At 38.7% G+C, this 288,358-nt stretch overlaps 4 protein-coding genes, 1 long non-coding RNA gene and 1 pseudogene across 16 annotated transcripts; 3 read left to right on the forward strand and 3 right to left on the reverse strand.

Moving 5' to 3' along the window:
- The first annotated feature begins 14,036 nt into the window (after positions 1–14,036).
- LOC306872100 (uncharacterized protein) lies at positions 14,037–33,940 on the forward strand. Its single transcript, XM_079420489.1, has 10 exons — positions 14,037–14,153; positions 14,429–14,632; positions 14,804–14,929; positions 15,266–15,304; positions 15,688–15,767; positions 15,870–15,963; positions 16,044–16,133; positions 19,676–19,870; positions 19,959–20,045; positions 32,437–33,940. Exons 1-9 carry the CDS (start codon positions 14,123–14,125, stop codon positions 20,015–20,017), a joined length of 918 nt encoding a protein of 305 aa, XP_079276615.1. The 5' UTR covers positions 14,037–14,122; the 3' UTR covers positions 20,018–20,045; positions 32,437–33,940.
- Positions 33,941–39,284: 5,344 nt separating this feature from the next.
- LOC306873231 (FRAS1-related extracellular matrix protein 2-like) lies at positions 39,285–65,361 on the forward strand (the record flags this gene model as incomplete). The annotated part of the gene is made up of 24 exons (XM_079422356.1): positions 39,285–44,307; positions 44,424–44,513; positions 52,308–52,454; positions 52,875–53,105; positions 53,216–53,341; positions 53,484–53,735; positions 55,362–55,511; positions 55,617–55,826; positions 55,995–56,192; positions 56,285–56,449; positions 56,545–56,727; positions 57,252–57,382; positions 58,350–58,508; positions 58,808–59,111; positions 59,239–59,370; positions 59,473–59,804; positions 61,505–61,697; positions 61,870–61,974; positions 63,001–63,128; positions 63,258–63,392; positions 63,537–63,663; positions 63,791–63,978; positions 64,610–64,756; positions 64,843–65,361. 24 exons carry the CDS (start codon positions 39,285–39,287, stop codon positions 65,359–65,361), a joined length of 9,375 nt encoding a protein of 3,124 aa, XP_079278482.1.
- A 1,330-nt stretch (positions 65,362–66,691) lies between these two features.
- On the reverse strand, positions 66,692–164,211 carry LOC306873083 (GRB2-associated-binding protein 1-like). Of its 8 annotated transcripts, none has more exons than XM_079422102.1 (13): positions 163,568–164,018; positions 163,357–163,478; positions 89,403–89,700; positions 85,835–86,060; positions 85,517–85,606; positions 84,006–84,649; positions 81,805–81,899; positions 81,403–81,697; positions 79,033–79,116; positions 76,223–76,316; positions 73,531–73,606; positions 72,162–72,290; positions 66,692–69,321 (listed from the first exon to the last, which is right to left on the reverse strand). In XM_079422102.1, the coding sequence occupies exons 2-13, from the start codon at positions 163,426–163,428 to the stop codon at positions 69,163–69,165; spliced, it is 2,262 nt and encodes a 753-aa protein (XP_079278228.1). In that variant the 5' UTR covers positions 163,429–163,478; positions 163,568–164,018; the 3' UTR covers positions 66,692–69,162. The 8 variants fall into 8 exon arrangements, with proteins under 8 accessions (XP_079278228.1, XP_079278227.1, XP_079278229.1 ...); XM_079422101.1 differs by lacking the exon at positions 73,531–73,606 and adding an exon at positions 75,606–75,732 and having other exon boundaries at positions 67,400–69,321; XM_079422103.1 differs by lacking the exons at positions 73,531–73,606; positions 85,517–85,606 and adding an exon at positions 75,606–75,732 and having other exon boundaries at positions 67,400–69,321.
- Positions 149,621–159,272, forward strand: LOC306873092. Its single transcript, XR_013784455.1, has 3 exons — positions 149,621–151,075; positions 155,820–155,865; positions 158,748–159,272. It is a non-coding gene; the product is annotated as an uncharacterized lncRNA (long non-coding RNA).
- A 1,945-nt stretch (positions 164,212–166,156) lies between the features above and the next one.
- On the reverse strand, positions 166,157–178,812 carry LOC306872552 (ubiquitin carboxyl-terminal hydrolase 38-like). 4 transcript variants are annotated; one of them, XM_079421157.1, is made up of 12 exons: positions 178,771–178,812; positions 178,618–178,681; positions 176,043–176,779; positions 174,820–174,955; positions 174,341–174,470; positions 172,327–172,428; positions 171,988–172,146; positions 171,161–171,354; positions 170,831–170,924; positions 170,589–170,695; positions 167,945–169,232; positions 166,157–166,945 (listed from the first exon to the last, which is right to left on the reverse strand). In XM_079421157.1, the coding sequence occupies exons 3-12, from the start codon at positions 176,722–176,724 to the stop codon at positions 166,784–166,786; spliced, it is 3,054 nt and encodes a 1,017-aa protein (XP_079277283.1). In that variant the 5' UTR covers positions 176,725–176,779; positions 178,618–178,681; positions 178,771–178,812; the 3' UTR covers positions 166,157–166,783. The 4 variants fall into 4 exon arrangements, with proteins under 4 accessions (XP_079277283.1, XP_079277284.1, XP_079277285.1 ...); XM_079421158.1 differs by having other exon boundaries at positions 176,043–176,771; positions 178,771–178,799; XM_079421159.1 differs by having other exon boundaries at positions 178,658–178,681; positions 178,771–178,785.
- A 52,595-nt stretch (positions 178,813–231,407) lies between these two features.
- On the reverse strand, positions 231,408–232,437 carry LOC306872708 (serine/threonine-protein kinase pim-3-like; annotated as a pseudogene). The gene is made up of 4 exons: positions 232,345–232,437; positions 231,867–232,240; positions 231,584–231,750; positions 231,408–231,499 (listed from the first exon to the last, which is right to left on the reverse strand). The product of its transcript is annotated as a serine/threonine-protein kinase pim-3-like (transcript).
- Between the last annotated feature and the right edge of the window lie 55,921 nt (positions 232,438–288,358).

Below are 288,358 nucleotides of genomic sequence, written 5' to 3' on the forward strand. Positions count from 1 at the left end.
ATAACATATAATTATTAAAAAAATAATTCCTAAACAAAATACACACACATAAAAATAAGAAAATAATTTTTTACCTGATTCAAGCATTGTTTATTTATGTATTTCTTTTTACTTGTATGTTTGCAGTGAATAATGTTCTGTACTTACAGTACAGCAGGAAGGCAAGGCCTTGATTTATGTGCTCATTCTGGGTGGTTTGTTAGACTAGGAGGGATAAACAAGAAATGAACATAACAACTACCAAAGCTGCTTAGCTGCTTACTAATTAAAGTTGAGCCCTGCATTGGGAAAGTGTAAATTGGTCATTAGGAAGTTTAATCAACACACACACACACACACACACACACGCACACGCACACGCACACGCACACACACACACACACACACACACAGTCCATGCACCACACACATATGGCATAATAACCAGCTCTGCTTCCAGTCAAGACAAACAGAGCCACAAACAATTGTCTTTGAGAACTAATACATTTTCCAGAGTAAATATACTTTTAATCAAGGAGAATCAGAAGCCTCTTTCACACAGCGATTCCGGAAAATACACAGATAATGTGAGCCTTGATTTGTAGAATCGTTTGATTTTGGTTCATTTACACTGCCAGTGATTTTCCGGAATCTATTAGTGTGTTCACACACAACCCTGTAAAGATCCTGTAAAGACACATGGCATTAGGATGTGATGTGCAACGCGACGTGTACCATTCCACTAAACTGGTGAATTATCTCCACTCCAGCGCAGACGGTGAGGAGCTTCCTGATCGCTGCTTCATAACAGTTTGCACATTTTTTCATCGGGAACATTGATCTGCCTTCAAAACAACCGGTAAAAGAGTCGCATTGTAACGTCAATCCTGGGACGTATTTGCATTCACACAGAAGGCACTCTGGCAATTTTCCGGCTGTTTTCTGGAATCAACGCGCTGTGTGAAAGGGGCTAGACATTGCTGTCTAAAGTGGACTTGAAAACCTACAAGACAAGAGCAAGACTTAATCAGCAGTGATTGGACTAAATACACAAACCAAATCGTGGAGACCTGGGGATTATTCTTCATAAAAATATTCATATGGCCTGGGTTAACTTGAGGTAAACAATCTTTGAAAGAGTGAATGAGCACCAAAGCTGACTTGAAAAACTGCAGGACGGGAGCTGGACATAAACCAACCAACAGTGATGGACTGAGGACACAAACAATATCAATAACTCATCAACACACATTTGATAGTACACAGGCAGTCAAAATGCGTAACACATTTGATTTCACAGCTATTATTAGCATGACCTCTGCACATTTGAAGTTCAGTTGTTTTTGACTTATCGAGCTGTCTCCTTTCTCTGGCCACACATATTTCAGACTGGAAATTATGTCAGGTTCCAGCATTAGTGCCATATGCAGCAAGCTATCTTTGAGTCCAAGACCTACCTCACATTGAGAAGCTTTGCAACATCTGCGTACCTCCTGTGGACTTCAGTCTGTGCGTGTTTTCAGCAGGTGGACTCCCATTGAGACCAAAGAAGTGCTTTGGACTTCCATCCCTAATGAATGAACTTACCATCAGTGTTCGGTGGTATTACCAGCTGCCAGGTATTTAGGTTAACCCTTTGAATCACAGGTCTATGGTAGATTCTGTTCTGACATCTTTTGGAGTAATGCATCACTGTAAACCTTAGTAAAAACAGGTAGCACTCATCATCACTGATCCTACGTCATCCAATATTATAAAATTATCAGTTTTTAAGATGCTTGGCATGCAAGTAATTTCGGTAACACAGGGACCAATTCTCATTATTAACTAGTTGCTTATTAGCATACCTATTATTAAGATATTGGCTGTTTATTAGTACTTATAAAGCACATATTCTGCCTGACCATATTCTAGATCCCTAAACCTACCCAATACCTAAACTTAACAACTACCTTACTAACTATTAATAAGCAGCAAATTAGAGGAGTTTATTGGGGCAAAAGTTGTTGTTAATGGTTTGCTAATAGAGAGAATTGGACCTTAAAATAAAGTGTGACCATAATTTCAATCTATAGTAAGCTAAATTACCGAAAGTGGCCCCATGTATTATTTGGATCATTAAACCCACTTAGGTTAGATGAATGTGTATGTATGTATGTATGTATGAAGTCAGTAACATTAGTAGTAACAATAACTATAGACATGTTCCAACTTTGACACCCAAAATGTATTCAAATACTTGGTTTAATTTGAATAGCAAGTCAACATGACATCCTGTGTACTACCCATTTTACCTCAATAGTGCAACATATTTCCGAATGAGAGATAATGTATAAAATGCAAGGCAGTGCTTAATTTTTTTTTATCTATGAAGAACTGAATATATCTATATATCTATATCTACAGTGCACAGCATAAATGAGAACACCCTCTCTAAAACTTCAGCAACAATTCAAAACCAATTCAGCAATTACTCTTTACTTAGAGATATAATGTTCCAACAAGCCTGCTTGATCAATTACAAAAGAAGAATGCCAAAATTATTCAGCAAAATAAGATTTTCTTATCAAAGCGATAACATGTTGTGTTGCAAAAATGAGTACACCCTCCTGAAAATTCAACTTAAAAAAAAAAAAAAGTGTATAGGTTTAAGGCTATTTTTGATCAACAGGTAAGTATATTGAATCAAAACTGTTAAAGACAAGTAATTTCCTGACAATTAAAAGTGTTATATAGCGCACTGAATCATAGAGGAATAGAAAATTATTGTTTTGAGTGTGAAAATATAGCATAAGTAGCACAGACATTAAAAAACAATGGACCTGTGACAAGGCTCCTGAAATAATCAGGTCTTCACTTTAAGTTTTCATTTAGTGTTGAGTGAATTTTTGCTAGAAAAAGAGCAGGAGAAATAACATGCAATTGTCTCAGAGCCGACAAAAGCTATGAAAAAAGTGACACTATATCTCAGAGTACGATGCAGCCTGCAGAAGTGACATCCATGGTTGTTGTCACCACTAGAATTACCTACTGTAGCCAAAGCAAAATAAACTCATTTAACCTCTTCCAAGGCCCATATTTAAAAAAATTGAGACTTCTGGGAATCCATACTCTGGTCTCAAGAGACCAAGTCAATCATTTTGGATACAAAAGCATCCAAAATGTTCTGGTGTTGCTAGAGGAGGAGTACAGTGAGAAGTGCTTGGTACCCACAGAGACATTCAGTGGTAGTAAAGCTTTTATATTGGGATGAATGAGTGCTGAAGGTGTGAGGGAGTTGAGGGAGATGAATTCACACACTACTGTGTGATGGAATACAAAAACTTGAAACAGAAGATGCTACCCTCCCCTCATTCCCTGCATTATTGGGCATTTTTTTCAGCTTGACAATGAAGATATTCATTCTCCCAAGGTGAAAATCCTTCAGTGGACATGTATTTCACTCAATCTTAACGCTCTTGAGCAGCTGTGGGGGATTCCGTAGAGATGAGATGAGCAAAACTCCCCATTAAAGACCAGAGCATTCAAGGAGGTCGTCCTCCAAGAGTTAAACAGGACAGATGTGAAAATTTGTCATGAACTTGTACACTCAGTGCCAAGAAGGGTCAGAGCAGTATACTTAAAGTTCTGGAGGACTAAGTACTAGAATATTATACATTTGCTGAATTAAAGGGCACCTATTATGCCCCTTTTTACAAGATGTAATATTGGCCTTGGGTATCCCCAGAATGTGTCTGTGAAGTTTCAGGCCAAAATACCCCACAGATCATTTATTATAACAACTGGAAAATGCCACTTTTGGGGTGTGTCTAAAAACGAGCTGATTTGGAGTGTATGCAAATGAGCTGCATATTCCCACCCCATCTCCAGAAGAGGGCGTCGCGTATACGTCTCTCTGCATTGCATATCTACACAGCGATAAACAAGCAACATGACTTAGAGAGAGGGAACCGGTGTTCAGCTGTACATATGGGAGTCAAATGCACTGAAAGTGGGACGAAACAGCGCGATGTTACAGAGCTCGCGGTCAGCAACCGAATGAATCTCGCACTACGAACGGCGCAAACTAATCTCACAAGTGTGACGCCCACAGCATCCTCAGCAGCTCAGATGTTGGGAGAAAATGAAGACTCTTATGTTCAGTCTTACATCCAAACACAGCGCACGGGATTGCTTGTGAGACATTGTTGACGTTACAGCTGCTCGAGCGCAGAGAAAATTAAAGACAATGTAACCGCTGAGGGCGGAAACTATAGCAACGCAGGGCTGTCAATCAAACCCTGTGGCCCCGCCCTCCGAAATGTGACGTCACACTGCGGTGAGAGTCAAAACGGCAGACCTAGTGAGACTGACTTGGTTTAAAGGGGATTAAAAAATGAGGAGTGAGTGGATTTTTATCATTGTATACATACAGGGTCCCAAAGCACCTTTTTTTAAAGCTTATAAGGTGGTTGTGTTCACACACTGCCAACACACATTTATGTCCAAACACCATGTAAAAGTGGTTTTTGCATAATAGGTGCCCTTTAAATCTAGGGTGTACTCATTTCCTCAATCTTTCATTTAAACAAAATTGGCTAATTTACTTATTTTACAGAAAATATTGACATATATTTTGTTGTTTTTATTAAGTATATGTTTAATACATTTCAATTTTACCATCTTTCCATGAATTATATTAGTGATCATTAAGAAAATACATATTTTATATTTATTCAGAGGGGGTGTACTCATTTATGCTGTGCACTGAATCTTTATCTATCTATCTATCTATCTATCTATCTATCTATCTATCTATCTATCTATCTATCTATCTATATATATATATATATATATATATATATATATTAGGGCTGTCAGTTTAATGCATTAACTTAATTAATTAGTTATAAAAAAATAAAACCACGATTAAAATATTTTAACGCAGTTAACGCAATGGTCCCGCCCCCAGACCAGTACATCAGCTTACATTTCATACTGTTGACAAATATGATGCAGGGCAAGAACTCCATAAATGCAGTTATGCCGTAAAATACAAAATACCAGTGCAAAAAATGCCTCTGTATTAGTTTGTGTCTCATATTTATATCACATGATAAGCGATAGACTATCACGAGACTATCCACTAGCAGAGAGCAATATCAGACAAATCTGTTTTTGTCCTGATTATAATGAGTGCAAATGTGATTTTATACAACAATTCAGTAAATAAGAAGTTTGAGAGTTTGTTCCTTTTTGCCCTTATTTGGTTAGTTCCTGTCTCAATTTTGATTAGTTTCCAGCTGTGTTTAATTACTCCTCACATTTCTGTTCTTCCTCGTTTGATTTCCTTTCCTTTATAAGTCCTGTGTTTTCCCATAGTCTTTGTCTTCTGTTAAATGTCTTCCTGTGGATTGTGATAAAAGATTCATGTTTTGAAGATTATCCTTATCTCCTCGCTCCTTCATTCCCCGTGCACCCTGACAGTTATGTTTTAAACACAATATTATGTGTTTTTGCAGAGAACATATTACTTTTAAAGCCACAGCAGAATTGTTTTGCGTCTCTGAGCAACAGAGGTGTTTAGTTTCTAAATGAATCTGCATTTTGAACGAATCATGTGAACCAATGATTCAAAGGCCCATTCATAAACTGTGTCTTATTTAGAAGGCTGCACCCTCCGAAGATGGCATTCAAAGGCTGCATACGTCATCGAGGCTGTCTCATTTCAGAGAAGCAAGTAGGACACTCCGAATGTGACCTTCTTTCACAGGAATTTGGAGGATGCATGAGGTGTATCCTGCGCTGCTACAGATAACCTACAATTCTTTGCGTCGCTGTTAACAACCATTGTTAATTTGAAAAATGTGCCGGCAGATGTACACACAAGCGCAGATGTGGTGTTTACAACTTACCTTAAATTGCCTCTGGTAAAAACGGATAAACATTGTTCTTAATATCCTTTTTTCCTCTAACAAATGTTTGTTTTACGTACGCTGCAGATCTTTAAACAGTTAGCAAAATAAAACAAGCAAAAACTTTTTTTTTCAAATTACTTTCCAATTTTAGAAATAAATTTCCTTCATTTAAGTATTGTGAGAGAGCAACTACGCTCTAAATGTGTTGGCATAGCAACGTGATACTTCCTGTTTCCTTTACCACCCGTCCTACGAAAGCCATCTCGTTTAATTCTAGATTGAGGACACTCCATTTACGCATCCTACAGAGGATTCGACCTCTGTTTTGGTTACCAATGGCTTTCAAAAAAATAATACTGAGATTAGGGCTGCCTCCTAATAGTTGACTAATTTTTAGTCGATTAGAAGAGGCTTGGTCGCAGAGAAAAAAAAATCTGCATTAGCAAAGTCACGCAGATTGTTAACGGCTGGTCTATGGTAATACAATACATGCAGAACATCCAAACACTCGCCTATCATTCATCCACCACAGATATGGCTTATCATCTGAAATATGTAAGTATTAGCAACTTTACATGACTGCTAAATCTAATGTTAACCTAGAGAAATGTCCGCTATTTAGTGTCTGTGTGGAGTGTGGAAGCTAATTAGTAGCGCTCACTGCAGGACAGATGGAGGCGCCGGTGCGCTCCAAAAAACAAAAGCACATCAAAACATGCTTGTGTAAAATAATAAAAGCAAACAGGATGCACATTCTGTGCCTCCTTCTGTGAACTTGTGCATGGAACTCCATGTATATCTTTGCCTTACGGACATTAAAAGTATATATAGAGAGTGAAATGTCTACTTTAAAATGAACCAATTCAAATGGAAAACAAATATTCTCATGTAATCTGTGTGAAACATGCATACAGGTGCATCATTACTACGGAGATGACGAGTCAGTGTCGCCAACTTCATCTCTTAAACCGAAACAAAGAAAGCACTTGTTTATCAGTGAATTATTAAAATGTTAATGCAACCTCCTTACTGTTTTTCTCCGTCACATTCATAATCATAACTACTGCGGTGCACTGTGGCAAGCTTTACGCGTGCGCTTGAGCACTTATTAGGCTTTGTATGCAATTAAAAAGGCTCATTATAATGATTTAAATGGTTTAATAATAAACGTGCATTTAGTCGACTAATGCTTAAAATGAACGACTACTAGTCAACCAGAAAAATCCTTAGTCGAGGGCAGCCCTAACTGAGATGTTTCTCAAATTATCTTCTTTTATGTTCCATAGTTTATGTTAGACCATTGTAGCCTAAATGTTTATGTATAATACATTTTATGTTAAATCAAATAAAATAGTTATTTTGTCTACTTTGTTCTTTTTAATATGTCTACTTGATACTTTCTCATTTAACACAAAAATGCTTTAAATAAAAAAAACAAACAAAAAAAGCTTTAAATATTCTTTTGTGGGTATTTTCACAGTCAAATTTATTTTGCGATTAATTAGATTAATTAATTGACACATCATGTAATTAATTAGATTTAAAAATTCGACTGACAGCCCTAATATATAAAATATGCACAAATGAATCTCACACCATAAGACCAGAAATGGTGTGAGAAAAATAATAAAATAAAATTGTGATTATATGTCTGATATCTGACTGACTGACTGCCTGTTTGAGGCTTTTTGATAGAAAACAATGAGAGAGAGATTTTTCAGCCTCTTAAAGACATTCTATATGTATTACATGCCGCCAAATAATCTTTTTATAATCAGATTGATGATGATTACATCTGACTGAAAAGTTTTCATTGTAAACACCTCAATCAATCCAAGTGTGGTCAAAATGAATTAAATTCCAGCCTGATTGATCAGACTGGATTCTTTTGGATTGATGTAAATTATCTTAATGCGTTAAGTACATTACAGTTGAAAATAATCCAAATATGCACTTTAAAAGATTGTTGTTGTTGGATGTAATAATGAACATAGCACTCGTCATTACTCCTGCCATCTTATCCACTGAAGACGCAGTGGATTATCTTTGTTTTTGAAGGGAATGCGCCCCCAATCTACCTAAATGCATTTATGTTCACGCGAATCATTCCTGGTCCAGCTTCACCAACAGAAGTGAGTATAAGGTTTTATATGAATCTTTGCAAATTGCCTTTCCTAATAACGCGCTAGTCAGCAAGTGTCACGATGAATGCGGCTAAAGTTTACCATCTCTCAGAGAGGGGCTCAGAAGTGAGGGGCAGGGTGAGCAGAGCTCATTTGCATTTAAAGAGGTATGCAAGAAAACAGCTTGCTTTGAACAGAGCTGTTTTTGACAAGGAAAAAAGTGTTGTTTTACACTACCATTGAGAAATTTTAACCAAAGTATGTTATAGACTTTTCATTAAGACCCTAAAGAATCATATAAACTTTTGGAAAACGGGCATCCGATGACCCCTTTAAGGAAATGCCAGCAAAAGCAGGGACTGTCTGTGGAAAACGGGAACATCTTGGTCAGAATAACGGAACTCTACATTTGCCATTTGTCATAAATCTAGAATGCCCTGTAGTTTTAGCATATACAACAAAGACCCATTTTAATACAATAGTACTGGTTCAGCTCTTACAAGTTTAACAACAGCCATAGTTGTCTCAGTAACTAGGTTCACCTAATTTAAGTAAATAATTCCTAGTGTATATAATAAATAATCATCTCTTTCCTTCAGACTTCTAGATCCATTTATCCTTTGCTTGATCTTTTGGTCTTTTCTTTGGCCTGTCTGGCGATTGTTTTCTAATGTGGCTTTTATGGGTGTTTTTGTGGAACCATTAATTGTAAACAGGATGTGTTTTGTGTGGTCTTTAAGAAAAAAGTGTTTCATATTCCTGCTTGGACATTCTTCAAAACAGCCTCTTGCAACTTACTAATTACTTAAGCTGAAGTGTTGAACGAACCACATGTGACAATTATATAAATGGTCACTCTGGGTTTGTCTGGTAAAGATGTGCTGCAAGATCACACAAGTAGATTCAGCTATAGCTAATGCAATCCTCAACCGCAATGCATCATTAGCAAGGAAAACAGCAGCTACAAAGCATATGATTTATGTTTCCCCAAAAACCCACCTGCAAATAAAATCTCTCTTTCGTAGTTTTGCATGAGTAGGAGGCTCACAGAACGTTGCATATAAGTAGAAGCAAGCGAAACAATGTGAACAATGATTTATACAGGCACTGCAGAGAGCGTCTGTCAAACGCAGCCCTGAGGAAGCTTTCATAAAGAGGAGGGATAAAGGAGAGGCAGCAGGCCAGAGGTTTGAATGCTCACATTTCTTGACCTTTTGGCATTAGAAGTCTTGTAAGTTTAAACCTCAGCTATTACCAAGCTGAGCTCATCTCAAGTGGCTATACAGACGCAGACTGGAGCTCCAACAACAGCTTCTTACACAGGAATGCCTTTGGATGCTAGACTAGACAAATACCATCAAAATGTTTGTACAAACTTTACATTTATTCATTTAATGGTTTAAGTACAATATATTTAGCACTGTGTAAATGTCATGTTAGAGCCACCAAAATAATTTATTATTTAGAGTAATTTCTGTGTTTTGTTTTAGTTTGCCAGGAAATACCAGTTTATATTTCCAAAAATGTATTTTGCCAGTAATTGTAATAATCCAGTGAGGTTTTTATACGCACAAGGAGTCCAGCAGCAGATGATATGGTTATGGCTACCATTATTATGTACTTGGGATTGCATGGACAAATTTATTTGAGGCAAACTAAATGAATAAGAACTGTTACAACATCTCCCAGACACTAAAAACTACCTTTAAATCTAAAGCAAATGTACTTTTCACAAATGTTGTAATGTTAAGACCACCTTTTTATAACAACCACCTTTTTTTGCACACAATGCATATATATCCAGGTAGATTTGGCAAATTAAAAAACTAAATCAATAAAAAATTATAATGAAAAAAATAAAATAAAATAAAGCCTAAAACATAGAACACATCCTTGGAACATAATAGAATTTGGAAGAAATTTTGAAGAATGCATGCAATTACACTGAAAGGGGTCTGTTTCTATTTTCAAAAGCAATGCAAAAGCACCAAAAGTCTAAATAAAAGTTTTTCATATGGCTTGTGCTAATTTGGTGTATTTTTGATTTAAGACTATCGTGGCTTCATATCATAGTCATGTCATGGAGTTTAACAGCACAAGTCCTCATTCATTACTGTACATGAAGCATGAATAGGATGAATAGGAAGGAATCACAACAGGATATTGGATTAAAAAGGCAGTTTTGACTGGGGACACGGATGGAGTATATAATCACTAGCATTAAACTACTACAACTGTTTTTCTTTCTGAAAAGTATTGCAACAAGAAACCAGCGGGTAATGTGGGCTGAGCTGTCGTACTCTGTCACAGAGCTCATCATCTGGAAAGCATTGCATTCTAACTATTGTGTACAAACATCTGATAAACATCGTAGGAAAAATACAGATGAAACAGCAGATGGGCAAAAGGTCTGAAAATGCCAGATGAACGTCTAGGAAATGTATGCTTCTGAGAGGTGATAAGCTATTAGATGCTTGAACGTCGATGGAATAAGACTCTTTCTCCAGTGGAGACAAATTAAAAAATGGTTTATGACACCTTTTATGAGGACATGATTATAATTTGAATGCTTTTAATATGTAAAAAATTTTGGTCGAAAGTCTCGGAGCCTAAAACATAAAAAGAGATTGATTGACATTGATTTCAAATTGCATAAAGTTAATTATTGTACATTCTTTGGCCATTTTGCCTATTTTTCTCTCTCTAAGAATGTTTACTTCACCATTTCCAGTTTATAACTTCCACAAAATTGTTACATTTCTCTAACAGCCTGTATTATGTATGAATTTATAAAAATGTGGAAAACATATGTAGGAATCTGCCCCCTGAACAACAAAACACATAAAATTGCATCTTTCGCACTCTTGTAAAAATCACTTCTTATACAGAATGCTCACATATGCCAAATTTTAGGGGGGAAAAAAATAAAGTCAGAAAAAAACAGGTTGCCAGTTTGGTGCACAACAGAATAGCATTTCCCCCTTAGGCTATGTGCCTCCACAGATGTTTCATTCAGCCTTTGCAGCATTTGGCCACTCTAAAAGTGCTTCAGCCACTGTATTCCCTCCCATTGTACTGTGAAGGAGAGAGCAAGTGAGGGAATGACAGGGACAGGCTGTTTACCACAACCCCCTCTTTTCTCCCTGTGTTAGCTTGAGGGAGGCAAAGAGGTGGGGCCTGGGGGACATTGGGGCGGCAGCACAATTGCGAAGGGTCCAGCTTGGCGCACCGGGCGGCACAGAGGGTCATAGAATGGAGATGCGCGTCTGGGCCTCTCGATTCCTGAATCCACTGGGTGGGTGGTCTCCTCTCTCCACACCCATTCTCTCTCTCTCTAATTCACTCAGCCACTCTCTCGCTCCTCTGCTATCCCAACACCTACAAGAGAAACGATTAGCTCATCCACTCTGGCCAGCACTTGAGCTCTGATGTGGCAGTCAGTGGCACAGACTGGATTCATTCAGAGCTAGATTAGAGAGCCTCATGGGCGAGCTGCATGGCCAGGCCCACAGAGGGAGCCGCTGCCTCTGCTGCTGTGCAGTTCTGCTGGTGGGCTCTTTGCACTCGCACTACTAACTGGGTGGCAGTTAGCACTAATCTTGTCACTGATTACCTCTGGCATGAGGAAATAAACAATAATAATGAATATACAACCTCCTTCCATCAACACACACGAACACTTTCAAACATTTACAGACCTGTGCTTCTTTTTCCTCGTCCCCACACGTCAAGATTACACACACACAGACACACACACACGTTGGTTTTTGTGGTTTATGGGGACTCTCCATAGGCATAATGGTTTTTATACTGAACAAACTGTGTGTACTATTGCCCTACACCAACCCTACACCTAAACTTAGCCCTCACAGGAGACTTTGTGCATTTTTAGATTTTCAAAAAAACACCATTTAGTATGTTTTTTAAGCCTTTTGAATTACGGGGACATAGGCAGTGTCCTCATAAACCACCTTCATATTGTAATACCTCTGTCATACCCATGTCATTATACAAATTTGTGTCCTCATAAACCACATAAACATGCACACACACACACAAGCACACTTCATTTGGTCCCCACAAAATAGACAACACTCATTTATTACCAAATCGGACACTTGCTGTATATTCATCACAACACTTCCCAAATAGCACTGCTATTTCTTCCATTAAACTCCATACACAAACACACACTACCATTCAAACGTTTGGAGTCAGTATGATTTTTAAAATCTTTTTAAAACGTCTTTAAATGTTTCTGAAAAGTCTGAATTATGTCTTTACTGTCTCTTTTGATAAACAAAATGCATTTAATGTGTGTGTAACACACACACACACACACACACACACACACACTCACATTTAAGAAATTAAGACATACTTTTGAAACTCTAGTTTACATTCATTCAAGTGAAATAATGCACATTTGGCATAATTAAGTTTATTTTCTTATTGCCACAATATACAATATTTAGAAAATAAATAAATACTAAAATATATTATTTTACATAAAACAAGGAAAATAAAATATATTTAAAATGTAAATGAAGTATAAATGTTTTTTTTTAAAGAAATTTGTATATTTTAATACAGAGGTGTTTGCTACTACAAGATATGTGTAAATAACACCACTTATTAATTATGACAACAATTATTAATTATATTCATTATTAATAATATTGTGTTACTAAAGGGGATTCTTGTAACACACTTTTGCTTTCTCAAACCTACAGTGACACCTTGTGTCTATATGTGGTTTTACATGTGGATTTACTACCAGCCAGGTGTACTTAAGTGCAGTAACTGAACCTGCAACTAATGAGTATCCTGCTGCTCTAAGAAATACTGTCACTGTCTTTAAGTCTTTCAGTGATATTTTTAAAGGTCATTGTTTCATCATTTTCATCATGGTTCCACATTTAGCCATGGCGAAACCTTCATTTTGTTTTCAGTGACCCATTTTTGTGTTGATTTTTTATGGGGTTTTTTTGGATCATTGTCCTGATAGAAGATCCAACCTTGGTCTATTATGCGAATCCTAAATGCCATGTATCTGAACATGTATCCAGGACCTCCGGCAGAAAAATAGGCTCACAACATTAAAAATCCAGCAGTATATTTAACAGGCATGGGGTCCTTTTTAAGATCCCTGTGTATCCCTTTAAACCCATCTTGTGAGTGCCAAAAATCTATTTTTTTCACTTTTATTTGACCATAGAAACCAGTCCCATTAGAAGCTTTCTGATCCCAAGACGCAACTAATTTCTGCAAGTTTCCAGCTGTGATCCTTGGAAAGTCCTTGTCCACTTAAACTATCCTCCTTACCGTGCATTAGGATGATATAGGCACATCTGAACTATATTCTTGGTTTTACTAATTTTGATGGACGTGTTACCTCATATCTTTACTCTTGTGAAAGAGAAGATCATGACTGGACAACGTCATGTTTGTAGTCACCCTGGTGTGCTAAAAATGTAAATATGAATGGAACTATACTTTATACATTTAAAAATGTAAAAATTTTAAAGATTTAAACGTAATAATTTCTAGGGGTGCTAATTATCATTGCAGATGAATTTAGATTTATTTTCACAGCATTCTTTGCTCATATTTACCAAGGAGGCTAATAATTCTGTATCATTTGTATACTATTATGTACGTTTGGGCTACTAATATGCACCCTTAAGGGGTAAATAAGGTACAAAGTGTACTTTTTAAAAAAAGTTACCAACCCAGTGACAGCTTTTTTCCCTTTTTTTCTGAGAATGTATAGAAATGATGAAAAACTACTCTTAAACTTATAAAGTGAAATATCTCAAATGAAATTGTGATAGTAAATGTAATCACTTAAACACAATGCACCACATATGTTCCTATACCACTGTATTTCCCTTTTTTCTTTGATTCAAGTGCACACAACCTGTTTATTTTAATTAGTTGTATTATGCAAATGCTGTAAACGGGGCTTTACAAAAGTTCACAAGTTCCTTAAGCACCTTTTTTGGGTGACTAACTGCTGCATCCTGTAGTGGTCATAGAAGTGGAAGTTAAGCAGTTTCAAACTGAGCACTCGCTGTCTTGAGGAAGGAACACACATTTGACTAGACGGTATCTTCTCTAAAGATGTGCTGCACATCAGTTCATCTCCTCATTGGTATGTTTAAAGATATATTTTTGTTGTTGCTGCTGTTTTTCTTTTTTCTTTTTGTTTTAAATTTGAGTAACTACTAAAAAATTTAAATGAAATAAGATTAAATAGTCAACTAACTAATCCTCCATTTCCTACTGTACAATTAAGGGTAGAACATGCTTTACATTGGTCATTCAACCATTTTTGTAGATGTAGTTGTTATTTCCAGATGTAATAATTTGTAGATTGTAATAACTGTTCCTCATGATTTGACCTGACCTTTATCTTCTACAATTCAGGTGCCTTACTTGTCTTTGCTGTTGAAAATGAGGCCACAACCATGATAACCAGCACAGAAAATACCACTGCTCCAGTTTCAGTGCTTATTCAGAACACCACCGCATTAGAACTAACGTCCTTTCTAGACAACTTTACCACTCCAAACTTCACTGTCACCCTGCCAAACACGACGGATTTGAATACCACATCAGATGGAGAATCAGGTAGCTTTTTCATTTTGCTCGATCACTTGTCAGTCCAAGTGTCCACACACTTTATGCAGCAAAATTATACAATTGGTAGGAAATCTGTTAGCCAGTTTATATGCCATGCTGTTTGTTTCAACCAAAGAACGGTACATCTGGTGATTTTTTTTCCCCCTTTTTGGCCAACAGAATCGCCTACTCCACCCACAGAACATCCGCAGACCAACATTTACACCACAGACGATTCTCTGAAGACCGTTTCACAATCAAGCACAAATAATATAATCAAAACCCCAGCTACTACCAAACCAACCAGTAAGCGAAACAACACTGTGCAAACATAATGCTCACTGATTGTGACTTTCATCATACAAATTAACATTTGATTTTGCACAAAAGAGCAATGTGAGAATTCTGTTTTAACTTTTAACTTTAATCATAAAGACTGAGTCATCCTCACAAAGGAAGGAAGTGTGTACCTACAGTAACACACTTAAAACGGTCACCATCTGCCAAAATTAATTATTTTTATTAACCACCTATAAATCAATTTCTGAAAAAGTAAATTAGAGCATAAATTTGCTATTCACCTAAAATGTAATTATTTTCTATGTGCAATGCATTTATGTCTATGCATTTATTTTTTTACAGTAACTGAAGCAACACAACCTGTTAAAAACTATGGACTAAGTAAGTGATTTTTCCATTATTGTCAGTTTTTATTCATGGTTTTTAGTTTATTTTGAATTGACAGATAAAAAGATGTGGTACCACTTTAGTATAGGGACCAGTTCTCACTATTAACTAATTGTTTAGCATGTCTATTATTAACATATTGGCTGTTTATTAGTACTTATAAAGCACATATTCTGCATGACCATAATCTACATCCCTAATTCTACCCAATACCTAAACTACCTTACTAACTATTAATAAGCAGCAAATTAAGAGTTTATTGAGGCAAAAGTCGTAGTTAATGGTTTGTTAATAATGAGAATTGCACCTTAAATATAAAGTGTGATCAAAGATGTATGTTCTTAATGATTCTTACGGTTTGTTTTTACTCTCAACAGCTTATATAATTATCGTTGTTATTGTTGCTCTGTGCCTCTTGGGGGTGGTAGTTTATTGTTGCCGTAAAACAAAATCCAGGGTAAGACATTTTTGATAAATTATTGCTAATTGTGAATTTGATATTTTATAATCATTGCATTGGATATACTAAGTACATGCTAATCATGTTTGTCTAATGCAGAAGTACTCAGTGGACTCACATCTCAAACAAGAAGATGCTCAGATCCCACTCAGCACAGTGGATGCAGAGGTGTTTGACACCACATCAGTCAAAGGTACCTGACATTCTTAACTTTCTACCACCACAGGGATTTCAGTGCTTACACTGACCTTGTGTTCTACACTGTTCCCAAAGATATGCAAACATTCACTCCTGTTGAATCCACCAAGCCGCTTAAGGACCCTGCGCCTGTGAATGAAGCCGAGAAGCCTGAGGGAGGGAAAGGTATGCGACAAGCAGCTGATTTCTGTCAAATAGAAACTGTCACATTTTGTGAAATGCAATATAGTTTAAATTCATTTCAACACATATGAAATGTATGTTGTGGTTTCACACATTTTCATCAGTAAGTGTGAAGACCTATATAAATAACTAAGGAGTATAAGAGGCAACCATATTAACAATATCAACCACCGACCCTTAACTTTGAAACGGTGCTGAAAGCTCCTAAACTAAACTACTGTACTAAACTCTACTCTACTAAAGTCTACTACATTTTGGACTAAAAAGGATTTGTCTATGATCCAAAAGTCTCTTTAGTCAAATCTGTGACTAGAACCCTGCTGTAGGACTAGTTGCAATAACAGAGAGCACCACTGGATGGACTTCTAAGACAAGAGCATCTAGCTACCAGTCTCTCAATAAAGAATCCTACACTTTACAATAATGATAAAACAGTGATAACAAAACAAACAAAACAAAAAATCTGTGGTATTCTCAAATTTAGGGCTGATCCAGTTTCTTTAGGAAACTCCAAGATTAAAGCAGTGCAATATCCAAGAATCTTCAACTTCAACTTCAATACTGACAATACTAAAAAAAAAAAAAAAAAAGATTTTAAGTTCTGAACAAAGCATTTATTGTGCTGATATTCTTGGTGTTTGCCACAAACCATTATCTGAACTGAGCCTGCATGGACATGCTTCAATGTTTCAGTACCTACAGCATTTAGGAAATAGCCACTTTTGACCAGAGGCATCTGGTCTTTGTGTCTGATCCTTTCCATCTGGAAGACCCATAACAGAAATAAAGATGCCTTTGGCTGTCTGGGTTTGCAGATAGAGGTTTTACTTTTTTATTTAATTTTAAGAAGCACTGCTCATAGATGTTAGATGCTAGCGCTTTTTATTTATTTGGGATAATATCAACAATCACAAATCTCTACTGAAAACTGAAGAATGAGGATGACTGCAGTTCACTGCAGAAATAATGACAGCTTACATGTTTCACCCTCACAACTTTTGAAACAGGATATTACACTATTTGCCTACAGTCTAGCAGTTTGAGGAACTTCTGAAGTTCCCTTATTAACAGCATTGTCGTTTTTCAGCAGTGCAAAGAAATAAGCTTCAAGGGGTGAAACCGAGAGACTGTGATTTAAAAAAATATATATTTTATCAACAAAAACATTCATTTGATATTGCATGAATTTCTCAAACGTGCTTCTGACCTTCATTAATGGCACTTTCATATTTCTTGGTCATAGGATAGGAAGAAAGTGAATAATGTTCTTTTTTATAATTTACTTCCTTTCCTTTCTATTAGTACATTTAAAATGCAAAAAGCAGAACAGATTATTAAGATTTTTGTCCTTTTTTGAATGAATTCATGTTAGGGTGTTTTCACACCTAGTTCGTTTGAGCCCTGCAAATGCCCTCGGAGCGGTTCAGCTTGTACAGTATACAACAAACAAAAGGATTTTTTTTAGGTCCTAAAAGGACCTAAAAGTGAACCGTACTCAGACCACCTTCAGAGGTTCCTTTGTAGGTCTGTTTGAGGTTCGATTTCCTCGTGATTTGTGAAAGCGACGAGGTCCTGGTACGCTTTGTATGGACCAACATAACAGTAATGCTTTATAGGCTTTATAGGCTTATTTATATATTTATATAGGCTATATTTTATTATTATTATTAAAGCTCTGCAAATGTCTTGACCGGTGACATGATTAGGGATTGTCAGCTCTTCCTCACCCCCTTCCCTGTCCTCTTCATCTTCCAAATTTTCATACTCCAGCATTCCACTGCTTCACAGTGCAAGCTGGAGTCTGGGTTCCTATGAAGTTGTGGTGTGAACAAGAAATCAATTCTTGATTCTTGAGTCTGAGATCATTTCAGTGCCGAAGAGGACCAAGAAAAGAACCGGGTTTTCTTTTGAATCTACTATATTGTGAACACCAAAGGACTGAGGTCACTTTCTGCTGGGTCACTTTCTGGTTCACTTTAAGTGAACTGGGTTTTGTTTTCTTTATACTGAACTATATGTGAAAACACCCTTAAACTAGTCCAGATCCAAGTGTTAATGGGACAGTTCACCCAAAAATGAAAATTCTGTCATCATTTCTTCACCCTCATTTCATCTCAAGCTTGACTTCTTCGGTCACGCTTTATTTTAAGGTCCAATTCTCACCATTAATAAACCATTAACTACAACATTTGTCTCAATAAACTCCCAGTTTGCTGTTTATTAACAGTTAAGGTAGTTAAGTTTAGGTATTGGGTAGAATTAGGGATGTAGAATATGGTCATGCAGAATATGTGCTTTATAAGTACTAATAAGCCAATATATTTAATAGGCATGCTAATAAGCAACTAGTTAATAGTGAGAAGTGGTGAAATGAAGTGTGACCATTTCTCCTACTACAGAACACAAACGATTATTTATGTATTTTGCCCATACATTGAACAGGTCCCTATATTAATAAATCTAATTGATTCATTTGAGGCCAGTTACAGCATCAAATTGTGTTTATGAATTAGGCTATGAACACCTTCTAAAGACAAGATGTCTGACTTAGACAAGATGACAAAGTAAATGTAACAAACGCAACAAACAAAAGGGAATAGTGGGGTTGTTTGCCTACAGAAAGTGGTGCATAGCTTAACAGCACAGAATTACTTCCTATGATCTCAGTTTCTCGTCAAGCTCCCTGTAATCACACAGGATGGTTCTTTTTCCCACCAAAATCTGCTGCCTGTCATTGACAAGCTCCACAGGTTCCTCTTTAGGAACTAATGGGTCTCAATCAGTGTCTTGGCTTCAGCGGCTGTACTTACTGCAACCGCCTCCAGGTCTAAATCAACCACATAGTGGGAGAGAGTGAGTAACAATGAGAGAGGGAAAGAAAATGAGCATGGAGGAAAAAAAATAAAACAGAAGTGTGCATTGCAATGACATAGTGGCTAATGGTTTTAAGATGCCTCTTTATCCTGTAAGTGCTGACTTTACAGTCACAAGGCTGTTTCTACCACCTGCTCATTTCGTTTCTCCCACTGCTCATTTTTAAGATTTACTGCACTGAAAATGATAGGAAGCATGAGATATCCTCAGGTTTGAGACCACTGAGGCCAGACACCCAGGTGTTTTGTGTGCAATTGTGTTTTTAGAGTAGTTAGAGTTGTCAGGAAAACGTATAAATAGTTAACTTTAAATATTTGAAGAGTGTTCACACTTAAACAGTGCCAGAGTAAATTTGTTTGTCGATTATCAATAGCTATTATACAGAGAATTTGGTTTTCACTTTGATGAATATTTGTTTTGGTGTTGTAAACAGAAATATGAACTTTTTTTTGCATGAACTGAACTTCATACTCTTGTATGTGTGACTATATTCTTTAAAATTATAGAATATTTTGTAAGCTTGTGGAAAAAATAAGTTTTTCATATAATGTAAAAAATTATGTTCTATGATTTTTTTAATGTGTTATACTTTATGTGATCCATTATAATAACCACAACCAAAAACAAATACTTAAACACATTCCCTACAGAATCAGCTGATGTTAAACAAGAAAACCAACAGAATTTATCCAGCACTCAGGCCACAGAGAACCCAAAGGATAAAATGGAGGGGCCAACAGTAGTGAATCTAACTGATGGAGAACCGACGATCTCCACCAAAACCTCAATGGAATCCCTAGATGATGTTCTCAATGAAAACAACAGCAACAATACAAGAGTTGAAGGTTAGTGAGACTGAGACAACATTTTTAATGTTTCAGTTAGACTTTAATACTATCTCTCTCTATTCACCACTCCTTCTTTTTGTTTCAGTCAAGGGCAATGGGCATGATTTCACTGAAATCTCTATTGACGCTTTACTTCTAAAATAAACCAGTCTCTTCCCAGCGTTTTACAATGGTAAGTGTTTTCCAGCAGTCCATGCAGATACATTCTGTACATGCAGTGCTGTGCTCCATTAGAGATGTACTCAAGCAAAGAGGAAAAAACGGTATACTTTGATTATTGTAACTAAAAGCACTATAGGGCATACATCACACATTCATGATTTACATTGGTCAGTCCAAACAAATTTCACTTTTTACTCATGCGGATATGTGGTGGAGGGCATTCCTATGGAGCGATTTTTGTGCCAATATTTATCAAACAAATCCAGTGTTTTGCAAATAAACACAATCTGCTTTGCAAAGAAAAACTCGACTTTCAAACAAACGCAAAGTGATTTTCAAATACAAAACTCTTTGAGAGAAAATGCAGAGGTATGGACAAATATATGTATTGTGTTACAACTGTGAGACTCATTTGCCTTTTTATGAGGAAACTTGGCTTGATTTTCTCACAAATGCGACAGGCTGATTTTCTCACACGAGTGCGGGCAGATTTTCTCACAAATGCGACAGGCTGATTTTCTCACGAGTGCGGGCAGATTTTCTCACACGTGCAATTGAGCAACTTTCTTTTCCAAAACAGCAGATGGCGCTGTTGGTCAATTTACGCTAGTCTCCCGAGACCTGAAACACCTCTTTACCTTTTCAGACCAATATGAGTGGGGAACAGGTGAGTTTCTGTCTTACTAGCTCTATAATTAACCATTTAGATGTTTTCACAAAGCAACCCTACTACAGTGTCAGTGAAATTCACAACAAGTGCTGTAACGTTGTTAACATGATTGATTAGTTCAAAAATCAGAGGTGACATGGCTAAACATTTAACTAGGCTGTCTTTCCCTATAAAAACTGATCCATTCTTCGTACCTCTTATCCTCTGTTGGATCGCAGGATATAGAATATTCATATATATACATATATATTGATATATATTCATACAATTGTTCAACATTCAAAACGATGCAAATGTATAATAGATATCAACAATATTGTGTACCAAAACTGAAAGCTTAAGACAATTTAATTTAGTATCAGATATAGTAATATCACCCAAGAGGTCATTAATTATTAAGAAAAAAATGAAAACAAATCACATTATTTAGTGCAATATCTAAAACTTTTTTTTTTTTTTTTAATTATGCAATCATTTGTCTAAAATTATTACGTATTTTTAGCTTAGCAAAATTTCTGGTGTCACTCTTGTCCTGTCAATTGGGGAGAAGGATCAAGTGATAGGATCACGCTGATATAATACTAAATTCAGCATTTTAATAAACAGTGGTTTAATAAACAGCGTGCTACACGGGTGAAGACACACTCGGGACAGCGAGGACTCTTCTAGGAGTGACTCAGATGACCAACGTTTGCATTTTAAAGAGCCACTAATATAATTCCTGACGGTAGCCTTTTATTCTTCAATTCACAAGTTAAAACGTTGCTCGGCCATATATAAAAAGCTACGTCATTTTAGTTGAATTTTTCCAAACAGGCTATTGTCAGAATAAAATCTGCTGGTATATTGGTTGAAATATGAAATATCTCCTTACAGGCCACTTTTAGTTTGAAATGTTGTACAAGGCATGTATATTACTATATATAAACATAAATATGATAAACTATGATATCCCCTATGAAAAAAACATAAATATGATAAACTATGATATCCCTTATGAAAATTAAAGTTGGTTTTACTATAGTAAAAGTGTGGTAACCATGTTTTTTTGCAGGTTACCATTTCAATATAGGCAGCTTTACTACAAATACCATGGTATTTATTTAGTAAAACCATGGTTAATTTTCATAAGGGATATTAATGTTTAGATTATATTTTGGTACATTTATATAGCTGAATCACAATAAAGCTCATCTGAACTTGAAGTAGTTTGATTATAGTAGTCTATTTGTATAATTAGATTAGTCTACTCCTTTCAGTAGGTTGTCTGTGTAGTTTTATACTTGTTTAAACTTTTACAGCAAAGGTAGCCTACAGCATTTCTCTCCACTGTAGGCTATGTTTCAACATATATACAGTAGAAGAAAGACAATAAATCTTACTTGACCTAACGTAAAAATAAAATTCAAAATGCTTTCATTTTTGGTACACAATATTGTCACTATCCACTATACATTTGCATTTTAGTATTACAATATATTGTGTCACGATATATTGTTTTACCCCTGCATTGTTTTGAATGTTGAACAATTGTATCAATATATATGTATATTCTATATCCTGCGATCCAACAGAGGATAAGAGGTACGAAGAATGGATCAGTTTTTATAGGGAAAGACAGCCTAGTTAAATGTTTAGCCATGTCACCTCTGATTTTTGAACTAATCAATCATGTTGACAACTTTACAGACTTGTTGTGAATTTCACTGACACTGTAGTAGGGTTGCTTTGTGAAAACATCTAAATGGTTAATTATAGAGCTAGTAAGACAGAAACTCACCTGTTCCCCACTCATATTGGTCTGAAAAGGTAAAGAGGTGTTTCAGGTCTCGGGAGACTAGCGTAAATTGACCAACAGCACCATCTGCTGTTTTGGAAAAGAAAGTTGCTCAATTGCACGTGTGAGAAAATCTGCCCGCACTCGTGAGAAAATCTGCCCGCACTCGTGTGAGAAAATCTGCCCGCACTCGTGAGAAAATCTGCCCGCACTCGTGTGAGAAGATCAAGCCAAGTTTCCTCATAAAAAGGCAAATGAGTCTCACAGTTGTAACACAATACATATATTTGTCCATACCTCTGCATTTTCTCTCAAAGAGTTTTGTATTTGAAAATCACTTTGCGTTTGTTTGAAAGTCGAGCTTTTCTTTGCAAAGCAGATTGTGTTTATTTGCAAAACACTGGATTTGTTTGATAAATATTGGCACAAAAATCACTCCATACTTTCCATCTCTCATCACATCATATCCACAGATACCGCTCCAGGTCTCATGTCATCAGACACTTGAGAGATCTACCACAGCTTTAATTCTCTCTGTCAGGGTGTTTTCTGCACACCTGTGCCCCAGCAGGTTAAGGCTTTATTTCTGTTTGCAGCTCCCAGTGAAATTTGTTTCTCTGTTAACAGCTGATGAGAGACCTTCATCAGCATTTCAGTACATGATGGCCCACGGTATGGACAATTGAATGCTCCATGGATCTTATATTACAGCAGTCATTCCACATGTACATAGTTTAACAGTAACATTTTCAGCTAAAATATAAATAAATACATAAATAAATAAAAAATAGACTACATACTACAACATTTAAAATAAAAATGTAAATATGTGTGTAACATTTTCCATAGCGGTCTCAGACTTTTTTAGACCCACATGTATAGGTTTTTATTACAGATATAGCACAGCTTACATATTGGTCACACTCTATTTTAAGGTCCAATTCTCACTATTAACAAACCATTAACTATGACTTTTGCCTCAATAAACTCCCAGTTGGCTGCTTATTAATAGTTAGTAAGGTGGATGTTAAGTTTAGGTATTGGGTAGGTTTAGGGATGTAGAATATGGTCATGCAGAATATGTGCTTTATAAGTATTAATAAACAGCCAATATGCTACTAATAGGCATGCTAATAAACAATTAGTTAATAGTGAGAATTGGTCCCTATACTAAAAGTGTTACCAAAATACTTATACATACTAATACTTTACACAGACAAACTATAATTAGCAGAAAATCAGGAAAAGTCCACTCATTCTAAAACCAGAGACAGGTTAAAGAATCAAAGGGAGGAAACAGACAGAAAACCTCTCATTCATTCCAGCTGGTTTGGAACTGATGGACGGGTTGGAGACGTGAACTTGAAAGAGGTCATATTCTCCCACCCCCATAGATAACAACTAATGACCATGACTGCTCATAAAGCAGTATAATTAGCCAGAGCCCCAGGGACTATTATATAGCATATTATTTTATAATAAGGGTATGCTTTCATGTGCTCTCCGGTCATTGTCAGGTGCTCTGTTTCCAGGTTTTGGAAGTTGATAGGGCTCTCATAAATGCTTCAGTTGTACCTATATACATTCACTTTAAGGTGCTTAGACCACTCAACAGAGAGAAACAAAAACTAGACAGTAGTATTTCATCAGACAAACAGTAGTTGGTCTCTATACACGGATTCCTAAGTTTATATACAGGACACATAGTCTGCAGAAGTTTAGTAATGACACTTACATTGTTGGCCAGTGGTGCTCCGTCTGCTCTAACAGCACTACTGCAAGACTGAAATGGTTAGTATCTGTCCATGACATTAATAAATTCCATATTAAAACGACAAAGAAAATGATCTGAAACACCGAGACCTTGAATCTTTAAACGTTTTTTAGGAGTGGCCTGCCCAATACCGTCTAATGACAAAGAAGCCAAGTCAATGCAAGATTTACAATAAGAATTTGACACTCGCCCAGGCCTGAAGAGTATTACACACTGTGTTTGGTGTGGAACTAATGTGTGTTTGCACATGAACACATGCAGTTATTGACTACTAGTGTTTTGATGTGGTTATTGTCTCACCTGGCCAGGTGTAACTTCGGATGAGTGAGAAAGAGAGAAACTCAGAGCAGTACCAGGTGGTGCCTTCTGGTTTAAGTTGAAACCCGCAAACTTCAATGTAAGCTTTTCCTACACTCTGAAAAATAAAGGTGCTTCACGATGCCATAGAAGAACCTTTTTTGTCTAAATGGTTCCATAAAGAACCTTTAATATCTGAAGAACCTTTCTGTTTCACAAAAGGTTCTTTGTGGCAAAAGAAGGTTGTTGGGATTATAAAAAGGTAAGAAAGAGATGGTTCTTTAAAAAACTTTTGACTGAATGGTGTAGAACCACAAATGGTTCTTCTGTGGCATCGCTGTGAAGAACCTTTTAAGCACCTTTATTTTTAAGAGTGTAGAAGCAAAGTTGTGTGTAACTTTACTTAACAATTGCAACATAAACATTTCACCATATCAGAAAGAATCGACAAGGTAATTGTGTTAGGTGGAAGAAGTGGAAGTGGTTAGTTCTCTTTGATGGTGGTAACTGTTAGTTATTTGTTACGTTTCCATGGTTCCATTGATTTATTTACAAGATTAACCACACGTTGACTCAATGGGATGTTAGTGTTTGTATGTACACAGACACTAATCAAGTTTCCATCCAGATTTTGCGCTGTTTTGTTATCGACAAAGAGATATGCGTTAAAAAAAACTTTGTGAAATTTCCTGTCTACAGCCTGTTTCCATCGAACTGGCCTTTTACCGCTAAAATGGTGTGCGTCATGACGTCATCCCTAAAAAAATGAATTGTCGCATAAGTTTTGGTGTATCGCAAAAAAATGTTGCCCTTTAACTGTTTCCACACATAATTTTTCCTATTGCGTAAATTATAGGCTAGGCTAATAGCCTGTTTTTCATCCATTTGAAACAAAAAAAGCCTATATTAAATTGTATAGGCCTACATAAAATCATTTTTATTAAGTGTCATGTTTTTTTTTTTTACTTGGTTATAGACTAGATAGATAAGCCACTGTTGATAATCAAGCAATGATCATAAACAGTTGCAGTTGTATTATTATTATTTTTCTGATTAACGTTTATAGGAAATATGAATGTTCATTACGGTTATTTTATTTCTCCTAACCGACGGTCGTTAAGCCATATTAACCGTTAACCGACAAGATTATGTTAATTTACAATTAAATTAAATTTAAATTGATAGGTGGCTTGACCCATTAAAAATACCTAAATTAGTTTTCCAGGGATTAATTTTATACACGCAAAAAGCAGCATAAACAACATGAGTGAGGATTCACATGCACGTCATGCACCTGCAGCGCTTCTGCGAACGGAGTAAAACACAAGCTATTATATAAAAAAGAAATAGGCCCATATGCAAAATATATATTTCTAAATAATTAATGAATTAACAAAACGAAATAAAAAGCATATTAGCAGCCTATATGCAGAATTCCGTTTCATTTTTGTGATGCACTCTTGAGAAAGAGGCAGTTTGTTTCCTTTATTTCACAAAAGTATGTTTAGTTTTTTATTGTGAATGTACACAAATAAACTAAATATTTTGAATAGTTTTGAATAATGTCTTACTCTTATATGACCACAAATGAAGGCGTAGTACAAGTTGTTTCCACTTTTACAAGGGAAAAACCCCCCAAAAAACACAAGCGATCGTGCCGGCGCCTCACACGCAGTTAAGCATAGCCTACTGACTCCACAACGCAGCCTGTTCATGTCATAATAAAATACAGTAGGCCAAAAATATTGAAGAAACATGAAAAAAAGATTTTATTTCCCCTCACTCCACAACAAATCCTTTAAATTTAACGGTAGAAAGAACTCAGAACAAAACAAGAATAAAAATATAGGAAGCTAACAAGCCAAAACTAATTAATTTAAACTTTTATACGTCACGTTCCAAAATGTAAAACAAAATGTGCTTGGCATAATATCACGGGGGTTTGGTGGTCAAGCTGAAAGGCACGGACTACAGGCTATTTAAACTGAACAGTGCACTGTAAAAAAAAAAAAATTGTAATAATAATGTAAACGTAGGCTAGCCTACTAATACCAAATTAAGATAAGTATGTTTGAGAGGTAACTCGTCTTTTTCTTACCATGTATAAAATAATTTTAGATACAATTTAATAATATGAATATGATTTAATGCGCTTTTGAACTACAGGGAAACGCTGCTTTAACGTGAGAAATACCATGAACACGGATGCTGCCTATAGGCTAATTCTGTCAAGTGACCCCACATTTATTTGTGTTAAAGCCCCTTTTCTCGACAAAAAGTTAAAAGATTTTGAATACGCAATTACAAATTCAAATTCAATCTTCGAAAAAGATTTTGTCGACACATGAGAAATTTTATCGATAATTGGCATTTCCATCAGCTATATCGTAAATATTTTAAAGCGCTAAATATTTTTCCGCAAAAAAATCCTTGGATGGAAACCTGGTTAGTGATGGCTGTATTTGGTGGCAAGAGAAAAAGACATATTTGGGCAGTATTGCAAAGTGAATGTGGCAAACAATGTTCTTAAAGACTTCCTCTTCGTATTTCAAACAGTTTATAAGGAAAAGTTCATCCCATTTACTCACCCTTGTGTCAGTTTTCTGTTTTCTGCAGAAGACAAAAGAAGACATTTGAAGAATGTTTTTATCCATAAAATAAAAGTCAATTGGGTCTAACAGGTTCAAGCTCCAAAATGGAATTAACAAGTTTTGTAAAAGTAATCCATACAATTCCACTGGTTTAATCAAAGTCTTCTTCATCTTTGGTTTTATAGCCATTATTATTCTTTGTTTGATGAATGAAAATAGTTATTCACTTTCAAATCAAACCATTTATTAAGCCTAAATCAAAATGGTGACCCATCAATATCATACCCCATTGGTTCTTGTGCCATGATGTCAAGTCATATGACACACAAGAACCAATGAGGTTTAATGTTACTTTTCAAAGATATTCTTCTGTGTTCTTCAGAAGAAATGAACTTTACATGAGGCTGAATAAAAGATAACAGACTTCAGATTTGGGTGACCTATTATTTTAAAGGTGTTTCTGTAGAAACTGTTGCATCTTGCTATAAAAGACACTCAATAACAGGTGTCATAAACATTCAAGTGCTGAACATTATTAAGCAATAAGACTTAGAGAATTTGGGTTTAGGTTGTTGGGCGTGTGTTCATATATTTAGCTACTTTATCCCCTCTCATATTTCTAAAGCTTCTCCGATTTACTCTCAGTGAGAAGTCATGAAAGGATTTTTTATGTTGAGACCACACCCATGTAGGTCTATCCCACCAGAGTGACCCAACAAGCCTATGTTTGATTCACGTGGGGAACATCCATCAATGTCCCTATAGATCTCCCTGTAAATCCTCACACCTTCCTTGATTGCAGCTATTTTTACAGAACGGGATAAAAGAAATGTAATAGGCCCCTGAGTCGAGCCAATGACTATTCTTCTACAGTTGTGAGGCAGAAAACTTGAAGCTCGTTCTCGCCCACCTGTTCAAAGACCATGCAACCTTTCTTTTTTTTTTAAATAAATTACATTGACATTGTTTTTCTCTTTTTTCATTTATCTGATGACTGTTTGCAAACCTAACAGAATTGACAGAAAAAAGAAAAGAAAAAAAAAGAATAACAAATAAAAAATAAAAAGAATAATGTTTTCCCTTACTGCGTTGTTGTCATACAGTGGCTGTCAGACTCAAAGTTCATCTCTATTTTGTCCTTCTCCAGCTGTCCTTTCGCTTAGGCTTTTTTTATCCATCCTGTGCTACTCATACTTTTGCTTGGGTGACTTTACAAGCAGTGAAGTCATTTAAGTGGGGTGATAATTAGTTCATGGCGAACATTCATGGATATTTCAAACTTCCTGTGAGTTTCTTGGAACTTTTGTGTGTAACTTTATACATTTCCCTTATTCTTAGATAATTTTTTTTTTATATAGTAGTAGTTTATGTTGCTACTACTAGGTTTGTGAAGAAAAAAAAAAAACTGGTGAACAATTTATACTGCTATTTGTTTGTTGGTTTTTCTAATGTATATTTACAAAGAAAAAAGTCAATTTCCTTTCTGGGAGTCTAGACTGCCTCATTGTGTGTTCCCACTGGGGAAAATGTTGTTTGGTTACGGTTTACAAGGTAGGAAAGATATCTTTTCTAACACGAACAAGGCTGCAGTTCTTTAAAACACTATATGCAATAAACACCACCCAGCTGCTCTGAACAACCGACACAAGTTTGACCACCACTGATGTCTGGTCTTGTTTGTCTAGACAAACAGAAGTGCCCAGAAAGGAGAATTTCACGGCATCTGAGTTCCATATGTGGTCTCTTAATACTCCAAAAGTAAAATGATCAGTGTGATTGTTGGTCCGTGTTTTCTTAAATGCTGCCGTCATTAAGACAATTAGCACACATCTTGTTTTCTATCAGTTGCACTGGAGAATAAACTGAAAGAGAAATTAACTGAATACATCTGTATGCTCACCAACTAACTACAAAAATCAGCTTACTGAAATAACCTATTTGATATTTAACAATAACTCGGCAATGCAAGAAACCTGTTTCTCCTCCCATGTTTGGATAAGTACCACCTCTCCTTCTGCTGTTCAAGATGAGAACGCATTTTTAGAATTTCAGAGTTTACATAATGTGTCTCTTCAGATAAGCTGCAGCCACAAGCTGTACATTTATATATGCATACAATAAATATATATTTAATTGCTTTTTTATACTATTGAAATGTATGCAGACATAATAAGTGTGCATGCATTTAATACGGATGCCTGTTCACACAAGTTTTCTTCATTTGACATGTGGTTCGTCTTCTTGGTGGGAACTTAATGAGAGCACAAAGGTCAAGCAATTCTAATTAGAGAGCAGACTGTCAATGAGCTCATGGTCTTTTTTCAGATACAACATTCCAGTAGTTTCACTGAAGGACTGCAGTGTTCAAAACACTACAATTACAGAAAAAGTGATAGGGCTGCAAATTTAAGTCAAACAAAATTGAAATCGTGATATTACCAATCTGCAAAGGCTGTGATTTACATAAATAAATATTTGCACCACATGAAATTAGTATTATAATTAGTTAAATAAATGTTATTATTCAAATTTTTTTAATTTGATTTTTTTTTTATATATATTTTTAAAATAAATACTTTTTAATTTATTTTTTATATAATTTTTTTTTCAATTAATAAATTTTTTACAGTGAAATGATATGGTGATATTTCTTATTTGTTAATATTTGAAAATTAATAATAATAATAATAATAATAAATGGTACCTTCAAAATATTTTATAGGCCTTTTTAATTGAAGCAATAGTTAACCCCAAATATGAAAACTCTCTCTGTCCACCTTTTTCCTGAATGTGTAAATCTCATCCGCCACATAACAGAAAGATGCTATATATTTCTAGTCTCTGGTGTTTCAAGTCAAATTAATGCACAACTTAACCCTTCGCACATTTTTATACTTAGTTATACTTCAAAAAATAAATAAATAAATATGTTTAATTAATTCAGTTGATCTTTTTATCTCCATTTTATTATGGATTTCTATGGAGACCAGAACATGAGAGCAGAAGGTGGATAGTTTGAATCTAAAGATAATTTACTTTTTAACATACATTGGTTTGTGATATATACAATAAAAAACTAATAAACAACTATTTTATTATAATCTGTGGCATCTTGTACTATTTTTTGTAATAATACACATAGCTGACCTTCCACACACACAGTTTCAGGCACATGTTTGACTGATGGGTCTCTGAAAAGACAGAATTCACAGGAAGGGCATTCAGTAGCACATTCTCTCTCTTCCAGCTTTCTATACTAGTGTCCTAGAGCAGCAGCTTCACAGGCCTGGCTGTGATCAGGCCACTGTTGAAAGATAGATACCTTCACCTGCCCGTATCTGCCCTGGGCATCACAGCCACATTCCTTAGAATGGGATTGACAGGACACCCCTCCACCAACACAGTCTTTTAACTGCTAGTAAAAGGAAAGACTTCACAAGGCAGGTTTGGCATGATGCAGCGAGGTGGCTGGAAGTACAATCTTAAGTCATGTTAACTTTTTAACATTTATTTAAATATCCTGTTATTCATCCTTCGTTATTTATGCTCAGCTGAATCCGCTGTCAGAGAATAGTCAGCCTGATATCACGGCAACATATTTTACGAGGTGGCTAATTCATACGAATTCATACGATTTTTGCTAAATCATATGTATTTTACGACTTGCACAATTCATAGAAATTTGTACAAATGACCTACGCCTAACCCCGCCCCTAAACCTACTCATCACAGTGGTGTAGACAAATCGAACAAAATTGAACGAGTGAGGTTGTACGAATTAATACGAATTGTTCATGAGATAGCGTTGGAATAGTATGTAAGCCATTCCCGACTCAAGGTAAAAAGTTAAGTTTGCAAAAACAAAAAAATTAAGTGCAAGATAAAGTTGAAATTGTAAGACATAAAATTACACTGATATAGATAGTTACATTACGTGAAATAGAGTCTCAATTTATGATTATTCATGTTACAAGATTTATTTGTAACTGGACAAAAGGTTTTTGATTGATGCTCACTATCGGTTGATCTTGTTAGCCTGTAAAAAGAGATTTTTTTGCAGATAAAACTGAGTAATGAACCTCTAAGCAGTTGATGTTGTGTAAGAGCTAACACTACTTTCACAAGCTCATCCCCTCAGGATGTGCCCTTCTTGGATTATGGGATACACAAATCACAATTTTCACACCTGGAATCAAACATGAGGTTGTAAGAAAGACACTTGAAGTGTAATCTCAGCCTCAGGTTTGGACTCCAATGGAAGCAGATATAAGAACTAAATGATTTACTTTTATCACAAAAGTGGATTCCAAAGATACAAATCCATAAACATGTGGTTTCTGTGCCCTTAAAACTGAATTACAAATGATATATGTGTATCTCAATTAAGACACTGCAACAACTGCTTTTCACTCTGTCTGTTACATTTAAAGTTTAGTTGGGTATCTTAAGCTTAAATCTAGAGTGGAAAGGGACAAAAAGCTATTGAGATGGAAATTTAAACTGGCTCTACAAACCTGCCCTAACAGCGCTGATATAATTAGAGATTCCACTTAAATTTAACAGACTGGAGCTCGTAGATTAGTCCTCTGGTTTCATCTTGATACATCCTTAAAGGAATGTCCAGTCTTCCAGCTACCTGCTTTCCTCTCTCTATTTAAGGGGGGTTGGGAGATTGTTATCTCAGGCTCAGTTTTCTATGCACCCCAGCTGAGCCTAACGAGTCTATTCTGATGTGTACGGTCCACTCGTGCCTTTGAGTAAGCCTGTAAAGAAAGTATTTGTGCTAAATTGGATAACAAGCAGCTTTTCAGCTGATAATTGAGTGGCCATTTGTAAATTTAAATACAGATGTCATTGCACGCTATTGTGTGAACAACCCTAGAGGTTAAACAAAACATGAAGCTTATCAGTTTTCAATGAATGTGAGCATGTCCTTAAATGTCTCACATTTGTTATGAAATATTAAAACTCTCTACCTTTATATTAGTATGCATTTACTGTATATCAACATCTCAAGCTTTTTCACAAATAACATCAATACATTTTAAGTGCTCTTCTTCTGTCAAACAGATGTTTTAGCTTGAGGTATGTGGTCATGTCAAAGGCTAAATACATGTAGGAAGTTATAAACTGGCTTTACAGCTCATGGGAAAAAAGTAAAGTGGATTTTAACATCTTGGAGCCTATTTTCTTTTATCAGCAAGATAATTGTCCCAATGTTGTATGTTGATTTATTGAGTAAATGCGAAAATTACTCTACTAACTAAAAACAATATCAACTCTGTTTTACAGATCTCTGAACCTGACTGATGGATATTTTAAACTGGAAGTAACAGCTGAACTAAATTGTAAACTATGCGAGTCATTGTTAGAACAACGCTGTTTGAATATACTTACAGCACTAAGAAAAGTCTGTAAAAACAGGGCCCAGTGTATTGTGTTAATGTAAAGGAATTTTCCGTTTTACTCTCATTTAAAATGCATCGTGTTGTTTTAGGGTTAAAGGAAATATACATACATTTAATGGAGTACAACTTAATGGAGAAACTTGATGGAGTTTCTGTTTTTCTGCATATTTTTGTTCCTATGGTGTATTACCTTTACAGTTAGCATAATATTACCTGTTATGTTACATTTTAAAATTGCAACTATTTTAAACCTAATTTATGAAAATCTAATCTAATCTTAAAAGGACAATTTTGTAAATGTTCAACCAGCTTTGCATTGTTGTCACCTGTATATGTAAATGTGTACTTTTTCCGTGTTCTTGCACCCAGATATCACAGTTCATTAATAATAATAACCAGATGATGCAAAACATGTCACTTTTGACAGCTCCAGACTTTTTACGTTTTGATTCTTTGTTTCTTTTGTTCCCGCCCATTGACATAGCATATATATGAATATATAAAATATATAAAAAGCAAAAAATGTAATATGAGTGTTGACAATTATGGCAAAACGGACATTTGTAAATTGTACAACTGTACATCGATTACATTTTTAATTAAAATTGATCTGTATGTAAAGGAAATCTCATCAGTGCTATAGAGCTCGCAGTTCCTATGTTGAATGTACAGTATATATAGGTTTTAATGCCTATAACTGTTAACTGCAAAACGTACACATTCGCATAATACAAATTTGATCACTGTAATATTTTTGGAGTTCTAATTTTCTATTTTCTTTCTCTATGTAATGCTTTCATTGTTGTAAATGTCCATTGGACTTTATGTTTTGGGTTAAAGGCTAGTTTTATTAATTTGTATTAAAATGTGTCTTCTTAAACTGCTGTAAACTACAGTCTAAAGAAAGATATAAGCCTTGTTGGGTGCAACATGGGTTTATAATTAGTTGCTTCTGCCTTCTAATAACATATTGTCAAGTAATGCAATTGTTTTAAAATATATGGTTTTTAAATATATGTACTTTAAGACTTTATCTTCTATATCAAATTGTTTATGATATTAAGTCATGTTCTGGCTGCCTATTTTACTTGTTACTGCAGCTACAGTTCAACAGTAACCACAAAGCAATTTGTCAGGTGTATTTCTGTCTGTAATAAAGCAACTGTATTAGAAACTGCTTTGAAGTAACCAAGCAGATGCCAACATAGATGGTTCCATAACAAGCCTGCAATAAAAGTTTTATTTCTGGTTTGAAATAGTAAAACTGCATTTATGACAACTTCGATACAAGATTAGAGACCATCAGCTGTTCATGACAGTTGAAGCAATTTCATACTCAACAACATTACAATAAATTATAATAAAATGTTTTACTCATCTAAAATGTGTTATGTCTCCGACAAAGTGTCTTAATTTTAAATTCTCTATTATGTACTAAACTTTTTATATTGCCTCCAGTTGCAAATTTCCAGGTGCACACTGAAACACCTCAAACCATGTGTGCTGTATGATAAAAGACAGGAATTAGTTGTCACTTCAGAAAATCAAACTGACATGTTTATAAAAACAAGAGGAAGAGGAATGTGAGGAAGTAGTAGATGATATATAGTGAAGGCATCTATGGCATCTTAGAGAGACCTTCACAGTATTTGAATCAAAATCATGAACAGAACATAAAAGAAAAAACAGGAAACCAAGAATGCTATTAAAACACAAGAAGTATAGTAGGTTGTGCTGATATTATATATTTTTTAAATATTAAATAAATAAGGAATAATTGACAATGGGTCTTTGCATTGTGGCCACATTACCACCTCAGGTGTGCATTATTTTCTAATAATTCAACAGACCAAAGTCAATTATTCTGCTTATTCTACAGTTAACACATCTCAAGACATTGTTCATATGTTGTATTTCAAGACATTTGTCAGGTTTTAAACTGCTCATGTGTGTAGGGCTAATTTTTTACGCATCTCATCCCACACTTCCATTGCTAATTCCAAAATGTCATTTTAAACAAGGAGGTTTGAGCCGTTGATAGCAGACTAATGCAGTTATTAATACAGAGAGAGACAAATAGTGAAATAGTAAGTTTATCTGCTTCAAAAACAGTGCTGTTATTACCTTGCTAATGACAAATATAATGTAGTTTTTAAGTTGCTAGACTATTTTACTGCTAAAATCATCAGAGCAGCGCTATCAACACATTTCTGTGCAAGCGTGTGCTCATACTATATGTGTATGCGGTTGTAAAGGAGGGAGAGTAGGAGAAAGAAATGCTTTCCGTACATAATAATAAATTATTTTAATTATCCTATTGTTTACTATATTTATTTGCTTTATTTATATTCATTTTGGTTCTTTTGCTGTTGTAGGCTGTAACAACCTTTTAAATAACCGAAATCATTTGGCAAAGTGATAATGAACTGTAATGACATCAATACCTACTACTTTAGACATACGTTTCCCTGAAAATAATTGCACATTTTAAAACTTTTGTCAAACAATCAGAATCAAGCATTCAGCAGCCCCTTTAGTGTAAATGTAAAAATACTTTAAGACAACTCAAAAAATTACTTCTATTAAATAACCTTGTATATTCCGAAATATAAAAAAAACTTAAAAAGAGAAGCCCCAAAAGAGACCGACAAGTCTACAGCACACCTAAGTAACATTGTACAGTTCTTGCGGTCAGCTGATGGACACAGTGGTGTGTGATTGGGAGAAAGGGAGGAGACAGAGGAAAGGTATCGCAAAAATGCTGACGTGACCGCAGCGCAAGAGAGATGGTGCCACTGGATGGGCCAGGCAAAAAGCCAGCCCTCTCCAAGCTCACCCTGTGCTTGATCCAGAGGAGTAAATTATCCTAGGATCCTCTATTTATACAGTGTGTATATTTACAGCAGTGGATGATTAGGATAGTGCAATGTGCGAAAGCAATGTGAAAATGTTGCCGTCCTTTCTGGGAAAGAGTTATTCTGAGGCAGAGCAAGTTTTGGCTGATGCTGGCAAAGCTGAATAGCATAACTACCATGACTTTGAGGGCTTGGTCCACTGAACCTGCCCTGAACTAACCCAAGAAAAGTTCCTGTTCCTAACAGTATTATATTACTCTTCTCAGATAAATTTTCTATATAAAGTTTTAATATAATAACACAAAGCACAGAATATCCTGACGTTCCCTCAGGAACGCAATTATAAAAGATGTCCTAAAGGCAACAAATGTTGCCTGCTTTGCTTTAAAGTGACAGAATGTATATGCAAGTGCTGATAGATTAGCATGTGGCTGTTGACATACTTGTTGACAATATATTCACTTTATTGGGGGACATGTAGACACACTCTTCCTGTGCCCAACCATGACTGTACTGACATAGTACATAGTAGCGTGCTGTCTGATTGCATGCTTGACCTATACTATGGCTGAATAGGTGAAGGGTTGAGCGCTGGTAGTGGCGTTTGTCTGTAATCTATGTATCCTGAGACAGTGATGCATGGCCACAACTGCTGTGTACAGCTGGATACAGCCATATGCTAACACGGCTATATGTCAGATTTAAGGCTGGGAGATGTTCAACTCAGACAACAATACCGGAACCTGCGAATGGCACTGTCAATAATGATTAATGTGGCTTTGTTTCTAAACAAATTATGTTTGTATGTAATCTAGTGGCTATATGAATATGGTACACTTTTTCTATGTGGAGCTATGGATTTTGTAAACATTTTTTGGCAAGTTGCTTTTCAAAAAGCATTGTTTTACAGCCCCAGATCAGTAGGTTCTTTATTCTTTTGATGTCAGAAAACTGACTGGTAAGATCAGAACAACTGAACATACATTTAACTTAATCTGACAAAGTGTAAATTTATAGCTAGTACTGTACTGGCTGGTTTCTACCTATCAATCAGTACTACACTAACTGTCCACTTTAGGTGCTTGAATGTGCATTGGTTATAAGTGCACCAAAAGTTATTTTAGCAAAGTAACAAAATAGAAACAGACTCATCACGCACCAGTGGCATGCTGAGTATTCGGTGAATGCTAACAGGGGTTTTTCACAAGCGTTGCTAAGAGTGGCATAGTGTTGTCACAAACACGTATCCGAATAAACAGAGTACCCTTTATTTTGGTTCACATTATTAAAGGCATCAAACAATTCATTAGTGGAATGCTAGTTCCACAATTTGCATTGTTAAATTCTGTGTATATTTACTCACCGTGAAGATTTACGACCTTTGCGTTCTCCAAGGGATTTCTGGTTCACAATGTGCTGAATGTGAAAAAGTCTAGATCACAGTAAATTTAAACTCATAAATTCAAGCTTTGATAGTATTTCAGCAAACTTCTATCCATCTGAACTTAGTGATGGTCACTGGGGCAGAGGAAATTCTAAATGCTAATTGTATTCATCTCAAGGCAAACAATATGTTGAACTTTCAGTATTAGTAAACTCTAAACATGAAATATGATCAAATAAGTAATTATTATTTATATAAATTATTTGGAAACTCAAAATACTGAATTTTTGATCTATCTATACAATAATAATTTACACTAACCTTGATTAATAAATGTTAAAACATTGTTCATTGTTAGTTCATAATATATAATGCATTAACAAACTTAGTCTTATTATAAAGTGTTAACCAGTTAAATTCTTTTGGAAACTGCGATGAACTGTATCTTGGGACATAATTAACCATGAAAACATGTGCATATGCTCAGTAATATGATGCTTTAAGTAAACTACACTTGTTGAGTTTACATGAATGGAGTTAATTAGTTGGAATGAACTAAATGTCAGTTATCAGAGAAAATGATGACAGAAACAAAAATATTATTGGTCATTTAATCGGATATGTGAGGTGGTATCAATTCCCATATATCCGTTATACACTGCTCCATAAATGGAAAGAGGGTATTTATATCTAGATGCGACCACAAGGTTTCCATACACAGTATGTATTCTCAAGTATCTACCCTGATTCTCACTTCAGCTAGGTCTTGCTAAACTAAAGTCGCAACAAAAAACATGAACAAAATAAAGCAGTTAAGTATAAATAAATGAGGCGTATAGGTAAAAGTACATAAATAAATCAAGCTTTTTCTCCTTTTTTTATTTTTTGCAATTGATGCTGAGCACTTGTATTGGTGCCCAAGATCATGTGTCACATTAAGGGATAAACTCTATGTACTCCTGACAGCCATGGGGGATTTCCATCATCATCATCCGGTGGACGCATTTAAAATCCCATCCCCAGTGACTGCAATCACAAAAGATATATTTGGACTCTCTAGAAATAAAATTATATGAGAGGATTCTTTAGGCAGGGAGCAGGACATCACGCCCGTTAGGATCACTGTGATTTAAGCCATAGGTCAAACTACGCTTATGGTTGGCAAATAAAGTGTCATTAGGAAATGTGCCTGAATATACCTTATTTACATGGATGCTTATGTAACTGGAAGAGAAATTAGAATTTAAAAAAAATATTTCGTTGAGTTCAAGATTTATTAAATATTCAAGGAACAACTCTTGTTTTATATTTTATTACAATAAAGGGGCCTCTGTCCACCTGTTTAACCAACTGGAATGAGTATTGTGAGGCTTGACCTTTTAGCCGCCCCATGAAGTGACCCCTCAAGTTACAAGCACATGAGTAACTCAATAAACACATAATTTCATTCAAAAACAGCATGCATTTATTGACTGAAAACAAAAAGTCTGTAAAGTGTTATTAGAAAAAAAAATTGTTCCACATCAATTAATAACAATTGATTTAAACATACACAAATGTTTAAATCAATTATGGAAACATATAACTTTTTTTTTGTTAACATTTATTAATATAATTTATTAGATGCCTAATTACCAATATTAAAATTATTTTAGTCTCTATCACTCCAACAGAAGGCGCTGTTGCTACTATTCCGTTATATCTGTAGTTATTTTGGCAAGGTGAACTAAAATAATACTTAAAAAAAAAAAGAAATGTTCACAAATAAAAAGTTGAACATCAGGTGTCCTGACTACATTTCTTAAACCATGAGGGGGGTGGGGGTTGGGGTGGATGGAGATCCTCAGCAACCACATATTCATTGAAGCATTTGTCACACATTTCACAAATCACATTAGGGACTTCAGAATTTCACTAATAATTTGCTGCTCATTAATAGTTAGTAAGGTAGTTGTTAAATTTAGGTATTGGGTAGGATTAGGGATGTAGATTATGGTCATGCTGAATATGTGCTTTATAATTACTAATAAACAGCCAATATGTTAATAAAAGGTATGCTAATAAGCAACCAGTTAATAGTGAGAATTGGTCCTTATACTAAAGTGTTACCAAATGATTTCCTTTCTGGTCTTAATATGAACTTTTGTGCCTTCAGTGGGTAAGAAAGGAGAAAAAGAGAGGAAGGGCTAGAGTGAATCCAACTCTTTGGGGGGCTGTCCAATGTGCTGCCTTAAATTAGCAGTGGGAGAGGTTGGACTGAGGGTGGAGCTTTGTGCTGTCACTATATCCCTTGTTAAGTATTACCTGCAGTGCTTCAGTAGGTTAGCTGCACTTGTGTGCACTGTGCTGTGTGTAAGGACAGAGAGAGGGAGAAACGTAGCAGTGAGATCAAAACCAAGCCTTGAGAAATCAAGGGAATCATCCTAAATCTAGCTTGGACACTGCAGTGCATCTATTTTTGCAAGTTCATGCAGTGCAACTAGCTATAAAAATATGGCTGGTTGTCTGCAAAGGCTGAGTGCAGCAGGAGCAACTATGAAGTGCCTGTTTATATTGATTTCATTAGGATGTTGTCTCTCTAAAGTGGATGCAGACCCTTTCGACGCGGCTTTCCACCATAGGCACCATCCTGGACCTACTGCTGAGACAATATTGGTAGCCAACAATGGGATTAGAGTTCCCTTTGGACGCTCCGTTTATCTGGACCCTATCAATGACCTTGTGACTGAAGTGCACGCAGGAGACCGCTGTCAAATAACAGTCCTGGACAATGACCCACTGGCCCAGAGACCTGGAATGCTTACACCCAAGAAGTTCCCCTGCGCCTTTGGAGCAGAAGAGGTCAAATATACTCACTTTGGTTCCCGGAGTCCAAGCAAAGACCACATAAAACTGCAGCTGAGGTATGACTCCCACACAGACACAGTGGTGGTTCCTTTCATTCTTGAAGTAGAAGTGGTGTTTCAGCAACTGGAGGTTGTCACTCGTAACATGCCTCTGGTTGTGGACAAGCTGAATGGGCTAAGCAACCCAATTGACAAGAAAACTTTGGAGTTTGCGTTTGAAGATGGTGTCACTACATGTAAAGTGACCACACTGGTAGGTGCAAGCAAACTTCCCAGGTATGGTAGTCTTATTGATAACTCCGTTAATGGTCAGATGATTAATTGCGATGATTTTGTCAAGAAGGGAATTCAGTATCAGCACACGGCAACCACCAACTCTCCTAACAGAGACTATATTCCAATGCTAGTGGAAGTACAAGATAATGATGGCAATACTATTCAACAGGAACATTTCCAGATAATGGTTAGAATCAAAGAGGGCACTGAAAATACACCACCAAAGCCTAGCTTTATATCTATGATGATGATGGAGATTGACCAATTTGTGATGACAGCCATTACTTTAGATATGCTGGCAGCTGAGGATATTGAAACCGATTCTGATGAATTAATCTTTAACATAACATCTCCCCTAGGCTATCAGCAGGGTTATATTATCAGCACAGATGATCAAAACCAGCCAATCACGTCTTTCCATCAGAGCGATGTTAAAGACCTGAAAATTGCTTACAAGCCTCCCTCTGAGGATTCAGACGTAGAAAGAATTTTCCAGATTGAATTCGAAATTGTTGACACTGACGGTGCCGTTTCTGATCCTTTTGCATTCATGATTGTTGTGAAGCCAATGAACACTTTAGCTCCAGTGGTAACCAAAAATACAGGACAGCTGCTTTTTGAGGGGCAATCAAGACCACTATCCAGCTTACACAATTTAGAGATCAGCGATGAGGATAATCTTGATGATGTGAAGATTACAGTTGTTGATGGCTTAAAACATGGAGAGCTGACAGTGCTGGGATCTCAAAGAAAATTTTTCACACCAGCTGATCTAAATGCTGGCATTGTTGTGTACCAGCATGATGGAAGTGACACCTACAGTGACAATATTATATTCAGAATGACTGATGGCAGTAATGAAGTAGAGTTTTTATTCCCCATCACAATTGCCCCCACTGATGATGAACCCCCCATTATAAACGCAAACACTGGTATTGTGCTTTTCAAGAATGAAGTGATGCAAATCTCCCCCTTTATCCTGAGTGCCACTGACATTGACTCAGAGGATTCAACAATTAAATTCATACTAGAAGCACCATACTCAGACATCAGTGAGCTACTCCTCAAGCAGGTGGAGCCTCCTCCGGATCCATCTGCGTGGAAATTTAGTGCAACAGATGAGATGTTTGAACAGGTGGTGACAGAATGGTTTCAGCAGGATATTCTGGATGGGAAGCTGTTCTATCGTCACAAAGGACCTCATAGTACAACAACTGTGATTGACCAGTTTGTCTTCAGAGTCCAGGATGACAATGACCCACCAAATCAATCAGGAGAGCACACAGTCACCATTAAAATACATCCAGTGGATGACATTCCTCCAGAACTTTACCCTGGCACCACATTACACATGGAGGTCAAAGAATACGAGCTGACATTTTTCAAGAAAAAATATATACGTTACACAGATCTGGACTGTGATGACAGGGATCTTAAGTATACCATCATCAAACCTCCTACTGACACAGATGAAAACAACCCTGTTCCTCTTGGTGCTATCGTGCTGACTGATAGCCCTGACGTCACAATCAGTGAGTTTACGCAAGCTCAGGTCAACCACCACAAAGTGGCATACAAACCCCCAGACCAAGAGCTTGGTATTACTCCCAAAGTAGTCCAGTTTACATTCAGCGTGGAGGACACTGCTAGCAATTCAGTTGATGGACTGTTTACAATCTTTTTACAGCCTGTTGACAACAAACCCCCTGTAATTACTAACACTGGTTTCACTGTTCTGGAGCGAAATACTTATATAATAACCAAAAATGAACTTGATGCCTCTGACCAGGACACTGAGGATGAGAACATTAAATTTACAGTGACCCAAATTCCTAGGTTCGGGCAGCTGCAATATTTAGGAATCGACATGTCTAATAGCCAAACATTTGTGTTGGAGGACATTGAAAACAGCCGACTGGCCTACATTCACAGTGGTGAAGAATCTCTTCACGATGTCATTAAGCTCGACATTAGTGATGGCTTTCATGAAGTACCCATTGTTGTCAAGATCAGCATCAAGCCAGTCGATGATGAAACTCCAAAAATTATGTTACCGGCTGGTTTGTTAGGTGCGTCTATTGATGTACTTGAGAATGGCGCAACAGAAATCACCAGTAATGTCATCCAGGGTCATGATGAAGACACAGATGACCTCATGCTGACTTTCATAGTTGAGGAGCCTCCTAGGCTAGGAGAAATAATGGTGAATGGAGCACCAGCTGAGCGCTTCACCCAGCAAGACATAATCAATGGTGTGGTCGTCTATGTTCACACTAGTGGTGAAATTGGTCCCATCAAAGAACATGATTCCTTCAATCTTACCATATCTGACATGTCAGAAGAATGGGTTGTTGGTGGCAACAAAGTCCAAGGGGTTCGTGTCCATGTCACCATTCTCCCTGTAGACAGCATTCCACCTATAGTTAATGTTGGCAGCCAGTTTGTAGTAGTTGAGAGTGAGAAAAATGTTATCACATTAGAGCACATTCAAGCTGAGGACATTGACACTGATAATGATGATATCTTGTGTACTATTATCGTTCAGTCCACATCTGGCTATGTGGAGAACATCTCTCCAGCTCCTGGCTCTGAAAAATCCAGAGCAGGCACTGCCATCACTGCATTCACCATTAGAGATGTTGGTCTAGGTCACATCTATTATGTCCAAAGCATTCACAAGGGTGTGGAGCCAGTGGAGGACAGATTCACTTTCCGCTGCTCGGATGGCATTAACTTTTCAGAAAGGCACTTTTTCCCCATTGTCATCATCCCAGCCAATGACGAAAAGCCAGAGATTTTCATTCGTGAGTTTGTTGTCATGGAGGGGATGAGCTTAGTTATTGACACTTCTGTTTTGAATGCTGCTGATGCAGATATCCCAAATGATGAATTATTTTTTGAAATACTTAAAAACCCAAAACATGGAAACATAGTTCAGCAGTTGAGCACTGGAACACTTCCAGTGGTGAAATTTACCTTAGAGCAGATCAAGGAGGCTTCCAATATTGTTTATGAGCATGATGACTCTGAAACCAAAGAAGACAGTTTTGAAATTCGACTCACTGATGGGAAGCACACTGTTGAGGAGAAGGTCATTATAATTGTCATTCCTGTTGATGACGAAACCCCAAGAATGGCCATCAATGATGGCCTGGAAGTAGAAATTGGAGAAACCAAAGTGATAAGTAACAGAGTCCTGAAGGCCACAGATCTGGATTCTGAAGACAAAGAGCTTACTTACATTGTCCGCTATGGCCCTGGCCAAGGCTATCTTCAGAGAATTACCAAACATGGACTTGTCATTGGCAACATTAGCATCGGAATGAATTTCACTCAAGATGAACTTGACAGACAGTTGATTCAGTATGTTCACACAGGCCAGGAGGGTGTTCGTGACCTGCTAAAGTTTGATGTAACCGATGGAATCAATCCCCTCATTGATCGCTACTTCTACATTAATATTGGTAGCATGGACATGATCTTCCCTGATGTTATCAACAAGGGTGTGACCCTCAAAGAGGGCGGTAAGGTCACCTTGACCACAGACCTTCTCAGCACAACTGACATCAACAGTCCAGATGAATATCTAAGTTTCAGCATCACCCGTGCTCCTAGCAGGGGCCATCTTGAAAGTACCGATCTCCCAGGGGTGCCCATCTCCACCTTCACTCAGCTGCAGCTAGCTGGCAACAAGATCTACTATATCCATACATCTGATGATGAAGTGAAGATGGACAGCTTTGAGTTTGAGGTGACAGATGGCTACAATCCTGTCTTCCGTACCTTCCGTGTATCCATTACAGATGTCGACAACAAGAAGCCAGTCCTGACGATCAACAAGCTAGTGTTGGGGGAGGGAGAAACCAAGCTGATCACGCCCTTTGAATTGACAGTGGAGGACCGTGACACACCAGACAACCTGCTGAGATTTGTAGTGACTCAAGTGCCAGTTCACGGTCAGCTTCTGTTCAATGGAACGCAAGTTATTTCATCATTTACCAAGCAGGACCTAAATGAAAACCTTATAACTTACAGGCATGACAGCACAGAGACAAATGAAGACAGCTTTTCTTTCACAGTTACTGATGGGACTCACACTGGATTTTATGTTTTCCCTGATACTGTATATGAAACTCGTAAGCCACAGGTGATGACCATTCATATCACCACGGTGGACAATGGAGTGCCTCAAATCGTTGTAAACAAAGCAGCACCCACTCTTAGGGTTCTTCATACTGGGCACCTTGGATTTCTGATTACCAGCAAAGCTCTAAAGGCTGAGGACAGAGACAGCCCAAACAAAGTGCTTAAGTATGTTGTAACGGAGAACCCTCTTCATGGCTTTATCATGAATTCTGCTTTGGGCAATGATAGCATCAAGTCCTTTTCACAGGGTAAGTTATTCTAATTCACCTTTTTGTTTTCTGAAATATATTATGCAAAACATGTCACTGTTATTTAAGGTTTATTAATCTCCAACTTCTCATACTCTATCCTTTCTACTTATTAGCTGATATTGATGACATGAAGATTTGCTATGTGCTTCTTGATGGGTCCAATGCCACAAGTGACATATTCTACTTCACAGTAGAAGACAATGGTAAGAATGTCTCTTCCTTGCCCCACTCATTAACTGGAAGTGTCATGTGTCACTAAAGCTGCTGTAGGAATTTCAAAGCTTTCAGTTGTTCATTTAAATAATTTTTGCTGAAGGGGACTTTTCTAGGTTGGTATTTTTTCTAGTATTTATTTGTCAGAGTCAGTTTTAACTGATGTTAGATGCTTCAGTGCTTCTTAATTTGATGTGGTCAAAATGCCAACACTTTCTGAGTTTAACTGTTAGGTTTGGAAATCAGACTGTATGCCACCTCGTCATGACACACACAAACACACATTCAGACATGAAAAAGATAAACAATGATTAATCAAAGAATCTTTTTCAACTTAGATTTGTCTGGACAAGTTGGTAGAGCTTTGGTCTACCTGTTCTCGTGGCATAAACGTACCTGGGGGCAGTTTTTATCGAGATGCGAAATACGTACCAATGAGTACATATCACTGCAGTTTCTAAAAGAAAAGAACACTAGAGGCAGTAAAACTCTGACGCCTTTTATTCCTTTTCACACAAATTTACAGAGTTTCGATTAATAAAGCGTAATTTTTGCACATTTACTTGAAGAATATCATGTTATGACTTCAAAACAATATTAAAATGCTGGGAGATTTGAAAACTCGTGCTTTTGAACATTAGCATCACACATATCCAGCTTCATATCTATGGATTTTCATAGATGGTAGGTTTGTTCAGTAGCTCACAGAGAATGGAGACGTACTTGAGAGGTGAGGAGCTGCGGTTCGAATCACGTGTAACTACGGTTCAACAAAACAGTTCAAATCTGCATATAATAAAGTTCAAATAGCATGATTGTATCAACAAATGCGTTTTTATATCAGTTTTGCATTTGTCAACACTATCGGGTAGGTTTAGGGTTGGATTTGGTATAGGGCATACTTCCAACACGATAGAGCATTAATTTTTAGCGACCGTCCCCAGCTATTTGAATTCTGAACCGCCACAATACGTACCTGAAGCAACATAATAAAAACACAGCAATATGTACCTATATCAACATAATAAAAACGTCCCAGGCTTTACGTATTGAACCCGTGTTTTAGAGCCACTCAGTGGACATTTCTCTTTGAAACTGCGGCAAAACGTGCAGTAAGGTACGTAAAAACAGTCTTGCTAAAACGTGCCCCCAGGTATGTTTATGCCATGAGACCAGGTTGGCTTTTGGTGGTGAGTAAATAATAGCATTTGTCTAATGTGGAGTCAAAGCATTTCCCAGTAACCTTAACAAAGACTGTAGTTTGTTTTTTTTTTTAATAAAATTAAACCCAGAATTAAATTTTTACTTACATCCAATGTTAATTCACATGATCAGCACAAACAAGGTTGTTTATCTTTATGAAAACCTTAATTATAAACTTAAAAAGGAGCAGACACTTGTTTATTAGTAGTTTAACTGATGGCACTTTAACTGCATATGAACTGGAGCATGCACTAGGGCTGGCACTGCATCTCTTTGGCAACATTTCAGCTGGAGGCAGTCACTGCTATAAGAGCCAAGAAAGATACACATTTTCAGAGACCTAGCCAAGATAATACCATTCAGACATGGACCCAAAATATACTTTTTGATTACATTTTACAAACCTCAGATTGACACACTACGATGTTTAAAATTCATATAGGCTATACAGTAGCTAATGGATAGGAATGGAACAGGTTCACATCCTAGCTGGAGGCATATTTACATACCGTATACCAAGGGTTGAGAACCAGAAAGGTGTAAGTGACATTTCACCAACTTTACAGGAGAGCCTAAACAAAAATTTTACCATAGTTTTATCTGACTTTGTGTACTGATTTCAATTGTTTATAATAAAAATTTGTACACTCATGGATGACAGTACTTTTGCCAGTAGAAAGAACTCTTTAAGAGCTTTCATTTGATAGATATCTCCATTTCACCAAAAATGTAACTTACGCCCTTCTGGTTCACCCCTCGATACATTTCTCAAAGTAACTCTCATCTTCTGTTAAGACTGACTTTACAATCTTTATGTGTGGGGTTCCAGAGTACCTAAAGCTATAAATAAATAACAGTAATTTTAACCTATAATTAACCTATTTTCCCCTTTCCAATTATTTTTTCATGGCTTCTGTTTGAGAAACCAACAAAACAGTTTGCACACAAATTTAAAAAAGGAAACTGATCTACAGTATACACAGGCACAATATCTTGCATGCTACAAGAGGATACACTTATACACACATCCATGTATAGATCAGAGTTTCTAAGGCCAGAAGGAGTGAAGACGAGGTGTGAAGAGGGAATTGCTGTTATGGATACCAGCAGAATGCTAGCCATAATATGAGTTATGTGCAGTGTGAGCCAGATGGTAATACTTCAATTGCTGTTCAATTCTTTCTATAAAGTAATCAGTTGCTGTTGGACAACATACCTACACAGTACACAGGTCGTTTGACTTTATTTATTTTAACTGTGTTACATTTTCATTTGAAAGCACTAGTATCTATATAATTTTTTAAACAAGCCCTACCATCTACTTGCTTTGTAAGTGTAATAAGATCAGAATGAATTTCAAACAGCCTACAGGTTTCAACTGAACAAATACACTTTTAATTCACCAGGCTTTGTATAATTAGCTACTGGCAAGTTGCCAACCATATAATTCATATATTAGCCTATAAACAAACTTAATAGTTTAACTTACATTTGCTGTCAATGTTCACATAAAACATTCTTCTATAAAGTACAAGCTTAGGTTTCATAACAGAAATTATGCTGTTTGCATTAGGGACATAACTCATATCCAAAGCAATGTTATATGATCAGTTGTTAGATGGAGGAATGCATTTCCTTTGAGATTTGTGGCACCAGCTACACTGACCCGAGTGTAGAAGTCATTGCAGAAAGGGATTTGTGTGTCAAGGAGCAAAGATTTGCTAACAGATCTCCTTTCAAAGATCTCTCTCTATGCCTGGCTGAAACTCAAAGCCATTTCAAGATATGCTGAAAACCCTGGGGCTTCCCCTTGCCTTGTTCATCTTTTGAGCTGTTGAAGATGGAGAAGATCACACTGCTAGGTTGGGTTTGGACTTTCTTCCAGCAATTACTCAGGATAATCAAACATGAGTATTGGTGGAAAGCCAAGGAGAAAGGCTCAGTTGCACAACCTAGTGAGGCATCATAGGTGCTCTGCTGGCCAAATTCTAAGGAGGCATTACATTTACAGTATCAGGTCTACAAAGTCTCTCTCAAGTTTTGTGGTTTCTTTTTCATAGACGTTTGCACCTAATCTGTGTGTCAGACATATAAACACTAAAAAGATTTACTGCTCTTTGGTGCCAGTGGCTGCCACAACCACACTGAACACAGGAGCCACATCTCCATTGCCCCGTTTCCTACTTGCAACTCTAATATTTGCTAGAGGATATGATGTATGTTTTTTGGGGTTATAGAGTTTTTCCTGTGATCTGAGCCTTGAGATCACCCTATGGTGCCTTTCCCTCCTACGAGTACTTTCTCTTGATCTCTCTTCCTCTGCCTGCCACAGACAACTTAGGCGACTGGTGTCAAAAGGGACATGGCTGGTCTACCATGCCATAATTCATCACCCTGCAGTTTGGGGATCAGGTGCCTGGCTTTTGCAGATGTCACGTGGACAAGTACAGTACCTGCCAGTGTCCAGTTGTCAAATATTCCCTCTGTGGAATGCCTGGAATTACATGAGGCGCCTAACATAGACTTCCAAGCTTGGTGCTTGTGAGACGCCATTATTAGACGCAGAGGAAATGGCAAAAGCTTCTCAGGTCAGAAAGATGTGACCCATATTTGAATATGACTTCATGTTTCCTCGTGAAATCAGATGGGGTCTAATCTGAAGCATGGTCATACATTTTCTTGTTTAGGATACTTAACATGGGCCTAGTTCTTATAAGTATAAAATTATATTGATGTACTAGGCCAGTTTAGTCTTGCAATATGCCTCTGGCAGTGAATGTTGATATCCTCCCGGCATTCCCTCCCATGCCTGAGGCTCTATACATCGACCTGTGGCACTGAGGTGAAGATCTATCAGGACTGTCAAACTCTATATTACTCTATACTTGAGTCATTATATGTAACACATGAATCTTTCTTCAAGTAAAACACATTTTGATTAATCATCTGGTGGACTTAATTCCTTAAAACAAGAAACTAAAAAAGGAGGGGGGGGGGGGGGTTGTAAGCATAATAGCAATAATGCCAATTAATTCCTTGGGGAATTATTACTGCCAACTTGAAACAAAGACATTAATTATGCACCCTTATGTCGTTCCAAACCCGTAAGACCTTAATTCATCTCTGAAACACAAATTAAGATATTTTTGATAATATGCATGCTAATAAGCATCTAGTTAATAATGAGAATTTTCCCCTACAGTAAAGAGTTACCATGAGGAAAAACTTTTTTTCAGAAGCTATTAGTGTTAGCTTTAAATATTGTGGGTTCAGGTCCCCTCAAGTTTTTTTTTTTTCTTTTTTCTGCAATATGAAAGGATGTTGGTGACTTAAATAAGTGTGACTGTGACCATTACTTAGCCCTGCATTCTTTCTATATATTATTGCAGTCATAAATACCTCAAGAGCTTCAGATATCCCTCTGTGACGCCTCAACCCATTAAATGAGTTAGCACCACTCAGTGATGCTGATACTTACTGGGCTTTACTGCTGCTCCAGCTTATATCAGAAACCCTTAAATTAAATACTTTGTAACACCACAAACTGCTATAGCACTGCTCCAATTCTCATGACATATACTGAACTAAAAACATTCTGAGAAAACAGTCTGAAACACTCATGAGAAAACATTCTTCCTTCAAGGGAGACTTTTGTGTTGTTTGTTCATTGTAGACACAAATCCCCCTAGAGTGTAGAAAGAAGCAGAAAGAACCATGACAGTGGGTTTGGGCCACCCAGACAGTGCCTGCTGTCTGCTTCAGTTGTTGCTCCCATGCACAGATAAAAGCTGACAAAAGGGGTGAACGAGGGAGGGGATAAACGCAGGGAGTGAGGATACAGCTGTCAGTTCCCACTCTTGGAATCTGAAAACCACTAAGAAATAGTGTGAGAAAGAGAAGAAAAAGTGCACAGTCAGAAAACTGAGGTGGGCTCCAGTCACTGTTAAACAGCAACTGCCTTCCAAACATAGCAATAAAAGTATTTAGGAAATTGTCCCAGGTGACTGTCAACTCTGACGGCTAAATTAACTCTGAAATAAGAGTACATTAGTGAAACAATTTTTTTTGGGGGGCTATTTAAAAATGTTTATCATTACTCTAATAGAGAGTTAAAGACATCAATATGGCTTTACCACAATAACAAATAAAAGATCATTTAATTTCTATAATTTATTAAACAATGAATACAATTTTGATCATTTATTAAACAATTTATGGTAACTTTATAATATTACACACTCACAAACTGGTCTTTAGAAATGTATATCTGTCTTTGTTTTGAGATGTGGTCTTTGGCAAAAACACCAAAATAAAACCCCATTAAGTACTATTACAATCATCTATTAAACAGTCAATTATATTCCTAATTTATACTCACTACAGAGCATTGTGCCTTGTGATTATCTTATTATTGTATGTGTTTAATTGTTCTTACAGTACATATATATTTTTATATAGAATAATCATGACAAATTATTTCTATGCATAGAATTTATAGAATAGAGGGACATTGTCTACATTGCAAGTGGAACTATTTTCCATAATCTTGCAGACAAAGTGCCCTTATCCAGGGCCAGAGAAATGTCATAAGGCCTCCACGTCTCACAGGTGACTGCTGTATACTTAACTGAAAGAGAGCCTTCAGTCTGCATGTTGTCTGTTTGATAATCCTCTGATACAGCCTCACTAAGCTCAATATCAGTTCATACTCAAACTGGGCAGTATGCCTGGGAAAATGGTCTCCTGAAGAAAGAAGCACTTTGCTGAGCTACGATGCGGTTCCCCTTCCATTAAGCCTTTGAAACGTGCTTCACTTTCTTCACATTGTGCCTTTACTGGATGTTTAATAATCGGCTTGTTTTTAATACTTGTTAATGTGCTCAGCTATGCAGTTAGATCTTAATTGGTGCATCTGTAATGTGCCAATGTATTCACACCCCTGAGAAGCTTAACAAGAGATAAAACATCTAATTTGAATGAGGCTCCCCCACATCTTCTATGTCAATCAGCTTCAATGTGTTTAATGACTCTTCAGCAAACTAGGGCAAAGATAAAAATGATAAATGAGTTCTATATTTTTAGGCAGAGCTGTCAGACACTTGAGCTTGGTCAAGGCCAATGCTGTCATGTCAAGTTGATCCGTTTCCTAAACTGAGAAGAGGGTGGTAAAGAAGAAGGCCAATGGAAGACATGATGATGCTGTTTTATTGATAACTATAAATCAGGGATCCTCAAATCTGGCCCACTCCTGCAGAGTTTAGCTCTAACCCTAATCAAACACACATGAGCATGCTAATCAGAGTCTTCAAGATCATTAGAAAATCACAGGTAGGTGAGTTTGATCAGGGTTGGAGCTAAACTCTGCAGCAGATTGGCCCTCCAGGGACCCTGCTATAAATCAATCTGACAACATCTATTTCAAACGTATGTTTTTTGGTGTATCTTGTGATTTGAGCTACAATATTGATTCTGCATACGCTCACATTATGCCATGTGTGTAAAAACTACAAAATAGCATGCAGTTTTTGCTGGAAATAATGAGTTCACATTTAAAACTGCAATTCTTTTTCAGTTACGCACCAACAATGCAAACTTTTTGTCATCTACAGTGATGTATCGGGGCCTACGAAATTACTTACTAAAATGTTACTTACCAAAAAAATCAGAACAACTTGAGCCAAGAAATAGTGTCCAAGAATGTAACATACCTTTTGTCTTTAAAGATAATCAGAGTCATGGGGTAGCATGGATTATGGCAAAATGGGATTGAGAATACTTTCAAAGCCATTACAGCTCTTTATCCTACTTCAGTCACTCAAGATTCAGAATCCTCACTGCTTAAATCATTTAGTCCATGGAGAGAGTAATCCGATTATACTTTAATCTGATTACTCAAAATGATAATTAGTCACAGAGGTGTGTATGATTTGATGGAAAAGTGCTGGAATATTTCTAAAAAATTATAATATATTTCCATAGCTCTATCTATTAAAAAGAAAAAAAGAAAAAAGTTAAGAGCAATATCTATTTTGTTTATCTTGGATTATGAGGTGGCACATTTGTAAGTAAAGCACATATACTTGACAAAAGACAAAAGATCAGACTGTCTTCTTTATGATTCCTACTGTAATTTTCATCTCTTTCAAATCTCCAATTTTTGTGTTAATCTGCACCAACCACAATTCCACAGCTGCCTTCTTTACACTATCATGGTATGGGCTTTCGGCATTAACCTGGTACCTCGTTTGACTCATTCTTCTTGAACCTCATTCAGCTACCAATAAAAGTAGTAAAAAAGAAGGCAGTGTGAACATGAAATATTGAGTACTGATTTTACAGTAATGAGGGAAAGACAAAAAAGGGTGGAGAACGTCAATAGAAAATGAAACCACCCCAGGACATCCACAAGCATGACGCAAGATCAAGTTTCGCTCATTCTGGCCCCTCTTTCTTTTTACATATCTGAATTTGAAAGAGATGAATCTTTAGCAAACTGCATGTTCTCAAGGTGCTCAAATACACACTTTGTCTTTTTTCATTGTGCATCATTAAATTCATTGTGCTTTTCTCTGTTTGAAAAGGGGGCAACAAACTGAAACCACAACCATTCCGTCTAAACTGGGCATGGATATCTCTAGAAAGGGAATACTACATTGTGGATGAGGATGCAAAGTTTCTAGAGGTCACCCTCAAACGCCGGGGATACTTGGGAGAGACATCATTTGTCAGTAAGTATTTATCAAAGTGATGGTGTAACCCTACAATCAAAATCTTTATCACCAGTTTTCTGTTACAAAATATTTGTTTAGGCCTATATGTTAAAATGGCAGAACTTGTGTGGAGGTTTAACAAAATACAGCTCATTAAATATTGGAATCCTAATAAAAAACAAAACTGAACCTCCCTCGTTGTCATGCCTGTATATATTTAGAGATAGTAAACAATGTTTATTTGCAGCTGTTATAAGTTGGTTCCTCTGTGTTTGGTATTTTCACAGCTCTTTAACTATGATTTACAATGCCTTTTACTGTTACTTAAAGTATATAGTTATAACGTAGTCAGCAGATATCATAAACTGTTCACTCAGTTTGAGTAATTAAGAGTTATGTTTGTAGTTTAAGGTCTAAATAGTGTATTCCATTTTAAAGGCATTGCCACCAAAAATGGTACAGCAAAACAGGACAAAGACTTCCGTGGCAAAGCTCAGAAACAGGTCCAGTTTAACCCTGGCCAGACATCTGCCACCTGGAGGGTGAAGATATTCACCGACCAAGAGTTTGAAACTTCAGAGATGTTCGAAATCCAGCTTTCAGAGCCAGTGATGGCTGTTCTTGAATACCCTGATACAGCCACTGTGGAGATTGTAGATCCTGGTGATGGTAATTAAGCCATGTTTAATGATTTCCTACTTTGTCTATGTACTATAAAACATATATTTGTTTGCACCACAATGATTAACTTTTAAGCACTGGAACTTCTCTCTTTTCAGAGTCCACAGTGTTCTTCCCTCAAGCAGAATATCGTATAGAAGAGGATATAGGAGAACTATTAGTCCCAGTGAGAAGATCAGGAGACGTCAGCCAAGAACTAATGGTTATTTGTTACACACAACAAGGTGAGATCTACAAAATTATCACACAATTACCTAATGACAGGATTATTCAAATATTACAACTTCTGCTGTACTTTTGGTGTATATTCTTACAATGTAGTACTTGAAAGTCTGTTCGTATAAAAACAGAAATCCTTCTATACAGGCAGTGCAACCGGAACCACCCCCAGCACAGTGCTCTCCTATTCAGACTACATCACAAGACCAGAGGATCACACCAGCGTCCTGCGTTTTGATAAGGATGAGCGGGAGAAGTCATGTCGCATCATAATCATTGATGACTCGCTCTTTGAGGAAGAGGAGAGCTTCAACGTGTCCCTCAGTATGCCGATGGGTGGCCAAGTGGGAGCCAAGTTCCCCAGTGCCAAAGTGGTAATCGTGGCTGATAGTGATGATGGTGAGTTGGCTAGAATTATCTTATAATTGTATTCAATTTAAAATAACAGTTTTCCAGTTTTATGTATTTTAAAATACAAGTCTTCAGTGTCACATGATCCTTTCTAGTTGGGGCTCAGTTATTTCTTATCACAGTTGAAAATGGTTGCCCTGCTTAATATTTTTTATGGGAACCTTTTTTTCAGGGTTCTTTGATAAATAGACATGTTTTTTTTTGTAACAATATATTTATACACACTAGTGTATTTGGGACTGAGTCTATACAAATAATAGTGCAAGCCAGACTAACTATATTCTGTGCATTTTATTTTTCTAAACCACAAAGTGTTTTCATGATTGATATTGGAGTTTAAAAACAACTTACTCATCCTCAAAGACACAAAACCGTCTCCTCCATGTTCTGTGGTTATATTGACATCTTACCTGTTTCTTTATAGTTGCTCTTTTATTACACATGCTTTGAAACCATAGGTAGCCACAGAACGATCCATTTTTACTTTGTGGTCATACCACTGTTGTCCTTCGCAGCATGGTAACACGATAACCCAAAACAAGTTGAAGGAGCACAATTGGCCCCTATGACCTTTGTAACGACCCATAAACCCCAGCAAGGGACCTGAAAGAGCTTTGTGAACACCCTGTCCATGCAAGATTTAGGGTTTATATGCATTACTCAAAGGAAACACAGTCCAAACAAGTAATCTTTGAATTTAGTATGTTCAAAGATTAATTCAGGAATTCACCATTCAAAGCATAGCCTTTTTATCTTTTAATTTGCAATAAATCCATAATATCTAATAGTTGCAAACAGCACCATGAATAACAGTCCCATCCTCCACAATTTGGGAAATTACCCCAAAATATATTTAGGTGTATATAATGTATGTACATGCCTAGACTAAAGAAGTGAAGATTAATGTGCATATTGTAGAAGTTCAGCGTCTTGGTGGGTCTGGAAGGGCCTGGTAGTATATTTGTGTCTATTTGTAGGGGGGATGGGGACTTTGTTGGATAGACTTGTGGTCTGGATGCCAGCCAGAGTTGGAATCTTTTTGTTTTGTCTCTGACTTGTTGTCTATGGAGGTGTCACTACTCTCTTTTTCTTTGTAAGACCCCTCAAACTTACGGCCTCTTCCCCCACCCTGGAAAGTCCTCTCCCCTCTGCATTCATTTATTATGAGCTGATGCTGATATCACTCTGGGAGCCTCTCAGACCTCCCAAACACACATAGACACACACATAGACACTCACCCAAGTGCATCTTGACTGGAGTAGACTCAACCGTCTGGTTTCATCACTCAGGCAGGGTGCTGGAAATAATGGTAGGTTTCCTGTGCTGTCATGGGGTGATGGCAGATCCAGATCTTTGTCTGAAGCACTAATGGATCAAAACATCTCTGTGAAAGATGAAACACAACTTAACAATTTTGAGAACAATGGCTTTAAATGTCATTTTAGCTGCTGGAATGGGCACCTCCTCTCGGCTTCTGTTTTACTGACGGTACTGCAGAGTCCAAAAGTCTGAGACCACATTGAAAATCTTGGATTCCAAATCTTATTTAAACTTGGAAATTAACAGAGTTTAAAACTGAAAAAATGAGTGGAAGATTTTTCCTCTCGGTACAGAGCCATCTTTCTATTTTGGAGAGACCGAATACACAGTGGATGAGAGTGATGGTTATGTGGAGGTGAAAGTGTGGAGAACTGGAACTGACCTTTCAAAGACAGCTACCGTCACAGTCCGTTCCAGAAAGAGTGACCCTGTTTCAGCAGAAGGTAAAGAGTGTCAATCAAAAACAACAGCTGCTGATATATGATTTTTACTTAATAAAAAAGGCAAAAAATAACTTTCATACATATGATTTTTTCTCCCCCTCCCAGCGGGTCTAGATTATGTGGGAATCAGCCGTAATTTGGACTTTGCTCCAGGTGTGACCATGCAAACATTTCGTGTGACTATTCTTGATGATCTTGGCCAGCCAGAGCTGGAGGGACCAGAGACGTTTGAGTTGGTGCTGCGTATGCCCATGAACGCAGTCCTTGGAGAACCTAGCAAAACTGTCATCACCATCAATGACTCTGTCACTGACTGTGAGTAAAGGAAAACAAATTAATAAATAATTACAACCATTTTTTTGTTTGTTTCAGAAGACATCAAACGGCAGATAAAATGTGTTTTAGTGCCAATCAAAAATTCTAAATACAATCATGTTATTTGAGTGATTCTGGTTAATTAATAAATGCTGTATTTTTCTGCAGTGCCCAAAGTCCAGTTTAGAGAGGCGGAGTACAAAGTAGATGAGGCTGATGGAGAGGTGAAGGTAATGTTGTACCGCAGTGGCGACATTAGTCAGAGGTCCACAGTCCGCTGTTACACTCGCCAGGGATCTGCCCAAGTCATGATGGACTATGATGAACGACCTAATACTGACGCATCTATCATCGTGTTCCTACCAGGTCCGTTTATTTTTTCAACCTGTTCCGCATCCAGCCATTCATCCACCTAGAATTTCATGATTTGCTCATCTTTTGTATCTGCATGTTTACAGGAGAGATTGAGAAGCCATGTGTAGTGACTTTAGTGGATGACACGATTCATGAAGAGGATGAGGAGTTCCGCTTGGTTTTGGGCACACCTAAGAGCAAATCACCGTATGGAGCTGCTGTAGGAGAACAAAAAGAGGCTCTGGTCACCATCACCGACTATAAAGATAGTAAGTATTCTTTTTATCCTTATTCTTGACAAATATCTGCATAAAGATCTTGATGAGCTTCTCTCACAGCCAACAAAACTAATTTTCCACTGCAGAGTCCATCATCAGGTTTGCTGAGATCAAATACAGTGTTAGAGAGCCACAATTTCCTGGAGAGATTGCTGTAGTGAAGATTCCTGTCCTGCGTCATGGCGACACCTCCAAGGTCTCTGTGGTGAGAATTCACACCAAGGATGGCTCTGCGACTTCAGGAGAGGACTACAATCCCCTTACTCAAGGTCAGCAGATGACCCATGAAGGCTACAAAATACAAATTCCATAAGATGCCATACTATTATCAGAAATTATTTGGTAACACTTTATTTCGATAGTCCACTTTAGACATTCTACTAACAGTAAGTAACTTTGTAACTACATGTCAACTAGCAGTCATTAGAGTATTAGTAGACTGTCTGTTTAATATCTTCTAACACTTTATTTTGATGGGTTCACTACAACATACTATGAGAAACTTTGCAAGTATGTCAACTTATTCTACTAAGCCTAAATCTACCCTACCGAGAGTTAGTAGACATGTAGTTGCAAATTAATGAGAATTAGTTGACATGTAGTTATAAAGTTACTTATAGTTAGTAGAATGTCTAAAGTGGACTATCGAAATAAAGTGTAACCAATTATTTTGCCATGGTCAACAAAACATGCAGCATCCTGCTCAAAAGGAGTGGAGAATTTACACAGTCACAGATAAGCAGAACGGTTTTCTAATTCCTTTCTGTATATCTTTGTTTGCATGTCCTTACAGATGTGGAGTTTAAAGAGGGTGAGACAGAGCATGTGGTGGAGATCCAGGTTCTCTATGATGGACAAAGAGAGATTCGTGAGGCTTTCACAGTTCACATGAAGCCTGATGAGTATATGGTGGCTGAGACACAGGTCAGAGACCATCATCTCTAAAAATACCCCCAGAGATGCCACATCGCACAGACACACGCTAACGTGGCTCTCTTGCTAAAATAGCCACGCGGCAGCTGCCTCTGTCAGCAGGAGCCAATCGCTGTCTCCAGTCTCTTTCAGAGGAGTCTGTATGATGTAAATGGGCCTCAATAGACATAATGACCTATAAACAGAGTTATCCACTGAACATGTACAAAACCCTTTACAGTCTAGGCCTTTGAGCCATTTTGGGGGGCTTTTTGCTATCTTGCTGACAGTGCGTGTCTGAGAGATTGCATGAAATGAAATTGAGAAGAGTTCTTGAACTTGTGTCACCTGCACATAAAACGTCACACATTCAGTCTCTGACTGAACATTTCAAATGTGTTCGAAGCTTTACAGCTTATACTACTATATTGAAATTTTTAAGATTTTAAGAAGTTTGTAAAAATGTTCCAAAGTAGCATTCTTGATAAAAAAAAAATCAAGTTCTCAAATATATATATATATATAATCATAATAAGCATACACACTATTTTTTGTCATGACAGGCTTGACAGGAGTTTAGCATTCACCATCTTGTTTTTTTAATGTGCTGTGCACTTCAAATAATTATTTTTTAAAGAGCCCGTCTCAAGCTGGTGTGGTCTCTTGCATTCATTTACGCTCTCCGTTTACATTATCAATGTCCCTCAGTGCACTCATGCACATCTAGTTAATAGTAATATGCATTGTAGCCAATGATGTAATGCTTAAATATTTGAAACAACCCAATAAATTCATTAAAAATCTTACGTTTGGGTATAAGACATTACTTTAACTTTACTTTAAAACAATATTTTGTAAGAATTATTAAAAAAAAGGTTTGTCTTTAGAAAAAAAGAAGTTAAGAACACAAAATATTCTTAACTTTTGTTAATGAGATTGTAGCCTAAATAGTTGTCTTTTCCTCTCTTAATTTTTGTAGATGAATAAGGCTATTGTGTACATCGAAGAGATGAATAGTGTGGCTGATGTCACATTCCCAGCAGTGCCTCAGGTGGTGTCCTTGCTGCTGTATGATGATACAATTAAGGTCAAAGACAATCCCCACCCTCCAACCGGCTATCCTGTTGTGTGTGTTACGGTGAGTGACACCAGAGATGTCAGTTAATTCCAATTAATCACTGTCCTTCTCATATTTTATTTTTTGTACATTTACGATATATAAAAAATAAAATATTGGAGTGTACAAAAAGTTTTGACATTTTGCAAATGGAGAAGGTGAAGTGAACATAAAAAAGCCAGTCTCAGTGAACAATAATTGAATGTTGTCATTCAAGATTATGGGTGGATATAATAAATCTGCAATTTTAGTCTCTCATTATTCCAAAAAAAAAAAAAAATCTGTAATTCTGATATTTTCTTATGTCCATGTTTTATCAGGCCTGCAACCCCAAATACTTTGACTTTGACAAGACTGGCTCCATTTGCTCAGTGGAGAACATCAATGACACAATGACTCAGTACCGCTGGATGGTTAGTGCCCCTAGCGGAACCGATGGAGTCACCAGCCCCATGCGAGAAGTGGACACCAACACCTTCTTCACTAACACCAAGTCCATCACATTGGACTCCATCTACTTCCAGGCTGGTTCCCGTGTGCAGTGTGCCGCCCGAGCCTTCAATGCCAATGGAGACGCTGGGCTTGAGCTCAGTTCCCCTATTGTGGTCATCAGCCGAGAGGAGGGTGAGGCTCTTGTTTCTCAATTCTTTAAGAATGTCTAATTCAACAAAGCACAGGCTTTTGTTTTTGTTTGTTTTACTGTTTTCTTGGGCATTCTAGAAAAATGAATGAATTTGTCTGCCATCTTTAGGCCTGTGTCAGCCTCGTATACCTGGCACAGTTGGTGCGGAACCGTTCTCAGCTAAAATCCGTTACACCGGCCCGGATGACCCTGACTATCCCAATTTGCTCAAACTCACTGTTACTATGCCTCACATGGATGGTAAGTGACCACCTCCATCACAAACAATGCACTGTCAAGTAAGTAAATGTCAAAGAAAATGTCTAAAAGTCCAGGATATTAATCTCCACACTTTTTCCTTAGGCATGCTGCCCATTATCTCCACACGTGCCCTTTCAAACTTTGAGCTAACCCTTAGTCCAGATGGCACACGAGTAGGTAACCACCGCTGTTCTAACCTCTTGGATTTCAACGAGATCCAAACAGCACATGGTTTCATCACTGACTCCACAAAGAACCCAGAAATTATTGGCGAGACTTTACCGTACCAGTACAGCGTGGCCATGCGTAGCACTAATTCTCTTCGATTCTACCGCAATCTTAACCTGGAGGCATGCCTGTGGGAGTTCAGTAGCTACTACGACATGTCAGAGCTGCTGAATGACTGTGGAGGATCCATTGGCACAGATGGTCAGGTAAGGATTTCAAGAATTTGTGTCATTCAAAGCTATAATATTATTGATATTGAATCAATATTTTGAGCCAAGGTAATTTGTAAGGTAAGGTAACATTAATTAATAAAAAATGTATTTATATAGTTTATACTGTTTGAATGGTTGGGGTCTGTAAGACTTTTTAATGCTTCTGGAAGAAGTCTCTTATGCTGGATTTATTTAATAAAAAAATCTGAAAAACATATATATAACAGAAATATTTTTTACAATATAAAATATCTATACAATTTTCTATTCTAATAATATATAATGCAAAGTTGGATTTTCAGCAACCATTACTCTAGTCTTCAGTGTCACAATGATCCTTCAGAAATCATGCTGCCCAAGAAACATTTCTTATTATTAATGCTGTAAATAATTGTGCTGTTTAATTTGTGTTGGTCCTGTGGCTAATTTTACACAATGATTACAAAATTGGTCTCATTTTTAAAAAGGTTTTTATTTAATGAAAAATTAGCCTTATTAAATGAACTATTGTTTATAAGTTTGTTTGTTTTTTCTTCTGGGGCCTGAAATTGAGAAATGTTGGTTAATATTGATAATTAAACAATATTTTGCTGAATGTGTTTTTGTGCTGGCACCTTGGGTGGTCTAGGTCTGTCATGGATAAATAAATATGACAATAAAACCGCCAGTAGATGGCAGCAAGTCCCTGTTTTAATAAATGATTTACTGAATCATTCATATCAAACGATTCATTCAAAATGGCTGAATCAATAGAAACGAAACAAGTGAGAACATCTGAATGGACCGTTGAATCACTGGCTCACTTTATTCGTTCAAAAACTGATTCATCATGGATGAATGAAACACAGTGTTGCTATGCACTGTTGTATAAAACTAATAGCACATTTGTGTTTGCCGCCTCGCCAAAAAGTACAGAAAAGTACATTGCTTGTGCATTGAATATAAAAACGTAAAAACTCATATATGGGTATTTTTTTGTTTAATTGCTGGAATTATATGGCATTCTAACTGTATTCTTTTGGACTCTCAAGATGTTTTTTTTTTTCAGAGTTGGATAATGTCAGCTCTCCTATCAGTCCCTCACACAGTCACACATACATTATGTCAGGAGAATGTCTAATCAAGGAAAAATCATACCTTCTGTTGTCTTCTTTTAAAAGAGCTTCAAAACTTGGGCTTGAACCATTTTGCGTGAAAAATGACTAAATTGATTCTGCTCGTGCGCAGCTTGTTACTGTACCAAGTTCTGATTGGCCAATCACCGTTATTTAGTTTGTGAATCATCACAAGTAGAGAATTTCATCATTTCATGTGCTTGATAAGTTTTACGTAATACATAAAATTAATAATTCAAAGGGGATAGTAAGGGGGGATGGTGGTTTTACAGAGGGGATGCTTTTTGTCATTTTTTTTCGACCAGGGGGATGCCATCCCCACTCAATTCGAGCCCTGTATATATATATATATATATATAAGTAAATTCAATCTTTTGTCAGGAACTACGGTTTGTTATAAAAAAAGAAGATATCTGCACATTTCCATCATAAAAATCTTCATAGAGCCTGAAAAATCCTAAGAGTATTTGAAAATGTATTTCCAGCTTCAACTCGCAAAAACAGCTCTAGACTCAGAATGTTCTTGAACACTTTACACATACATTTTTAATGTGTTTTCCTATGTTCCTATGTCTGTAGGTGTTGAATCTTGTTCAGTCCTATGTAACCCTGCGGGTGCCTCTGTTTGTGTCCTATATCTTCCACTCTCCCGTTGCGGTTGGCGGCTGGCAACATTTTGACCTACGGTCTGAGCTGCGGCTCACCTTTGTGTATGACACTGCCATCTTATGGCAAGATGGTATTGGAAGCCCACCAGAGGCTGAGCTGCAAGGTAATACTTTAACTCTACAAGTGATTCAATTTCAAATGGTCAAATTAAATAGACATGAATATAGATTAATGTAGGTTTTAAAACATCAGTATCAGTCTTTTTCTCCACCTAAAACTTCAATGAAAATCACTATAACCTGTCTGATATTGTTATCTGTGATTTTATTTTATAGGTGCCATGTATCCCACCAGCATGAGAATAAATGATGAAGGCCGTCTTGTTGTCAATTTCAAGACTGAGGCTCGATTCAGGGGACAGTTTGTCATGTCTCACCCAGGTAACCCAAAATGACACAGATGCAGATGAACACAGACACACACTCACTGTGCTGCCAAACTGTCCCAAAGAGAAAATCTATAAGCTACAGTACAATGTGCCCCCTTCTGACAGTAAACGTCCTACTGCCCTCTACTGGTGGTGACATTATATTAAACAAACTTTTTTTTCCATTCCTACATTTCACTTGAAGGGTAATTAAAAAAAAGAAAGAAATGAAAAAAAAAAAGATTTGGAGACTTTGTGCTGTGGATGGCCATGACAATTCTGATTACATGTTTCATTGTTTTTGTTTTACAGTCAAAAATGTTTTCATATTTTCAAGAAGCTATGTATTATAATCGAGTAACCGCAGCTCGTGGCAAACAGGCACATTGTTAGCATTATGGTTATGCTAATAATACATTTTATGTCCTGTTTGTAACATTTTTTTAATTACATTTTACTAACGCAGTGAATGAGACACCATGTAGGTCTTTAAAAATGATAAACGATCTCTGTCTCAGTTATTTCTTAGTCTGAGCTCTACTCACTTCGCTTGTAAATGTAAACATGATTAGTTTGCACCGGATTTGTTTTGGCGCATTTTTATCGCCATTTATTTCTCATGTGGCGCCTTGTTGGAAATACTGTCTCAAAAATTACCTCATTGCGATACATTTCACGCCAGCTAGTGGCCTCGAGTCCTTCAAACCACAGAAGGTAAATTCATCCTCATCAGTGAAAATGGATGTACTCGTATTAATTTTCCTTGGTTATGTCTCTCAGCTTCACGCAGTGGTAACTTTATCGATGGCCTCTGATTGGTCGATCAGTACATTGGCCGTGGCAGATATTTCTATCTTTTTGTTATTACTTATTGTACTTATTTTTATTGATAAAATAAACTATATAATTTCTAAACCATAGTAATAATACATTTTATAATTTTCTAAATTAATGCATCAAAATATTGACATTATTTTAGATGAATATTCTTAAGTCATGTTTGGGTTTTTAAATGTCTGGAATTTGTATTGGCTTTCAGGAACCACTTTGTCCTCCATGGTAATGTCAGCGGAGCACTCTGGACTTACATTCACTCTCTCCCTGATCAGAACTGAGCCCACTTACAACCAACCCATGCAACAATGGAGCTTCGTTTCTGACTTTGCTGTAAGTTCAAGTCCAGTTTTCTACCTTTTGTTTCTTTTAGATACTGTCAGTCATAGTATTCATACAGTAGGCTAATTGCAGGCTATAGATTGTATATTAAAAATGTAAACTGATCATATGTGTGTGTAGGTGAGGGACTATTCCGGCACCTATACTGTGAAGCTGATTCCATGCATTGCTTCACCTAACGGAGAGTTCAACATACCCCCTGTGTGTCACCCGAGGGAGCCCCTCACCTTCGACATGGACATCCGCTTCCAACAGGTTGGTTTCTGTTTTTCATTCTGAAAAGTTGGTTTAATCATTGAATTAACTATATACTTACTATACGGTTAGAGCCTGTTCATCTGATTACCGGTCACAATGAATATTTAAGCACAATGCTTATTATTTTGTGCTGTTTCTCAGGTGAGTGACCCTGTAGCAGCAGAGTTCAGTTTGAACACACAGATCTTCCTACTGTCAAAGAAGGAGATGTGGCTGTCTGATGGCTCCATGGGCTTTGGAGAGGGCACGGACACTGCCTTCATGGAAGGTACTAGAATCCAAGAGCGATATAATACGCTTATTTAAATATTAGTTTAGGTGAAAATAGTTGAACTACTAATTCATTCAGTTCCTGCCTTGAGAGTGAAACTTTATTCTGATCGGTTCACCTGTAGGTTCGAACATCTATGGTCGAGTGATGGTGGACCCAGTGCAGAACCTGGGCGACTCTTTCTCCTGCAGCATAGAAAAAGTGTTCCTTTGTACTGGCACAGACGGCTACGTGCCAAAGTACAACCCTACTAATAAAGAGTACGGATGCCTGGCTGATGCTCCATCCTTGCTGTATAGACTCAAGATCCTGGTATGTAATTTATTTTAACCTCATACCTTCTTGCTTTACTGTGTCTTTCATACAAATGTTAATTGTGAATGTAAATCTTACCACTATGTGAATCTTTATTTGAATAGAGAAAGATCAAAATGTCAATGACATATGAGTGTCAATGACAAAAATTCAAGGTTTTTATAAATGCAGTTTAAATGAATCAAAATCACCATGTGGTTTCATGTGATATTTTTGTTGGGGGGGCTTGTATAATTTTTTTAGAGTTTAAAATGTGTCTAAGAATGCTATGTGGTTAAAAAAAGGTGAAAAAGGTATTTTTTTTCATGAGTTGCACCACATGACATTTTACAGTCTAAAGCTGCCTTGTCATAAAGAGGTCAGATTACATTTCAAATGTATTCTGTATTCTAGCCACACCAATGATTGATTTGGCAGACAAAAGTTTTTTTGTTTTTTTTTCAAATATTAATAAACAATGGTGAAGTTTAGTAACCACAACCCCCCCCCCCCCCCCCCCCCCCCCCCCCCCCCCCCAAAAAGATATAGACATCATAGCCCATATTTTCGAGTCATTGTATGTAACTGCATGTTAATTGAATATCTTTCTTGTATTCACTGAATGAACTTGTTGGTCTTTGAACTTTAGGACAAAGCACAGCCAGAAACTCAAGCCACCGCCTTTGGAAATGTCAATTTCGATGCCAGCCTTGCTGTGGATACCCCTGGAGCCCTGCCTTTGGTCCGACAACCTGGATCAGATGGTTTCACCCTGTCATCATCCCCACTCTTCCAGGTCAGAGACTCACCATGTTTTATTACCATAGTAAAACCCAAGTTTGAACCAGAATCTTGAGCATTCTTTCATGTTTGATTCATCAGGTTACTGCTGGCCGTGAATGGTTCATCCACACCATCTACACACTCCGTTCTAAAGAGAACGCCAGCCGTGGTAAAAGGAGCCTTGAGTACCATCACGCTATATCCTCCATTGCTGACTCTGGCACCCAATCCCGAAGTCGACGTGCAGTACCCGACCCAGAAGCTTTCGAGATCGGTGCTGAGAATAATCTAGGAACCAACATTCAGCACATTGCCCTGGATCGCTCAAACCGACTACGGGTGAGTCAGCCATGGGGTCGGGAAACCTACCTGGAGCATCCTCTGGTGGAAGGGAGCCTGGGTAAAGGGCCTGGTTCAGATTCCTCTCTTCCCGCTGGCATGTCCACATTGCTGGGGGTGGCTGGGCTCATCCTGCTGGTATGCCTGGTTGTAGTTCTGGTGGTTCTCTTGATGCGACGCAAGAGGAAAGAGAAAAATTACCCACCTTATTCCACTTCATCCTGCACAGCTTACAACAGGGAGCCCATGAGACACAATGTGGACAGCTCTGAGGTTTAAACAGCCCTTGTTCCCTGTTCATTAAGACATGCCAAAACTAACTCTCACTACGGTGCTCTTCTTCTCAAGAAGCAGCTGAAGTTGAGGAGACAGAAAGATTCTGAGTTCTAAAGCCTCAGTTCAAATGACAACATCCAATATGTGGCTCTTTTGGAGGTTTCCACAGCTTCAGTGAAGACAGCTTGACTCCAAGACTCTTCATTTTACTTGGTCAAACAAAAGGAAGTTGCTTGTTGCCTTTTTCTTAAGATTAAGTTTGAGCTTGAGCTTCATAGTACTAATGTTATTTTAGTGTGCTTCCATCGGTAGATCTGTGAACCAGAATTGGCAACAGTGAACCTGCTCAGACAAACGGAGCAAATCTGTGCTTCAGCTTGTGTCAAACTTGAATTGAGTTATAGATAAATCATTCATTCATTATAGATAAATCAACTTATTTTTTCCCCAAGTTCAATAAAGTTCCACTGTAAACAAGAATAAAAGGTAAAATTACTTTGGCATGAATGCATACGTTGGGCATCAAAAGCCTTATTCAACTAGCCAGGCAATTTAAACTTGTTCAAGATCATTGGGCATTTTTTAAATTTTAAATTAGTCCATTTTATTTTCATTCAAATTTTCATTACAGTTCTTCTTCCGAGTGTGCGTGTTAGATTGAAGCAAATTGAAAGATGCAAGAACTGGCTTCTTCGAACACTGTTGTAATAAATGTGTCTATTTTTATATGTTCCATGACATCAAATGCTGTGCACAAGAGCACAGCTCAGCATTCCCAGATGACCGGGTATGTTGCTATGCAAAGGGAGCGTGATGTTTAATATTATTAATTCAAGTTCGTAACTATTCAGAATGTACTTATTTTTATACCTTTTCAGGATGTTAAAATGTGGTTCAGAATTACACAATAATTCTGTGTACACACAGCTGCCTGTTACATATCTGGTGTTAAAAGGAGAGACTGGTGTCGTCAAAAAAAACTTGAAAATGTGTGAACCACATACTTTTTTCATTTAAAAATCATTACAGATTTAGAAAATTAAAGCAAATAATGCTGAAAATGCTAATTATCATTTCAAACTGTTGCTTAGGTTTTTTTTATTTTGTGGTTTCCCACTTGATATTTGTTTCAATTTATTGTTTAGTGTTGGTTATTGCTCATTGTATTAAAATGTAATTGTCAGACACAAACCAAGATTTTTTCCACCAATATTTTGTAATATATATCTCACCCTGTATTATAAAAATGACTAAATATCAAATAACTCCAGGACACAAGTTTTAAACCCAACAGATTTAAAGAAGTCGTGTCAGCGAATATACCATTAGCCTTGATTGAAAACAACCATTTTATTAACTGTACATGTTTTTGAGACTAACTTAATGTCATTTTCTTTTTTGCTGATGAAAAGAATTGTTAAGATACTTGGATCCTTGTTTCATTATAAAGTGCATGATAAATGCCTACTTCTATACCCTGTGATGAGTTGAATTTCTATCATTTCAGCTGTCATTGATCAATCAAATGTGCATGATACCCTTAATATGTAACATGTTCCAGACAAGGAGGAGTAAACTTCTTATAAATTCCAAGTTCAAACTGCACTGAATAAGGTGTGGTTGCAGTTGAGGCTCTCTTACATGCAGAGGTATCTATCAGGACACCATTTATGATTTAAAGGGATAGTTCACCTCTCGTGAATGTGCGGAAGAAAAGGAATTGTTGAATTAAGTCATGTTTGTTTCTTTGCACACAAAAAGTATTCTCGTAGCTTCTTAAAATTACAGTTGAACCAGTCCTTACTACCTTTCTGGGCCTTGAACATGGTAGTTGCATTGCTCTCTATGCAGGGTCAGAAAGCTCTCGGATTTCATCAAAAATATCATCATTTGAGTTTCAAAGATGAAAGAAGGTTCATGAGGGTGAGTAGTTAATGACAGAATTTTCATTTTTGGGTGAACTACCCCTTTAATACTAACCCATAATATTCTATGTAACTGAAATTGCAGTTTTGAAAACAATTAAAAAGCATCACAAATTCCATTAGTTGCAATACCAGAAGTAATCTCCTGAAGTATCATTTTTATTGAGTTTATTTTAAAATGTACATTTCTTTCAGATTCATTAAAAAAGATATAAAGCATCAGGGTCTGAGGACTCGAAGAAAAAAAAAGATTTGAGTAGAAGGGAAACAATATAGGCACAGCTTGGAATCAAAAGACATGCTTGAAAAGCCTGTATTGATATGTACAGCAGAAGCCACCAATGGTGTTGCAACACATCAACAGTGTCTTCTTGGCTTAAGAATGGTAGTTAGTAGAGCTATTTTATTTTACACACACAGTAAAGTTCTATGCTGATGTATTCTGAATAGGTGTATTCTGACATGAGCTAAAATCACTGAACAGATCATATTTACAACATTAAAAAAAAGTTGCAATGGTAAGGCAATTAGTCTCCAAGAGCTGCGGAACTCCATCTGAAATAAATTATCGAAGTGGCAATAAAATGCATTGATAGCCCAGTCACACAGAGAATGAAGAAACATAATAAAATTCCTGAAACTACTTGACCGGCTTTTCATCCCCTCCATGAAGGCATCTCATACTTAGTAATAATATCTTGCATCGTAAGCAATTTCAAAAGGTTTCTATGAGAACATACGATCTGCAACACTAAAGACGTCATCTATAGCTGCAAAATAAAATAAATGAAATCTGTTAAACCTTTCATTGAGTACCTGACCTCAGCGCTTTTGTAAATTGATACCTTGCTTTGAAGGAAATTAAAAGAGAGAATAAAACCAAACATATAAAACACACACACAAAAAAAAATTCTGAGAAATCTCTTCTCTGTTAAAAACTATCACAGTTCCTGATTCCACCAATAACATTTCATAGTTTCTGATACCATCTCAGACAGTGTAGACTTCTATCCTGCAGAATCCACACCTTAGCCTTAACATACTAGATATTAGATACAAATAAAGGACACTTTTATTCATGTACATAACACTTTATACAGTCTGCCTGCTGTCTTAAATGCAAATGCAAACGATAATCATTTTCAAACAAACTAACTCATCTTAGTAGATTTGCAGCTCAAGCAACTCAAAACCTTTTGATTGCACTACCGAATTACAACTGAGGCCCCCAAGAATAAAACAAATGGAAAAAAAATGAAACTTAGATGTGTAAAAGTTTCAGATTATCATGGAACTATACACAAAAAAAAACGTTTTAGGCTTCTAAAACGCATCCTAAACACTCACCTTGGCAGTTTTGTGAACATGGAACATGGTTAAAAAAAAAAAAAAAAAAAAAACCTTGAGGACAGACAAATTCACCAGACCTGATGCTCCCCTAAGCCCATGGAATAATGTGCTTTAACACCACAATGTGGGAAAAACAATATCCAAAACCTGAAACTGTCCGAGTTGACGAGTTGGGGGCAGTGTGTATCCATATAGTATGAATAATGCTGCTGTTAGCGTATTTTCACTGGGCTGTCAGCCGAAAAGGCTCGCCGCGTCCTTCAGCCCCTGTGCGGTCCATCCTACTTGGAGTCTGTCAGCTTATACATGGAGATCCCTCGGATCAGCTCTCCCCTGCACAGGTGCTGTCATCTAGCAGGAAGCAGTGTAAACTAGCTGATCTGGGAGCTGTGACCTAGGCGCTGTCACACAGCTGTATCTAAAATCAAACGTGGAGGCCGGATAGGAGGTTCAGAGCATGTGCAGTGTCCTCCGTTCCTCGGCCTCCCGCGAGTCATGACTGTGCAGAAAAGAGGAAAGAGATGGGTGTCATTTGGCCCCTTTGTTGGGGGGATCTTGCTCTGTCGACTGGCGTCCGTCACTCCAGGCCTCACGTGTGCTCTTCAGTGCTTGCGTTCGATGCTGATCCACCACCACATAGTCTACCCGCTCGTCTGATGCTGAAATACCAGTCCCGTTACTCTTCTTCTGTAAGATCAAGATATGAGAGAGTCAAAACAGGAGAGAGAGATGCCAAAAGTACCGATATTTGGGTAAAAATTGATACTGCAACAACACATTAGTAGTATATAAAACAGACTTTTTAAAATTCTGTATATTAAATTATTATTTGACAAGTTGAATATTTCCTTTAGGGATGCACAATGTATCGGTACAATATCGGTTATCAGATTACAATAGATATTTAATTGTACATGCAAAATTTCCCTATTTTTACCCTTTGTTATTATGCAATACTCACATAAAGCTAATCTTTAAAATAACTAATAATTTAATAACACTGTTAAATGTAATACTTAGAAAATGTTGTGATTCCTAAATTCACTTGTAGTATTAAAAAACTACTTTCAGTTATTAGTGTTTTACTCTGATATCTACATTATATTTTTGCATTCAATTTATTTTTCAAGTAAAATTTTACTTTATCAGTATTATATGAATTGGCTTATGGCTATCAGACAGAATTCCGGAATCAGTGTATCCCTAGTTTACCTAACAATACTTGCACTTTACATGACATTGTTTTAATTTAATGTGAATATTACTATTTAACTTATTAAATAATGGGAAAATGGGTAATTCCATAATTTAAAAAGCTAAAAATTAAAAGAGTGTGACATTATTTTGGCAACAGAAGTAAAGTTCCAGTACCGGGTGTTTTCACACTTGGGTCCTCTTTAAAAGAACCGAACCCAGACCCCTTTAAGTGGACCAAGAGGTGGACCAAGTGAAACAGGACCCAGTTCTCTTCATGTTCACACTATCCCTGTTCCTCAGAGAGGACTCGGATCCTTTGTTGGTCAACTTCAGCACTAATGGGGTCTCAGACCTCTTTGTGTTCATAATGTTTCTTTTTGGGACCCAGGTTTCTTGCAGTGCTATGCATTATGGGTAGATCAATAATATGCAAGATGGCTGACCCTAAGCATGTGCTCATTTTCCTGTATGACATGTTTTTAAAATTACAAAAGAGAAATAGAGAACATAATAATATATATTATATACAATTACAATCCATCTAGAAGGGGCATTGCCATTGGTCGCCTGGTAAATGCACGGCTGCGTCATATGCCTGGCTGGCTCCAAGTATGCGGGCTGCGCAGAGACATAATTAATTTTTATTTTGGCCACAGACACAATGTTGGCGAGTTGCATAATACAGTTTGGTTTTACAAAGTTTGTTGGAGTTTTCCCTCTCTTCCACCTGACTTTCCTTCGCTTTTATATAGCTTATAAATGCCCGCGTGCAATTTACTTTCACCTCATATCAGCGCACATGATTAACCGCTCTCTTGGGATGCTCTCCATGCCATTCACACAGAATGTGCTTTTGTGTTGACAAAGATGCGACGTGGGCAGTGGAATAGGAAAACATGGAAGGAGATTGGAGTTACATCTTTTAATAACTAGAGCGCCGCGTTTTTAGAAAGCCGTGTCATGCACGAGACACTGCAAGAGACGCGAGCGCAACAGTCAAACGCGTCCATGTTTACACAGAAAAAACAATGGAAAAGCAGCGTAATCAAATAAATATGATTGTAATATATTTCTGGCGCAATTTCTTCACTTTAACCCGGCATTGCAGAGCGGTCCGGTTAAATCTTAAGTAAATAAGTAAGTCTTTCAGTTTTTCTGAAAATTGCAGGAACACTTTTGAATTTCTGTGGGTTGTTGACAGTTGTTTTTTTATATAGTCCTCCTTCCAAATTTGTAGAAGTGCATCCGTTTCCTCGTCTGTCCATAATATCCCTCTCCCAGCAGCAGCTGCTGCCATGTTTTGAATAGCGCGATTTGTACGGAGACGCGTAAAGACCAAATTAAAGAAATTTCGCGAATGGGAAAAAAAAAAAAAACAAGTGGACCGGGAGCGATGTGTGTTCACAGCGCACGTTTTTAGCGAACCGTGCCAATATTTCAAAGCGAACCGTGCTCAGACCACCTCCTGAGATGGTCTCGGTTCGGTTAGTTTCTGAGGGGTCTGAGATCGTTTGGAGTGTTCACATATGGGCCAAAAATCACGCGAACCGCGCTCAGACCCCTGAAAAGGACCAAGTGTGAAAACACCCTCAGAAACGGCTGACAAGGAATTGAAATAGCTGCCATTAGCTAAAGTCTCTTGTACATGGAAGCCTGTTTCCGCCACTGAATAGAAAATTAATCAGACTTTTTTTTCCCAGAATTGTGAGACAGACTCACAATTGCAAGTTATAAAGTCAGAATTGCGAGATATAAACTCAGAATTCAGAGAAAATAGTCACAATTGCAAGTTTTTTATCTTGCAATTCTGACTTGATAACACGCAACTACAAGTTATCAAGTCTGAATTGTGAAATGTAAACTTGCAATTCTGAGAAAATATCAGTCTTTCCCCCCCCTCAGAACTGGAGTTTATAAGTTAGTTTGTATCACGCAATCCTGAAAAAGTCCCAATTACTTTTTTTATTTTTTATTCAGTGGCGGCAACATACTTCAACACTTGTCTGCAAACAATGATGGGAAAAATTATAATCCTCAACTGATGTACAGACAAAATGAACTGTTAATAACAGATGCCAGAGAATGACTATATTCCATCAATCTGAGAGAAAAGTAGATTTCAGTCCTGCTAATTAATGGTAAAAAGTCTATAACAGGTGTATAATCATAGAGCCTGAGGATAAGAACACTGGGGGTCAACATGTATTATGCCTCCATTGTTACGCTTGCCTGACTCCTGATGATAAAAAAAACCTCACCCAAACACATCCATCCATAATATTTTATTTTACAATTTGTCTAATTCTGCTTAATTATTATTCATATCTTACCTTCCGAGGAGGTGTCGATTTCCCAGGGTCCAAGTCGAGGTCCAGGTACTCCACCTGCTTGTCTCCTTTGGGCTTCACCATGGGACTGCCACCTCCATCAGCATTCATTGGTGCTGCTAGCTTCATGTTCTGAGATATTAAAAAATAAATAAATTGCAACAAAAAGGTTGGATACATGGATAATAGTCAATGTTGTAGTCATAATTAGTTATTAAAAGATTTATGCAACTGATATATTAATCTACTACAATGATACTAGATGATGTAAGTGAAGAATCTTGAATTTTTAAGAATCTAATCTATCTATCAGTGACATGCGGTCGTTCACCCAGCACTCATTCGAATGATTAAATCGGTAATGAGTTGTGTACACATTATCATGTCTGCAAACTAAGCAGAAATAGGTCTTTCTAAACTCTTTCACATTGATCAGACAGCTTCATAATTCATTAATGATCAAAGTAATTCAAAATGATGTTCTATTAGTTCTGACAGATTCTGCTGAAGAAACAACCTCTGCAGATGTCAACCCAACCTCTAAAAGTGTCATTTGCAAGATTATTTCCATGTATTTTCATGGTATGAGTCATAAATGTAATAATTATGTATTACATAAATGTAGCTTTTCCTATACAGGTTTCAAAATATAATCAAGCCTTATTTCATGCTGCATTATTTAGTAACTCAAAACAAATCCAATCATCAAGTGACTGTCTAGGGAACAACGGTACAATGTAATGCACAGTGTATACAATTGATCACAAAAAACAAACAAACAATACAATGATTATCATATTTGAAAAATATGGAATGTAAGCCCTCCTAAAACTATATGCAAGTAATTTAGGTTCCACTCATGTTGAAATAAACCAAGAAGAAAAGAAAGCCTGACGACACACATACACTACTGTTTGAAAGTTTGGGGTCATTTTTTTCCATGCCTTTAAAAGATGTCTTTTATGCTCACCAAGGTTGCATTTATTTGATCAAAAAACAGCAATACTGTAAAATATTACAACACTATTTGTAAACCCTATGAGTTTCATTATTTTATATATATAAAAAAAACACTAATTGTGTTTTTCCCCCCTAGGTCAAATGTCACTTTAGTTTTGTGAAAGGGATAGCTCACCTAAGATGAAAATTCTGTCATCTTTTACTTGTTCCAAACCTGTATGAATTTCTTTCTTCTGCTGAACACAAAAGAAGATATTTTGAAACAGCTAATGGTCACCATTGACTTCCATAGTATTTTTCGATTTTCTGTAGGATGAGTAAAATATGACAGCATTTTCTTTGACAGGATTCACTATCCCTTGAAAACGCACATCCAGAGTGTTGTTCAATCCACCTTCATAACCCTGCTCACCTCATCCAGGTGGTCTAGACCTGACACTTCTCTCTTTATAGGAGTGATGGGAACTGTACAGTAGAAGGACTCTTCTCTACAGAATGGAGGAACAGGGAAGAGAGGAGGAGTAGAAAAATCAAAGAGTAAACAGGAAACAAATGGCAAAGGCACGCTGAGAAAACAGAAATGAAAAATGCGAAATACAGATGAGGCAGACAAAAGGATCCACAAAAGAATGCAAGGAATAGAATGTTGGAAATAAGAAACAGAAAAGAGGTAGAGAAATGCCTCTTCCAAGTATTGGCAGTTGAATCCAGTGCAACAAAAGCCATATTGTGCAGTGCTATCAACAGTTTTAATGCTACATGCTAACATGTTAGCAAACAAAACAAGCCATGCACAGAAAGCTCCATATTACCCTAGTAAAAAAGTTATATATTTAAAATACATTTATTTCATACTAAGTATAGTTCAAATCTATTAACATATTTACTAACATATCATATCGTTCGATAGTTACTGATATCAAAATCCTTATTAAACTTTATTTTGAGTACTATTGTGCACAATGCACATTTCTTATTAAGCCTAAAATGTGTTTTATTTTCACTACTGATGAGGATTGTATGATTTTTGAATAATATTGGTCTTTAAATGCACCTAAAGTATATTAAAGTGTATTAAAGTGTACCTGAAGTATATTTGCAATAGTTCCACTTTAGCACAATCAAACATATCTTTAGTTGGACTTCAGCGCTACTTCCGTGCAATTAAAATGCATTAAGTACAAAATTAGCTGTTCCAATTTAGCAGACTTGTTTAGTATACCAAAAGTACAATTGCATGGTATTTTTATTAAGTACATACAAATGTAAATGTATTTGTAGTATACTTAGCATGAAAAAATGTATTTCAAATACATTTTAGTATATTTATTTTTCCCTAGGATATGCATTTAAATTTACAAAAAAAAAAATTAACAAACATGCAACAACAAAGAAGAAAGGCCCTACAGTTGAAAGCAAGGAAACAAAGAAACAAATGGAAGAAAGACACAAAAGAAATAGAAGAAAACCTGGAGAAAAAAAGAAAAGTAAAGGTAGGAAAAACTGCGAGGGGTCCTTCTATCTAGTCTGTTGAAAGACCACACAATTTTTGGGAACCTGCGATTTTATTCTCACTCTAGCCTTTATTCCTAATTTTATTTACATATCTATATATATCTATATATCTATATATATATCTATATCTATCTATCTATCTATCTATCTATCTATCTATCTATCTATATATATATATCTATCTATCTATATATATATATCTATCTATCTATATATATATATATATATATATATATATATATATATATATATATGGAGAAAATGGTGGAATCAAGACCATGTTTATTTCAATCAAATCTGCAGAAAATGATATGGTAGAAAACTAAGATCACTAACAATCACTTAATGACGCTAACATATTCTAAAAATAAATAAATTCAACTTATAAATTTACCTTACCATTTAAAAGTTTGGGATCAGTATAACTTTTTTTTTTTAAATAAATACTTTTATTTAGCAAGGATGCATTAAAGTGAACAAAAATATTTGAAAATATGAAATAACAGTAATATACAAAATACAATTTTTTTTGTAAACTTTCTATTCATCATAGAATCATGATTAAAAAAAACAGTTTCCACAAAAATATTAGGCAGCACTAACATTGATAATAATAAAGAAATGTTTCTTGAGCACCGAATCAGGATATTAATATGATTTCTTAAGGAACATGTGACACTAAAGATTGAAGCAAATAAATAACATTTTAAAATATATATAAAAGCAGTTATTTTAAATTGCAACAACATTTTACAATATTACTGTATCCAATAAATGCAGCCTTGATAAGCATAAGACTTTTTTCAAAAATACTACAAACATCCAGTCGTTGATGTATGTGTATATAAATTACTTTATTTATACCTGTTAAATTAATTAACTTTATATACATATATACACATATTCCAATTGTGAATGCATGAATTATTTATAATTGAGTGGAACAGTAGCTGTGGTGTTTTTTTTACATACTGGTTCATCTGTAGACATATTAGCGTGTTGCATGGTTACATAATTCTCATCACAGTCATCGGAGTCGCTGCTGGAGGCAGTGCTATGCCCCGAGGACGGTCTGGGGGCCGCGGTACACCTAGAGGGGCTGAGCAGCAGGACAACATTTACACTACCGCTCACTCACACACACACACAAAGAACAGCAACACAAACTCTCGCTGTCTGGATTAATTTAAGTCTTTGGCTGATAATGTGGAACCCACTGGCAGTCAAAGTGGCACTGATTCACACACACTTCCAGCGTTCCAGACACACAAGCCACATGGCACCTACATCACTGTATTAAATCAATAAATAATTCAAGAACACAATTCATGCCTTTATTGCACAGTCATCACTACCTGTTTTTGTTATAATGTGGTGTTAGGTAGTGATGACAGTCGAATCACTTATGAACAAATTATGGCAACGTTTTACTATCATCGCTAAAATTTTACTATTATGGGATGTTAGGACAAGACTACAGGAATGCATGAATGATTAGTTATTTAGCCTGTGGTGTCTGTGGTGTGGAGGCCATGCAGAACTATGCTTAAATACTGATCTGTTTGGGTGGAAACATGCTCGACACTTACTCCCTCGTGAAGGACCTGGTCACGGGGGAACGGACCGGCGCCGTATACTCCTCCCACTCAGCTAGAGGCTTGATCTCCAAAGGGGCCGGCTTAACTGCAAAAAAACCCAGCAGTTTAATGCAGAAAAGTGTTCCAAATGACACACCACCCAAAAGGTTTGGCCTAACACATGGTTATCAACAAGACAAGTAATAATATTAAAAATTGATAAATAAATGACAATAAAATGGCGTGAACAAATTTGTGTGTAAATTTGTCAAAAACATTTCTACATAAACTGTTATTATTAAATAGAGTATTATTAATTAAGATTTATACACACAAATTTGCATGCAATTTATATGGTGGTTCTCTACTTTTAGCCAGTAGAGGGAGATGTGTGTTATTTAGTACATAATGGGAGTCGGAAGTAAATAAGTAACCTTTCTTCAGTGGGAAACAAGAATGTTTCACTTCATTTTTTCCCCCACCTAAGAACAGACTCAAATCAAATACAGGACCAAGTCATGAGAACTGAAATCACACCTGAGAGAAAACTGGAAAGGTTAAAAAGAAAGGCCACTGCCAAAGGATGGTCAAAAATGAGTGATAATCCCACACATCCTCTCTCTCTTCCTCTTATCACATATAAGCAGCATCTGATTTAGTTATTGCAGTTGACCCAAAACTCTGCTGAGCTGAGATGCACCCAATCTGGCAACCGAGAAGTAGCTGTAGCTGGCTGAAACGCACACCAGCTGGTGCCAGTGTGTGAGGGAAGAAAACACAGATTGATATGCATCTCAAGGCCCTAACTGAATTTTTTTGGGGGCACAAAATGTGGCTTGAGTGAGTTTCTACTTAATAATGTTGTAATATATGGTATTATGATCACAAAAATTGCATGACAAAATGTTATTTTATTTTTGGTGTTTCAGTCTATTTTTTTTTTTCAGCCATCTTTGCACTGCTTTGGTAGCATTTCATTTAGCATTTCATCAGCAGTGAATGGGTGCCGTCAGAAGTCCAATTAGTTGATAAACCCACTTGTGATTTGTTTTAGTTTTTTTCCTGCTGTTTGGACTCTCATTCAGATGGCACCCATTCACTGCAGACAATCCATAGGTGAGCAAGTTATGTAGTGCTACATTTCTCTATTTTTTATTATATTAGGTATTCGGACACCCTGATGGGAGATACACTACTGGTTAACAGTTTGGGGTCAGTGATTTTTTTATTATTTTTTAAAGAAATAAATCATTTTATTTAGCAAAGATGCATTAAACTCTTTGTATTAAACAACTGTTTTAGAACTTTGGATTGATCAAAGAATCCTGATATTATTAAGTAGCACAACTGTTTTCAACACTGATAATTATTATTTTTTTTTTAATTATGCAAATCGGCATATTGGACTAATTTCTGAAGGATCATGTGACACTGAAGACTGGAGTACTGGCTTCTGAAAATTCAGGATTTTAAAATATGCTAAAATAGACAGGTTTTTAAATTGTAGTATTTCACAATATTACTGTATTTATTGTGTTTTTGATCAAGTAAATGCAGCCTTTGTGAGCATAAGCGAGATGGTTCAGTGACTCTGAAAAAACAACAACAAAAAAAACTTACCGACCCCAAACTTTTGAATAGCAGTATATCTTTGGATTTCCTGATGGCAGGTGTATCCTGATGCCATTAAACAAAGAAGCACCAGAAAGCTCCCAAGATTTTATCCAGACACCTGGATTGTTGTTAGTCATAATACGATTCAGCCACCCACTTTCAGTTCTTGTCAATATGACTCAAAAATGCTTATGCAAATGTATTGGTTAAGTGTTTATAATGTTCATGACTAGTGGGTCAGTGAGCAGTTTGACAGTGAAAGGTGTTTGTAGAGACACTGATGATTGAGTGTCAAATGTTAATAGTTAGTTTTACAGTACCTGCGATATCAAGTGTTAGCTTCCCTCCACCAGTTAAGCACAAGCATCACTCTACCAGAACCTTAAAACCTCATCTATCACAAATTCACATAACCAGCTGACCAACCATTTGAGGAATAAATCCAACTGCCTTCACAGGGACTGCAGTCTGCGCACACTATAGACAAAGCAATGGATAGGTAACGGCATCAGTAACTCAATTATAAAAATATCTGAGTGGAAAGGCAAGTTCCTCCATACACTGTGCAGGTAGTGAATGTTTGTATGATAGGCTGTTCACACAGTCAGTGTTTGGGCCGGGAAACCATATTTACAATTAATTGTGTCAAAGTAGCTTGAATACTCTCTATGTATGAAAGAATATGCAGAATGAATCCCCCTTTTCTATAAAGGTGTAAGTAATGCCTTTAACGAGTAAATGCTGAAAAAAAGTAAATACTGAGTAATATATGTGGTTATAAGTACAGAACATTTAAAGGAGTGAATTGGAGTATAAAATGCGGTTGTCACTTTCATTATAACCAAACTATGTGCAAACAGAACTATATTTAGTACTCTAAAATATAAGTACTAGAGTTGTACCGGTATAGATATTTTCATGTTATTGCCGATAACCAATAAATGGCTGATATTAATAGTAAAAATTTTGTCTCAATATATATTTTGTCTAAATAATTTATTGTACAATATTTAATCATTATAATTCAATATTAATTATAATAAAAAATAAATATTTCATACTCTGTCCAAATAAATTCTAAATAAGTAACTTAAAATACAAAAAATTAGTGTATCATTCACAATTAGAGCTAGTTGAAACCTTCACAAAAATACACCTCGGAACTGAGGAGGCAGACAGTGAGAGTAGCATTCTGTCGAGGTACGTACCCTTACGCCGTCTTGAGAATTCACCTATGGTTTGGGAGTCGGTTCGCTCAAGACCGACTGCTCTGTTTATTTTAGGGCTTTGACCTGAATTGGTGAGAGAAAACTTCTTTGTTACATGTCTCCTTTGAAAGAAATCGGCCTCGTCTTCTTCTAAACTTCACACCCATGCAATCTAGCACAATCACGGCCACCTCCTTCAATCGTGCATCTTCTCTTTCGCCGAACAAACATGTGTTGGGCTGCTGCCATGGCACCAACTCTTCATGCATTTAAGACATGCTATGTATAAGGCTTCCCCACAAAGACGGACATGCACAAGGTTAAACAGACACACGTGGGTGAGTAAAGCATTCACACCAACCGATGAAACGCCAGCATGTGGCTCAGCCAGACAGAAGGGTTCAGTAATGTCTTTGTAATATTAGAAAAATTAAACCAACTTATTTTTCTGCTGTATGCATATAGCTGCCACAAGAAAATACCACAAGTCAACAGTGATGATGGCCACAATTAAACAACCGGCCAAACACAAAAAAGAGCAGAGTATCACAAATTATTTCAAAGACTGAAAGACACTGTTCAGGTGAAAAGTTTGATATAGGAAGAGAGAGAAACCAGGCAGAACAGAGACTAATATTTAGACTAATATAGAACAGCCAATAAAAGGATAGAGATAGGACAAACACACTAGGACACAAAGCACCCAACAACTGACTATAAAATGCCACCAAAGCCATTTGAATCACACCATGTTCAGAAAAAGCTTGCACATACGCAACAAATACAATAAGCTGCGGTCTGAAGAGCAGTAGAAAGGACACTGGGCATTTGAGAATGATGTGATAACAGTTAGTATTGTGCTTGGCCCATGTTTAGAAAATAGAAAAAATATTTTTAAGTACCCTACATGCACTACTTGGCCAAAATCATGTGGACACCTGAACATCACACCAACTGTAATTTATAGAAAAAATAAGTAACACCTTATTTTAAGGTACAATTCTCACTATGAACTAGTTGCTTATTGCATACTACTAGCATATTGGCTGTTTATTAGTACTTGTAGGCACATATTAATGCCTTATTCTATATGACCATGTTCTAGATCCCTTAACTCGACCCAATACCTAAACTTAACAACTACCTTACTAACTATTAATAAGCAGCAAATATAGGAGTTTATTTAGGGAAAACTCTTAGTTGAAAGTAAGTATGTTTTCCCTATTCTAAAGTGTTACTAAAAAAATATATATGATGGAAAAATGAGCAAACAAAGCATCTTTCCATCTTTTAAAATGACAATAAAATTGCTGTTGCAGTCATTTATTAAATGTATGTGGCAGATTATGGTCTGATTGACTGAGCCAATCTTTGAGCTAATTATTGAGTCACACGACTAAAGGCAATGTCAAATGACTTTGATGCACTTTAAGCTATGTATTTGGGCAACGTGTTTTTATAGTAGTATATATCTTACAGAACAACCTTTTTTTCTAGGTTACACTTTGTGTTCTTGTTTCACTAATAATACTATTAGAGTAATACTAATTTACAACATGCACATATAGGGTTAGGGATTGTTTTAATATTAGTTGCTTGTAATTATGTATAATTTAACAGCATCACATATTTGTCTATGATTGCATTGCTGCTTGCTAGTTATGGGTGTCACTGAAATCACCAAATTATATGGGGTTCTCACAGTTATGGCCAAGTGGTGCATCTCTTCTGCATGTAACATGCTGTCTCTTGCATTAGCCAGCGCTCAGAAACAGTAACACGTAATTGAAGATACACAATGGTTTCGGACGAGCGCAGAGAGCTGCTGCCAGATCAATAGTGCTGTCCCAGCTTGCTGCTGATGTTTCGGCCTGCTTGTGCAACTTTCAGCACGTCCCCTTTTTCTCTCAGACCAGATTGAAATTCCCCTCGCAGGTCTGGCCAACAAAGAGGTCTTTCACTATGGCACAATGGGGACAGAGGTGACCGCTCCAGGCTACCGGCGCAGACAGGCTCCCTCATATCCAGGGCTCAGAGTCTATAGACAATAGCTTCTTTTATTTGTGAGGTCACATGCTAAAGATTAAAACGCAAAGGTCATTGAAACAGCAGTGCAGACTAGTTTACTAAGCGAGTTGAAAGATCTGTAATGCGTGTTATGATCGCATGGCAACAAGCAGACTGAGAACTCAATTAAAGGTGGAAGAAATGTTTCATAAGCATGGGCCGGCACCTGTTAGTGAGAAAGGTGGTAATGAGAGTTGCTATGCTGAAGAGATGCAAGCACTGTACAGATTAAACACAATCCCTGCTTACACACACACACACACACACACACACACCACAAAAGAAACAGACTTCAGAGCTCACCTTTTCGGTCAGGTTTGAGGTTGCGGTCTACGGGCGGTGGTTGGCATTCGGGCATGTGCACCGGTCTACGAGGTGGAGTTTTGGGGCTGGAGCGGAAGCCCATGTGGGCTGGAGGGGGCACCTGTTTTCCGAGCGAGGAGAACTCCACTGTGCCCGGTGTCATGGGCACATAGTTGGGCTCCTGGAGGGGTTCTGATAGGCTGCCAGAGCGCTGATGTGACGAAGAGTGGACGCTCATGGGAACATAGTTCTCATCCACTTCCTCACCTGCTACTGGCACCATGCCTTTGTTCTTCTACATGCATCCAAGAACAGGGAAGAAACTGTTAGGGACTCTTAAAACACTTGAAAGACAGGACCTAGGTTTAAAATGGATAAAGTTGATTAATAAGGAAAACTTACCAAATAGTTGTTGAAGCTTTCATTCAAATCAAATGAGCAACTTTTATCTGGGGGGAAGGGACGGGGTATATCATAGCAGTCTTGAGATCCGTAATCTGTGAAATAAATACAAAAATGTATGCGGTCAAAAAACAAAACAAAAAAAGTCACAGAACCATCTCTCTTCTCCTCAACAAGGCTGCATTTATTTTTGTTAAAAATATAGTAAAACAATAATATTGTGAAATATTATTACTATTTTAATACATTTTAAAATATAATTTATTCTTGTTAGCAATTCTGAATTTTCAGCAGCCAGCCTGCAGTCTTCTGTGTCACATCACTTTCTTGAGAAAGTTCAGAAGAACTGCATTTATTTAAAATAGATTAATTTTTTTTGCAATTTGTATTTTTACTTTCACTTTTTATGAATTTAATGCATTCTTGCTGAATATAATAAGTCTATTGTGACATTTTTTTAAACAATTTATTCCATGCTTGCGGTATCAATGCATTAATTATAATATATATATTATATTATATATATATAGAGAGAGATATAGTGTATTATTATGGAGGCATGTGTGAAGGGAGTGTACATAAACAATCTCATTACTACAATACCACCAAACAACACTAGAGGGACCCAGTCATGACTACATGACCCCATTTTTGCAGCACCACCAGCTTGATGGCCTCTTATTGAAAATATATTGAAAGAATGATTTGGCAGAAAATAATAAACAGTAAATAAAATCAGGATTTAGGGTCCCAAAATAAAGATGTCCACAATAATGACATTGTCATACTGTAACTGCTCATGAATGGTAAAAAAAATAAAATTGGGTTACATTTTAGTGCTTTTTAGCATATATTTCAAGCATTCTGGGAAACTGACAATAATCTGAGAATAAATAAATAAAGGCTAGGTTTTTGCACAAATTCACAGTGATGCCCTTTCCATTATTCCATGTGTACATTAGTCCTTTATCTGCTTTGTTACAGACCACGATACAGAATTTGTTTTAACTGTCAAACAGGCAGAATGAACACTTGAAAACCTGTAGTAATTACTACAATGTCTTACAGTCTCAATTATTTATAATATAAATAATTATTTTAAACTACCGTTCAGAAGTTTGGAGATGGTACGTTTTTTTTAAGCTGGAAAAAAGCTGAATTTTAAACAGCCATAGTCTTACTAGTTTTACTAGTCTTTAGTCACACAAGATCCATCAGAAATCATTTTAATATGCTCATTTACTGCTTAAGAAACATGTCTTATCAGTGTTAAAGGGATAGTTTACCCAAAAATGAAAATTCTGTCATTAATTACTCACCCTCACATCATTCTAAACCCGTAAGACCTTTGTTCATCTTCACAACACAAATGAACATATTTTTGTTGAAATCCGAGAGCTTTCTGACCCTCTACAGACAGCAAGGGAACTGACACGTTCAAGGCCCAGAAAGGTAGTAAGGATATCATTAAAATAGTCCATGTCACATCAGTGGTTCAATCTTAATTTTATGAAGCTACGAGGATACTTTTTGTGCACAAAAAACGAAAATAATGACTTTATTCAACAATTCTTCTCCTCCGTGTCACCCTAGCAACAGAATTGTTGAATAAAGTCGTTATTTTGTTTGCTGCACTCTTTCGTTGGTTTTGATTGCTTCTATTGTCATTATTTGTAAGTCGCGTTGGATAAAAATGACAAAAAAATAAATAAATAAATAAATATAAATTAAAAAAAAAAAAAAAAAAAAAAAAAAGTAAAAATAAGTTTTTTTTTTCCCACTCAAAAACTATTCTCGTAGCTTCATAAAATTTCAGTTGAACCACTGATGTCACATGGACTATTTTGTCAATCTTCTTGGTACCTTTTTGGACTTGGTAGGACCCTTGCTATCTAGGGAGGGTCAGAAAACTCTGGGTTTTACTTAAAAATTATCATCAAATTAATGACAGTTTTTCAGGTGAACTATTCCTTTAATAACAGTTGTGTTGTATAATTTTTATGTGTGTATGAAGTTAACTGACTTGCAGTAGACAAATTGTATTGGAGACCATCCTTAGGCAGTGTACAAGTTGAAGTTCAGATTCCAAACCATTAGGCAACTTAGACTTTTAGAGATTTTGAGCCTGTATTGTTACAGAACATTTGCTTTCATAATGATGGTGAAATAGCACAGGTGATTGGGAATTAAAATCCTCCTACCTTTACGTAGTCGTGAAGAATCCACTGTACCAATGGTGTTGCTCCTTAGTGCTTTGTTCCCTCCTGTACTAGATGGTACGCAGTAATTCCCATCAGTCTCAGACACTGACCGTGGCACCACATATGTATCTGTGGGTGACCGCTCAGGTGGAATTGTTCCCGTGGTCAGTAAAGGCTTAGGTGGACGAGGGGGCGGTACCACATCTGTGGCCCCTGAAACAGCCTCTACCCCAGCAGTACGGGGAATCTGGTAGGTGCAGTTACTTCCAGGTGTAGGTGGAATATCATAGCTAAATGACAAGTTCCGCAACTGGGCCTCTAAAGAGGGTTTACGACCAGGCGTGTTAAAGACATAGAGTTCACCGGGTTCACTGTCAGGTGCGTGAGGGGAGGACGCCGACTTCGGCAGCAGCACAGTGTCCTGAGAGTAACTTCGGGGCAGGTGGTAAAGGCCCTGTGAGTCGGCCGACAATGACTGCCCGCGCAAAGGAGGAGAATCATAGAGCCCAGCGGCATGCTGGGTGGGAAAGAAACCATTGACCGAGGCGTGCTTGGAGGAGGAGGAATTGGGCGTGTGGTGGGAAGGGAGGTTGTCATTACAGTCGGGTTCGGAGGAGGTAGACTTGGAGCATTCGCCATGGGCCCTGTAAAGAAGCCCATGCATGAGATACAGGTTATCAGTTAAGTAACTCAAACAATTGGCAGCTAAATATATCAAAACAAACTCGCTCCTCATCAATACAAAGACAAAAACACCCCTTCAAACACATACATGCTATTTTATGCCCTTAAGAAAATCACAATATGAAATAGTCTTTGTATTTTTAATTAACTGGCAAGTAAGAGATAATGTCAGTCGGTCATTATTGCATAATAACTGAATCCTGAAGTGGTTAATTTTGCAATATTGACCAGCCAACTATATTATCATATTATCACTTATTACACAGCTACTTGACAATTAAAGATGCATTCAGTAGTTTGGTGCAAAGTTAAAAACCACCACTAGCATCAGTGTAATTTACATAAAACTTTTGCAATACGCGATTGTACGTTAAAGAACATGAAGAACAGCGATGACAACTATGCTAACTACTGATTGCACCTTTATAAATGAAAGGACATAAAATATTGATTTATACTATTATTTAAATATTGACAATATTTGACCATAGTAGGCAATAAATAACCAAAGATTATCAAGTATTCCTGAAAGCTGTGTAATAAGTTTCTCGCTATACAACTAGAACTGGCAAGGTTAGTGCCAAAAACAACCATGCACATCATATTTCACACAAGTCCTGGTTCAAACTATGCATAGACACACTTTTAAGCACTGAAGGCAAGAAAACATACCAACCCATTTTAGTCAAATCTCAGTAGAATTTTAGTAAGTTGTTAGAATAAGTGTGCAGATTTCCAGGTAAAAATAACAGTATTTGGCTGTTGGCCATATATGTGTGTGTGTGTTGTTTAGTATTGTATTCTTCACACTGATGCTCTTCACTCACTGACGATCAGGAGGAGCGCTCCTGCTCTCACACTCCTCCAGAAGCAGGTATTCCTGCTCCTCCTCTCCTAGAGCAAGAGGAACCACTGGACTACACCACACACAAAAATACATCAAATGAGGCCCATGTATACAGTTTTTCACCCATAGCACCTGAATGTCCTGAAGCGTCTTAGAAGGAGTGGGCAGTATTCACATTATATAACAGCTGATTTAAAAAAAACAGACTCAAAACAGTAACAGGCCTGCATTACAAATTATTGGATGAGCCACGCTCTAAAATAGCCTATGTCCACACAGCCCAGACGTTGTGTCTTACCTGTTAGGCTCAGGTTTCTTGCTCTCACAGTTGAGCAGCCAAAGGTAGTCCTGAGGCTCATCCAGACTGGAGGAGGACCCCAAGGGTCTGATGCTGACAGGCTGGTAGGGAGGAGGCAGGTTGGCCAGGGCAGAAGCCCCTAAGGCTCCTCCTGGCCCTCCACTAGGGGCCATATCCACCACCTGACCCCCTGGCACATTAACTTGGTGAGAGATCTTTGCAGAGTCTGTAGAAAGAAGAAGATAGGAGAGATTATCACTGAGCTTCACACTTAATGAGATCATAAGCTTCAAGATACAGTTAAGATCAGATCAAGCTCAGTTTTTGAAACCATCCCTGTAGAAAACAAATTAGTATTGTGAAAGCCTCTCCGCAGGCTGACTTCTGGTAAGCTAAGTGAAATGGGGGGGGACAAAAAAGTGTGAATTGATCAAATGAAATTGAGAAAATACAATGTGTGGTTGCAAAATATATTAGATGGAAGAACGCACAAAAAGTGAAATACTAATATTTAACAAATTTTGTACCTTTTTTTATCCATCCATCCATCCATCCATCCATCCATCCATCCATCCATCCAGTAATTATTTCATTCTTGATTTAAAGATTGGTCTCATTGCAATTATGTACATTTTCCAAATACACCTCCAATGTAAGTGCACTATTATAAACACATTTTTTCATTGTTTTTAAAGCTAAAAGTCGGCAACAGTAGCTAGATAGTGTATGCAACCAAAAGTGTTCAAAGACCCTATAAAATTGACGAGTGCAGTTTTCTTTCCTATGTTGACATACTTCCTATTGAAACTTTAATGTTTGTGTGTGACATATTAAAGGGTGTATTCAAATCATTTTGGCAATACTGTAATTATGACATATCAATTTAATTTATGGCACCTGAATAAAAACCAAGCAAAAACAGATTCTTTATTCACAATTTTGCTCAAATTTTAAAATCTTTCTTAATTTTCAATGTCTTCTACCAACTTCAAACAACAAATGACTTGAACACACCTGAAGTTATAACTAAGACTTTTAATTACTTCCTAAGAGGACTTGAACACACCACGTCTTAAAAAAAAACAAAAAAACAAAAAAAAACAATAGGCTTAAGCCAAATCACAATTCATATGATGATATGCTTCTTGCTAATTTTGCCAGTTTTTAGGAGTACACTAACAAAGGTTTGCTTTAAAGCTAATATATATGGGCTAATTTCACCAGGTCTTAAAGTTTGTATTGCACAGCATTTTACAATAAACTGACTGAAATTATGTTCAATTATCCAGATATTTTGAAGATAAGATTCTAATCGAGAGCAGCGATGACCATGTTACTTTGAGGGAGAATTAAATATTTGTTTTTGTAAAAGGACTGATTGAGGTTAATGCCACCATCCTACACAGGCCGTGTGAAAATGTAGAGAGAAACCCTGAACACAAGACGCTAATGAAAGTGCCACTAATCCATGACGGTAGGCATCTAGGATAGCTTGTAAAGCTTTTTGTCTATGTTCTTTTAAAAGAGTTTTTCTTTATCTCTGACTTTTTATTTTTAATTCCATCTCTCTTTGAAGAGCCTACTCTCAAGGTCAGTGGAGTGCAGCTAACGGGGTGGCTGTGCGCGTTTTGTACAAGTCTCTCTTCAAACTCTGCTTTCAGTTATTCAGTAAAACACACACAAACACATCACTTGTGCGCACACACATTGACACCCACACACACCCACTCGCTCGCTGGGTGCATTTGACTCTAAGTGCAGGCAGCTCAAGGCTGTCAGGGCCACTTTGTCTCTTTCGGTCTCTTCACTTTTTTTCCCATTTTCCTCCTTCCCTCATTCTTCTCCCCTCCCCGCTCTTGTTTGTCAGGCTTGCTGCTGAATCATCCAAGCCCTGGAAAATCCCCCCTACATATTTGCATTCTCAGTACCCTGTTTAGTGCTGGTGGCTAATAATGCCAGGCTTCTAGGTGCATCAAAATAGACAGTTTAAAACTGCTTGGTCCTTTTTTGATATAATGCATTATCGACACAGCAAAAAAAAAAAAACGTGGATGACAATGTGACAATTCAACATTTGAAGTGTCACAATACCAAATTCAGTAGTACCCATCAGACTTCATGTATTATTGTGGTCTCATACCTTTAGCCAATTACTGCAGATGCATTGATCATGAATATTAATTATCACGTGATGTTCTCCCAGAAGGCTTAACTTTTTAACAAATCAGTTGTGAAGTTGAGAAGTAGCTCATGAATATTCAGTTACTCGACTGGACGCTCACAGTAGGTTACCAAACAAAGCATGCATGGCCAAATTAATATTCAAATATTATGCCTAAATTTAAATGTAGTAGCAAACACACATTTTGTTGACTTGCATATAAAGGAGTGAAAAGCAGGCCAACACAGTCATCTGCACTGTAGAGCCATAGATAGATAAAAAGTAATTAACTATTACATATAACTATTAATATATAATAAAGCATTTCCACTTTGCATAATGGCTTATCCTGACAGAAAGCAAATTTCCTAAATTATGCATCAAACATACGGAACAAAATTGAATGGAAGCACAATAATTCTGACTAACACATACATTTTGCTAATATTTTGCATCAAAGTGGAAGCACTTCAAATATCTTCCCTCATTTACAACAGCTCACTTACAACAGTCATACTCATTAAAACAGTGTTTAATAAATCAAAAATGAAGCTTTTCTTTGGATTTCCCCCTCAGTTTTTGTGCACTGCTACACCCCCTCTCCAACCTCCTTCTCTTATATATTTCCTCTCTCTTCTCGACTGTATCTTTGCAATAAGGTAGCAAAAGTTCACAAAACGGTGAAGGCCAGATGTACAACCACAAGCGTTTTCCAAAGCCATAGCTCAAACATAAGCACTTCCTCATTAGAAACCAACATAAGCATAATTTACCACAGCAGTATTCACAAGTTTCAGGACTTCACATCACTTTAAAGAAGGCCACAGTGAGCCGACAGCATCTGAGATCAATACTGCTGAGCTGATGGAGACCCCGAGGTGCCACAATTAGTCAATCTTAGGGGGACACTTTGGGCTTTGGTACTTCGATCTAGCATCTGCATTACAGTGAATGATCATTATGCCTGCAGGGCCTGGAGGTGCAAGAATCCAAATCATAGATTTGTCAATAAAAGACTTATTTTTAAAATATAAAGTACTTTAATACAGCAAGGACGCACTACATTGATCAAAACCGATAATTTTTTGTAAACCAAAAAAAATTACAAAAAGATATCCATTTCAAATAAATGCTGAATTAACTTTCTATTGATCAATGTAATTGGATACATTTATGATGGCTTTAAGGGCAGGTGTACATGGTGCCACTTGAGCTCACAAACATAATGTAAACATCTTTTGAAAACATTGTTTTACATATATTTATTATTCCATTAATTGGAAATATAATTGGATTTTTTTCCCATCAAATATCTTCCTCAAAAGTACTAAAGAATTATTCAATGAAACCGTTTGAAATCGTAATCATTAAATGCCTTGGTGCGTGTTTGCATGTGACACGATTTACCTTCCGTATCGGTGGGGTTGAAGCCACAGATATCACAGATGTAGCGCACCCACTTGTTCATCTCCTCTTCAGTGTCTGCCACCAGGTAAAAGATCCGGTCGATAGTCTTGATGTCAAAGATGAAGCTGTGCTCCAGGTCCTTCTTGTTGAATGTGAGACCGGCGTCCACCTGCTCGCACAGGTTCAGATCGATCACACGGATGGGCTTCTTGGCATGGTCATTCTTGTAATACTCCAGAACATCTGGGTCTCCTGTCAGCCTCCCACTGCGCAGAACAAACCATCGCTTCTTCCATGCCTGAAAGAAGAGAGGAGAACCATTTGATTCATGCACTACAACATATTTAGAGATTCACATGACTAATGAAGAAGCCACTTATTGAATGCTTCTTCTGACCAATTTTGCTAATATGTACCATTGAGACAAGTCAGTTTACGGCCATCTTGACAGTTTCAGATAAAAGTGTCTGCTCAGACGTGATGACTGTACATTAAAAAGGAAATCAAAAAGACTATATTAACTTAAAGCCAAGACTTCCATTATTACAGCAGCCATACTGACCAATGCAATTTCTCCCACTCTTTATTTTATAGTGGTCCTCATCTCCACATGTATCAAACAAATCTGGAGTTCAGACTGAACTTACAACATGTTCACAGCCCACGAAAAGTTAATCAGACTGGACTCTCTGGAATAGAATGCTGTTATGTAATATTACATGAGAACCGTATCAAATTAACACTGAATAACTGTAGGAAAAGCATTGTGAGATGTTTCAGCCCAACAAAAGTCAGAGCAGGTGTTTTTGTGACACCTGATCCTATTGATCCAGCCACATGCAGTGGACATTGTGGGCTCACTCTGGCAAAACTCCACTCAAAACTCTGTTTGGAGATACTGGCTAAATCCTCTGCAGACAGACTTTAATTTAACACCACCCAAAAGCCTGCAAAGCACTCATGCTAAAAGAGGTAACTGACAATTACAGCTTGATTATGCATGCTTTCTCCCATTTAAAATAGAGGGAGAATGGAAATGCTGGTTTTGTATAAAAAGCAGAGATCAAAATGTCACGGATTGTGACAAAGCGAAGGGGGCAGCAGTTCAACTCTTAGAAAACTAGCCTACATGAATCTATCAGAGGGGTGGATGTAAAACATGGTGGGAACAAAATAAAAGAGGGCAACATGTGAAAACGAAAAGCATCATAAGAATGAAATACATTCATCAGATGGAGGGAAAAACACATCCATTTACAAAAAGATAGAATTAAACTGATAAATAATACTGTATGGCATAATGGTCGACCAGAAAATTCTTATTAATATTCATTATGGTCACACTTTATTTTAAGGACCAATTCTCACTATTAAATAACTATTAACTATGACTTTTGCCTCAATAAACTCCTAATTTGCTGCTTGTTAAATAATAGTTAGTGAGGTAGTTGTTCAGTTTGGGTATGCGGTAGGATTAATATGGTCATGCAGAATAAGGCATTGATATGTGCATACTAATAAACAGCCAATATGTTAGTAATATGCATGCTAAAAAGTAAATAGTTAATAGTGAGAAAAGGCTCCTAAACTACAGTGTTACCTTAGTTATTAATAAAATAATACACTTGAATTAAGCACTTTTTTTTTTTTTTTGTAAAACCCATCCTGAACATTAAGCACTAAAGTGCTTAGTGCTTAGAATTAAGTGCTTAGAATTAAGCACTTTTGAGTAATTTCAGTCAAATAACACAGTAATCGAATACTCCAATTAAACTACTAGTTAAAAATAATGACAAGCATGTGATATTAATATTTTGTATATTTCACAGATATTAAATCTCAACACAAGCTAAAAATATTTACAATAAATCAAGACTTAAAAATATGAAATATAATAATTTTCACTTATTTTTTTAATCTTGATTTATTTTGAATTTTCTATGTAAATAAATCAAATGTCAGTTGTAGTGAAGAGTACATTTAATTATTTCCAGAACACGATTCAAAGATGATTTGAATAGTGTTTTAACTAGAAACTTAATCCATTAGTTGGTGCAGAATGAGTACTTGATTAGCTGGTTACTTGTGCACAGCCCTAGTAGATATTCATATTCATTCAAGTTCCAAAAAGTTTTTCTTAGATTTGCCATTAAACTTCAACAGACCACTCTGTCTTAAACAAGATTAGGAAATTAACCCTGAGGAAAAGATCACAGGCTTCTGTCATTAAACCGCCAGACTGCCAGGAATCTCAATCTGTGTTGTTTATTTTTTACCATCAGGTTTGGAGGGGATTAACAAAGCCGTACTTTACCCCCTCTCACCCCCTCTCAGCTGTTTTTCCATCCACAGGGTTCTCTTTGTTAGAGAGCCAAGCTCTGGCCCTCTGGATATCACCCCACCGCACGGCAACACAAGAGGCAACAGCCCCACCATGCCAAACCAAACACACACACAACATGACACTCAACAACTGATCAGCATGATAGACCTAATTGTGCGATGTGACCTAAATTTCCCAATGAAGTATCATTCGAGCATCATGTCACCCATATTAAATTTGGAAAGCTCAACAGTCTCAGGCTGAACGTTTCACTCTGCTAACATTCTGATTGCAATACAGACTCAAAATTAGGGAAAACCAAATCGGATGGAGTGTGACAGGACAAGTCCTACAATTAACAGCATTAGCTTTGCTCCTCTACTACATAGTAGGTTATACCAACACAGAGGTCTCTTAGATTCTAGCCGCCGCTTCAAAACAAAGCATTCGAAGCTCATATTACACAGATAGTGTGTGCATGTGTATGTTTACTGGCAGGAGAGAGCCCCGGCTAACCTGTCGCCCGGATCAGCTTACGTGGGTACAACGACACAGACGGAACAAAAGATCTTCCAGAGAACTGCTTCAGTGAACCGTGAACATTCAGGAGAACTCATGTCAAACTAGAAGAATGTCGAACTTTAAATCAATAAAATGGGAAGGAAAAATTGAATAAACTATTTTTTCATCCAAAATCTATTTATTAAAAAAATCATACCTACATGAAACCATAACAAATTCAAGTCATAGATAAAAATGTCTTGAATACATTTTTGTGCTTCTTAAATTAATGTACATTAATTTAGATATAAAAAAAATAAATAAATCAATGTGGTGTCAAGAGCTGTCCTAATATCATAAAGAAAAAAAACTCATTAAAAGGATCAAATTCTTGAAAAGAAAGCCTTGAGTTGTTTGACATATTGCTACTGTTATTATTAAGAAGAAGAAAAAAATGCATTATAAACATTTGAAAAGCCTTTGTCTGCAAAATCAAGTAACATGATGTGACCAACCAAATCATGTGTTCTGTGGTGCAAACATCAGAGAAACATGCAGGAAAAAAAATGGAAACTTATATCAGAGAAGACCGAGTTTAAGAGAGAATAAGTCTTAAAATTTGACCTCCTGATAACATAGCAAAGTTACTTTAGGTTGTAAAATGTCTAAAATGGTACAATCTCTAAAAATGTAATGAATAATTATTGCACTGCAAATTTCAATAAAATGTTTTTGTTTTTTAAATGATTAAGATTTCTATACTCAAATGTATTTTAAGGTGTATGGGAAATATTGACTGAACAATTTACATTTACAGTCATTCAATTAAAAAACATTGAAACTATAAAATAAAATACATTTGAATACAAAGATCTATTTATTTATTTTGTATTTTGGACACTCATATATGTCCCTGACCCTTCAAGTAAACTGTACTCTGTCCAGGCAAGAGAAAAATAGCTTTAGAATAGACTTAAACAGCTTCTGATTTTGGCAGCTGCAATAGAGAAATCTAAAGGGGATCGAAATTTAGGATAAGCAATATCTTCATTTCGGAGGAAAGAGGCCAAGTTGAATGAGCCATAAACATCACTCTCTCATTTGTGCACTTTCTCTCTCACTTACACACAAGGCTGGTATCTAACCATCACACTCGCCTTTGTCAGTAAAGATGTCCTCATTTCAGACAAAAACACTCCCACATGACACCAACCTGGCCATCCTGCCCTGGTTTTGTAATGCATCAATCCTACCTTGAGTCCCGGCTCCTGAATCCAGCGCAGGCACAGAGAGTGTAGTGTTTAGCCACCTGTGGTAAGTGTCTGTTCCATTTTTGTTTAATGTCAGTAAGCCTGTAAGAGCACATAAAGCCAAAGACTCTCAAATGAAGAATAATCTGAGGAGAAGAGATGCTCTGTTTCCCAAACAACACGGCCAAAGCTGGTCACCTTTAGATCCTAAAAGCATCCAAACTGACCCTTTTGCAAAAGTCCCATGCACTTCTGCAGAGTTTCAAGATCAAGTCCACATCTCGAAAAGTCCTTCAGCTCCAGAAGTAGTACGTAAAATGAACGTGTTTGTGTATAAGGAGGGAGAGGGAGTGGGGACAGGGTGGGACGAAATTGAAGAGGCCCCTCCAAGTGTGGCAGCAGCTGTCTGCCTCACGCGCACGCACGCACGCACACACACACACACACACACAAGTGTGATGCATACAGAGGCATAGGGCCACAGTGTCACTGTCTTGACTTAACAGAGATGCCATTGAGGGACAAACTATAGGGGAATGCCATCCGAACTGAATCACTGACTGGTCAGTCTAGCTGCGGATAATTGACGTAATCAAGCGCAGCAGCGGAAAAGAGATAGAAAGAAATAATGTTTTGAAAAAATGCCAAGCAATGTGAGACCACAAGCTGTTGCTGTCGTAGCGAAACGGCACGACTCGCATAGACAGCCAATGCATCAGCATACATTTCTCTCATGCCTAAAATTCCAGGTGCATTACCCTGCAACATATTTTAGATGAGGTGCAATCACATGGGGCTTTCTAAAACATGTAGACAAAGTCTTCACTTCACAACATCATCATCTACTGTTTTCATCATCATTGTTTGAAATTATTACACGTCACATTGGAATATGTGGTTTTGAATGATAAGAAAATAAATGCATCACTGAGAAATAACAAATCTGAAAGAGGCACAAAGGCTTGGAAGTGAGAGAACTTCAATTAGAGGAAGACTGGTAAAATAGAAGGATGTTACACTGCTGATAAATGTGTAGTTCATAAAACAACATACAACTAGAAAATTAACAAAGATATAGCCTAGTACAAGCACAACAGGTTCACTGGAAATACATTTGTGTGATGATATTTCTGCAAAATCATATTACGATGTTTCTTGCAAGTTTTGTGACAATGAAATGTCCAGTGAGCGGTGCTAAAAGCATGCAAAGCTTTACCCGAAACAGATGAACATGAATCTGGCACTGTTTCATTACGTTGGTTGTTGTATGCATCGCAATAGTTCGAGAATGAAATGTCCGTTGAGTGGCGCTAAAAGGTTAATACTCTATTGCGCTTGAAAATAACTTAGCACCTACACCAAGCCCAACCGACAGTATTAACAACACCAAACGTGAGATTAAAACACATTTGCTGAAGCAACCATGCCATTTTAGCTTGCTTCTACGCGTTTTAAAGCTCTTTTATTGTGACTCGTGTTGTACAGGGTGTATAACAGAGTGCTCTGCATTGCAAATGCAATGCTTACCAGGTGAGCTACTAAGCAAGTTTACCATTTCATACATATGGGACAGATTATGTGACACAAATTTCAAAATGCATTCGTTTGCTGAGGTAAAACCAGGCCGTAAAGTACTACTGTGCAAGGAACCAGCAAGGTATAAGTATTTATTAATAGATGATCTGCCCCCAATAATCATAATGTGTGTGAAAAGGAATAAAAGTGACACTAGTGTTTATTTCAGCTGGAAATGCAGTCAATTGTATATAAAGATTATGCAAAAAATGTAGGTAGAAGCACATATTTTGAATGAGCCTATGTTGTTTAAATAATCCGCTTCCTGTGCATTTTAAAAGTTTGAACTCAATTTGAGATGTGTGATATTATTCTTGGTTTGAGTATATATCACACACCAGTAAGATGAGATGGTTCAGTGTTTGTGAACACTAGAAGAGAGTACAAATTAGATCAGTGGTCTCTAAGGAGACCAGAGCTGGAGAGTGTGAGAGAACTGACAGTTGGATCATTTGTAAGTGTGAGATCGTTCTGAAACAGAATAACCGTGACATGTTCGCATCTGCCTGCCAAAGCCACTCCATCTTGACTGTACAGTGAAGAGCACCGCATATCATGCATGTGCTAGACCCATAATGTGAACTTTACCGGAGAGCTACTTGATGTGTGCATTTAGGCAATGTGAAAGTTACATGGTGAGAAATATCAATTCTGCTAAAGCAGACATCAGATCATCTTTGCCTGCATGCCACCCCACACTAACAAAACAAGAAACAACCCAGAAAGGAAAAATATTGAACACCAAGTATGTGTAAATCTGGGCAATTTTTTTATAAATTAGCATTACATTTACACTAAATTATTATTATAAATTATTTTGGTAACACTTTAGCATAGGGGGACCAATTATCACTATTAACTAGTTGCTTATTGATAAGCCTATTATTAAAATATTGGATGTTTATGAGTACTTATAAAGCACATATTCTGCATGACCATATTCTACATCCCTAATCATACCCAATACCTAAACTTAACAACTACCTCACTAACTATTAATAAGCAGCAAATTAGTATTTTATTGAGGCAAAATCACAGTTCATGGTTTGTTAATAGCGAGAATTGGACCTTAAAATAAAGTCTGACCATTATTATTTGATTTACAGAAAAAAATAGTTTAAAACAATGGCTGAAACACTTGATATTCACCTACAATGAAGTAACTTGCATTAATTGCAATGATAATCACCCTGCAGTAAGGCTGCACAATTACAGCTGCCACAAAAATTAGGGATAGGTCATGAGACTTCGGCTTAATTGTGACATTTTGGTAAATCCCTAGTTGCATGCTCTTTCTTTACTGCAGATTGTGACAAAAAAAGGTTTCTGAGTTTCTTCACTAATATTTCCAAACACTAAGATCTGCTCAATGTTATTCATTTAATTCTTTATTTTATATGATAGGTTTGGTTACAAATATGGTCTTATTTTATTGACTGATTGTTTGTTGTTTTGGGTCATGGGTCTATCTGATGCTCATTATCACTTTGTGGATGTGCATATATAAGATCCGTAAAGTCACAAAGCCGGGGCAGAGAGGAGCAACAATAATGTATGATATGTGGAAAAGTATGGTAAACACATTGCATTACACCAAATACACAAAATAATGTTCTTCAATGTGTCATTTTTTCATTGGTCACTCCTTAACAGGACTGAATCTAACTGGCTTCTTTCTAGCACCATCCTATGTAACATGAGGAAACAGCCCTGTGTGTTTGGGTTGAAAGGCTAGTTACCGACGGGATGGCAGCAAAGTGCATAATAATAGAACTGGTCTGTTCAGACCTGAACACATGAAGACACACATGTGGGCACCTCCCCCTCGCCATCTACTAGCTCTCTGCATGACATCATCTCAGGTCTCATTCCCATCCAGCTCTTCACGCTAGAGCCCTGTCTTTAGGTCACCCCATGCACAGTAAACAGGGCTGTCAGTGCCAACTAAGCCACATGCAAAGATGACTCGTTTCAATGGATTTGGATTGGCAGAACAAAGTTGATTTTGCACTCATTAAACAGACCAATCAAGATGGCAGAGATCTAACAAGATGGCATCACATGAATGACCTCCAGCAGATACAATGAAGTATATTTGCGGTTAATGGTGCGTCGGTGTTTGTCAAACCCAGACAGATGTGGTAGATAAGAGGAAGAGTGGGATATCAGGTTTGATCACAGATATAACAAGCTATGAGAGCATGTGCAAGTATGCATATGTTGCAGCTGAAGTGCTCCAGCGTAAAGAGGGGTGTGTCAGGATGCCTTTCTGCCAAGAACACGCTGTCAGCTACATGTCAGGGCAAAGCCCAGGTTGGGTCACACCTGCCACTTGTTTGTTCATCATCCAACTCCTGCTCTCTCACTTTCTTTATTTCCAGTGACAGCATGAAACTGCAAAACAGCCTGGATTCCTAACTCTGTAATGACGCAGTATGTCGTATGTCCTTTTATAGTGACGCTTCAGCTGTATCTTAGAAAGGAAACTTCAGTTAGAGTGTTTCCCATTTCCCTATTAGTAAAAATAACAGCCTGACAGACTTCATTGTCAGGTACTAGTATTCAGCTCACAAGAGGCCTGCAAGTTTTTATACACCATTTTAAAGGTGCCATAGAATTGAAAACTGTCTTTACCTCGGCATAGTTGAATAATAAGAGTTCTGTATATGGAAATGACCTGTATATAGTGAGCCTCAGACAACATTGTTTCATCCTTTATCTCGTGAATAAAAAAAGACCACTGAAAAATAGGCGAATCAGAACATAACACCGACTGTTACGTAACAGTCGGGATCACTAATAGTTATGCCCCCAACATTTGCACATACCCACCCATGTTCTAAGCCAGGCGCCGAACCATTCAGAAGTTCTGCAGATATTATGAAGAAATACGAGTGAGGACAACAGCGAAAATGGTAGATCATTGAAATAAATGTTATGTTCCAGGCTGTGCAGGGGATGTGAAGTGCAGGGATGGGTTGGTGTCTGTATTCAGAAAGGCATGGAAAACAAAACACATTCTAATAAAATAACGCGAGTCACTAAAGGGACATGGTTAGCTGCTTGCTAGCGCTAGCCTGTTACAGTACATAAGATTTCACTTACCACATAAAGTAAAGAGAGATGCCTGAGGATGATGGCGAATGATTTACAGATCCTGAGCACCACTGACAAGCATCTGATCTTGTAAAATGTGTGGTAAGTGCTGCCGCCTCACAGAGCTTGTACGATCTCAAAACTGAAACTAAAAAAGTGATTGTGCATTCCAAAGCAGTTTCAATGCCCTGCATATTAATAACGGCTCCCTGATGCCCGCATTTTATTGACGGTAATTTTACGGTAATTTTTTCCCTTACCTAAGCCACATACCTTCTATGTAGATATCAGAGAACAATTTAAAATATTGTATCAATGTATTCTGTGGCACCTTTACTACCATTTTTGGTAACGCATTATTTTAAGGTGTCCTTGTTACACATTACATGTACTTACTATAATAATAACAATAGATTATGCATAATTACATGCAAGTAACCCTAAAGCCTGTGTTATACTTTCCGCGTGTGCGAGTCCGCTAGAGTATGCGTGACGTAAAAATCGTCATCGGCGAGTGTGCGTGGAAGCTCTGAACGGATGCACCTCCCTTTTTGATTAGAATGATTTCTAAACCGTTTCAAATCACATTTTAAAATTATAATTATGCCTCTCAAAATTAGTGTTTTAAATAAATGAATCTCTGTTGAGCATCTGGTGGGACTCATTTCAAAAGCATAAATAATAATAAAATAAAATAATAAAATCTTACTGACCCCAAAATTTGAATGGTACTGTGTATGGATTTTCAACCCATTCTAACTGATGTTTCCAAGGCATAACAGCACATGATCCATACATTTACACCATAGTCACAATGAGAGGTTGTGGCACAACTTGAGTGCCACAACCTCTCACACACTTTCTCACTCTCGTATCCTAATTGTTGAGCTCTGCTTGAGACATTTACATGATACTTTGTTCTACATAAACTTTTGGTTTCAATGCTGAGGCGTACGTTACCCATTTGGCTTGTAATGTTTCAATAGAGGGGTTCACTTTAACAGAAAGTGTCAGATTTGTTTGTATTGCAAAGTTTCTACTGCAATGCTGTGATACAAAACATTTATCTACACTGTTAGAAACTCTGATGAAAAGCCAGAAGCAACATGAGAAAAAAATCATTAACACCACAGGCTGGTATTAAACTGGTTTACACAGAAACAATGTCTTTGACATCTAATATTCGCCTCTCAAAACGAGTCTTTCTTGCTCTGTGATCTCAGATGCATCATACTGGAATAAGATCAGTGCAAACAAACGTTGTGCTTGATAGCCCTTTGTTGGCCTCAGCAATAATGGTTTCCCTAATGCCTTTCTAAAACTGACCACATGACTCCCACTTACAAGCACTTAAAAGCATGATAGAAAAAAAAAAAAAGTTGAAAAGCAAAGTTTGTCAACACAAACTTTCCAATGTTAACTTGACACAGTCTGAAGGGATGCAGGTCATGTCAGTTTCTATTCTTAGGTGGTTTTAAGATGGAAGCTTTCTTAGTCAGAAAAGCCTACAGTACTGTATATAGATTAAGCTGTATATAGATTACAACTATCAAAAAAGAAAACTACTAAAAGAACTTCATACAGCAACTAGCACTTCTCTTGGAGTTTACCTAAGGACGGAAAGCTCATATTCGTAAGTGGTGCACTGGTTCTGGTTCATTTCTCCTTCAAAAACTAAAAAGACAAGAAAAGAGAACTGAGAGCAGCTGATTTGACTTCCCATTTTCCACATACTGTTTCAAATCAGTGTCAACATGTTTTGAGCCCACAACCAGCCACTTGAGGTTGATTGTCTAATCCAAAAAAAAAAAAAAAAAAAAAAAAAAAAAAAAACTGCATTAAAACTGGATAATGTCATGGTAGAAAATTACTAGCATATTTTCTGTTAAATTTCCTTTAACCCTAAAACCTTACAAAATGCAGTGCTTATAGGGATGTGACAAGATCTTGCAAGATCAAATGCGTCTCGCGAGAATGTGACGATATCCTTGCAAAACATTTTGCAGTGTTTACATTAGAGCTGCGCGATTAATCGTTAAAAGACTGTGATCTCGATTCAAACACCCACACGATCTTATTCCTGAATGACAATGATTCAGCTATGTCTATTATGACTGTTTCACATCGCGAGTGTCAGTGGATCGTGAGAAGAACGTTTTGTCGCTGCTCATTTACATGTTGTTTATTACTGCATATAATTCATTAAAATAGAAGTTTAATTTCATAAAGTACAAGTTGGATTTCAAAATGCACCTACATTTTTTGCATTGTGTTTTTCAGTTGAATAAAATACTATTTTTCCCTATATATTTCATCATTGAGGTTTTCTTGAAAAAAAGTCTAAAAATCTCGCCTCGTCTCATTCTCGTGGGATAAGTGTCTCGTCACACCCCTAATTGCTTAATTCAAAATATGGGTCAACACCTGTAGAAAAACAATACAGAAAATTCCTTACACAGTACATCCAAGCCATATTCTTCAGGAATATGAGCTGATGCCCTCAGGTATGAGATATAGGGTACCAAATTGTAAGTTAAATAATATAAATTCTCATTAATTTCATTATCAACAACATTATTGAATAATAAGAAATTATCTGTGAAATGTATTTAGTGTGTAGTGAAATAGTCAAATTGTTGATTTTTTTTTTTTTTTATAATTTTGTAAAGTTGACCTGCTCTCTTGATTGTAAATGTCTCCTTATGGAGACAATTAAGGACATATGATGATGCAATGGGGCTGTATTTTTACTGAATTTTCTTAATGTTAGTGTTAGGAATATTTCACCCAAAAATGAATAGTTTAAAACTCATAAGATTTTCATTCATCTTCAAACACAAATTAAGATATTTTAATTAAATCTGACTTCTGTTCATCACACTTTTTTGAGTATAGTCCTGAGTGATACTGCTGAGAAACTGCAACGTGCTGCAACATTTTTTAAGGTGCATATGAAACACGACAGTCAAGCACTGGATATTATCAAATGTAAACAGTTGTCCTCTACCCAAAAAAACAAAGTATTCTAAAATAATAAACTGCAGTTACTGTCCAAAAAGCCAGTAAACTGAACATCATCTTGCTGTTTTGAAATACAGATTTTTTTGTTTTTAATTCCTGATGTTTAAGGTTGTACAACAGTTCTAGGATCTCTACAAAGCATTGTAAATATCAGACCAAACCCCATTCCACATCACAACCATGCAAATCACTCTGAAGTCCCCTAGGCTGTAGAGGAACAATGCAGTTCTTGAAGGCGTTTCACTCTGGCGCGTCAAGAGTTTTTGGCCACCCTGGCCTTGCTAACACGGAGCATGAAGAGAGGAAGACTAGGAGGAGGAGAATCTACAAAGGCCTTCTGTGTTGTTCCAATAGCTCTGGAAAATCAGCCTTTGTTATCTGTGAGAAAAACAAAACAAAAAAAAAAGATCTCTGCGATACAGCTGTGGCTATTTTAATGTCCTCACTTGTGTCACACTAATGCGCTATTAGTGACGGGCACTGATGTTCAAGCGGTGCGCTTCGACCTCATCACATTGGTACATCGTCATCACGGTCATCATCTATGGCATGGAGGAGGAGACCTTTGATTTACTGTCCTTATCTTGCACCCTTGTGATGACTTCAAAAGCAAGTGTTCTGAAAGGCACCGCTGGCCTTGCAGAATGAATAGCTGAGCAGACTCTTCTATTAAAGACCTACACAGTATCGATGAAGCAGAAAGAAGAGTTCCCAAGGTCTTTCTTGCTGCATTCCAACTGATAAAATCTCCTACTCTATAAAGTTTAATTTTATTCTGCATGTTTTTGGTTTAAGGCTTAACAGCTAAAACAGTTCAGTCAAAAATCTACAAGAATAGGAACTCACTTCATTTCTTACCCAGTGATCAAAAAGCAGCCTGGTCAGTCTAAACATTGCTTATTTCGAATGCTGGTGTAGAAGTCAGGATGCAGGATATTTCAGATAATAACTCAATATCTGGAAAACTGGACTGCATAAAACTAATCTGCACTGGAAGCAGATGATGCAATGTACATTCAATTGTTGGACATCCCATTCAGACTCAAGGAACAATACCGTTCAAAAATTTGGGGTCTGTTTTTAAATTTTTCATGTTTTTGAAAGAAGTATCATCTTATTAAGGCTGTGGCTCGGTAAACACTGGGACAATAGATCAATCAATTTATAAATCGTCACCACTGGTATTTATCAACTACAAGCCGTTTGATTGAATGCCGCCAGTAAAAGGGAAAGAATAGCAATGCTCGGGCAAACCGCTATAGAGCTGATGTCACGACAGAGTTAGAATCGGTGAATGCGAGTGAACAAATGAGTCGCTGTAGAAACTGAATACTTCAATGTTTGCAGTGCGCTCAACACGAGAGACAACGCAAACGCAATGACATGAAATAAAACGTCCTCATGTATTAAAGAAGAGTGACTTGATTAAGTGCTGGAAATAGCGGCGGATGGGCAAAACTCTGAAACATGTGCAGTCACACACAAGAGTATTGTACAAACTGCACTTCATAATGTTTAGACAGCTATAGAAGAATTCATATGTTCACCTTTTTATATATATTTAACTTACAGATCTCAGCTTAAGTTTCGCTTCAGTTTGTATTCTATTCTATTCTATCAGTTTAAATAGTTTGTTTTGATAATATATTATGTTAGGGCTATATTATATACCTGATAAATAATTGACCTTGTTTTTGAGTCTTTGACTTTGAGTCTCTTGCTCATCAAGGCTGCATTCATTTAAAAAATACAGAAAAAACTGTTATATAATGAAATATTATTGCAATTTCTAATATTGGTTTCCTATTTTAATACCTATGCTATAAAATAGCATTTATTCCTGTGATCACAGCTGTATTTTCAGCATCATTACTCCAGTCTTCAGTGTCCCATGATCCTTCAGAAATCATTCTAATATGCTGATTTATTATCAGTGTTGATACTGTTGTGCTGCTTCATATTTCTTTGGAACCTGTTACTTTTTTCTTTGATTCTTTGATTAATAAAAAGTTTAAAAGAACAGCATTTATTCCAAATAGAAATATTTTCTAACAATAGAAATCTTTACTATCAATTTTATCCATTTAACACATCCTTGCTGAATAAAGTTTATTGAACTTTCTTTAAACTTTTTTAAAGTATCTTTAAAAAAAGCAAGAATTTTTTTTTTGAAAAAAATATTTTGACTAAACACTGTTTTTTTTTTACTTTTTATTTTTTTTAAATATCACAGGTCCCAAAAAAATACAGTATAAAAAAAAAAAAAATAAATAAAATAAAAAAGCAGTTCAAATGTTCCAACATTGATTAAAAATCAGCATATTAGAATGATTTCTAAAGGATCACGTGACTCTGAAAATACTGCTTTGCTTCACAGGAATTAATTACATTTTGAAGTATATTAAAATAGAAAACATTTATTTTAAATTGCAATAATATTTCACAATATTATTTTGTGAAATAATATTCAGTATCGATGAGCATAAGAAACTTCTTTAAAAAACTTTATTGATCCAAACCTTTGAACTGTAGTGTATTGTACAGTAAAAATGTTCTCTCTTTAACCTAAAACGTACATCATTTAGTTACATCAAGGGTCAAAATATAAATAGCACATTAAAGTTAAAAGTTACACACTTTTTTGTGCGTGCTGTACAGGTCTGGTATAAAGAATGCTTTTGCTCAGGTGCCTGAAATGCCCGCCCAAAAGAGAAAAGTTTTGCTCAGCAAGAAACAAAATTAGAGGGAACATTGCTCCCACGGGTCCTTAAATTTGATACAACTAAATTGAAGGCCTTAGACAGTTTTAAATATGTTAAATGGCATAAGAAATCATTTTTCAAATTGCCTTAAATAGTTTTTTTAAAATTCTGCAAATACCTTGTAAATAGTCAAATAAAACTCTTTCCTTAATATTTGTTGATATTTGTGTATTGAAAATGTTTTTGATTGACATTTATGGTCTTTATTTTATTTGGGCTAGTTAAATTAATTTTCGGGCTACCAAAATCTGAAGTGTACCTGCCCGAAGGGCTACCAGGGTTTCAGAAATTTAGCGAGCCCTGATGTGTAACTACAATTATAATGTGCTTTAATGTGTGTGGCATCTAGACTAATATTAGTCTGTTTCATTCTTATTCCGAGGTGAATCTAGCCACCCAGTCTGTATCCAGATTCGAAGGTGGATCAACACCCAGAGATGACCCCTACAGCCCTGAATGTCAGCAGAGACCATGTCAGCTAGATGAGCTCCAGAGACAGAGCTCCTCCGAAGACCTTGTTGGCCATCGGGACAAGACCACGAGAACCAGACAAGTCCTCTGCTCAATCTGACCTGTGTTGCTGCCTAGAATTAAACCACGCAATGTTGGTTTCGTCTGGCCACAGGAGAACTGCCCCCCGACTGAGACTGGTTTCTCCCAAGGTTTGCTACTCAATTTCTGTCATCGATGGAGTTTTGGGTCCTTGCTGCTGTCACCTTTGGCTTACTTATTTGGGGACACTTGGCTGATTACACAGACATTACTGGAAGAGAGCTGAAATGGATGATGTCAACACTGAATCACAAATTAACTGACTTTAACTGGAAAAAATGACTTCTTATTGTCCTCTTGCATTATTGACAAACTATTTTAACTATTGTAAATATTGAGCCAACTAAAAAATAACAATTCAGATAACACTGAAGTCAGAAATTGACTGAACATAAAATTTCTGTGGTACTAGTTACTAAATAATTAGTTGAAACCGCTTGAAATTGTTTTACAGTGTATGATGCTCAAAAAACTAAGCTTATTCATTTTGTGGAACCCATGATATATCAATCTATTCTGATTCCTTCTGTCCAATAGTCTGCAACATATTTTGCTCTGTCTAATACATCAAGCTTCCAATAAGATGTTAGAAATCCTGATAACACTTTAGCATATGGGACCAATTCTCACTATTAACTAGCTTATTATCATGCCTATTATATATTGATATAGGCTGTTTATTAGTACTTATAAAGCCCATATTCTATACCCCTATTCCTATCCGAAACCTAAATTTAACAACTACCTTACTAACTATTAATAAGCAGCAAATTAGCAGTCTATTGAGGCAAAAGTCATAGTTAAGGGTTTGTTAATAACGAGAATTGGACCTTAAAGTGTGATCGAAATACTATATTCGGAAATAACAAATCCTATTTGGTTTTTCAGGTATCCCTCCTGTTTGACAACCCACAAATCAACATATACATTAATACTTTCACAGTAGTACCAATCCAATGGTCTGAGCCCTTTTCAATTCATTTATTACAAAAATAAAGTGTCATATTCTGACCCTTGACCACAGTTTAGTACAATGCACAACGACTTGACTCTCTAACTAGAGGCCAACCTAAGGGTACACTGCTTTAAGCAAACACCCTGAACCAAGACGCCCTCAATTCAGCATGGCACCACAGCAAGGCTTTTAGAAAAAGCAAGACAGCATGGTGTGAAATTGTCCTTTACTCCAAAGTATTCATACAGACCAAACCCGAAACAACCCTTCAAGCGTCAACCCAGACCTTAAAGCAATCAACAGTCAGTAAGCTTACCTTTCAAATAAAGTTTTCAACGGCAGTCAGGGCAAAGCTGAGAGGGATGTGTCTGTTATGTGTAGCACAAGTGAGTCTTTATCAAGAATACCAGTCTTTTTACATAGAACTCTGGAGGGACCTCTCCCACCTCTGACTTCCTGTTGTATGGGTAATCAGGCCCTCCCAGAACGCCTTAAAACCATGACCACTAAATCAGAGGGGCTGGGGTTGACTGAAGGCCGAAGCAGAGAAAGGGTGCGCGCGCAAATAAACAAACACGCACTCATGCTGACAGAACACTTCAGAAAGAAAAAGAAAGCTAATTTTTGAACTTTTTGTGGGGGTCCTCAAGTCACAAAACTTTGAAGTTAACAAAAAAAAAATACAAATAAAAAACTAAAACTACTATGGTTGAACCACTGATGGCAGATGGAGTATTCTGACTATATTTTTCATACTTTTCTGGACCTACACAGTGTAATTTACCTAGCAGTCAATGTGACAGTCACAAGCCTCCCGGTGAAGGTAATCTTCTGTGCAAAAATATTTGACATGTGTTATCAAGAATTAAATGCCTAGACTTCACAAACCACAACAATTTAAAATATGTGCATCCACTGAATTTGTGGGGGTGGGGGGATGCTTTATTCCAGTAATATATTTCAAAGCAAAGATTTTTGGCAGAACATTCTGAAGCACTCAAGCTCTGCCCCCTGATCAGCTCACCAGCCCATTACAATCTAATGCTTTCCAGGCCTGTGTAATCTAATCGAATGAGAGAGTGACCCACCGAATGAAACCATTACACAGCGATTCTCTTAGCTGAACATAAAGACAAGACAATTTAAAGGAACAGCTTTAGTGAGATTTATAAAGCACCTGCCATATTATGAGGTCACCTGCTAAATAGCTTTTCAGGGATGGAGCAATACAGGTTCTCTCATCTACTTTCAGAAATTTCTACATTCAACTTACAGTTTTTGGACTGACTTGTCACATTAATAAAAAAAAAAAGCCCAGAAAGTGCTTCTCTTTGCTTTTCCTGTAGATTACAAATATTATCATAATAAGTACACTGCACTATATTCATTGCAGCTTGTTTGACCATATTTTTAAAATCAGTACTAGGACAGTAGATGTTAGAGATAGTTCAGGCTCAGCCAAAAAGACTGCACTCACCTAATAAGAAATGTGCACCTGCATACTGCTTCAGTCATGTACAAAGTCACAAACGTTCACTTTCCACGTGTGTCTCTTTAGCCTGGTGATGTTTTATGTGAATATTATCATCACTCTCACCACCTGCAGCTTCAACATTCACCTGAAATACATGGACACTACTGCTTGAACAGCCAAAATCAACTTCAACCGTAAAAACAACCCAGACAGAGTGAAGTCAGCCAGTGATATGCAAGATTCACCCTTGGACCCTTAAGCAACATATCATGGATAATTTATTTTTTGCCTAATAAAAAAAAATAAAAAAAAATAAATCACAATAATCTGCTTTATCATCAACGTGTGAATTTATATTAAATTACATATTATATTACTGTAGCAAAAATTAACAAATTAGCCTAAACATTTCCCTTCTCTGTTTGGTTAGCATAGTGCTAACTGGTTAAAAAGCTCTTAACTGGCTGCATTTTTCTCATTTTGACAGAAATGTGATGAACCTCCCTTTTCCCCCTCTGACCTGCACTGCTTAGGATACTGATAAAAAGTGCAGGTTTGCTGCTTAATAATAGTTAGTAAAGTAGTTGTTAAGTTTAGGTATTGGGTAGGATAAGGGATGTAGATCATGTTCATGCACAGCATATGCTTTTTAAGTACCAATAAACAGCCAATATGTTAATAATAGCCATGATAATAAGCAACCAGTTAATAGTGAGAATTGGTCCCTATACTATCGTGTCAGGACCGCTTCCCACGTATCGACGAGGACACGAAAGGTTCAGTAGGCTTTTTGCTTTACACGAATGGTTATTGTCATGGTGTAAAGAACAGAAACTGCTCTTTGTTAATAATTGGAATCTTTTCTGGGAGCGTCCTAGGCTTTTCCGTGCTGATGGCCTGCACCCCAGCAGAGTCGGAGCGGAACTCCTGTCGGACAACATCTCCAGGACGCTATGCTCCATCTGACTAGTAAGCCAATTCTCAAATAACTACTATGATGACTTTTGTTCTAACCACTAAAAAGATAGAAGTACTTGTGTTGTCCAATCTATACAGACTGTGTCTGTTCCCCGAATAGCAAGGTCAAAATATAAATTTAATGCAGGATCTAGAAAAAATCTGATCATGATTAAACCAGAAAAACGCAAAATAAATGAACAAAAACTATTTTTAAAGCTTTACGGAAAACAGGAGGTTTAACTCATTCGAAATATGTTACACTGTTAGATATGCAAAAGAAATCTCTCTTATCTCTTGCTCTGGCTACTGTGTATGCACCGCCAGGGCCATATACAGATTTCCTAAAAGAATTTGCAGATTTCCTCTCAGATCTATTGGTTAATGTTGATAAAGTGCTAATTGTCGGAGGTTTTAACATTCACATTGATAATACAAATGATGCGTTAGGACTTGCGTTTACTGACCTAATAAATTCTTTTGGAGTCAAGCAAAACGTCACCGGGCCCACTCATCGTTTTAATCATACGCTAGATTTAATTATATCGCATGGAATTGATCTGACCGATATAGATATCGTACCTCAAAGTGATGATGTTACTGATCATTTCCTTGTATCGTGCATGCTGCGTATTACTGAAATTAATTATATGGCTCCGCGTTATCGTCCAGGCAGAACTATTGTTCCAGCCACCAAAGACAGATTCACAAATAACCTGCCTGATTTATCTCAACTGCTCTGTGTATCAATAAATACACATGAACTAGACAAAATGACTAGCAACATGGGCACTATCTTCTCTAATACATTAGTAGCTGTTGCCCCCCTCAAATTGAAAAAGGTTAGAGAAAAACGTACTGCGCCATGGTACAACAGTTATACCCATTCTCTCAAGAAAGAAACTCGTAATCTTGAGCGCAAGTGGAGAAAAACTAACTTGGAAGTTTTTAGAATTGCGTGGAAAAACAGTATGTCCAGCTATAGACAGGCTCTAAAAGCTGCCAGGGCAGAGCATATCCGCAAAATCATAGATAATAACCAAAACAATCCAAGGTTCTTATTTAGCACAGTGGCTAGATTAACAATAAACACACGCCACCCGATCTAAATATTCCCTCACAGTTTAATAGTAATGACTTTATGAATTTCTTTACTGATAAAATAGATAACATCAGAAATACAATATCAAATGTAGATTCTACTGCGTCTAGTATTTCAGCTTCATTCATCGCACCCAAAGAAAACTGCAGTGCTTTACAACTATAGGACAGGAAGAGCTAAATAAACTTATCAGTGCATCTAAACCAACAACGTGTTTATTAGATCCTGTACCCACTAAACTACTGAAAGAGTTGTTACCTGTAGCAGAAGAACCGCTTCTCAATATTATTAACTCATCGTTATCTTTAGGTCACGTCCGAAAAAAATTCAAGCTGGCGATATTAAGCCTCGTATTAAGAAACCACAACTAGATTCTAATGAACTGGCAAATTACAGACCTATTTCAAATCTTCCGTTTATGTCTAAAATTTTACAAAAAGTTGTCTGCTCAATTGTGCTCCTTCTTACAAAAAATTATCTCTATGAAGAATTTCAGTCAGGTTTCAGGCCTCACCATAGTACAGAAACTGCACTTGTTAAAATTACAAATGACTTGCTTCTTGCTTCAGACCAAGGCTGCATCTCATTGCTAGTACTACTTGATCTTAGTGCTGCGTTCGACACTATAGACCATGACACACTCATAGATTGATTACAAAACTATATTCAATGGCAGGCTTTAAGATGGTTTAGATCCTACCAGTCTGATCGCTACCACTTTGTTCATTTAAATGGGGAGTCATCTCAATTATCACCAGTAAAGTATGGAGTACCACAAGGATCTGTCCTAGGTCCTCTGCTATTTTCAATATACAGTACATGTTGCCTCTTGGTAATATTATTAGTATTATTAGTAAATACGGGATTAGTTTTCATTGCTATGCTGAAGATACTCAACTATATCTCAACAAAACCAGATGAAACTTCTAAACTATCTAAACTAATAGATTGTGTAAAAAATGTAAAAGATTGGATGACCAATAATTTCCTCCTATTAAATTCAGATAAAACAGAGATATTACTTATTGGACCAAAAAACAGTAGACAGAATCTCTTGGATTACAATTTACAACTAGACGGATGCACTGTTACGTCATCTAAAGTCAAAAATCTGGGTGTTATATTAGACAGCAACTTGTCCTTTGAAAATCATATTTCCCATGTTACAAAAATAGCATTCTTCCATCTTAGAAACATTGCCAAGCTTCGAAACATGCAACCTGTTTCTGATGCAGAAAAGCTAGTTCATGCATTCATGACCTCTAGACTGGACTATTGTAATGCACTGCTAGCTGGTTGTCCTGCATCTTCAATAAACAAGCTACAGATAGTCCAAAATGCAGCGGCTAGAGTTCTTACCAGGTCAAGAAAATATGATCATATTACCCCAATTTTACAGTCTCTGCACTGGCTACCTATTAAGTTCCGTATCATTTACAAAATATTATTACTTGCCTATAAGGCCCTAAATGGTTTAGCTCCTGCATACCCAACTCGTCTTCTACCACGCTACAATCCAACCCGCTCCCCAAGGTCGCAAAACTCTGGGCTTTTGGTAGTACCTAGGATAGCAAAGTCCACTAAAGGAGGTAGAGCTTTTTCACATTTGGCTCCCAAACTCTGGAATAACCTTCCTGATAACGTTTGGGGTTCAGACACACTCTGTTTAAATCTAGATTAAAGACACATCTCTTTAGCCAAGCATTCACATAATGCATCTTATAATCTTGTACTGCAGTTATATCTGATCAAATGTACATTATTATTGTTCTTTAGCTTGGGTTGAACAAATAATTTTTGCTTAGATGGAACAGCAGCTACGCTAATTATGTCTCTATTTGTTTCTCTGTTTCAACTAGGAATTACAGAAGCTTCAGTCTGGATCCAACCCTTAAATGATCTGAGATGACCAAACACCTGAGAAAAGATAATGTCAACCCCTCAGAGGACCTCAGAGGATGCCAATGCTCAGACAACATACAGAATTACCAAATTTTGCCATAAGTTAAATATATTAAGGTTCTGCAATATATAAATATATTGTGGAAACTTAATTTCCGGTAGAGCTGCTTTGCAACGATTTATATTGTAAAAAGCGCTATACAAATAAACTTGAACTAAAGTGTTACCAATGTACAGCCAAATAAACTAGAAAGATTCAGAGAATTTTCTTGCAGATACTGTGCATGCACATTAGCATGCATTTTCTTCCAGGCAATATGCACATGTACACATTGTTAATGTTGCTGGGCAGCCGAGAGTCAGTTCACCCGTGAGTAGCTGAAGGAATGTTTACGCAAATAATGAGTCAGAAAGTCCAACCTTGAACTTTAATGCCTTTTTCTCACCTACAGTTTCTGAGGAAAGAATCTCATATGGTCAAGTGAAGGCAGGGTTTGGTTTCTATCAACACCTAACACAGTTTGGCACTGTGTGTTTACATTTTTCCAACAGAACATCAGAGAAAATATGTTTTGCACAAACCAAAGGGAAGTGAGCTCTAACCTAACATGAAGTTTGGACTGCTTTATTCTGGAATCCACATTCAGTATGTGCGGTCTGGAAGGCATGAAAGTAAAGTCCAGTGGAACAGAGGTTGAAATGAAAAATTTAAAAAAATCTCTGCTTTCTCCGTTCTTGGATAAATTTCCTCAGTCTCCCTTGTCTTCATGCTCTATGGCCTGGATTCCAAAAGCAGAAAGCTAAAAAGAATTGTGGGAGTTCTGGGAGGAAATCTGAAATCCCCCTCTCTGTCAGGACATTACATGGAAAAAAAGAGTAGCAGAGAAAGTGAAAAAGATAGTTAGTATATAAGAAGGGATAGGCCAGTTGTCCTGACCTTGATTCAAATAACCTTGGGAATGATTCAGGCAGCTGTGCGGTCCTGCCCTCACAGAACACCCATTCTCAATCATTTTATTATTTCTTTTTTTTTAATGAAGCCAAGCCCTTTGTAAGGTCATCCAGAGAGCTAGCATGCTAGTCCTCAACCCACAAACACTTTAGAATGAAGCTCATCACAACAACCATAAAATTACAAGCTAGATTCAGTCCAGACAGTACAAAAGGTAAAACTTAATCTGAGTCGGCGCCAATAGCCTTATGGTTAGTGCGTCGACATACAGCGCAACTGCGCTCACGGTGACCCGAGTTCGATTCTCGTCTCAAGGTCCTTTGCTGCTCCCACTCCCCTCTCTCCTCCCAGTGCTTTCCTGTCATCTCTCTACTGTCCTATCTATAAAAAGGCATAAAAAGCTCATAAAAATAACAACAGCAAAAAAATTAAAAAAAACTTAACTTGAAATTGTACAATAACTGAAGCTACTGAATATATGCTTGCAGCTGGGTATCAAGACAGATTTTCTGATTTACTCAATTCAGTTCTAATTTGATTCAGATTAAATTGGTTATTTATATATATTAACTATACACTCACCTAAAGGATTATTAGGAACACCATACTAATACTGTGTTTGACCCCCTTTCGCCTTCAGAACTGCCTTAATTCTACGTGGCATTGATTCAACAAGGTGCTGAAAGCATTCTTTAGAAATGTTGGCCCATATTGATAGGATAGCATCTTGCAGTTGATGGAGATTTGTGGGATGCAAATCCAGGGCACGAAGCTCCCGTTCCACCACATCCCAAAGATGCTCTATTGGGTTGAGATCTGGTGACTGTGGGGCCCATTTTAGTATAGTGAACTCATTGTCATGTTCAAGAAACCAATTTGAAATGATTCGAGCTTTGTGATATGGTGCATTATCCTGCTGGAAGTAGCCATCAGAGGATGGGTACATGGTGGTCATAAAGGGATGACATGGTCAGAAACAATGCTCAGGTAGGCCGTGGCATTTAAACGATGCCCAATTGGCACTAAGGGGCCTAAAGTGTGCCAAGAAAACATCCCCCACACCATTACACCACCACCACCAGCCTGCACAGTGGTAACAAGGCATGATGGATCCATGTTCTCATTCTGTTTACGCCAAATTCTGACTCTACCATCTGAATGTCTCAACAGAAATCGAGACTCATCAGACCAGGCAACATTTTTCCAGTCTTCAACCGTCCAATTTTGGTGAGCTCGTCCAAATTGTAGCCTCTTTTTCCTATTTGTATTGGAGATGAGTGGTACCCGGTGGGGTCTTCTGCTGTTGTAGCAGCAACTGCCATGTGATTGGTTGATTAGATAATTGCATTAATGAGAAATTGAACAGGTGTTCCTAATAATCCTTTAGGTGAGTGTATATACATATATAGTAATTTTGATATAAATATATATTATAGTAATTTTGCATTTCTCTCAGACATACTCTCTACTATTTTTATAAATCAGAGGTTCTCAATAAGGGTTGCAATAAGCCTTACAAAACGTCCAATGGGGCCGCAGGATAACTAAAAAGTAGCTTATTTAAAGCAAGTAGGGATGCCACAATTCTCAATATAATAATCGAATAATTCGGTACGATGACATCCACAATTCAATACGTGCTTGTGAATTGCGTTTATTTTATTATGGTTCCTGCGGAGAGCATTTTTTCAAGTGCAGGAATAATTGTTAATCGCCTCAGGTCCTGTCTTTCATCAGACCGCGTTGACATGTTTATTTCACTGAACAAAAAATGCATAGTCTGAGTAAGCAAAATGGGCATTGTTTTGTTTTTAGACGATATAGCCTATGTGACATAGCCCTATGTTTTTAAAAGCTGTTCCATGATAAATTGTCCTATTGTTTTGACTTGATTTTTAATATGTTGGCTAACGTTATACAAAGATGAAGAGTTCTGTTAGGCTATTGATTGATTTTCGATTGTTCTGCATTGCCCTAGCTGATTTGAATAAATAAGTTATGCATTGGCTGATGTTAAGTGTATGCCCTTCCTTTTATTACTTCTTGACGGCCGAATAAAATTAAATGATGATAACGCGAGGCAAGCATACGGAAAAAAATCGGGACCTGTTTTTAGCGGAATTCATTGAGGGATTTGACAGTGTGATTCATAGATTAAGTATTTCACAATTTATACACACATAAAAATTATATAGACGCAGAGCCATCTTTTGGAGGTTTCTTGCTTTTAGACTAGTCGACTTGTCGGATACAGAACTTCCGTTTAAACGACAGTCAAATTAGTCGTAGTGCACCTCCCTTGTTAATTTAGTTTAAAAATCTAATTTTAAATTGCAAAAAACACTATGCCAAGCCATCAGAACAGAACCAAAAACCTTGGTCTGAAAACTGAGGTGAACCATGGGCTAACTGTATTGTTGCATCCCTTAAAGCGATAAATTAAAATTAGCCTCTTGGCAGTGCATCGACATATAGCGTTTGCACTATTGCATCCTGAATTAGAGTCCCAGCTTGTGGACCTTTCCCGATCCTGCCCCCCTCTCTCTCCCACTGTCAATACTTTCTGGTCAATCAAAATAAAGACAAAAAAGGGCAAAAATTTATCTTTTAAAAAGTTTGAAAACCAGCAGCTTTGTCATAATTACAGCATAAATACTGAAAATATATGGGAGGGAGCTTCAAATACCATTTTGGACAATTAGTGCCTTTAAATGAAAAGGTTGAGAAACTCTGCTGTACATTTCACAGGGCAGTGATTTAAACTGCCTCACATTGTTAAAAGACAAGTTTGTTGATTTTCAACCAGCTTAGTACTGTTACAGTGCTGGTAATGAAGCAAAACATGTCAACCAGCTGTCAAAAGTCTCTTGCAACAAAATCTCTTTTCTAATGACGTGCACTGGTGTGAGGACAGGATACTAATCCCTCCTCTCCAGCAATCCTCTCCAGTCATAAGCAACCCTCTACAATGCCAATTAACCACTCGCATACACAACTAATTAACGTCTATCAAAACATTTCTTGGGTTTGCTTTTCTATGAACACGATGATTTAAGACAAGGCAGTTGTCCCAACTGAATCCCAAACACTGACTGTGAACGCAGCCTAAACAACTCCAGCAATTAGCAGCAGAAGATAATGTAATACAGAGAACATCCTATGCAGCTGGACCAGCTGAATAAATAACCTGCACTAGGTTAGAACATAACGCCAATTGAAACAGTCAAAATAACAAACTTGATGCGCAAACCACAAACTACAGTTCACACAAGCACTCGTGTTTTAGGAAGACAGTGGTTAGGACTTTCACAACCGGAGCATTAGTGTTGTCAAAAATATCGATATTTCGATAAATATCGATACTGAAATATCTGAACGGTACCAATATTAATTTCCCGAAGTATCGATACACCGATACTAGCCGAGCTGTCACTTTCACTTCTCTCCAAAGGCGCGTGGACAAGCACCACACGTGACCGCACTCGTCTCCTTCGCTCTGGTTAAATAGCAAAAGTGAAGTGAATAGAAAGATGACTGCTCTGGTTGTTAAAGAACACAACAGGAGCGCTATCTGTAGGGATCTATGATCTCCGCGATGCAGAGAACGCCACGGAATCCAGTCATAAAAACGGAATTTACAGTTTAACGCGGAATGTCACGGAATTTGTCAAAGTTTGGATGAATTAATCAAAAGTAGGTCATTACACTTAAATCAAATTGCGATATGGACTAGTATCTGTAAATATTAAGCTGCAAAAGTCGATTTAAATATGAATCCTGTATGTTCTGCGCGTCTCTGTGTGAATGTGCTGCATGTGCGGTTGTGTTTACTAATGTGGCGCTCGCGGTGATTTCAGCGTCTGCCGTCTCAATGAGGACATAAATACATCAACAATATCTCCAGAACTGATCTGAAAGGCACTTTACGAGCATTTTACCATTTAATTTGAGTAAAACTAGCGTCATATCATACACACACAGAACTTTAGAAGTATTCACGGCAACCCGTCAAAATAAAAGTTCGGTTTAACTTAGCCTATTAAAGACCGTGTGCCAGAAATAGGCTATATTACTATTATTTAGTAGAATGTACATAATACTACTACTTACTACTACTGTTAATTTTTTTAAAAGAAATAATCACAAAATATTTAAATTTTAATAGTAAATCCCCTTCATTTGCCAAAAATGTAAATGTTTAATTTTCATTAATTCAAATATAAATGAATTAAAATTGTTTTATGCCTTCATCTGATATCCAGTAAAATTTAAATACACAACACAGAATTTCTGAGGGGGAAAACACATTTCATAAGGCTAATGTAAGAATAAATAAAAATTGTTTGTATGCATTCACATAATAGACATGCTAAAACACAGAATTTAGTAACAATAAAACATAAGGTGAGAAAAAAATAAAACATTTCATACGGCCCTAAACGTGTCATTTTTGTTACACTTTTAATAAATTAAATGATAAATTGTATAATTTTCATGATTTTAATGAATTAGACATGCTTTTAGATTAATAGCATTTAATTTGACCATTAAAAAAAAAAGAGTCCAGAAAAATTCAAACGGAAAAAAACGGAATCCAGAAAAATTAAAATGGAAAAATTGAATGTAGAAAAAAATAAAACGGAATTTGGGGAAAAATAAAATGGATTTCATAGGGCGAAATATTTTGGTTATGAAGCAAATGAGAATATCAACAAATAAAACTTTGGATTTTAATTAGTACATGTATTAGTAAACGTTAGTTTCAATTAACATTTAACTAAGATTAATAAAAGATTAATAAATAAATAAAATGCAGTACCTCAAGACATTTTTTTGTTCATGTAAAATATACCGCATGTTCTCGACTTGTTACATTTATCTTTAAATTAAAAAAAATTACCCCCTTAATATTGTGGCAGTTTTTTTCTCCGTGGTATCGAAAATGGTATCGAATATCGATATTTTTCAAGGTATCGTATCGAAGTTAGGAATTCCAGTATCGTGACAACACTACGGAGCATATGGTTGCTCAAAATGATATGCTTCAAAAGCAACGGCGAAATATAAATCAATAATAAAACTATGCATTAACATTTCTCTCACCTTGATCCTGGAATGGTGTCTTCTCTGGGAAATTCTGATATTGTGAAACTTCACTATTAATCCAGTATGAGACGCACGCAAGATAAAAACACGGTGCTAGAGAGTCCCACAACTCTCACAAAATTGCACATGGTCCTATGTCTAGGTGTGTGCAACATCAGCATCACATTTAATGCAAATGATTACAGTTTAACTAGGAGACCCACCATCCACTGTGCTTAAAAAAAACATTCTGGCTGTCCTTGGATGTTGCGCTAAATTGCTGAGTCGGATGTCCGTCTCTTATTCCACACTGCTCCCTTTCCAAAAGACCGCCAAAGTGGCACATACGCAGGACAAGAACAGCAGTATGTTTTCAAGCCGAGGTCATTCCATATCAATCATTAGGGCAGAGAAATAGAGAGAGAGCGATCAATAGCCCTTAACAATAATCCCAGGGGAATGGCCTGGTTTCATTTCCTCTCTACAGTTGGTTTAGTTTCTTTATCTCTCCTTCTGCAGAAGAAATGTGATCTAAGAGCCAGTACAGATGCAGCAGCTGGATCTCTGAAAGCAGCACTGAGATGGGATTCAAACATTAACCAAGGAGCGCAAAATAGAGTGTGGAACAGGGCAAAAACGTAAGCAGGAGAAGGAAAGAGAGGCTTAATCATTTACAGTTTACCATCACACTTGGCTGTGGGACAACAGATGAGCAACCGGTCTCAACTGGGCAAAGATACAAAGTGGAAGTTTCCACTTCGCTGGCAATTTTCATCTTCCTGGTCATCTGTTCCCAACACATACTTTGAGAAAAAGACATCCTGTTTTTCCTCCATTGTCACTCGTTCACTACATGGTTGGTCACGACTAAGTTTAGACTGGTTTATGTTGGGGGGGGGGGGGGGGGGGCTTCCTTAAAGTGTCCAAACGCAGGAGGGTATCCTTAGTTTCTTACACATTAGTTGCAACAACAATAATGATTAACATGCAGTTGCAAATGGAACACTGAGCTGTTTAAGTAACAGTCTATTTCTAAACATTGTGCAGGGACACTTAAGTCAGAACTAGCAACGAGCAAAATGTTTGTGAGCTAACTTATTATTTTGCATGTTATTGTATACAATATGTTATTATACACTAAAAAAATGGTGCTATATAGCACTAAAAGTGGTTCTTGGCTCGTAATCATTGTGGAACCACTTTTGGTGCTATATAGCTTATATCTTTATATCTTTAAAGGTGTTATACAGCACCTTTGTCAAATGGTGCTATGAACTATAAGATGTGCCATATTGCATTGTATTTCTTCAACAAAAATGGCCGACGTAGGTTTGCAAAGCCATGAACATCAAATGCAACGCAACGTCTGCCATTGTTGATAGTTTGTTTAGGCTTGTTCGGGATGGATCGGCCCTGCGTGGACCATTCGGTGCGAGGCATCAGGGTGCTGCGGGAGCAACTGGAAAGCAGACGGCTCTTTATGCTTTTGGATCGCTCTCGCGGTGCTTTAATGTGTTGTGTGCCGATCGAATGATCGATCTGTCTGCATGGCGCCGATGCACCTCAAACAAGTCTGTTGTGTTTTGCGCTGCCGCGGCCGTGCTAGCGAGACGAAACATGAAACGAATTCAGTGACGTAAGACCTGGCTTGGCTCTCTAGCCTGTGGAAAAGCAACCAGTTCTTAAAGGGCTCGCCAGTCGACCAACTAAGAACCGGCAATAACACTGGCTCTGAACCAGCACCTGGTTCCTGCTGGTGGAAAGGGGGTATATCAAGATTTGGTGCTATACAGTTTAAAGTGTATTGTACATGCAACATGATTTTTCACTATATGGTACAAATGTCAAATATATTTGTACTTGGTTTCCAAGTAGATACTAAAATAATATTAAAATGTTATCTTTGCAGTACTTCTAATAATTAGTTTCTCTGTTTTTCGCTGACTTCTTTACTGTTTCTTTATTTTTCTTGAAGAAAAACTGACACGTGTTGTGCTTTAATGATAAAGGGATAGTTCACCCAAAAATAAAATTACCCCATGTTTTACTCATGTTCAAGCCATGCTAGGTACATGTGACTTTCTTCTTTCAGATGAATACAATCGGAGTTACATTAAAAATGAAGGCTCTTCCAAGGTTTATAATGGCTGTGAATGGTGATCAAGATTTTTAAGCAAACTAAAGTGCAAAAATCCATCATTAAAAGTGCTTCACACGGCTCCGATGGGTTAATAAAGGCCTTCAATCAATGCATTTGTGCAAGAAAAATATCCATATTTCTCCCATACATCTCTCATGAACGTGTGTGCAACAGTTTGCGGAAGCTAGAGATAGCAGTTTATTAAGTTTTAAATATGGATATTATATTAACACAAAGGCATCGATTCTGATTATAAAGCCTTTATTAACCCCCAGAGCCATGTGGAGCACTTTTTAAGATAGATTTATGCACTTTTACTGAACTTCATAATCTTGAACCCCATTCACTGCCACTAAGTATGGAAGAGCCAGGGCATTTCTTAATATAACTCTGACTGGATTCATCTGAAAGAAGAAAGTCATATATACAGTACCTTGGACGGCTTGAGGGTAAGTAAATGATGGGGTAATTTTCATTTTTGGGTGAATTATCCCTTTAAGAGAGTGTGTTCAAAGATATTTTAGCTGAGACTTCATTAAATTTGATTCCAATTTTTAAAATTAGCTGGTATCAACTACTAATCTCTGGGTATCGTTACAATCTCTAGTATTGAGAATATAATAATAATAATAAATTATTATTATTTAAACATTTTAATTAAATTTAACTTATTAATTATAATTATTATAGAATGTATTACTAGCAATAATAATAATTAATATTTTAGAAGACTTCACAGAACAGTCAAAGTTTGGTTGTTCACATTAAGTAGGCCCACTAAGAATTAAGTAGAAACCATTAAATCATACCAAGGACTATTTAGCTTTTATTAGTCACTTTTGGAACTAGGCTAACCAAAACAATGCAGTCACCAACCTGATTCACAATAGGTGATGCAGGACTGGAAGGAGCAACATGGTGTTTTTGATTCGCATCTTTTCCTGCAGAGCTGCAGTCCAGCGTTAATGTGATTTGGCCATGGCCATATTAGCTAATGGTAAAAGAGGTTCCCTCTCTCCATTACCCGGGCTTTAATATGGCTGCTCTCAGGAAGCCCACGAGTTACATAAGAGACATTTCAAAAACAATTCCAACCTCTTCCGATCTCTTCCACTTCTGGTCACGAGACTGCAAAGCCAGTAAACACATCAGTGAGCGCACTAATGCACACACAAAACCGCAAACGCTCATAAATGGACTGCAGAACAAGAGAGAGTCCTCTTCGAGCAACACCAGAGGAAAAGCTCAATATAAATACTACGGCTCTTCCAAAACAGGATACCGTCTGGCAGACAAAACTGGAAAGAGTCGGAAGCATAAAGCAGCATCATTCCAACATCTTGTCTTGTATTTACCCGTTGAGGTTGATTGTTGCTAGTCCAGAGTTTTTGGCAAACTGATCTTGCCCCTGTGGTGTTGATGTTCTGAGTTTATGGAAGGTCTGTCTCACTTTTGCTCCACAGCTAGTCTGCAATTCCCTACTCCAATAACCCCTGACCTACAGGAAGTAGACACAATAGACTGAAAATAACAAGAGGCCACCTCCTCCCCCTTTCTCCCTCTCTTCTTTTCCTACACTCCACCTTCCCTTAGATGACAACAACAGCCTTTTCTTTACACAGTGAAGAAGAAAGGCTGCAGCCACTCCAGTGATACCTGTCGAGACTGGGCGCTTTGGGTCTTATAGGTCTTACTGAGTAATATTAATTCACATGTACTTATAGGGTAACTATAAAGTTATGTCATGTAATTATGAATCATTTACTGTTATTACTATATTATAAATACATTTAACACTGTAAAATAAAAAATACGTCAACTAAATATTTGAACTGTCTAAGAACTCTGTTTAAGAAACTGAATACATCGTGATAAATATAGCTAATAAATTAATAAATAGTATACTATACACTACTGTTCAAAAGACGGGGGTCAGTAAGTTTTTTATTTAAATTTTTGAAAAAAAATGTATACTTTTATTCAGCAAGGACGTATTCAATTGATCAGAAACGATGTTAAAGCAACTTATAAAATGTAAAAAAAAAAAAATATTTCAAGTAAATGCTGTTCTTTTGAACTTTCTATTAATCAAAGTACCCTGGAAAAAAATATCATACAAAAATATTAAGCAGCAAAATTGATAATAGCAAGAAATGTTTCTTGAGCAGCAAATCAGCATATTAGAATAAATTCTGAAGGATCACGTGACACTGAAACCTGGAGTAATGCTGGGATTCAAATGAGTATAATATATAACATTTATGTAAAATATACACAATATTATGTTTTACTGAATTATTTCTCAGTTTTATTACTGCATTTTTGATTAATTAAATGAAGCCTTGATGAGCATAAGAGATTTTAACATTAAAAGAAATCTTAGAAGCTTTTGCAAGGTGGTGCACGCTGTTTTTTTCCGGCCAGATAACACGAAAATCTGGACAAAGATGCATTTTGCATAACAAGTACTAATAGAATGTACTAGCAAGATCCAGCCCTACTAAAAAAAAAATAAAAAATACTGGCAAAGTTTTGTAAGATCACAGAATTCATACAGCTTTGTGACTGAGCATGTGTGCGTGTGCACACTCTCAATCTTTCCCACTTCTCTCCAGTAGCCTCTTGTGATAATGTGTGTCATCCCAATCACCCGGCATAATCCAATCTCAGGCCAAGACTAACCACAGCAAATCACATTTAGTGCAGAGACTAGAATTTATTTGGCCCAAATGTAATTGTCCCTATATACCTAAAGAAGCGAGAGGTACAGGAAATGGAGCCGTGGCGTAGTGAAGATAAGGAAAAAGAGGCCACATCCCGGAGCATCCTTCACACGCTTCTCTTGCACTGATTAGATAAGTCCCAAACAATACCACATCTGATGTTTGTCATTCAGTTATTTATGACTGCCATATAACTCTGCAGCAAAAGGAAGACTTCTTAAGTGGCAAATACAATGCATGAGCGACTTGAGCATTAGTGTCCCAAAAGGACTGTGAGAGGTGTGGGTCGCTGGACAGAAGTCTTCTGATCAGTGTTTTCTACTATAATCTCATCCACACCTTAACAGCAGAACTGGATCTGAATCTGGAGCAAGAGAGGCTATAAAGGGCTGTGCAGACAACTCTACAGACAACTGAGAATAATTTCAGCAGTGCATTATAATTTTTAAATATATTGTATAAATGAAAAACATCAACACTGAATACATTACATGTTAAATTATTGCACATCGCGGGTAATAAAGACTAAATAAGAGCTAAAGAATTGTATACCGTTATATCTGTATGTATCTACACTCACAGGATTTTTGAGGTTTGGCCTTAAGAGAATTATTATTACTGGCGATAAACACTAAATACTCATGAAATATTTGTTGATTATGAAGGCAATACAAAATTACAATTCAATAATTTTTTATGTATTTTGGGTTTCATTTTATTTTACGGTGGCCTTGTTACAATGTAATAGTATAAGTACTGAGTAATATATGTAATGTGTTTTTACTATAAGGTTAAGGTTAGTTGCATGTAATTCTGCATAATTTACTGTTATGACTATAGTAAGTGCATGTAACATGTTTGAAAAGGACTCTGTAAAATCACCCGTTACTGTATTTTTGATTCAGCCAGTAAAACTGTTAAAGTAAACAATAAAAGAATCTCTGATTTAAATTTAATTATAAATGCACCGATATAACAAAAAATTAAGTATGTTTATATTATGAAACCCAGGGTAAGAAATATGCTCCTGATCTTTTATAAATATATACTTGAACTGTATAATATGCAATAATAACATAGAATTAAAATATAATATATATATATATATATATATATATATATATATATATATATATATATATATATATATATATATATATTAATATATTAAAATATATATATATATATATATATATTAAAAAAAAATATATATATATATATATATATATATATTTATTAAGTTACTTAGAATAAATTAATACAAAATAAAGATAATTGATACAATAAATCACATTAACAGTTAGACATAAAAAAAAAAAATAAAAAAAAAAATAAATTTTGTGGCTGTGCGCATACATAAATTACAGTCTTGTTAAAGTCCGAGCAGGTGGTAAAGGGTTAGAGGTGTGTACAACACATGATTTCAGCCCATTAGAGCAATGACCCCCTACAGAGAACATTGTGTACTGGTGCAGACTGGGAGAAAACATGCCTGCAGGTCACTCGTTAACATATGTGATGATTTAATTAACATTATGTGGAATATATGGGAATGGAGATGGACATTAACTTTCTCTGAACATTGACACTTTTTTTAGTTGTAGCACTGATTGTGATTTATGAGTTTTAATTATAACGTTTCCTGACATTTTAGGTAAAAAAATAAATAAAATGTGCTGATCTTGCCACATGTATCACCAGTATAACAATATTTGTGTTGTTAATAGACACAATGGAAACAGCAGATTGTGCTGAACAAACACTTATGTCTTTCCCTTCTTAATGATTCTATAGATAAAGACATAAGCCTTCATCACAGCCTCTCTCCCATGTGCCACAATTAAAAGTAGTTCAGTGAATACACAGAAGCTGTCTGTGGTTCACCCTCACTTGCACTGAAGCACTGTTTGACGTGTTATGATAAGACACTTCTGAAGGACAACTAAACTGTGACTGCTGTACTACAGCGTGCTTGTCAAAGTAGAAACCAGGTCACTGATCAATAGCTATTAACCTAATGTAAAGTTCACTCAGGCTGCTGATAGATACACAGACACTTCAGTTTAAAATAATTACAATTTTTGAACATACACCATTGTAGTAAGAAATTAGAATTGAAAGTATCTTGGAGTAGATTTCAGAGCAGCATTATCAGTGCTCCTATGGCCGAGAGATATTTTTAAAAAGTAGCTACATTATATAAAAGTTGATTTGTTTAATTGTGCTTTAGGGTAACCAGAGTTCAATTCCCAGCTTGTTATCCACTATGATCCTATTCACCTTCTTTCTCAGACTATCCTGTTTGAGCAATAAATAAATTAGCAATCAATTTAGTAATAAATCTTTAAAAAAATGTGTTTTAGGGTTTCAAGACCCTTTCAAAAACAAATAAAAAATCTATCATATATTAGAACGTTTTCGTATGTTAAATATGGTTATTATTTGGTTGTAAATTGATATTTAAAAAATTAAAAAGTAATAAACTTTATGATATGTCTACATTACTTTAAAATCACTAATTTGATGAATTTTAACTTTATTTTTAGTTATCCAAGTTTTAGTAATTGCAATGTAAAAACTTAATAAATACAAATAATTTTTAAAATATCTGTAGTATAACTGTAGTATAAATATTTTTTATTTTACAAGCAATGAGACTTTTTTGTAGGTGTTTAAGCCTTTATACATCAAATTATTTTGTTAACGATGATAAATTAAGTATAAATAAAATGAATGACATTGTCAAAGAATTGAATGAGTATTTTGTAAATATTGGGAGCAATTTAGCAAAAGTGATCGTGGAGCAAAGAACTGGGGATAGGATAGATTAAATTAATATTTCCAGTAATGATTATTCAATGTTTATAAGGGGAGTTGACGAAAAGGAAATACTCGACATTGTTAACAACTGTAAGAATAAATATTCCACTGATTGTAATATTGACATGTCGTTAATAAAAAGTATTATAGAACATATAGTAAAACCATTTACACACATTTGTAATCAGTCCTTTCTAACAGGAATATTCCCTAGTAATATGAAAACAGTTTAAGATATTCCTATTTTTAAAAGTGGAGATCGTTACTCTTTCCCAGTTCTCGAAAATTTTAGAGAAAATATTTGTGCGTAGGCTTCATAATTTTATAGATAAACACAAATTGAGTGATCATCAGTATGGTTTTAGAACAAGAAGGTCGACCGCAATGCTGTCATGGAACTGGTGGAAGAGATTTCTTCTTCAATGGATAATAATGAATATACTGTGGGGGTGTTCCTAGATTTAAAAAAAGCTTTTGACACTATCGATTATGGATTATTAATGATGAAACTGGAGAGATATGGTATAAGAGGGAAAGCTTTTGCTTGGATAAAAAGTTACCGTGATAACAGACACCAATTTGTACAAATTAATAATGTTAAATCAGATTTAATGAAAGTTATTTGTGGTGTGCCGCAAGGTTCGGTGCTAGACCTTAAGTTGTTTGTACTGTACATAAATTATATTTGTAAAGTGTCTAAAGTATTAAAAATGGTTTTGTTTGCTGATGATACTAATTTATATTGTTCTGGGAAAAGTTTGGAACAGTTTCTGAATACAGTGGAAGTAGAATTGAGGGTTTTCAAAAAATTGTTTGAAGATAACAGATTTTCACTGAATTTAAGTAAAACAAAGTTTATAATATTCAGTCATCGACAAAGTAACAATAACGTGAAACTAGTGCTGACAATCGATTAAAAAAATTAACTAATTAATCACACATTTTTCTAAAATTAATCGTGATTAATCACGCTTAACCCCACCTAACATTCAAGTTTTTAAATAAACAATCTTCAAATGTACAATGTACAAACAACATAAAGACAGTATATTTTTTATATTTCTTTAATGGTATCTTTTTTATGATTGAAGGCCAGCATCACTGATATCAATACTACTGATGTCTCTATAAAAAAAAAAAAAGTTTGCCCCCTGAATATTTAACCATTGACTGTAGCCATTCAGCATTACAGTATAATTGAGAGCTATCAATTTTAACATTTATTAGACTTAACGTCTAATTTAAGTGAACTTAAAACAATCTTCACATGAACCCATTATAATAAATGACATATTTAGCTAGCTGTGACCTTCAGCAGAAATATACAGAAAATGAATACTTACCAAACACTAAATTCTAAATTAAATATAGATGAACCCCTTAAAACTATAAAAGTTATTGATTTGCTCTTTTTTCTTTTGTACTTGGATTAATAGACATCACAGCAGCTGGTTATTAACTTATTTGCCTGCTATTGTTTTAAAAGCTGCTGCTGCTGAAGGTGATGGGGATCTGACATGCATCTTATTTTCTCACAAATCTCTTAACATTTTCTGACTCACTTCAGGTCTGAAAGTCTCAACTAATGAGCGGATGAGTTGAATTGGGTATTTTAGATGAGGGAGACAGTGCTGGAGTTTTTAAAACCATTTCAGAGACATGTACTTAAATGTGACGCATATATAACATATTGCATGCATGCACACAGTTTAAGGCAGCTTTAAATCGCCTTTTTGGTAACTTCATGCCTTAACTGACGGCCTAACTACGACATTGCATGCACGTAGTTTCTTTCGCTGTATGATATGAAATGATATAGGCTACAACGCGCACCGGCACCTATGTGCATGTATTTGAAGAGTGCGCGCTACGAGCACAGTATCTTTTACGCGCTTGTTTGACTCGCGTCTGGCGTGGAGGCGACGTATAGAGCACGTGTCTGAAACTTCTCCCGTTTGATGTGGTCATAAAGACATTCTGCATCTAAATAAACGCAATCCTTTGCAAGAAAAAAAGAGACAGAGGCAGCAGTTGCGAATGGGGTGGCCAACCCTAGCCCGGCCCTGCGTTAATTGCATTAAATATTTTTAACGCGTTAATCTGAAAATAATTAATAGCATGCGTTAACGCGCTAATTTTGACACCACTACGTGAAACTAATGATTAATAATAAGGAAATAGAAAGTGTGTATGAAAATACATTTTTGGGTGTTATAAATATAAAATAATAATAATAAATATATATATATTATATATATATATATATATATATATATATATATATATATATATATATAGTATTGTGCGCTCACAGTTCCATACATTACTTATTGTGTGGAGGTGTGGGGTCACACATATAAAACCAACTTAAATTCAATATATAGGTTACAAAAGAAAGCTAGGATTGTTAAAAAGGTTGATTATTACAAACCAACAAATAAATTGTTTATTAATTTACATGCATTAAAATTTGTCGATTTAGTTGATCTACTGTATATACTTTACAGTTAATGTACAAAGTTTACAATAATTTACTTCCAAATTGTATTCAGAGGCTGTTCAAAATAAGAGAAAGTCAGTATAATTTAAGAGGATTGTATATGCTCAAAAAAGTAAGGGCAATAACTAATGCTAAAAGCAGGTCCTTATCTGTTAAAGGGGTAAATCTATGGAATAAATGTGATAAGGAACTAAAAGTATGTCATTCACTTTGCCCATTTAAGAAAATGTATAAAAACAAGGTGAAAAATAATTATATGACTCAGTATAAATAAATTGTGGTTGTATTGTTTATTTTGAATTATGTTTGAATTATTTAACTTGGTGAAAAGTGTCGCCCTTTCAGTTAATTATGTATAAAAGGTAGGCATAATAAGCAAGGCTTCTGCCTACTCCTTTTTCGGTAACAATGTATTTTATTTATTTTGTGAAAATTTGTTTGTGAGGACCGGAATAAAATTATTATTGATTGATTGATTGATTGATTGAAATACTAGTTAGCCAATTTCATGCTTTGGATAGCTTTTTACAGCATGCTGAAAACCATTTTCGTGACTATTTAATTATTCTGTATAAAAGCCCAACTTTGATTTAATTCACTCTGCTTGATCGCTTTTACTATACGCTGTTCATATAATGCTAATATCCAGCAAACCCTGATGTGTGTTTATATAATACGACTAACTGTCTAGCAGCTAAGAAAGTACTGTTCAATAATATGATTATATTGGCCAATATATCATGCCTGACCACATGCAACACTTAGAGACTAATATGTATAATAATGCTGACATTTAAAAACAAAAGCACAAACGTTTGCAAGTGTATTTATGAGAGTGTGTAGAGTGGCCTTTATAAAGCCATCTATAAGACATTTCAAAGGTTACGGATTACGTCTAAGCACTAGCTGTGGAACACCAAGTGGTAAGGCATGGGCTAGTCATCTGACCAAGAAGGAGAGAAACAAAGGGGCATGACATCAACAAACTCAGATATACGCAAACAGGGTAGGCACTCTTTTCTTCAGTTCCCTCTATCCCTGCTCTTTGAGCCAAGGGGGCGATAGTTATGCTGGCATAAAAAAGGTCAGCGGGGTGGCACTTCGCCTGCATGAGTCAACTGCCCTCCTCCCCGATCCCCTTTCCTTTCCATCTATCACTCTCAAAGTCACATGTCTCCGTCAAAGCTGCGTCATTCACATTCAACACATTCTTCTGGCCTTGGCAGCCTTTCTTCACATGACTGGAGCACTGCTTGGGTCTCTCCGACCGCCTGCCCAAACAAACAATTCCCTCTTTTTTAGTACCCAAAACACCCTGTGCACAGGATAGCAGGGGCCAAAAACGGACAGTGACCTCCAAGACTCAGGTGTCAGGAAGAAAACCCAGACAAGACTTTCTAAGTTTTTCAGCTTATTTGGCTAGTACACCAACGTTAAACATGACTGCTAGAAAAGGTGGTAACACTTTAGTATAAAGACCAATTCTCACTATTAGTTGCTTATTAACATGCCTATTATTAACATATTGGCTGATGTTAGTGCTTGTAAAGCACATTCGGCTTGACCATATTCTACATCCCTAATTCCTAAACTTAACAACTACCTTAACTATTAATAAGCAGCAAATTAATAGTTTCCTGAGGCACATGTCACAGATAGCCTAATGGGTTGTTAATAGTGAGAATTGGACCTTTAAAAATAAAGTGTGAGCAAAAAGGCTGTAAATACGCACAAACCACAAAATACAGTTTTCACACCTTTCGAACAAAATCGTAGAAATTCATTTCCAAAACATTTATTTCCTGTTATGCATAAAAGCACAGGATCTGCTGTCACAATGAGCAACTTCTCACAAACTAAATTTTTCATATTTAATTACTAAAACTATTCATATTGAATAATTTCTTTTTTTATTTTTCTAGGCCTATTTTAAAATTCCCTGATATTTCCATGACCATAAGAACTCTAAAAACCATACACCAAAGAACACTGCAAGACTAGTTGTTTTTATATTGAAGTTGCAACATAACAGATCGTTTCTTCTGTATTCTGATGTTTCCCCAGGTGAAATGAAAAACTTAGTTCTATCCATCAGTTGTTGATTGGACGGAGGGAGATGTGAATGTGAGTTTGCTATAGATTAAGAAAAAGAAGTTTAAGCACATTTTTTTGGCAACATCCAGCACACATCACCAGAGAGAAGGTGCTTTTTAATTAAAAATTACAAGGTAAAATAAATAAAAAACAAAAACAAAAAAAAACAACAAAACATGCATGGATAAATCAGTCATAAGATCAATAACATGCATTTATTTAATAGATAAGGTGAAATTAAATTTCACTCAAACTTTAATAAAATATAAAAAGTTATTTCTGAAGGACACAAAACTCAGAACAAAAAGTTAAAATGCATAATTTCTGTGCAGCTGGCATCATCAAACATTTCCAAACATGTTTTGCGAACACTCTCTAATGGTTTCCATTGGTTAGTCAAACAGACAGTCCCATGCCAACGCCTTGTTTGAGCCGCTGCTGTTTTGGGCTCTCAAACAAACACTAATGTTTTGATAATGTCACAGAGTGTCAGTGTCTACAAGTTTTAAGGAAATCATCCTACAAAATGGCTCACTTACAGATTTTCCATTAAGCAGAGACAGGTAAAAGCATGCACACCAAATAAATTTAAGCTTTCACACATGCACCGGATGCAAATTTAAATTGGGTGGGAAAAAAACATGTAAATGGTCATCATCAAACAGAGAATATAATAACCCAGTGAATGTTTCAGGTTCCAAAGTCAAGCATACACACTCCGCAGTTAAAACACCTGCAGGGTGTAAGCACCTGCTCATATAGAGACCACAACAGAAACTCTAGAGCCACTCGTCTGCAGTGTAAGCCAGGTGTCTTTCTCCAAAACCAGTAAGATCAACAAAACGTGCAATGAGGAAATGAAAGGAACCCGTACTGACCTTGAGAGATGAGCAGATTTACTGGAGTGAAACTTAATCCAAACTTCTCGGAAAAAGCATAATGAAGGTTACTGAACTAATAATTAGGAATCAAATGAAGGCTGTAAACAAGACATCCCGAATCAGCACTTCTGGAGTGGACAAGGTGTCCACAGCACTGCATTCACATCAGAAACAAGCCTGTGGTCTGCATGGTCTATACTGAAGGAATTTTTGCTTCTCACAGCTATACACATGAACACTATCTCTGTTGGCACGATGCCAGGCTGGAGATATCAAGCCACATTGAACAGCGCTTCTAATGCAATCAGGAGAGAGAGCACTCTCACAGACTGTCGCTGAGAGCTCACTCGCAACGAGGGGGAAGGGTAGTCCAATGCGAGCCAGGCCCCAGCAGACTCACGGTAACCTGAGAAATTACACGGGGTGGCGGCGGCATTTCACAGCTTGTCTCCAGCTTGACCCCTCCTACACACTCCTAGTAGCCCACTGTGATCCTGAGTAGGGACAGGGAGAGGCTGGGAATCATTTAATCCAAAACCTAGAAGCCCCTCGTCCACCTCTTTATTGTTCAAACACCATAACTGGTCTTAACCATATTAAATATGTAGCAGTTTACAATAAGTTTCAACTTGATAAAGAGTTAGTTTACTAACTCTTAAAAATGAAAGTTCTGTTATCATTTACTTACCAGCAAATGAGTTTCTGTTACAGTTAGAGTTGAGTTTCCATTTCCCATATTTAATACGCTCTTGCACGTGTGTGATGGGTCAGTGTTTAAACGTGAATAAGAGCCTATCTGTTCATCATATAAAGCAATTTTGTCTCTTCAGGTGACTTGGATTACATTATTCATATATACTTTTTATAATCTCTTTATTAACTTTTTAAAGTGTCAAAGTTTTGGACTTTGACACTTTAAAAGGGACAGAAATCTCTGGTTTTATTAGAAGCATCCTTAATTCGTGTCTCAAATATAAATGAAAGTCGTATGGGTTTGGAAAGAGATGAGGGAGAATAAAGTATAAAAATCTTCACTTCTCAATGTGGTCTTTTTTTATTAATCTAGGTTCATCTTAATTTTTAAATATACTGTTGTTCGTTGTTAATTCATTCATAATAAATTAACGGATGTTAAAAATGTAATATGTAAGATATGTTTTGTGTTTAATTATTCCGTATTGCTTATTGTTAGTTCAAGGTACCTACAAAGTGTTACCAAAACTGTAACCAAAACCTACCCATGCCATTTTAATAGTTTAAAGGTAACACTTTAGTATAGGGACCAGTTCTCACTATTAACTAGTTGTTTATTAGCATGCCTATTAGTAAAATATTGGCTGCTTCTTAGTACTTATAAAGCACATATTCAGCATGGCCATATTCTACATCCCTAAACCTACCCAATACCTAAACTTAACAACCACCTTACTAACTATTAATTGGCAGCAAATTAGTCGTTTATTGAGGCAAAAGTGTAGTTAATGGTTTGTGAAAAGTGAGATTTTGACCTTAAAATAAAGTGTGACCAAAATAAATTGTTAATATTTTACTATCATTACATATTGTGTATCTTTAACTACACAATGCCATATGAACAACCAGTCAGTAATGATACCAATTCAAGTTTCACAACTTTAATTACATAAAGTATGCAAGGTTCGAAAATCTGGCTATACAGTGCACACATACTGAAGATAAACCCAAAGTATGCTTTCATGAATCAACAACAGCGACTAGTATGTTTGTTTTTGAGTACAGCAGGTAAAGACAATGTAACAGAAACAAACTTTTTTCATCAATATTTTGCTGGTTCCACTTAGACAGCTAACTCAAACTGAGTAAAATAAAATTCCTTTGCCATGGATGCAGTGAACAGTAAAGCAGGAATCACTGCCTTAAACGTTCAGCATGCCGCACGATTTCAGGGTATTATTTTGCTTTCTAATTGTGCATTAACATCCCTATTCCTACATATTATTAGTGCATTAATGAAGATTTATTTTCCATGCTTGCACAGAGATTGTGATTTGCCTAGTAATATAGTACACAAAAAGAGCCTGTCATGTGAGAATGCAGAGAAGCCAAATTTTTGGTTATGGCCACTGGCCAAGAATTTTCATTTCATTTTGGAGCAGCACAATAAACTAATCCAGGTTGCATATCTCTGATGTAATATTCACAGGGCACACATTTTCTTTTACAGTAAATTTAGATTATTATGTCAGTCATTCTGGAGTGTCACTACAATAGCCAAAACTGATTCTTCAATCCCACACAGGTCTGTTTTCCAGCGCAGCTCCTGCAGCCTACTCATTTCACTCTCTCTCCAACACCTCCTCTTAATGTACTCAGGCCCATGACTAGGCTTTATTCCAAATAAAGAGAAAGAGCTTTCTACAGCCATCTGGGAAGCATCAGCAGCGGTAGCACAGCAGCACAGGAAATGGTCGCCATGCTGCTGTCAGGCAGCTGGGTCTGCAAGAGAACGACACGTCAGGAGCAGAAGAGCAACAGAAGAGAAAGGATGGAAAGAGAGACAGCGCAAGGGGGGCAGATGAGTAGCCTCACAAACTTACACTCCTGTGCATCATGGGACTCTAGGAAAAAAAGAGGCTCTGAAACAAACCTTGTAAAGTGTATATCTATGCTTTTCCCCATGTTAATACAGTATATGATTACAGTCTAACGCCCTATTCGGATGAGATTAGTTTTACAGGGGTAGATGGGGTGATGTAATTTTATCACAGGACGTCTGTAATATTAATGGCCAATTCGCACGGGATTAGAAATCTCAGTAAAACTATCAGAAGTGGGAGGGGTAACTCGATTTACGCACCGCCGTCACCTGCCTGTCGTCACATGCGTGTTATGTTACTTCCTGAATGTAAGTGCCCTTCATCGTTCTGTAACAGTAAAAATGCTTGAGATGGTTTAGACAAGACGAGTGATGCGCTGAGTGATTGACAGGAGGCATGACTATGTAGCACTGCTGCGTGTGATATGAACTCGCTGTCAGAGAGAGAGGAAGATTAGCGTAGCTGGTATTATTTGACTAATCCTGCATCGTTTTATGTTGAAAGGAATTGAGGTTTGCCACCGACTTGTCGCTCTGCCTAGAACGCAACTGAACGTTTTTTTAAGCGCCTCCATATTTGAAAAACTGCAGAAAATTACAGGAAATTACGGAATGTTTATGTATATTTTTAGTATTAGTATCACCTGAGGTCATTTCTCGCCATAATCTTTACTGACATTGTCTGTCATGATTACTGAGATGGCGCATTCGGACGGGACTAAAATAACTGAGAAGCTCTGGTAATAAATTACTTTACCCCACCTCCCCATGTAAAACTAATCCCGTCCGAATAGGGCTTAAGATGTGTTGAATCTCAGGGATTAGCCTAAAATAAAATCTGCTTCATACTGCAACCTTTTAATAATAATAATAATAATAATAATAATAATAATAAAACTATTATTATCATTATCTTCCAAATTAATTAACTGCTAAGTTACAATATTTTATATTTAACATTACTAAGTTATAATTTTAATTGAATAATATTAATATTATTATTAATATTGACTAAATTAGTTGTTTATTTTATATTAAAATAATAATAATAATAATAAAACAATCATGATCATTAAAATATGAAGTTACATATTTAACATTACTAAAATAGATATTATAATTGTTATTTATTGATGTTATTATCATTATTATTATTAATAATAATTAGTAATATAATTGACTAAATTAGTTATTTTATCATAAAATAATAATAATAATAATAATGATGATGATAACAACAATAAAAACCATCATTATCATTAAAATATTTACAGTTACAAATGTTATATTCATTTAACTTTACTAAAATAGTTATTATAATTAGTTTATGTTATTAATATTATACTTTTTATAGTTTATATTATTATTATATAATTAAAATGAATTATAATTATTAAATAAATATAATAAATACTTCATTTATATGATCAATATTTAAAACAACAACAGCAACAATGATAATAATTGATGTTGTAATTGCAACCTGCATACAAATCCAAAAATTCTGGCACTAAGAGTGCATGATACAGTTCAGTCATTTCAGACACAGATCAGCCCGAAACATTCCTTGAACAAACCACAGGTTCCATCTTCGGTTGATAGTGTATGTTTATGGGGAAGAACTGTGTCCTTAAAATAGCACCTTCCAAAAAAGAAAATGCTCAAATCTATTCTTAAACTGGGCTCACCCAAGACGTCTGCATCACAAGATTTGCCAACTTGAACTAAATGTCTGCTCCACTTCTCCTCTAAAATGTGTTTTCATCAGCTGCTAACTTCTTTCAGTAAAACTATTCATTCAAGAATGGACAAACCAGTGAGGTCGACTTGATCATTTAGAGCTTATCCATAGTGATTTAAAGGGGAAGAATTAAGAGAAGCAACCTCAAGTCAGCACTTGTAATAAACTGACTGACTTCAACAATACTGTATGTGTCAAGAAAAGTACTAAGCTAGTTTTGTGCAATAAAACATTATATGTAGCCTGTTTATTTTTTGAATGTCTAGGAGTAGAAATGTTGTTGCATTCAATCTAGGCTATTTTCTGAATGTCATAGGACTTGACTTATCCAATATATTATTAAATATAATATATTGGATAAAATATTTCACAATACACTGTAGTTTTGTGCATTCTATTCAGTAAGTAATGCAATGAAGTAAAATATGCAAGTGTAAATATACAGTGTAAATGTAATGGTGCTGACAAATTCATAGCACCCACTTAAGAGAGACCGAATCTAATCGATATGGCTTGTAATCAGGGCCAAGTCTGCATTCAGTTTAATCAAATAACTCTAAAGCCTCATGCAGCGCATTGTGAAACTACAGAAAGAGTTAAAAAAAACTAGAAAAACCCAACCCGTTATATGGAAAACAGAGAACACAAAAAAGTGTGACTTCCATTTCCATCTTATCTAATATCTGCATGGGAAAGAACAAGACTGAACAAATATCCCCTGCAAATAAAAGCTTCCATCTGTTTACAAACTGCCTTTTCCTGTAAGCCTCTCATTGCTGTACATACTTTGGCAGTTCAGCACTTAGGCCAAAGGCTAATTCAGGATCAGCTGACCAAACAACGCTAGTCTAGATATGCAGACAATGACACATACAATAATAAAAGCTAATCAAACGTGTTGTGAACCAGATGTCTAAGGCATCGATAGCAAAGGGCCACCGAGCACTTCAGCAGGTTATAATTAGCTAAACTCGTCATGCTCAATCACTGAGCACTTCAAACAAACACTACAGATAACACTAGGAGCACATGACTATAGCGGAAAAACTGTGAAATAAAACCACTTCTTGAAAAACTGACCAAGACTCAATAGGTGCTAGCAGGAAAAAAGTAATATAATTCATTTAATGATCCTGAGCAACTAGACTGGGTCTATTAAACACACTCGCATGGCACAACAAAAAGGATTTTTTTTAGCTGTTCCAGTCAGGCCAATGGTTCAATTTTTTGATTGCATCTGCTAATATTTTATATTGTTCAATATAATATAAATCACATTTTATTTTTAGAAATGCATTTTTATGTGCAAGAACAAATTTAGATAAAAAACCTACACTCACCAAGCAATCAAAAATACAGTGAAAACAGTAATATTGAATTAAATTTTAATATACTTAAAATGTCATTTATAGTTGTGATGCAAAACTGAATTTTAAGCAGACATTACTCCAGTTTTCTGTCTCAAATTATTCTTTAAAAATCATGCTAATGTGCAGATTTGCTGCTCAAGAAACATTTCCTATTATAATCAATGTTGAAAATAGTTTTTGCTGGTTAATATTTTTTGCGGAAATGGTGATGCACTAGCATTCAAAAGTGTGTGTGGGGGGGCTATATTTATATTATAGTTATATTTAAAAAAAATAACATTTATTCAGCAAGGATGCATTAATTTGATAAAAACAAGACAGTAAAGATTTACTATTCATCAAAGTATTCTAAAAAAAACAACAACAAAGTTTTCAACATTGACAATAAGAACCATTATTAATAATTGATCACCAATAATATCTGACAAATAATTAAGCAGCAAATCAGCTTATTGAGAATGATCATATGACATTAACATTGCTCACTTTTGACATGTAATATATTCAAAATTGAAATAACTGTTTTGTTTTTCATGCTGCTAAAAAGCTGAATATGGAGCTGACCATTTAGACAGCACTACTTTATTATGCATGAAACAGCAATAAACAGGAACATAGTTCTCAGGTTCTTCTGGATGTGTAACCTACATCAAGTTTGTAGCATGCAGCTACCCCTCATAACATTCCATTGTGAAAAGAAAAAAAAATTATTAAAATATTAACAAATTAAAATGTTTGCAGCCTTACTATAGAAGTGGTTTATGCAATAACAACAACAGGAAAAGTCAAATGCAACACTGTTTCCAAAATAGTTTCCCACCAATAAGGAATGTAAATAGCCTGTACATAAAATTATGAGCTCTGGATCAAACTGATGGAGCCCTGGTGAATAATAAAAAAACTCTTGAGCTTCCCAGCAAAAATAGAAAGGTCATAGAGTAAAGGGAGAGACTATGTATGGTTATGTGTGTGTGTGTGTGTGTGTGTGTGTTAAAGAGGCAGGTCCCCATCCCTACTCCCAGACAGAGGCTGCCTTTGGAGGCCCTCTAGAGAGCAGACGGTGTGAATGAATTACGACAGCTGAGGCCTGTTCCCTCACCACTGGAATCCTAAAACACACACCATCCTGCCAATAAAAGAAAATCAACCGAGCAACAAATGCTAATCCGATACACCTAAGGCACTACAGCCACCTGAGCAAAACCGCACAGATCGCTCTAGTTGTTTCCTATGCTTCCTATTCCTATTCCTAAAACATTCTCTTATGTTTCTGAATAGAGTAAAACTAGAGTCTTTATACTCTGATCATATATAAACAACTTCCTGTCACCACTGATCACTTCCAAAGAATTGTTTCCTCAATATCATAACTATATTAAACAAAATACAACCCAAATTCCAGAAATGTTGGGATGTTTTTTCAATTTGAATAAAATGAAAATTAAAAGACTTTTAAATCGCATGAGCCAATATTTTATTCACAATTTTACACTTTTATCCACTAAATGAGCTCATTTCAAATTTGATGCCTGCTACTGGGGCCTGTACCATGATGGTAGATGAACAAATTCAGACTTACAGGATTAGCTTTGAGTTGACAAAACCAAACCACTCCAATCTGGTTTTGTTGGCATCATGATGCTGATCATCAACTTTCTTTGTCAACTCAGGCTTTGATCCTGAGTTTGTGGAGCACGTGCACATGAATGAGACATCGCTGCTGAACAGCCAATCACAAGCCTTGGTTAAAGGATTGAAGAATGATGAATTTAAATGATTTTTTTACAATGAAAATTTACACTGAAAAAAATGACTTGTTCATGAAAGAGGCCAAATAAAATAAATGATTTAGCTTTATTAGTGCAGTCACAAGTGAAACTTGTTAAGTTAGTTTATATAGTTGGAAATATACAGCGATAGAGACTCAAATGTAAGGTCACGTAGTCATTTTTAAAGCATTGTCTATTGATTCTACAGCTTATTTATATTACATACGATCTGTATATATTAACATTCATTTAAAAGAAATGATTTATAATAACTGTTAAACTAAAAATGCTTGTGTGTAATGGATTAATAATAATATAAATCATATAATTATATAAATCATATAAAATAACTAAGTAATTATAATTAAAGCCAGACTTTTTTTTTTGTACAAGTGACCTCTAATTTGGGGCAAGACAATCTGGGGGAGTGACTTTTTTTTGTGTCAGACAAGTGTCACTTTGCTCACATCTGATTGGTCTTGAGATCTCTAACTCAGAACATAAACTGCCCCCGAGCAGGTTAGCCATGGAGTGTAAGTTACAATGGCAATGAACGCAGCTAAAAGCTAAGCCAATTTCATGGTACCTAAAACCCAGGATTGGTGCAAACTAAACTGAAACTTACCTGGAAAGGCTTTGCAAATCTTATCTACAGTACATAACACCATCAAAAGATTCAGAGAAACTGGAGAAATATGAAGAAACTGGATAACATTTGGTGCATCATTAAATGAAAAATATGTCAAAGACAACCACGAACTCTTCAGCAGCTGGAAACCTATATCAGGCAAGAATGGGATCAAATTCCAACACCAAAACTCCAGAAACTCATAACCTCGATGCCCAGATGTCTTCAAAACTGTTTTTAAAAGAAAAGGAGATGCTATACCATGGTAAAAATCCCCCGTCCCAACAATTTTGAGACCTGTAGCAGGCATTAAATTTGAAATGAACTCATTTTGTGCATAAAATTTAAAAATTTCTCAGTTTAAACATTTGTTGTGTTATCTATGTTCTATTGTGAATAAAATATTGGCTCGTGAAATTCTTTTAATTTTCATTCAAATTTAAAAAAACGTCCCATCATTTCCGGAATTTGGGTTGTACAAATTTGTGTTGTATATGCATTTTTGTAACAAAAGTATGACATTCAATAGTTAGCAGACAAGGATGTTAGTCTCCCAGGAGTGCTTTTATGTGTTAGCTATAGGTTAAAGGTGCCATAGAATGCATTGATACAATATTTTAAATTGTTCTCTGATATCTATATAGAAGGTATGTGGCTTAGGTAAGGGAAAAAAATTCTCCATAAACGGTTTTACATGTCCATTTACAACCCTAGGATTTCTCCCCAGAATGAAATGGTCTGTTATTACCTTATTTGGAAGGGTCATGAATAATAATGTTGAGCTCGGCTTTGATTGGCTGTTTCACAGTGCAGCTCATTTCAGTAGGAAGGAAACAAAGGAAAAATATATCAATACTTTCTCTCGCAGTTATATAGTTGGGTAATTATAAAATACGGGCATCAGGGAGCCGCTATTAATACTCGGAGCATTGAAATGCACGATCGCTTTTTACTTTTACTTTCGAGATTCTCAAACGCGAGTGCTCAGTGTAAACTACAGCGGCAGTACTTACTAGGGTTGTAACGATATACCGGTATGACGGTCTATCGCGGTTATCATACCGTAAACATTTGCATATCTACGGTTTGAAAAAGAATTAATGAAAAAAAATATAATAATCTCACCCGCGCATATGCAATTTATTTCGGCTGCTTCACTCTGCTGAAATGACAGAGACTGTATCTAATCTCCATCCCCCGCCGAAAAAAAAAGTTTAAATTTGCAGTATGGGAATACTTTGGATGATATAAAAAAAAAAAAAAAAAAACACGAACGTGGGGACGAATCCAATTTGCAAAAAATGTGGACACAAAGTGGGCAATAATCCAACATATTCACTCATATTTGCGGACATCATCCCTCCGTGCAGATAAAGGTATGTCGCATTTATAACAAGTTATAAGGCCGTATAATTTCCGTGATGCAGAGGGAATGCCGGTGCAGTCGTGAACATGGGATTTACAGTATAACGTTAACGAGGTTGTCACTTAAGTTAAAACGCGCAATCTGATGGATGGATAAATCAAAAGTAGATATGAGTGGCGCCGTTTTATCTGCTACATACTGAAGTATGCATGCATGACAGTAATGGTGTTTTCAGAGTCTACATAAACATCAGCAGAGCTGCTCTGAGAGAAAACCAGTTTTATTTGAGAAAAACCATTGTCAAACATTAAACTCAAAAGGTCTGCTACAACCCGTCACAATAAAAGTTCAATTTAACTTGAAGTCCTGACAGAAATAAATTAGCCTTGTACAAAGCACTTAAAAGTTATGACAACAATACTATTCTTTATAATTAATTTATTTAAACATTATTTTTAAGGAATATCATGTTTGTCCATGTTTTTACTTAGAATACCTCTGTTGTGCAGCACTTATCCAAAAATAAGAGCTGTTAAATTTATTTGATAACATTTTAAAACATTAAAATGTTAAAGTGTGATATAGATATACATAAGTCTTATGGCTTTATTTTGTAATTGTTTTTTTGTTTTTGTTTTTTTTTTCCTCAGAAGGGAGGCTTACTTTCATTAAAATGATTTCAAGTTTATTACAATAAAGGATTTGTTCACTAAATAACTTGTTCTTATTCTTTTAAGAGTCATTGGGTCTCATTCACTAAACATGCGTACGCACAATTTTTGCCGTGAAATGTGCGTACGGACGTTTTCACGAATAAATCATGATTCATCAAAAACTTTCGTACTAAAATTTTTTCTAAATGTACGAAAAAATTCAAGAACAACTTATACCATACGTACGCAATAATCATGTACGCCCAGGGCCTTACAAGCATGTATAAAGAACCCCACATACATATATATATATATATACCTGATCTATGCTTATATAAACGGTGATTATTGTTTATCACCCTGTGTTTGGAGGCATGGCACACTTGGTACTGCTTGAAGACATTGCGGCGCGTGCTCTAAGGAAAGAGCGCGTCTTTAGAGAGCGCACAGCAGGGCCGGCGCCAAGGGGGGCACTCGTGGGCCGTGGCCCCCCAAACGAGTTACTGTGCCTCCCCACTTTCCATCCTCTCCCCTCCTTGCTGAACGCGATCGATTTTGAAAGCGAAAGTACCGATAAAACAGTGCACATAAGAAAGCAATTGAACGCTTTAGCGAGCGTCAGCAACTGCACGCGATCACAGATTGCACGCTCTTCACGAATACACCCCCCCCACACACACACACACACACACAACGTGATTTGTGCCCCCCCCTAGAATTTTAAATGCCCCCCCGATGGAGGTGCCCTGGCGCCGGCTCTGGCGCACAGATATTTTTGCTGAGAGTGACGAATAGCTGTTCAGTTGCTTTTAAATAACACATTTTTTCTGGCTTCCACCTCCGACAGCAAAACCTCACGTTCATTATCGTTAAAGTTATTTTTCTTTGTCTTTTGTTTCGATGCCATAATTGTCTTTCTCTACACTAGTGCCGCTTTGCGGAAAGCCCTTATATGGACCTGTTTTGGGCGTGTATTATGCTAATCACTAACCTCGTGCACGCGGGTGCTCTTTTAGAAGACTCCAGATTCACTAACAGAAGAACGAGTTTAAGAACAAGCTCATGTGCGTACGCACGTGTTGTGAATTAGGCGGAAAGTTTTCGTGAGAAGTTCAAATGTGCGTATAAATACGAAAAACGTACGCACTTATTAGTGAATGAGACCCATTGTTACTGATAAGAATTATTGTTTAATATATACCGTGAAACCGTGATATTTTCTGAGATGATTATCATACCATGAAAATCTCATACCGTTACAACCCTAGTACTTACCACACATTTTACAAGATCAGATGCTTGTCAGTGGTACTCAGGATCTGGAAATCATTCGCCATCATCTTCAGTCATCTCTCATTAAGTGAAATCTTAATGTACTGTAATGTAACAGGCTACTGCTAACAAGCAGCTAACCATGTCCCTTTAGTGGCTTGCGTTATTTTATTAGAACTTATACTATGGGGCCATGGAATGCTTGAATCTGATTGGCTGACGAATGTTCAAAGATGTGCAATTATTTTCAGGGGAACGCACGGCGAACATAGTTCAAGGCAGGTGACCATCACTGCATTGACCGCATTACATGACCATATCACTTCGCCAGATTATTTGAGTTATTTCAAAGGTCCTTACAGCAAACGAACCCAAACCCACAAAGACACTGGCCAAACAAATAAATAGTAAAAAAAGGATAAAAAAAACAACAGATTGTGTCCATGTTTTTGCCACAAAATTACGTTTTATTATGTAAGGAAAGTACATACTCCATCTCTCCCGCTCTCTCTCCCTCACAGATACACATTCAGTTTGCACACAAGTTAACATAAGCGCTAATGATGTTAGCGCTACTCTGACGATTTTATCAGTAACAGTTTAACAACAAACTACATGACTTCTCGCAAGCGAGGTAACAACAACGGTGCTGTTCGTGAAGAAAATTAACTTAAAGTTTCACTATAACTAGAGATATTGCTGCCGAACACTGCTGAAAGAAGCACAGACTCGTAGAGGTAATGTTAATCTCTCGCTCTCATAATTTAGTTATTAACTGTATTAACTGCATTAGCCTGCTATCAACGGCTCAAGCCTCCGTTACTAGGTTTAAAATGACATTTTGGAATTAGCAACGGAGGCGTTGAATGAGACGCGGAAGAAATAATCCTACTCACAATAGCGATTCGCGCTGTGGCCGCATCACCACCTCGGGTGTGCATTATTTCCTAATAATTCAACGGTCCGTCGTCATTTATTCCTTACGTGTTATTTGCTTTCCGTGCCTTTCTGAACACAGACACCAACCCTGCATATCAGGGTTCCCGCACAGCCTGGAACATAACATTTATTTCCATAATTTGCCACCTGTGCAGGTCCGGCTGGCCTAGAACATGGGTGGGTATATGCAAATGTTGGGGGCATAACTATTAGTGATGCCGGCTGTAACGTCACAGTCGGTGTTATGTTCAGATTCGCCCATTTTTCAGTGGACTTTTGCATTCATGAGATTTACATAAGGAGGAGGAAACAATGGTGTTTGAGGCTCACGGTATGTCATTTCCATGTACAGAACTCTTATTATTCAACTATGCCAAGGTAAATACAGTTTTCCATTCTATGGCACCTTTAAGCGAGTGATAATTTGAATTAATATGTTGTAATATAAAAAAAAAAAAAAAGATTAGTCACTTCCCAGCTGTTCCAAAAAGTACAAACAAACCTATTTGTTATCTGCCTATTTTATGAAAAGTTTCAATTATATCCTCTCTAAAAACCATTTAGACAGTAAATCACAACCTGTCAGGTGTGGGTGAAGGGATAGAGCGAGGACTCAATTGCTGGAGGAAAATGGCTTTATTAATTATAAAATAAACAAACAAAAACTACCCCGTAGGGGAAAACACACTGGCAAGGCAGGACAAGGCAAGGCAAGGTAAGGCAGGACAGGACTTCACAAGGGTAAGGTCGACGACGAACAGGCCCAGGACTGCAAACACTCCCCAGCAAGAACAAACCTGGAGCGTGAGTGTCCGAACCCCGACATGAAACCAGAACAGAGTCTGAACAAGACAGGAGTGCCGGGATCCGAACACCACGCCCCAACATGAAAGAGCACGCAGACAAGAGAGCACGCAGCTCGAGCACACTCGAAGCCGCGCGCTCACCAGAAAACAAGACAAAGAAGGGAGTGTCAGGGCTCCGTCACAAAACCATGAATAAACTAGACCGAAGTGACAGAACCCCGACACAACCATTAGATGTGCTTGCTTTTCATATGCTAAAACCTTGAAATGACTGACATGCACTTCACTTAACCAATGGTTATGTAAGCCTTTATTTTTATTTTTCAAATTGCTCATCACCTGGACTGCAGAAGAAGCACAATTGATTAGAATTGTGACAGCTAATGATGGGATTGGCCAGTGTTTTTAATAACAATACTGAGGCATTATATAATGTTGATTCTTATAATAATAATGTTCTTTCTGTCAAAAACAAATTCAGATCACACAAATCTAAGTTTACTTGGATCAGGAATTTCAGCTACAAAATGCATCAGCTGAAAGAGGAAGCCAAAAATTGCCTTTTCAGCCTAAAATGAATGTCAACAATGTCAGCTGTTACTTTTACAGCTAATAAAAGAATCTTTGACAGAGAAAAAAAACAAAACGGTGTGCATGTGGGAAAAGATCCAATTTAAATTGAAGGTAATGTAAATGACAATGGCTGATTTATTTATAGAAGTGTATGCAATAATAAATAAAACAATAAAAGTACTACTTGACTAAACAAATACTGTACTAATGCAAAGGTGCATTTCAGTTCCAAAAAAGGTTAAAACAAACAGATACTGATGATTGACAGAAACTCAACAGCATGTTTTTCCCTACACTGTAAAAAAAAAAAAAAAAAGAGATCTTTCAAAGTTGTAAATAAAACATGTTTTACAAGAAAATGCTATTTCAGTCTTTCTACTTCAAAATTTCACATTTAATTCAATGTGCTACCTGCCAGTTAAACATTTGTGAAATTTACTAGCAATTTCTGAGTGAAAATTGTTTTTACACCCATTTTTTCTTAAAGGGTTAGTTCACCCAAAAATGAAAATTCTGTCATTAATTACTCACCCTCATGTCGTTCCAAACCCATAAGCCCATCGTTCATCTTCAGAACACAAATTAAAATATTTTTGATGAATTACGACTCCGAGAGCTTTCTGATCCTCCCATAGACGGCAAGGGTCCTTATACGTTCAAGGCCCAGAAAGGTACCAAAAACATAGGCAAAGTAGTCCACGTGACATCAGTGGTTCAATCAGAATTTTACGAAGCTACGAGAATACTTTTTGTTTTTGCCTATGTTTTTAGTACCTTTCTGGGCCTTGAACGTGTAAGGACCCTCGCTGTCTATGGAGGATCAGAAAGTTATTGGAATTCATCAAAAATATCTTAAAGGGTTACTCCACCCCAAAATGAAAATGTATTATTTTGGAGAGTATTCACTGAACGCAAACAGTGTATGCTGTTCTGTGTCAGCCGCACCACATGGATGCACTGTTTTTGTTCAAATCAAATTAATAAATAAATGTAGAAAACGTATCCGTGTTGCGGCTCACACAGAACAGCATACGCAGTTTGCGTTCAGTGAATACTCTCCAAAATGGTGCTACGGTGACGCAGAGGAGATGAATTGTTGAATAAAGTTATTTTTATTTTCTTTGCATACAAAAGGTATTCTCATCTCTTCATAAAGTTCAGATTGAACAATTGATGGCAGATGGACTATTTTGACAATGTCCATAATTTTCTGGGCCTTGACGGTGTTATTTAATTGGCAGTCAATGGACAGTCATCTTAAATTGTGTTCCGAAGACGAACAACGCTTTTACGGGTTTTTAACGACATGGGGGTAAGAGATTAGTGACAAAATTTTCATTTTGGGGTGGAGTAACCCTTTAATTTGTGTTCCGAAGACGAACGATGGGCTTACGGGTTTGGAACGACATGAGGGTGAGTAATTAATGACCGTGTTTTCATTTTTGGGTGAACTATCCCTTTAATTCTTAATTTATTTCAGTGTATTTTTCTCATTTCTTATTATTTGGAACTGTCGGCTGAATCAAAGATCAACACAGACCAACTTTGGGCACTTCTTCTATAATGCAATCACTTCATTACAGCTTTCAAAATGCAAATTTTCCTCAGAATGCACAATGGTGAATGGTAGAAACTTTGCACAACTCTGAATTAATAATTTGAATGGTTATCAATGAAAAGAAAATGCTTTTTGTGGCCAGATGATGTAAACTCGACATCTACCAACAGGGGCTAACTGGACCATGCTAAAATTCTGCTGAGACTCTCACAGAAAAATACAAACAAACTAGTTTGTATTCAGTGTGTATTTGCATTTCCCCATGCCAAACTTAACATACAACAGTCACCCACTTGGTCAGGCACAATAATAAAGAATGTCTGCTTGCTGTGAGGCATTTCAATGCAACTTCAAATGCAGCGAACCAAAAAGAAGAATCATCTTAGAAGGCAGAGAAGCTTCTGTTACTAAACATACCATTCTTTTGGCAAATTATGTGTAATATTAATGTATGCACATTATAATATTGTCAAACAATCAACATAATCTCCAAGTCATTCAAAACAAAAGCTAATTCCAAATGAGCATTTTCAGTTTTGGTTTTTAGCCCAGTGTGTCCAAAATTTTCAATTCCAGCCAAGAATTTTCATTTCGGTTGAAAAGCTATATTGGTTGGAGTGAAGCACATTAATATTGTAAAAGGTTTTTTCTTATTTGTTGCAGTTAATAATTGATAGCAGAGGCAATCCATTACAGGGCCCCTCTCAGCCCTGACAGAACTACTCTGGACACAAATGAGCAGCCGGGGTGGGAGAGAGACCAGCAAAAAGAGGGGGAGGAGAAGTAAGTGAGACAGAAAACAAATGAGCAAAAATGTCTGCACCAGCACCTAGCTAAGCCGATAACCCCCGGCCACAAACACTGTTTGTTTCTGTTCTCTGTGCATGCTTGTTTCAGCAAATAGTTGCACGATTATGTTTCCCCCACCTAAGCATATTTAATGAATCCCGACTAAGAGAAATAATTCAAACGCCAAAAGAACAATTCTTTTGTTTTTCTGTGCACCCTACTGAATTCAGCACAGCAATCTTTTCAAATGCAACTGCATGCTTGCAGGCAGTGAGCGAGGGCAGCCGTTGCATAGCATTGCTAATGGCTTGCTAGCTCACTGTGCTTTTAAATGCTTAGAGCACCTAGTGGCTTGCTGAGTTGCATTAAAACAGAAGGGTGGAGTGTGTTCTTGATTAGATAGGTTGAGCTGCACAAGTCACTAGATACCTGCATTTTTTCCTTCGGGCTCTCTTTCCCCGTTTTGCGCCAACCTCTCAATCTTCCTTGACGCTTATTGCACCGTGGAAAGCCGCTATGTACTACCAGCAATAAACAATAATTTCACAATCTCAGAAACAGGCAACTGTAAAGCAGAATTGAAAAAGCAACAGTAAGCACAGAGGTGCACATTGCTGTAAGAGGGACATATTTTAGTCGATACCACGGTCACACATGAAAGCCTCTTGAAATAAGTCGATAAGCTGTTTTCTGTCCTGTGTGGGCATTTCCTATTGAAACAGGAAGTTTGGGCATGACACAGACAAGCTTCTCTCTTTTTGTTTTTTTTTAGGAAAGTACAATATATTTTTTATTCATCAAATCAGTCAATAGAGGATTATTGGATATTTAATTTAACTGGATCCATGCATAGTTAAAGATCCTATATATGTGTTCATATTGAAATTTTCTGGATTTTTACATTTGGACAAGCATCTATACTACTCACTTAAAGTTAATTCTTAAAAATAATTTTAATAACATTTGTTTGATGAACATTTTAGCTAATCTCACAAAGAAAATCAAGTTTTCATACCGTACAATATAATGTAATAGATTCACTTGTAGTATTTCAAATGACTGATTTTAGTTTTTAGCACTTTGGGGGGGTTTTGCATATAATTTACAAAATAATGTATACAATATATGTAAATAATGTATAACATTGTATATAATTTTAATATTATAACTGCCTATCAGTCTTAACATGAAAATTTACTGGCTTATTGGTATTAATTGGCCAAGAATTTGCATATTAATACATCTACTAGTACTGACAAATCAATTAATAATATATATGTGTGTATGCACTGTGCACAACAAATCATATGAATATTTACATGCATGTACGCGTGTATGTGTATGCGTGTAAGTATGCACGCGTGTATGTGTGTATGTACGTGTGTGTGTGTATGCGTGCAAGTATGTACGCGTGTGTGTGCATGCATACATGCATACATACACACTTATTTTGGATGCAATTAATCACGATTAATCGATTTGACAGCACTAATCTCTACATTTTTAATTAGTCCGTAGGTTTAAGTTACAAGAACAATGATTGCCTACTTGCTGAAGGGGGAGGGATATTCTGATTTCCAAGTGTGTTTGATTGGTTTAAATTGATTAAATACGCATATCCTTTACAAGTGAATTTTGTAAGTGTTTTTGAAAACAAACAATAACATTTTAAACAGAAATTGACCTTAAAAATACAAATATACATAAGCAAGTACAATCTAGATGAGCTCCATGTAAGAAATCACATGAGATCAAATAGTCTCAATAGCAGAAGTGAGCATTAAGACTCCAGGCTTCAATCTGAGTTGCCACTTGAAAAACTTTGTTTGGCTCATTCACAATTAGTCTCTCCAAGCATTATTAGAAGGGTGTGAAAGAAGAAGTTTACAAAGAAGAGAGGATGAGGCCAAATGGAAAATGCTAAGACACTAAAAAATTAGCCGACAGGGACATTTTTAACTCACGTCATAGTCCAGTTTGAGGAATATGGTGTGGCTATTGTGAGGAGTAATAACTTATGATCTTCTGATGCCACCAGTCACGTTGAAAAAACCCCCTCTGGTCCTACTTTATATTAAGAGGCCTTAATAACTGTGTACTTGCATCAAAAAATAAGTACAACGTACTTACTGTGGTCATATTGTATTGCAAAACACTTTTGCTGCTATTGAGGTGTGATATAGGTAAGGTTAGGGACAGGTTTGGTTTTGTGAGTAGGTTTAAAGGAACACTCCACTTTTTTTGGAAATAGGCTCATTTTACAACTCCTCTAGAGATAAACAGTTGAATTTTACAATTTTTGAATCCATTCAACCGAGCTCCGTGTCTGGCGGTTGCACTTTTAGCTTAGCTTAGAATTGATCATTGAATCGGATTAGACCTTTATCATTTGGTCATCAAAAATGACTAAAGAGTTCCTAAAATTTTCCTATTTATAACTTGACTCTTCTGTAGTTACATCGTGCACCAAGACTGACGGAAAATGAAAAGTTGCGATTTTCTAGGCTGATGTGTCACTGATATGACTAGGTAACTAGTTATGATATAGCTGGGGACTACTTTCAGGCGCTGCGTAATATCATTGCGCCTGCTGCACCGATGGTACGGCAGTTCCTTGATTATTACGCCGGAACGAGAGTATAGTTCCTTGCCATATCAGTCTAGAAAATCACAACTTTTCATTGAAAATATTTTGTTCATTGTTAGTTCATTGTAAGTTCATACTATTCAATACTATTATTCATACTAATGTTAACAAATGAGACCTAATTATTTAATTATTTAACTATTAATTAACTGCTTACTAATGACTAGTAATGTTGAGAGATTGCTTTATAAAGGATGAACTAACTATTTAAAGTTGTATCTTTTGAACATGACTATTTTTCTAACATTAAAAAGATTAATAAATGCTGTAAAAAATAGGGCTGGGTATAGAGTTCGATACTTTTTAGGCACCGACCAAATTGCCCCGAGTATCGAAAAACGTCTTGTCGTTCGGTACCAAATTTCGATACCTAAGGGGTTAATCTCATCACCGTCAGTGAGCCAATAATCCTGCAGCACTAGGTGTGTTTGACTAGAAACGGCGACGTGCTGATTGATCAGTGTTTGACCTCCGCAAGAGCGTTTCGAAAGCGCACGGAGCAGTCCGGTCTTTATATCGCGCGGTTTGTTTACTAACGTTACACACAGACTGAAGCGCGCGTGACGCTCGCGGTGATTTCAGCGTCTGCCGTCTCACTAAATGAGGACATAAACACATGAACAACATCTCCAGACCTGCTCTGAGACTCACTTCATGAGCATTTTACCGTTTGATTCGACGAAAACTAGCGTCATATCATATACACACAGAACTGTAAAGGTATTCCAGGCAACACGTCAAAATAAAAGTTTGGTTTAACTCGGAAGACACTGCGGCAGAAATATATTAATATTGTTCAGCAGACAGTACATACTGCTACTACTAGGCTACTATTAAAATTATTAAAACTTTTTTTTTTTTTTTTTTAGTAAAGATCACACAACAGTTATTCCATGTTTTAATTTTAATAGTAACCCCCCTTTGTTTGCCAAAATAAATAAACTTTGATTTTCAATAATTTAAAGATAAATTAAATTAATGTTTTGTCTTCATTTGAAAACCAGATACAGAACACAGAATTTCTGAGGAAAAATAAAACATTTCATAAGGCTATTTTAAGAATAAATTTAAATAAACTTAGTTGTTTTTATGCATTCAAATAATTAGACATACTACACCACAATTTAATAACAATAAAACATATGGTGAAAGAAAATAAAACACCCACTTATGAAAATGGATGAAGATTTTAGATTTCTTGAAGTCTTCAACAACCTAGAAATGATGATTCTGTCTGAGCTATGTGTTTTAAAATGAACACACACTAATGTAAACGTAGCCTAACAGATGGTTAAACTGAACTTTATTAAAATTATTGTGTTGGATATATTTTGTTCCTTTGTGCAGTGGCTCAGGAGATGAGGCTTTGAGTCTGTATAAATATCAACAAGCTAAAAAAAAAAAGTTTTAAGATAATGTAATCTTATTAATGGTATCGATGAGACCTTATTATAAAGTGTTATCAAAACCTTGATAATGATTAATGATTTATAAGCATTTTTTAACGATTTTATTTATCCATGTATTCGTGAAATATTTCTACCTGCATTATAGCTTAGTATGCATCTGTCAGCTGAACTGTTTTACTGTTACATTTAAACCACTATTAAAGCAACAAAAGTTTAAACAGACCCTCTCTCTCTCTCACCCACATCCTCATCCCACCCCCACCCCACACAACAGAAGCAGAGTGACATCAAGCTGTCTGGTAGTTTTTAAATTTTCTGCTCTCCATAGTGTATTGTAAATTCATGAAATTAATCAAATTTCCCCAGAATGACTTGTTCTGTGTATGAAATGTTTTATGAAGTGTTTGGAAGCTGCTCTTAAAAGATAAAAAAAAAAAAATTGTGCTCTTATTTACTGTAACTTTAATAAATTGCCATTAAAACACCGTTCAAGATATCCTAAATCTGTTCACAATTTAGCATCTTCAGTATCTTAGCATCATGTTGAAAAACGTTTGGTGTGAATTACTTGTTTCTGCTTGGAGGAGTATGAATTTATTTACAGCCTGATTTAAAAAAAAAAAAAACACATTAAAATAAATATAGCCGACTTCCTGTTTGTCGTAGCTAATGACTGTAAATTAGAAAGTTGTCCGGCTTAATGGTATCAATTTATGTACCGAGTTTGGTGTCTGTAGCTAAAACTAACCCCCCCCCATTTTTGACAAAAGGTGGCGCTATAGAGTGCCTCTTCCACGCCCGTTTATGAGCTTTTTCCAGTGTCTAACTATCATTAATACTAATATGTGTGTTGAGTTTCATGACATTCTAAACATGTTATCTGCCTCAAAATCACCAGAAACGAATTTTCAAGGTTGACACCTTGCCATGGCAACATAATTTTAGATATCAATATTCCCTTCACAGTTTTACATCGGCCGTGTTTTGACATTATTCTGATGAAGTTTGAAGCAAATAGAGTAAAAATAAGATACTGAATTCAAAGCATTTGAAAAACGACACACTTCCTGCTGCCAGTTAGTGGCGCTATAACATTCAGTTATAGAAGTCGCATCTATCCGTTTGGCATTATACAATGAACGAACCACTGAAGTTTGATCAAAATCTGACAATGTATGTGGACGTTATTAGGCATTTCCTGGGTCTCATTTTCCACCATAACTTCATTGCCTCGCCACGGGCAAACGGTTCGAGATATCAAAAATCTCTTCGCAATGTAGCATCCCCAATGTCTTGAGATCATGTTCACCGAGTTTGGTGGCAATCGTTTGGAAATCCTCAGAGGAGTATATCAAATTCCAGAGCATGCGCTTTTTAAACAGCCCTGAATAGCCGACTTCCTGTTGGGCGGAGACTATGACATGCAGTGTGAAAGTTGTTCAGCTCAATGAGTTCTATATGTGTACCGAGTTTCATATGAATACGTGCAAGTATGTGTGAGCTATACATCAAGTTCTGACAGTTTTCCAGGGGGCGCCATAGAGCCCGTGTCACGCCCGGGTCCCAGCCTCTGAGGCGTCCTAATGGCCGCGAATTCCAACATGCGTGGAAATTTTCAAGAGTTTTTGAGCACGTTACGGCCCCCAAAAGTGCCCGGATAGTGGAAATAAAAAAAATAAAAAAATCCTTAGAAAAACAAGATTTACAGAAATTACTAATTTCTAACTAATTACTAATTAATACTAATTACAGAAATTAATTACAGATGAAATTACATGCAGGTATTTTTTTTAAATATAAGTACAACGTAAAAACATGTATATACACAATAAGTGCATTGTACTAAATTATTAATTTAAAGGAAAGTATACGGTTGTTAAGGCCGCTTAAAATAAAGTGGGACTAAAACTATTTTTATACTCAGGTAGCCCCTTTTATTTTACTTCTGTTATAGTAGCTTGTTACCTGTCTGAGATGACCTTCAGTAAAGAACTGTGCTCTTTGAGCCATCAAGAACATTCCCTGCAAAAAGTCAAGTCAAATGGTCTGCTCTGCTCTTGAACTGTTGCCAAACCGTCAAAAACACATCAAACTTTTGACCCTATGCTGCTAAAAGCTTTGTAGCTCTAGAGGATTCAGAGTATGTGGAATTTTTTTTTCCAGAAAAATCAGCTGATCTTCTGTTTTCCTTTGGTCCATATAACAGCATGATTTAGAATATGAAATGCAAAAACTTCTCATGACAAGCTAGACACCATTTCAGATCTTTCATATAATGAAACAAAATGCTATTGTGTCATCAGGGCTCCAGACAAAAAAAAAATCGAGTAAGGAGCCATTGGCTCCTATAAAAGAAAAACTTAGGCGCCAAATTTTTTTTTAGGTGCCACAGAATAAAAGTGGTTTATTTTATTATTATCATTTTATTTTCCCCCCCCTATTTTAACATTTCAATCATTTTGTCATGCGTTTATGTCTTATCTTTTCTAGGCTTTATCAGCATTTTAATCCATCTTGTAGATGATCAGGTCGACCGGGGGACTAAGGTTCACTTAAAGTGTGAATTAAATGTCTTTTATAGGGCTGCAACTAACGATTATTTTGATAATCGATTAGTTGGCCGATTATTCTTTCGATTAATCGATTAATCGGATTAAAAAATATTGACCAAAAAAAATACTATTCCACATTCTGCCCAATGTTCTACAAACAAACGTGACAACTGAATGCTATGAAAACATACAGTGCTTAATTTATTAGACCACTTATCATAATAAAGAGAAAACATATTTTAGAAATTTGTCAAAAATTTGTTTAAATTTAAAAATGTTATTGTCATTTATTGGACATAATAATAAAAAATGGCCTCATAACAGCTTGCATTCTTGCTGGTATTGTTTATGTACTTTTTGACTGCAATTGGGTATTGCGAAAAAAAAAATACTCAAATAAAAAATACAAAAAAAAATAAGTGCTCTGGTTTTCTTTCATAGATAACAGCAATAATGATATTATAGCATTAAAAATAGCCTACTACTGTTACTAAAGAGCTTACACATATTGGAGTACTAACCAGTACAGAAAGCCGAAAAATGATTTTGGTTATCACCAATACTGTTACTTTAGAGCAGCAGTGGCACAAACCTTACATAAACACATTGTTAAACTTACATAAATTTGTTAAGCATTGTAAAAATTGAATATAGTTTAAACCTCTATTAAAAATTAAAATAATAAAGATAATAATAAAGACGAATAAAAACACAAACTCAGTGTTAACCAACAGGTAAGAGTAATGTTCTGCAGGAACTACTTTGATCACAGTCACCTCGTCATTTCTTTATCCTGTAAAAGGCCGTTATGGAGCGTCTCATGTTTATATTCAGACAGACAATTACACGCTGTAATCCCTTTAAAGTTCCTACTCTCATAAAATATTTTAATTTATTTTAAACCTTAAATTAACTTTCAACAACAGATAATTCAGCACAGTGGATATGTTTGCGCTGAAAAGCCTATTAATTGTCTCCCTCTCTACTGTGTTCTGTCCGTCTGACGCGCGTGCGCGCCGGCGCTCATTCGGTATTTTAAACTTAACACAGACTGTCAGGACGGACCTTTATGCAAAAATGGAAATGCTCGCGTGAATTTGTGGCATTTATAGATAAGGATATGACCGTAAACTGAACGTTTTTGCGATGAGGACGCACACGCATCTGTCAAAGCGCCTGACAGGGCAAGCCATTACTCTTATGCATTAACTTAAAGCTTAAAATAAAGAATTATTATGTTTTGGGCAGCTTGGATCACGTGCTTCTCCGGCAGAATCTCATTCTGTTTCCTCCACTATTTTTAGATGCATTTTGTCCATAGAAATGCATTATTCAGTGCCGTAATTTGACTAACCAGCTGAAGTTGGACGTACACTGTGGGCAGACCCGATTAATCGATAATGAGAATCGTTGTCGATGATTTTCATAATCGATAATAATCGATTTTATCGATTAGTTGTTGCAGCCCTAGTCTTTTACAACTTGAAATATACAGTCACAAAGAATTGTTCATTACACAGAATCTGTACCAATATCATGGACCATAAGCATCACTTGGCAACTGAGTGCAGTGCATCCTATAAATGTTGTCACATCTTTCACACATTCAGTCTGTTTTTCTTCATTAGTAAAATGCAATTTTATAGGAGGAGTTGAATCATGTACAACAGAATAAGTAAAATAGTATAAGTTAAGTTTTCTAGCTGACTGATGAGTTTATGGACACTGAGTGGTTATTCTGAGGTAAATGTATTACAATGCAATGTTTACAAGCTTTATACATTTCCTCAGTTTGAAACAATGAGCTTTTACATAAAACATTTCAGTAAGTTGTACTATAGGCTTTCTTATTGCCTACCATTTGATCATGTTCATTTCATACTATAGTAGTAAATCGAAATATATAATGGGTTCACTTGCTGCTTTAACTGAGGTGCTAAAGAGATCGCGCCTGAGCATTAAGTGCGATACTCTCCGCTCGCGCGATCCGGACGCATACACGGACCGTGTGGACGCGGGGTACTGGTGTTTATATTACCGAAAGTGTGCGCTTGTGGTCCGCATTAAAGAGCACCCAAACCGCATCATTTGAATTTCGTAGCATTTTAAAGCTGATACTTTGTTTATTAAAAAGTAAGACAGCACAAAGCTTTTTGCAATTACTGGATGGCAAGTGCGCTTCAAATAACAGGAAGTCCATGCATTAACAGAACACAGCATATAGACTAAGATCTCGATAAGAAGAAGCTATATTAGTAATGATTATAAATGAGAATTGTTGACGATATTGCCAGTATCCGCAGAGCTGACAGCTTTACCTGTTGAAGTTTGTTCAAGTTGTGCACGAAATAGACACGGCTTTTCTGCACTTGCACTTTGGGGCTGTTTACACCTGGCCACTTCATGCATTTTTTCCTGATCGGATAGCTATCTGATCCTGAAAAGACCAGGTGTAAATGCCATCCGAAACGCATTCGAGACGGATATAAATCCAATCGCTCGAACCACTTCAGGAGGTGGTCTGGGCGAAACCGGACAAGTGTAAATGCATCTGGTTGTTGAAACCACATATGGTAATTTTACTCCTTCCATAATATTAAAATAATAGACGTGTGAGAGCGTTTTATAGGCTATATGGCATCAGTGTTTCCCACACATAGACGAATCTGTGGCGGTGCGCCACAGATTAAATTCCGACCGCCACAGATTCAACACCGTCACCGACCAAAAAAAAAAAAAAAATCAATACCGACCGTCACATATTGCGTTTCGTTATTCTTTTGTACGCTATTTAAAACACGCAGCGAATTCGTTCAACTGCATTTCCTTTCCCTGCTCTCTCTTCATCTCTCTGTCACTCACGCGTCTCTCCCTCACACACACACACACACACACAGCCCCTCCGTGCACACCACATCTGTCTGGATCATCTGTGGAGAGAAGACGGCTGGCGAAAGGTTGGTATCTCGTGAACACTTTTAACACACAATCACAGATTAAAAAGTGCTATAAAATATTTTATATTCTGAATACAATAGTTTCAGTGTGTTGATGTTACTGTAAGTCCCGACCCTTAGCAAACGCGATTGCGCCTTCTTTAGAAAGTTAACTAGTCGCAAGTTTGCGGTAAAATGTAGGCTAGCCTAGTTGGGTTGTCGAGGTCTAGGGCTGCAACTAACGATTATTTTAATAATGGATTAATCTGTCGATTATATTTTCGATTAATCGATGAATCGGATTAAAAAACCAAAAACAAGGCATTCATTTCCAACCCTTTATTCAAAAACAGAACTAAAATATTTAGAAAGTGCACAAACACATTGCTCCTTGAACATCCCTGAGCTGTTATAATAATAATAATAAAAAAAAAATTGAATAACACAAAAAACATACAAATGTATGCTTTACATCTGCCAAATATATAGACTTTTTTTTTTTAAAATAAAGTGCCACCTGAGCTGCCAGAACAACAGGGGCGTGTCTAGAGCATTTTAAATGGGGGGGCCAGTCTGGGGCACTGCCTCAAAAGAGGGTGGCCGGGGGGAGGGGTTGGATACATGATGTTAATAGGCCTATATTATATAGGCTATTAATTGCACAGTGTGAGATTCATTGGTACTCACAGAACTTTGTGAGATCGCGATGAACAAAGAGTGACAGCTTTATTGGTTATGAGCGCTCTTTGCAAGCTTTCTAGGCAATCCATTTAAAATGTAGAACTTTGTTTTTTGCCCACACACATGTTGCAAAGTTTTGGGAATGACATCTGCATATTTATGCAGGATTCGCTCTCGAAGTATCAGCATATTGATAGTAATAGAAGGGACTAAATATGTGAAAATGTGCATTAAGAGAGCACCCCCACTTATTTCAGAAGCAGCCTTGGTGATTATTTCTGGAACCTGGTTGATATGCTTCTATAACTATATACAAAAACAACAAAATACAAATGTACTACATAAAATAATTTAATAAATGCATATTTACAATTTAAGCACTTAACTAAAATAAGTATTAATAAAATTAATAACTAGAGAAGGCTAACTATATTCAGCTTGCTTCCATTTAGTGAGAAAAGCCTACTCTTCACTTGAATTAGAAAAAAAAAGCTTTTCTGGTCTTCAGTGATGCGAGGATAACGTTTGAGCATACACACAATATCTGAGTAAGACCCGAGCCAATTCATAAAATAACAATGTATATTTAAAAGCACACGTCCAGTTTTGTGCGAGTGACGGAAATCCGCTTGCGAGTGGAGAGATTCGTGCTCGCGCATTACATAATTGCGTAACATTATGCGCTCTCGACATTTGTCATTTAGATCACGCTAAAATGTCTAAAATTAATCAAGAAGAGAAGAAAGCGGCCCTAGGCAGCTGCCTACACATGCCAAGATACGCCAGATTCAGTTAGAAATTTACTAAAAACAAGCCTATCGCAAGACATCTGGTAGAGGGGGCACCTGGGGTGGCCAGCCAAATTTCAGGGGGGAGGGACGGGAGGGCGGTGCCACCCCTGGCCACCACGTAGATACGCACCTGTAGAACAATAAATAATTTATAAAAAATAAAGAACAATACAAATCAGAAAATTTAACAGGATTTGTTTGAATGTCAGAACTTGTTCTCTACACTACACTGCAGACGCACACACTCGCAGATGCACACACACACTCACAGACGCACACACTGACACACACACACACACACACTTACTTTGTTCAGACACTTTGCATTGCAGTTAACTCACTTTTTCTGTTTATTTAGTGTGAAATGCTCCCACACCTTGGATGACTTTGGTCGCACGGATTTCTCTACCTCCGCTCGTTTTTTATTTTAGCTCCGCCCTGTCTGTGAGGCACCAAACTCTGCTAGCATCTGTGCGCGAGAGAGTGTTCACTCCGCTCCGCGCTCGTTTTTTTTTTTTTTTTTTTTTTTTTTAATAATCAAACGCCTCCGCGTCGCGCGATACAACGAATCGATTATCAAATTCGTTGCCAACTCTTTTAGTAATCGATTTTTATCGATTTAATCGATTCGTTGTTGCAGCCCTATCGAGGTCAAAACACTATATGTAGCAGCTGTGAATCAAATAAACGTATTATAAATTATGTCGTTTCTTTACTCTTACACCGAATGTTGTCCTTTAAGGGATCCAATCGTTATTTTCATCTGCAATCCCCCCCCCACCCCCCGGACAAACATCTGACCCCCCCCGGGCTGACCACCACACATTGCCTTCAAACCTGTGGGAAACACTGTGGCATGTTATAGTCAGATATGACAGCGCAATGCAACAAGCATCACCGCGGATGAGTAGCGGAGTATTTCTTCAGCAAGCGACGCGCAAACTGAATGAACCTGAAAGTAAGTCACAGACGCTCAACACACAATCTTCTTCATTAAAAGTAGCGAGATTAGCCTATCTTTCCAGTGCTGATGCCGCGCGCTCTCTTGTTGCGGTCTCTGATATTGAAATTAGCTGATAATTAATAAAATTATCCATTGCTTTCATTGCCGTGAACTCCGTTATATTTGCATATGAAGCGGGAATTGAAGAATGGATTTATATCCGTTTTGCGAAGACACATTTATGTGGCCAAGTGTAAATGGCGAAACGTTTTAACAAATCATATAGATATCCGATCAGAGAAAATGCATGAAGTGACCAGGTGTAAACAGGCCCTTTCAGGTCTCTCTCACTGCGTTCAGCAGACTGTGTTCGGCAGAGACGAGGACTGTTTGAAACTCTTTTCAGTAAAACTTTGATGCGCATCGTCTTATGTAAGTTTAATACGTGAACATAACAAAAGATGTGAGCGCAAAACAATCGGGAAAAAAGTCCTTTCATGCAAATTATATATAGTCGCCAGTGGCGACCTCAGCAAAAACTTCACTCGCAAATTAATAATTTTAGTCGCAGTTTGGAGCCCTGGTCATTTCCACGGTTATGATTTCATAACATGTTCAAAGCATTCAAATTTCTAGCTAGTTTCAGATGCAAATGATAGTCATCTTTTTAATTATAAAACAGAGTGGATCCTGTTTTGAGACTGCTGGTTCCTTGTCTTTTCTGATTTTTCAGAAATGTTCCAATCATGAATAGGACATAAGCTCCCTAAAAACTATCTTCAAAGACTCAAGAAGAGCTCCATTTAATTTAGACATAAGAGGGAACAGAATGAAGGTTGAAGCAAATCAATGGATTTAGAACAACAAACACTACTGTTCAAACATTTGAGATCAGCACGATTTTTAATGCTTTTAACGTTTTATGCTGGCCAAGGCTGCATTTATTTGCTATAAAAATAATACTGAAACAGCATTACATTTTAATTAAACAGTTCTCTATTGTGCAAAAGTGTCACATTATCCTTCAGAAATCATTCTAATATGCTGATTTGCTGAAAGAAACATTTCTTTCTCAATTTCTTTTACAAAACCCTTACCATACCAACCTCAATATTTTTGAATGGTAGTGTACATTTTTGGAGGATGTCTACTAGTCATCTGAAGCAGACAAAAATGACAGGGTTATCTGAAGATTCTCAGTGCAATCACCATATAAAAGAAATTGCAATATGTAGCTAAAATTGATGTCGATCAATGCATAACTGGGTCAAAAACAGATATAGAATCACTAATAGGCCCGTACACCTGGCATGGGGATCCTCTTGAGGAGAAGTATTTTAGTAGCCACCCGGCTCCAATAAAAACAGTCTGGACCTAATCAGCCACATGTGAAACTTTGAGACAACTCCACCTTCATGCACCAGAAAACAGGCTGAGATCAATGTTGAGGACGGCACTTCAAAACTATAGTAAACCTAGACTGTAAACTTACTGCAACAAGAAAGGAGGGATAAGGGGAAGGAAAGTTTCTCATCTCACTCTAAAAAATCAACTAAACAACTACAAAGGCTTTTGTCCACAATCACTTTGCTTAAACATGTCTCAAGCAAGAGGAAATCTAAAAATTACTTGTGAGAACGTTCTGTGTTACAACAAAGCACATGTTCTTTCTTGGATCTAATCTTATTACAGCATTGTGTGGATGAACTCAGAAATCATTTTAATTAGATTTGGAGCCATGAAATATTGCTCATCACATTCAACAGACTACCGTTTACTCTGGAAGCTTAAAGCATGTGAAATCACACCCCATCTCTCAAGCATGTGCATTAGCTACAAGGCCAAATGCAATAGTTGCCATTCGAATGTTCCTTCTAAACAATGGCAAAATATGCCAAATACTTGGCTGCTTGAGTCTAAACCGTGTTGCTGATTGCCCAATGAGATAAAACATGAATTCAATAGCAACGTACCTAGCAGAGCTCCACCAGATTAAAGGAATCCAATAAAAATAAAAAAGCATCACATGAGCCTGAAGTAGTGTTGTCACGATACTGGAATTTCTAACTTCGATACGATACCTTGAAAAATATCGATATTCGATACCATTTTCGATACCACGGTGAAAAAAACTGCCACAATATTAAGGGGGTAATTTTTTTAATTTAAAGATAAATGTAACAAGTCGAGAACATGCGGTATATTTTACATGAACAAAAAAAATGTCTTGAGGTACTGCATTTGATTTATTTATTAATCTTTTATTAATCTTAGTTAAATGTTAATTGAAACTAACGTTTGCATGTACATTACATGTACTAATTAAAATCCAAAGTTCTATTTGTTAATTCTCATTTGCTTCATAACCAAAATATTTCCAGATATAGGGCCCTATGAAATCCGTTTTATTTTTCCCCAAATTCCGTTAAAACATTTTCTACGTTCAATTTTTTCCATTTTATTTTTTCTGGATTCCGTTTTTTTCCGTTTAAATTTTTCTGGACTCTTTTTTTTTAATGGTCAAATTAAATGCTATTAATCTAAAACCATGTCTAATTCATTAAAATCATGAAAATTATACAATTTAACATTTCATTTATTAAAAGTGTAACAAAAATGACACGTTTAGGGCCGTATGAAATGTTTTATTTTTTTCTCACCTTATGTTTTATTGTTACCAAATTCTGTGTTTTAGCATGTCTATTAGGCTATGTGAATGCATACAAACAATTTTTATTTATTCTTACATTAGCCTTATGAAATGTGTTTTCCCCCTCAGAAATTCTGTGTTGTGTATTTAAATTTTACTGGATATCAGATGAAGGCATAAAGCAATTTTAATTCATTTATATTTGAATTAATAAAAATTAAACATTTACATTTTTGGCAAATGAAGGGGATTTACTATTAAAATGTAAATATTTTGTGATTATTTCTTTAAAAAAAATTAACAGTAGTAAGTAGTAGTATTATGTACATTCTACTAAATAATAGTAATATAGCCTATTTCTGGCACACGGTCTTTAATAGGCTAAGTTAAACCGAACTTTTATTTTGACGGGTTGCCGTGAATACTTTTAAAGTTCTGTGTGTGTATGATATGACGCTAGTTTTACTCAAATTAAATGGTAAAATGCTCGTAAAGTGCCTTTCAGATCAGTTCTGGAGATATTGTTGATGTATTTATGTCCTCATTGAGACGGCAGACGCTGAAATCACCGCGAGCGCCACATTAGTAAACACAACCGCACATGCAGCACATTCACACAGAGACGCGCAGAACATGCAGGATTCATATTTAAATCGACTTTTGCAGCTTAATATTTACAGATACTAGTCCATAATCGCAATTTGATTTCAGTGTAATGACCTACTTTTGATTAATTCATCCAAACTTTGACAAATTCCGTGACATTCCGCGTTAAACTGTAAATTCCGTTTTTATGACTGGATTCCGCGATTCCGTGCGCGTTCTCTGCATCGCGGAGATCATAGATCCCTACAGATAACGCCCCTGCTGTGTTCTTTAACAACCAGAGCAGTCATCTTTCTATTCGCTTCACTTTTGCTATTTAACCAGAGCGAAGGAGACGAGTGCGGTCACGTGTGGTGCTTGTCCACGCGCCTTTGGAGAGAAGTGAAAGTGACAGCTCGGCTAGTATCGGTGTATCGATACTTCGGGAAATTAATATTGGTACCGTTCAGATATTTCAGTATCGATATTTATCGAAATATCAATATTTTTGACAACACTAGCCTGAAGGAGATTTCTAACATGTTTGGTTGGGGCTCGATAGCAGGCAGAGCTGTAAGTGAGTGATTTCATTACAGATTATTGGTGTATATTACCATTAAGAGGAAGGGAAGACCTCATGGTACACATACAATGCGTGAATGACTAAATGCATTGAGTCATCCTGTGCAGACAGAATGGAGAGTTAAGTATTCAGTCGTTTTGGCAACTAAAGTAGCAGCAAACAAAAGCATTTCATAGGATTTGGTGAAATATTTGAAAAACCTTGAAATCCCAGCAAATGTACGGTGACAATATATTTAATACAAAACACTCAAAATACACAGATCGAGGAACCAGCCGTCAATGCAATGACCATCGGTGCAAGCAGTGCAAATGATAACCATTAAATGTAATTCCAATTTAATCTATCCATACCAGCACTGTTTTCTCCAACCTTGATGCATATAAACAATAGCTTTCGGCTTGAACCACACTTAAAAGTTATCATTAGATTTCAAAAGAGCCATGCCTACTGCAAACAAATTACTGTCACTGTTTCTTGCATAAAAGAATGTTGCTAACAACTTTTGCACGAGTAAACTCAACATAAACATGTTTAGATTTAGATGCATGATAGTGGTGTCTGCAGGTCAAGCCACATTCCATTAAAACAATAAGCATATCACTAAGGTTTATGCACAGCTGGCTCTTATCGTTTCCAACTGTACTAGACACTTTGGACTTGTCTTATACTGATATTTACTGATGCATGAAGTTTGTTCGGTTTCTTACACTTTGTCTTGTTCCTTTTTGTCTCTGTTTCCCCATCTCATACTACATGCATCCACTTATAGACCTTCTTGGATTCAATTCCAACGATTTTTGGCATATTATTGGTGGCTAGCTGCAGCACCTCACTGACCAGACTACCACAAGTTCTCTGTCTGCTGTGAGTGATCGTCCTTGTGTTCTGTTTGCACTTGTAACTATTTATATGAAGGCCTACTTGTATGTTTACAACCAAACCTCTAGCTAAAAGTGCTATATTAAGCAAACATGATTTTTGTTATTATTTTTCGTAGCTTTATGTCATGTGATGTCAACATGGCGCCGCCCGTGTAGGAGAAAACAGCCTTTTTACAAAACTAGCATGGGAGAGACTCGTTGTGAACATTATTAAGTGATATTTCTCAAAATTGCTCTTAATTTGAGTGTAATCAGAAAAAATACTTGATGCTCCTTTAAAAAAAACTAAAACAAAAAAAGTTATCTCCCAACACCGGTAGGTGTGTCCAACAGAACCGATCAAAACGCCACAAATAAGGATTATGCACATGCCTCACACATTTTTGAGGAACTGATCCGGTTTTCAAACTATTCCTGGATCGTCAGCATTTTGAACAAAAAAAAGCCTTGCCCGACAGATCTCGAGCAGTGATTAACCTGCGGTTGTTGGAAAGCGTAACGTTACTCTAAATTTGCATGAATCTTGCCCCAACAGTCCTGCGGTTACAACACTGTCAGTGCATTTGAATAAGATTAAAGTGTTACTTACATAACGCCGTAACTTTTTTTCAGGTGGAGACTTTCTGAGCCACCCCGAGCACACCACATCTCCTCCGCTCATTTTCTCCTATCCTTCCAGGAAAACACGCGCTTTAAGTTTTGTGTCTCAGCCTGCAACACATGAAACCGAAGTCCCAAAATATGAGGTGGAAGTTGCGCCCAAATGTTTTCAGTGCGTGTATTAAAGCAAACACAAATACCGTCACTCCTGGTTTCCAGCACGTCCGCAGGGAAGAGCTTCCCGACAGCGATGAAGTCCTCTTCTCTAGCGAGAGGAATATATCAAAAACAGCGATATCCGTCTGTAGTTGAGCCCTCTTTTAATTTACACACTGTGTCGGTGTAACTTATCCGCTGTTTTCGTTTTTTCCCCCACAGCTGAAATGCAAGTTTGGCGTAGTGAAAGCTTTGCTTGATTACCTTATTTCAAAGTAAACCAAAACAGTTTCCTTGAAAATATATACGGTTTTTCCTTATTTTTCCAAAACATTATGGTCGCATTAGCACTGAAGTGCTTTTTGGGCTAGAAATCCGTCCCGATCGTCGACCTTCCCTCCAGTTTCACTCCCCACGGCTCTTGATTGACAAGCATAACCGTCGATACTTTCCCTAAACTCAGCCTCCTCTGGCCTCTGGAGGCAGGGAGAAGTCGCTCAAGACGGAGAATAGAGAGCATTACATCATGGGAAATGTAGTCTTGGAGTGTTATCCCGTCGGAGGGAAAACACTGGCTCCTATTACAAAGAATCGGTGCAAACAAATCCCAAATAAAACTCGCTTGAGTCCGGATTATGACTGCGATCATAAAGTAGTTGGAGTTTGATCTTTTTACTGATTCGACTGAGCCGCTTCACAAACTCACTCTGAAGGATGTGTTAATAAAAGTGTATATGATTATTATTATATTTTTATAATAGCTTTTCTATAATTATTTTATCTGCCAAAGCTTTAAGAAATCTAAACACGTGTTTGTGTTGTTTAATGTGACTGCAAATTATATTTTAGGCACTAAATTATTTTTTATATAGGCTATATATGTTTATACTGAAATGGACATTGCAGTAAACACCGCCATTAATAAAACCCAAAAAAGTAATGAACAGCCAGGCGTGTCTAGATTTAGCTTTATTGTTTAGAGCATGTAATATTCAAAACATGAAGACGTAATTACGTCAGTGCGTAAAAGAGTCACTGAATTTGCCTCTGAACCGAATCTTTAAATGAACTGTTCAAAAGAACCGAATCTCAGAAAAGAGTCAGACAGAGACTTCCAATAAAAATATAGCCAGTGCGTTACAAGTCTTGATACAGACTGCTTACCTACCAGAATTGTCAAAGTTTATGATGCTGACTAGTTGAGTATTTTATACAGGAGTTTACTGTTTACATGCTATACATTGGTTATTTATAAAAATGGCAGAAATGCAGACAGTGTTTAAGATAAATAAACACTAAAAAGCATAGGTACTAAAGTTTATATCACTGATAATTAGCAATATAATGATGAAAAGTGAACAGCTTCTTTCAGTAATGAACGTTGATGTTTGTGGGATTGGTATCTTTGGAATGTTATTGTAATGCTAAACGCCTTACTGGTTATCTCTGAAGCTTTGTGCCTACTCACTGCTTGTGATTTGCAGCTCAGAGCAAAGGATTGATTTAGTTAATTTTATCATCCTGTGATTCCAGGATGTGCCTATAATTTATAGCTATTAAGTATCTTTTTCTATGACATAAATACAATCAACACCTTGTTTGTTTTCTACCATTATTGATCTAAAAAACCCAGTTATAAGTGACTATTTAAATAGTTATTACAGTATAACAACAATTTCCAGGTCACAAAATAAAATGTCAGTGGGAGTGGCTTAAACTGTAGCAAAGACATGTGTAGATCTCAGTTGTTGAATAATTCAGAGTCATTGATTTTACCAAATGGTTTTAGAGACTGTGTGAGTGGCACAACGCTGTTATAAAGCGAATGGCTCTGGGGGGATTGAAGAACTAAAGGTGCCCACATTTGAAAACCACAAAGCCAACTTTGCTATATTAGTTCTCCAATTTAGAAATGTGCATCTAAGGAGTGCTTCACCACAGCCTTGAGTGTCTATTCTAAGCTAATGCACAAGGACAATGATGTTGTTCTGATTTTAACTAGACTTCATGCTCAAAAACAGAGTTGTGTTAGGGTTCACTAAAGGACAGGAGTGCAGTGGTTCAAACTGAGGACACTGGGATGTTGGGGGTGGACTTATGGATTGATAGCCACAAGGTGACTAACAAAGGTCTCATGCTCTGATAGTCAAAACAGACCTCCGCTTGATTATAGTCTTAGAACATCTCTTGAGCATTGAATATACACAGTATTAGCACTTGTTTTAATTATTGCTTTGAAGTTCAGTATAAAGCAATTTACATATTATAGTTTCTATTTTGTTGACTTTAAGTTAGTCATTTTTGTCATTTTTTATAACTTTTTTAAATATGTCTATATAGTTTTTCAGTTTTACTTAAACTAAAGTGAGAAATGGAAATAAATGTTTTATTTTTTTAAGTAATGAAAATGTATCAACGTATTTGTACTGAAATCAAATATGTCTTAATGTAACTGAACACTGAAAACTGAAATTTCAGCTTTTTTGATTTAACACTGAGCTTTCATACTGAAATTACACCTCTAACCTTGAAATAAAATAGCCAGTCTTTTCAAATGTTTTAACCAGTAAATGACCAAATCTGACAGTGACAAATTGTAACCTGCTTTTTAAATAACAAAATTAGACCATTTTCAGTTATGAGTCTTTACTATAGATCAAAACCATAAGTATTACATATTAACACTGTACAGCAAGAGATGGTGTCTTTTTGTGTAGCTAGTCCAATAATTGTGTAAAATCTGAAGTATTAAAAGGCACATAAAATTCACTTAAATCAAAAAAGTACTCCCTGAATGAATTAAATAACTTAATTGTAATTAAATAATTGACAAAAGAGATGTGTAATCCTCAAAGCAGAAGTTGGAAAAACTTCCAATTAAAATATTCATGCAAGTAGTTCACTGTATAGTGTGGTCCAAAAATATTTGCTTTAATTTTTAAAACCATTCTCTGCCTAATGATTTCCGTTTAGAAAATGAAACAATTAAGATTCCAGGATGAGGCCGTAATTATTACTGTATTCTGTAAAATTTATTGCATGCCCATTTCTGACCTATAGTACTCAAAGTGCTTCAATTAATTTCAAATGAATGTTAATGTAAAGGGGAAAAAGCGTGCAAACCTGAAAAAATTAAGACACATCTGTTCTGAGGTGGCACACTTATCCACATTGTGGGCAATCAGGACAAAAAAAAAAAAAGGAGTCCGGTGTTGTCAGTGGGACTGTCCAGTGCTCTGAGATATGTCTGTGACCCTTCCTTAGAAGACGAGTCTGCTGATGGTATTGAAGCCACCTCCTCCACCCCCACCTGAGGGCCCACAGCTGCCAGGAGGATCGTTGTCATCAGAACCGTTGGGTCGGAATGAGCAAGAAGCAGAGGTTGCTTGAAGAGCTCGAGCTCTGGCATTCAGCTCCTGCTCCTGGAAGGAAAAGAAACGAAGGGTTAAATCCATGACAAATAAGAGATACAGGAAAACATTTCATATTTTATTGAAAAACAATTTGACAAAACTTTTAGTTGAAAACGTCATGTGGAATAACAAAAAAAAAAATCATTACACCTTGAAAAAGTAAGAGTATATCTTAATATATTCAACAAAGCTTCAAATGTAAACTGATATATTTTAAGAGATGTATTGAACTTTACGAATAGCCATAAGGTTTTATAAAATAATTTAATGTCCTATGTTTTTCCCCCTTCATGTTTTTGTACCATATTACTTTAAGTTTTCATTTGCATTTGTTAAAATGACTTAGATTTGTGAAAATATTACCATTAAGGTTTTCTTTATTTGTGCTATCAGGACAGCTGAACCAACACAATAATTCATTTTAATTCAGAAATGCTGATTTAATTAAATTTGTATGGAAGTCTTATGAGAAATTCATGTACTTTTGAAAAAAGAAACAGACAAAACAAATGAGTGTTATGCCACTGACAAGATAACAGATTATACATTACAGTTCAAAAGTTGTTTTTTTTTCTGGGACGATTAATACCTTTATTCATCAAAGATGGATTAAATCCACAGTAAAACCTGACAATGTACCAAAAAACTATTTTAAATAAGTGTTGTTCATTTGAACTTTCTATTTATAGAAGAATCCGGAAAAAAATGTATCATTGTTTCCACAAAAATATGTAGTCAAATGTTTTCAACATCGATAATAATAAATAATGTTCCTTGAGCATCAAATCAGGAAATTAGAACAATTTCCGAAGATCATGTGACAATGAACACTGGCGTAATGGCTGCTGAAAATTCAGTTTTGCATCACAGGAATAAAATATATTTTTAAACTTATTTTAAATTGTAATAGTATTTCAGAACATTACCTTTATTAATTGTATTTTGTTCAAATAAATGTAGCCTTGGAGAACATAAAAGAGCACCACAGGCAAAGTACAATATTCACACCTGTAGGAAGAGTTTGTTGTCTTTGGTAATGGCATCCATCAGCTCCTTCTGCAGGGGCGGCTCTCCACTCAGTCTTGAGCCATTTACAACTGGCCCAGAATTGCTTGGTTGTCCACTGACCTCTTGCTTCCTGTAGATCAGGACATAGGCTGTGTCCTTAGGGAAGCGACAGGTGACATTCTGCAGTGACTCAAAGTTTGTAAAAGTCACTCGGCTGTCATTAAACAAGAACCAGTCCGTGGACTTGTGGTCAGCGCATCCCATCTCCTCCTGTGAGGCTGTCGAGCTCTCTGATAGGCTGGAGCTTTCCATGGTCTTAGAACTTGGGTGAGCTACATAACCATCAGTGCTACTCACATTCCTTCCATACGAGTAGTAGTGACCGCTCTCGGAGGACATCCCAGAATGCACTACAACAGAACTCAAAACATACGGCACTGACAGCATCTCCGAATCACTGTCATTTGCCTCGCTATTTGTTCTGTTTTCTGTCATCCCATCCTCCTTTTGAGAAGGCTTGAGCTTCTTAGCTAGATTCTCACCACTCTCGGGGGAGTCAGATGAGGAAGACGTAGCTGCAGTTGAGGAAGATGATGAAACGGAGATACTATGTTGGCGTAAAGGCAGGCTCATGTGCTGCGGAATGCCTACACTGTCCAGGATCTTGCGACGGACGTGGCAGGTGGCATCGTACGAGAAGCGCAGCAGAGTCAAAATGAGGTACTCAGGTGCCGCCACCACCTGCATGACCTTCTCGGCCCTCTGCAGTGAGCCGCAGCGTTCACAGAAGTAGCAGTTCTCGTTCTCTAGGATTTCTGGAGCTAGGAAATAGTCGACCAAATCTGGTACAGACAGTGTGGGCTCCACCACTGGCCTCTCCATCCTGGTTCCTGCACCTTCTTTTACTGAGCCCTCTGAGGATTCACTGCCTCCATTCACCGCCCCTTGGCAGGGTCCCACAGAGGAGGAGCTATTGTGCTCATCGGTGGGACCGTGGCACTTGGACATCGAGGGGCAGAAGGCAAGAGAGAGGTCTGTAAATGGCTCCTCTTTTTCTGACAGGCTGTGGCATTGCAGGCAGCAGATGGCTGTAGAGAGTCGACCACCAAACATGCGCTCCACTAGAGTGCGACCATCTTCCTTGGCTGCAACAGGATCTGGATGCGATGGCATATCAGCGACTGGCTGACTTACAGCATTGGGAAAAGTTTCAGCAGAAGTGGTTGCAGGTTCAGGTTTTGGGCTGGACACCTGAAGAGCTGAGAGAGTCTTCTCTTCTTCATGCAACCTTAATATCACATAGGAAGACAGAACAAAACAAATACATGAAATGCATGAACTCCCCCTGCTGTTGTAAATAGGAAAACGCATTTTATTGTTTTTTAGGGCTGTAATCAATAACAAAAATAGTCAATCACAACGAATCTCATATTTATTTGTAGTCAAATTATTATTACAAAATTATGTACATAAATGTTGTTTCGTTAACACAGAGTATATCTGAAAGTCTGCAGTTACTGAATAATATATAGCCTAATTTGGAAAGCAGCGTTTCTCATGTGGACGTCTGTAAAAATAAATCTGCATGTCTTTTCATGTGACAGTTTTACCCTATGAACCCAGAGATGCATTTGTCATGTGGTCAGTCACATGTAAACAAAATGTTATTACTTAGACAAGTAATAAATCAAATATTAATTTAATCCAATATCCTATTTATTTATTTAAATATCCCATCTAACAGTCCCGTCTTGCATTTTCTTCCATAAAATGATGGATGTCATTTTAAAAATGACACAACCTCTTATTTACATAAGGTAAACATCTGACCAAGCAATTTGGTTGACTAGTAAAATGATCGCTGTGCAAGCCCTAAAATATATAAATGTATATAATACATATGTACAAATTGTATCGCATAGTAGTGAAGCAGTGACATGATATTATTCTTATAAACAGTTACCAGCAATTTAATAATAAAAATGTCCGTATTTAAAACATTTTTAATTATTTTTTTGGATTAATCCCTGGATTCGGACAGTGAATTTTTATGCGGGTGGCAGGAGAAAAACACACATTCTGGATTCTAGATGGCAATAAAAAAAAAAAAAAAAAAACTTATGTTAAAAAAATATGTTACTGCCAAATGAGAAACGAGGACGATCAAACTTTCCCCACACTTTATGGACTTTTATTTGACCAGCTTATATTGAAGCTGACTGGCTGTCCTCTGATGGGCTTCTTTTTAATGTCTGTGCAAATTGTTTCACTTGCAGTTTACTTGCTCACTTATACTTTACACTCCTTGAGCTAGGAAAAAAAATATTATACCCTTATATAACAAGGGTACTTTATCCATTATTCCTGACAAACAGGAACCTGAATAATACTGTGTGTTTGTGTATGTGAATATGTATCGAAGACTGATGTCTGCTGGTGCTCTTGCAAAAGTTCAGCTTGTTCTGATTGGTCTTCGGGAATCATGTAACAGAATAAAGCAGTTTTAACATCAAATTGAATGAATGTGTTACCATAAACTGTCCTAATAAAGTTTCAAAATCAGCTCAGTCTGGCATTAAGCATTTATGCCTAGAGCAACTCTTAAACATACATCGTTCTTGCCATAGCCATTTTCTGAGTTTACCTGTCCAGCAGAAAGCGCAAATACTCTGAGCAGTCTTGCTGGGATCCGCCTGTAAACCAAGGCGGCCGAGAACCCTCCAAAAAACTCCTTGGAGAAAATGCTGCTCTCTGGTGGGAAAATATCATGATAATAAATCACCAGCAGGTATGCTTAAAACTCTCATTTAACACACCTACCCAGCAATGCCAAGCACTGCAACGTTTCAAAGGACACACAGGAAACTGCACAGAAGATAAGCATACCTGTGTGTGGGCCAAGAAGGCAAAAAGAAGCTGGAGCTTCTTCATAAGGGTGTTGCTGCCATTCAAATGCAGAGACATAACATGCCGTCTGAAACTTTTAAAGAGAGACTGTTAGAGCTAAGAAATGTCTTGCAGTTGAAAAAGTATTATAAATATTTAAATGCCTGAGGATCATTTTATGATGTTTTACATTGTGTTTACAATCAAATATTAAAACCATCACGGTAAAAACGTAATGCTGTCTGCATATGGAGAATGTTAATGTTGGATTAATTACAGTAGAACAGTTGAGAAAGAGATCAGATAATATGCAATAGATTTAAAACTTACTCAGTAGCCATAAATAAAATTTGGATGATGCTGTTCATGTAGCATGTGTTGCCCAGATTCACAAGTCCCGTCTTCCCCGTTTCTGATTTTCCTGTGATCTTAAGCAGGCCTGAGGCAAATGAATTTGACTGAGAGGTCCAGGCACTTCGGTTCAGAACAAATTTGATCTTCTCCTCATTAGGTTTAGGTAGTTCCTACAACAGAACCAGGGGTGGATATAAAACAGATGAGGCATTGAAAAACACTACTGTTCTGAAGTTTGTGTTCAGTGAGGGTTTCTTTTTTTTTTTTAAGAAATTAAGTATGCATTAAATTGAACAGTGACAGAAAACATATTTACAATGCTACAAACAATTTCTATTTTAAATAAGCACTGTGCGTTTGAACTTTTAAAGACTCAAAGCACAACAATGTTTCTTGAGCATCAAATCAGCTTATTAGAATGATTTCTGAAGGATCATGTGACACGGAAAACTAGAGTAATGGCTGCCGAAAATTCAACCTTGCCATCACAGGAATAAATTACATTGAAAACATTAAAATAGAAAACTTTTATTTTAAATTGTAATATTCCTCAATATTGGAGTTGTTACTATATATTTTTCATCAAACAAATGCAGTTTTGAGGAGCATAATAGACTTCTTTCAAAAACATTAAAAACCTTACAGAACCCCAACATTTGAGCAACACTGTATAAAATTAGTTTTTACAAGCAAGGACAACATGCTAAATAAATCCATCAGTGGTACACAAAGCATGTTCTTTGTTTTGCATAGAAGTTAGTTCATAAGGGATAAAACCAGAAATTCCCTGTCTTATCTCTTACTTTAATGGATTCAAGAATGCTGTCATAGAGGTCTGGGAAGCCGGAATATTGGTACATCATGCAGTGGACGAGTTCTGCAAACTGCAGCAGAAAGGTTTTGCTGTTGGGAAGGCCGTCGTTCTTCAAAGACTTTACAAGTGGAACTATATGAGGAACCACCTGGTATAAATGACAAGAGTTATATGATTCACATCACATCGAAATGCAAATATTACAATTCTAAAATCAGATACTAAAAACCACAGCTCCCTAAAAGCACTACAAACATTTGCAATGCTCTAACTCATTTGAATATTAAAAGAAAAAAAGAAAGTGGAGCAACGTTCATAATGGCCTTACTAAGTGGAAGGCTTCAGGAGAGTGCTGGAAACTAAGCAGCATGTGTGAAAGAACCACCAGTGCTCCCTGTCTCACAATGGGATACCAGAGACGATTAAAGACCTGTAAACAGAAACAAAAACAAATCCATACACATAAACGCACAGAAAAGCCTCTTCCAGGCAGGTCACAACAACCAATTTTTAGGCATCAAAGAAAAAAATTGTTAAAGGTGGGGTAAGTGATTTCTGGTAGACAATGTTTATATTTCAAATCACCAAAACAAACACTCCCCCCTACCCTAAAAGGGTCTCGCCCCTATTTTGATAGCTCCGCCCCACACATACGTTCGCAACCCAGGCAACGATTAGTTCTGTGAAATAAAGCAAAACCAATGTTACTGACCTATCAAGAAGAAACAAGGCAACCTCGGCGTCTGATCGCAGGCCGCTCCTTGAGTTCACTCCAGCACTGGAAAGCTGATCCGATATTTACACGGGTCCAACTTCTTGCCTTATCGTAACACCGTGTCTACACCGGATGCGAGCAGCATGGCGCGACAAAATACTATATAGCTCATTATAATCAGTGATGCTGTCTACACTGGATGGAACACGACAAACCCCCGACAGTCTTTTGTTTTTTGTTTCCGCAGATGTTTTCCTCTTTTGTATTTTTTTTATCCGTCATCTCTATCTTTCTGTCATTGCTCATCTCGGCTAATGTCCGTCCTGTGCACTGAGCGCTCTCTCCTCTGCATCATGTGTAAACACACCCCTTACTGCTGATTAGGGATGTAACGATTACCGGTTTGACGATAAATCATGATAAAATTCCCCGCGGTTAGTATTACCGTTCCATATTTTAATTATCATTAAAACCGTATTCGATTACCGTGATTTAAACAACTCGCGATAAATAAATACTGTCCAGCATAAAGCAGAGTTTTCAGTAACAGTCTCACGAGCGCACGGCAGCACAGTAGTTTCGTTCTGAGTGAAAATAGGGCGGAAAAGCTGGGAGGTTTTAAAAGAGTGCTAAGGGAATTACACAAATTAATATATCAATGAATTAATCATATGAATGTACCTCTGAAGGATCTGACTGTCTTCAGAAACAATTCGATGGCATTTTGTTTTCATCTTAGCTCCATGTAAAACCTAAAGGAAGTGTTCGCGGAGTTCACAGGAATCAGCTGTAATTCAGCTTTTCCGTATAAAGCGCCACCTGCTGCCAGAGAGTAGATTTACAGACACTTATTTACATTCAGCCTGTGTGCAGTTACTGTCTGGCCAAAAAATTGACCAAATTTGCATGACCTGCTGTAAATTTTAACCGGTTGATGAAAAACAAACTTATGTACATTTAAACAATTCAGATATGCTATATAGGATTATTTATGGAGCCGATAAAATACATATAATCATTTATTAATTATCATTTTAATTTAACCCTTTTCTTTAAAGGCTGAAATGTGTGGTCTACCTTTATGTTAAACTTTTTCAAAGCTTTATTTGAACATTTACATTATTTATTTGAACATGCTATTAAACTGGTGTCAGTCAAATTGTCATTTAAAGTCCAGACCTCACTGGTAATGTTATTGTTTTAGTGATTATGCAAACAAAAAGTCATTTTATTTGCTGTTTGTTGATTTTTAAGTATGAAACTTGAAGTGATTTATGTTTCGGTACTTTTTGAACATCTCCAGCACATTTTAACAATACCGTGATAATACTGATAACCGTGATAATTTTGGTCACTATAATCGTGATTAGAAATTTTCATACCGTTACATCCCTACTGCTGATTGGCTACAAGTTTGTTTTGGTACTCGGCCAGACTCAGTTTTCTAACGCGTTTTTGAAAAAATACATACCCCACCTTTAATAAACTAAATTCTGAACCATTGCACTTCGCAATACTTTCTACAAACCAGAACTCTAATGTTGGTGTTGCTTGTAATTCTCTAAATATGTAACTTTGAAAGCTCTTTTATGAGATTAGTTTACACACAGTACACACACACACAAACCTGTTCAATTTTGAGTAGTGTGACATCTATGAGGATGGTGAACTTTTGAACAGCAGCAAGTCCCTTTAATAAAGCAATGACCCAGGTGTCCACATGATTGGCTAGAGGCCAGGACAACCAGTCAATCATCCTGAAAAATATATAGAGAGAAAACAGGGTCAGGGCAGGCAAGATATAAAATAAAAGCCTTACATAAGCGTAACAGCGCCATAAAAAAAAGAAAACTGGCAACATTTTGACCTCAACATTCAACCCTAGAAAATAACAACAAAACAAACACTAATCATTTAAAGTCTGTTGAGGCATGATAAATACTACACTCTTTCTAAATGACTTGCATAAATGTAATTACCACATACTTGAAGCACACAAGAACTAGAGAAAACAACATGATGGCAGTTGAATCAAGGGGTTAGTCGTTTAAACGGACACAAAAGCACTATTCACCAGCTTTACACAGGGCGTAAACACAGTCTGACCTGCAGAGTGCTTGTGTCATACTGGCATCTTTAACATTCTGGTCAGTGGTGAGGCTTTTGATGAGGACTGTGATCATTTGAAGAGGGATGTGCTGGACCAGGCTTGCTAGAGCAATAGAGGGTTCAAATGAAGGGTCTGAAATAAAAATAAATACATTGTGGAATGATTATTAGGGAGCATTGCATGATTAGGATTTCATATTTTTCATGTGCATATACCATATTTAGGATTTTTTAAAGGGGTCATTTCATACATTTATTTATTGTTTGACTGACTTATTTTGTCCTGACTGACTGTTTATTGTCCTTTCATGTTTCTAAGATTTTTTTGCATTAAAAAAACTGCTGTAATACAGGTTTAAAAAAAAAAAAAAAAAATTCCACCCTTTCTGACCATTATAACTGAATGGCCTGTTGTGTTGCTGCTGTGAAACACCCCTTGCTTTCAGTCATTATTTCAAAATGTTAACAGAATATGACCGATTTCAAATACAAATCCTCCTCAAAATTCTGCAGAAATAGTAAATGCATACTTGCCAATTCTCACTCACACATATAGTCTAATCAGGATTATATTAAAAAGTGAGACTATTATTATTATTATTATTATTATTATGCTTTTAGAGGTTCCTCAGACCATTCAAACTTCATGCATATTAAAAAAGTGCAGCAGGCACTGCATATTACAATTTTATATAAAATAAAAAAACTAATGTTTTAAAATATTAAAAAAAGGAATTGTTTAATATTTTTAAAAGTATTATAATTATGTAACATTAACACATAAAAATACACTTTTTTAAATATTTACTTAAATCTGTGGGAATGCTTCAAATAGATATTTTAAGATTTCAACAATTTACCAAAACATTCACATGTTCATGGTTCTCTGCTGATGGTTAATGGTCACATGACATGCAGGTAAACAAAATATTTAACCAAATTTTTGATCATTTGTTTGTATTATTCTGGTTGTTTTTATTTTTAAAATTACAAATTTCTTTTCATTTTACATTTTTACAATTAAAAAAACTGTTTGGGGAAACCCTGAATTATGAAGATTAAACAATCTGTCATTATTTACTGACTCTCATGTCCATATGTCTACTATAGTCATTTTTTAATGATATTTTTATAGTGCTTCTGCATTCTTTTTAAAGCTCCATTCATTCTAATTTCCTTAATTGAAAATATCACCCCAAGAGGAATCATAGCTTACTGACCTATGGATGAGATGATGGCAAACACCTCCTGCAGTGATGGTAACAGCGTGGCCGGCTCTGCTTTCCAGATGCCCTGCAGCAGCACACTCACCCTGGTCACCTGGGTCACATACTCCCGCAACTCCTGCTCTTCAGTGGCAGGACAGTGGAAATACGCAAAGGTGCGCACAAGCTGCTGACAGAACAGAACTCCAGCCTTCTCTCGAGGGACGCACTGAGGGAAGTCCGTCAGTATGGTGGCCAGCTTGGCACATGTTCCTGGTTCTGGCCGTTCACAGATGATGCGTAGGACCTCCGTCTGTAGCAGCGGTGCCAACTCCAACACAGCCGGGCAGCTGATGAGCAGTCGGAGGGAACCGTGAAGAAAGTCCAAGATGGCAGGGTCTCTGCGGTCTAGAGAGCCATAGCCCTGCTGCAGGAGACCAAGCACGTATTCCTTGCTGAAGAAGCGTGCAAACTCATCACGATGGTAACGTGCGTATGCTTCTTGCACTTGAAGGCCAACCTGTCTCTGAAAAGCATCCTCGCCCAGGAGAATAAGGCGGGTGGTGAGATGGTACAAGGCGTGGCACTGCTCCTCGGTCACTTCCTTTTCTGCAGCCTCCATCACTTTTTTCACAATAGCCCGTTTGACAGTCAGAGGATGGGAGGAGCTGACCAGCGCTTCTAAAATCTTATCCATGGTTGGATTGAATTGCACCACAGGAAAGGTGAGGTATGCCAATAGATCTGTAACTCTAGATGAGAGAATTATATTATTTCTTGTGTCAAAATATTAGTCATGTCTGGCCATACATCATGTGAGGTAGCTTTTCTCAAAAAAAAAAAAAAAGTTGGTGAAATTTGATGGCAAGATTTGATTGTTTGTGAAATTTGATAGCAATTTCTGAGTGAAAATAGCTTTTTTAGTGCATATTTACACTATACGCATTCACACATTTAATAGATGCTCTATCTTTTACCTTCCTGTATACGTTTCTGAAACAATAAATTCAGTGGCATAAACTTTCTTCCACCCCACAGTTAAATTTTTTTTTTTTAATAACTATATCGAAATATACAAAAAATTAGCTAATGTTAAAACGAATGTTAATGAGAGTATTTCACCCAATTTCTAAGAAAAAATTACAAATAAAAAGTCATTTATCGCCAAACTTCTGTATTATTCTGCATATTTTCATATAAATATTTGAATTCTTTAAAGAAAAGTTTTGTCCATTGGTGTTTGGTGATGAGTTTTTGGCTCAAGGTCTGCATTTAAAGTCACACCAGAGGTGTTCAGCTGGGATCAGGACTTGGCTTTCTGCAGACCAGTCAAGTTCTTCCACACCGACTGAACCAATCATGTCTTTTTGAACCGTGCCTTTTACACAGAGGCACTGTCATGTTAGAATAGAAAAGGGTCCTGTCCAAACTGTTGCTATAAAATTAGAAGCACACAATTCCCTAGAATATCATTATATGCTTTAACATTAAGCTTTGTACTCATAGAAGTTACTAAAGTAGTCAAACATGTTCATTAGAAGGGGGTGACCCAATACTTTTGGCAATATATTGTAGCTGGGGACTACTTTCAGGCGCTGTGTAATATCATTGCGCCTGCTGCACTCATGGTACAGCAGCAAAGTTCCTTGATTATTACGCAAGGACAAGAGTATAGTTCCTAGCCATATCGGCCTAGAAAATTGCAACTTTTAATTTTCCGTCGGTCTTAGTGCACGATGTAACTACAGAAGAGTCACACTTTAAATAGGAAAATTATCGAAACTCTTTGGTCATTTTTGAGCGAGATGCTAATGGTATAATCCGATTCAATGATCTATGCTAAGCTAAGATAAAAGTGCTACCGCCAGACCCAGAGATCGGCTGAATGGATTCAAAAACGGTAAAACTAAACTGTTCAACTCTTGGGGAGTTGTAAAATGAGCCTATTTCCAAAAAAAGCGGAGTGTTCCTTTAAGATAATGATTTCATGTAACCCTCTTATAACTCTGTTTACAGTCTTTATGCTTTTAACGCTGACAATTCTTGGCATAAATATAACACTGACATGAATATTCAAATTAAAGATTTAAGTTAAAGCATGTTTAAATTAGTTAAAGATAAAGTAGTACGTCTTTAAGCACTCCTAAAAATGACAAATTCCAACTGCTAATATTATTTAATATCTTACCTATGTAAACAATGGTTTTCTACCAAATAAAAAAAAAATAATCAACCCTAACATGTGTATTTATTGTCTGTTACTCCCCCGAACAGAGTATTTATTTGAAAGAATCAAAATCATGTTATTGTTTGTTGAAACTGTTTTCTCTAAAGCTGTCATTAAGATAAAGCTACCTGCTACTCTGCTAGCTAGCTTCGCTAATACAAATAAGTAAAACAGCCGTTTAGTAGGACGACGCAATAAAACACGAAGCAGAAAAAAATTGCACACAGTTTACAGGTTAAATATCTGTTCTGTTCCCATCGTTATGGACAACATCAGCAACTAAGTGGCTGATTTAGGAATCGAAACAAAGCAGATACACACAAATACCACAGCACTGACTTAGCAAAAACAAGAACTACTCGCCTGTCCTTTCTCAAAGATGTCAGCAACGATCGACACTCACCAAATTACGGCATTCCGAAAATGTCTAGGTACAGAATTGGAAATAAATCACATCAAAAGTCGAAATACATATTTTTAGGAGATTAATGTTGTGAGCTGCTTGTAAACTGCGACCTCTTTCAATCAGCTGTTGAAACACATACGTCATCTGAACGCGCGCAAATGATGTTAGGACCCCACACTTGCGTCCAACATATTGCCACGCCGAGGCATACATCGTTCATTCTTAGAATAATTAATTCATCTTAATAATAATTCTTAATTCACCTTATCCGGTTGGCTTAATCTACTTTTTTTTTTTTCTTGTCAAGTGTTCTTCTTCATTATTGCAAATAATAAAGACATATTATTATATTGAGTAGAATGGCATCCGTTAATTAATTACATTAATAAATTGATTAAATAATAATTTGAAAAATCATATTAATAACAAATCATATAAATGATACTATAAAATCATAAATAATAATAAATCATATAAATAAATTAAACAAAATGAAAGTAATACATTTAATATGACTTTGATTCAAGTCACAGATTTGGCTATAGATATCTTACATGTCTTGTTCTCTTTTATCCTCTTGTGTTCGAGATTCACCTATGGGAAGGGTATCCGTGCCTGACCTCTGCAGAAGCATCCAATTGCACCAAGTCTGGCTTGACAGACAGGAGCGCGTGTCCAATGGCAGGTAAGGGACCGCCCCTTAACCGAGCACAAAAAGCCCCCACACGCGCTACCTTTCCTTAGTTGAAATTCGCTTCTCGCGACCTCTGAGTTTTACTCACAGCTCGTTGGTTTTGACTTCACTTAACCGTCTACAGGAGGACACATCTCTGGATCAGCCTCCGCCAGGCGTGATTTTCAATTTACCAGGTCAGCTGTTTTTATTCTGCAAGCTGCCCACGCTCGCACTATTACTAGGCTGACCGCCTCTTACCTGTCCTTTTCCATTGTCCGTTGTTATTGGCGCTTTCCTAATCGAGTCCGGTTACCACCTTGGACAACCTGTCGCGAGCCTGCCCGGCCGCGTGCGGCGCCCTCATCACCGTTAGGGATCCCCATTCCCTTTTTTGCAGTGTTTGCATGGGTCTTCAACACGTTCAGGAAGCCATCAATTTAAATAAATATATAAATAATCATACTCCTGCCTCAGAGGCTCAAGGTGGCCGACACACAGGGATATTGTGCCGGCCGATCCCCATTTCATTGGCGGGCCGCTCCTTGAGTTTTATGAGCGAGCGGCCACTCGTCTCAGTATTGAATGGCCAGCACCTTTAATGCGTCGGACCAGGAAAATGACTAGTTTTCTCTGCATGTGCAAAACACATGTGCTTTAGCATCAAATGGTTCGTTTTTCTGCGTCCATTCATCAGGCCTCTTATTAAGCCCTAGCTTTGGCAGTAAGAGCCCTCAGCGTTTCCTCCCTGCCATTCGCTTACCAGCAAACTGCTGGTCGATATGGGATAACAACCGGAGAATGGATTGCCATCACACGCGTTCTCTGGTAGGAGTTATTCACGGGAATACAGTGAGAAAAAGTGCACAAGCAGTGTCACCACACAGCTCCCTTCATACTTCTCTCACAAATTATATAAAGACTTCGGTCTCCGTGTTGCCCAACACATAAAAAAAACAATAAATATATAAATCAAACAAATCACATGCATTCGTTAATAAGAGAGAACATCTCTTTACAGCCCCACATGTCATCCCTTCTTCACCCACGAGATGGCACCATTGTACCACAAATGAGCGAACCGGCCGAACTAGCAGCTCGAAGCAGTTCTCCGGTGTGTGTGGGGATGCTCGCGAATCACGTGACAGTCTGGCTGTTTTTATCAGCTCCTGGAAGGGTGATTCACACTATGACGAAGGGGTTCAGACTTCAGTTTGCAAAGACCCTACGTTTCAACGAAGTTCTCTCTTCTCATCCGGAAGAGAGCTCTGCTCACATTCTGAAAGACGAAATCTCCTTCCTCATCGAGAAAGGGGTTGGTCTCCCTCGCACTTGAGCGGACAGGGGCTTTACTGTTCGTTATTTCCTAGTTCCAAATAATGACAGTTCTCTCCGTTTTATTCTGGATCTCATTGCTGAACAAACATTTGAGGAAATACAATTTCCGAATGTTAACACACGGCTCTCTCTTACGTTCAGTAATCGATTGGTTCACATCATTCGATCTAAAAAGATGCTTTTTCCCACATAAGCATTTATACTCTGTACAGGGAATTCTTTCATTTCGCCTACCAAAGCATGTGCTAAGAATTCACAGTTCTCCCTTTTGGGCTCGCTCAAGCCTAGGATGATCTGTCTGTGAGCGTGAGCCGGCGTGGCCATGCTGAGAATAGAGGGTCTCAAGATCCTGATATATACGATTGGCTGATTATAGCCTATTCAAAAGAGAAAGTGATGAAAATCACTCCCTGTGTGCTCGCTCGCATCACTGCACTTGGCGTTAGAGTGAATGTGAGCAAAAACATTTTCACTCCTGCCCAGAATGTGATATATTTCTGTGTCCGGAGCTAAACTGCATTACAAGTGATGCATAACATGGCCTGTGTGCTCGCTGACGTCACAGTGCTCAGCTAAAGAGTGAATGTGAGGAAGAACGACTTCACTCCTGCCCAGAATGTGATAATAGTGTTGTGTGTTTCATGTTTATTGTTAAGAGTTCAAGTGCTCATGAGATGTATTGACTGAGGGAAGAAACTGTTCCTGTGTCTGGTCGTTCTGGTGCACAGAGCTCTGTAGCGTCGACCAGACGGCAACAGTTCAAAGAGGGAGTGTGCTGGATGTGAGGGGTCCAGAGTGATTTTAGCCCTTTTGCTCACTCTAGATAAGTACAGCTCTTGGAGAGTGGTCCGGACAACCCTCCGTAGTCTTCTGAGGTCAGATTTGGTAGCTGAGCTGAACCAGACAGTTATTGACGTGCAGAGGATGGATTCAATGATGGCGGAGTAGAACTGTTTCAGCAGCTCCTGTGGCAGGTTGAACTTCCTCAGCTGGCAAAGGAAGTACAACCTCTGCTGGGCCTTTTTCACAATAGAGTCAATGTGAATGTCCCACTTCAGGTCCTGAGAAATTGTGGTGCCCAGGAACGTGAATGACTCCACTTCAGTCACAGTGCTGTTCATTATGGTGAGTGGGGGGAGAGCAAGGGGGTTTCTCCTGAAGTCCACGATCATCTCCACAGTTTTGAGCGTGTTGAGCCTCAGGTTGTTAAGACTGCACCAGACAGCCAGCTCCTTAACCTCCTGTCTGTAAGCAGACTCGTCACCGTCCTGGGTGAGGCCGATCAGTGTGGTGTCATCTGTAATAAAATAAAACCTTTCATTAGGCTATTTTAAGAATAAATTTAAATAAACTTAGTTGTTTTTATGCATTCAAATAATTAGACATACTACACCAGAATTTAATAACAATAAAACATATGGTGAAAGAAAATAAAACACCCACTTATGAAAGTGGATGAAGATTTTAAATTTCTTGAAGTCTTTAACAACCTAGAAATGATGATGTGTTTTAAAATGAACACGCACTAATGTAAACGTAGCCTAACAGATGTGTAAACTGAAAACAATTTGAACTTTATTAAAATTATTTATTTATTTTGTTGGATATATTTTGTTCCTTTTGTGCAGTGGCTCAGGAGATGAGGCTTTGAGTCTGTATAAATATCAACATTAAAAAATATTTTTTTGAGATAATGTAATCTTATTAAAACTGATTTCATAAAACTGGTATCGAAAAAAGTATCGTTCAGGAACCGGTATCGAACTCAAGGTATCGGTACCGGTATCGAAAACAGTTTGGACTTGAATAAAGAAAGAAAACTTGCACTTAACCTTTTCACAGGCATTTTGTTTAGAGATATCGTGATGTATCATTATAGGATTTTCTAGAAATATATCGATTATCACAGAATCGCAGTATCGTGATATTATCGTTATCGTGAGCCATGTATCGTGATTATATCGTATCGTGAGCTACCCTGCGATTTCCACCCATACCATTGATGTATGTTTTGAAGGCATTCAGAAAACTATAGGCATTAAAATGATTTTCCACAATACTCTGTAATAATCTATTTACATTTTTTGTTTTCTAGTTCAGCATGAGCAGTTATTGAAACTAAGCAGCAAAGATGAGCTTTTGAACTTATGCAACTTTGTTACGTGACACAAATTAATGCTTATTATTGGCTTTGCATCCACTGGATCCTCTTATTCATCCAAACAAATACATGCTCATTTACATAATGTTTCCATCTTTTTAATATACAAAAACAAGGATAGGCTACACATCTTCTGTAATAAAGCCTCCATTTCCTCAGCCTCTTTCTTTCTTTGCACAAAACAATTGGTCATAAAGGGGTATTAGAGAAGTTTCATGAGGGTAATCTACTGACTGTAAATTGGCTATAGTAAATCTAATGACCGATTTGAAATGTAGCTTTACCTTTAATCAAAGCAATTCACATAACACACATATATCATTTTGGCCAGTATCTCAGAGGCCCTGCGCTGGCAGCTCGCTGGGGGCCTTTAGGCTAGCCCTAAGTGTCCCCATAAAGGGACAGTGCAGGCTTGTTTGCAGGGCCAAGTGCATTTGAGCTTGAGATCACAAACTGACAGCCGGACATTCTCCTTAAGGATTTTCTGATAGAGTGCAGAATTCATGATTCCATGCAAAGCAGTCCCAGATCATCACACTACCACAACCATGTTTGACTGTTGGTATGATGTTCTTTTTATGAAATGCTGTGAGTAGTGGTTACCGCCAGCAAACGTCAAAATGATTAATGGCTTTGACCTTTGTGACCTCATAATAATATTAATAATTTCCATATGTGACCTTTGATCTCATAACGAGTTTCAGAAGCGGAAATCGGTCGAGCGTGAAACTCCGAGTCATCCGGGGAAGAGACATGTTGTCCGGTAGGAGGAAAAACATAAATGAGTTGTCAAGTAATGTTTTTGAAGATTTTATGGTGCGTTTTGGAATTATTCTCATAGGAACATCTGTGTGGCGCGCCCCTCCCCATCTGCTGCGCGCGCGTCCGGTTGCGTTCCAAAGCGCGCTCTCTCACTCTCCCTCTCCCTCTCTCTGTCTCTGTATGGGAGAGCTGTGAGAAAAAGATATTAATGAACAAGCAATATTAAAAAAAGTAAAGGACATTAAGAGATCGGCTTTAAGACACACACCCAGCGCTCGTACATATTCTGTTGATTATATAAAAATAATTTAAATAAAATAGGCTGTCAATGAGAAGGGCTAATGTTTAGCTTAACGAATAAAATGGTTCAGGGAAAAAACAGAAAATGCGCGTCTTCACAGTGAGTCAAATAAAATGATTACAAAAATGGTCGTGTTTAAACTTTAATTCTCTCTCTCTCTCTCTCTCTCTCTCTCTCTCTCACACACACACACACACACGCATTTGCATAGCCATCTAAAATGGTGATATTACACAGAATCCTGATGTTTTTTATCCACATATAATTATACATGTTACAACCCATCACAGAAAGCTTTACATCTATGAAAATAAATAAATAAATAATTTGCTTTATAAGTAATTTACTCATGGGCTCAATAAAAGTTCCCTCTCTCTCTCTGAGAGGATGCTTGCCCCCACACCCTAGATTAAACAAGTACATAGACACTCATTCAACTGTCAGAGTCTTGCTCTCATCTTTTAAAATGAATTGAATATAAAGAAATTATGCGATCACACATACAATATGAAACAAAGCAAAAGATTGACACTAGTTTTAGGAAACAAAAATTTGTAATGAGGGCCGAGCCAAGTAAAGGGGGAAAAAATTCAAATTTAACAGGCAAATGGTAAGGGATATAGTGGACTCAACATGTCAGGGCATGCCATTATGTTTGAAAGCCATAAACATTTAGTTTTTTATTTCCATGGACATATTTAAATCCAATTCACTTTTTTTTATTTTTTTTACAAAACAAATTGTTGCAAAGCAGTTTCACAGAAAAGTAAAGTTTCTACATCCTATTTACAAACTTTTATATTCATATTTACATTATATTAATGCATTTTATTCTGTACCATCCCCCTAAACCTACCCATCGCAGTAAACTTTCTGCATTTTATATTTTCATAGACATTATTTAATATAATATAAAAAGCTGCTATGATCGTGGGACAATTATTTGGAGTATTACTACACATTGGGTTTGTGTCCCTTTTTTGCTATTTTGTTCAATGTCTATTTTATATATATGTATATTATTCTTTTTATTCTTTTATTATCTGTGTCCTGTCCTGTTGCTGTCTTTCTGTTGCACTGTGGAGCTTCTGTCACTACAACAAATTCCTCGTATGTGCAAACATACCTGGCACTAAAGTTCATTCTGATTATGATTCTGATTCCAAACCTGCCCATCACAGTAAACTTTCTACATTTTTTTTTTTTAAATGTTATTTATTTTATTTTATTTTTATATATATTTTTCATGAACATCAGTATATTTCATTCACATTAGTATAATTCTTAATTATGAAAACTCAAGAAATTTCATCATAAATCACAAAACACAAGCATGCATATCCATTATGCTAACATATTATTGTAACTCTGTTTGTACCGAATACACTATAAGCAGACTTTAACCATTGAAATAATTAAGATACCGAAAAACACAAATGCCAAAACTTGCTTCAGCAATTATATGTAACATACTGTATAAAAATAAACATTTCAAGCTAAAAAGAGACTCAAGTAACAAACTTGTTTTATTTTTATTAAGGAACAAACATGTTACTAAAGCAAAGCAAAACATTGATCATTCTCTTCATTTTAAGAATATTATAATAAACAAAATATATAATTATATATGTCAAACATGTTACTAAAGCAAGTCATTTATCATACATTTTTAAGAAGTATTCAACATTTAAATTTATTGAACTTATAAAAGACATGATTCTCTTCTTTTAAAGAAGGTGGTTAAAAACTGTGATTATATATAACATACATTATTCTGGGGGCAATGATGTTCATACCTCGAATGAAATGTTTACAAAATGTGCCTAAGCTGGGAAATTAAGTACTGCTTTGAGCTCTTCTAACTCACAAGAGTGAAATGTCAGTCTGAGTTGGGCGAGCTGACACGCACGCGCACACACGCACGCACGCACACACACACACACACACACACACTATTAATAACCACAGCCATTAATATGCTTATAAGATTCTGAAAAACACCAAATGGTAATACATATATAATTATATATGACAGCATGTTACAAAGGCAATTCATTCATCACACATTTTAAACACATTCAGCATTTAAGTATATTGAAACTTATAAAACACATCCTTCTCTTCTTTTAAAGATGTTAATAAATAATTTTGATTATATGTAACATACTATATAAAAGTAAACATTTACGAGTCTTAGGCTATAATAAAATGTCTTACATTTTTTCTGTGAACAATGATGTCCATTCTGCGAATTAAAGATTTCTAAAATAAAATAAAAAATAAATAAAATGTTTAAGTTGTAAAGAATATTAAATATAACAAAAACTCAGAGATCCTCCCAGGGTTAGTCTCCAATGTGAAACCGAGGGTCTGCTTCAGACCCTGACAGACAAGAGAGAGTGGGGGGTTGAGTTACAGACCAGATGATCTGAGATGTTATTCTGTTCACTTTTTTCAGAGTAAACAAAGACATCTTAAAAGTATTATTATTAAAGTATAATCTTAAGAGTGTAAATAAGATCTTTCAAACTTAAAAGATTGTTTAGACGAAATCATAAAGGTTTTAAATAAAATATTTTACTTATCTGTTTGCATAATTTTAAATTATGATTTTTATTCAACAGTACCTTTTCAAATTTTAGTTTATCATTTTAAAATAAAATTGCACTTAGTTTATTTTATTTCAAAGCATTTTCCCGCTTAAAAGGCTAAATAAAACGTTTCCATATCTTAGACTATTACTAGGGTGACCCTGTGATCTAGTTCTACACTTATATAGTTGTATATGTTCATACTTTTCTGAACCAGACCTTAATCGGCATGATAAATATCATAGGCCTATCAATATACTATTGGTTATCTACTGAAAATATATGTAGAAATATACAAAATGTGATGTATCCGTTTTGTATGTCGGTCTTTGAAGAGAGATTTTATGACTTTGCCTCATAAAGCTGATTTAAAATGTTTGTTTAAGTCAACTAGAGACACATTCTTTGGATTACATGCTTGAATTAAGCAGCACATGTGAGGAGCATCTACTGCCGTTCAATGGCTCTCCTGAGAACATTTAATTGAGTTTAAAGAAAAAAAACAAAAAAAAACAGAACAAGCTAAATGAAAAAGACGTCCGGCGGTAGAAAATACCTACACCGTTAAAACCTATATACAATTTGTATTAAACATATGCTTTTGTTGTTAAGACTGCTTATTAATAGTGGCAATACTTTTAAGATTTGGGGGTTCACAAGTCTCATAGATCTATATAATTTATTTATTTTATTTAAAAAAAATAATTCAATTCATTCCTAGTAAATATGGGTCCAAAACATATTACAAAAGAAATTAGGTTGGCAAATATTTTTAAAAATAGGGAATGCCAACTCCAAACAGATCCACACACACACACACACACACACACACACAGACACAAACACACAAACACACACACAAACACAAACATTCAGGAAGGTCAGCAGTTCAGATAGGCATATGCAGGCTAGTTTTCAAACTTTTTCCAAAATCAAGTATGATTTTAAGACATAAAATTGCTTTAAAGCCTGAATAAAAGGTTACCAGATGTAGTTTCATATCAGATGTGTTCTAACAAATTTATTAATCAGTGCTCATTGTTTTATAAGATTTAATTTCAGTACTTTTACAAAGGGTCATGATACTTTTATAAGTCTGACAAATATATGATGAATGCACGATGTAATGAGAATCAGCTTACCAAATAAGTTTGATGCGATGTTTTTAAGAAAAGGATTTTATTTATTTTTAAACACAACTAAACCAGATAAAAGATTAGCCTTTCCTTTTGACAAACCTACATTGAAAAGTATTTGATCTTAAAATTGTTTGCTTATATTTTCTAAGTTCCAATAGATGAACCTTCTAATCACAACAAAGAAAGCATTTTACATTCATTCAACATATTTTATTCAATATTTTTGCACAAGTATCGGGGTTTCATGTTCTTTTTTTAAGGGCTTGATGTCATTACAATGACTGTAGGTGAGGCCTTCTCTCTCTCTCTCTCTCTCTAAGAGCAGTCAGCATTCAGTGTTTATAGAAATAAATGAAATTAAGAAAATTTCGACTTGAGAGCGTTTGACAAAGTCTGTATTACTTTTAGGACAATTATCCAACTCCATATCCGTAGGATGATGAGTCTTGCTGATTTACACATACAACTGAAACATCTCACCATCAAGCTCAAAGCCACACATTCAGTAAAGTCAAAGGTTTTACACGTTCTTCAAAAGGTTACAGACATAAAATATAAAGGAATTTTGCCAGAACAAAAACCCTATGTATCTCAAGAGACCAAACCACTAAGAAAATTGCCATACGAATGAAGACAATTCCGCTCGTGGGCATTTGTGTATATTTTTGTAAACGTCGAATTATAAATGACTTTTTTCTTTACGTCACTAGGTTTAGACCTCTTGTTCAAGATAGCTGATGATGATATTCACATTTTATTTGTCATACCAACGACTTGTTTCTTTCAAAGTTTCCGTTTGCTATTAAATATTAGGCCTATGCGTACTACCCTTCGCTCATAAGCATAAGCATCTGCCTCTTGCTAAAATTGTGCTGTTTTGTCCACTTTTGGCAGATTTGGTAGAGGGAATCTTGTCGCGACTTGTTGTAATGTGATCGCAATTAAGAACCATGACATTAAACTACATGCCTATGAAAAGGTCACATACGTAGTCTTTTATACAGGAAATATGCTAGCACAACAGAAATATGTATCGGTATAACAAATACCTAATGCTGAAATACTCTCTTCTACGTATATTTAATGTTTTTAGTTTCAGCGTTGATTTTGACGGCTTACCCCAATAGCCGATACTTTTTTCATCGTTTTTGTACAGTTTTAGATGAAGACCATCCTCAGAGTTTGGTCAATCATGCAGCGAGTGAAAACGAGAACAAATGCGGTATAAGATAATTAAAGGAAAGTCAAGAGAGTGTTTAAACTGAGATTGTGGTGTACAGATTACTGGTCTGTCTACAAAGTTTCTACAAAGCACTGTTTCGCCCATACATGTAGGCTACATCTATTTCATTTAGAGCGCATACAGTTGCACATTACAAGTTGAAGATGGTGTGGAAACACAATTTTCTTTGTACTCGTCTCTAAACAAGGCTTTAATAAATAAGTTGTTTTAAGCGAAAGCGACGATTCAGTCCGTTTTATTCAGGCGTTGTGTTTTAGGCATGCGCCTTTTTAGTTTTTTTCCAGGAAACAGGCACGACTGTAACTGTCTGTTCTTCTTTAAGAAAACAGGCGGCCGGCAGTATTTAACATATCTTAATTCTCTTAATTTTTCACAATCGCAAATGTTTTTTAGCTTCAATATTAGTTTTTAGTCAGGCACGATGCTTATACGTCTTTTTAAATAATGACGACAAAGTAACAGGTTTCTTGGGCGAACGCTTGCCAGAGTGTTACTCAGTAAGTCCTCTGCGTCATCTTTTAATAAAATATTCCATTGAATGTCACTAAGACAAATTCTGTAACAGCGTTCATAAATGAATATAAACGTTCAAATCTTTATAGAGACGATAAGAACAATACGGTCTAACATCACAAACACAAATGCTTGTTCTAACTCTTTCACACAGCAGACTGGTCCCTGGTAAGTACGCCTAAAACCGCTAGATAGGCCTATCTTGACTTTAAGCACATTACTGAGCTAGGCCTCATCTCACCGTTGTGAGATATAAACCGCAAGGTTTTTTCATAGGCCTACGCTTTGAAACCAGAACCATTTTTAAGTTTCCATAACTTTGTTCGCTCTTTCTGTTTGAATTTGTTTACCGCTCTTGTTGTATTTTCCCATCTGACGGTAATTGTTAGACCTTACGCTTTGCTTTCTAGTTTTTTGCTGCCATGCTAGCGGGCTCTTTGTCCATATTTATGCTAATTTGCTTGATTTAATAAAACATCGCTTCAACCCGTTGTCTTCATTCGAGACGTTTACGTTTGTAGGATATCAGAGACTGAATCAGACAATTTTAAGATGCATCAGAACACTGAAACCTGAGGAGCTGGAATGCAGAGAGGCCTTAAGGAACAGGACGTCATAAATCTAGTTTGGAGCAAGCAACTCCTAACCAGCGAGCCTCTTTCACCAAACAACTTGCAACACTGAGACAAACGAACACTTATTGATAATTCCAATTCAAGAAGGAGACTGTCAAATTTGTTGCAAGTAATCAAGACTGATGTTCACATGTAAACCTGTGATAGAAAATCATTAGCTACAGACTCTTTCGGGCGTGTCTCCACATAGAAGACAGTCCAACCCAACATTTGTCTAAAGAACATGCCTTCGTTCTCCTTAGAACTATACAAAGACTTTCTTCTATGTATGCACATAAAATCATCCTAAAAGGACATTTTTATGTTGTACCCACATATCATGTTTTAATCAAATAATATGTATGTCTTTTTAATCATTATTGAATAGCTCGAGCCTTAAAGATAAATATTGCATATTTAGTATGTATGAGCTTGAAAATCCATGCTGTGAATGTTTCTTCCAATCAATTCTTTGTCAAATGCATCATAGTCTTATTATGAAATCATGTTCAAAAAGGTATACTTTGCCAAAGCCTGTAAAATTCGGACCATGTGACTGATAACAAGCTGATTTATGATGTAAAGAACACACCCTAGCTAAGATAATAGCCTATCTAATTGGTCAAGACATCCAGATGGGATGTGCCCAGAAGTGAGTTTAAAACTCTTGTCTGCTTTCTCCTCCCTCTCTCTTAGCTCTTTACACCCTCTTGCCGCGTTCTCTGGCTGCGCTCTCTCACTCTCTCTCTCTTCTGGCCCACGTTCCAGAATGAGAAGGAAAACAACTTAGTCTCGTTACTGTAACAGCATGGCCAGGCTCGCCCATCACTCAACTCCCAAGATCTGCCTCACCTGACTTCTAATCATGCACACCTGCACCTCGTCATCACCCTCATCACGGACACTTCATAAGCACTCACCCCAGTCACCACAGTTGTCCGATCTCGTTGCTACCTACCGGACTCTACTCGGAAGCTCTCCAGTTGATGAGTATAATCTCTGATTACTTACCTTGTGTACTAACCTACTGTTCTCCGTCCCGTCCTCTTCTCTGTCTTCAGACCCGTCTGTGTGTGATCTACAAGTCTGAGATCTGACTCCTCTCCGGCCACGTTCCACCTGCCTGCAAAGCAAGAAGACACTATTAGCACTGTCATCCGACACCCGCAAGATTCACTACAAAGAAGCTACTCACCTTGTCTCACGATCACCAGCACCCAAGTCCTGTAAATAAAGACACTATTATTGCACCTACCTTTGAGTCCGTCTGCATCTGTGACAGAAGATCGGACCAAGACCGCTAACAACATGAGCACGCCTGATCCCTTTCAAGAGCTAGTCGACTCAGTGAAGAGGCTCCTCACACAAGCTACCACCTCTTCATCACCCACCGTTCCACCGAATCCACCAGCCATCAGCTCTCCTTCTCCTGTGATGTTTGCCAGTCCCATGGCCAGACCAGCGCCCTACTCTGGTGAACCTGAAGAATGCAATGGTTTCATTTTGCAGTGTAATCTCACTATCGATCTTCATCCACAAATGTTCACCTCAGATCAGTCCAAGATAGTGTTCGTCATCGCCTCACTCACCGGTCCAGCGCTCAAGTGGGCGGAGACTATTATGTCCCAAGCTGGTCCCGCGACTCACTCCTTCTCCCAATTTATGACCCATTTTCGCGAAGTTTTCAGCCATTCACCAGGTGACTCCACGGTTGGCGAACAGCTGTATCGGCTGCGGCAGGGCTCTTTATCCACACATGAATACTCCCTCAAATTCCGTACCCTCGCGGCTGCGAGCGGATGGAACGAGCCCTCGCTTCTGACTGCCTTCCGCCAGGGCTTAAACCCCTCGGTACGCTTACAACTTGCAGCGTACGATGATAATTTCGGCCTGGAGAAATTTATCCAACTGGCAGTACGCTGCTCTAACAGAATGCGAGCCTGCAGCCCTGAGTCCCACCAAACCCATTACCCCAGCATTACATCCACTCTGCCCTCGTCTGGAAGTAATCCACCTGAGCCTATGATCACTGACTCCTATCACCTCACTCCCGTAGAGCGCCGAAGACGTTTACAAGGAGGTTTGTGCTTATATTGTGGAAACAGCTCTCACCTCATCCTGGATTGCCCTCTTCGTCCCTCACGGCTGACGGTGAGTGGACTCCGACCTACCTTCCCGAAAATGAAACCTCTTACCACTCGGGCTCAACTAATCACCGACTCCTTTTCCCTGTCAGTCACCATCCTCCTCGACTCCGGCTCTTCGGGGAATTTCATCTCTGGTCTCCTCTGCAAGCAGCTCCAGACCACCACCACCGAGACAGCTTACCAAATCGAAACCATAACAGGTAAAGCCCTTTCCCGTCGTCTTGTGAGACGCTGTGTGGGTCCCTTACTACTACGAGTGGGCATACTACATCAGGAGGAAATAAATTTCTGGTGTTAGAAGAGTCACGGGTTGATATCATCTTGGGTCTCCCCTGGTTCATTCAACATAACCCGACATTGTCCTGGAGTACCGGTGAGGTTCTAAAATGGGGTAGTTGCTGTTTCCCAAGATGTTTCCCATCATTGCCGTCGCCAGCCTCTGAGACCCAAGTTTCTCTCCCACTCTACACCACCTCCATAGAGAGCCCTGTCGCCCAGCAGTCTGTCGACATCCCAGCCGAATACAGCCAGTTTCAGGACGTCTTCTGCTCCAAAAAGGGCTTCTCAGCTACCACCGCACCGGCCATGGGACTGTGCAATTGATCTGCTACCGGGTGAGTCAGTACCGCGGGGAAGGATTTATCCTTTGTCTCTACCAGAGCAGAAGGCCATGGAGGAGTACATCGAGGAGGCGTTACGACAAGGTTACATCGCACCATCTACCTCCCCAGTTTTTTCTTCGTGGCCAAGAAGGATGGTGGCCTCCGTCCGTGCATCGACTACCGTAAGCTCAACGACATCACAGTCAAGTATCGGTACCCTCTTCCTCTTGTCCCTACGGCCCTGGAACAACTCCGCGGCGCCACCATCTTTACCAAGCTGGACCTCCGCAGCGCATACAATCTCATTCGGATCCGAGAGGGAGACGAATGGAAGACCGCTTTTGTCACGCCCACTGGCCACTATGAATATAGGGTTATGCCCTATGGACTCGTCAACGCTCCCTCTGTCTTCCAGGGATTCATGAATGAGGTGCTCCGGGAGTACCTCCATCGTTTCGTCATCGTCTACATCGACGACATTTTGATTTACTCCCGGAGCCTGGCCGAACACCGCCAACACGTTGCGGAGGTCCTTCAACAGCTGCGGAGGTTCCGTCTCTACCTCAAGGCCGAAAAATGTACCTTTCACCAACCCAGCGTCCACTTCCTGGGCTATATTATAGATAAGGGTGGTGTCCGCATGGACAGAAAGAAGGTGGAGGCCATCACCTCTTGGCCACAACCGAGTAACATCAAGGAGCTGCAGCGCTTTCTAGGGTTTTCAAATTTCTACCGTCGTTTCATTGCTCAATACAGCACCATCACTAGCCCTCTCACAGACCTACTCAGAGGTGGAACCAAAACTCTTGCATGGAACACCAACGCCACAACAGCTTTCCTGAACCTGAAGAAAGCCTTCACAACCGCACCACTCCTTGTTCACCCTGACCCGAATCTGCCATTCGTCGTGGAGGTAGATGCCTCCATCACAGGTGTTGGTGCGGTATTGTCCCAGCAGCAGGGGACGCCTCCCAAGCTCCATCCATGTGCCTTCTTTTCCCGAAAACTCAGCCCGGCGGAGAGGAACTATGATATCGGGAATCGAGAGTTGTTAGCTATCAAGCTCGCCCTGGAGGAATGGAGGCACTGGTTGGAGGGGGCCCTTCATCCCTTCCTGGTTCTGACGGACCACAAAAATCTTCAGTACTTGCGTGAGGCCAAACGGCTGAACCCCCGCCAGGCCAGATGGGCTCTATTCTTTACCCGGTTTAACTTCAAGATTTCCTATCGCCCAGGGCCCCGTAATTTGAAAGCAGACGCTCTCTCTCGAGTCCATGCCCCTGAGGAAGGTCCGGAGGAACCAGAGGGCATTCTGCCTACGGAGATGTTAATTAGTCCCATCCAATGGTCCTCTCCACCAGTCGCCTCAGAGAACCCTCCTGCCAATCCGCCGGGCTGCCCTCCAGATCGCCAGTATGTACCCAGAACTCAACGAACCCCGCTCATCTTCTCTTCTCATACCTCCCTCAGTACTGGCCACCCCGGGGCCAACGCCACCCTCTCGCTGCTACAAGATCGCTTCTGGTGGCCCAATATGGCCAGGGACGTACGAAGGTTCGTTCAGGGCTGTCCGGACTGTGCCATCTCCAAAACCTCCCGTCATCTCCCCACTGGCAAACTCGTTCCACTTCCCACACCTAACCGCCCATGGTCACACCTTGGAGTGGATTTCATCACCGACCTGCCCGTCTCTGACACATTCACCTGCATCCTTGTCATCATAGATCGCTTTTCCAAGTTCTGCCGCCTAATCCCGCTCACAGGCCTGCCCACGGCTCTACAGACCGCAGAACTACTCTTCAATCATGTATTCCGCCACTATGTCATACCAGAAGATATTGTGTCCGATAGGGGACCCCAGTTCATATCACGTGTGTGGAAAGCCTTCTTCACTCTCCTAGGTGTGACCGTCAGCTTGACATCCGGCTACCATCCTCAGTCTAACGGACAGACTGAACGAAAAATTCAAGAAATCAGCCGTTTCCTAAGAACCTTCTGCCATAGCCACCAGAACTCTTGGAACCAGTTCTTGGGCTGGGCAGAGTACGCGCAGAACTCCCTACGCCAAAGCTCTACAGGTCTTACACCCTTCCAGTGTGTACTCGGCTACCAGCCCCCATTGTTCCCGTGGACGGGTATTCCCTCGGATGTTCCTGCAGTAGACCACTGGTTCCGAGAGAGCGAGAGGGTCTGGGACGCGGCACACCACCAGCTGCAGCAGGCAGTGCGCAGGCAGAAGATCCAAGCAGATGCCCGCCGCTCTGCTACACCCTCCTACCGCCCCGGACAAAAGGTATGGCTGTCCACTCGGGACATCCGCCTGCGCCTGCCTTGCCGGAAATTGAGTCCCAGATTCGTTGGCCCCTTTACCATCCTTGAGCAGATCAACCCAGTAACCTACAAACTTCAACTACCTCCTCAGTATAGAATTCATCCTGTTTTTCACGTGTCACTGCTAAAACCCTTCTCTCCTTCTGTCTCCCCAGAGCCTGGTCCGGTCGAGGAACCCCCTCTCCCTCTCATCATAGACGAAGGCGCCATCTACAGGGTTCGAGAGATCCTACATTCCCGGCGCCGTGGTGGCAGGTTGGAGTACCTTGTCGATTGGGAGGGCTATGGCCCCGAGGAGCGCTCTTGGGTACCCAGAGAGGATGTTCTCGACCCAACTCTTCTTTCGGATTTCCATGCCGCTCACCCGGAGCTTCCAGCCCCACGTGGTCGGGGTAGGCCACCACGACGCCGGGGTCGGCCCTCAGGAGCAGGCCGTGGAGAGGGGGGTACTGTAACAGCACAGCCAGGCTCCCCCATCACTCAACTCCCAAGATCTGCCTCACCTGACTTCTAATCATGCACACCTGCACCTCGTCATCACCCTCATCACGGACACTTCATAAGCACTCACCCCAGTCACCACAGTTGTCCGATCTCGTTGCTACCTACCGGACTCTACTCGGAAGCTCTCCAGTTGATGAGTATAATCTCTGATTACTTACCTTGTGTACTAACCTCCTGTTCTCCGTCCCGTCCTCTTCTCTGTCTTCAGACCCGTCTGTGTGTGATCTACAAGTCTGAGATCTGACTCCTCTCCGGCCACGTTCCACCCGCCTCCAAAGCAAGAAGACACTATTAGCACTGTCATCCGACACCCGCAAGATTCACTACAAAGAAGCTACTCACCTTGTCTCACGATCACCAGCACCCAAGTCCTGTAAATAAAGACACTATTATTGCACCTACCTTTGAGTCCATCTGCATCTGTGACAGTTACATCATTTTAATTTTATTCTTTTACTTTAGTTTCTTTTCTTTCCGTGGAGTTTCGTGTGTTAATGTAAGTTTGATACAAAGTCCAGCTTTGACTGCACTCGCTTCAACTTCCAGCAAGCCAACGCCCAAAGACGTCACTTCAAAGACTACTGAACTTCCAGCCAATCAGACACTTCGGGAACCCCCTGTCTGCAACGAGGACACAACCCCGTTACAAGGCAAAGCACGCAAGCTACACCTCCAAATTCTAACTGAATCAGGTGCAGTTAATATAAACTTTAGCCTCATTGAGAAACTCAAAGCGAGGGTTAAATAAGTGATTAATGGTTGTTCAGGTCTATGCAATTGAACATATTGCTGTGAACTTGGGATTTCACACTTCCATTCTCTTAAACTCATCCTTTCCTCACTTTCTCTCTTTCTGCAACGTGTGAATGTGTGAATGCTTGTGTTCATGTGTTGGATTAGTTTATGTCTTAGGTTTATATAAATAAATTCTAATTTAATTGAAAAGAGAAGTATCTTGTGTTTTCTGCTCACAAGTTAATGCCTTAATCTGTCGATTTCGTTACTGTGCTATTTAATAGTGTTTTCACTATATTTGGGTTTTTAATATCCAGTGCAGAGTTTGTCATACGGCTCGTTCAGTGAATCGCCGTAAAACTGATTCTGTTCAAATCCCTATAAAATCATAAATGATTCCCTTTGAGCTAAATTAAACTATTTCTTTAAATTACGTATTAATATTATAAAATGTATAACCCCTACACGTTATATTATTAAGACCGTCCTAGCTTAGATATCAGATACGTTTCTCGATCATTATTTCCATCCGTTTTCTTTTTAGAAAATGGAAATTAAAAATATTAAAACCTATCAGAGGTTTTCACCAACTACTATTATTATAAATGATGTAATAATTTAAGAGATAATATCACGCGTTAAAGCGCACGCCGTTGAAGGCGGTACTTTCCTCGGTTGTTTGACACACCTACATTCAGAATTCGGGGGATGAGGTATCCGGTGACAACGCGGACGGCCTACATGCGCATTACATCCTGTTGGAACAAAACGCATCATGACCAAAATTATCTCATGATGGGAAATAAACGTCGGGAGGAATCTGAAAAAAACTTTTTGTCTCAAAGCAGCGATGAGTCAGACTCTGACGATACTGACTCAGAGTATGATCGTGACTTTCCTATTCCTGAAGACAACCCTTTCGGGTGCTGCAAAACTAATCTATATTTAGATCGGAGCGACGTGCCTCTGTTAAACAGCATTTTTTTCAACGATAGACGAGCTGTTTCAGTCAAGCGATACCAAATGATCAGTCTGTGTTTACCCGAACCATGATACGTTACTCGAAACAATTTGCCTACGTCTTAATAAACGACCTCGTAATCGTTAAACAAAATATCTTTCTGCGAGAACTATAGTTCTCTTTGACCAAAACACAAACCCTCAGGTCCACCACCTACGGCAACACCCTCCATCTCAACAACCAACCAACAGCCACAACGTGGACCTCAACAATTTATTTTCTCTGGAATGTACAAAAGACCCGTCACTACTTGCGTACGGCTACGCTACATCCTCTGTGAGCAGAGAGCGTCCGTTCCAGATAAACTCTAGATCCGAGAATACTGGGTCTGACTACTACAACCTCTTGTCAATCTCAACCATCCTGAGCACTCTGCAATTTTTCAATTAATATCACTTCGGAGGATCTTAAACCCATCGTGGATTAAAAACAGTCAAAAGAAAGAATAGTTTTCTGAAAAGGATGTCTGACGCCGCTCAAAAGCCGATGGAGAGCGCCGCTGCTGATGATCAGCCGAAGTGCGACTGCGGCGCGGGAAAAACGTGTCCTGTAAAAGATGTTATAGACTCTACGTTTAAACCGCATTACAGAGGACAAATGATCGAACTGATGACCACGGTCATCGACGCTGCGTCCGATCCGAATCATGATTGTACGCGGGATACCAAGTGTGTAAAAAATCTCAAGAACGAAATGGACGTTGTAAGAAGCCTGAAAAATAACCCATGGCCTGATTTGACTAGCATGTTTATTTACAGCAAAAAGCCAGTCTCTGTAACCACCAGAGAAATTCTGGATGTGATGATTGAACGTATGGATGAGATGGACATTAGCGAAGTTCTCTGTCTGTGTACGTGTGTAACAGATTTATGCACGTCGCTCATTGCAAAAGATTATGAATCCATGATATGTGAAATTGTCGGATCGTTGGCTGATTTTATATTACAGCAAAACATGTTGGCCGTCAGAGATTTTCTTTTCTGGCTAGACCACTGTGTATAACGGCGATTTGATCATTTTCTTCACTACTTCAATGTATATTCAACAATATATTGTTAAAAATAAAAGGTTGAATTCCTCGTTATCCTTTTTTCCGAGTTCAATTTGAATGATTTTGTATACACTTTAAAAGCATCTTACAAATGAGCAAATTACAAATATTTTTTAATTTCAATCAATTGAATAAAAAGAAAACGGATGGAAATAATGATCGAGAAACGTATCTGATATCTAAGCTAGGACGGTCTTGATAATATAACGTAAACGTCTCGAATGAAGACAACGGGTTGAAGCGATGTTTTATTAAATCAAGCAAATTAGCATAAATATGGACAAAGAGCCCGCTAGCATGGCAGCAAAAAACTAGAAAGCAAAGCGTAAGGTCTAACAATTACCGTCAGATGGGAAAATACAACAAGAGCGGTAAACAAATTCAAACAGAAAGAGCGAACAAAGTTATGGAAACTTAAAAATGGTTCTGGTTTCAAAGCATAGGCCTATGAAAAAACCTTGCGGTTTATATCTCACAACGGTGAGACGAGGCCTAGCTCAGTAATGTGCTTAAAGTCAAGATAGGCCTATCTAGCGGTTTTAGGCGTACTTACCAGGGACCTGCTGTGTGAAAGAGTTAGAACAAGCATTTGTGTTTGTGATGTTAGACCGTATTGTTCTTATCGTCTCTATAAAGATTTGAACGTTTATATTCATTTATGAACGCTGTTACAGAATTTGTCTTAGTGACATTCAATGGAATATTTTATTAAAAGATGACGCAGAGGACTTACTGAGTAACACTCTGGCAAGCGTTCGCCCAAGAAACCTGTTACTTTGTCGTCATTATTTAAAAAGACGTATAAGCATCGTGCCTGACTAAAAACTAATATTGAAGCTAAAAAACATTTGCGATTGTGAAAAATTAAGAGAATTAAGATATGTTAAATACTGCCGGCCGCCTGTTTTCTTAAAGAAGAACAGACAGTTACAGTCGTGCCTGTTTCCTGGAAAAAAACTAAAAAGGCGCATGCCTAAAACACAACGCCTGAATAAAACGGACTGAATCGTCGCTTTCGCTTAAAACAACTTATTTATTAAAGCCTTGTTTAGAGACGAGTACAAAGAAAATTGTGTTTCCACACCATCTTCAACTTGTAATGTGCAACTGTATGCGCTCTAAATGAAATAGATGTAGCCTACATGTATGGGCGAAACAGTGCTTTGTAGAAACTTTGTAGACAGACCAGTAATCTGTACACCACAATCTCAGTTTAAACACTCTCTTGACTTTCCTTTAATTATCTTATACCGCATTTGTTCTCGTTTTCACTCGCTGCATGATTGACCAAACTCTGAGGATGGTCTTCATCTAAAACTGTACAAAAACGATGAAAAAAGTATCGGCTATTGGGGTAAGCCGTCAAAATCAACGCTGAAACTAAAAACATTAAATATACGTAGAAGAGAGTATTTCAGCATTAGGTATTTGTTATACCGATACATATTTCTGTTGTGCTAGCATATTTCCTGTATAAAAGACTACGTATGTGACCTTTTCATAGGCATGTAGTTTAATGTCATGGTTCTTAATTGCGATCACATTACAACAAGTCGCGACAAGATTCCCTCTACCAAATCTGCCAAAAGTGGACAAAACAGCACAATTTTAGCAAGAGGCAGATGCTTATGCTTATGAGCGAAGGGTAGTACGCATAGGCCTAATATTTAATAGCAAACGGAAACTTTGAAAGAAACAAGTCGTTGGTATGACAAATAAAATGTGAATATCATCATCAGCTATCTTGAACAAGAGGTCTAAACCTAGTGACGTAAAGAAAAAAGTCATTTATAATTCGACGTTTACAAAAATATACACAAATGCCCACGAGCGGAATTGTCTTCATTCGTATGGCAATTTTCTTAGTGGTTTGGTCTCTTGAGATACATAGGGTTTTTGTTCTGGCAAAATTCCTTTATATTTTATGTCTGTAACCTTTTGAAGAACGTGTAAAACCTTTGACTTTACTGAATGTGTGGCTTTGAGCTTGATGGTGAGATGTTTCAGTTGTATGTGTAAATCAGCAAGACTCATCATCCTACGGATATGGAGTTGGATAATTGTCCTAAAAGTAATACAGACTTTGTCAAACGCTCTCAAGTCGAAATTTTCTTAATTTCATTTATTTCTATAAACACTGAATGCTGACTGCTCTTAGAGAGAGAGAGAGAGAGAGAAGGCCTCACCTACAGTCATTGTAATGACATCAAGCCCTTAAAAAAAGAACATGAAACCCCGATACTTGTGCAAAAATATTGAATAAAATATGTTGAATGAATGTAAAATGCTTTCTTTGTTGTGATTAGAAGGTTCATCTATTGGAACTTAGAAAATATAAGCAAACAATTTTAAGATCAAATACTTTTCAATGTAGGTTTGTCAAAAGGAAAGGCTAATCTTTTATCTGGTTTAGTTGTGTTTAAAAATAAATAAAATCCTTTTCTTAAAAACATCGCATCAAACTTATTTGGTAAGCTGATTCTCATTACATCGTGCATTCATCATATATTTGTCAGACTTATAAAAGTATCATGACCCTTTGTAAAAGTACTGAAATTAAATCTTATAAAACAATGAGCACTGATTAATAAATTTGTTAGAACACATCTGATATGAAACTACATCTGGTAACCTTTTATTCAGGCTTTAAAGCAATTTTATGTCTTAAAATCATACTTGATTTTGGAAAAAGTTTGAAAACTAGCCTGCATATGCCTATCTGAACTGCTGACCTTCCTGAATGTTTGTGTTTGTGTGTGTGTTTGTGTGTTTGTGTCTGTGTGTGTGTGTGTGTGTGTGTGTGTGTGGATCTGTTTGGAGTTGGCATTCCCTATTTTTAAAAATATTTGCCAACCTAATTTCTTTTGTAATATGTTTTGGACCCATATTTACTAGGAATGAATTGAATTATTTTTTTTAAATAAAATAAATAAATTATATAGATCTATGAGACTTGTGAACCCCCAAATCTTAAAAGTATTGCCACTATTAATAAGCAGTCTTAACAACAAAAGCATATGTTTAATACAAATTGTATATAGGTTTTAACGGTGTAGGTATTTTCTACCGCCGGACGTCTTTTTCATTTAGCTTGTTCTGTTTTTTTTTGTTTTTTTTCTTTAAACTCAATTAAATGTTCTCAGGAGAGCCATTGAACGGCAGTAGATGCTCCTCACATGTGCTGCTTAATTCAAGCATGTAATCCAAAGAATGTGTCTCTAGTTGACTTAAACAAACATTTTAAATCAGCTTTATGAGGCAAAGTCATAAAATCTCTCTTCAAAGACCGACATACAAAACGGATACATCACATTTTGTATATTTCTACATATATTTTCAGTAGATAACCAATAGTATATTGATAGGCCTATGATATTTATCATGCCGATTAAGGTCTGGTTCAGAAAAGTATGAACATATACAACTATATAAGTGTAGAACTAGATCACAGGGTCACCCTAGTAATAGTCTAAGATATGGAAACGTTTTATTTAGCCTTTTAAGCGGGAAAATGCTTTGAAATAAAATAAACTAAGTGCAATTTTATTTTAAAATGATAAACTAAAATTTGAAAAGGTACTGTTGAATAAAAATCATAATTTAAAATTATGCAAACAGATAAGTAAAATATTTTATTTAAAACCTTTATGATTTCGTCTAAACAATCTTTTAAGTTTGAAAGATCTTATTTACACTCTTAAGATTATACTTTAATAATAATACTTTTAAGATGTCTTTGTTTACTCTGAAAAAAGTGAACAGAATAACATCTCAGATCATCTGGTCTGTAACTCAACCCCCCACTCTCTCTTGTCTGTCAGGGTCTGAAGCAGACCCTCGGTTTCACATTGGAGACTAACCCTGGGAGGATCTCTGAGTTTTTGTTATATTTAATATTCTTTACAACTTAAACATTTTATTTATTTTTTATTTTATTTTAGAAATCTTTAATTCGCAGAATGGACATCATTGTTCACAGAAAAAATGTAAGACATTTTATTATAGCCTAAGACTCGTAAATGTTTACTTTTATATAGTATGTTACATATAATCAAAATTATTTATTAACATCTTTAAAAGAAGAGAAGGATGTGTTTTATAAGTTTCAATATACTTAAATGCTGAATGTGTTTAAAATGTGTGATGAATGAATTGCCTTTGTAACATGCTGTCATATATAATTATATATGTATTACCATTTGGTGTTTTTCAGAATCTTATAAGCATATTAATGGCTGTGGTTATTAATAGTGTGTGTGTGTGTGTGTGTGTGTGCGTGCGTGCGTGTGTGCGCGTGCGTGTCAGCTCGCCCAACTCAGACTGACATTTCACTCTTGTGAGTTAGAAGAGCTCAAAGCAGTACTTAATTTCCCAGCTTAGGCACATTTTGTAAACATTTCATTCGAGGTATGAACATCATTGCCCCCAGAATAATGTATGTTATATATAATCACAGTTTTTAACCACCTTCTTTAAAAGAAGAGAATCATGTCTTTTATAAGTTCAATAAATTTAAATGTTGAATACTTCTTAAAAATGTATGATAAATGACTTGCTTTAGTAACATGTTTGACATATATAATTATATATTTTGTTTATTATAATATTCTTAAAATGAAGAGAATGATCAATGTTTTGCTTTGCTTTAGTAACATGTTTGTTCCTTAATAAAAATAAAACAAGTTTGTTACTTGAGTCTCTTTTTAGCTTGAAATGTTTATTTTTATACAGTATGTTACATATAATTGCTGAAGCAAGTTTTGGCATTTGTGTTTTTCGGTATCTTAATTATTTCAATGGTTAAAGTCTGCTTATAGTGTATTCGGTACAAACAGAGTTACAATAATATGTTAGCATAATGGATATGCATGCTTGTGTTTTGTGATTTATGATGACATTTCTTGAGTTTTCATAATTAAGAATTATACTAATGTGAATGAAATATACTGATGTTCATGAAAAATATATATAAAAATAAAATAAAATAATTAACATTTAAAAAAAAAAATTTAGAAAGTTTACTGTGATGGGCAGGTTTAGAATCAGAATCATAATCAGAATGAACTTTAGTGCCAGGTATGTTTGCACATACGAGGAATTTGTTGTAGTGACAGAAGCTCCACAGTGCAACAGAAAGACAGCAACAGGACAGGACACAGATAATAAAAGAATAAAAAGAATAATATACATATATATAAAATAGACATTGAACAAAATAGCAAAAAAGGGACACAAACCCAATGTGTAGTAATACTCCAAATAATTGTCCCACGATCATAGCAGCTTTTTATATTATATTAAATAATGTCTATGAAAATATAAAATGCAGAAAGTTTACTGCGATGGGTAGGTTTAGGGGGATGGTACAGAATAAAATATAATGTAAATATGAATATAAAAGTTTGTAAATAGGATGTAGAAACTTTACTTTTCTGTGAAACTGCTTTGCAACAATTTGTTTTGTAAAAAAAATAAAAGTGAATTGGATTTAAATATGTCCATGGAAATAAAAAACTAAATGTTTATGGCTTTCAAACATAATGGCATGCCCTGACATGTTGAGTCCACTATATTCCTTACCATTTGCCTGTTAAATTAGAATTTTTTCCCCCTTTACTTGGCTCGGCCCTCATTACAAATTTTTGTTTCCTAAAACTAGTGTCAATCTTTTGCTTTGTTTCATATTGTATGTGTGATCGCATAATTTCTTTATATTCAATTCATTTTAAAAGATGAGAGCAAGACTCTGACAGTTGAATGAGTGTCTATGTACTTGTTTAATCTAGGGTGTGGGGGCAAGCATCCTCTCAGAGAGAGAGAGGGAACTTTTATTGAGCCATGAGTAAATTACTTATAAAGCAAATTATTTATTTATTTATTTTCATAGATGTAAAGCTTTCTGTGATGGGTTGTAACATGTATAATTATATGTGGATAAAAAACATCAGGATTCTGTGTAATATCACCATTTTAGATGGCTATGCAAACGCGTGTGTGTGTGTGTGTGTGAGAGAGAGAGAGAGAGAGAGAATTAAAGTTTAAACACGACCATTTTTGTAATCATTTTATTTGACTCACTGTGAAGACGGGCATTTTCTGTTTTTTCCCTGAACCATTTTATTCGTTAAGCTAAACATTAGCCCTTCTCATTGACAGCCTATTTTATTTAAATTATTTTTATATAATCAACAGAATATGTACGAGCGCTGGGTGTGTGTCTTAACGCCGATCTCTTAATGTCCTTTACTTTTTTTAATATTGCTTGTTCATTAATATCTTTTTCTCACAGCTCTCCCATACAGAGACAGAGAGAGGGAGAGGGAGAGTGAGAGAGCGCGCTTTGGAACGCAACCGGACGCGCGCGCAGCAGATGGGGAGGGGCGCGCCACACAGATGTTCCTATGATGAGGAAGTTTTGCTCCATAAAATCTTCAAAAACATTACTTGACAACTCATTTATGTTTTTTCCTCCAACCGGACAACATATCTCATCCCCGGATGACACGGAGTTTCACGCATGACATCTGGTTCTCATTTGAGGGGGACAACATGATGTGGATGGTCGCGATGTGGGTGGGCCGCGTGGGGGAGGGGAAAGGTCACAAAGGTCAAAGCCATTAATCATTTTTGACGTTTGCTGGCGGTAACCACTACTGCTGTGTTGGTTTTACGCCAGATGTAATGGGACATACACCTTCCAAAAAGTTTTGTCTCATCAGTCCACAGAATATTTGCCCAAATGTCTTGGGGATAATCAAGATATTTTTTTGGCAAATGTGAGACGAGCCTTTGTGTACTTTTTGGTCAGCAATGGCTTTCGCCTTGGAACTCTCCCAAGGATGACATTTTTGCCCAGTCTCTTTCTTATTATTGAATCATGAACACTGACTTTAATTGGGTCAAGTAAGGTCTGCAGTTCTTTTAGTACTTTTTCATGACACTGTATGTTTTTTTTTTTAAGATCAAGATGGCGGCGCGAACACATCGCGAGGCTCAGCGTCTTACCAGATTTAGGAAAATAGTGTTAATTTACCTGGTTATTTCACTCGTGTTCGCGCGATTCAGTTATGCGAACTACAGCTATACTAAACAGTCACTTTTGGACATCAACAAACAGTGTTCCAACATAGTTTTAGATCATCCTTTCGACTTCAGCGAACTCCCGCCGGAGCTACTGAGATCACCGCGGACAGGCGGATCACTCGTACCGGCCGGAAGTGCTCGGCGTCGGCGTCGAGACCGTAAACAAAGACGGGGAAAGCGTGGAGGGCTGCGTGCTAAGCTAAGGCTAAACCCACATCGACCAGCTCTGCCCAGCATCTTCCTTGCCAATGTACGGTCTCTGATGAACAAGATGGACGAACTAAAGATCTGGACCCTCACACAGAAATGGCTTATGGACTGTAATGTTATGTTCTTCACTGAAACATGGCTCTGCAACGATGTCCCAAACAGCGTGGTGCATATGGATGGACGCACTCTCTTCAGGGCTGACAGAGTAGCAGCAACCTCTGGTAAAAACAAGGGTGGTGGAGTATGCGTTTATGTAAATAAATCATGGTGCAAAGACTCTGTCATTGTTGATACCTACTGCTCTGCTGAGCTGGAGTTCCTGATTATCAAGTGCAGGCCATTCTATCTACCACGTGAGTTTACTTGCATTGTTGCTGCTGCAGTTTATGTAGCTCCGGACGCTAATGCTAACGTGGCTATGAAAGAACTTTGTGCTGCTATTAGCAAATTACAAACCCTGCACCCGGATGGAGCCTTTCTCGTTGCTGGGGACTTCAATCACTGCACTTTTAGATCTGTTCTCCCTAAATTTCATCAAAACGTCTCCTGCACTACAAGGGGACATAAAACATTGGACCACGTTTATACTAATGTGAGTGATGCCTACAAAGTCACACCCCTCCCCCACCTGGGTCAGTCTGATCACCTCTCTTTGTTCCTGCTCCCCAAATATACCCCAGTCATCAAACGTGTGAAACCTACGATAAGTAGGCGTATGTGGCAAGGCATACAATCTATCACAGATTACAAACCACCTAACTCTGTGCCCCCCTCCAGCTCTGCCTCCCTCCCAGACGAGCTCAACCACTTTTATGCTCGTTTTGATCAAAATAATAAGGAGATCTCACTCAAAGCTGAGCATCAACCAAGTGAACTGCCTCTCACACTCTCCACATCTGATGTCTACTCCACTCTGCGTAAGGTGAATGCACGGAAGGCAGCTGGCCCTGACGGAATACCTCGGTCGTGACGTATTGTCAAGTATGGTGACCCATACTCGAAATTGGTGCTCTGCGTTTAACCCATCCAAGTGCACACACACAGCAGTGAGTAGTGAACAAATGCACACACACACACACACACCGTGAACACACACCCGGAGCCATGGGCAGCCACACACCCGGAGCCGTGGGCAGCCATGCTGCGGCGCCCGGGGAGCAGTTGGGGGTTCGGTGCCTTGCTCAAGGGCACCTCAGTCGTGGTATTGAGGGTGGAGAGAGCGCTGGACATTCATTCCCCCCACCTACAATTCCTGCCGGCCGGGGGCTCGAACTCGCAACCTTTCGATTACGAGTCCGACTCTCTAACCATTAGGCCACGACTTTCCCCAAATACCTGGTCGTGTGCTTAAAGCCTGTGCGGAGCAGCTAGCTGAGGTCTTCACGGACATTTTCAATCTGTCCCTGGCCCAAACAACTGTCCCCACTATCTTCAAAACCTCCACCATCGTACCAGTACCGAAACACTCCACTGCCTCTGTCCCTAACGACTTCCGTCCTGTTGCACTCACCCCCATCATTGCCAAGTGTTTTGAGAAACTGGTTGCATCCCACTTAAAATCCTGTCTCCCTGCTACACTAGACCCATTCCAATTTGCCTATCGCCACAATAGGTCAACAGAGGACGCCATCTCAACAGCACTTCACTCTGCCCTCACCCACCTGGACAGTCAAAACACACATGTGAGAATGCTGTTCATAGATTTCAGTTCTGCATTTAATACTGTAATCCCCTCCAAGCTGATCTCCAAGCTCAGCCAGATTGGAATCAGCACACCCATCTGCAATTGGATTATAGATTTTCTGACTAACAGACCTCAGTCCGTTAAGTTAGATAACCTCTCCTCCTCCATCATCACCCTGAACACCGGCATGCCACAGGGCTGCGTACTGAGCCCTCTCCTGTACTCCCTCTTCACCCATGACTGTGTTCCTGTTTATGGCTCCAACACCATAATCAAATTTGCAGATGACACCACGGTGGTAGGTCTGATCAAGGATGACGATGAATCAGCCTACAGGGATGAGGTGCAGCACCTGGCTGTGTGGTGTGCCACCAACAATCTAGAACTAAACACCCAGAAGACAAAGGAGATCATTGTGGACTTCAGGCGGACTAGGAGTCATGCACACACACCCATCTACATCAACGGAGCTGTAGTGGAGCGTGTGTCGAGTTTCAAGTTCCTTGGCATCCACATCTCCGATGACCTCACCTGGTCCCATAACACCTCCACTCTGGTCAAAAAGGCACAGCAGCGCCTTTACTTCTTAAGGAGCCTTAAGAAAGTTCACCTGAATCCCAGGATCCTTGTGGAATTCTACCGCTGTACCATTGAGAGCATACTCACGAACTGCATCTCAGTATGGTACAGCAATTGCTCCGCATCTGACCGCAAAGCACTCCAGCGGGTGGTGAAAACTGCTCAACGGATCACCGGCACCCAGTTAACTTCCATTGAGAACATTTATCATAAGCGCTGTCTGGGCAGGGCAAGAAACATCATCAAGGATGCCTCTCACCCTAACCATGGACTTTTCACCCTCCTTCTATCCGGCAGGCGTTACAGGTGCCTACGCTCTCGCACTAGTAGGCTCAGGAAGAGCTCCTTCCCCGAAGCTGTGACACTTCTGAACGCCACACCACCAATCTAACCTGCACCTGCTTATTACTGCACTGGTCACAGTACTTTACACACATGCATTTGCACTACTCATATTTTGCACAGACTGCACATTGTTAAAGTTATTACAATATAAACTGTCTAAAGTTGTTACTGTACAAAGCACAGTAAACTATTTCTATAAAATATTGCACTAGTGTTATTTTGCATAGAATACATTGTTCTATCAATACTTGCACACACTCATCCAGCTGTATTTATTTATTTATTACCACTATTCTCACGTCTCTGCTGTTCATAATGTGTATATATAATCCCACATTGCTCTGTTCATAATGTACATACAATCCCTACATTGCATTCCTATTTATATTCTGTATATACTCTGCTCAATACTGTATATAGCAATTCCACTGTACATTCTGTAAATCATATCCTCATTTACTCTGCACTTATATGTATATAAAACACTATATTCTTGCACTTCTGGTTAGATGCTAACTGCATTTCATTAGCTCTGTACTTGTACTCTGCATAAATGACAATAAAGTTGAATCTAATCTAATCTAATCTAATGTAATGAATGCCACTGATCTTCAGATTGGTATGCCACATGAATTGTATGCACAAAGAATGCAAATGCTCTTTCAAGGTTAGTGCATGCAGGTTAATGTTAATTTCTTTGCGTGCAGAAAGGTATGGTGAAAATGCAAATGTGTGCTATTTGATTGATTTTATTCAAGTTAGACAGGCAAATAACACACAACGAAAACAGAGATTTCAATATGAAAACAATTAACAAATATCTCCCGAAGAGCATGCAAGAGAAATGCAAAATAATCACAGAGAATAATGGGTTATATCAGGACATACTAATTTACTTTCAATCATTCCTTTTATGTATTCCCTCATGTGAAAAAGTTGACACATTTCCTCTACAAGAAACTCTCTGGTCAAAGCCACATCAGCTTTGACTAGCAGTGACTGTAAATGATCCATAAAGTCAATAACCGAAATATCATGCACCACATAATTTTCAATGAATACATGTCCAGCAGTTACAAGTATTGCTATCTTAAGTATGGCTATCTTAACCAATACAGTGACTTTTTACTTTTGCACCTGTATCACATACAGGTGACTGTGAGTTATGAGTCATGGCTTATTTAAGGTAATCCTAACCCCAAGCAAGGTATTGTTTTGCAGTTTAAACAGCAATAAGATTAATGTAAAACATCAATTACTATGACTCAGAAAAACAAATGACTGCATTTGCATTTTTCCATTATTTTAACCATTCAGAATTCCCTGTTCAAATTATATACACTATATATATATATATATATATATATATGTGCTGTCAAACGATTAATAATAAAAGTTTTTGCTTACATATGTGTGCGTGTTCTGTGTATATTTATTATGTATATATAAATACACACACATGCAAGTATATATTTCAGAAATATATATATATACACACACACACATACACAAACAGAGCCATCCTCGGGCTGAGGCTGTAATACTCAGAGTTAGTATTAAGGATCCTGTGTCAGACAAGTATACAGCTCGGAAGGGCGGTGAGAATGTATAGATGCTAAAGACATGTGCTCATGTGTGACTGAGGTAGTGATAGTAGCTTCTTGACAGGACGCCGTCACCTTACTTCAGGGAAGTTTTGTAAGTATTTGGGGAATTCAGGGAATTAGCTTGAGATACTGTAGTTATTATATTGGATTGTAAGTATTCAGGGATTTCGCTTGAGATACTGTAGTTATTATATATACTGGAAGTTGTTTGAATTGTCGGTGTTGAAGTCAGATTGGTATTGGGAATTTCCACGACAATATATATACCAGTCAAAGTGGATGTGGATGTTCATTTAACTTCATTTCAAGTTAAATGAAAGGGACAACCAGGGATGCCAAATGTACAACAAGTCACGTCAAACTTTAAAGCAAATGTGGTTGGAATAGAACTTTCTCATCATGGATGTGCAGCCCACAAATTTGCAGCATCTGTCATGTCTATGGATTGGTTTCCAGCACCTCAATGCCAAAAAAATTTAAGGGAGTTCTGAAGGCAAACATGGTATCAAGGTAAGTGGCAATGAGTTCTCATGTCATTAAAATAAACAAATCTACTAGGCACTGTCGTAAATGCACTACTTTGATAATGATGTTCTAGGATTTGCATGTTACAAGTCAGAGCCCCAGTGAAGGTGATAAACTGTTCAGTGCTCAACCATCCTTAAACCAAAGCAGCTTACTTCAGCAGAGATGAAGTGGACTCGCGCTGGACTTTTCCTGTTTGTCCTTGGACTGAATGCAGAAGAATATTATAGAGAACACATTTATGTGTCTACTCCAATGGCCTGGAATCAAGCTCAAGCATACTGTACAACATACTATACAGACCTGTCCACCATCACTAGTCAGGAGAAGCATCAGATGTTGGTAGCAGCCGCAGGAGGAACATTCTTTCAAGCTTGGATTGGTCTGTACAGACCAGAAGGTAATCCAAACATCTTGGCATGGTCTAATGGGCAATCGTATAGCTTCACTAAATTATACAGTAATGACAAGGGTTTCGACTGTGCATATACCACAGATCTTGAATGGTATATGGGTTCTTGTGAGAATATGCGTACTTTCTTCTGCCATTTCGACTATGAATTCAAGCTTGTGGGGATGAATATGACTTGGGAAGATGCTCTTGATTACTGTAGGTATTGGTTCACTGATTTGGCCAGCGCAACAGACCAGTATCAGTTGGAATATTTGCAAAATAAGAGCAAAGCTTCCATGACAGAAAGTGTATGGACAGGACTGCGTTTCCTGGCGGGAGAATGGCACTGGGTGAAAAAGACTTTCAGACAAATTCCATATCAGGGCTCACTGCTGTCATGCCCCGAAGAGCCATACCGCTGTGGAGCTTGCAACAGCAGAAGAGCGCATTGGGAGATGAGAGACTGTGAGGAGAGGCTCAACTTCATCTGTTACTAGGCGAAAGAGAGTAATGGAAATTTATTTATATATTTTTTCACATTAAATTGAACAGTAATAGAACATTCAATGGGTTTATTCTTTATTAAATACATAAAAAATGCTTATAAGACTGGGTTTACTTGAATTTACCTTAATAATAATAATAATAATAGTAATAATAATAATGAAACTTGATTTAATGTCACTCTTAACAGTAAATATGGGTGAGAAGAGGATGAAGTTTTCTAGCAGATCAACACCACATAACTATGGACATGTTGAAACTTTTGTCAACCAGACCAGTTTTGAAGAATATATCAATTGTTTAATCATTTGAATGTTATCAAACTTTTTTGGTGTTGTTTAAAAAGTGTGTTTATGCTTTGTTTTATATTACCTACATGACATATGGTTGAATATATTTTATTTTTAAGTGACCAAATGTTTATAAAACTGACCACATTTATTAGTCATGTAAATTTCAAATTATTTAAATCTAAAATATATTATTGTCAATTCACTTTCATGCATAATACATAATATAATGTTAATGTAGAACTTGAAATGTTAAGGGTGGATTATTTGAAGAAATGAGTAGAAACATTAACCTCCACTGATTAATACAGTACACTTATTGTTTATTGCATTAAAGCATTAACACTATAAAGCATACAGTATGATCCTGGACCACAAAACCAGTAAATGTTTTTGGAATTTAAATAAAGCTGAATAAATAAGCTTTCTATTGACGTATGGTTTGTTAGGATCGGACAATATTTGACTGAGATCCAATTATTTGAAAATCTAGAATCTGAGGGTGCAAAAAAATCAAAATACTGACAAAATCGCCTTTAAAGTTGTCCAAATGAAGTCCTTAGCAATGCATAGTACTAATCAAAATTGAAGTTTTATATATTTATAGTAGGAAATTCAACATATATTATCTTCATGGAACATGATCTTTACTTAATATCCTAATGATTTTTGTCATAAAAGGAAAATCAATCAATTCATCAAATCAATTCATTCAATCAAATCATCAATTTTGACCCATACAATGTATTGTTGACTATTTCTACAAATATACCCCAGCGACTTAACCCTCTGAGCCCGACAAACGCGAATACGCGTTTTGGGGCAGATTTTCCTGATAAGGCAGAAATGAGCTTGAATTACTCTGCCATTTTTGATCGTTCAGATAAGAGCAATACACCATTCGAATCTGTAAGGGCTCTACTTTTATTTGTATACACTCATAATAACAACTAAACGTTGTGCTTTTGAAGAATAAAGAAAACAAACAGGGTGCGCTCTCTGTCTTCTCCGTCTCCGCGATCTGTTTTCAGAAATGCGTCATTAAAATGAAGTGTAACTCAGCAAATACTCAACACAGAAACATGAGAGTTATGAAGAAAAAAACCCTTTTCTTTTGTGCTGTTGTTCAAATTTCCAATGAATATGCAGATGAGAAAATTATATTGGAAAGCGGGACAGAGGGCAAGGTTTAAGAGAGGTTTTCTTTTATTATTATTATTGTGCTCACAGCTCAATGTTTGACATATTTAATGTTCTTTTAGTGTTTAAAGAGATTTTTTAAACTAAACAGGCACAAGCCTGGCCACCAAAAGCCTATGCCTGAGGAATGCTCAGCACTGCCCCCTGAGGTCCGCAGGGACAAAAAGTATCATGGTAAAATATAAGTATCAAATATGATACATGACATGATACAGGGTTTTGAGGAACATTAATTTGTTTATCATCATGTTGCATTGCATTATATGATTTGTCCCCTACAAAAAAAAGAGTTTTAATTAAAAATTAATAAAAAACAAAAAACAAATTGCTTATTTTTAGAACACATATATATATATATATTTGAATATAGAGCTAACGCTCATGAACCTGAAGCATTCATGAAGACTCACCAGCAGATGTAGTGAGCGGTGTCATTGTACCATAGTCATGTCATTATAACAAAAGAGCAAAATAAACATTATTGTATTTTGTTTTAAATGAACACTATTGATACTTATAAAAATGCCCTTTTTGCCCAGGCCACTTTTTTAACAGCAGTCTTCCTAACAGATTTGTGAAAGGTACCATGCATTTCTTATAAGGGATTTCAATGTATATGTTAACTGTTCTTTTGTTATTAAAATGTAATAACCTTTTAATAAATAATTTTATTGTTTGAACTTGAAACTGGTTTTCTATTTTTTTTTTTGTATAAATAATTGTGAATATATTTTATCTGTCTTTTTATAACAATATGAGTTCAGATGTCAAGAATGTATTGCTTTTATCTTCAAATTATTTCAAAGACAGAAAGTAATATTAGGGAGATGTAGGTGCTTGAGAAAACTGCACTGTATGTGCATGTAAACATACACTGATCAGCCCGGCAAGACTGGAAGGACATAACATAGTGGTCAGCGAGGTCCTGCTAGTCCAGCAGCTCACCCTTATTGACTGTCAGGCCGATTTCCAGGGGAACAGGTTTAGGATGATCAGGCCATTTTTATTAAGGTTAGATGGAGATGATTTCCTTAAAATTTTGCCAAAAGCAGTTAGTTGTTTAAACAGTCATTTGCAGTGTGTGATTAATATATAACTGAAAACAGAGACTGAGAGGAGATAACAAAGAGAGTGCATTCCATGTTTTCTGATTTCCTGGCAAATTTCTGTGCCACCTGATCAAGAAATCAAAGAATTTGTTATAATTAACATGTCTTATCACTCAAGTCATTAATCATCATCAGACATGCACAGTGTCCTATCATGAATTTTAAAACCATGTAGATCAAGTTTGGTTGGTCTGATAGGTCATGTACATAAACATAAGACTAAACCATTTTATAAAAAAAGATATGATTAAAAATATAAAAGCAAATAAATTACCAGAATGCCGCCCTCCTTCTCCCAGTTTTTCACTGATGTCACAGTTTGAGCAGATATCTATTAAAACATAAACATTTTAGTGAAGTGAAGTGACATACTGCCAAGTATGGTGACCCATACTCGGAATTCGTGCTCTGCATTTAACCCATCCAATGTGCACACACACAGCAGTGAACACACACACACCGTGAACACACACCCGGAGCAGTGGGCAGCCATTTATGCTGCGGCGCCCGGGGAGCAGTTGGGGGTTCGGTGCCTTGCTCAAGGGCACCTCAGTCGTGGTATTGAGGGTGGAGAGAGCGCTGGACATTCACTCCCCCCACCTACAATCCCTGCCGGCCCGACACTCGAACCCGCAACCTTTGGATTCTCTAACCATTAGGACACGACTTCCCCTTTTAATAGAGATAATTCACACATATAAGTAGTTTTAATAGTGTAATACTACAGACAGACTGTGTTGCAATAAATATTGTTATGGCAATGCTCCTGCATCTGCTAGTGGTCAGAAGATGGGAGGATGTTAGAGCTGCTGCTGTAAAAAATGATTTTATGGTTCAGTAAATAAAACAAGAAAAATCATGCATCTTTGGCTAAGATTTTTTTGTAAAATTAAACACTCCTGAATATTAAGTAAAATCTAAATATATACTCATTTTTTTCTTGTAAATATTAGACATCCGACATACAAGTAAATTTGACCTGTGAATGTCTATCATATTTACACGATTTAATAAAGTACTTGAAGCAAATTAAAAAAATCATGTAAGATTTACGCAGTCTTCAAGCAAGGAATATGCGCATGCGTGGAAAGAAATCCCGCGAAGATCGATGGCTTCTACATCTCTATCTGTTCTTGGCAAGTAAGTATTATTTAAAACTGCATTATATTACGTATTTTAAGATTAAATTTATTCAAGAAATGTAATTTCATTAGATGATCGTGTTGTCATCACTTCATTTCGTGCCTTTGAAAAGTTTAGAGTGTTCTTGAGATAGCTTTGTTAAAGGAGCGCCATATAAGCTAACGCTAGGCTACTTTGCAAAATATTTAACCAGTTTTAAGTTTAAACTTCAAGTTTCAAATAAATACGGGCAAAATTCGAGAATATGTTATGTGTTATTTTGTTTGCTTGTGCATTGCTCTTCGAAAAAAAAAAGTATGTTGTGGCCTCGAATTAAAAATATGTGAAGAGGTTTTCCTTCCCTCATTTTATATAAATCGTAAGTAATCCCTCCATTCTTTAATTAATTTACTAAATTGTGCGTTCTGTTTATTAATAGGTCCCTTCTTTATTCAATCGTGTCCACTTAAATGTAAATGACTTAAAAAAAAAAGACGAGTGAAAGATTACTACAGTATGGACACGATTTACTAAATTAACGTGGTTTAATGGAAGGAAATGGCGTGGAGATCTTGTACGGTCATGTTTTTATGAGTTTGATCTGATTTGGATCAATAAAGTGTTGACGTTTCATTGAGTTTTTTTTTTAAATTATTATTATTTCCCACTTTTTGTGTGATCTCATTCTAAAGACTAATCTCCTTCTGCATGGCTGGCTGAAGAGCCAGAAAAAAAAAGTACAACTCAAAGATAGCCATCTTTTCTACAGTGTGTAAAAATTCCTTGTTCGTTTAATCAAAATTAGTGACATACATTATGTGAAATGCAAATACTAATCAACTTTTACTTAAAAATTGTATGCTGTTAACTTATTTCTTTTATCTGTTTTCTTAATTGCAGAATATTTCTCATGTGCATCCAGTCCTTTGTTCTGTCTTTGCTGTAACCTGGTGAAAGGGGCAGAAGGGAGAGACCGAATGGAAGGAATTGTCTGTATGTCCACACAGGGGTGCAGTTCATATTTTTCTCTAGATTTAAGCATTTAAATATGAACTGATGAGGTTGTTGTGCAAAAAATGCAACTTGCCCATACACAGATTGTCCTTGTTGCTTCAGGACCTGGAGTTCCCTGCACTCTCATTTGTCTAGAGATCACAGAGGCTCATTGGACTCTACACAGACCCTGTCATTTAGGTGTCTTGTTTGTAATGCAGTAAGTAACCATTCAGAAAAACAATACTTTGAGCACATTCGAGGTCATCTAAAAAAGTATGAAACAGTGACCTGTGTTTTCAATAATTGTGAGTACAGAACAAATATATATTCTGTAAGTGCTTGATAATTCTTGCATTGTTTTTTCTTCCAAATAAAAAACTCTTAACTACACATTTTTGGGGTGGGGTCAGGGTCTTAGTTAACAGGTTTTATTTGTAACTGCAGTCTGTTAGTCATGTTTTGATACTGAGATTAAGAAGCTGTCATATCTATGCAAAAAACTGCTAATGTTGGAGTTTTAATGTGTTTAATATGTTATTGAAAGCGGATGTTTCTCATTGCTCAAGCTGTTTAAACTATTGCAAAGTGATCTTAAGCATCATAGGTTTCAGCGCTTGTTATTTCTTGCATTATTTCTTCCTAATAAAAGACTCTTAATTACACATTGTCATGGTATTATTTTGTCACACACATTACAACAGTAAAATTTAATTTAAATTAATTGCCAGCACTGCATAAAATAAGTAAAATGTATGTAAAAGAACAATTGGTTTTACTTAATTATATTAATTACATCAGATTTGTAAGTAAAATTTACTAAATAAAATTTAACAGGTCGAGTTACATGTACTCATTCAGTTTGTTAATTTTACTTAACTTAGTTAAGTAGATTTACTTAATTTCCATATGTGTGAAATTTACTTGAAAAACATTCGTGCAAAAACTTGCCAAAGAAAAATTGAGTAAATTCTACTTATTGTTTTTTTCAGTGTAGGAGCTTCCTGATAAGCACAATCCTCTGCAGAACATGTGATGTTCTGTAGAGAAATTTGATCTAAAGAGAGGAACAGAAATCAACAGATTGAATAATCATAAAAACATCTCATCTCTAATAGCATTATCCATTACTTTATTATCCAGTCATATCTAAGTGACTTTTTGAAGTCAGAGATCCAATGTATTCAATATATTCACACAAAGCTGATGTGATTTACCATGTGTAGAGCACCTAGAGGATCCAGCCTGCTCCAGTTTCTCACTCTGAGCTTTCCCGTCCTGACCAGGTCTTGGGCGAGAGAAGTGGAAACAGACCAGCCTCCTCCAAAACCTCCCTTTCTTCCTCATCACCCTCTTCTTCTCTCTCGCCTTCCTCTCTCCTCAGCAGTAGCCTACCAGCATGCCTCTCTTCAAGCTTTCTTCACACAAGAAATTTGTTGACCGAAGATCACACGAACACACTGTCTCTCCAACCCCATTTGAGTTTCATGTGTTATACCTTCCCACAACTGTGACAAACTTTTTAAATTCTGACTGTGACATGATAAGGGAAGTGCATAGAGCAATTTGTCAATGTATAATGGTGTCTATTTTAATGTTTCATGGTACAAGTAAATTAGGCTATATTAATTCATTACTTACCTCAACTAAAAATTGTTGAAGTTTGTTGAAGTGTTTACAATAACTGTTACAATAACCCAATACTGCTAAATAAAGAAATAAGTGCATGCATTTATTTTCATAAAATAGATAATAGTTTTTAGGATAGGTCTAGCATCATACAGATCCCACATGATTTGATAACTCATCTAATGAGCTATATTTAAATCCAGATTCAAAACATATCTGTTTAACTTTTTTCATTAACTGAATGAGCACTGAATCTTATGTATCATTTATATTCTTCACTGTTTTAATACATTCTAAATCAATTTTATTGTTATTTTTATTTCTTATGAATGCTCATTTTTATTTCTTATCCACTACATGTGATTATTTTATGATTTTTTAAAATCCTGTTTATGTCTAGTGCTTTCTTTGTGTATGAAATGCACTGTAAAAATAAACTTGAACATTGGTAAATTGTACATGGTAGTTATAATGAATGAATAAACCCAAATAAATAAGTAAATAAATAAAACATATAGCATAATTTCAAATGATTATTCTGAAGACACGTACCAGAAGTAAATTGTGGTACTGTAGTTGTTACTCAATAGACAAATGTAAATTGTAGTAAACAACAGTATGCATTTTATTTGTATTGTATATAATTCATTACTTTAGAAGTGAAGTGAAGTGAAGTGAAGTGAAGTGAAGTGAAGTGACATTCAGCCAAGTATGGTGACCCATACTCGGAATTCGTGCTCTGCATTTAACCCATCCATCGTGCACAACACAGCAGTGAACACACACACACCGTGAACATACACCCGGAGCAGTGGGCAGCCATTTTATGCTGCAGCGCCCGGGGAGCAGTCGGGGGTTCGGTGCCTTGCTCAAGGGCACCTCAGTCGTGGTATTGAGGGTGGAGAGAGCGCTGAACATTCACTCCCCCCACCTACAATCCCTGCCGGCCCGAGAATCGAACTCGCAACCTTTGGATTACGAGTCCGACTCTCTAACCATTAGGCCACGACTTCCCTTAAATCGTTAGAGATTAGTAATCTGTTATTTTACAGATTATGCTTAGAATCAGGCATAATCTGTAAAATAAATGAAAGCAATTTTCACGTTATTTATTACTTGCCTTTAATTATAGAGACAAAGAAAGTTGAGTTTCTCCTCACAGTCTCTGTTCTCCCATTGCTCTGTCTTGGTGTTGCGGGTTCCACATCGGTACGGCTCAGTTGGGCATGAAGGCAGAGGGAGGTTGTTTTGAGCATTTATCACATTCACCCAAAACCAGTTTCCATCCAGAAAGCGCAGGCCTGTCCAAACCCTGTCTGTCTGGGCATTATTAATCTCACTTTTAATCTGATTTACTGGACAACCGAAATGAAAAGAAGCCAGATCAGTGTAGCGAGACCTGCAGCACACCAGAGCTTCCTCCCATGTCTTTTTCTCCTGCACCAGAATGAAGTTCACATAGCAGAAGAAAGAGAAGTTATTCGAACATGATGTTTTTTCCAACGGTCCTCAGAAGTGAATGCACAAAAAGATGGATTGTCAAGTAAGTATTGTGCAGCTTTAATGCTGATATCCTCAGACTTCAGTGCTTTGCAAATGTTTTCCTGGCTGTTGATCCAACTAAAATGGTATCTTCCTCCAGCTGCTTCTTCAAGCATCTTTAGATCCTTATAGTTAGAGACTGTAGACAGGTTTTTATAAAACTGTTTGCAATAATTCTCACTGAAGCGATCATATGAATGTGCACTTTAACTCCAGTCTGACCTGTTGTTCGTCCATAAAGGACAAACAGGAGACGTCCAGTAAGAATCATCTTCATCTTTGCCGTAGTGAGCTGCTTTGGTTTAAGGATGGTTGAACACTGAACCTTTATCACCTTCACTGGGCTGCTGACACAACATTCAAATCCCAGGGCAGATCTATTATGTTTATTTAAACAAGCTGGGAAGTCAAATGTAGCAGCCTGAAAAGACTTTTACATTTTTGAAGGAAAGATGTTAAAGTCTAAATAAAAGAGCATCTCTTGTATGTATATTATCTACATGAAACCCTTCACACGAAAGTACATACATTTTAATTTTAATTTATACACTGAGGCAAAGATGAAACTACGTAATGAAATGTTTGAATATAATTTGAATATGAATATGATACATACAGAGGAAGCTAAAGGAAAAAATAAATCAATGAGGTACACCATCAAGAAGACGTTTTTGTTAGGGGAGTAAATAAATAAAATCATTGTTATGAAAAGGTGCCTCTACAAAATGTTAAAATGAAAATTCATACTGAATAAGACATTTATGTATAATTTTTTTTTATAGTTTATACATTTCTCATTTAAAACTTTATTTTATGCACCATAGAAAGAGTAACAAAACAGACAATAAGCATACTGTCAGTCCTCTGTCATGTGTGTCATGTGTTTCTGCCTCTTGTGTCCATATTTGGTTTGTTTCCTGTCCTTGTTATATGTGTTTATTAGTTGATTCTTGTCCAGCCGTGTACGTCTAATTATCTATGATTAACCTGTGTATTTATAGTCCTGTCTGTTCAGTTAGATTTCTTCTGGTCTACTCGTTACTCCCCGGTGTTCCTGTCTGTGTCTGCCTTGCCTTGTCCTTCCATGTCTTGATGTCTTCATTAAAGACATATATTTGAGTTTACATCCTCGTCTGCGTGTTCCTGTTTCCTCCTCGTGTGTGCACCGTGACACATACTGTATATTTTAAACTGGCCGCATCAATATTATTACTATTACAATAATTACAAAGCTCAGGATTTATAATGTAGCACGTAGAAAATAGCAACAGCAAATAGTTCACAAATCATAATTCTAGCTAAAAACGAATCCAGGCATTTCAAGCTTTTTATTTTGAATGAAACAGAAACTGATTTGAATATAGTACATACAAAATGTTAAACAACAAATGATAAAAATTACAGTACTCTAATAGGCATTACACTAAATCCATGTGTCAAGCGACTGTACATCAAGCCCTATCCAGCTGATTTGAATTCTTTGCAGCAGAATGGATGGAGAAATGCAAACAGACTTTTCTGAGAATTTTAATAGGTCAGCCTTGATCAAGTTACTCTCCTCTCAATGTTTGACTGCATCTGTCGTTCAAACACACACAGCAGTGGCAACCGATTGTTTGTCAAGCATCAGCTGAAAAAGTCAAACAAATGTAGCTGTTTGCATTGTTTTTCATCCAATTCTGCATGCAAAGAAAATCCACATCAACAATCATTCAAATGAGAGAAAGGATGACTTGCCTTTGTCTGCTTTTCTTAGAATGAACATGATGTTATCAATTATTGCAACATAGATACATATTCAGTGCTGACAGACTGATTACTTATTCAGATATTTTCTTATTGAGATATCCTTTGCAGTGATGAAGAACACACACACGTTGTTATTTTTTAATTCAGTGTTTTTTTTGTGTGTGGGTGTGTGTGTGTGTGTGTGTGTGTGTAACAAGGAGCGGCTTCCAGACGCTCCAAACTCAGAACAATCCGGGAGGGCGGTGGAGCGGAAGGCAAAACAGGGTGAGGGACGGAGGGCCAGGTTCGTGAGGAAGTGAAGAGACCCGGAACTGAGGCAAAGCCGGAAGAGCAGGGCACCAAGGCAGAGCAGACGGACTGGAGCCCACCAGGGCGGAGCAGACGGGACTGGAGCCCACCAGGGTGGAGCAGATGACCGCCACGGCAGAGCAGACGGGGCAGAAGACCTCCATGGCGGAGCAGGAGTCCACCAGTGCAGAGCAGACAGGGCAGAAGACCACCACAGCGGAGCAGAAGACCACCAGGCTCGAGCGGATGAAGCAGAAGACCACCACGGCGGGGCAGAAGACCACCAGAGCGGAGCAGACGGAGCAGAAGACCACCAGACTGTAGCATACGGAGTGGAAGACCAACATGGGGAAGCAGACTGATCAGGAAACCATGGCAGAGACTGAGATCTAGGGAGATCAGAGACAGACAACACAGGCAGTGCATTCATGGTCTCAGGGACTGTGGCAGGGAACGCAAAAAAATCATTAATAGGCTCGTTGACTGAAACTGGACAGGAATATAGTTCAAAATTAGACTTCTTGACTGAGACAGGATAGGTAGATAGTTCGTTAATCATACCTGCAAACTCATCAGAGAAAAAAAGGTGACAGTGTTTGGGGGGGGGGGGCGAATGGGCGACGCCGACACTGTGAACGCATTAGCCTTGCACGTTCGCCAGATTCTAAATAGACATTGTTTACAAGTAATGCAGCGCATCCAATGCAAGACGTCAAATTGCTTTGTTACACTGTATTACTCTCGCATCAGCTGTTGTCTAAACAGTCACATCTACCCACATCAACACATCAAAAACGCTTTAAAAGTAGGGCTACATCCAGCTGACTTGAATGACTGCTGCGCACACGACAACCTCCATAACGTGTCGTTAATCAGGGTAGCTCAGAATTGGAGTAGTAGCCAGAACTCAGGGCAGAGCACCTGGCTTAAGTTAGGGGCTAATGATAAGGTTGCAACCTAAGTTGGCTATCTGAAATACTATATACTTACGTAGCAAGCTAAATGGTTAACTTTAGTTAGCAAGACGGTCAGACAATGCAGGATGGCATGGCACGCAAGCCCACCCCCACCTCCCTCTCTTGACAGGTGCGAGCTCAGTAGAGATTCCGATCGGCCCAGATGTCAATTAACGCACGCCCCCCCCCCCCCCCCCCCCTCCCTAAAAAAAACTCCGGTTCTACACGATTCACGTGAATGACCCAATTGACAATAAAAGTGGCGATTGTCGCCGAAAAGCGACAAGTTTGCAGGTATGGTTAATGGTCTCTTTGGCAATGACAGGGGTAATGGGACATACATAGAGTGCATTTATGGTTTCTGAGTTCATGACAGGCAGGGTTAAGAGTACAACGGCAGGTCCTTGGGCTGTAACAAGGCTACTAGAGCCTACAGGGAGCTTGGGTAAGGTTTCTGGGGTTGTGACTGGACTAGTGGGGCAAAAAAACAGATTCATAGATGGAAATGGGACAAACACATGGTTCAACATCAGACACAATGCTTAAATCAGGACCGACAGATTCAAATTCAGACTCAACAACAGCATTAAGACAGACAGATAACTCAAGTTTAGATTCCTTAACAGAAACAGGCAGGACAGACAGTTCAAAACCAGATACATTAGATGAGACTAAATGGATGGACAGTTCAAAATCAGCCACCATGGCTGATTCAGCACAGGACGAGAGTTCAGAGATGGCCTCCTCGGCCGGTTCAGAACAGGACAAAAGTTCATAAGTGGCCTCTGTAGCCATGACAGGATGGGACGAGGATTCACAGATGGCCTCCTTAGCTATGACAGGACAGGACGAGAGTTTAGGGAAACCCCTTCTGGCTGCGACAGGACAGGCAAAGAATTAACAGACGGCCTCCTTAGCTGTGACAGGACGGGACGAGGATTCGCAGATGCCCTCCTTAGCTGTGACAGGACAGGACGAGAGTTCAGGGACAGCCCTTTTGGCTGCGACAGGACAGGCAAAGAGTTCACAGACGGCCTCCATAGCCACGACATGACAGGACGAGGATTCACAGACGGCCTCCATAGCCATGACAGGACAGGACGGGAGTTCAGGGACAGCCCTTCTGGCTGCGATAGGACAGACAAAGAGTTGGTGAGTGGATACCACTGACAGTGGTATCCACCACCTCTGGAGGTTCTACAGTAGTAACAGTAGTAGTAACAGTCTCTCTGACCGCGACACGACAGGCTGAGAGTACATTGCTGGGCGCCACCACCATACAAGGAGCTGAAGTGAGCACCGGCGCTTCAGGAGGTTCTGCAGCATATGCCGCCACCTCTGGAGAAGCTGCAGCGGGTGCCATCACCGGGGGCAATTCTGAAGTGGTGTACGCAGCCCAAACGCAACATAAAGCGATCCCCATCATGGGAAGCTCTTCAGACAGGGGAATTAGTGCAGGAACAGGAGGGTTAAAGTGAGCTGGTTTGGGGATACCAGCAGTGCGTGCTGACACCAGAGGTGGATCCTCCACACTGGATGCCAACCTCTGACACTTGATGACAGTTTCCTTTGATAGGACAGTGGAGGGTTGCAGTACAACAACCGCAACAGGACGTGGCTCTGGGGTGGTAGACATGACATGAAGCGGTTCTGGAAGGTCAGACGAGATATGGAGAGGCTCTGGCAGATCAGCTGACACGTGACAAGACTCTAGGAGATCAGCTGAGACGTGACGAGACCTCTGGCAGGTCAGCTGAGATGTGACGAGACTCTAGCAGGTCAGCTGAGATGTGACATGACTCTTGGTGATAAGCTGTGACGTGGCTTGACTCATGATGATCAACGGTGACTTGACTTAGCTCATGAAGATCAACTGTAGCTTGACTTGTCTGGTGACGATCAACTGTGACTTGGCTGGACTCATGACGATCAACTGTTACTTGGCTGGACTCACGACGATCAACTGTGACTCGACTTGATTCATGATGATCAGCGGTGTATTGGCTTGACTCAGGATTGGCAGCTGTGACATAACGGGATGCTGTTGTGTCCGCCATTTTGCGATCAAGTTCCACGGTCGCCGCCATTTTGTGAGTGCGCTCTGGTGCATCCGCCAATTCAGTCACAGACGCTGTGTCGCGTTCCTCCTCCGCGACACCCACAGTGAATGGAGAGCCAACACATAACAAAGCATAGTCCATAAACTGTGTTGAATGCGGACCCTCGCGTCTAAGCTTAGACATCAGCGGTTGATTAATGCCTTCGCAAAAAAACTCTATCAGTAAACAGTCCGGAAAATCAGTTATAGGCAATGGACCAATATTCTTGAATATAGTCCTCGAGCGATCGCGTATCCTGCTCGAGGGCTAATAACAGTCTTGCAATGTTCATACCTGTCCAATGTTCATCAGAAAAGTTGCTGGATCCTTGTGTGGCTGAGTATTCTGTAACGGGGCGAATGAGACGTGAGACGTGCAGATCCATTTGCAAGCTTTATTCCAAGACGTGGTCAAAAATACAGGCAGGGTCAAAACATCGGCAAACAGGTATAACACAGACAAGAGAAAGAGTAATCCTAGGCCAAGCGTGGGTCTTTGATCAGCGACGAATATCCAGAGGGCTTGACAAGAGGGGTAGTCCAATAACATGAACAATAATCCAAACGAGGTACAAACAGACTCTGAATGGCGAGACAAGGGTTAATCCAAGATACACAGGCAGGATTCAGGAAACAGGAAACAAGGCAACACGGAATGACAAGACTAACTAGAACTGGACACTAGACTCAGTAAAGCAGCTATCGGTGATAAACCCAGAACAATATATGAGACTAAACAGAAACACAGAATGGCTCGGTAAGGCAGATAACACCTGGGGAGTGCTATACGCAGAACAATACTCGGCGATCCGTGAAAGGAATTCCATGGTTTATGTAGGGTGTGTGATTGTGTGATAATTCTCAGGTGTGAGCGTGTGATTAGTGAAATGGCTGCTGGGAAATGTAGTCCAGGGTAATATGTAGCAGTCTGTGTGGTGTGAAAGTCAATGTGATGGAGAGGCGACCTCTTGTGGCAGTCGGACAAAAGACCACAAACCAGATTCGTGGCTGTGTGTGTGTGTGTGTCAGCTTGATGGCGGCAGGTTGTAGGCCACTCGCTGGTGCAGGTGAATGCCAAAATGTTGTTCGGGAAAACTAAACAATCACACCTGTTGTAATTGCCATCGTTAATGCAATAGGTGCAGATAAGATACTTTGGCAACTATTGTGGACTATATTCTTGATTGCAACAATTTACCAACAGCCACTGTTACCTCATGAGTTCTCCCATCAATTTCTCCCAGCTTTTCCAGCAGTATGTTTGCCCACTGTCTGAGGATCAATGGGGGGCTTTTCAGTCTCATGAAAATAATCTACAGAGACTGTCTGAACACCAAATTTCAGCGTGATAAGCACTTTGTTTTGCCACATATGTTCTTAGCAAAAAGTTAGCCACATTGCTAAACGGATATTCTTTTAGAATGGAGTTTTTACAGCGGAAAGCCATAATGGTAAAGCTTTTGGATTACAATTCCTGAAGTATGTGGTGAGAGTTCTAAAGAAGTTCCTGGTGACACAATCGTATCCTGATGGTTTTACATTGGCTTCAATAGCTGACTGGATCCGTGAACAGCTGTGCAATCTGCGGGACACCGTTTTGCCCTCTTTGTGGACGGGAGTGACTTACAGCCAGCGAAACAGAAAGGTGAGCAGGAACACTCTCACATATCTGTGGCAGTATAGAAGATCTAATGCGATCCAAGTCATCTTAAATAACAGTAAGTATCCTGACCCTCCTCCCTGTCCCAGTGACATCACAGTTATACAAACCGCCAAACTTTTGAGAAAAAATGTCTAAATCAGAACAGAGCGGCATTCTGATTCAGAATGCAGCGGCACGACTGGTCTTCAATGAGCCCAAAAGAGCCCATGTTACACCTCTCTTTATCTCCTTGCACTGGCTACCGGTTGCAGCTCGCATCAAGTTCAAGACATTGATGCTTACATATAGAACAGCCACAGGCTCAGCACCCACCTACTTCCACTCACTCACTAAATTAGTGACCAACATGCATATTATTTAATCAAAATTCTTAAGTGTAGGAAAATACTTTTATGTGCTTTTATATTTTTCACATTCATTGCTAGAATCAAACAATCTTCAGATGAAGTGAAAGCTTTTTCACATCACTTGCCATTATTTCTTGATACAAAGAAAGTTGAGTTTCTCCTCACAATCTCTGTTCTCCCATCCATCTGTCACGGTGTTGTGGGCTCCACAGCATTTTGGCTCAGGTGGCCATGATGGCAGAGGAAGTTTGTTCTGTACATTCTTCACATTCAGCCAAAACCAGTTTCCATCCAAGAAGCGCAGGCCTGTCCAAACCCTGTCTGTCTGGGCATTATTAGTCTCACTTTTAATCTGATATACTGGCCAACCAAAATGAAAAGAAGCTAGATCAGTGTAGCGAGACCTGCAGTACACCAGAGCTTCCTCCCATGTCTTATCTCCTGCACCAGAATGAAGTTCACATGGCAGAAGAAAGGATATTTATTCGTACATGAAGCTCGTTTCCAACGAACCTCATGAGTTGTCTGTACAAAATGGAAGATTTTCTAGTATCCACCACTGAGGTAATGGTGTCCTCATACTTCAGTAACTTGCATGAGTTTTCCTGGTTGTTGATCCAGCTATCACCATATGTTCCTCCAGCTGCCTCTTCAAGCATCCGAAGATCTTCATTGTTAGAGACTATAGACAAGTTGTTATAAAAGTCTTTGCAAATGTCTGAGCAAAAGCACAGGTCATTGGAGTGGTCACATAAAAGTGCACTTTAACTCCAGTACCATATATTGTTAGTCCATAAAGGACAAACAGGAGAAGTAAGAATCATCTTCATCTTTGCTGTAGTGAGCTGCTTTGGTTTAAGGATGGTTGAGCACTCAACAGTTTATCACCTTCACTGGGCTGCTGACACAACATTCAAATCCTACAGCAGATCTATTTTGTTTATTTAAACAAGTTGGGAAGTCAGATATGTGGCTGTTTAAAAAATAAAAGTAAAGACTTTTACGTTTTTGAAGGAAAGATATTGAAGACCTAATAAAAGGGAATCTTAGTCTATATTAATGGTTATATGCATGAAACCCTTAATGAAAGTAAAATCCAACTATAGATGTCCATATGCTGCTGTTCTAAAACAGACTGCTGCATACAGTAGTAAATAAAAGCAAAAACAAACTAATTAATTAGTCCTTTGGCTAATTAACCCTTCAATGCATACCTCGGGTCTTTAGCGACCCGGCACATCATTCTCTACCCTCTCCATCCTTCATTTTTTAAAGTTAGACATCAACTTTCTTATTATTCCTCAATCTATTCATTATAAACAATATAACAAGAAAAAAAAGTAAAATATAAAAGAATGCCTGTTTTCTGATTAATGTTTTGTAAAAAGTGTATAGAGACCCAAAGTATGTAAATGTGTAAGTATTTTTTTCTCCGCAACTATATTTACATAAAGTTGTTTTTTTATAAGCTGTAAATAAAACAAAGTTCACAGGAGTATGATTTAGCCAAATACTATTTCAGTTTTTCTACTTCAAAATCTCACATTTAATTTGATGTCATAGTCGCCATTTTTTTGTAATTGTAACATTTACTAACAATGAATTGTTTCAACTGTTTCTACACCATTTTTGTTTGTTATGTATTTTAATTTTTGTTATTTTATGCACCGGTATGTAAGGTAGACTATATAGTAAATAATTTAAATGTATATGAAATAAATAATAATGATAATATACATATTGTTTTTACTACAATAATTACAAAGCACAAGAGCCTCAATGCAGCATACAAAAACAAGCAACAAAACAAATAGTTCACAAAATAAAATTTAGGCTAAAATGAATACATGTCACAGATTGGTCCGTTCTACTCCCTCTCCAATCACAGTGCACACCCTCACCTGGTTTCACCTAATCATTGATTGAGCACACTTGCACATCATTTGGATTATCATCATCACCACTATAAAAACACACACCTCACAGCACTGCAGTGTCTGGTCTTGTTTATCTGAAAGTGGACTCTATATGCTTACCAAGTGACTTACCTGCTCCTTACCTCCTGAAGTGTATTTACCGCCTGTGTCTGCTCCTCTGTGCCCCATCGTCCTTTCCCTCCAGTGATCTCAAGCCTGCTATGCTCCATACCCAGCAAAGTGAGGTATCTTCTGTCTTCCACGAGTTCCTGTCAAGACATACAATCTCCATTAAGATCCTCTCTCTACAATAACTTACCAACTGAACTGATTGCTCACCAGCTTCTCGCCATCCACTCTTTCTGTTGTCATTTTAACGCCTTGTGCGAGTCTGCTTCCTTAACAATACAGGCATGGTAAAATGGTTTCATGTTTTTTAATTTTATTTAAATAAATAAGAAACATTACAGCACTGTAACAAGCATTATGCTACAATCATGTTTGGTGATGTCAATTTACATGAAGCCCAATAAAGTTAATATGAATTCTTTGCATAATAGATGTAGAACGACTGCAGTTTGACTGCATGTATGTTCCTGTCATATTAACACACAAAGAGAACACGTGTACTTCCCATTCTAATAAGCTGTCTTCTGTTTAAAAGGCAGAACACCAAATCTCACACAGAGGCAATTTGTGGTTGTATATTTTTGTAGTTGTTTTGAAACAATGTCTGTAGGACTGTATCAGTCATTCCAACACACAAAGCCTAGGACGGTGTTTCAGACACATTGAAGTGGCATTGCCCTGACCAATAGACTGTTGGTCAAACATGAACTGAAAATTACTCAGAAAAACAAAAGCAAACTAATGTAGCTGTTTTTTTGCATTGTTGTTCATCCATTTCTGCATGTAAAAAAATCCACACCACAATCCTCATTCAAATAAGAGAAATTAGAATTTGCCTTTGTCTACTTTTTTTTAGCATAAGTTATTGTAACTTGGATTATACATATCTGGTGCTTATATACCGATTTGACCATTTGATGGTGAAACTCATACTAGGGCTGTGCGATTTGGGGAAAAATATCAAAAAAAATTTTTGACATTGCGATTGCGATTCTAAATTTGCAAAGTCAAGCTTCAGCTCAATATTGTCAACAAACTGCTGCAATAGAATTTGAATACTCTGTGTCAGCAGCCCAGTGAAGGTGATAAACTGTTCAGTGCTCAACAATCCTTAACCCACAGCAGCTCACTACAGCAGAGATGAAGATGACTCTCACTGGACTTTTCCTGTTTTGAGTTTGGACTGATTAAATGTCAGATTACCTGGACTGAAGCTTATATGATTAACACAAGAAAAACATGCCTAACATCACTCAATACCAGGACTCACTGCTCTCATGCCCAGAAGATTTTTTGGTGAAACAGTTTTACACTTAAAAATATTGAGTAAATGTTAAAACTGTGAAATCAATGAACTAAGAATTGAATAAATGTAAGTACCGTAAATTTATGAAAGCTACGAGAATACTTTTTGTATGCAAAGAAAAAAGAAAAGAAAAAAGATTTTATTCAACAATGCGTCACCGTAGCGCAATTTTGGAGAGTATTCACTGAATGCAAACAGCCTATGCTGTTCTGTGTCAGCTGCTGCACCACACGGATACGTCTTCTATGTTTGTTTACACTTTGATTTGAATGAAAACAGCGTATCCTTGTGGCGCATTGTTTATCGTTCTGAGCACACTAAATGTCTTTTCTGGTGATTTGCATTCTCCTCCACCATCCACTCAGAGCCCCTCACAGACTTAAGCAGAGGATAAAAAAGTTTATTGTCCACTCTTTTTTTCTTTAGGTGTCCAGGACACTGTTCGCTGAAATTCCTGTGTTACTCCTGCTCATTCTATACAAATGAAACATCCTATACTATATTACTCCTGCTCATCCTATACAAATGATTAAAACCATTCAGAGAATCACAGTCAATTTCATTACACTCTCAAACTAACATATTTCTATTTCTATGCATATTTTGCAATTCATGTAAAATATATTTGACATTAATTGTTGCATTAATAGATTTCTATTTCTATTTATCGGTTGTTTTTCATTTGTCATATACAATGCTTCTTGGGTTTGTAGTTCTTTCTCTCATTAAAGCTGTTAAGTACACAGTCTTTTACCTTTGTCTATTTGTCCAGTTTTTAAATACCGTTTTACCTCAAATCAAAGTTTGTAATGTTGTGATTTACCTCATAGCTGGATGTTTGCAAGGACTAAAGGACTATATCATTATTTTTTTCAAAATCTCAAAAATACTTCCAGAACTAAGGCCACTGAAAAAGTGGGTGGGCGCTGCTGCTTTCTGCTTTAACATTTGCATATTTTAAGTCATTTGAGTTTAGCGTTGACTTTATCTGATTATTAAAACATGAAAAGATAATTAACAGATCAGTTGTTCCTGGGCCTTTATTCATTTAAGCCCTGAGTTTAATTTCTTCTGTTGTTTCTTATTTCTTTTTCCACTTGTTCCTTTTCCCTGTTCAAATTAGATAATTATATTTATTTAGAAATGTTGCCTTGGCAAAATTTCTGAAATTAAAATATCTATTTTTTTATTTGCTTTATCTTTTATTTAAAATAACTTTTTTTTTTTTTTTTTTTTTTTTGGTGATATGCATTCTTTGCATCTGTTGGCACCTACTGGACTTATTTGACTTTTGATTTGATTTATTTCTTTATAATTTTCTTATTTCTGGGTCCTTTACCCTGTACTAATTTTAAAAACACATTATACTACTTTACATAAAAAAGAAAATACATTTATTTATACATTTTTTATACATTTATACACTTATATTATGCTTCTTTTAACTCTGCCCAACTAGCTGATCCCATCAGAGCTCGGGATTCAGCCACATGTTCAGCTCCTCCAGTATCCACACAGAGCTCCTCACAAACTGAAGCAGAGGATAAAAAGCCTAATTGTGGGGCGGGCATTAGTTGATGGTCCACTGGACTCTTTTCTTTAGGTGTCCATGAAGCTGTTCTCCACAGTTTCTGTGTCAGTCCTGGTCACCCTATACAAATCATTAAAACCATTTATCTAGACTGATCCTAACCATACAATCCAACCAAAGACTGCTGTGATTGTGATTTCTGTAATGTCATTGGCCACCTGTTCAGTGTAACCAGGGATGGCGCTCAATGTCATCTAAACTGGGGCGATTTGCCGTCGCTGCACTGAGATACCAGCTAATCAACTGACGGCAATCTGTTACACACAACACATCACTTGTGTTCAGCAACACAAAACAACAAACTTCACCTTAGTCTGGACATGACTTTTGTCTCTTGCCTGTAGACAGCCCTCGAGGGAAGTGCAATATGCTTTTGGAAGTGACTCCATGCGGCTCTGAAGGTCAAACAACCGCACAGGATGTTGTAGAGCGTCACCCCTACTTACCAAACATTAGCCAGTCCTGCATGATAGCGCTGCCTATGAAACCACTCAGGAGGGGCGTACTGAAGAGTGCCCGAGAAGCCCAACACCAAAAACATACACTGAAAAGGGTCCTGTCATCATCCATGTACAAATATATCCACAAAGTGATGGAGTGAGATCTTTCCTGCTGTGACACAAACCAACCTGCAAACGATCTGTAGGCCGAGTCCTTTACTAGATCTCCACAGCCAAAGTCCAGCAGCTTGATGTCATGTGAGCCTGTGGAAATCAGCAGTTTCTGTGGCTTCTGTGCAGGACTCCACGGCTCTCACAGTGTTTCAGCGTGGTGATGAGCAGCAGCAGCACTTTCTTGGCCACACTCTCACCTAGGCAGCCGTTCTCCTCACAGAAACTCTGGAGATCTTGGCAAGGAACTGGGCGCTCCAGGATCAAGCTGTATTAAGTGGGACTGTCAAACCACTCCGTGAGTTGCAGGACATTGGGGCAGGCAGGAGCTGAATTAACCAGAGTCATCAATGCCACCTCCAGCGGCAGCCGACCGTGGCCTTCCTGCAATGACAAATGCTGCATCATATCAAGGGCTGAATGCAGATGTGTGCGAGTGTGCAAAGTCAAACCAATGAGATATGAAACAGAACAACAGATTCACTCACAACTTTCAGTCTCCTGTGCGTCTTGCCTTTGGAGACATACTTGATGGCAACCTGTAGACAGATAAGGCACAGCAAATCACATCTGCCTAACATAGCCAGGTAGCTCTTGGCTCAGTGGCTGGGTTGGGTTTGGCAGCGGTTCCTGGTCGTTGTTACCAGAGCCACGTCTCCCAACCTCCTGAATATCCGTCTGGGTGGCAGCAGCACTCCTGGATCTGGAGCAGCCTGAGGCTGGAGCATTTCATACAATACAATAGAGAATGAGAATGTGACGTAACGCCGTGTTGAGTTCTGGGAAACTGCTTTGTTTATCCGCCATATTTGCAGGATAGCGCTGCCTTTTCACTATTGAGTTTAGGGCAGTATTTAATTTTGTTTTTGTCGTGATTGTGAAAAATGTCACCATGTCATTCATGCTGCATCGAGAATTGCAATAGTAACTCAGATCATTGTTCTGAGAGAAAACTGGATAAAACAGTATGTTTTTTTCACCTTTTTTCTGTGTAAATGTAACTGGTTCTACTTCGCCTCGCTCCGAGCGGGATTCGAACCGCGGTCGCCGGCGCGGGAGGCGGGTGCTCTAACGAGGAGGCTAAAGGCCACGGCCCCTAGCGTCAGTCGCTAGAGCGCCACTTCTTTGAAATCAAGGGAGTGAGGTTTACACGCACCAGCACACTTGCCTGCGTCTGTTACACTCACCCCCCTAAACCTCACTCCCGTCCGGGTCACGGCACCAATGTAACCGGTTCTACTTCGCCTCGCTCCGAGCGGGATTCGAACCGCGGTCGCCGGCGCGGGAGGCGGGCGCTCTAACGAGGAGGCTAAAGGCCACGGCCCCTAGCGTCAGTCGCTAGAGCGCCACTTCTTTGAAATCAAGGGAGTGAGGTTTACACGCACCAGCACACTTGCCTGCGTCTGTTACATAAACACACCAAAGGAAGCAGGTCCCGGGGAAGACGCCGAATAGTAAATCTGTTAGTCACTGATTAAACCTGCCTCTCACTCAATAAAAGAATCACATTTCTGTGTTTTTTGATAGATTTGATTTTGTTTTAATAATTAACGTTACCTTCTTTGCTAGTCTGTGTCTTACTAGGCTTGTGAATTAGCAGATCTAAAATATGAACATTAAATATCACTGTCTTAATCCATAAGCGCTTTCTACATTACGGTTTTCTAAAGGGAGGGAAATACTTTGTTTAAACATGTCGCGTTAATATTCTGGCTCACCTGCAGTACATTAAACCAGCATTTTAAAATGCTATAAAACTGTACACAGGCTCCTAGGGATTGGAGTTTGCTTGTTATTTGTTGACATAAATATAAAAATACAGCGAGTTTGTGACTCGCTGAATGTGACCCATAATTTCTGATTCTTCTCCGTGGCCATGGAAAAATTTATATTTATAATGACAACAATTATACTTTCTCATTTAAACGTTTCCAACAAAGAAACAGATTGACTTCTGTCAGCTTGTTGAACACACTTTTATTTGGATAATTTAATATGATGGCTGAAGCAGCAGCGTGTGTCCAGCGGGTGACCCTCTTTTCAGGTAATCAGATCAACATTGTAAATGAAATTCTACAAAACCTGAGAGAAAATAAAATCGAATTATCATGCAGTTATCATAAATTGGCTTCTATTCTCTGCAAACGATACAATGAAGAATGAATGACTGTTTAACTTAAAGGCAAAAACAAAACAAAAGATGAGCAGTTATCCGTATAAACAATGAGAAGTAACATGGAAACGGACAGCGTATCCTGCTAATATTATGAGGTGTTAGTGAGGCCAGCAGGGGGTGCTCACCCTGTGGTCTATGTGGATCCTAACGCCCCGGTATAGTGACGGGGACACTATACTGTCAAAAGCACCGTCTTTCGGATGAGATGTTAAACCGAGGTCCTGACTCTCTGTGGTCATTAAAAATCCCAGGATGTCTTTTGAAAAGAGTAGAGGTATGACCTCGGCATCCTGGCCAAATTTCCCCATTGGTCTCTGACCATCATGGTCTCCTAATCATCCCCATACACTGATTGGCTTCATCACTCTGTCTCCTCTCCACCAGTAAGCTGGTGTGTGGTGGGCGTTCTGGCGCACTATGGCTGCAGTCGCATCATCCAGGTGGATACTGCACACTGGTGGTGGACGAGGAGACACCACCCCTCACAATGTAGAGCGCTTTGATTGCTTAGAAAAGCAGAAAAGCGCTATAGAAATGTAATTAATTATTATTATTATTATTATTATTATTAATATGGCGGCGCCTTCCGCCATCTTGCTCCTAGAAATCCTCCGAAGTCCTTTAAAAATAACAATCTGCGCTGAAAATGCTCTCTAAAAGTCATCTCTCACAACAGACAGCGATGATGGCCAGTGTTCATCTATAGACCATTTCAAGGACGTAAACAATAACAAAGGCGTTGGACCGCTACTGCGCATGTCTGGTCCTGAAGCATTTCCGGTAGCGCCATTTTTAAATCTCTATCAAGTGTAGCCACTATTAATGCTTTTGAAATAAGTCTCCAATGCTCATCAAGCCTGCATTTAATTGATCAAAAATATAGACAAAAACAGTAATATTTTTAAATATTACAATATAAAATAATGGTTTTCTATTTTAATAAGCTTAATTTATTTCTGTGATCAAATCTGAATTTTCCGTCCTGATATTGCAACCATACAGTGCAGCTTCCTTTGCAAAAACAAAAGATGTTTAATACTGAGAAGAAGTTAAGAGATTAATATTTAATGATTATATAACAAAAGGGGTGGACGAATGCAGGGAAAAAAAGACTATTAGCCTACATCTGTTCCTTTTAGAAAAAGTACTGTGATGGTGCCATTGTCGCATGGTCTTTTATAATATAATATAATATAATATAATTAGGGCCGGGACTTTAACGCGTTAATTTAGATTAATTAATTACACAAAAATAACGCGTTAAATTTTTTTAACGCATTTTAATCGCACTTATTTTTGCACCGCGGAACGTTTCTCACTGGATGAGTTTCGGCGGACCGATTATACTGGAGCACCTACTAGCGTTCAGACAAAAGACGCAAAGAACGGACTTGCGTTCTCGTGGAGAGACCGGTCTTGCCTATGAGGCGCCGGGCTTGACAAAAGTCAAGCGAACACGGGGAGAGTGCGCGAGAGAGAGCTTCCTTGGAAGAACGAACTCGGAAGGACACGAGAACACAGAACGCACACTTATGAGAACTGAGATGTACTGTGTTCCTGCTTAACTGACCGCATAATCTCAGCATAAGAAACGGCCAATGAGCAATCAATATTACAAAATGTCATAACTTATTAAAACATTTCATATTATTATAGATATTACTTTCATATAATTGTATTGTGTTTTATTTTACAGCGTTATATGTTTTACTGTTAAGATTAATTTTAATATGCCAATAAAAATGCAGACTTTCTCCGGGTCTTATAACTTTATTAAAATTAACCAAAACAAAACGATAAATGTTTACTTTCAACTTGAAGAGCCGTTAAGTATTTGTGAGAGCGACTTTAAAGCTTACAGGCTTCCGTACACCGGCCACCCACAGCGTTTTCTGGGATTTCTAACGGCTCGATTCTCTCAAGTCTGCACTCGATGCATCCTCAGTTTCAAGAACATATCCGGGCACTTTCATGCATCCTCTGTACTTGCATTCTTGAGAATTGGAACTGAACTTCGACAGTTAATGATGATGTAGAACGAGAACACAAGGACGCAAGATCGCTGAAGAACGCATATTGAGAAACAGCCAAAAACAAACCACAGTGAACATGGACAAAGAAGCTGATGAGACCGCTTTGGTTGGCCCTGTGGATGGGAAATTTAAAAATCCATATAAAAAAAGTTACTTCTCACTGTTCTCAGGTCAAATATTTATATGCGATTAAAATGCGATTAATTTCGATTAATTAATTACAAAGCCTCTAATTAATTAGATTAATTTTTTTAATCGAGTCCCGGCCCTAAATATAATATAATATAATATAATATAATATAATATAATATAATATAATATAATATAATATAATATAATAAATATAATATAATATTACTATCAAAAATATTTTTTGAAGCAATATTCAGCTTTTACATGGGAATCCTGGGAACATGGTTGTTTTTGTTCTCACAGTTTCTCCTTTAGAGCAGCTAATGTATACTTTGTACTTTGAATATTGTCTCTATAAAGAGGCATCGTCATTAAGAAACACTTTATCATTTATTATTTTCAGCATCATTACTCCAGTCTTCAGTGTCACATGATGCTTCAGAAATCATTCTAATGTTACGATTTATTATCAGTGATGGAAAAAGTCGTGCTGCTTAATATTTCTTTATAAACTGAGATAATTTTAGTATTATTCGAATAAAAGAACAGCATTTATTTATAATAGAAATGATTTTTAACAACATGCACTACTGTTCAAAAGTTTGGGGTCAGTATTTAATTTTTTTTTTTAAAGAATATGAATACATTTATTAAAATTGATTTTAAAAAGTGATAGTAAATACATACTGTTAGAAAAGATTTCCATAATTTTGAAATTCAATCAATCCTGTATAAAGTATCACAGGTTCCAGAAAAAATATTAAGCAGCACAATTGTTTCCAACACTGACAATAACCAAATATCAAATCAGCACATTAGAATGATCTCTGAAGGATCATGTGACACTTAAGACTAGAGTAATGGCTGATCAAAATGCAGCTTTGCATAACAGAAATAAATATAAAGAATATATATTAAAAAAAAACATTATTTTAAATAGTAATATTTGACAATATTACTGATTTTGTCTGTTTTTTTGATCAAATAAATGTAGGCTTGATGAGAATAAGAGACTTCATTCAAAAACATAAAAAATAGTATGCGTCCAGACATTTGACCAGTACTGCATATAAACAAAAGACAGAGACTGTTTCCAGCATATTTATTAAAATGTGATCAATATCAAAAGCAGCAGGCTGACCATATGCAGCTTCGAGTACTACATTGCATTTCATCCTCAAGTTCTCAAACACATCTGGGTGTTCATATGGTCACATGTGGTTTGGCACTGTCCTGTCTCCCTTTAGCACTCACTGTCTTAGGTGTCTTATATTACAGATGATGGCTTTCCTAAAGACAAAAGTAGAAAAACTATTATTTTATTTAATGCACAATATTTACAAATAATACTATTATTGTTTAATACATCAGTAGATGTTGGAATTAACCTTAGATAAGCATAAGTGATGATAAATGTTTACCGTTAGCTTTTGTAGACTACTGCAGTTAACGGTTTCACTACTCAACATTCAAGTTTAAAGAATACATTTCTATAACGTGTTACTCACTGCATTTATCTGCTTACAAGATAGCTAGACAACTAATGAGAACTCATATTTAATTATAGCCCACATAACGCTTGCAATAAAATGGAAATAAAAGCTTGGCCTGTTTCACTAAACAAGGATCAAAATGCTAGGCGCATATGTAAACAATGACGGAAACACAATGCTGCATCATACTTGAAGAGTTAACGTAAATAAATACAAAGAATCAAATGGAAAAAACAAGAACTTTTCCTTACAGCAGGATTCAATAAATTAATCGCAAAAAGCATGATCCTGTGTACCATTAGGCTGACTACCATGTGCTCATATACTGATTTTCAAGCTAGAGTGAACTTTATTGGATTGGTTCAACATTGCATTGAAATTTAAAATTTTAGATAATCTGCCTACACCACTGAAATTATGTTTGTCTCCAGATTTGACTATAATGCAAACACTGACACTTCAAACCAAATCAACATTTAAAAAAACAACTACTTTGAAAAAAATATAGTCTTTAATAATGTATAAATATATGCATCTAAATGAAAAAACAAATGCAAAGTAACTATATCTGAATCAGATGTTCCCAGACACCATGAAATACACAGTAATGTTGATATTTTATATGGTTATACAGCCATCTTGTGGTTACACATGGCATTACAGATGGTAAATGCATAATTTAGGGGGAAATATTTAGTACAGTAAAATCTCCTTTAAATACACTTTAAAGGAAAAACAAAAATCTGGCATGAACCCTGATCAGGAGACATGGAGAAATTATTCATAGTAGTGCAGATACTTTCAGTAGCATCAAGATTACAAACTAATATCATATGGTCTGCTGAAGAGGAGGAGGATGATTAGGATAAATAGAGTGAATACACAGAAATGTAATTTCCTAACATTAGCTCGAAATTCAGAATTAACACATGGCAGTCAGCCTAATGGTAGCCTACACAGCTTATAAAGAATCATGCTTTTTGGCTTATTATTTTATTTTATTGTATTATTATTATTTTTTTTTTATATATATGTATCTGTGCATTAAAAATACCATCCATTAAATGGATTCTGACCAGTTGGTTTAAAAAAAATATTTGGACTTTATATTTAAAAATGAACTCAAGTTAGCATCAGGTAGTTTTTTAGCTAGCCAGTTAGCATTAGCTAACAATATATATTTTTTAAATAGGCTAATTATAATTTTGGTAATTCATAATTATTGATTATGTTCTTTTTAATTTTAAGCTAAAACTAAAAAAACTTGTACTGTGATCTTGCTGTAAATGTATAAAACAAATTGCTTTTTCAGACTGGGGGCCATTTTACCCCACCTGTGGGTCAAAACACTCCCTTGGTACAAATTTATTTTTTGTTAAAAATCTAATAACTTGAAAAACTATGGATATTTTTAATACTTGGTTTATAATTTATGTCATTAGCCCGATTCTGACGGTAATTGCTTCTCATATGGACGGTTGTAAAAATTAATTTACATATCACCTCAGTGATAAAACTCATGGATTCGGATGGCGATTTATTCACAGTGGAGGAGGGTGGGAGACATATAAGCCTGAAAAAAGTTTTTATTTTTTACTTCAAATATTAGGCATAAAAAATATTGAGTTGTGTTGTACTGACTCTTGCATTTCCCAAAATATATGTGGTCTTTTAGATTTTGTATTTGAAATTGGATTTATTCACCAATTTGTTGCATTCGTGCCTAAAATTGTCATATGGTGTGACAAAAGTTATTCTATATAAAATGAAAATGGGATATACTCTCCCTAAGTAACTAACGTCAACATAAATCGTTATCATTACTATCTTAAGATTTAATATTTCTTTTGTGCAGATTCATTAGATTTTGTATTGTTTTTCTAAATCATCATGCAAAGTAAGTCATCTCTCCTCAGCCTTTCCAGATATTTTAGATTAATTATGTTAAACCCGGTTATAAATCTATGAAAATGCTTGTGACTCTTGCTGATACTATTTCTCTTGTGTTCCGTTGACTTTTTATGATTTATAATTAAGAAAGTATTTTTACTGGCACAATTCTGAATGTCACACCAAATTATATAGTGTCACGCTATATCATGAACTGCACCACTCCACAATTTGTCAATGCAAAAAACTGTATTTTATTTGCATTCAACATTCAATTAAGTTAACATTAATAATTAAAAAAAATAAAAAACAAGCTAACATTGTTTTAAAACTTTTAAAATTATAAGAAACTCAGAAATATGAGTAAATCAAACACCATCTCACTTCAAGAACATTCAACATGAACAATTTAAAATTAGAGGAGAGTGTGTGTTGTAACAACAATTCTAATTGTTAAACAGTAAAAAACAAATCAATTTACAATTAGTTGAATGTTTTAGATTGAAATTCATAGATATTAGTAAAACCAGATACAGTAAAAAACATAATGTATCATTTGCATATGAATTATCCAATGAATCTTTAAACAAAGACAAAAATGTGTATTTCACATGGGATCTTTAAACATCAGTTGAAGCTGAAAAGCCGAAAGCCGATAACATTTCAGCCCATATTAAACTTCAGCCAGTCAATCTTAGAAAGCTTGGTAGACCTGTGAAGAGGTTCTGGCTCAGATATTGTGCAAACTATTTGATCACAGCTGTAAAATATGCAGTCTGGTTTATTTGGCCAGATGAAGTTATTCTTGTCACCAGCTTGTTTCATGCAATTAATCTCTGCCTCGTTGTGACATATCTTCATGATCTGGCCCACGTATGGCCTATCATCGTAGTTGACAATGACAAACTTTCCAACAGTGTAGCTGGTGTCATCATCAGAATCAGTGCATTCTACTTCAGCTGGGTGGTTTGCTTCTTTTGGTTTCACACAGGTAACATCTTGGAGAAGAGCACTTTGCTGTTCCACATTGGCACTGCCAGCTTTAGAAGCAGAGACGTCAATGCGAAGTTTCTTCGGCTGATAACAAAGACACATCTCTGGGTACTTGCAAAAGCAACTCAGGCGTCTATATAGTATTTCCCCAGGTGAAAAGGAGAGCACTTGGTGTGTGTTACTAATTCCAACCACTGGGCACACTGTTGAAGGAAGCAAGCTATCCATGGAAGAGATTTAATCTTCTTCAACCCATTCAATGGTCACTCTTTCTGTGTTTTGGCTAGTTTGGCCACCACAATAGGACAAGGGAACACTTTACCTCGAGCCAGGTCATTTCCTAGGATGACGCTTACGCCCTCCACCGGCAGTTCAGTTCTTATTCCAATCCTAACCGGACCTGTGACCAAATCAGATTTCAAGAAGACAGTATGCAAAGGTACTTTAACACAGCCTAGTTCAATCCCTCGAACCAGTACATCTGTACCAGAGTATGTTTCAGGAGAGAAAGGTAAGACTTCAGCTGACATAAAGGTCTGCGCAGCCCCCGTATCTCGCAGGATGGTTACTGGTCAGCCAGGTGAGTCAGCTGAAGGAGACATAGAGCCAGTTAAAAGGAAGGGTTGGTAACCAGAACTCTGGAGCTGTGAAAATGAGTGGTCCGAGACATAGCCAGCTTGAGCAAAAGCTACACTCTTAGCTTTTTCAGCAGCAGACTTCCGTTCCCATGATTTGCAGTTGGATATCAGGTGATCTGGGTCTAAGCATTAAAAACAGACACGCTTGTGGCTTGAGCGATCCAGCATAGGCTTCTCTCTTTCAGGTTTCTCAGAGGAAAGAGCAGGTGGCATTACCCTCTCTGTCTGCTCATTTACAAAGTTCCGGCGTTTAAACTGGCGTGTAGAAGAGAATACTGACCTGTGTGTGAGTGCGAACTCATCCGCTAACACTGCGGCTTCAGAGAGTGAATTTATCTTTTGCTCATTTGCTCAGGTGAACTACAATGTTCTCTGGAATACAGTTTTTGAACTCTTCAAGAAAAATAAGTTCCTGCAGTTGATCAATACTGGTAACTTTACTAGCTAAACACCATTTCTCAAACAGGGTTCTCTTTTCTCGTGCAAACTCAACAAAGGTGTGTTTGGCGGTTTTCGATGTACCTCGAAAGCGCTGGCGATATGATTCAGGCACTAGTTCATATGCACGTAGAACAGCTGCCTTTACAACATCATAATCCAAAGATTGTTCTATTGGTAGTGCAGCACAAACCTCTTGAACCTTTCCCACAAAGTTACATTTAAGCAGTAGGCCCCACATATCCTTGGGCCAAACAAATTTTTCAGCAATTCGCTCAAAGGCTATGAAGTAGGCATCTACCTCAGCTTCTCGAAAGGGAGGCAGTAATTTTACATACTTTGCTACATCAAAGTTAACCTGAGCATTATTCAGAGAACCAAAATTAACAGTGCTACTTTGTACCGGTGCAGCAGACAAAGGTGAGGAAGGTCTAGAGCGTGATAAGCCTGAGGTGACAGGACAGCCAGATGTCGCTGCTAATTTCCCTGCTGTTTTTCCTGCATGTGCTGTTACTTGAGCACAGTCCCGGAAGTGGGATGATGTTGTGAACCTCACTGACTCATTTATGAGCCCTGTGTCAGACATTTCAGAATGCACGCTGCTCATTAAACCAGAGATCTCTTCTTGTGAAAAGATGAATTATGATTCAGCCGCAACTTCCTTAAAAGTTGGAAAGAAGGACCCTGCTGCTCCTCAGAAAACTGATCCATCTCTGTTGTTCTGTCTAGATGCTGCTGTCAGTTGGGATAAAGCTCCAGATGGTCCAGTTACATATTATTTGGATGATGGTGTACTCATGCGACGATGGCGACCACAAGTGAATGGTGACGTGTTGGCTGTACATCAACTTGTCTTACCTTCTGCTTACCGTCCCCAGGTCTTGCACCTGGTGCATGAGCATCCCTTGTCCGGTCACCTTGGTATCACTAAGACGTATAAGCGCATATTAAAGTATTTCTTCTGGCTTGGATTGAGGAACAGTGTAGTGAGTTACTGCCGAGCTTGCCATGACTGTCAAGTCTCGGGTAAGCCCAATCAGACTGTTCCCTCCGCTCCTCTTCAGCCTATACCAGTGATGAATGAGCCATTTGAACGCTTCATCTTGGATTGCGTTGGACCCTTGCCCAAGTCAAAATCTGGTCATCAATATATTCTAACCTTAATGTGTACTGCTACACGGTTCCCAGAAGCTGTTCCACTGCGTTCTCTGAGAGCTAACATGGTAGTCAAAGAGGTCATCAAATTCTGCTCAACATTTGGACTACCAGTGTTTAGTCAACTTGACGACTACCTTGCATACCTGCCTCAGGATCAGAAAGAATTGATTATTCGGCTGTTTAATAGGTACTCCATCCTCTTCTCTGATGTTCCTGGCAGAACCACTATGATCACTCATGACATAGACATAGGTAACTGTTCCCCCATAAAGCAACACCCATACCGTGTTAATCCTCAAAAACGAGAGATAATGAGGAGGGAAGTTGAATATCTTCTAAAGCATAGTCTTGCTAAACCAAGTCATAGCCCTTGGAGCTCCCTTTGTTTATTGGTGCCCAAACAAGACTCAACCTTCCATTTTTACACCGACTACCGCAAAGTAAATGCCGTGACAAAGCCAGACTCCTTTCCTCTACCCAGAATGGTGGACTGTGTGGATCGAATTGGTTGTGCCCATTTTATCACAAAACTTGACCTTCTGAAAGGGTATTGGCAAGTGCTATTGACTGACCGTGCGTCTGAGATATCTGCCTTTGTGACCCCTGATAATCTGCTGCAATACTCTGTTATGGCCTTTGGGATGCGTAATGCTCCTGCAACTTTTCAAAGGTTAATGCAACGAGTGCTCTCAGGAATCTCTAATTGTGAAGCCTACTTGGATAATGTAATAGTTTACTCTCACACTTGGGAAGAACATTTAAGTAGCCTTGATCAAGTTTTTATGCAGCCGGCCAACGCTTCACTAACTCTTAACCTGAAAAAGTGTGAATTTGCCAAAGCAGTGGTTACCTATTTGGGTAAAAAGGTAGGTCAGGGTCAAGAAAAGCCTGTGGAGGCAAAGGTAGAAGCTATCTTGAAGTTTCCCATACCCCGTAATAAAAGAGAGTTAAGACGTTTCCTTGGAATGGTGGGGTATTATAAGAGTTTCTGTAGGAATTTTGCTATAATAGTCACTCCTTTGACTGACTTGCTCAGTACTGCCCGAAAGTTTCTATGGTCCCCTGGGTGTGACTCTGCTTTTGATGCTGCCAAAGATCTCCTAAGTAGTACTCCTGTACTTTCTGCTCCTTGTTTCACTTCCCCGTTCAAACTGCAGGTAGATGCCAGTTCCTCTGGTGCCGGAGCTGTGTTGCTGCAGGAAGATGCCAATGGTGTAGAACACCCTGTATGCTACTTTTCAAAGAAGTTCCTCAATGCTCAGCAGAGGTATAGTACTATTGAGAAAGAGGCTCTAGCCCTGGTGTTGGCGTTACAACATTTCAACGTTTACCTTGGAGGCAGTAATCATGCCATCACTGTCTACACAGACCATAACCCCCTTGTTTTTCTGCATAGAATGCGAAATTCGAATAAGTGTCTGATGAGGTGGTCCCTCATTATTCAAGAATACAATTTGAATATCCAGTACTGTAAAGATTCTGAAAATACTGTAGCGGATGCCCTTTCGAGAGTATATTGTGCTGTAGAGTGAAAGAAAAGTGAGTATTTAGTTTGGATAGTTCTCTTCTTTTCAAGACGTTGGTTGATGCTTGAAAACTTAGGGGTGGGGTTGTTACGTTCCATGTTTATTTATATGGTATTGTTGGGTTCTACATGCTGCTGTGTGCTATCTTGCTCTCTCTCCCCTTTTGTGTCTCTGTGTGTCACTGCTGCTCAACCAGGTGCGGTGGAGAGGAAGGTGATTGCTCTCACCTGCTGCTTGTTACTGTGCAAGAGGTTGCAAGCTTAAAAGCCTGTCAACATGTCTACCCCATTGAAGCTCGACTTCCAGAGTGTTGTACCTCTCAGTGGCCTTGTATCGTTTTGTAAGAGTTTGTATTGTGTAAAGCTTACTCAGGTTACGGCTTATTGAAGCCACCCATATACACAGTGGCATTGTTGTTGCACTACGTGTCTCTCTATGTTGGAAGCTGTAGGGAGGTGGGTGCCATTTTATTTCTGTGAATCTTTTTCTCTTGTTTTTTCTTAGTTAGGGAGTTAGAGTACATTTCTGTTATTAATTTTCTTTTGTTTTGTCAGTTTAGACAGTTTTACTTCCTAATTCTTTTGTTTGTTGTTTTGGCTTTTCCCCCTCCTGAAGTTCATTTTGCTTCCTATTTTACTTTGTCAAAATTCTATAAATAAAAGTACTTAGTTTCTTGGAATTTGACGTGTCTGTTGTGCCTGGCAGGGGACTGATACTCACTCAACCCAACCAATTTTATGTTTACTTTCCTCTGTTACTCCCTTACCCTAGACCATTTTCCATCTGGGACGTAACAGTTTCTTTCTTTCTTTCTGTAGGTGGCTGAATTACCCCTGAAAAAAAAAAAAAAAAACATTCGCCACACTAAGCCTAAATTATCACAGCACCACCAGTAGCTCTGTGAGGAGCAGTCGACTGTAATCAGAGAAAATAATATTTATTTCATTTACTTGATTTATTTTAGATTTACAGGCACATTAATAAAAATCAACAGAGAGATCATTTTCATCACATTACATTTCTCCTGAAACATGAACATTTGGTACATGATCATCAGTTTTTTTCTCTTTTGCACACATGCAAACTATTTTCTGTACATTGGGGTAGAGACAGGCATCATGTAACCACTGTGTAATATGAGCCATAGAAATGACTTTACAGGTGGCTTGTTTAGTTTTTGCATACAGATAAACTACAGTGATGGTCTTTCCACTGATGATCCAAGGATTGCAGTAACTTTAAAAGTAAATTTAGTAAATTTAAGTCAATTTAATAACTGATAGATTGTTATATTTTTTCCACAGTACAATAAATAGATTATAGGACAATTTTCAAAACAAAATGAACAAAAATGAATTTAGCCACATCCTTTGGTTGCAGAGCAATGCCTTTGTGTGCTCAGTTTTCTGTTAAGAAAGAGATTTACAGATTAGTGACCAACATACACAATATTCTGGTGTATGAAGAAGCTTTTATGTGCAAACTGCAGATGAGGTGAAAGCAATATTCACAGTTCTTCATCACTTGCCTTTTTTTTTGTTAAGACAAATAAAGTTGAGTTTCTCCTCACAGTCTCTGTTCTCCCATTGCTCTGTCTTGATGTTGCGGGCTCCACAACGATTCGGCTCAGATGGGCATGATGGCAGAGAAAAGGTAGATGCTGGAACATTCACCTTATTCATCCAGTTCCAAGCTCCATTCAGAAAACGCAGTCCTGTCCAAACCCTGTCTGTCTGGGAATTATTAGTCTCGCTTTTAATCTGATTTGCTGGCCACTGAAAATGAAAATAGACCAGATCAGTGTAGTTAGACCTGCAATACTTCAGAGCTTCCTCCCATGTCTTATTCTCCTGCACCAGAATGAAGTTCACGTAGCAGAAGAAAGGATGCGTATCCGAGCATGATTTTGATCTCCAAGCACCATTATGGATGTCTGCACAATGTGAATGATTGATAAACAAGTAATTCACAGCTGATGTAGTAGTGGTGTCCTCATACTTCAGTAACTTGCATGATTTTTCCTGGCTGTAGATCCAACTATAATCGTATGTTTCTCCAGCTGCCTCTTTAAGCATCAGAAGATCCTCATTGCTAGAGACTACAGACAGGCTTGTATATGCGTTGCAATGACCCTGAGCAAAAGTGCAATTCAGTCGACTGGTCATATGAATGTGCACTTTAACTCCAGTCCTACCTGTTGTTAGTCCATAAAGGACAAACAGGAGAAGTCCAGGGAGAGTCTTCTTCATCTCTGCTGTATTGAGCTGCTTCTGTTTAAGGATGGCTTATCACCGGGCTGCTGACACAGAACTTTCAAAAACTACAGCAGTGTCATCTGTTTTGTTTATTTAAAGAAGGTGGGAAGTCAGATGTGTGTCAGCCTGAAGAAAAAAAAAAAAGATAAAGGGGCATCTCTGTCTCTACTGGTAATGTACATTAGAAGTAAATGAAACCATCCGCATCAATTTATGTAAATTTCACTTTTGGTTATTCATACAGACTGATGCACAGATGAAATCACTAAATTAAATATTTGAAAATGACAGTGAATGAATGGATGATTTGGTAATGTAAATGTAAAGCATGTTTGGTTTCTAAAGCAATTCTATAACAAATATATAAGTAACATGCTCAGATATTTTAAAGTATCTACTTATTTCTGTCAGACTCAGGACCACTATTGTCAAAGATGATTGACAATTAGCATACAGTTTGGATTGGCGGTATGGTTCTGTTCTGGGCAAGAACTCCCAGTGCATCCATGCAGCCCAGCATGGATGAGAGCAGGGAGAGCAGCGATAACCCCCCAGGGTAAACAGAACAGAACCAACAGAAGTATTGCAGATATTGTTAAAGTTCAGTAATTTATGTACACATTTTAGAATTGGTCTGATTCAAAAGAGGATCAAAAGGCTGGATCCTGACTGACAGAGGAGGAATTGGGGATGGAGGAGGGTAATTAGCTATTGAGCAATGCGAAAACTGCTGATAATACTGACGACCGTTTATATGGATGCTATAGGTGTTGTATTCCTATAGGTAGATGGAGATCAGCTGAGAGTTAGCTGATTCGAGCTTGACAATGTGTGACCTGCCAGCACTAACGCTATGCTAGATTTAGTCAATATAATAAATTGTTTATGTGTTTTGGTTAGTCTTTAATGTTTACTTTCAGTTTTATTCAAAGGCATAAAGAAAGATATCATTTAACAAACTAGAAAAACTTTTGAGTAAATATGTTTAGAAAAATGGGCCAATATTCACCCAATCAAAATGGTAAGTTGGTAAATAAAATACAAGTTACCCCAAAAGATATAAAACTATTTTGTCTTCAAAAGGTGCCTCTACAAAATATTACAATATTTTGGGATGGAATTTCATATTTTAATGGTCTGATTATGAATATTAATTCCATTGAAATTTAAATAATATAATACATTGTTTCAGTAATGCAAGGAATAGCACAATGAATAAAGTTTAATGTTAATGCATAATTTATACACAAACACACCACAACAAAGGGTAAAAAGATTAGGCTGAACCGGCTGTATCAACAATTTACAACAATATAAGGCATATGATCTATAATGCAGTTTTTGCTAAACTAATACAGGCACAAGAAGCTACTTAAAAGTTTATTTTTTTATTTTTTTTATAAATGAGCTGAGACATACATACACACACACACATATATTGGTATATGGTAAGCTAATGATAAGCAGCAGAGAGAGCAGTCTGTGGGACGGGTGGCTGGAGTCACTGATGATCCTCCGGGCTTTCTTTATACTCCGCCTGGTGTAGATGTCCTGGAGGGAGGGAAGCTCACCTCCAACAATGTGACGGGCAGTTCGCACGATCCTTTGCAGAGCTTTGCGGTTGCCAGCAGTGCTGTTTCCAAACCAGGCGGTGATGCAGCCTGTCAGGATGCTCTCCACAGTGCAGGTGTAGAATGATCTGAGGATGCTGGGGCTCATTCCAAACTTCCTCAGCCGTCTCAGGAAGAAGAGGCGTTGGTTTGTCTTCTTCAGCACTGCATCTGTGTGAGCGGACCATGTGAGATCCTCAGTGATGTGAACACCGAGGAATTTGAAGCTGTTTACTCGCTCCACAGGTGTCATGTCGATGGTGATGGGTGTGTGTTCTCTGCTCTGTCTCCTGAAATCCACCACCAGCTCCTTGGTCTTATCGATGTTGAGTGAGAGGTGGTTCTCTTGACACCATTTAGTCAGGGTTCTCACCTCCTCTCTGTAGGCCGTCTCATCGTTGTCAGTGGTCAGGCCTATCACCGTTGTGTCGTCAGCAAATTTGACGATGACGTTGGAGCTGTGTGTTGCTGTACAGTCATGTGTGTACAGGGAGTACAGGAGTGGGCTGAGGACGCAGCCCTGAGGAGCACCAGTGTTGAGGGTCAGCGGGGATGAAGTGTTGTTGCCCATTCTGACCACCTGACATCTGCCTGTCAGGAAGTCCAGGATCCAGCTGCACAGAGATCCGTTTAGTCCCAGAGTCTGGAGCTTCTCAACCAGTGTGGCAGGCACTATGGTATTGAATGCTGAGCTGTAGTCCACAAACAGCATTCTCACATAGGTGTTCTTATTTTCCAGGTGGGAGAGAGCAGTGTGCAGGGTGAAGGCAATAGCATCGTCTGTGGAACGGTTTCTGCGATATGCAAATTGTAGGGGATCCAGTGAGTCAGGCAGCACAGAGCAGATGTAGTCTCTGATGAGTTTCTCAAAGCACTTGCTGAAGATGGGTGTCAGAGCAATGGGCCTCCAGTCATTCAAGCATGTGATTTTATTTTTCTTTGGTATGGGCACAATGGTGGATTTTTTGAAGCATGCGGGAACCACAGACAGAGAGAGGGAAAGGTTAAAAATGTCTGTCAAAACCCCGGCCAGTTGGAATGCGCATGCTCGGAGCACACGGCTTGGGATGCCATCGGGACCCACAGCCTTGCGGATGTTCACCCGTCGGAAGGATCGGGTTACATCTGCGACAGAAAAGGAAAGTGCGCTCGCCTCTTCTGCTACAGCCGCGGGAGCGCGCTCTGTGTGGGCGGTGTTGTGAGCCTCGAAACGAGCATAAAAGTGATTAAGTTCGTCCGGTACAGAGGCGGCAATGTTCACAGTAGCTGGTTTATTCCCTCTGAAATCTGTGATGTTATTGATACCCTGCCACATGCTTCTATACCCAAACTATAAACTTTTATCCCAGTACTTCTGTTATTTAAATGTCTGTAACACAGAAATACTGATGTGTGGTTGAAAAGACCGTTTGTGTTGCTCTTTCTGTATCAGCAGCAGCATGAATGCAGATTTGAATGTCTTTTAATACCTGTTTCACATTGCGAGTGTTAGTGGAGCGTGAGCAGCGCATGTTTTGTCGCCGCCCATATCAGTGAATGACACATCGGAAGCGTGATGATGGCCGACCCTCTGATTCAACACGAGCAGCTGTGCTTCTCACGATCCACTGACACTCGCGATGTGAAACAGTCTTAATAGACATAGCTTAATCATTGTAATTCAGGAATAAGATCGCGTGAATGTTTGAATCAAGATCGCAAGCACAATTTTTTACGATTAATGGTGCAGCTCTAATGTAAAAATTGTAAAAATATTTTGCGAGGATATTGTCATGTTCTCGCGAGACCAGATCTCGTCACATCCCTATTTATTACTAAACTAGAGCTTTTTCAGTCAGTGTTGGCTGCAAAGATGAAGTTGCTGAATACCACAGTAATGGATGTGCCTTTATTAGAGAACTCAAATGCACCTTTTCATATACGGACCACATAATTACAGAAGATTTGGTTTTTTTTTTATATGGATTGGTTTGTTTAAAAGTATACATTTTAAACTTTCTATAGATTTATTTCTTATGCTTGTGACCTGGTTCATTGTTGTGATGCTCTCCATTTTACAGAGACTGCATGAGACAGCAGAAAGCACACCCACAAATGATATTTTAAGTATTTTAAGTTCTTTGCCATAAAAAAAAATGCAAGGGATTGTGTGGGCGCCTCCATGCAAGCGTGATAATACTCACACTCTCCTCATAAACTCTTGACATGCACCTATAGCGCATATTCATCTGATTTAATGTCAGAGTGAATGGCCGTATAGCAGCCCTACTCCTCTACATATGTGAGAGATCATATGAACGATCAGGTGAGAGTTCTTTGTCCTGTCTCCTACACTAGCTATAAGACACCAATACACAGAGAGGGAGATCTGGTTTGACTGTAAATAGCAAGTAGCTTATATCCCCAGTGCTTTTTAATGTCATTGCCTCACGTTCTGAAATGCTTGTTTAGTGAATTCTAGGTGCAATGCATAACAAAATCTTTGGGAACTGACTGATCCATGTAGCCTACTTAAGAATATCATAAAATGAAAAACTGTAATTAAATTGTGTGTCAATATAGATCAAGTCCAAACCTGTTGATTTGAATTATTTTCATGTAGAATGAATGGAGAAATACAAACAGACTGAGTTTTCATTGGACTATGCAAGATCACACCACACATGAAGAAGCCACATTTTATTACAAAATAATTTTACTCTCTCATAACCTGTCTTTTGGTTTATAAATGTGGTTTATACATGCAAAAACAAACTAACATGAAGGAGCAATATTTCATCCATGGCTGATTTTGGTTGTTTTGATACAACATATCTAGGATTCATTGGTCAAGGGTCAGTCAAGCATGCTCAAGTTTGGATTATGGTACAACACACATACAGCAGAGGCAGTTGCTATGAAATTTATGCAGCAAACAAATGGAGCTGTTATTTGCATTGTTTTCCATCCATCTCTGCATGCAAAAAAATTCTGCATCAACAATCCTCTTTCAAATGAGATAAATGAGGATTTGCCTTTGCCTTTGTCTACATTTACATTTCTTAGTTAAACATGATGTCATCAACAGCGATGGGGGTAGTCCAATATCTGAATATATGAGATATAAGAAATATGTCTGAATATATGAGATATCTGAGTTACTTTTTTAAAATAAGTAACACCAGCTACTTTGTTTCCCATGTATTGACTGACAGCTCTCATGTTGCCATGTTGAGAAAAATCGGGAGTAAGTGCAGAGGCTTTGGGTGTGACCATGATTTTACTGTAGCTCTAGACTAAATATGAACATGTATTTACTCATATCACCTGCACAAATACAGATTCAGTATTCCTCAAAATGAATAAAAACAGTAAAATGCAAACTCAGAATATTATACAAACCTGCAATAATTATGTTAAATAAGACAAATATCAAATAATCCCATTTTATTAACCAATGTCTTTGCTACTGACCTTCGATGATCCAATTCATCCATACTAATAAGCAAAAATGACACATTTGTGTTTCATTTTTGTTATTGCGTCATATTCTTCATACAATTTGTTTGAACTGCGCCCTCTACCATACAGACATGAAGTTACATTTCCTTCAGCCTGAGGGGTATTCATTTCACTTTTGCTGTGAAAGGGCTTTTACATTTGTAAACTAAGAACATTTTTTAAAATATTAAAACCATACAAGCAAGCCCTGCCCAGATTTAAAAAGTAACTCAAGTAATATAATTAGTAACTTTTTTTAGGGAGGCTTGTGATTATGACTTTGCCTTGGGAATTATCCTTAAGTAGGCCTACTAAAAGTCAGTCCAGCGCAACAGCACAGTATAATTTATACCTGATGAAAGATACCGTTAAAGATTCCAAAGCAGACATGGAATATGGGAAAGAGACTGTGAAGTGATGCTCAACATCAACTACAGAGATGAAAGTAACAAATTAAAATTCACTCTGAACTGAAAACATATATCACTTTCAGTGTGTTTAGCCTTTATTAAATGCATGAAATGACAAAAAAGGATAAACCAGAAAACAACCTTTGCATACTTATGAATAGTTAGAAATGTATTAAACCTGAAGGATTTTTCTTCTGAACAGGGTGCTGGGTCCAAGGACTATGATTATGAACCATATATCACGAAGATAACATGCTTAAAACAAGTTTATGTAACTCTGAATACAAATTTCATTCTCACTGTTGTTCATGAACATATGCTAATGTTTAGATGAAGATATTGACTGCCTATCATATACAGTATGCAGACAAGTATGCTAAACATTAAACATATTTTCAACAAATATATCTACTAGTAGCTAAAAGATAGAGACTGAAAACAGCATGTTAACATCTGAACACTTAGCACATTTTGGCCCTCCAACAGTTAAGGCAAAAAAACGTCTCCGGTTACTATCGTAACCTCGGTTCCCTGAGAGCGGGAACGAGACATCACGGAGAATTCTCCGTTATGGGAACTCCTTCCCTTCAACCTTTCCTGAAGTCTTATTGGCTCACGCCAGTCAAATGACTGGCCAATTGTCGCGAATCAAGCAACCGCGTACACATACTGACGAGCTCGAGGCAGTATAAAAGCGGCGCCCGCGACAATTGCGTCAGAATCTGAAACTGAACACTGCTAACGTTAGCTGGTCGAGCAGCGAGCACGGCGACCTCCGTGATGTCTCGTTCCCGCTCTCAGGGAACCGAGGTTACGATAGTAACCGGAGACGTTCCCTCTCGAGCTTTCACGAGACATCACGGAGAATTCTCCGTTATGGGAACGATATTCAATCCCGCCGTGAGAAGGCTACGAGCAGCCTGTACAAGTTACACCCTCAGCGAAGATAGAACACACGCAACATTCCCACCAATAGCGACCCTCGTTAGGCAGGCTCACAGCTGATAGGTGGAGATAAGCCAATGAGCGTCTAAACCCCAGGTATACGAAATTTGCATATCTGGCCAGTAATAACGTGGCCTGCACTGAGAACAGGGCAGAACAGGAGCGACAACAGCACTGTAAGGAGCTGCACAGAGATAACTGTGTTAAAGCAGCATAACATAACACAACAATGGTTGCACAAAGTGAGTCAGACATGAATAACAGGGAGCTGCACTGAGTACAGGGCAGACAAACACCAATAGCATAGAGGGCTGCACGGAGTAACTACTGTGCGAGGCAGCCACACACATGAACAGAGGTAGCAAACATGAATCAGTCACTCACCGACAGCACTTGGGAGGCTAAGGACTGAACGTCCAGCTTGTAAAACCTGGCGAAGGTATTCTGAGAAGACCAGCCAGCTGCCAGGCATAAATCCTGAATAGACGTACCTCTCGACCACGCCCAGGAGGAGGCGATAGCCCTTGTTGAGTGAGCCCTAATATGCAAAGGGCATTCCAAACCTTGGCTCGTATAAGCAGCCGTGATAGCGTCCGCAATCCAGTGGGAAAGTCTCTGTTTTGACACGGCCCGGCCCTTCGCACAACCACCGTAGCACACGAAAAGCTGGTCAGATTGCCGAAAGCTTGCCGAACGGTCAATGTAAATCCTCAAAGCCCTGACGGGGCACACCGAAGTCTGAGCGTCCGCGGCACGCGAGGACGATGACTCAGAAGTCAGGGCAGACAACGACACAGTCTGCGTTCTGAAGGGGGTAGATAGTGATTTAGGCACGTAGCCCGGTCTTGGCCGGAGAGTGACGCTGCAGTCGCCGGGCCCGAAGCGAATACAGTTGCTGTCCACAGAAAACGCGTGTAAATCCCCTATGCGCTTAGCCGAAGCGAGAGCAAGAAGAAGTGCAGTTTTGAGAGATAGCTCCTTCAAATCAATGGATGCTAAGGGCTCGAATGGTGGTTGTGAAAGAGCTCTTAACACCACCTCTAGGTCCCAGGGCGGGACTGAAGGCGGACGCAGGGGATGCAATCTCCTCGCACCCCTAAGAAAACTCACCACCAGCGCGTGCCTACCGATCGATTGCCCGCCCAGCGGGGAACGAAACGAGGCAATAGCTGCCACATAGACTTTCAGTGTTGATGGTAGAGATCCGCCATCCAGTCTGTGCTGTAGAAAACGTAGAACATCCGACACGGTGCAAGTAGTCGGGTCAATATTAACATGACAGCACCATTTCACAAACACTCCCCATTTAAAAGCATACAAACGCCTCGTAGAGGGTGCCCGCGCCTCCGAGAGCGTGTCCCGCAAACGAGAATCTAAGGCGCTCAGCTCCTCCGACATCCCCGAAGCATCCACACATGAAGGCTCCACAACTCCGGGCTTGGGTGCCACACCGAGCCGTCCACCTGAGATAGCAGATCCTTCCTGATGGGGATCTGCCAGGGCGGTGCTACCAGCAGTTCCGTCAGGTCCGGGAACCAAGGCTGGTTCGGCCAGTTCGGGGCGATGAGTATCACCGAAGCTCGCTCCTCCCTGATCTTGCATAACACCAGTGGCAATATCTTGATCGGGGGAAACGCATACAGCTTGGCTGCTGGCCAGCACGATGTCAGCGCGTGCCCTTCGAGCGGGGAGTGAGACAGGGAGAAGAAAAGCGGGCAGTGCGCATTCTCGCTCGTGGCGAACAGATCCACCTCCGCTCTCCCGAAGCGGGTCCAAATCATCTGAACCGACTCGGGGTGCAACCTCCACTCTCCTTGAGGAATCCCCTTCCTCGAAAGCATGTCCGCCCCGCGGTTTAGGAGACCGGGGATGTGCGCTGCTCTGATGGAGAGAAAGTGACAGTCCGCCCATAACAGAAGATTCGCTGCCTGCTTGCACAGAGCCCTGGAGCGTACACCGCCTTGGTGATTTATGTACGAGACCACAGACGTGTTGTCGGTGCGAATCAGTACATGCTGCTGTTCTAGCTGCTGCCGAAAATCCTTTAGAGCCAAGAACACTGCTTCCAGCTCCAAGCGGTTTATGTGCCAACGGCTCTGAGGTTTGGACCACAGCCCCGAAGCCAACATGCCCTCGCACACTGCTCCCCAGCCGCGAGTCGATGCGTCCGTTGTGACCACAACGCGCGATGTTACTAAGCCCAGGGGAACTCCCTGGCTGAAGAGATCTGGGTTGTGCCACGGCCTCAGAGCTTCGATGCAGTCGCGGGAGACCGTGATGCTCAGACGGCCCGAAGTCCACGCCGTCCACGGGACTCGAGATTTCAGCCATAGCTGCAGCGGGCGCATGTGTAGTAAGCCCAGATGACATACCGCCGAAGCCGAGGCCATGAGTCCCAACAGCCTCTGAAATTCCTTCAAGTGAACAGAGCTGCCTAGTCTGAAATGGCGTAGGGAAGACAAAATGGCCGCCGAGCGCTCCCGAGAGAGGCAAGCTCGCATCTCCACTGAGTTGAAGCACACTCCCAGATATGTTATAGACTGACTCGGGACGAGAATGCTCTTCTGCATGTTGACACATAGCCCTAGAGACTCTAAGTGACGAAGCAGCACGTCTATATGGCTGATTAGCGTGTCCCGGGACTGAGCCAAAATCAGCCAATCGTCCAGATAGTTGAGAACGCGCATCCCGCTCACTCTGAGGGGGGAAAGCGCTGCATCCATGCACTTCGAAAAGGTGCGTGGGGCCAAAGCCAGCCCGAACGGGAGAACAGAGTATTGGTACGCCGTGCCCTCGAAAGCAAACCTCAGAAAGCGTCTGTGATGCGGTGCTATCTGAATGTGAAAGTACGCGTCCTTTAAATACACGGACGCAAACCAGTCCCCGGGGCGAATTTGCGCCAGGATCTGTTTCAGCGTTAACATCCTGAACGGACGCTTGCAAAGCGCTCTGTTGATGGGTCTGAGATCTAGAATCGAGCGGAGCCCCCCGTCTCTCTTGGGTACCACGAAATAGCGGCTGTAAAACCCGCACTCCAGCTCGCTCGGAGGGACTTTCTCTATCGCTCCTTTTACGAGCAGACTGCTTACCTCTTGTCTCAGAACTAGCGCGTTTCGAGGCAATGTTAGAGACTGCACCACGCCATTGAAACGGGGTGGTCTGCGTCTGAATTGAAGGGTATACCCGCACTTTATCACGCCGAGTAGCCAGCGCGAGATAACTTCCCACGCGTCTAGAAACTGGCATAGCGGTTTTAACAGCTTGGTCGACGGATGCGTCGGCGAGTGATGCGCGACTATAACCTGTGTGGGTGGCGGCTCCGCACTGCTCTGAGGCGGGGCGAGCCGTATTGCTCTGACTGAGCGAGGAGGAAAGAGCTCTGTTTGTGAGAATGTATGCATTTTTATTGAATGAACAACCAACCCACAAACATTTGGACACATGAACTTTTGGCGCTTGGGAGCTGGGCCGCTCACGCACTCTCCTCCTCTCTTCAGACCGTCAGGACGACGGCTTAGCAGCCGGCGGCGGGCGCGAGTCACGTCGCGGGCTCCTCCGCTGGCCATGGCGCTTCCTCCCAGGACCCCACGCCTTCCTCCGGACATCCGGCTCCTGGCGAAGGACAGTAGCAGTCACCGCCGCTGCCGCTGGTCTGGGGTTATCCCTCCGTTGGGAAGAGCTAGGTGCCGACGAGGACCTGGATCTCGCCGTCTGCTGTTGGAAAGCGCGCCTAGGCATGATGTGACTCATGGCTTTGGCGCGCTTTTGAGCCTCCGCGAAGCCAAAGAGGCCGGAGGGAGTCACAGGAGCGTTCAGCAGCACCTTACGGTCTGCATCCTTGAGGTCAGCCAGGTTTAGCCATAGGTGCCTCTGAAGGACGACCATAAAACCCATGGCCTTACCCACGGCTTGGGCCGCTCGCTTCGTTGCCATCAGCGCGAAGTCTGTCGCCGCGCGCAGATCCTTTACAGCCTCTGCAGTAAGGGCTCCGCCCTCCGCCGCCTGCAGGAGCTTCGCCTGAAAAACCTGCAGCACCGCCATGGCGTGCAGCGCGGAAGCCGCCTCGCCATCCGAGGCATACGCTTTATTAGCGAGGTGGGCAGTGGTCCTGCATGGCTTCGAGGGAAGGCTGATGTCCGAGCCTAGGGTTTTGGCTGCTGCAGGACACAGATGCGCAGCGACTGTCTCCTCGACGGGGGGAGAGCGCACGTACCCGTGGGCCTCCGCCCCATCCACGTGGGAAAAAATGGCCTGTGTGGCAGAGTGGATGCGCGCCGATTGGGGCGCAGACCATGTTTTCACCAGCTGCTCGTGAACGTCGGGGAAGAAGGGGACGGACGCCCTCGAGTCAGCCTTCCTTGTGGACCTGAAATACCAGGAGTCGAGCTTACTCCTGGTAGGCTCTTCCGGAGGACTCCAGGTAAGCTCCAACTCCTGGACAGCCTTCGACAGAACCCTCATGAGCTCCTCTTGGAGGTCTGGGGGCCCCATGCTGTCCGTCTGATCGGGCTCCGATCCCGCCCAGTCCTCCCTCTCCGAGGCCGAAATGGACATCGAGTCGTCCACCTCCTCCTGGCAAAAGGACACAAACTCCTCGATGTTGGAAGGATGACGGAAGCAGTCCTCGGGGAAGGAAACCGGGGAATGGGGCGACCGCTGGGTCTGGCGGAGTGGCAAGATGACGCTCCCGCCACCAGGAGAGGGGGGGCCCACCAGCGGCACGCTGGCGGCAGTGGGCCTCACCCCGAATAGCCCGCGAGCCATATCGCGGCGGATCCGGAGCACGCGGGCTGGCAGGTCCGCGCAATGTCCGCAGGTGGACTCGTCCAGCGCCGCCTCAGCGTGGGCCAGGCCCAGGCAGGCGACGCAGTGATCGTGTTGATCTGGCGGTTCTATTGGTCCCGCGCAGATCCTGCAAAGTTTAGCCATGATGAATTCGACAGGTGAAGTAGAAGATTCTGACGCAATTGTCGCGGGCGCCGCTTTTATACTGCCTCGAGCTCGTCAGTATGTGTACGCGGTTGCTAGTTTCGCGACAATTGGCCAGTCATTTGACTGGCGTGAGCCAATAAGACTTCAGGAAAGGTTGAAGGGAAGGAGTTCCCATAACGGAGAATTCTCCGTGATGTCTCGTGAAAGCTCGAGAGGGAACTGTAGCTCTCTGTGGAATATTTTATGATGTGATTATAATGGTTTGAATCATATCTGTGTACTTGTGCTTAAAAGAAATGACATACACTGTGTCCAAAATCAAATACTTCCCTACTATATTGTATTTGAAAAGAGTATGCCAAAAAAATAGTATGTCTGAGTGAATAGTAGGCTATTCAAAAACCTGGATGACCTACTACTTTTAGCCAGATTCTGAAGTGTGCAAGCTGGGATACGAGGCTGCATCCTTCGAAGGCTGCATTCTAAAAATGTTGACATATCTTACTGAGATGCAATTTTATAGATGGTTTATACTTGTTATTCTGTACACAAATGGACCATGGTAAGTAAGTACATTTAGACTTAAACACAGGTTGTGAACCTGTGTTTAGTTTTCAGACTGTTGAATATTACTTTGAAAATATCTAGTACAAACATTATGGTGTGTGCACACCAAAAGCGAAGTGAATATTTGTATTGCGTTAAGGCTGATTTATACTTCTGCGTCGAACCTACGCCATAGGCTGTGTGTAGAATGTGTAGCCTACGGCATAGCCTGACCTGCACCTCTTCAAAAATGTCACAGCACGTAAATTCTATGCAGACCACTAACGCTGTGATTGGTCTGCTAAAACCCTTCCTGCTGTATGTATTTGAGTTTTGTGTGTGTTTTTTTGCACTTTAATATATTTCAATGCTACACCTTCTTATTTAAAATAAAACAAAGCAAAGAACAAGTGTCTTATAATTTATTATACAACATAGCATTATACATCACTTAGTTGTCCACGACAAACAATGTTGTTCTGCCATGGTACAAGTCCTTGTGGAGACTGAAAGAATGCCATCTTCTCCTGTCTCATTGTCATCTCCTTTTTTGAAGTTTTAAATAAATCATCTGCTGAGAAAAGAACACAACACTGCAGACATGCATTTATCACTGTTTTCTATGTTCGTTGAGTAAATATTTTTACACAGCTTTTTAAAAAACGCCAGGTAGCCGGTGTTTCACATGCATTTGGCCAATTAGCGCACACTTACACTACTGGTAGATCCTATAGAACTATTAGAGACCCTAGTAGGAGCTAATTTAGTCCCCCCAGAGTTCAGTACATATGTTCCTAGTTCCTGCGGTGAGAACACACTAAAAAGCAGGAACTTCTGCTAATAGTTCTAAGAACCATGAAAATGTTCCTCCTGTCCGAAAGCCCCTAATGAAAACCGACACATTCTTCTGACGCAAATCAGCTTGCTCTACATTCGAGGGGTGTTTTTCACATCACTTGCGCAAATAAAAACATTAAAAAAACTTTTTTTGTTGTTACAACAGGATATGTCAAAACGGACATGTCAACAAGCTCCTCTCTACGGTGCCCGGGAGGGGACGTCTTCGGTTCACTTAGTTTTGTCATATTAGCTCGTGGGAACGTGATATTATGTCGTGGCCATGAGATCATTTTGTCGAGGTAACGACATCCTTATGTTGCTATGTTGAAGGAACAACATCCATTTCTTGTGGCCATGACTTCTTATGTTGAGGGAACCATAGGCATAATAAATACCTAAATGCCTCATTTACCGCTCGACCGCACATCAGCGTCGCCGCCATATTGGTCTGGGCAACTCTCCATAAATCTCATATCGACAAGTCAGGTATGTATTCTTCTGTCCCGATATGAGATTTATGGAGAGTTGCCCAGACCAATATGGCGGCGACGCTGATGTGCGGTCGAGCGGTAAATGAGGCATAATAAATACCTAAATGCCTCATTTACCGCTCGACCGCACATCAGCGTCGCCGCCATATTGGTCTGGGCAACTCTCCATAAATCTCATATCGGGACAGAAGAATACATACCTGACTTGTCGGCAGCTTGGGGATCTACAGACCGTCGCACATTAATGAAAACAGATCTCGGGGTTTTATCTTTCACAGGTAAGTCTGAACAGTTGTTTCTGGATGTTTTTCGGTCATTTTTAACATTATGTTGGCAGCTTAAATAGCCACCAGTGTCAGACGATTAATAACGATATTGCTAGTTAGCTGTGAAAGCTGAGACTTTATAATAAATCAAAGTTTAAATTAATTCTTATTAACGGTTTTTCTCAATTGCTAACATCCCTTTGTCCAATCTGTAGTCACATTTTTAAAACTCTAAACACAATTAACACAACATCCGTCTGTTGTGACCATACTATTAACACAATTCATGTTGTTTTCACACAATATTCAGTCAATTAACATGTTTCTAAAATGCTTAAATGTTCTTTTCACACAAGCTTTCCCCATACCAACAATCATGGATCTTTCTTATCTTTTTTACAAATGCTTAAACGCAGCATGACAGAAATGAAGACCTAATGTTCCAAACTTTAAATATAGTGTAAAGCCTCTACTTCTGCAATAAAAGCAGCTTAAAAGAGCTGCTAAGAATTATTTTAATTACTAATAATTGAGAAATAGCTGATTACAATCTTAATGAATCATTCCAAGTCTTTCCATACATGGCCATGCACAATAAAAAGGCACTCTCTGGATTGGTTTTGTTCAAAACAATACAGAACAACACAGAAAAGCATAAAAAGAAAGACAATGTTTGGAGGAGGGAGAGTTGGACGAGGGAGAGGAACAGTTGGGACGAGGAAAAGGACTGGTTGGACCAGGGAGAGGACAAGGTGGACTAGGGAGAGGAGTAGTTGGACCAGGACTGTCTGGTTTGGTTCAGCTACCAAATCAGACATCAAGAGACTACAGCAGACAGTCAGGACTGCTGAGAGGAATATTTGTGCCCCCCCAGAGTGAGGAAAAGGGCTAAGAAAATCACTTTGGACCCCACACACCCTGCCCACTCTCTCTTTGAATTGTTGTCTTCTGGTCAGCGATACCAACCACCAGAACAGCCAGGCACAAGAACAGTTTCTTAACGCAGGCTATATTTAGCCTGAACAATAGTAAAACATTCATAACAATACATTGTCAATCACAACTGACACATTTATACAGAGAAAACCGAAAATTGTTCATTTGTGAACTGCAGACTTGTAAATAACATATCTGTACATTCATTTAAAGTGTTTTTTTTTAATCATTGACATCAATTTCATTTAGCCAGTAAAGCCTTTACTTCTGCAATTCTGTCACTTTTCTTTTACATTCCATAAAGTACTGATGATCCTTCACTATGCTGTACACATACTATCTAAAACAAATCCACTCACACACACAAAACTTGCTAGCTGAATTATTATTATTATTGTTGTTGTTGTTATTTTTTAATGGATCTCATATTGTATGTTCTAATTCTATACAGTTCGAACTGAGACATGATAAGTAATGCAGTTTTTGTAATGCCGTTAATTGTTAGCATTTTGACAGTCTATGCACTATAATTGATTATGTGCCGCCGCTGTCATTGATCCAGTCACTCGTGGGCCTCCACCAAGAACATCATCAGGTGCTGCTGGAGATGCGGGACGACCAGGAACGTTGTTTCAATGCTCTTGTGCGGGCCCAACAGGAGGACCGCGAGCTGTTCCGGAGCTGGATGGACCAAGAGGTACGGGCAGGGGCCGTCATCAAGAAACCCAGCCGGCCCCACGCATCTGCCCCTGAATAAAATGGGGTCACAGGATGACCCAGAAGCTTTCCTCGATCTCTTCAAGAAGTCGGCCAAGGCATGTGGGTGTCCACGAGACCACTGGCCAGTGCGTCTCATACATCCGCTATCGGGTGAGGCGCAGGTGGCGGCCCAACAGTTGCCCATCCAAAACCTCCTGGTCTTTGCTGACCTGAAGCGAGCCATCCTCCAGCGGGTCGGCCTGAGCCCAGAAAAACACCGCAAGTGGTTTCGGTCGCTGGATCTGTGTGATAGTGGCCGGCCCTTCGTGCTAGCTCAGCAGCTCCAGGACGCCTGCCGCAAACAGCTGTTGGCCGGGGGAGACGATGTCGAGCAGATCCTCGACCGAGTGGTGCTGGAGCAGTTCATCGGCCGTCTCCCGAAGAAGATGGCAGAGTGGGTCCAGTGCCACCGCCCGACGTCGCTAGACCTGGCCATCCAATTGCTGGGGACGGGGTGGACCGCCTCCAGGGGCTGTCGCCAGCTCGAGAGCGCTGCCCAGGGAGGCGGGGCTAGCCAGTGCGGGGACCGCAGCCGTGCCTTTTTCTCCGCTGAGTGCGGACCCGGGGCATTCAATAGACCTGTGCCATGTGATGGAGGTGGGGGCACTGATCCGGGTCCCAGACGCCCCACAGGCTGCCGCCGATCAAGCTGGCCTGTACCAAATACCTGTGAGTATTAAGGCGGGTACTTATCTCGCTTTGGTGGATTCCGGTTGTAACCAGACCTCGATCCACCAAAGCCTGATTCAGCTCGAGGTATTGGATAAAAGCCACATGGTTCCGGTTCGGTGCATACACAGGGATGCGGTGAAGTACCCTCTAATGTCCGCGCTTATTCAATTTCGGGGGCAAAAGCATAGTGTGGAAAACCCGCACCAGTTAACCCGCACCTCCGGCATCCGCTGATTTTGGGAACAAATTGGCCAGCATTTAATCAGTTATTGGGGTGTTTGTGTGCGGATGTCTCTTGTGGAAAGAGAAAGCTGGAGAATGGAGTGGACACGCAAGTGGGAGTGGCTGAACCGGGGCTGCAGGATACTGATCTGGGGGAAGAGAGCGCAAATGAGAGGCTAATCCTCCCTGAACGCGATGATTTTCCCCTGGAACAGTCCCAAAACGAGTCACTAAAATGGGCTTTTGAACAAGTCCAGACCATCGACGGTCAGCGTCTCCAGCCTGCCTGTACCCTCTCCTATCCCTATTTTGCTATTTTGAAGGATCGGTTGTACCAAGTGACACAAGACGCTCAGACAAAGCAGGATACAACCCAGTTGTTAGTACCAAAAAGCCATCGAGAAATGCTATTCCAGGCGGCTCACTGTAATCCAGTGGCGGGACACTTGGGGCAGGCAGCAACACTAAATAGTCTCATGACCCGATTCTTTTGGCCGGGCATGCACGAGAATGTGCGCAGGTGGTGCGCGGCTTGTCGTGAATGTCAGCTGGTAAATCCACCGGCCTCCCCAAAAGCGCCATTGCGCCCTCTTCCTCTAATGCAGGTCCCCTTCGAAAGAATTGGTATGGACCTCATCGGGCCATTAGAACGATCAGCACGCGGGCATCGCTTTGCATTAGTGCTGGTGGACTATGCAACCCGATACCCAGAAGCGGTGGCGCTTCGCAACATTTCAGCAAAAAGTGTGGCGAACGCACTGTTTTCGTTAATCTCCCGAGTGGGGATCCCGAAAGAAATTCTCACTGATCAAGGCACGGCGTTTATGTCACGGATGTTACGCGAACTGTACAAATTGTTGGGCATTAAATCGATTCGCACCAGGGTCTATCACCCACAAACAGACGGTCTGGTCGAACGATTTAATCGCATATTAAAAACCATGATTCGGAAGTTCGTCCACGAAGACGCCAAAAATGAGAACAGGTGGCTGGAACCCCTCTTGTTCGCTGTGCGGGAGGTCCCGCAAGCCTACACAGGGTTTTCCCCCTTTGAGCTTCTTTTTGGTCATCAGCGCCATGGGGTGCTGGACGTCCTGAAAGAAACTTGGAAGGACGGACCCTCAGACAACCGAAATGAAATTCAATACGTGCTGGACCTGAGAGCAAAACTCCACACTTTGGGGCGGTTGTCGATGGAGAATTTGTTACAGCCCCAGGACCGGCAGAGCCGGCTGTACAACCGGGGAACCAGGCTATGTAAATTTGCACTGGGAGAAAAAGTACTTGTATTACTGCTTACGTCTAGCTCTAAATTACTCGCAAAGTGGCAAGGACCCTTTGAGGTCACAGGGTGAGTTGGGGATCTTAATTATGAGGTGATTCGTACAGACAGGAATGGGGCACATCAGATTTATCACCTCAACCTCCTCAAAAAGTGGAATGAGGTGAAGTCAGTGATGTTAGCGATGGCAGTGAGTGGGGAGGAGGATCTCAGGCCAGAGGTAAATAACAAACCACAATCTCTAGCCCTGGACCCTGGGGGGGATCACCTCTCGCCCTTGCAGCTCGCTGATGTAGCCAAGCTACAAGCCGCGTTTGCGGATGTGTTCTCGCCCCTGCCTGGGCGAACCGACTTCATGCAGTACCAAATAGAGACTGAGCCGGGGTTGGTGATTCGCAGCCGGCCGTATCGTTTACCTGAACACAAAAAAAAAGTTAGTTCAGGCAGAATTAGAAGCGATGCTAGAGATGGGAGTAATAGAGGAATCACATAGCGATTGGGCGAGCCGATAGTTATAGTACCTAAAACGGACGGCTCTGTACGATTCTGTGTGGATTATTGCAAGGTGAACGCTGTGTCGAAATTCGACGAAATCCAATGCCGCAGGTTGACGAACTGCTTGATCGGCTGGGCACAGCTCGATTTTATTCGACACTGGACTTAACTAAAGGATATTGGCAGTCCCCTTATCAAAGTTGTCCAAAGAAAAAACAGCCTTCACAACGCCGTTCAGATTACACCAATTCCTTATGCTTCCGTTCGGTTTATTCGGGGCGCCGGCCACGTTTCATCGCCTCATGGATAAAATTCTGCGGCCGCATGCAGTATATGCCGCTGTGTATCTAGATGACATCATCATCTATAGTAATGAATGGCAGCGACATATGCAGCATTTGCGGGCTGTACTGAGAGCACTGAGGGGGGCCGGAGCTGTGTCAGCAGGCTTTCACCCAGGTAAAGGCTGCTCTGTGTGGCGGACCGCTGTTGCACTCTCCTAATTTTTCTCTCCCCTTCTTGCTGCAGACAGATGCATTGGACAGGGGGCTTGGAGCCGTCCTGGCCCAGGAGATAGAGGGTGAAGAGTGGCCGGTGCTGTACATCAGTCGCAAGCTCTCAAAGAGAGACTATGTACAGCAATATTGAAAAGGAGTGTCCGGCGATCCGGTGAGCTGTTCTCACCCTCCGCTATTATCTCCTGGGATGGGAATTCGGACCACGCACCCCTGCAGTGGCTCTACCACATGAAAGATACCAACGTGCGGATCACCCGTTGGTATCTGGCCCTTTAAGTTCAAGGTGATCCACAGGCCGGGGGCACAGATGGCTGTGGCGGACTTCCTCTCCAGGAATGGGGGGGGGGGGGGGGGGGCCTGCAGGCCGGAGGGCTCCTTGGGCTGAGTAGGGCGGTGGGGGTATGTGGTAAGGGGGGCGTGGTTAGCGGAATCTGCAGCGGGAGAGAGAGGTTTGAGACGAGCGGTGAGTAAGTGGGTCAAGTGCAAGATGACATTCACCAAATTGCTGTGAACTTAAGTTTATTGGAAGTGCTGGAGAGCACGAGTGTTTTCTTTTTGAAAGTATTGAATAAATTACCCGAGCCTCAGTCACGCCGACTCCGACTTCTTCCGTCCTTCCCTCGAACTTTGTTACAGACTACATGTTCCTGTTGGATAGAAAAACAGTGTGAGCACTTCACTTCTCATTTACAAAGAGTAATTTTATCATCACTAGATTATAAGGATTTGATAGCTTATCATAAAACTGTGGACTGAGTATATATATTTTTCCTTTTCAGCCAATTGCAAACAGGACAACACAAGCCTCAAATAAATCTGAAGAAAGCCTGTTCACTGCATTTCCACGAGACTATTCTTCCACAGCCTAATGTTGTATTTGTACTATTTAAAGCCCAGAACAGCTCTGAATGAATGGCCAGAATGACCCTGGTCATATTCCCTCTTCTCTCTCTCTTTCTCTGTTTCTCAATCTCTGCCAGGGTCAGAAATGAACTTTTCCATTGTGAGGCAATATTCGCCCCCGGAATAGACTTCCAGGATAATTGTTTACCTTCACTCAAAAAATTATTCTCCAACATTGTTTAGTTTATTTAAAAAATAATAATTTTCATTTAACACCATTATGTTTGGTTTCCCATTTATACAATTGCATTGTGTTAAACTGACTTGAAACAGTTGCGTTTTGGCTCAACACAATATTTTCATTTTGAAAGAACATAAATGATTTGTGTAACTAGGAAGTGGATTTCCCCTTCCCATCATGCTTGTGTAACTAGGAAGTGGATTTCCCCTTCCCATCATGCTTTGCACAGGGCTGGATAAGGAGAGTAAATCTTGAAATAAATTATTTTAGGCATTTTTTATTTAGATGACAAAATTGGGATATTTGTTAATGTTTAATGCTCTTATATGATTATATTTAAAATAATTTCTGGTATGTTAGTTTTTTTTGGGGGGGGGGGTTTACCATTGTGGCAAAGCGTAGAGCATGTGCTTGGGTTGAGGACCTGCTAACATGAAGTAAACTATAGGCATGCCATGTATGTAACAATACCATCCTATGCTAAGTCTAACAAGTTGGCTATTGCTTAAAGTTAAATAAATCAAATGAATATGTACATATATATATATATTTTTTTTTAAGTGTAGAAGGATGTCTGCCTGATAATTTATTTTCTAGTTAAATGTTTTAGTTTGAGTTCAACAAGCATAAAAAAAATCACTTCAATGTATCAATTTTACAATTTCGGTAACTGAATTCAGTTACAAGAGGGGTGGTGATGGCGCAGTGGATAAGACACATGCCTTTGGTGTGAGAGACCCGGGTTCGAATCCACTGTGAGACACCAATGTGTCCCTGAGCAAGACACTTAACCCCTAGTTGCTCCAGAGGCGTGCGACCTCTGACATATATAGCAATTGTAAGTCGCTTTGGATAAAAGCGTCAGCTAAATGAATAAATGTAAATTTCATTGCATTAATTTGTTTTTAATGAGTTGGGGCTACACAAATTTATTGGATGGAAATCCTGCCCTCAATTAAAGAGTTCATCCAATGAATTATTTTTTTGAGTGTTTGTAAGGGCAATTTTTATAACAATATTATGTAATAAAATTACCTTATTAAATGTTTCTGTTGTTTTTGTCAAATATTTAAATATAACCAGTTTCTTCAGTCAATCACAATACTATTGTCATGGTCGTAAAAGAACTGGAGGATTCAAGCTGCAGGAACAATAAGTATTTATTGAGAAACACTGGTCAGGATAACAATAATCAGAAAAAGCGTGTACAGCGTCCGTCTGGCTTGGCAACGCAGGGATGCAAGGGCGGCCAAGTGTCCGGTGGTGAGGTCCAGGAAACGACTGGAGTCTGTAGACGAAGGATCCAAAAACAGGAGCGTGGAGAAAACAGTGACCATGCCCGGCAAACACATCCAAGGATCTGACAAACACAAGACAGCGTGAGAGCCTCTTAAGTGCTGCTGATAAGGACTCGCAGCTGGAGCGAATCAGCCTCAATCAGCCACACCCACACAATGACAGAGCGAGGATGACACCGTGAGCCCGCAACTGTGACAGTACCCCTCCCCCTAAGAGCGCCTCTCGGCGCTCCCAGCCGATCTTACCCGTTGATAGTAATCATCAATAAGGGAGTGATCCAATATATCCCTGGTCGGAACCCAACTTCTCTCCTCCGGACCGTAACCTTCCCAGTCCACCAAGTATTGGAAACCTCGTCCCCTCCATCTCGAATCCAGAATACGATTGACCGAATAAGAGGGTTCCCCATCTACGAGTCGCGGTGGGGGAGGAACTGGAGTAGGCGGATTAAGGCGAGAAGGAAAAACTTAATTTTAGACACATGAAACACGGGATGAATTCTCCTGTACGCAGGAGGGAGTTTGAGGCGGACTGTCACTGGACTAATCTTCTTAGTGACAGGAAATGGGCCAATAAATTTAGGAGCCAACTTATTACACACGGACCGGAGAGGAATGTTCTTGGTAGAAAGCCACACCTTTTGACCAACGACGTAATCGGGAGGCCTCGACCGGTGGCGATCAGCCTTAGCCTTGGTGCTCACCCCCACCCGGAGGAGAGTCTCTCGAGCTCTCGTCCAGGTACGGTGACACCTCTGGATGAATGCGTGAGCAGAGGGGACCGCGACTTCGGATTCCATATTGGGAAACAGAGGTGGCTGGTAACCTAAACTACATTCAAAAGGCGAGAGGCCCGTGGACGACACCGGTAATGAGTTATGTGCGTATTCAACCCATGATAGTTGCTGGCACCAGGAAGTGGGATTCTGGGTGACCAAACATCGCAATACCCTCTCGAGATCTTGGTTGGCCCGCTCAGTCTGACCGTTGGTCTGAGGGTGAAACCCAGAAGACAAACTAACAGTCGCCCCCAGTAATCGACAAAACTCTCTCCAAAATTTGGACACAAATTGGGGACCCCTGTCGAAAACCACGTCTACCGGGAGGCCATGAATATGAAAAACGTGATCTACAACAGTGACCACTGTCTCCTTGGCTGAAAGGCAAGGGAATATGAATTTGGGCAAGGGAATAAAATGAGCCGCCTTTGAGAATCGCTCCACTACGGTTAAAACCACCGTATTACCCAGGGAGGGCGGGAGGGCTGTCACGAAATCTAGCGCGATATAGGACCAGGGTCTCGAAGGGACCGACAGCGGCTGAAGTAACCCATCTGGGGGTCGATTGGAAGTCTTACCCCGAGCGCATACTGAACAAGCCCAAAAAAACTCTCGGATGTCACGAGCCATGGCGCACCACCAGAAACGTTGTTTAACCAGAAAAATGGTGCGACCGATTCCTGGATGACAAGCCACGTTGGAACAATGACCCCATCGGATAACATCGGACCGTAACCTCTCCGGCACAAACAAATGGCTCGCTGGGCACCCGGGTGGAGGCGTTACCCCTTCTAAGGCCGTGTGTACCTTCGATTAGATCTCCCAAGTGACCGCAGAGACAACCAATCTCTCAGGTACAATGCACTCGGGAGACACCGGGCGGTCCGAATAATCGAAGATGCGTGACAAAGCATCGGGTTTAACGTTCTTAGATGGTCGATAGGAGATGGAAAAATCAAAACGTCCGAAAAATAGCGCCCAACGAGCTTGCCTGGAGTTAAGACGTTTAGCGGACTGTATATATTCCAAGTTCTTATGGTTGGTCCAGACAACGAAAGGAACCCCCAAACCTTCTAACCAGTGACGCCATTCTTCCAACTGTCAGAATGCCGCCACAACCACTGCCACTGGGGGTCTCAAACACCGCCTTCACCAGACGTTGGTTGGCTTGACGCCGGGCAGCTAGACTGAGTTGTAACGTAAACTTTAGCCTTAAGGCCCAGGAAAGATTTGCATACAGCAAAGGCAGTCTTCAAGTCCAAGTGATTTTATTTCGACAGCTGTCTCGTCACACGTGTTCACACCAAAAAAAACATAACATAAAAATCAAACATGCTAAGAGCAGCAAAGCAAAACCTGAACACTAATTTCGAGGGACAACCCAACTCCCTCGCCTCCCATCAAACAGATAGCTTACATGCTAAGAGCAGCAAAGCAAAACCTGAACACTAATTTCGAGGGACAACCCAACTCCCTCGCCTCCCATTTAAACAGATAGCTTACATAACTGCGACATTTTACAGCAGCTTCACAACTTACAGCAGCTTCACCAATCATAGCCTATGGCCGCCCAGGGAACATACCATCCACAGGGTTCACTTAACACCCATGACAGAAAATACACATTTAACCCCCCATCAATATTCACCCATTCACATTCCATTGATAATCATAATCACGAATATCACAGTTAATCAAGCATAAACAATACCTACTTAGAATGGAGCCAATTATCATTTCCAACCCTTTAAATGAATCCCCGTGTCCATAAATGGTATAACCATCAATTAAAGGAATTTCGGATATCACATCATCAAAACACTCCCCTACCGAACTCAAGACCACACAGGCAATTCATATTACATCATATCTTACACCATAAACATATGCAAAATAAAAACATATGAAACCTTTAAAGTCTCGTCCCCTTTTATACACAACTACAGGACACCATTTGAACCCTAGACATTGGTTCCTTACACACATCAAATCATAAACACAGTAACACCTTGAACTGATGGTCACGAGATAACCATGACCATCATCACACCAACGCTAGCTTAACGGCCAGCAACTCTCTGATACCGATGTCGTAATTACGTTCGGCAGAGGACAAACGGTGGGAATAAAAAGCGCATGGATGTATCTTGTTGTCCGAAGCGGCCCGCTGGGATAACACTGCACCTACCCCCACCTCTGATGCGTCAACCTCCACCACAAACTGGCGTGTGGGATCAGGGGCCCGGAGAATGGGAGCCGAAACGAAGCGGCTTCTGAGTTTAGTAAATGCAGCCTCGGCTGCATCTGACCACCTGAACGCCGTCTTGGTGGAGGTCAAAGCAGTCAGAGGAGAGGCTAGTTGGCTGAAATTGCGAATAAAACGCCGGTAAAAATTAGCAAACCCAAGAAACCTCTGCAGGGCCTTGCGGGAATCAGGGGTTGGCCAATCTACCACAGCCTTAACCTTGTCAGGATCCATGCGAACCCCCTCGGGCGACACGATGAAACCCAAAAAAGGAACCGACTGTGCATGGAACATGCATTTCTCCGCCTTGACAAATAGCCCATTCTCTAACAGCCTCAGGAGTACTCGCCTGACATGTTGAACATGGAGAGAAGAAGAAAAAATCAATATGTCATCCAGGTAGACATAAATGAACTGGTCGACCATATCTCTCAACACGTCATTCACAAGTGCTTGGAAGACCGCGGGGGAGTTAGAAAGCCCAAAAGGAATAACCAAATATTCAAAATGCCCTCTGGGAGTATTAAACGCGGTCTTCCACTCATCCCCCTCGCTTATGCGGACCAAATGATAGGCGTTTCTTAAATCCAATTTGGTGAAAATGGATGCTCCCTGCAACCTCTCGAACGCTGAAGACATCAACGGCAAAGGATAAGTATTCTTTACCGTGATGTTGTTCAAGCCTCGGTAGTCAATACAAGGTCGCAGAGAGCCATCCTTCTTCGCGACAAAAAAACCCCCCGCCCCCGCTGGAGAAGAGGGGCGGATGATCCCAGTTGCCAGAGAATCAGAAATATATTTCTCCATGGCCTCCCTCTCTGGAACAGAAAGAGAGTATAATCTACCCTTAGGCGGAGACATACTTGGCACTAACTCTATAGCACAGTCATAGGGACGATGAGGAGAGAGAGAAGCAGCCCTGGACTTACTGAACACTTCCTTCAGGTCGCGGTACTCCCCGGGCACGTTTGACAGGTTCACCGTCTCATCCTGCAACGAAGAACAAGACACAGAAAAACCAGCAGACATAAGACAAGAGGCGTAGCAAGTCTCACTCCACTCGGAGACAGTGTTGCGACCCCAATCCACCCTGGGATTGTGTAGCGTGAGCCAAGGGTGACCTAACACCACCGACGTGAGGGTGATAGGTACCATGGAGAGGCTGATCTCGGGAAGTGATTGTCCGTCTAAGGCGCTGACAGAGATCTTGTGACGGAGTGCAACCAGGGGAATGTGAAGACTTCGTGCCAGTGAACCATCCAGCAAGTTACCCTCAGCTCCAGAGTCTAATAGTGCCTCACAGTCGTGTCCTCCTGCCGCCCATTGCATCCTCACCGGGAGGAGGGTGGTAGATGAGGCTTTATTTAGGGACACCCCACCTGATAGTAACCTCAGACCTACTGTCGGGCCTGATCTTTTACTGGGCAATTCGACAGGAAATGCCCAGCCGTTCCGCAGTACAAACACAAGCCCCTCATCCTCCGCCGGTCTCTCTCCTCCCGAGTGAGTCGAGCTCTCCCCACCTGCATGGGTTCGCCCTCTGGCGAGTGGCTGACCATATCCGCGGTGTCGAGGGAAAAGTATTCAGGTGCAAATCTGCGTTGACCTCGCAGACTGCGTTGTTGAAGGCGCGTAATGCTAAATCCACCAGATCGTCCAAGCCAGTAGGTAGTTCCACCGTGTAGATCTCCTGCTGGATACGATCAGCCAGCCCATGCAGGAACATATCCCACTGCGCCTTGTCGTTCCACTCACTCTCTGCCGCCAGGTTCCGGAACTGAATGGAATAGTCAGAAACGGAATGCTCTCCCTGGCAGAGATCTGCCAGCCTGCGTGCCGCTTCACGCCCGACCAGCGCGCGATCGAAAACCCTCCTCATCTCCTGAGAGAGTGAGCGGAACGAAGAACAACATGGATGGTGATTCTCCCACACCGCCGTACCCCACAATGTTGCCTTCCCCAACAACAGCGTCAGCACTATCGCCACCTTCGATGCCTCTGTGGCGAAGGTCTGTGGCTGGAGGGAAAAAAAACAGAGAACATTTAGTCAGGAACGCTCTGCAGAGGTTAGGATCTCCGGCATACCCCTCCGGTGTAGGGAGTCTAGGTTCGTGCTGAGCGTGGATAACGGGATCTGGGTGAATCGGCGGTGGGGGTGGTGCAGCGGGTGATCTTAAAAGCTGCAGCTGGGTGGTGAGCTCCGACACCTGCGTTACCAATGCCTGTACCGCTCGTCCAGTGTTCAGCATGTGTTCCTCTTGTTGATCCATGCGAGCACTGTTACTTCTCAACAAATCCTGAAAACTGAAAGTCCCTGCTGAATCCATGTGTTGGTCAGATCCTTCTGTCATGGTCGTAAAAGAACTGGAGGATTCAAGCTGCGGGAACAATAAGTATTTATTGAGAAACACTGGTCAGGATAACAATAATCAGAAAAAGCGTGTACAGCGTCTGTCTGGCTTGGCAACGCAGGGATGCAAGGGCGGCCAAGTGTCCGGTGGTGAGGTCCAGGAAACGACTGGAGTCTGTAGATGAAGCATCCAAAAACAGGAGCGTGGAGAAAACAGTGATCATGCCCGGCAAACACATCCAAGGATCTGACAAACACAAGACAGCGTGAGAGCCTCTTAAGTGCTGCTGATAATGACTCGCAGCTGGAGCGAATCAGCCTCAATCAGCCACACCCACACACACACACTAACACACACAATGACAGAGCGAGGAAGACACAGTGAGCCCGCAACCGTGATAACTATAGACTGCATTTAAAAATTATTAACACATATATTAGGCTGTTTAACGCTGATCATGTACAGTATATTTATTTACATAAAAACTGCGCATTGTAAACTGCCTAGAAAGGAAAATCACAGGAATTCACTCCTTAGTGAGTGAAGCTGCAATATCATGACAAACTTGTTGTTGATTATTGCTCTTGATGTTGTAATAATGATTATTCATTTTGATTTTATTAAATAGAAAGTTTTTTTATTTTTTGGGGGGAGGGGGCATCTCATATTTGGTCTGTGTACATAGTACATAACTATACTTTGACATTTTGTTGTACATGTAAACTGCGCACACTCACACTCCAAACCTTCCTATGTAGTAACATATATTGAAAAATAAACTTCGGTTTCAAAATTTGTGTTTTCTGCATGGGTGGATGTAATTTGCATTGTATTGCAAAATGTCAAGCTTTGTCAAGTTGTTTACCACAAACCTTATTTTACTCATTAATTAAAAAAAAAAAAAAACATTATAGAATATAGGACAATCTTGAGGGAAGCAGTGGAGAATTATTCTTTATTAGTCAGGCTTTGACGTCACAACTAAACCACTCTATTCCCAGGAAAGTTCAATAGTCTTTGAAGTGAGGTCTTGGGCGTTGGCTGAGGATGCGGAGTTGGTCTGGTCGAAGTTTGAAGCGAGTGCAGTTGGAGCTGGACTTTGTAGCAAACTTACATTAACACAAGAAACTCCACGGAAAGACAAGGAACTAAAGTAAAAGAATAAAAGTAAAAGGATGTAACGAGACTAAGTTGTTTTCCTTCTCATTATGGCACGTGGGCCAGAGCACAAAGGGTGTAAGAGAGAAAGAGAGAGAGAAGGAGGGCAAGAGTTTTTAAACTCGGCTTTCAGACCGTCCCATCTGGATGTCTTGACCAATTAGATACTGTCCTTGCTTGGGGTATTGCTTTGTTTCTCCACCCCCCTAATAAATCAACTTGTCATCTGTTCAGTCAGAGGTCCAAACTTTACAGGCTCTTGCAAAGTATACCTTTTGAGCATGATTTCTATAACAAGACTATGATGCAGTTGACAAAGAATTAATTGGAAGAAACATTTAAAGCATGAATTTTCAAACTCATACATACCAAACATGCATTTAAATCCTTCAGCTATTCAATAATGATTAAAAAGACATACATATTATTTGATTAAAACATGATATGTGGGTTACAAACATAATATGGGGTTCTGCATAAAAATGTCCTTTTAGGATGATTTTATGGGCATATGAAAAAGAAAGTCTTTGTGTAGTTCTAAGGAGAACGAAGACATGTTCTTTAGACAAAGGAATTTTGGTTTGGTCTGTCTTCTATGTGTGGAGACCTGCCAAAGAGAGTCTGTAGCTTGTGATTTTCTATCACGTTTACATGTGAACATCAGTCTTGATTACTTGCAACAAATTTGACAGTCTCCTTCTTGAATTGGAATTATCAATAAGTGTTCTTTTGTCTCAATGTTGCAAGCTGTTTTGTGAAAGAGGTTTGCTGGTTAGGCTTGCTTCAAACTAGCTGGTGCTTGAATCTGGACAGATTTATTACAGCCTGTTTCTTGGAGCCTCTGTGAATTCCAGCTCCTCAGGTTTCAATGTTCTGATCGCCTCTTCACTTTGTCTGATTCAGCCTCTGATATCTTACAGTAATATTTATTATTATACTATTATTAATTTGATTGCAATGTTATATTGTCCTAAAGTCTATTTCTCACCGTGTACCACTTGCTACCACAATTGGCTGATAAATGTAAACGTTATCATGTTTTTATCCTGAAAAACCGCAGCTCCCCCATGTTGGATTGCAAATTTATAAAATGATAAATCTAGGTTCCAATGTAATAGTATATAAACTGAAACATTGTGTTTTACATTTTGAGGTAAAGATGATGACATTCTAAGATCAAGTCAGGAAGCCCAGGTGTCTGAGACATTAACCTTTTGTCTTCAGGCACTTCCTGACCATTTGACAGGGTCCCAAGTTAAAGGTGAATGCTAAAGCTCAGGCACAGCTGTGCCTTTGTCTAAGGTATGGGTGATACTGTCAGGCTGATTGGATTAGCACCTCTGGTAATGGGCCGATTCCTGTACTGCATTTGCATGCTTTGTTTAGATTGTCTCCACCTCTATGTATCCCTCCCCCTCGAAATGTATATAAACTGCAATGTATACTGTTTGAGTTAGACTTGGATGACTACAGCGGCGCACAGCGAGTTCTCAATAAAGAGCAACTTCTGCTTGAAAGATATCCCAACGTCTCCTGGTCTCTGCTTTGACGAAGGAAAAGTTTCCAACACCAATTTACCTCCATTTGTTTTTTAAAGGGGTCCTATTATGCTTTTTCACTTTTTGAAATTTAGTCAGTGTGTAGTATATATGTTTGGGTTTACAAAGATCTACAAAGTTACAAAGTCCACTCCAAAGGAAGATATTTCGTTTTTAAAAAATCTTTTCAAGAACTACAATGAACGGCTCGTTTAAACTACAAAGTTGTTTTCCTGTATTTGTGATATCACAATGCGGTCCATTAGAATATCATTAAAATAAATCCCGCCTACGGAAATTCGAATGGTTGGCGGGTGGCTTGGTTGAGCACTGCATGTTTCAAAATCAAAACTCGGTGCGGGTGTTTTTATATCATTGTATTTCTGAAGGAAACCGACTGTCTTCAGAAAATTTTGAATGTCATTTTAATTTCATCTTGCATGCAAAGTCTGATAAAGCAGCGTTTGTGAATTTAACATATATTTTATTTCTGTGAATTAATAATTATTAATTATAATATTTATATTATATTATTATATAATGTTATAACTAAAGCCTACTGCCTAGGGTTTTGTCGAGGAATGAATCATTCACGTTTCATTTGTAAATGAAAACATAAGACGCTCATTTATCATCAAGCACGGCCATAAATAGTCTACAATCATAAAGTATTGGCATAATTGTTAGGCATTTACAGTACAGGTACATCTCAAAAAATTTGAATATCGTGAAAAAGTTCATTTTTTCTTGTAACTTATTTCAAAAAGTGAAACTTTCATATATTTTAGATTCATTACATGTAAAGTAAAACATTTCAAAGGTTTTTTTTGTTTGTTTTAATTTTGTTGATTAGAGCTATAAGCTGTATCAAAGCATATATATAGCGTTCAGCGTTAGTTCAGGCAGGCCGCGTAGTCAAGCTCAGCTATCAGCTGATACCCATCTAGACCTACAGCTGATCTGATTCCTAAGCACTCAATTGGTCCCTATCAAACAGGGCGCCGTATTTAAAGTCATTCTTCAGTGTGCCTGCTTGGCTGCTTCCTCTGCATTGCTTGCAACCCTCCTCCTCCCCTAGCTCCTCCCTTAACTTCTGTTTAACTTAATCAGTGTCATTCTGTTGTCATTGATGCATGCTCTGTTCTCAATGGGGGTATTTGTTTTTTTGCTGCTCTCCCAGTAAATGGGAGATGTCCCCAGAAGCTGCTGCTGTTCCCTGACTAGCTTTCATGGAGCTCATGAAAGTGATGGGTAACTCAGAACAGAGCCATACCGCCAAATGTAACTAACATAATGCAAATAAAAATTTGGATATTTGACAATGTCTGTTATTTTTGACTCAAGTGGTCCTGACTGAATTAATGCAAAGTTGACTGGAAGAAAGAATTTGGGTAGGAAAAGGTGCACAAGCAACAGGGATGACCGCAAGCTTGAGAATACTGTCAAGCAAAGCTGATTCATACACTTGGGAGAGCTTCACAAGGAGTGGACTGAAGCTGGAGTCAGTGCATCAAGAGTCACCACACCCAGACGTCTTCAGGAAAAGGACCACTTCTGAACCAGAGACAATGTCAGAAACATCTTCTCTGGGCTGTGGAGAAAAAGAATTGGACTGTTGCTCAGTGGTCCAAAGTCCTCTTTTCAGATGAAAGTAAATTTTGCATTTCATTTGGAAATCAAGGTTCCAGAGTCTGGAGGAAGAGTGGTGAGGCACAGAATCCATGTTGCTTGAAGTCCAGTGTGAAGTTTCCAGTCAGTGATGATGTCGGCTGCCATGTCATCTGCTGGTGTTGCTCCACTGTGTTTTCTGAAGTCCACAGTCAACGCAGCCATCTACCAGGAAATTTTAGAGCACTTCATGCTTCCTTCTGCTGACAAGCTTTATGGAGATGCTGATTTCATTTTCCGGCAGGACTTGGCACCTGCCCACACTGCCAAAGGTACCAAAAACTGGTTCAGTGACCATGGTGTTACTGTGCTTGATTGGACAGCAAACTCGCCTGACCTGAACCCCATAGAGAATCTTTGGGGTATTGTCAAGATGAAGATGATAGACACCAGACCCAACAATGCAGATGACCTGAAGGCCGGTATCAAAGCAACCTGGGCTTCCATTACACCTGAGCAGTGCCACAGGCTGATTGCCTGCATGCCACGCCTCATTGATGCAGTAATTCATGCAAAATGAGGCCCAACCAAGTATTGAGTGCATAGAAATGAACATACTTTTCAGAAGCCTGACATTTCTGTTTAAAATGTCCTTTTTTATTGTTCTTACTGTTTGTAATATTCTAATTTTCTGAGACACTATATTTTGGGTTTTCGTTATCTGTAAGCCATAATCATCAAAATTTCAAGAAATAAAGGCTTGAAATATTTCACTCTGTGTAATGAATCTATATAATATATGGGTTTCACTTTCTGAAATGAGTGACAAAAAATATTGACCCTTTTCACGATATTAATTTTTTTTTAGATGTACCTGTATTTGCAAAATACATGGTAGCAAATACTAGCATAATTATACTGAACGTTAATTAGGTAAAGCGATACACGAATTGAAAGGGGAAATAATTAAATATTATTTTTATATGAAATAAATATAAATATATAGCCCTAACAATTTAATATAGCCTAATAATAATATTAATAATAATATCAAAATATTAAATTAAATGTTTAATGTTAATAAAAATGTTTTATCTATCTCTGATAATCCTGGGTTGCTATGGTCACGTAAGTTTGTTTATGTATTAAACTTGTGGCCAGGAGAAAAATATGTCGTTGCCTCAACATAAGAAGTCATGAGAAATGGATGTTATTCTTATGTTGAGGGAACAACATATTTTTCTCAAATGTACATAGGCTATACATAGGTTATACTAATATATACTGTACATAGGCTATATTAACATATCAACATAGCATCTCGAGGCCACGAAGGATGTAATTACCTCGACAAAACAATCTCGTGGCCACAAGATAATATCATGTTAATATGACGTTCCCAAGAATTAATATGTCGTTGCCACAACAAAACTAAGTGAACCAAAGACGTCCCCTCCTGGTCACCATACCTCTCCTCTTTGTCACAGTCACCAGTTGAGCTGCACTACATTTCCCAGCATCCCTCTTACCACTCACCTGCACTCCGTCATAAATTACTCACACCTGACCTTTATCATGGATTCCTCCTCACCTGTTGCTGTAAATCAAGCTCCCTATAAGACAACACCCCATCCATACGCTCATTGTCTGGTCTCAAGCTTGCAAGCTCTTCGTCTGTCTTGTCACTTACCTGTTGGATCCCTGTGGCTCCGTGAATGTCTTCCTCCAGTTGATTCTCCTAAAAGGGAAAGATAAGGACTGTTAATTCCTCAGTTTATTGAGCTTCATTGAACTCTAAGTTATTGTACTTACCTTATGGCATTGCGTTCAGTTTGTTTAATAAAGAAGCTCTTACTCTATACACCCTCGTGTGTCTCTCCATCCAATGTGTGACACTCTTGCGACAACACAAATTTTCCGCTGGAGCTGAATTTTCAACTTGCGTGGAAGACGCGATTGAGGCGAATATCTCATATTCGCGGCGAACGCATCACTCATTTCGTGTCACCCGGTGAGAATTCTATTCGAAGTCTATTCACATCTTCGTAATCTACTCATGCAAATAATTAGATTCGCTTTTGGTGTGCACACACCATTACTGCTGCTTGTCATCGCTGTCACAGTTGCTAGGTGACAAGATCAATCCTTCTTAGGCTGCGTTTACACTTGGTATGCGACCTGTATCCAGATGTTGTCCACATACACATTGAAAAGACAAGTGTAATGCACTTCTGATCGGAATATTCTCTGTGTCCTGATCTAGTAGTCGAGGATGCATTTGATCAGATAGTGTAATGTAAACACAATCCAGCCATTGTGTCTACATTTGCAGGTTGACGTTATTTCATAGTTATTTTTCTTGAACTTTAACTAGTAGATAATTAATAGTAGTTCTTCAGGAGGTATGACAAAATACATTAGTTATTGTTTAGCTAACTGTTATTTAACACAATCATAAAATTGTATTACATAGTGATTAGTTAACATATCTGCCTTCGTAGTTAACAGTAGCGAGTTAATTGTTAATGAATCATTACCTGTTAGTTCTTCAATAATTCCTTATTAGTTATGCAATAAGTAAGAAACAGTATGCTAAAGTGTTACCTAACGCTTGACCATGAAGTAAGTTCAAATTCAAATATGGTACATACGGACAAGAACATGATTTTGCACCGAAAGGCTACGTTAAAAAAAAAAATTTAATTAATTTAAATCCTGCATCATACACGCACTGTAATCAGACCGGACCGGACCTTCTTTTCTTTATTTACGAACATGACCTTAGCCATGCACGCAAAGACAAATGAAACTGGCAACTGCCAGTTACCGCTAAATCAGACCTGACAGCTCAAATGAACAATGAATTTAGATAAAGAAAGGAGGCTGTTTTGAACACAGATTTTTTTCAATGCTTGTATTTTTTTCTAAAAAAAATCTAAATCTAAAACTTCCATAGTGAACATTTAATGTATTATGAGTGAAATTAACAGTGCAATGAGTTCTAACTCTATGAGGAAGTTCTACTTGGAAGAGGACACGAAAAGCAGTAATTGTTTTTTTTACATGTCTGCATTTGGCTGACACCATACCCAAAGTGATGTAAAACGCACTGATCTACACATTTACATGCATGAGTTTGCATACTCCCTTATGCGAATGAACCTTGGCTTTGCTAGTGCTGTGCTCACTATGTACAGAAATGTTTTACAGTATCTGGAGATGGTCTATAGAGGCTGAACTATAAATGCAAAAGACATGCAAAAAAGTTGAAAGTCGGCTAAATTATAAGGTAGACCATTTGTGTAGTTAATAAATAGTACTCTTTGAATGAATGAATTCATTAATGTTTACATCAATGATCATTGCAGTGGCACAAACAATAATTATGGTATAATTCTGTAACATTGGCCTGATGTAATGGCCTATAATCTTTAAAACCACGTTTATAACTGTAAATACAATCAATATGCTCATACTATCAGATAATATCAATGAGGGATGTGCAAACCAATTTATGCCTGAACTTTCTTTGAAACCCTTGATTCTCCACCTGGTGTGAGGCCCACGGTGAGGAAACAACAACATGTGACATATCAGTGATATTGTCCCACTTACAAGAGCTCCTGGATAAGGGTCGCTCCCGTTCCACGCTCAAAGTCTATGTGGCAACTATAGCAGCTTATCACGCTCCCATAGCAGGACAGTCGGTGGGCTGGAACAACTTGGTTGTCCGTTTCCTGAAGGATTCTAGGAGGCTCCATCCTCCCTGACCCCTCACAGTCTGCTTTGGCAGTCACACCTGAGGGGTCTCCAGTCACAAAGCAGAGGATTTCTCTATGGTTATTTGACACTATCACACTAGCATACTCCTCCCTGGGCCTCCAGAGCCCCATTGGAGTGAGAGCCCATTCCATGAGAGGCATGGCCTCTTCCTGGGCGTGGTCTAGTGGTGTGCCCATGGCAGACATTTGTGTGGCGGCCGGCTGGGCCTCGCCGTCCGTTTACCAGGTTCTATAACTTGGATGTTTTCCGGCCTTGCAGGCTCAGGTTTATCTGCTTAAGGTGGCACACGCCTATCTAAGCGGCCTATTCTCAGGCATAGCCTGATTCCTCAGAATGCTCTTGGCCCTATTACTAGTGCTAAGGCTGTACTTATGACCGTTGGAACGATTATCCAGGTCCGGGCTCACCTCTACGAGTTCATTCCTCATGCCTCCTGCAGGATTCTTCCTGCTCATAATTGGTCCCTCTGAGCCTTTATTGTTCAAGGCCAGTTGTATCAGTCGTTCCTCTTCATTACATGGCGGGAATGTATTTTTTTCCCATAGCGTCTAGCGACACAGTATGAGTGAAGTATCGAAAGGGAACGTACTTGGTTACTTACGTATCCTCGGTTCCCTGAGATACGGGAACGAGTACTGCGTACCGTGCCATGCCATTCCGCTGCACGACTCAGGTCGTCGCTTCAGTCGAATTGGCCTGATTTCCTATGGCAAAGCGCCCGCTTATATAGCCAGATGGCTTTGCTGCCATAGGCTCATGCAGCGCCGCTGATGAGCCATTGGTCAATTTTTATGTACTGCACGAACCAATGGCCGTGCAGTCACACTGCGTGATTGAAAAAGTCTTCAGTCCTTGGAGAAAAAGGAGTTCCCTTCCAGGAACGTCGAGCTGCGTCAAAACGTATATGGGAACGCCATCAGCGTAACCGACGCTCTGAATATCGTCTACAACAAGTCCAATAGAAGGGCGAGGCGTCACGGGCGGGGTGACGTCACGGCCAGGAGGTATATAAGCACGTGAGGCAGAGCCCGCGTCAGCTTTTTGTCATTCAGCAAGCGCTCTGTGTGTTGTCAGTCCATATCTGTTTTGTGAGTCTTATTTAGTGTTGTATGTCCTGAGAAAAGAAAGTAGACATCCCTAAAGCTAAGACCAAAACAGGGGGCGATCCTAGATCGCGTTTCAGATTGTGTGCTAGTCCTCTGCCTGCCTTACATTACGAGTGGGGACACACATGATCTGTGCGTGATCTACCCGAGTGCGGCTCTCGAGGGAGCTGACTGCCCGCATTGTGAGCACTCCGCACTCGGAGGGCTCTCTTCGAAGAGGGAGCCTTTGTGAGCTCCCCGCGTGGTGCTGGCCCCGCCTTTGCCTAGGCAGAGCGGCGGCTGCACTCGTGGGACTCACAGGCTGATCTGGCCGGCGAGAGTTAGATGGGCAGGTCCCTATCACCTCCCGTATCCGTCAGATCTGGCGCCCCGTCTCGCGGTTCGGAAGCGGTCTCTTCCCCCCCGAGACGAGGGCTCAACGCTTCGTCTTTCTTCCTCCGAGGAGGTTGACGTGACGAACATTGACGAGGTTTCGCCGCCTCTGTCGCCCCAATATATATAGAAGGAAAGCGAGCTCTCCACGCGCTGTCGGTCCCGCTTTGCAAAAAAAAAGAAAGATAGAGCGGTGGCTGCGCTCGCGCGGCTCGCATATGGATCATCAGATCCAGCACCCGCTCTCTGTGCTCGGAAGCGGTTCTCTTCCCCAGAGAGAGGGCTCGACGCCCCGCTTGTCTTCCTACCGAGGAGGTGGATGAGAAAGACGGTGATGAGCGTTGTAAACTCCAGTGTTACACAAGCACAGATAAAGCCAGCCCCACTCTGCCGAGGCTCGTAGAAAAAAAAGGCTGATCTGGCTGGCGGGCATATAGAAGAGAAGAGAAAAGAAACTATCTTCTCCCGTATCCACCAGATCTGGCGCCCCGTCTCGCGGTTCGGAAGCGGTACTCTTCCCCCCGAGACGAGGGCTTGACGCTGCGTCCTCCGAGGAGGTTGATGTGACGAGCATTGACGAGGTTTCGCCGCCTCTCTCGCCCCAGTGTGAGGAGCCACAAGAACCTTCAGTTTCCCCCGATCTCCACCGAGGTGTTGAGATCGCGGGTGGAATCTTTGAGGGCAGATGCGCGCTCTCGAAATTCTGGTGGCTGCTGGGCGGGCGCAGCCTCCTCCGCATACCAGCTCCTCGCGCAGCAGGTCCTGACAGGCGAGCCCCAGGACCGCGGAGAGCGACCCCTACTGGGGTGGAGCGGCTTGCACCGCGGCACACGGTGACCGTCTCCCCTCGGTGCTCTCCGGGGATTTATCTGTCAACCCTGCAGTTCCAGGGCACGGCAGGTCCCAGCGAGTGTTTTTTCTCAGAATTCCCCGCCAGTAGTGACTGCGGGCCTGAGAGACTCGCCTCAGTTGCCAGAGACCGCGTCTCCCTCCGAAGCTCCGCAGCGAGACAGCGGTCTGGCCATTTCTCTGACACCAGAGGTCAGTTTCGAGAGCCTGATTCCCTTAGTAGATCATTGGGCAGTGAGCTGCCGAATGCGTCTCTTTGGGTCCTGCCTGGCAGGGTCTGGTTCATTCAGAGGTCCTGATGGGCGAGCCCCATGACTGCAGAGGACGACCCCTACTGGGGTGGAGCGGCTTACACCGCGGCACACGGTGACCGTCTCCCCTCGGTGTCCTCCGGGGATCTGTCTGTCAACCCTGTAGTTCCAGGGCACAGTAGGTCCCAGCGAGTGCTGTTCTCAGAGTCCCCCGCCGGTTGTGACTGCGGGTCTGAGAAACTCGCCTCAAGTGCCAGAGACCGCGTCTTCCTCCGGAGAGCCGCAGCAAGACAGTGGTCTGGCCATATCTCTGACACCAGAGGTCAGTCTCGAGAGACTGATTCCCTTAGTAGATCATCTAGCGGCTTGGCAGCGGCTGCCAGATGTGTCTCTTTGGGTCCTGCGGACGGTAGAGCATGGTTATTCCATCCAGTTCGATGGGCCACCTCTGCCGTTCAACGGGGTTTGCGTGACTACGGTCCGCCCCGAGTAGGCTCTGGTTCTGGAACAAGAAGTCAAGAATTTAGTAAGGAAGGAAGCCACCGAGTGGTTCCTCCTCACGAGACTCGCGCCAGCTTCTACAGCCGATACTTCATTGTTCCAAGGAAGGATGGGGGGCTGAGGCCCATACTGGTTTTTGAGTTTCGGAACCTCTCAGCCAGAAAGCTGAAGTTCAAGATGCTCACAGTTAGGCAGATCGTGTTCCAAATCGGGTCCAAGGGCTGATTTGTCACGACAGACCTCTAGGACGTTTGTCCCATGTACCCATCTTTCCCTCTCATAGGGAGTTCCTGAGGTTCGCTTTTGGGGGCAAAGCGTGTCAGTATCGGGTTCTTCCCTTCGGCTTAACACTCTCACCCCGCACTTCACCAAGTGTGTGGATGCGGCACTGGTCCCGTTGCGACTGCAGGGCATCCGCATACTCAATTTTATCGACGATTGGTTGATTCTCTCTCAATCAGAGCGGTTGGCGGTTCGGCATCGAGATGTCGTTCTCGCCCACATGAAAGATCTGGGGTTAAGACTAAACGCCAAGAAGAGTGTGCTTTCTCCAGTTCAGAGAACCAATTATCTAGGCGTGGTGTGGGATTCGACCACGACGTAGGCGCGGTTATCCCCTGCTCGGATCGAGTCGATCCTCACGGCAGTCGAGAGAGTGCGAGAAGGCCAGCCATTCACTGTTAAGCAGAGACTGCTTGGGTTCATGGCAGCTGCGTCCAGTGTGATTCCCTCTGGCCTCTGGCCCCTACAGTGGTGGCTCAAGACCAAGGGGGTCTCCCTGAGGGGAGACTCGCTTCGCATTGTCAAGGATCACGCCATTGTATGGAGAAACCGTGCCTTAGACTCGTGGAGGAAACCTTGGTTCTTGTCCTAGGGCCTGGTGCCGGGAGCTCCTTGTCGCCGTGTTTCCTTAGCGACGGACGTCTCCCTCACCGGTTGGGGTGCGGTCATGAGTGGCCACCCTGTCCGCGGTCTGTGGAGTGGTCGCCACTTGACGTGGCATATCAACCAGCTAGAGATCCTAGCTGTGTTCCGTGCGTTCAAGCACTTCCTCCCGGACCTGAGAGATCACCACGTGCTGGTCCGCACCGACAGCACGGCAGTGGTCTCTTACATCTCAATGTAGGAGCAGACGTTCTGTCGAGACAGGGGCTGAGGCCCGGGGAATGGATGCTTCACCTCGAGGGGTGAATCAGATTTCGAAGGTTGGGCCAGGCACGGGTAGACCTGTTCGCGACTCGAGAGTCAGCGTAATGTCCCCTCTGGTTTTCTTTAGTTCCTCCAGCTCCTCTGGGACTGGATACTATGGTACAGACGCGGCCGATGCCCCGTCTGTACGCCTTCCCTCCCCGATCGCTCTGCTCCCGGGAGTTCTGGCGAGAGTGCGCCGGGACGCGGTCAGTCTACTGTTAGTAGCACCGTTCTGGCCGGGCCGAGTTTGGTTCTCGGACCTGATTTCTCTCCTTGACGGCACTCCGTGGCCGGTACTGATCAGGAGAGATCTCCTCTCACAGGCCGGGGGCACCTATGTGCACCCTCGCCCGGAGCTATGGAAGCTCTGCGGCCCCTTCGATGTTGACTGTGTGCCCGGTTCGGCGAAAGTCTTTCTCTACCCCTGAAAAATGGGGTACGTACCGAAGGTTCTGACGGTCATACCACAGCCGGTCGTACTCCAGGCCTCTGTCCTCCTCCCTTCGGCCAGGAGTAGCACAACCGTATGTGTCCAGTGTGAGCACTGGGCACGTACATCCACAGAGCTGCTCTGTGGAGGAAGTCGGACCAACTGCTCGAGGGCCTTGGTCCGCCTAAGAGGGTAGGGCTGGTAGCCCACTCTTAGTAAGTGATGGTGGATGCTGTCAGTTTTGCTTACGAGGCCTCTGGGCTTGCCCATCCGTGGGAGTCAGAGTGCACTCAACCAGAGGTATGGCGGCCTTCAAGGCCTTTCTGGACAGATGTACCGATCAGGGCATCTACGACGCTGCTGGGTAGTCCACGCCCCTGACTTCGCCAGGTTACGACCTCGACATCCGAGCCACTACAGGCTCTTCTGTCCTCTTGGTCTGACATCAGGCAGGGACTTGTCAGTCTGGCGGCGTTGGTATAGCGTTCCCATATGCGTTTTGACGCAGCTCGACGTTCCTGGAAGGGAACGACCTAGGTTACGTATGTAACCCAGGTTCCCTGAAGGGAACGAGAGCTGCGTCTCGAAGCCATACTTCTGGCATCCCTGCCAGCGCTTGCTTCATGACATGAAGCTGACGCGGGCTCTGCCTCACGTGCTTATATACCTCCTGGCCGTGACGTCACCCCGCCCGTGACGCCTTGCCCTTCTATTGGACTTGTTGTAGACGATATTCAGAGCGTCGGTTACGCTGATGGCGTTCCCATATGCGTTTTGACGCAGCTCTCGTTCCCTTCAGGGAACCTGGGTTACATACGTAACCTAGGTCGTTTTTCCCCATAGCGTCTAGCGATGCAGTACTCGTTCCCGTATCTCAGGGAACCGAGGTTACGTAAGTAACCGAGTACGTTTTCCACATTTTCCTCGTCGTCAGTATAATTTTATAGTATATAATAGTATAATAAGTCCAGTCCAGATATATCTGTAGAACAACTCAATTTTATTTCGTCTCTCCAAACCTCCAAACTTGACTGACTCTCCCTTGCGGTCTTTTTCTCCCTTTCTTTCCAACCCCCATCCTTGCCTGCCCCTAGTGTTCTTTAACAGAGTATTACAATTAAACATTATAGCACTAACATTAGACATTACAACACCTTCATGCAAATCCTTCCCAGCTAACACAATCAGTACCAGTTATGTGATTTATCGGTACATATTTTTATTTCAGTGTTGCATGCTTGTAGTTTCTGCACTTTAGTGAAGTGATATACAGCACAGTGCCACATTCGCATATCCTATTGCAGAGTATGTGCTACCACTGCTACGAGCGCGGTATAACATGTGGCAGGACAGGATTGTTCACCTTTCTGAGGTGAGAGAATTTTTATTTCATAAGTTACGATAATAACGATAGAATAATGGCACTGACATTAAACCTGTCAACATCTCATCTGACCGCAGATACTGAATCGGGACAGCATGTTTTTCTCTTTACATAAACTGCATCTGACAGAAGAGTCAGCAGCTTCCTGCACGTCTTTTAAAATAAAAGTCTTGCATCAGAAAAAAAAAACATTTAGAAGAATGTTTTTTTTATTGTTGTTGATGTTGTTTCTTTGGCCGCACACTCCACTGGTCTAGTCAAAAAGTAGAAAACCAAGGGGTGAAACTCTGATGCGTTTTGGGAAACAGCCACTAGGTTGTGCTTCGGTAGCGCGGCGCCATTTTGGGGTGAAAATTCCAAATGGACAACGTAACAGATAAACAGAAATAGACAGAATAACAACAAAAGAGAAGTCAAAATTGAATAAAAGAACGCAATGTTGGGCAATACACTATAAAAACTATCAGTGTTACCGTAAAAATCTTGCCTTTTATTGTTTTCCCAAAGACCCTGACAGGTAATTATTCACAAAAGTGTATTGTGTTTTGAAGTGGGACGTAGCGCTGTCTTATGCACTTGCTAACTTTAACTGTTTTTAGTCTAGTAGTAAACTTAAATCCTTTTAGGAACTGCAGGTCCTATAGCCATAGAAACCATAATAATGATTTATATGGATATGACACTGTAGTCATAATGAGCATATGTAGCTTCACACATTTACAATTACTTACTATATTGTTATTACTCCAGTAATGTTAGGTCTGAAATATAAATTGTACGTTTTAATCCTGGAACACACTACAAACATGATGATCTCTAGAACATGATGCATTTCTGTGTCTGTCATAATTAAATAATTAAACAATTTTGGAGAAAGTGGGTGTACTTGTGTGTTTTTTAACATAATTTTAATTATTATTATTATTTTTTTAAGTCTTCCTTTGTAAGGGACATTAACATAAGACAATACTGCAAGATTTTACTGCAGAAGTTTACTGTCAAGATGTTATTGTATTGTTACTGTCAAGATGGGGAAGTCGTGGCCTAATGGTTAGAGAGTCGGACTTGTAATCGAAAGGTTGCGAGTTCGAGCCCCCGGCTGGCAGGAATTGTAGGTGGGGGGAGGGAATGTCCAGCGCTCTCTCCACCCTCAATACCACGACTGAGGTGCCCTTGAGCAAGGCACCGAACCCCCAACTGCTCCCCGGGCGCTGCAGCATGGCTGCCCACTGCTCCGGGTGTGTGCACTTGGATGGGTTAAACGCAGAGCACCAATTTCGAGTATGGGCCACCATACTTGACAATACGTCACGACTTTATTCCTGATATATACAGGTCCTTTTCAAAAAATTAGCATATTGTGATAAAGTTCATTATTTTCTGTAATGTACTGATAAACATTATACTTTCATATATTTTAGATTCATTACAACACAAC

This window comes from Barbus barbus (genome assembly GCF_936440315.1).
Source record: "Barbus barbus genome assembly, chromosome: 7".
NCBI lineage: Eukaryota > Metazoa > Chordata > Actinopteri > Cypriniformes > Cyprinidae > Barbus > Barbus barbus.

What these genes read in the sequence shown, in the direction of transcription:
- LOC306872100 (XM_079420489.1), top strand. Translation starts at nt 14,123, where the DNA reads ATGTGCTGCACATCAGTTCATCTCCTCATTG. An exon ending in TGTTAAAAACTATGGACTAA is followed by an intron (nt 15,305 to 15,687) that starts GTAAGTGATTTT and finishes TACTCTCAACAG; the next exon opens with CTTATATAATTATCGTTGTT. An exon ending in CAACAATACAAGAGTTGAAG is followed by an intron (nt 19,871 to 19,958) that starts GTTAGTGAGACT and finishes TTTTTGTTTCAG; the next exon opens with TCAAGGGCAATGGGCATGAT.
- LOC306873083 (XM_079422101.1), bottom strand. Translation starts at nt 163,428, where the DNA reads ATGAGCGGAGGAGATGTGGTGTGCTCGGGGTGGCTCAGAAAGTCTCCA. An exon ending in ACCAGGTCCTTCACGAGGGA is followed by an intron (nt 75,733 to 76,222) that starts GTAAGTGTCGAG and finishes CCTGCTGCTCAG; the next exon opens with CCCCTCTAGGTGTACCGCGG. An exon ending in ATATGTCTACAGATGAACCA is followed by an intron (nt 72,291 to 75,605) that starts GTATGTAAAAAA and finishes TTAATATCTCAG; the next exon opens with AACATGAAGCTAGCAGCACC.
- LOC306872552 (XM_079421157.1), bottom strand. Translation starts at nt 176,724, where the DNA reads ATGGATAAGATTTTAGAAGCGCTGGTCAGCTCCTCCCATCCTCTGACT. An exon ending in CTCCTGAAGCCTTCCACTTA is followed by an intron (nt 172,147 to 172,326) that starts GTAAGGCCATTA and finishes CATTTATACCAG; the next exon opens with GTGGTTCCTCATATAGTTCC. An exon ending in ATTTTATTTATGGCTACTGA is followed by an intron (nt 170,925 to 171,160) that starts GTAAGTTTTAAA and finishes TCTCTTTAAAAG; the next exon opens with TTTCAGACGGCATGTTATGT.